The sequence below is a fragment of the Coenobita brevimanus genome, chromosome 93 (assembly GCF_032717465.1).
Source record: "Coenobita brevimanus isolate Jiangsu-jjx chromosome 93, ASM3271746v2, whole genome shotgun sequence".
Lineage (NCBI taxonomy): Eukaryota > Metazoa > Arthropoda > Malacostraca > Decapoda > Coenobitidae > Coenobita > Coenobita brevimanus.
Window position 1 is genome coordinate 31,220,795 of NC_137046.1, and position 258,822 is coordinate 31,479,616.

At 42.5% G+C, this 258,822-nt stretch overlaps 3 protein-coding genes, 2 non-coding genes and 1 pseudogene across 7 annotated transcripts in view; 3 read left to right on the top strand and 3 right to left on the bottom strand.

Moving 5' to 3' along the window:
- Positions 1 to 5,341: 5,341 nt before the first annotated feature.
- On the bottom strand, positions 5,342 to 159,615 carry LOC145412614 (uncharacterized). 3 transcript variants are annotated; one of them, XM_080282528.1, is made up of 9 exons: positions 159,455 to 159,615; positions 153,164 to 153,333; positions 124,110 to 124,196; positions 98,597 to 98,740; positions 82,852 to 82,932; positions 78,037 to 78,201; positions 42,601 to 42,709; positions 22,728 to 23,017; positions 5,342 to 7,748 (listed from the first exon to the last, which is right to left on the bottom strand). In XM_080282528.1, exons 1-9 carry the CDS (start codon positions 159,612 to 159,614, stop codon positions 6,453 to 6,455), a joined length of 2,502 nt encoding a protein of 833 aa, XP_080138654.1. In that variant the 5' UTR covers position 159,615; the 3' UTR covers positions 5,342 to 6,452. The 3 variants fall into 3 exon arrangements, with proteins under 3 accessions (XP_080138654.1, XP_080138653.1, XP_080138656.1); XM_080282527.1 differs by having other exon boundaries at positions 82,852 to 82,935; XM_080282530.1 differs by lacking the exon at positions 82,852 to 82,932.
- LOC145412709 (5S ribosomal RNA) lies at positions 72,617 to 72,735 on the bottom strand. Its single transcript, XR_013899620.1, has one exon. It is a non-coding gene; the product is annotated as a 5S ribosomal RNA (ribosomal RNA).
- Positions 97,047 to 97,165, bottom strand: LOC145412647 (5S ribosomal RNA). Its single transcript, XR_013899594.1, has one exon. It is a non-coding gene; the product is annotated as a 5S ribosomal RNA (ribosomal RNA).
- Positions 159,616 to 160,477: 862 nt separating the features above from the next.
- LOC145412396 (uncharacterized) lies at positions 160,478 to 217,465 on the top strand. Its single transcript, XM_080282283.1, has 5 exons — positions 160,478 to 160,501; positions 174,140 to 174,324; positions 182,066 to 182,245; positions 182,931 to 183,312; positions 216,882 to 217,465. The coding sequence occupies exons 1-5, from the start codon at positions 160,478 to 160,480 to the stop codon at positions 217,080 to 217,082; spliced, it is 972 nt and encodes a 323-aa protein (XP_080138409.1). The 3' UTR covers positions 217,083 to 217,465.
- A 35,372-nt stretch (positions 217,466 to 252,837) lies between these two features.
- LOC145412674 (5S ribosomal RNA) lies at positions 252,838 to 252,952 on the top strand (annotated as a pseudogene).
- Positions 252,953 to 253,880: 928 nt separating this feature from the next.
- The window catches only part of Spase12 (Signal peptidase complex subunit Spase12), a 73,568-nt gene continuing 68,626 nt past the window's right edge, over positions 253,881 to 258,822 (top strand). Inside the window, exon 1 of the mRNA XM_080282411.1 lies at positions 253,881 to 254,009. Coding sequence (XP_080138537.1) covers positions 253,977 to 254,009 — 33 coding nt within the window. The 5' untranslated portion in view covers positions 253,881 to 253,976. The remainder of the gene's footprint in view (positions 254,010 to 258,822) is intronic.

Here is a 258,822-nt window from a genome sequence, read left to right on the forward strand (position 1 = left end):
CATAAAAACATTACAGTAAAAGCAACATTTTCATTACAGTAAGTAGGTCACAAACAATAACACCACACAGCCTCACTTCATCTATGCATCACTCATCGTCTGCTGCTGTCCCTCCTCATCTCGCTAGCCCACCTCCCGCTGCTCCCCACCCTAAATTAGTTGTCCCTCGTCACTCTGCTGTCCTTCCTCTTCCTCTTCCTCTGACTCCCGTGCTAGTGGTGATGAAGATAACTCCCTTAAGTTTTCTGTTTTCTTCATAAAGAACTGCTCTATCTTGGTGTGAGTGGTTTTCTTCTTTCTGTTCTGCAGCATCAAGTTGTAACAATTTAGATCTGCCATCACTTTCCTGGCCAAATCTTATCCGAAAATAAGCCAAATTGCTCGGAATGGGGCCAAACTTCATTTTCAAATATTATAGTTTGAATAAAACCAGTTTAAGCAACAGACAAATAAAAAATTGTATTTATGCATAAACTGCCACACACGGTCTATCAGCTTGGGACTGTCCAAGGCGCACGCGGCTAATTTGAAACCATCACGTACATGTAAAGTCGCGTTAAATCAAGAAACCCTTGTTAGTTAAACATACCTCCTTAAATATTTGCTCGTGTTAAAACAAAAACGCATTTTTTAAACTCGTGTTAGTCGAGAGGTTACTGTGTATATGTATATATATATATATATATATATATATATACACTCACTTATTTTCTAAGATATCTTCCTGACTGTGAGGGTGGAGGGTGGCAGAGGGGAGGAAAACACCCGCGATTTTTCAAAATTTGCTAGACAGACTATGGTTGTCACCCAGGGTTAAGGGGTTAAAATTGCGGGGAATGATGATCGTAAACATGCTATGAAAAACTGGCGGCCACTTGCTCTGCCCCGATTGTGACGCAGATCCCTTTCAACCTATCAGAATTAAGTGCCGGATATGTAGGAGGGAGAATCCCGGCCCGTACTCAGGCGGTGGGGGGTGAACCTCCACCTCCCTCTCACTGAGTCCCTCTACTCCACTGTCTTGTTGCTAACCTACCTCATTTGCTTCTCACTGCCACCACCACCCTCCCACAACCTCCCCATCCATCCTCCATCACTCCACCGTGGATCCCCCCCCTCCCAGTCATCTGGAGAGGGATTATTTCCTCCTACCCTCCCTCCTTGTCTCTGTACTCCCTATGGGCTTCTCTTTTGTGCCTTGTGGTGTCCATCTCCCACTACCACATCCCCGTACCACCCTTCCGGGCCTCACCCCCCCCCACCCACTATAGTAGGGTGTATGTTTACTCCCAACCCCTCCCCCCCTGGCCTAGAGTATTATATGTAATTTTGTAACTTTTACACTCTATGCTGCATGTTTTGATTCATTACCTGAATATGATTTGTATATTTGTATACATCGACTCACACAACATTTACTGTATTTTTTTTTTTTTTTTCCCAGGAGGAGGGGGGGGGGGAGCGTGTTATGTGCCAACCTTATCTGGCGATGTTTATAATTTTGTACCTGTCAAAGGTTTTAGCATATGTTTTGCATTGTTATGTATTTCTTTGTATATTTCAATGTATTTCTTTGTACGCTTTCTTTGTCTAAATGTTGTTCTGAGTTTCAACTGAGTCTCAGATAATCTTCCCATAGATTACCACTCTGATAATTGTCGTTCATGACCCCGCAGGCCTCTCACAGTAAGTCAAATTTTTTCAGCCAGTCATGTCATGCTGTATTTCGTATGTCGATGTATATAGTATTAGTTTTCCCAGTATAACGTTGCTAGTTCAAGAGTTTTAATTACTTCCACCCTCCTAAATGCTGCATTATCAGTTCTTTGGGAATGGAAAATCTTTTGCCAGTACTGTTCCTTGTTCCTGGTGCATCAAGGCATATACTGACAAGGTGTTTTGGGCCTATTTTCTTCAGATTTTTTCGCATTTACACTGGCCACTTCCTTTTCTGACCTTTGTATATTATATATACTGTAGATGATTTACTTTGCAATATCATTGCATTTTGAACACTTTGTTTATGCCATGTGGCCCAAGTTTATCTTAGCTCGTGGCAATGAGTAGCATATTTCAAGCGAAGCTTCATCACATATAGATTTTAGGCCACCTTCCCTGCACAGCTGTGTAAATACTGCTGGCTATTTTTGGTCCTAACCGCATGTCAAAGGAATTCACAGCAGTGTATTTTATGCCAATTGCTTTTGTTTTCATTGCATTTACATGGCCTACACCTGTTTTGATGTATATAAGATGCTTTTCTTTGCAATATCTTAGCATTTTCATCTTTTTACCTTGTGGTCCAAGTTTATCTGCTTGTGGTGCTGGGTATCAGATTTCGAGGGAGGCCTATCACTGACAGATTGTATGCCTTCTATTTGCACCTGTGTCAACACAGCCTTACAAGTCCAAAGCCCTTGTTTTTTATTTTCCCATCACTTGAGCTACGATTCCTGACGCGTGCAGTCATCACCTTTTCCTCAGTGGAAAGAAATCGTGGCAGCCTCAGCCATGTTGAACTTCGAGGAAAATCAGCCATCCACCTCCAACTTTGTATATGTGTAGGAAAATCGGCCATCCACCTCCAACTTTGTATATGTGTACTTGTCTCTCTTTTTTTTCTCACTAACATAATTATTTTGCATGCATTAGCTCAAAAAAAAAAAAAAAAAAAAAAAAAAAAAAAAAAAAAAAGGCTCTGAGGGGAGGGGAGGGGGAAAGGGGTGGGGGGTTTGGTGGAGGTGAGGAAGTTCAGGGGAAAGGAGGAATGAGCGAGGAATGGAGTGGAACCTCAAAGAAAAAGGAGTTGCGATGTATTTTCTTCACAGTCAGAGCTGCAAAGGGTATCTTTTTTCAACTCTGACAGGCTATAGCTCAGTAACTCTTTGGTCTAGAATATTCTGGTTTGTGGCATAAGGTGTGTAAATTCAAGCTCTAAAACTTGGGCATAAAACTTGTTACCTCTATAAGAGCTGAAAAAATGACCATGAATTGCATTCTGGGAGGAATCTCTGTCAAAACACTGCATATCAGAGGCGTTAAAGGTTTAACAGCTGTGTATGAGACTGTGGCCCGCCAATTTATTCCTCACTTGACCCCTGTCCCTCCACTCATCACTTGCCATTCAGCTGTTTTGTGGATAATACAGTAAATACATACGAACTTCATGGAAAATATACTAGAGAAATCTTCCGCATTTATTGGGAGCTGATGATTAGGAGAGAAGTGTTGTACAGTAGAATTATCATTATTTCCTTGCTCACTGTTGTGTATACACCTGCAGCCCACCAATTTATTCCTCACCTTACTGCCATCATTCCACCCCTCACTCGCCACTCAGCTGTTTTCCAAGTAACACGGTGAATATGTAGGAACTACAAGCGCAGTAATTTTATCCAACAAAGCAACCCTTCATTTTTGTCAGCTAGATTTTATCTTCTCCTCCACTGGAAATGTGTTCTATGATGAATTTTTATATCATCTCAGAATGCATTTGCACTGGCAGAGAAGGCAAAGTCCAGCGGATAGAAATGAAGTGCTTTGTTGGATAAAATTACTGCATTTGCAGTTCACAAGTATTTACCATATTATCTGCAAACCCGCTGAGTCACAAATGAGGGGTGGAGTGTAGGAAGCCAGGTGAGGAATAAATTGGCGGGCCACGGCCATATACATAACTGTGAGCAAGGGAGTCGCCATCATCATCCAGGCCTCCTTTCCCATCCTAGGGCAGGGCAAGGAGTAGCAACATCCAGACAGCCTAAGTTTATACAATCCAATGAGCCACACTTTCATTCACTCATCATTCAAGTCCACGGAATCCCTTGCAAGGGAGTTGTGATACCAGTAATTCTACTGTACAACATTGTTTTCTAAATCACCAGTTCACCAACCATTGCTCAAGATTTATTTCTTTAGTTTATTTTCCATGTTTTTATGAATAATATTTAACAGAATGGACTTGCTAAGATACTGTAAGATGCAGCAAGCTCGTTGGTAGCTAGAGTTGGTTGTCAGGCAACCATACGGGTACCATGCATTTTCTGCAAATGAAGGGCATGCCTTTTTTCAAAGGATTTATTCATCTTTCTTTCCTCGACCTTCTATCCTAAAACTTTCCCATGAATAAAAGATGAAAATTAAATATAAAAGTAATCCCTGTACTATCCGGACTCCCCACTTACCGGACATTGTGGGCCTGGACCTTCGGAACCAAAAAATGGCCAAAAAAAGTAAAAAATGGCCCCCCATATCCAATTTTTTTCCCACCTGCAATTTGAAATTGGTCCGCAGCGCCGAACAGCTGTGTTTGTGCACGGACCCTTCACCCCTTCCTTCCTCCTCCCTCACCAGTTACCGCCTAACCACCACTGTGAGTAGATGTTCATCATAATGGATGCCGCATGTGCTCGTTTTTGTGAATTAACTGTGAGTAAACTGCAATACCTTGCCAGTAGACCACAAGGGAATTTACAGTGCTGTGCAGTGTTAAGAAATTAGAATTAAAGTGCAAAAGAATTAAGAATTTTGAGTGCAAGCAGCCGTGGCTCAGTGGGTTAGAGCACTCCGTGCTGACCGAAGGGTTGGAGGATCAAATCCACCCAAGGGTCATTGGTAGACATCAGGAAGGGCATCCAGTCATAAAATGCTACATGCTCCAATCCAAAGTCCTCTACCCAGGGGCAACGCCTTAGCCCTTCGGGGATACCTGGCATAAAACCAAATTAATATTTTTTTTTTTTTAAGTGCAAAGGATTAAGTGTGGACTGCAAAGTGGCGGTCAAGACTGGCGTGGCGCAATTAAGGACAGAATGTGCAGTGTTAAACAGTGCAAAGAATTAAGTGTAGCACAACAATGGATTACTGTACGTGCTTCAAGAGCATTTTCACCACTGCCAGACCCTTAGAGGAGGCAGCCACAAACGTGCTGTAAGTACCCTGTACACTGCTAAATATTTTCCATACTTCTGATTCCTTATTCTCTGGTTCCTTTTCATTTATTTCATGCTCTATGTCCATTTATGGTGTGAATAGTGTCTTAAATAGGTGCCATGCATATCCAGTAGGGAGTTATTTATGTGGCTTTCAAAGTTACACTGGGTTAGGGTCCATAAGTACCAGTCCAGAGGGCTGGGGCCCACTATCCAGACGGACCCACTTTCCGGACATGCCTTTGGCTCTATTACATCGGATAGTGGAGGGATTACTGTATAATACAGTACTGTATTGACACAGTACAGTAATACAGTATGTAGTGTACTCACCTGGTGCTGGCATCAATGAAGGGTAGAGTTGTACCCCATTCAGTACAATATAATGCATTTAATCCCACATGGTCTAGTGGCAGTAATTACATGTACAGTAATTTCAGAATCACAATAAAGCAATAGGACCTGAAGCACTGATAGGCCACAAGCTTTGTAACATCAACAAACGAGGCATGGGAGGCCACCGAGTAAGTCCTAGCACTTGGGCTTTGCCACTGTATGGTCACAAGAGCAGAGTGCATAGACATGTCTTCACTGAACGAGATCCACAAGAGAGAATAGGTGACAGTAAGCTCAGTGCATCGGATGGACCACTCCGGCAACAAATTCTGATTCCCTGGCATGTTGTAGGTGTTCTCGCTGGCTGATGTGCTGCAGAGTTTTCCCAGGCGTCAGTTGGCTACCATGTATAAGCCAGCTGATACACCTCACAGCCAGATATTGCATATAACCACTGGTTATTTGCTGTTTCAGCGCCGGATGTTGCATAATTTAGCTAGATACTGCTTTAATAGAGTCGAGGCAACAGTGCCAGATATTATGTTGGGATGGATACTGTTACAACAGATAATTGTGAGTGTACTGCACTTTAGTAAGAGGTACTTGGGTGGGGTTCTGTGACTGTTTGGCTAGGTACAGGGGTTATTTTGCAAATAACACACAAGCAGCAGTAATGGATAGGGTTTTGCCATTATTAGTCCATTAAACCAAGGCTTTACTGTATTATTATTATTGTTACAGGTATCACCATTATCATCAATATTACTATTAAAACTTGTGTCATCACTGCCCAAAGGCAAACATAAATCAGCCTGTGGCACCTGGTTTCACAAGCGTAAACAAAATGACAGTGTAAGGCTTTTTCCAGTGTTTTCATGTCCAAGTGGAAAAATTACTTTAAATTATGAATGGCAGAAGTACTGTAAAGACTGAACTTAATAATGCCATGAGTGACATCAGAAGGTTAAAATCTTGGATGTTTAGATAAAGGTGCAACAGACTCAATTTTGGCAGTATGGTGTGTTGAGTACTGTAGTCCTTTTATTGCTATTTGAAATCTTTGGCTGCATGAATGAATATTTATCAGATTCTAACCACTAAATAAGAAATATGCTAAATCTTTGTCCATCATATCAAGGGTTTACCAAAAAGAACTATTAGAGCCATCAACCCAAGAACCAAGCTCTAGAAATCCTCAGTTCGAACCTCAACTACCTGGCTCTGCAGCGCTGCAAAAAACTGATCCATGTTCTCCTCTCTGACACGATCACCGGAGTGAATTACATAACGGGTGGTGTCATCAGTTTCAATAATATGGACAGGACGGGACATGACCTTCACTATCTTACCATCTCTCATGATTTGTGTCTGGTCTTCTATGGTCCCATGTCCATTTTCATCTGCTACTGTCACAGTGGTCACTGCTCGGGCTACTTCATCTCTACCTGAATTGACCAAGTTGCTCTCACTTTCACTGACCAGTAAGCTTGGAGAGTTGAAGATGATGTATGCCTCTGGATTTTCCAACTGCCCATGAAGTATTAAGTGAGATGCACACATAGGCTTGCGCATGAAGCCTGCTCCACATAGTTTACATTCATATGGTTTTTTATCAGAATGGATGAACATATGAGCATTACGGTTTTCTCTGGAAGCAAAAGTTTTCCCACAAACATGGCATTTATGTGGCCTATCCCCAGTATGCTTCCTTAAATGTCTTTTATAATAATGTGGGTATACAAAACTTGCATTACACAGGTCACACTTGTATGGCCTCTGGCCAGTATGAACACTATTAATATGGTACACCAAAAGCCTCTTTCTTACAAAAGATTTTTGACAAATCTCACAATGATAGTTCTTTTCTTGGTAATGTGTTGCTTTGATATGTGTGAGTAAATTACTTCTTTGTCTAAAAGTTGAGCCACAAATTTCACACTGAAATGGTTTTTCTCCAGTGTGAGTGAGAGAATGTAACTCGAGTGTCTTCTGTGTTGACAATGCCTTCCCACAAAGTTCACACACAAAATTCCTCACTCCTTCATGTGATTTGAGGTGAGCATTAAGGTGATAGCGGGTATAAAAAGACTTGTTGCACACTCGGCAACGGTGTGGTCGGTCCCTGTTTAGGTGAGTTTTTAGGTGAGCTTTGAGACTATACTTATTAGAGAATGACTTTTCACACTCCTCACAATCATATGCTGCATCAAAACGATCATGACTTTTGACATGGTTTCTGATTGCAGCCTTAGTAAGGAACTGCTTGTCACACTGGGAGCAGCCAAATAGCCTCCCCTGTTTCTCCTCTTCTTCCAGTACCTCCTCCACCACCTCCAATACTGTTGCCTCGACTTCTCCTTCACCCACTACAGCCAACACCTCCCCTTCAACCTCACCATCTCTCTCATCCTCACTTTCAATTGCCAGTGCCTCAATACTCTCTATCTTGTGCTGGCCAGCATGAGGTGTTTCCATATCATTCTGTAAAAGATAAATATACATAATTTACCTTAAGAAAGACAAAGTCTGTTTATGATACTACAAATATACTACTATACAATCACAAGGTCAAGTTAGCAAGGTCAAATGAACAAATCTTGCTGGTTTTTAAGTTTATGTATTTTCCAACTCTACAAAACAAAACACTGTATTTGTGTTTATGCACAGGATCAGTGGGCAAGGCTTCCACTTACACCATCATCACCCAAGGGCATGGTGAGAAGCAGCAACGTCCAGACAGCTTAAGTCTGCCCAATTCAATGGGCCACGCTTCCATTCACTCATCATTCAAGCCCCCAGAGTCCTGGCTCCATCAGATAGGCAAAAAAATTTACCATGCTCTGTAGCTTCACATACACCTATCTGATAAAAGTCAATCTGAACACTGTCACGTTAAAAAGAGGGTGCCAAATCCCTGGTTATACACTTCTCCACACAAAATTCATCCACCCAGCTTGGTCTCTTGTCAGTCCCTTAGCCTCACCAACTTCCATACCTCTCTTCCTCACACACTCAGCCACCATATCCCTCCGCCTTCTTCCTGGCCTACCTCACCTCCTCCCTCCGTCAAATTCACTCAGAAATACCTTTTTCACCACTCTGTTGTCAACCATTCTCTCCACAGGACCAAACCATCTCGGTACATTCTCTTCGATTCTGGTGTCCACAGACTTCTTCACTCCTCATCCTTCACGAATCACATTATTCCGTATCCTATCCACTCTCTGTACTCCACATATATTCCTCAGCAGTCCCATTTCCACTGCTCCTACTCTTGACTTTTCATTTTCATGCCACACCATAGTCTCACATATGTATGTTAAAGCTGGCACTAACACTCCTTCATGTAAGCTTTGCACAGCTGCAACACTCAAGCCTCTGTTTCTTATCAAGACCTTCATTGCACCAGCTACTTTCCTTCCTTGTGTCACTCTACTTTCCACTTCTTTTGCACATTTTCCTCTCTTTCTTATCACTGTACCCAGGTATTTGAACTCTCTCACCAATTCCAGTCTCTCTCCATTCACTGTAACATCACACTGGGAATCATCTTCTCTCTCAAAAACCATCACTTTACTCTCTACATTTACTCTCAAAGCATGACGCTCACAAACTTCTACAAAACTCTGCGCAAGGCTACCAAGCTCTTGTCTGGTGTTGGCAAGTAGCACTGCATCATCAGCATACAACAAATTTCAGTTACTCCATCCATCACCACTCATTACCAATGCCATCCCTCTCCCCATTACTCATGTTTTTACTTCTCTCATCACCCCATCCATATATATATACAGAACAACCATGGGGATATTACACAACCTTGTTGCACATCCACATTACCAACACCATTCCTCTCTCCATGGGAGTCCCCAATATATGAAAATTCAAAGATACAAAAGTGAAAAATATAGGACAAATTACCCTATACAAAAGGCATATGCTTCGACAGTATGAAAAGCGCTACGAGAAAATGTTTCAAACTTGGTGCACAACCGACCGAAACGACACTATCGTGTATGGAGGTAAGCAACTACCTCCGCTTTGTCCCAGTCTGTGTAGTGTGTCCCTTCCGTACTTGAGAAGCTTTCGCACCTTGCATCATGCTACCCAAGCATCCTTCACCTTCACCATCATCATCTGTGCAGCCTCTCAAGAAGAAACAATACCAGCCCCTGACACTGAAGCACAAGCTCGAAATTATTAAGAGGCTATGGTGGTAGGTGGTGGCGACCATCATCCACTCACTTGATGTAGTGCTGCCTACTTCTTCCTTATCCTTTATCATTCTTTTTCTGTGCCTACCCTCCTCTCTTCCTATATCTCCCATCTTTCCTGTCACTTCTTATTGCTCTTCTTTCCTTTACAGGTGGCTTTACATTGAGTGACAAGCCAAATAGTTTCCTGTAAGCCAAGAAACCATTTACAACGCTGAGTGGTAACCAAATAACCAACCCATACGTGCTCCCTACGTGTCAGCAAGTGGGTTGGTGGAGGGTTAGTGCCCCTCCCCATAAAACCAATAACTCAAAGTCAAATGGCCACCCCTTGCGGGATTAGGGCGTCTGGGAATAGATAGATAGATAGATGGATAGACGAGGAAGGTCAGGGTGTGAATGAGATTGGGCGTGCAATGTGCTTACCTGTGTCCAGTGTTGACACAGTTACAACCAGCCTTGTACAGTACAGTACAGTACAGAGTAGTTAGTTGACAGTTTCTGGGGGCTCCTAGAACACATCTCATTTTCTTAAGTTTCTTATGAGGAAAAATGCTTCAATATACGAAAAATCAATATACAAAAGATTCTAAAGGTACCTAACCCTTTCGTTTACGAGGGACTCCCTGTACTGTATTCATGTATTTACTTCTCTCAGCACCTCACCCATATACCAATATACACTTAATCCTCGGGTAACATGCGGTTGAGTAACAAGTTTTTGTTCTAACGGGCTCAGCATAACGAGAAAAGTCATATCAACACGCAAAAATACTTCAGCTCATGCGGGAAGTCAGCTGGCCTGGGGACGAAATTTGAAAGTCATGCACTGTGACGTCACCCTCTAGACTCTGGGTACCTTTTTTGGGCGCATATTTCCATTCTGTAAAGGTGTTTGTCTCAATACAACAGCCAGCCACCTTGGCCAAGCAGCCCTAGTGGGATAGGTTAGGTTAGGTTGTTGGAGTAATTTTGCCTGGGAAACACACTAAGCACATATTTTAGAAAAACCTATGGCTAGTTTTGACACGATGGAGTGAGAGTCATTCCTGGTTAAGGGTTCCTGGTGGTGAGATGAATATGCATACAGAACAGAAATATGCTTCATGGGCACACTCAAGGCCGAATGGTTAGACGAAAATTTATGGGTTTCGCAATTTCAGGGGGCAAAATGGAAAAAATGTATGCTAATCAGGAAAAAAAAAAAAAAATCCATCTGTTCTTGTAAGGGTTCAGTTCCACATTATTCATTCAAAATCATGTTTCCCAACACATTTCGGACCAAGTGGGCATATGATTATCAGTCCTTTCTTGCGCCTCACCTAGTTTTTCCCCATACAGCACTTATAATGGGTTTTGCAGATTTAAGGAATGCAATGGAATGAAAATGTTAGCTATTTAGAGAAAAAAATTACTCTTTTGTCCATGTGTTCTCGTAAGTTAGCATTCAGTCCCAATTCTTCATTCAATTTCATGCTTCCCAACACATTTCCAACTGAATGAGCATACGGTTATCAGTCCTTTCTCGCACCTCACCTAGTTCTACCCAACACTTACAATGGGTTTTGCAGTTTTAGGGGACAACATGGAATGATAATATTTGCTGATTAGAAAAAAAAAAAAAAAAGCGTTCTCATAAATTAATGTTCAGTTCCCCATTTTTCGTTCAATTTCGTGCTTCCCACACGTTTCGGACCAACTGAGCATACGCTTATTAAGTCCTTTCTCGCGTTTCACTCACTTTACCCCATAATCATATGGGTTTCGCAGTTTTAGGAGACGAAACTGAACGAAAATGGTTTGCTAATGAGAAAAAAAAAAAAAAACATTACTCTCATTTGTGTTCCCGTTCATTTAGCGTTCAGTTCTACATTCTTCGCTCTTGTTCTTCCTGATAGTCTGTTATATTTTTCTGCTTACTTATGGGTGGTAAATAAATGTTTCATGCAGAATCTGTTTTCCTGGTGTTTTTAACTGTGTTCCAGTGTCAACTCGTTTCACTTGTCAAGGTTACAGCGAAAGGGCCTGTCCTTACCTAAGTATTTAATTAAACCTAACCTAGCTTAACTATACTACATAATTTATTTTAACCTAACCTAACCTATCCTATCCTGTCATAACCTAGCATCCAGTTGGGGAGATGGGAAACGAGAACCACCACTGAGTACTTCAAGACAATCACAGGTATGGCTTAGGGAACGTGATGATAATAAGTGGAAAATTTTTTGACAAGAAAAAGTAATTTACCACCCTGAAAATAGTCAGAAAAATACAGAAAACAAACTGGAGGAATATGAATTGAATTGGTATGGTCCTTCTACTGCTTTACGTAAAGAGTACGTTTACCGAAATGGCAAAAATGCATGGCATGAATGAAGGCACAATCAGGATGATTTGGAAGGACCGGGAGAAGATAAAGACCATGTGTAGGAAGTGATACAAGCCTGGCAGCAGTGAAAGTTTATATGTTGTTCTGAAGCTGACTAAGAAGCTCATAGGGCATTATGTGGATTGTTAGACAAAGAAAACTCTCACTTTTACCCTTTCCTACCACCTTACCCCACGTAAATTACCTCTACTTATACGCACCATCAGGTAAAACACTGAAATAGATATAACTGTTGTAATTAAGAACATACAGTGGTATTAAAAATAGCATTAACAAAATGAAAGTAGGGCTGAGTACCCTTGAGTTGTTGATATGTAGCTTCCTGGCACTCCCCCCCCCCCACCCCCACCCCAAATGTTGTTGTCAAGGTTTTGCCTTCTCTTGTAACATGTGGCCTCTGGGAGACAGTAGGCCGTATAGTTAGATGAAAATTTATGGGTATGGCAGTTTTAGGGGATGAAATGGAATAAAAATGTTTGCAAACCAGAAGAAAAGTACTCTTTCATCCATGTATTCTTGTGAATTAGCGTTCAGTTTCACATTCTTCGTTCGATATCGTGCTTCCCAACACATTTTGAACTGACTGAGCAGTTTGGCTATGTGCTTAGTCAGTCCAAAATGTGTTGGAAAGTGATATCAAACGAAGAATGTGAAACTGAATGCTAACTCATGAGAATACACGCAGGAAAGAGTGATTTTCTCCGGCTAGCACACATTTTCATTCTGTTTTGTCCCCTAAAACTGCCAGACCCATAAATTTTCATCGAACCATATGGCCTAAGGACTCTCCCAAAGGCCATGTGATACGAGAGAAGGCGAAACTTTGACAAAAACATGGGGGGGGGGGAGTAATGGGGAGCTACGTATCAACAACACAAAGGTACCCAGCCCAACGTCTGTTTTATTCAAGCTGTTTTTAATACCACTGATGTTCTTAATTACAATATTTACATCTCTTTCAGTGTTTCACCTGATGGTGGGTGTAAGTGGGGTTAATTTACATGGGGTAAGGTGGTAAGAAGGAGTAAAAGTGAGAGTTTTGGAATGTTGCCAGAACACACTGTACCATTATACAGTACATGCAAATGTATTGTCTGAGTGACGCAGATCTGAGTACCACAGTCCTTGTCTGGCCCCAAATGCCCGCGGTACTCGAGGTTTGAGCGTATATTGAGCAACCATGGGGACATCACACAACCTAGTTGCATGTCCACATTGCCTGTGAACCAATCGTTTAGATGACCATTTACCCTTACACATGCCTCACTACCATCAAAAAAACTTGACGACACCTAACAGCTTACCATCTACACCGTATATGCACAAAACCTTCCACAATCCCTCGCTGTCTACTTTGTCGTATGGTTTTTCCAGATCCATAAATGCCATAAAACACCTTATAGCCCTTCTCACACGCCTTCTTCACTATCTGTCTTATTGTAAATATCTGGTCCACACATCCTCTGCCACTCCTAAACCCACCCTCTTCGTCACTCACTATGACTTCTAATATCTCTCTTACTTTCTCTATAATAATTCTTCCATCTACCTTCTCTACCACACTCAATAGACTTAAGCCAAGATAACAGACGAGTTTCCGGTCATTTTTTTTTTTTTAGTAAGATATTTGTACAGGTAAAAAATATGCAGAAAATTACTAAGCCACCCATTTTTTCCAAAATAAATTGTGCAGATATATGGTAAACTAATAGATAAAGTAAATGAAAAATCACGTGACTTTGAAACGGCCTCTGATTGGTCGTGACGTCACTACTCACACTGAGGCAGCATAGTCGACTTTGTTTAATTTTAACCTGCATACACTGTGCTTATTTCTGATCTTCAAGAATGCCCAATGACAAGAGAATCACTAGTGTTTCATTCCAGTGTATAAGAGCACAGACAAGAGCACACCTGGGATATTATTCCTCTGTGTACCAGCCAATGAGAATAAATGAAAGCAGTGGTAGCCGGCTGCTCGTCGAAAGTTCCCAGTGCTGAAATGCAGACTTTACTGTTGTGATAATATAATCTTCTTCACCATACCAGTTCGTACACACCTAATTATCTGAAACTGGGTAAAATAAATTGTGGTACTAAAGGAGAAACACTTACGATAACTTTAGCATGTTTTCGCTCTGAATCCTGATTTTTTATTAACAAATAAAACAAAAATTTTAATGGATTTCAGATAATTAGAAGCGCATGAACCTATATGATGATAACATCTATAACACTTACCAAATAAAAAAACGATTTGGTAAATGACCGCTGATTTGGTATTTCATCACACCCTCCTGAAGGTACTTTAGTATCAAGTTCAGAGTCACTCACTGAAACTGTTCTTTCAGAAAACAAATAATGAAGAAGTCACATACTAAACATCCATCCATCATCCAATCCTATGTCAACCCACGGGAAGCGTAGAAATCCGGGTGCTAGACAAATTGGTCCTGATATTTAAGATGAAAGTGACCAGCCTCTCTCATCCTGGAGAGGCATTACGTGAGCAATAAACCTCAACCACCCCCTGGATATAAACCTACACAAGCTCAGTTCGATCAGAGCACCTTAACCCCAAGACTGATGCCTCATGATTGTGCATTTGTGTAATTTGACACGCCACCCTATCCTGCATGATCGATAAAGACACACAAAAAACTGGGGAAGGGTAACTCCGCCCCTTTGGTGATGTATCTGGGATCAGACCAATGACAGCTAGAGTGTCTAGGGTAGTATGATGTGACTGAGCCTCTAAGGTAGGGGAGAAGGAACACCCCCACCACCACTGTCACTTTACCTCCCTCAGCCCCATTGCATCATCTCCACATTGTCCCCTCCCAACCAACCATACCCCATCATACTCCCTACAACGGTGTGTGTGCATAGCAACCCTTCTCCCCTCTCCCTCCCTCCTCCTCCCCTCTCCAGCCAGACACACTCCACCTCCACTTTTCACCTGGCTTGTTTTGTTGCTACGGGCGTATGCCACTCTGACATTTCATGCCTAGGGAACACTTCACATTGACATTAGTTATGTATATATAATTATATACCGTGAATAATGCATTTTCTGTACATTTTCTATTTTCGCCCATGGGGGATTGGTAACTTTTTTGCATCTTTGATGGGCGATTGTGCAATAACTATTTGGTCAATCTGGCTGAAACATACATTTTCAGGTGTGTAAATTTGGTCTCTTGAAATGTGGAAGAAAAATTTTTACCTTGGTGAAAGTCGAAAAATTTACCCTGTTTTGCAGCTGGAGGGAGAGATCTGCTAAGCGAATTGCGTACTTTAGGGGTTAATTACCCACTAAACCACCAGGTGCCATAATCTGGTTATATGAATAGTACCCAGCATATTACAGTAGGCTCTTGATCTTCGATTAATCTTAATTCGATATTTCGTACTTCGATCAGACTCGCCTGCTCATCCAAAATTCGTGCTTCGATTTCAAAAGTTGTGCTTTGATCACTCAAGCCAGGTTGCGAGCACAAGTCGAAGCTCACCTGTTCATCTGTCATGCCACCTACCAGCCACTTGGTGAAGCTTGCCCTCATTCAAACGTTTGAAATCTTTTTTGTGATGATGGAGACTGTGAAAGCATCAACAGCAGTGGCCATGGTGATTGGGATAAGGATAAGGAAGCAGGTGTTCACTCAAGCGGGGTTGGGGTGAGCGCGAGTGATGGCAGCAAGGGTGGCAGTGGTGACTGGCAACAGTGACTCAACCACCGTCTCTGAACCGGTCGGGACAATTCGCCGTCAAGTCAATTCACCATCATAACAATAACAAGACAGTTCGCCGTCATTAATGAAGACCGCTATGACTGATGCCAGAATATAATTCAAAGGCGACTACAGCTAGGAAGAAACAAGTTAATTATTGACTAAAGGTGCAACTACTAAATACTGTAATATCCAAAGCCTACGCTACTGAACATAAAAGCTGATGGATCCTCCTGAAATATAGTTATCAAAGTACTGATTAATTAATAATATGTATATTTACAGAATGACAGGGAATTGTCCAGGGTGCGAATTGTCCTGATGGGGAATCGTCCATGTTTTGACGGCGAACTGACGATGGTGAATTGTCTCGGAACCCAACACTCGCCACATGAGCTTCATTCTTTCTGTATTAAAGTGTATGCAGCCTGTATTTCTTGCTTTTATTGCTAATAATAAGTAAATACAGTATGTACTAAATATAAGCAAATATATGGCTATGTTACGATTTTGGGTGGGTATCAGTGTATACGTAAAAGTTGATGTAGGTTTGTCGGCGACAGGCTGGTCCCATTTTTTTCCCCATAAGTTTATCAATTCGCACTTCGATAAATCGATTTTGATCGTTTTTTTCAGTCCCAAAACCAACTGAAGATCGAGAGCCTTCTGTAAATGGTTTCCTGGTGTACAAGAAACCATTTGGCTTGTCACTCAGTGTAGAGTTACCCATAAGAAGAAGGATGAGGAAAGACAAAAGAGAGAGTGTAAAGTTACCCGTAGGCAGAAGGAAGAGGAAAGGGTGAAGAAAAGAAAGACAGACGAAGAAGGATAGAAGAAAGGAAAAGGCAGACACTCAAAGCAGCACTACATCATGTGCATAATACCAATATAAACTCATACAACTGATACTGTACACCACACATTAACCCCTGAACTGCGGGCTTGTTTTGCTTTTCCTTGCGGTTCCCGTGGGCATATTCGTGCCCCGACAGACTCTCTAAAAATATTTGCCAAAAATCATTTATTAGTCCTAGAAAATTAAAATCATATATGCTTATGGCACATACCTTCAGCTTTCTCCTGGGGTATTTGTTGAGCCTTTGTCGAGTACCGTAGGACTTGTGGAGACCTCTGAAGTTGGGTAACGAAGTCTCCACTTTACACTTCCCGACAACCCGTAATATGATTACCATAGCCTGATATTATCACTAGAAACACTATTCTATGATTCTTAAATAGTTTGAAATCCATACTAAAAAAAAAAAAAAAAAAAAAAAAAAAAAAAAATGAAAGCAATGAAAATTACGAGGGCGTATGACCTTCTCACTTGACATCGTTCGCCACTGGTGTTCTGTCATTTATTATTCATAAAAACACTCACAGTTTATATTTCTATTACTATATAACACTTATATATACCTACAGTCTTTATCCATAAGTTTCTTTCAGTAACAGTATTTTATTGTCACTGTAGGGATTCAATTTCTCTTTCAGTAAAATACGTAGCACTCACTTTCTCGTCCTGTATACTAGCATTGAGAGTGAATGTCACTTTCACCTTCACTCTCATAACTCATAGTATTCATACATGCTAGAGTGAAACTCACTTTCATTACTCCTAGTATATATGCTCGTATTCTTATAATACTACTTATTTACATTTCTATTTACTTTCTTTATTGTATTTACATTATTTACACTTCTATTTTATTTACACTGTGTTATGCACTGTCACTTGAAGTAACTTATAAAACTATTTTCCACTGTTCACTTATAATTACATTCATTGCTTTCACTTGCTGTTTACACATTATTTACACATTATTTACAATTCCATTTCCACTGTTTTACTCACCAGAAAGATCGTAATCACTCTCTATCAATTGTCAGCCCTTTACCTCTTTCCACACGAGGTTTAGTAGGGGGTAGAGGTCACAGGGCCCTTTGCATGGGGCTAAAAAGTGGCGGAAGTTAGCAGGAGTGAATCCGACGTACTTTCACCTTGAAAGACGACAGTAAACTGATAGTGGTGGGCCGGGGTGGCCTACCTAGGGAGAATGCATTACTGCCAATGTCAGCCTCGCGAGAGCTGCTAATATATAGCTGTGAAATGATTGGAAGGAAATCCAGACAATACATTATAAATTAGATAGTTCCAGGTGAATGTAAATATCACTTAGGCTTCTCCCTTCCCTCCTTATACTGTATATATTTTTATTACGAGAATAGATTATACGGCATATTTCAAGGGGAAATAAACAGCGAAAATTAGCGAATGAGTGCACGTAAGGTGTTGTCAGGTGATAATTAGCCAATTCCAGGTGTATGGCACTATCACTTACCTTATTTCTTTTTGGTATATATTATTTGGTATAAGAATAGGGCATAGGGCTTATTTCAATGGATGAAATCAGTGGAAAATTCCAAAGAAGATTACTTAGCGTAGAATACAGTGTGGTGGCCTGCAATAATTAGGTAGTTCCAGGTGAATGTAAATATCACTTTGGCTTCTCCCTTTTTTATATATTTTTATTACGAGAATAGATTATACGGCATATTTCAAGGGGAAATAAACAGTGAAAATTAGCGAACAAGTGCACGTGAGGTGTTGTCAGGTGATAATTACCCAATTCCAGGTGTATGGCACTCTCACTTACCTTATTTCTTTTTGGTGTATATTATTTGGTATAGGAATAGGGCATAGGGCTTATTTCAATGGATCAAATCAGTGGAAAATTCCAGGGAAGATTTACTTAGCGTAGCACGGCCGGGCAAGCGAGAGGAGAGGGTAATGAAGGGGAGGTAGGGAGGGGAGTCAAGAATGGGGAGAAATGGCTAAATTGTCAACAATGGATGGGAGTACAGATGAGATCAGGAGTGCTGACTAGTGTTGGACATTGGCAGTTCTGACAGATGATACAAGCCACCACTTGAAAGCCCGGTCGAATTAAAAATAACACAGAATCGCAAAAGTGACGCCCCGCGGTATGATCCCTTGTTCCCAAGCGTCACGAAAGTGACACCCCACAGTTAAGGTGTTAAACACTTCCATCTCATGAGGTACAAGCACTGCTCGGGAATGGTGTAACTGTAAACTACAGTACTTCTAGTCAATTTCACTCCAGTTTACTTATCTAACAGGTACCACCCATTTACACCATGAAAAGTATTCCTTCACAACATACCTGAAGGGGGGTACATTACTCTGAATCTATGGTGGCCATGTCAGTAAATATCTAACTATCTATCTATTGCCAGATGCCTCAATCCCGTTTGGGGTGGCCACAAACAAATCGCCTCCAAGTCGCCCTGTCCCCCGCCATTTCACTGCCCTGCTCCCAACTCACACACCCCTTTCTCATATACCTCTCCACCCCATCCCTCCATCTCATCCTCGGCCTCCCCCTCCCTCTTCCCCCCTCCACCTCACTCACATACACTCTCTTCGTCAGTCTTTCACCCTCCATCCTCTCAACATGGCCAAACCACCTCAGTGTGTTCCTCATAACGCTTCCTATCACATCCACATCCACACCACAACGCTCCTTTATATCCTCATTCGTCAGCCTGTCTCTCCATGTGACTCCACAGGCTCCTCTTAAATAACTCATTTCCACTGCTCTCACTCTTGACTTGTGTCCTTCCAACAACGTCCAAGCTTCACTTCCGTACGTTAGAGTTGGTATCACAATACTGTCATGTAGTAACTTTTTCACTTCCATGCTCACTTCCCTGTTTCTTATCACTGCTTTCAAAGAACCAGCAACCTTTCTTCCCTGCTGTACCCTTTCAAGCACTTCACCCTCCAAACCTCCATCCTTACTCATCACACTACCCAAGTACTTAAACGTACCCACATTTTCCAATTCCTCACCATCCAACCTCGCTGTACATTCACTGACTTCACCTCTCTCAAAGACCATCACTTTACTCTTCCCTACACTCACCTTTAGATTCCGTTTCTTACACACTCTCCCAAACTCATCCACCAAGCCTTGCAGCTCCCCTTCGTCTTCACTCAACAACACAGTATCATCTGCAAACAACAGTACACGGAATTTCCAAACACTATCCTCTCTCACCAGGGCCACTCCAACATCCACTACCCTACCTTGTACCTCTTTTATTACCCCATCCATGTACAGATTGAACAACCATGGAGACATGACATATCCCTGTTTCAACCCAACTTTCAAAGAGAAAAATTCACTTAGTTCACCATCCACACGCACTGCAGCCTTCGCACCATCGTACATACTCTTCACAGCATTCAGCAACTTCCCATTTACTCCATATATTCTTAACACTTTCCACAATCCTTGTCTATCCACCCTGTCATATGCTTTCTCCAAATACCATGACAACTATTATTGCTGTTACTGGTAAAGTCTTGTGTGATGGACTGGAGTGTCGTCTGCAATATGAATACTGACGTCATCGCCAATATGGCGGCTGCAGCCCTCTAGCCGCAAAGAATTACAGTTATCATGTCGTGATCAGTGCAACTGATTAAGTAAATTAAAAGATACATATACTGTTCGCTTAGTACATGGCAGAGTGCACTTGCCATGTTTAACCGGAACCGGAAACATGTCTATTCTTGCACTCACTTCACTCACCTGTATTTTTGTACAGGGGTACAATCACTGCCTTTTTCCATTCTACTAGCACAGTTTCACTCATCCATGCCTTCTTTCATATCTCCAACAAGCATTTCATTCCACTTTCTCCACTACACTTAATCATCTCTGCATACACCTCATTAACCCCAGCTGGTTTTCCATTTTTCAGCTGCTTCACAGCATTCTTCATCTCTGCAAGCGTCACATTTCCTGGCAATGTGTATTTTCTCTGAACATCCCCAAACCTAATCATGTTAACAGTTGCTCTGCTCTCTCTCTCAAAAAAAAAAAAAAAAATTTCATTCCAGTATGTGCCTGAGAGAGAAAGAGAGAGAGTACATATCCTTATGGCCCTTCTTACAGCTGCACAGAGGCCAAAATCACCTGTGTGAGAACTGTGTAATATGTTTGGGCAAATGATAAAACAACAAGGGACGCTAATTTCTTGTGTACCGTACTTCCTCTTTTTCTCAATTTTCTTCCTTCATAACCTTTAGATGCGATATGAAGATGAATAACAGAGAGGGAAAGAAAAACATGGAGAAAAGGAATTAGGAAAGGAGAAAAGAGGAAGAGGAAAAGTGGAAGAAAAACAGAGTGGGAGAGAAGAGAGACAAAGTCGCTGTCTGTCAGTGTGAGGTTTTATAATGGAAAAACATACCCCTATGCACACACAAGTGGCTGTGTACTGGTTTGCACAGTACCCAGACTTTAACAAAAGACTGCCTAAACTGGTCACTGTTTCTGATGGCTTTATCATACAATGGGAGACTTATGAAGCTGCCTACCGCTAGAGGCCACCACCATTAACAGCTTGTCCGCCCCGAGTATGTGTTAAATTACCGTGATTTTTCTCTGTTGATGTGAGAACCTGTGTGGCAAAATATCATCATACACTACTGAAGTATTGAAAAACTTCGTAACAAAAATACAACGGGAGAACACATTGCTCTCGTTGTTTTATTTCCCTGGAAACAAAGCTAGAATTTTGAAAACCTGGCACTTATTATTCTTTTCATTGTTTTTAATGAAGCTGCTACAAAACTGAGTTAACCCTTAGACTTACCAATGATGACCTGGGTCGTCATGTGTTTGTCAACTTTTGACGTCAGTATGACGACTTTGCCCATCATCCAGTGTAATCTCTAAAGAAATATTTAGTGAGTCGTCATTTTTGTTGGATGATGGGCAAAAGTGGGTGGAGCTAAGCCTGCCACAGCTGGTGCGTGTGTGCTCACTTGGTTTGCTTGACTCAGTGTGGTGTGAGGTTCCTCACAGGTAGAACGTACATCTCTTGACCTCCCGCCAAACACTTATGCTCCTTTTTCTCGCATATATAAGCGGCGTTATTATTTAAGGAAATACAACAAATAATGCATTATTGGAAAGGAAATTTATTCTGCTACGTATTGAAGCAAAAAATATTATTACCTCTTGAATAGTTTTTTGTTTTTTTTGACAAATATTTTTTTTAAAGGACTGTAAAACTTTTGCATGTCAGCTAACTTCTACCCAGTTTTTTTGCATTTTATTTTCTATATATTGTCTTTTTGGACAATGTACAACAGAGTAAAACTCTTCATCTTCAAAATGAGACCAAAGTGGCCTTTCTATGAAGAACAGTAACTTTCCCACGAGCATTAGAAGTAAAATATGTCTCTGCGACTGTTCTGAAAGCTCTCGAGCAAGAGTTATGCACACAGCCAGAATTTACGCTCATCCCTTTATGGGATAGGGTTAATTCTTGTCTCCTTAAATGTTTGATATATACTGTAGCTTTTGCCAAGCACTTGTTTTGTTTGTGTCAGTCACTCTTTTGGTGTAAACTTAATGATGATGTATTAAATTATTCTACATCAGCCATCCCAGCTCAGAAACAATCTCTGTTCCAAGATTTGATATGATTTATTTGAAAGTGGTAGTGGCACTTTTTCCCGAGGGGGATAAGTCATGATCAGATCTTGGAACTGGGACTGACTCTAAGACCGGTTGGCTGATGTAGAATAATTTAATACATCATCATTAAATTTCCTCCAAAACAAAGACTGACACAAACAAAACAAGTGTGTGGCTAAAACTACAGGATAAATAAAACATTTCAGAGGGTAAGATTTAACTCTACTTTGTGGCAACTTCATCAAAAAAACGACAAAATGAAATATATATGTGCCAGGTTTTCAAAATTCTGGCTTCATTCTCGGGGAAATAAAACAATGAGAGCAATGTATTCTCCTCTGTTATATTTTTGTTATGAAGCTTTTTCAGTACTTCAATAGTGTATGATGGTATTTTGCAACACAGGTTCTCACAGCAACACAGAAAAATCACAGTGAATTAAACACATGCTCGGACAATGAAGCCGTAAACTGTAAGAGACATATTGTGGCAGATGATTTCCAGAAGTCCCCTATTACTCACTCACTGATTTTCTCTCTTCCCTCACCCTCAATAGACTTCCTTATTCCATATGTTTCATACATATCATGACACTTGACAACACTTACCATGATATCCTCTTTCTTGATGGTTCTGAGAGCTGGTGGTGAGGCTGATGCTGCCTTGAATAACGTTGTGTTTGTACAGAGTTCCGAGGTCCCTGATGCTGGTTCTGTGATGGTGTCTTCCTGTTCTATCTTGACCACCAATGAGGTGTCACTGGCCTCGTCTCCACATATACTGACACTGCCCTGTCCTCTTCCACGTCCTCGGCCACGCCAACCCCTGCCTCGGCCACCACTTCTTGGACGTCCTAGTGGCTTCTTACCACGCCCACGTCCTCTCCCTCTTCTTTTGCCTGTGGATTATGCCTGGTTTAACTTTCTGTCTAAGATTAATTTACATACAGTATTACTTGCTCAGTACTAATCTAACTTAACAGTTTACAGAAAATTAAAGTGTAATAACAAGTTACTGGTGTAGAGATGTAGTATCTCAACACCCAGCAATTGTGTTGTGACCAACTTTGTACTCACACCTCTGACAGAACTGAAGGGGGCCAAGACTGAACCTTGGACTTTTCTTTTTATTAATGTCCTAAAAGAGATGAAGGGTCTTTTCTAGATTTACCTACATCACCTCTATAACCATCACCAGTCACCATCATCATCACTGGTGGTAGGTGCAGGCACCCAGCATCCACTCATACAATGAAGTGCTCTCTCTCACTTCATCTGAGTAACAAGCCAAATGGTTTCCTGTAACCCAAGAATCTTTACTACAATGGGTGATAACTTTATAACCAAATGACATCTAGTGGTCTAGTGGGTTAAGGCACTTCAGCAGGATGGAGCCAGTAGGGGGTGAGAAGGGTTTTTTCCTTCGCATAATGCCACTCAGGAGTGAGTGAACAGTGCTGTAACTGAAACAATCTACTGAACTGATATATCGCTGATTTTGCATTTTAGCCAATACTGAACAGATACTGAATTTGCTGTCAATATCAACCTATCACATACAGACGGAGGAAGTATATATATGCATTTTATGATTTTTTTCATTGTCTAGCCTGCTTCTACTAAGCCTAATAAAGAACAGTCTTACTGAAAACCCTCCGTGTTAATATTCATATAAACATACTGTAAGTGGCACCACATGGGTGTGGGACATTGGAGTGCCAGACTGAAGGGCCACTATTCTGGTGCTATGAAATGACTAAATCAACTGTCCGCCTAGAAAACACAGAATGAGTACTGTATATCTGTGCAGTAATCCCTCACCAATCACAGTGTTAATGTATCCACAGTTTACTATCTGTGTACCACTTCTCCAATGTTTCGTTTCATTTATAATGGCTCCAACATGCTTGCACGCATTGGCCTTGGCCATCTAATGGCAGCTCTCCATGCTGCTCATCTCTGGTAGCCTCCCCAGTCAGTCTGTTATCCCTGAGGTCATACTCTCTAACCTCATTCCAGATATATTTCAGTCTGCCTCTAGCAACCCTACCCCCTACGTTCACACTTCTCATTTTCTGCACCCAACTGTCATCCCTCACCCTCTCTATATGTCCAAACCATCTTAATCTACCCCTCCTCATCACAACATCAATGAACTCCAGTCCCATCCTTCCTCTTAACTCTTCCATCATAAACCTAGCCCCCCAGACCTCGAATTCAAGAATGTACTGTACATCCACCTAATCACTGTCATTTCTGTAAGTCTAGGCCTACAAATATCCTCTTTCTTTGCTGCCCAGGTGTCACTACCACACAGCATTACACTCCTAACACATGCCGCATACGAATATCCTTTAACATGGAGGGAGAGCCCTCTCAATATCAGGAGAGGCAACAGCTCCCTGAACTTCTTCCAACCACTCCTCACTCTCGCCACAGAGATAGCTCCAGCACCACCTCCAGCACATGGCATGCCACCCAAGTTACAAAACCCCTCCAAACACTCAAAAGACTCACCAGCATGATCAATCCTTTCATGCCTGACAATTTTCACATGCTTAGCCAAACAGACTGCACACACAAAATCAGGCTTATCTCACAGTCTATCTCTTAATACCACTACTTATTTTATGCATCCACTTATCACAAATACTGTACAGGATGGAATTCCTTCTCACGCCCTTGTGGCAATCAGCACATGGCCACCCTCCCTCTTCTTTGACAGTACCACCACCATTACTTTTATCTGCACTTACTCACTAGTGCTCGTGCCCCATAGCATCTCTCCACTTCCTAAATCTTTCCTCCACCTTCCTTTTTATTACTCTGTAATCAACACCAAATCACTGGCATACAACATCTCCCACAGGAGTCAATTTTTGAAGCCATGCAAGAGGGCTTCAAGCACCAAGATAACCAACAAGGGGCTTAAGATTGACCCCTGATGCAAACCAACATTCACAGAAAACTCATCACTCAAATCCCTATTCTCTTTCACCTGGGTGCGTGCACCCACATACATAGCCATAACTACTTGAACCAGCCACTCCTCGATTCCAAGCTTTCTCATTGCCCACTTCACCACCTCCCCAGGGATTCTGTCAAAGGCCTTCTCTAAATCAACAAAAGCAAAGTACAGATCCCTTTTCATTCATATTTATTATTTCTGAAGCTCTTGAACAATGAATATGGCATAAACACAAACTGCATCTCATCAATTTTCACTCTTACTCTAATAATACCAGTTAAACTCTTTCCATTACCTTTATTATTTAGTCCAAAAGTTTTATGCCTTTATAATTTCCTCTTTACAGGGCATCACCCTTCCCCTTGAACACATTTACAATCACGCTTTTCAGCCAGACATCTGGGACAGCACACTCATATATCATCATCATCATCTAATCCTTTGTTGCCCCATGAGAAGCGTAGAAGCCCGGAGCTTGGCAAGTTGGTCCTGACATTTAAGATGAGAGTGGCCAGCCTCACTCAACTCCCTGAGTAGATATATGTGAGCAACAAGCCCCAACCATCCCTTAGATATGGAAACCTGCATAGGCTCAATCCGACTGGAGCGACTTAATTACCCACTAAAGCATCAGGTGCCATAATTTGGTTATATGGTTACCATCCAGCGTAGTAATGGTTTCCTGGTGTACAGGAAACCATTTGGCTTGTCACTCAGTGTAGTCACCCACAGGCAGAAGGAAGAGGAAAGAATGAAGGATAAATTGACAGAAGAGGGAGTGTAGAGTCACCCGTAGGCCTTCAGCATTTCAGCAGTCAACCCAGACACACCTGCCTCCTTCCACAACTGCATCCTGCTCATTGCCCTGCTCACAATAGCAGCACCTGTCAAGCAGCAGCACATGCCCAAGGGCAAAGGCCAAACGCTGAATCTACTGACTACGAACCTTCTCTGTTCCAGTCAAACTCCTCATTCAGCAAGCAGTTATAATGCTCTCTCCAGGCATCTTTCATATCGTCACTGTTCACCCCAACCATTGTTTCATCATTCTTCATACACTGGTTACCTATGACATCCCTGTTTTTTGTCCTCATCTGACCTGCCACTTTAAGGAATTGCTGAACATAGAGGATGGAAGTAATGCAAGTATAAGTGGCTGGGGAATGGCTGGGAGAAAGAGGAAGGTGAGAAGACAGGAAGAAATCAGTAGGATAGAAGTTGTGGAAGCAATGAAGAAAGTTAAATCGGGGAAAGCCCCAGGAATTGATGGAGTGTGTGGTGAAATGCTGAAGCATGTGGGAGAGTTAGTAGTAGAATGGATGTGGAAGATATGCAGATTGGCCTGGGAGGAAGGTAGAGTCCCCGAGGATTGGAAGTCAGGTATAATTATTCCCTAGTACAAAGGAAAAGGGGAAAAAGAAGTGTGTGGTAATCATATGGGCATTTGTCTTCTTAGTATAATAGGAAAAGTGTATGGTAAGATACTTATTGACAGAGTTAGAGAAAGAACAGAGAAATTAGTTGGAGAAGAACAGGGAGGCTTTAGGAAGGGAGGAGGTTCTGTAGATCAGACATTCATTCTTAGATCTTTAGTGGAAAAGTTTCTCGAGAAGGGAAAGAAGTTGTATGCAGCTTTCATGGATTTGGAGAAAGCATATGACAGGGTGGATAGACAAGGATTGTGGAAAGTGTTAAGAATATATGGAGTAGATGGGAAGTTGCTGAATGCTGTGAAGAGTATGTACGATGGTGCGAAGGCTGCAGTGCGTGTGGATGGTGAACTAAGTGAATTTTTCTCTTTGAAAGTTGGGTTGAAACAGGGATGTGTCATGTCTCCTTGGTTGTTCAATCTGTACATGGATGGGGTAATAAAAGAGGTACAAGGTAGGGTAGTGGATGTTGGAGTGGCCCTGGTGAGAGAGGATAGTGTTTGGAAACTCCCTGTACTGTTGTTTGCAGATGATACTGTGTTGTTGAGTGAAGACAAAGGGGAGCTGCAAGGCTTGGTGGATGAGTTTGGGAGAGTGTGTAAGAAACGGAATCTAAAGGTGAATGTAGGGAAGAGTAAAGTGATGGTCTTTGAGAAAGGTGAAGTCAGTGAATGTACAGCGAGGTTGGATGGTGAGGAATTGGAAAATGTGAGTACGTTTAAGTACTTGGGTAGTGTGATGAGTAAGGATGGAGGTTTGGAGGGTGAAGTGCTTGAAAGGGTACAACAGGGAAGAAAGGTTGCTGGTTCTTTGAAAGCAGTGATAAGAAACAGGGAAGTGAGCATGGAAGTGAAAAAGTTACTACATGACAGTATTGTGATACCAACTCTAACGTACGGAAGTGAAGCTTGGATGTTGTTGGAAGGACACAAGTCAAGAGTGAGAGCAGTGGAAATGAGTTATTTAACCCGCCCCATCCCGACGTTTTTGGACCTTTTTTTTTTTTTTTGGCTCAAACATCCGCTTTTGGTGAGAAACATCGAAAATTCATAGAGAAATCGCTCACCTGAGGTTTAAAATACGCGATTTAGGTACAAGTCCTTCCTTACCTGACTGGGTTTTCTAACAGGCTGGCACCAAAGAAAACGAGTTCTATGGGAGGGTAACTATTTTATCCACTCATAAACAGTATTTATTTATTTACTTGGTACGAATTTATATGTAGTACAAGAGTATATTGGTTTTCAAACAGTAATATAGGCATTATAAGCATTGTTTCACTCACTAAATCATCACCATTCATGACCTTTTTTTTTCCCACATTACCTGATCATCATTTCTGACTCTTTCTTCCTCTAATGCTGTGTAAACATTGTCCTCCACATTGTCATCGATTGGGGAATCACTCTGGCCCTGAATGTCTTTATTGGCCAGGTCACTGGTAACAGGTGAATTGCCAAGACAATGGCATGCAGGGGGGGGGGAGAGGTTATGTGGTGTAAGGCATTGTTCCTGCTTGGCATCTTGTAGAGGAATAGAGGAAGGTGTCCTGTGTATACGTGCCAAAAATCACTCGCGAAAATTGAAAATTGTGCAAATTAGGGACCTTGCAATGTTGCCGCGTTAATTCACGTCGCCGGGACGGCGCGGGTTAAGAGGAGCCTGTGGAGTTACATGGAGAGACAGGCTGACGAATGAGGATATAAAGGAGCGTTGTGGTGTGGATGTGGATGTGATAGGAAGCGTTATGAGGAACACACTGAGGTGGTTTGGCCATGTTGAGAGGATGGAGGGTGAAAGACTGATGAAGAGAGTGTATGTGAGAGAGGTGGAGGGGGGAAGAGGGAGGGGGAGGCCGAGGATGAGATGGAGGGATGGGGTGGAGAGGTATATGAGAGAGGGGGGTGTGAGTTGGGAGCAGGGCAGTGAAATGGCGGGGGACAGGGCGACTTGGAGGCGATTTGTTTGTGGCCACCCCAAACGGGATTGAGGCGTCTGGCAATAGATAGATAGACAGATATACATATATATATATATATATATATATATATATATATATACACACACACACAGACACATATCCAGATCTCCTTTCCCACTCTAAGGCAGGGTGAGGAGTAGCAGCATCCAGACAGCCCAAGTTTGCCCAACCCATTGGGCCTTGCTTCCATCCACTCACCATTCAAGCCCCCGGAATCCTGGTTCTGATATGCCATAAACTTTCACCACATTCTGCAGCTTCAAGCAAATGCATCCAATAACGTCAATCCAAACGCTGTCACATTAAAATGGGGTGCCACATCCCCCATCATGCACTTCTCCTCACAACATTCATCCAGCCAACTTGATCTCTTGTCAGTTCCTTAGCCCCACCAACTTCCATACCTCTCTTCCTCACACACTCAACCACCATATCCCCCCACCTTCTCCTTGGCCTACCTCACCTTCTTCCTCCTTCAAATTTAGTCAGATATACCTTTTTCACCACTCTATTGTTATCCAGTCTCTCCACATGACCATACTACCTCAGTACACTCTCTTCAGTTCTGGTGCCCACAGACTTCCTCCCTTCACATCTTTCACGAATCACATTATTTTGCTTCCTATCCACTCTGTACTCAAGATTCATTCCTCAGCAGTTGCATCTCCACTGCTCTCACTACTGACTTTTCATTTTGATGCCACACCATAGTCTCACATCCATATGTTTAAGTTGGCACTAACACTCCTTCATGTAAGCCTCACACAGCTGCAACACTCAAGTCTCTGTTTATGATCAAGGCCTTCATAGTACCCACTACTCTCCTTCCTTGTGTCACTCTACTTTCCACTTCTTTTGCACTTTTCCTCTCCTTTCTATCACTGTACCCAGGCATTTGAACTCTCTCACCAATTCTGGTCTCTCTCCATTCACTGTAACATTACACCGAGAGTCACCTTCTCTCGATTACCATCACTTAACTCTTTTCCACATTTACTCTCAAGACATGACGCTCACAGACATCAGCAAACTCTGCACAAGTCTACCAACCTCATGTCCAGTATTTGCAAGTAGCACTGTATCATCAGCATACAACAAATTTGAGATATCCAGCAACATTCATTACCAGCACCATTCCTCTCTCCATTACTCATGTTTTTACTTCTCTCATCACCCCATCCTTATACAGTATATATACTGAACAACCATGGGGACATCACACAACCTCGTCACACGTCCACACTGATCATGAACCATTCACTTAGATGCCCATTTACCCTTACACATGCCTCACTACCATCGTAAAAACTCTTGACAGCACCCAGAAGCTTCCCATCTACATCGTACATGAGCAAAACCTTCCACAATCCTTCTCTGTCTACCTTATTGTATGCATCTTCCAAAACCATAAATGCCATAAACACCTTAAAGTTCTTCTGACAAGCTTTCTCCACTATCTTCTCCATCCATCATTCAATCCTACATTGCCCCATGAGGAGCGTTGGAGCCCGGGGCTAAGCAGTTGGTCCCGACATTTAAGATGAGAGTGACCAGCCTCACTCATCCCTGAGTGGCATTACATGAGCAATCAACCCCAACCACCCCTTGGATATAAATCTTCACCAGCTCAATCCGACTGGAGCGCAATAATTACTCACTAAACCACCAGGTGCCAAAATTTGGTTATATGGTTACCACCCACCATAGTAAATGGTTTCTTGGTGTACAGGAAACCATTTGGCTTGCCACTCAGTGTAGAGTCACCCACAGGCAGAAGGAAGAGGAAAGAATGAAGAAAAGACACAAAAGGAAGTGTAAAGTTACCTGTAGGCAGAAGGACAAGAAAAGAATGAAGTAAAGGAAGATGGAAGAGGATGGAAGGAATGGAGAGAGGAGAGGAAAGGGCAGACACCTGACAGCAGCACTACACTGAGTGAGTGGATGGTGAGCACCCCACTATCTTCTCATTGCAAATATCTGATCCACACATCCTCTGCTACTCCTAAATCCACCCTGTTCACCACTCACTATGACTTCTGATATCTCTCTTACTTTCTTTATAATAATTCTTCCATGTACCTTCCCTACACCATTCAATAAACTTATGCCATGATAATTCTTGCACTCACTTCACTCACCTTTATTTTTGTACTGGGGTACAATCACAGCCTTTTCCACTCTGCTGGCACAGTTTCATTCATCCACGCCTTCTTACATTTCTCCAACAAGCACTTCATTCTCCTCTCTCTACTACACTTAATCATCTCTGCATACACCTCATCAACCCCAGCTGCTTTCCCATTTTTCAGCCACTCCACAGCATTCTTCACCTGTGCGAGTGTCACGTTTCCTGGCACTGCATTCCTTCTCTGCACACCCCAAAACCAATCATGTTTACACCAGCTCTCCTCTCTCTATTCCCATTCATCTCTGCGAGTGTCACGTTTCCTGGCACTGCATACTTTATCTGCACACCCCCAAAACCAACCATCTTTACAGTGGCTCTGCTCTCTCTATTCCCATTTATCAGGCTTTCAAAATATTCTTTCCATTTGGCCATTACTTCATCCCCATGGGTTAATAATCTACCACTTACATCCTTCACACTTTCACATTTCTTTCTGCTGTCATGTCTACATTTCTGCACCACTTTCTAGAATAACTTCTTATTTTCAAAGTATTTTGCATTCATTTTTCTTCCTAGATCATCAACTGCTCCTTTTTCCTCTTCACTAGTCTCTTTACATGCTTCCATGATCTCAATATATTCCTTTCTTATTTTAAATGAACCCCTGTCCCGTATCAACACTAGCCACTTCTCCTCCTTCTCCATTGCTTTCTTAACCTCTTCATCCCACCATGCCATACCTTTCTTCTTTGTTGTTACTCTTGCCACACCACACACCACTTTAACATTCCTAAGTAATCCCTATATGCAATCCACAGGCTGTCCAGATCCATTTCATTCCAATTCACTGATTCTAACACCTCTCCTATTATGGCCCTGTATTCAACTGCAATTTCTTTGATCATCAGCTTTGTGACCTTCAGTCTTTCTCCCTGACTGCTCCCTTCTCTCCTGGTCCACCTCACTCCTCTCAGCGTGATCTTTCATACCACAATTATATAATCTGACAGACCACCAAATCGTCCTCTCACGGCCCTCGTATCAGCAACCATTCCCAGCATTACCCTCTGTACGAGCACGTAATCAATCAGGCTCCTTTCAACACAATCCCCATTCCCTCTATACCATGCATTTTTATGTACATCTTTGTGTTTGAAATACGAGTTACAAACGCACAACCTCCTTTACTGGCACATATCCTTCAGTAGCTTCCCATTATCATATTCTCCTGGTACTCCATTATGTCATTCTCATGACCAGTGCCTACTCATCCATTTATATCATCACTTACGATCACTTTATAGCTCCTAGGCATTTCTCCTACTGCTTCATTCAGCTCATCTCAAAACCTGTCTTTCTCCCTCTCACTCCTGTCATCACACTGTGTATATGCTACAATCACTGTCACTTTCACCTTCTCAAACTTGACATGCCCATAACCAACTGCCTCGTCTGACATCTCCCCTCCCCCTACCCTCCTTTAGCAGCCTGCTCAATCCACCCCCACCCCAAAGTCCAGGGACTTGTTCTGATCACATTCATAACTTTAAACTGATCTCTGTCATCCTCAACCCGCAGTGCTTGTGGGTGAGTCATCAGGAGTGGATGAGTCCAACTCAGAACGTGACTAAAGAGTATACGCTGCAACAGCTTACTGCAACAGGAGCCCCCACAAATTCCTGAAAGTTGCCAGTGTTCACTGGATCACTAAATAGCGTGTGGTCACCACCCGCTCAGAGCTTTTTTTTTTTTTTTTTTTTTTTTTTTTTTTTTAATATGTGTCCGACTCTGGGCATAGGCTTCACAGCCTGCTATCAAGGCCCAGCAGTCCTCCTACATACCATACACCTCTAGCTGGTGTACCTTCCTTTAAAAAAATTCCTATCGGGATTATTACTTATGCATAAAGCATTATACTAGTATCGTATTCATCTTAAGATATTTTATTGATGCTCTAAATGAGATGTAAGCTGAAAAGTTCTTTCTGGAGTTTACTAAAAGCCATGAAAGCTTATTGTGTGTGTTTGCATTCAGCACTTTCTTATCAAGTGTTATGAATTTCTTTTCTGGGGAAGCATGCTCCTGGACTCCCTTAGTAGGGCTGTGTTCGTCTCGTCTGTTTTCAAGTCCTGGTTACGGCCCTGCTTAAACTTGACATACATGCATCTCGAGCTGACACATTTGTAATCTCTCATTCCACTCTGCCACACCTCATTCATCAACAATGCAACTCCTTCCTTGCATCTTCCTCGCCCATTCATGCCCACTTCATACCCTTTCATCTTTGTTTCACACAATGCCATCATGGCATACCTTGCACTCATGAACACATTCACCACTTCCACCCTCTTGCTCTCCTCATTCACATCTCTTACACTCCACATGGCCATACAAATCTGCCCATGTGGCTGGCACCCTCCGAGGATCTCCAAAATGTTTGCCATGATTAAGTGATTTTAGGTAGGGGAGTCTGGGGGACACTTAATCCGACCAAAAACCCAGGTTATATGGTTTCCACCCAGCATAGTAAATGGTTTCCTGGGTACAGGAAATCATTTGGCTTGTCATTCAGTGTAGAGACCATAAGGCATCCCTAAACTGAGTGCCCCCACCTACAACATTAATAACAAACATAAATAACATACATGAAAATAAAAACATGCCATAATAATAATAATAATAACAACAGTGGTAGCTGGGGGCGCTCGCCATCCACTTACTCAATGTACAGTAGTATTGCTCTTGGGTGTCTACCCTTTCCTCTCTTCCTTCCTTCTTTCCTTCGATCCTCTTCTGTCTTTCCTTCATTCTTTCCACATCCTTCTGCCTACGGGTGACTTCACACTCCCTCTTCTGTCTTTCATTCCTTCATTCTTCCCTCTTCCTTCTGCCTGTGGGTGACTCTTCACTGAGTGACAAGCCAAATGGTTTCCTGTTCACCAGGAAACCATTTACTACACTGGGTGGTAACCATATAACCACCTGGTGGTTTAGTGGGTAATTACTGTACTCCAATTGGATTGAGCTGGTGAAAGTTTATATCCAAGGGGTGGTTGGGGTTTATTGCTCACATAATGCCACTCAGAGATGAGCATGGCTGGTCACTCTCATCTTTAATGTCAGGACCAACTTACCTATAGTCTGACAAATCTAAACATAGGGTTTGGGTGGAGTCACCCCCTCCCTACACTATTGCCATGTTTCCTAACCCTACGATGTATAACGCCTGTGGTTTGTGTAGTAGGAATGATACATAAACATAACTCATACTAATATAACTGTAATGAAAGTGCTGACATGTATCAAGGAAGAATAAAACTATTCTGCATACTACATTGTACGATAATAGAGAAACATGGCATAAAAATTTGGCAGTGTTGCTCTAAAAATATTCTAATTATTATTTACTTCCCCAACACTTCTAACATTGCTAATTAATTTAGCACGTATAATTGCAAGAAAATTTGAAGGGATAAAAGTGGGAAGAGGCGATCCTTTCATAATTAAATATATCAAACAGCTCTGGGGTGGCAGCACTCACGCGACACGTGTTTGTGTGTACGCTATGGGAGGTCACCAACCCCCTACAGGAGTTAGGCCTATTGGGGAACCCTCTATAAAAAAAAACGCGCCGTGACTTTTACCTCAAGGTGCGGAAATAAAGTCAAAATTATAATCCTATTGGGGTACCCTCTATAAAAAAAAACGCGCCGTGACTTTTACCTCAAGGTGCGGAAATAAAGTCAAAATTATAATCCATACATAAAAATAGAAGTAAAAAAACATGGATGACACATAACAAAATCTAGCGAGAGAGAGAGAGAGAAATAATAATAATAATAATAATAAAACTTTATTTCCACTAAACAGTGGGTATTCTTATACATTATACAGTAGTACAGCATACAGTATGAAAGTTCTAAACACAATATAATACAAGTTGATACATATGGTGGAGAATAGTGACAGAGAGGTAAATGGTTTAAAAGGTGTGAGGACACTTAGGTTAAAAATAGATCAATTAAGGGATTTAGGAATGAAGGCAGTGGGAAGGATTAAGACAGATGGGATTGTAAGATTAGGGAGTTTGAGCAATAGGGTAGAATTTATGCTCTCAATAAAAGTATAGCAATTATCAACGGCTAATTATTATACAGGTGTTGATGGTGGGGGTCTATATTTATAGGAGGTGTTGGTGGTGGAGGTATAGCGGGTGTTGTTGATGGGGGTGTTGTTGGGGGTAGGGGTATAGGGGGTGTTGGTGGCAGGGGTATAGGGGGTATTAGAAAAACGGAGATCACAAGAGGGAAACAGTGTCAAGGTCATCGCTGATGGAGAGGTCAGCTCGGAAACGTGGCAACAGTGCAGGGAGGGGGTGACTCCACCAAAACCCTACGTTTAGATTTGTCAGACTATAGCAGCAGGCTCCTATGGTCCTCATGGGGCAACGTGGAATTGGATGATGGATGAACGGATGGAATAATATTAATAATAATCCCTGCCCTTGGGTGGGAAAGGAGGTCCAGATGATGATGAATAATCGGTCCATCCATCATCCAATCCTACATTGTCCCATGAGGAGTGTAGGAGCCTGGGGCTAGGCAGTTGGTCCCGACATTTAAGATGAGAGTGACCAGCCTCACTCATCCCTGAGTGGCATTACATGTCAATCAACCCCAACCATCCCTTGGATATCAACCTTCACCAGCTCAATCCAATTGGAGTGCAATAATTTCCCAGTACACCACCAGGCGCCAAAATTTGCTTATGTGGAGTAGACTGTAGCACCAGTCGAGCAGGGCAGTACTCCCGAGGTGGATGGAAAGCTGATGACAGGGAGTGCTGGAGCTCCCGTTTCATCAGCCCTCAGGACTAGTTCCTGACCATCCCCCTTTGCTGAACTTTTTCAGTGTCACAGTTACACAGAGAGTAGGCCAGCATGCTCTCCAGTACAAATTTCTCTATCGATCTTCACCCAACTACATGCACAGTACACACTACACTTCCTATTCAAAATTTTCCAAAATGGCGTCAATTCACCCAGCCTCGGAGTCCCCAGGGGGGGGGACCATAAATGCCCCCGCCATCTGCCCCTCTCCCGGTGACTACTCGAGGTGCCTGGAACCACTGTCTGACTCTCTTCTTCTTCATTTCTGCAACATTCGCGGCCTTTCATCTAACTTTCGCTCTGTTGAGCACCACCTCTCCTCCTCTAAACCTCACCTTCTTTTTCTAACGGAGACTCAGCTGTCTGAGGCAACTGACAGCAAACCCTTTTCTGTATCCTCCTACTTTCTCTATACTCATTTCAAAGCCAAAGGTGGCTGTTGTGTATACATACGCAACGACTTATCTTGCTCTCGTGTTCCTGAACTTGATTCTTCTGAATTCTCCACTCTCTGGCTTCGGCTTTCCTGTCATTCTCTGACTAAATATATCTGTGCTGTTTACTTATCCCCTAATTCTACTGACTATCAAAAATTCTTTGACTATCTTACTTCTACGATGGAACACATTCTGTCCATTTCTCCTTTCTCTGAAATCTCCATTCTTGGAGATTTCAATGTTCACCACCACCTTTGGCTCTCCTCTCCTTTCACGGATCCACCTGGTGAACAAGCCTACATCTTTTCTATCCTTAATGACCTAGAGCAGCTTGTACAGCACCCTACCCGTATCCCTGACCGCCTTGGAGAGAGCTCCAACATACTTGACCTCTTCCTCACAACTAATCCTTCTGCTTACTCTGTTAATCTTTTCTCTCCGTTGGGCTCCTCCGATCACAACCTTATTACCTTAACCTGTCCTATCGCTCCAGTACGGCCTGCGGACCCTCCAGGGAAACGTCATCTCTGGCATTTTGGAGCTGCGGACTGGGAGGCCCTCAGGCAGTACTTCTTTGATTTTCCCTGGAATGATTATTGCTTCCATGGCCGTGAGCCATCTGAGTGTGCCTTGCGCATTACGGAGGTTATTCTCTCGGGCATGGAAGCATACATTCCTTTCTCATATCCTTTGACTAACGCAAGAAAGCCTTGGTTTAATCAAGCTTGTTCTAATGCTGTCCGCAACAAGGAGAAGGCCTACAAAAGGTACCAGAGCCAACTCACCCCTGAATCACATAATCTTTACGTTTCTGCCCGGAATCGTGCTAAGTCTGTTCTTCGCTCTACTAAAAATAATTTCATCCATACTAAATGCTCTCAACTCTCCAACTCGAATTTTTCCCGCTCCTTCTGGCACCTTGCCAAAAATCTTTCTAACAACTTTACCTCATCATCCTTCCCTCCTCTTTTCTACTCTGATGGTTCTGTAGCTATTTCTTCTACTGATAAAGCAGATCTCTTCGCACAGACTTTCTCCTCCAATTCCACCTTAGACGATTCCGGTGCTGTTCCTCCATCACTTCCCCCCTCTGACATCCTCATGGCTGACATTAAAATTTCTTCAGTTGATGTATTTTCTGCCATTACTGGCCTCAGTACTAACAAGGCATATGGGCCTGATGGGGTCCCTCCTGTTGTTCTCAAAAACTGTGCTTCTGTGCTTACACCCTGCCTAGGCAAACTATTTCGCCTTTGTCTGTCAACTTGTACCTTTCCTTCTTGCTGGAAGTTTGCTCTCATTCAGCCAGTCCCAAAGAAGGGTGACCACTCCCAACCCTCCAACTATCGTCCAATTGCTTTAACGTCCTGTATTTCAAAAGTTTTCGAGTCAATTCTTAATAAAAAAATTTTAAGACATCTTTCCTATCACAACCTTCTTTCCAATCGTCAGTATGGGTTCCGTCAGGGACGCTCCACTGGCGATCTTCTCACCTACCTTTCAGACTCCTGGTCATCCTCCTTTCGGGACTTTGGCGAAAGCTTTGCCATTGCACTTGACATCTCAAAGGCTTCTGATCGAGTCTGGCATAAATCTTTAATTTCCAAACTGCCCTCCTACGGTTTCTATCCTTCTATCTGTACCTTCATCGCTAGCTTCCTTTCTGGTCGTTCTATAGCTGCTGTCGTAGACGGCCATCGTTCTTCTCCTAGATCTATCAACAGTGGTGTTCCTCAGGGCTCTGTCCTATCACCAACTCTCTTCCTTTTATTCATCAATGATCTTCTAAGCTGTACATCTAACCCTATCCACTCATACGCTGATGACTCCACCCTTCACCTTTCCATTCGGTTCCCGCAACGCCCATCTCAACAGTTACTTCAAGAAACAAGGGATGAGGCTATGGCACACCTAATGTCTGACTTGGCTCATATCTCTGACTGGGGTAAAAATAATATGGTTGTCTTTAATGCTTCTAAGACTCAGTTCTTACACCTATCAACCCGACAAAATCTTCCACAGGTATACCCACTAATGTTTAATAATATTCAGATTAATCCTGCATCATCCTTGAACATGCTTGGGGTTTCATTTACTCGTGACTTATCTTGGAAAGATCATATTACATCTCTTGTAAAATCTGCTTCCAAGAGATTGGGTGTGCTAAGCCGACTCCGCTCTTTCTTCACCCCTGCACAATTGTTGACTCTATACAGGGGTTTTATCCGCCCCTGTGTGGAGTACAACTCTCATGTGTGGGGAGGCTCCCCACATAGAGCTCTTCTCAATAGGGTGGAGTCAAAGGCTTTTCGTCTCATTAACTCTCCTCCTCTTACTGACTCCCTTCAACCTCTGTCTCTTCGCCGCACTGTTGCATCTTTATCTCTTTTCTATCGCTACTTTAATGGTCACTGCTCCTCTGAACTGTCTGCTTGCATTCCTCCACCTCTACGACGGGCGCGTAGCACCCGTCTGGCAGCAAACTCTCATCCCTTTTCTGTCCAACTCTCTAATGCAAGAGTTAACCGTTACTCCCAGTCTTTCATTCATGCAACAGGTCAGCTCTGGAACTGTCTCCCTCTGTCTGTATTTCCTCCTGCCTATGATCTCCAGTCTTTCAAACGCAGTGTGTCCAGGCATCTCAAAATGATCGGATCTTGAATCTGGCTCTCTATTGTATTTTGTTTTTCTCTTGGAGGGAACTGTTACTGCGGGCTCATGGCCTTTGGTTCCTTCTTCCTCGCATTTAAAAAAAAAAAAAAAAAAAAAAAAAAAAAAAAAAACAGCGTAGTAAATGGTTTCCTGGTGTACAGAAAACCATTTGGCTTGTTACTCAGTGTAGAGTCACCCACAGGCAGAAGAGGAAAGAATGAAGGAAAGAAAGACAGAAGAGGGAGTGTAAAGTCACCCGTAGGCAGAAGAACAAGGAAAGAAAGACAGAAGAGGGAGTGTAAAGTCACCCGTAGGCAGAAGAACAAGGAAAGAATGAAGGAAAGAAAGATGGAAGAGGATGGAAGGAAAGAAGGATGGAGGAGAGGAAAGGGTAGACACCCGAGAGGAGCACTACATCGAGTGAGTGGATGGTGAGCACCCGCACCTACCACTAATAAGAATATAATTAAAACAATAATGATAATGTGATAAAAGTAACATATATACAGTAGATACCAAAATGGCTCGAATTTCCCCTAGGGATGGGTAGTTACAGGTAAGTTGGATTTGCAGATAAGTCAGACAGGCTTCAGCCTTAATCAGTACAAGTTAAAGAAGTATATCCTGGAATGATGAAACAAAGAGACTGGCTGGAACTGAATGTGTTGGTGACACAATGTGCCAAGATCGAGGTAGTTTGGACATGCTGAGAGGATGGCAGATGAAAACTGGGCGAGTGATAAGATTCAAAAGTGTGAAGATGGAAGATAGAGCACCATGAAATAAGCCTAAGAAGACCTGGGATTAGAACCCACAAAATGATCTCATGTTTCAGGAGTTTTAACAAAGACACAGCCTGAGATTCTGCAATACTGAAAACCATCATCAAGTAAACATGAATAAAACATGCAAACATGTATAGTACAATGCCTTTAAAAATGATCAGTGATGAGCAACAATACGGGCAAACCCCGATATGTAATACCCCGATAAGTGATACCCCAGCTTAACAATGGGGGTAGAAATACCACCGTACGCCACCTAATGATGGTCAGATCCCAGTACACCATTTTTTTTTTTTTTTAATCGATTTTGATGATATTCCCGACTTAAATTTTGTGTTTAGGTTGATTTATAAACTATTTTTAGACTCAGATTAATGTGTTTTAGTCATACGTGGGGTGAACACTGTCATTTGGGGTAGGAATTCTTGCCCATCAGACAAGGTACAAAACAGTGTGACCAACTAGGTGACACAACAAAGAATATTTTTTTTTACCACTGAACATCTAACTTATCAGGGAATAAATAATAATTCTAAATAAGTACCACACAGTCCTCCAATCCCCAGATTTACTTTCTCATGACTGGGAGAACTCTAGAGATGCATTCTATTCATTTGAGTGAGCTATAGGACCCAGAGTAATTAAGGAGCTTATAATGTTGGTTGGTGGTAGGCCCAGGCACTCACCACCCACTCACTCAATGTAGTGCTGCTGCTCTTGGGGTGACTGCCCTTTCCTCTCTTCCTTCCTTCCTCTTCTGTCGCTCCTTCCTTCATTCTTTCCTCTTCCTTCCGTCTACGGGTGTCTCTATCGTGAGTGACAAGCCAAATGGTTTCTTGTAAACCAGGAAACCATTTACTATGATGGGTGGTAACCACATAACCATATTATTGCACCTGGTAGTTTGGTGGGTAATTATGGGGCTCCAATTGGATTGAGCCTGTGCAGGTTTATATCCAAGGGATGGTTGGGGTTTATTGCTCACGTAACTCCACTCAGATGAGTGAGGCTGGTTGCTCTCATCTTAAAAGTCAGGACCAACTTGCCTAGCCCCGGGCTCCTACGCTCCTCATGGGGTAGCACAAGATTAGAGGATGAATGAATGAATGAAAATGAAGATTAGCAGATATGAAAGCCTTAAAGAATACATATTTCCTGCACTGATAAAAACTGTGACATCGATAAATCATGTGTTTACATTCAGGCTGTTTAGAAAACACTTTGAAAATACAAAAGATTTTCTAATCAAATGTTGGAAAATAAGAAAGAAGAAAATAAAGGAGTGCAGCAACCAGGGCAGTAACTAAAACGACTTAAAAAGGGGCCGTTGAAAAGGTTATCCCTCAATAACATCACATTCCCTGTCAAAACCGCTGATTCCTCGTTACAAAAATTCGCACCTTGGACGATTCTCCTACGTTCATACATTATTATGCATAACAGATGTTTGTTTAGCTGTCCTGGGATCGTCTGATGGTGGGATTGTATACAATGCTGCTTCTCCTTCTTCTCTACCGAGTCAGAATATGAGCTGGTGATCTCATTCTCCAGTGACCTTGGCCGGATAGAAGCAAGAAGGACACTGGTTTTAGGCTTAAGTTGGCTTCTTTACAGCTGTTAGGCCATTTAGATTGCATATAAACTTGTTTTGGAACTCATTTGGGTGGGTTTAGGACTTCATCGGGGGGGTGGGAATCCCAAGGATCAAAAACGCATACCTATACTCGTTTTCATTTCTGAAGGCTCCAACATGCTTTCATGTGTTGGCCTTGGTCACCAAATGGCAGCTCTCCATGCTGCTCAATCTCTGGCAGCTTCCCTATTTAGGCCCTTAACCCTGTGGACACACTCAATGACCTCATCCCAGGTCTTTCTCAGTCTACCTCTCACTACCCTACCTCCAACATTAACACATCTCACTTTCTGCACCCAATTATTGTCCTCCATTCTCTCCATATGCCCAAACCATCTCAACCTACCTCTCCTCATCACAACACCAATACTCTCCAGTCCCATCCTACCTCTCAACTCTTCCATTGTAAACCTAGCATCCCTAGGCTTTGCACTCAAGGACGCACTGCACATTCTCCTAATCACTGCCATTGCTGTATGTTTGAGTCTGTGAATATCCTCTTTCTTTACTGCCCAGGTCTCACTACCATACAGCATTACACTCCTAACACTTGCTGCATACAACGATCCCTTAGCATGGAGGGAGAGCCGTCTTACTGTCAGCAGAGGCAACAGCTCCCTAAACTTCTTCCAACCACTCCTCACTCCTGCCCCACCTCCAGCACATAACATGTCTCCCAAATAACAAAACCCTTCCACACACTCACGAGACTCACCAGCAAGTTCAATCCTTTCATGCCTGGCAATATCCACAAGCTCTCCATTACACACCGCGCACATGAAATCAGCATTATATCACAGTCTACCTCTAATATCACTACATCTTTTATGCACCTACTTATCACGAACACTGCACAAGATGGAACTTCTTCCCACACCCTTGTGACAAATTGCATATGGCCACTCTCCCTCTTCTTTGACAGTACTGCCACCAGCCCTAGATACCATCACTTTGTTTTATCTGCATTTACTCTTAAGCCCTTGTGTCCAATACCATCTCCCCACTTCCTAAATCTTTCCTTCACCTCTCTTTCATTCTCTGCAACCAACAAATCATCAGCATATAACATCTCCCACGGGAGTCCATTTCTGAACCAATGTGAGAGGGTTTCAGGTACCATGATACACAACAAGGGGCTCAAGACTGACCTCTGATGCACACCAACATGCAGGGAAAACTCATCACTCAAAGCTCTGTTCACCCTTACCTGGGTGCGAGCACCCATATACGTGGTCATAACCCTAACCAGCCACTCCTTGATCCCAAGCTTTCTCATTGTCCACCTCACCATCTCTATCGGGACTCCGTCAAAGGCCTTCTCCAAATCAACCAAAAACAAATTACAGTTTCCTTTTCTTTCCTATATATTTTTCCTGAAGCTGTCGAACAATGAATATGGAATCAGTGGTCCCTTTGCCTGGCCTAAACCCAAACTTTACATGTTAAATCAGCCCCGATGCGTGATACCCCACCTAGTGATGGGTTTTTACTTAACACTTCCCATCATTAAACTGGGGTCTGCCTGTACTAGCAAGTGAGTAAGTCAAACAAACTGTGTGTTATTTGTAATGGTTACTGACCAAATGGGATGTCCTCACTGTCACTTTCCTCATCCAGTATGAAGTCAACTGGGGATGGTGGGGCCTGTGTCACTTCTGCCAGTGTTCTCTTGTATCGATTTGCCACCATCTGCAGCCAAAACAACACTGGATAAACTATATATACAATCATCATACAGTACTGCATATACAAATCACATAATATTCAAAGGAAAAAAATGAGTATTGGATATGAAAGTAAGGAAATGGTATTTAAGGAAATAGAAGTGAAGGAAACTAAGGGGGATGGTGGTGAAAGATCAGAAGTTGAGGAAGTGGTACGGACAGAGAGTAGGAAAGAAGAGGGTATTAATAATGTCAAAAATAATTTGAAGGTGATATATACTAATGTGGATGGTTTCATATCGACAAGGATCGAAATTAATGATTTCTTGAGAGAACATGAACCTGATGTCATGTGCTTTGTAGAGACCAAATTAAGAGAAGATATTGATGTTCATTTGGGAGATGGTAAATACAAACTGTGGAGAAAAGACAGAAAAGAAAAAAAGGGAGGAGGAGTGATGATAGCAGTGAAGAACAACATAAATGTAGATACTGTGGAAATGGGAGAAGGCAGGGCTGAAGTGATATATATGAAATTAGAAACTGGAGAGAATGTTAAGAGAGATATGGCGGTAGTGTATGTTCCCCCAAAGACGAGAGCATGGAAGGATGACGAATACCATGAGATGTTGTTAGATATGGCTAACTACTTGCAAAAAATAATTGAGAAAAGCAATAATATAATTTTGGTGGGCGACTTTAATTGTAAAGAGGTGAACTGCGAGGAATGGTACTCGGGAGGCGGCGAGGATTCGTGGGGCACTATGTTATTAAATATAATAATGAATAATGTGATGATGCAATGGGTCAAAGAAGAGACACGGTTTCGAGGTGAGGACACACCAGCAAGGTTAGATTTACTGTTCACCAAAGAACCTGATGTAATAGAATCATTGGAATATCTCTGTCCTTTGGGAAAAAGTGATCACGTGGTCATTGAGTTCCAGATGTTAATAGGAAACGTCGAGCCAAGAGACGAGCTTCATAGACAGGGAAGATACAACTTTGAGAAAGCAAATTTTACAGGATTGAGAAACTTTTTTGAAAATGCAGATTGGAGAAAATTCAGAGAAACAAGAGAGATACAGAGGAAGTGGGATATCTTTCTAGACCTCTGTAATTTGGGTGTGGAAAAATTTGTACCAAGAGTAAGAGGGAAAGAAAACAGGAAAAAGGAGTGGTTTAATAGAAGGTGTATGATAGCAAAAAAAGAGAGAGATAAGGCGTGAAACAATTGGAGAAAGAGAGGTAACGAAAGAACAAAGGAAGAATATAAAAGAACAAGAAATGAATACACAAGAATACGTAGAGAAGAAGAAAGGAATTTGAAAAAGGTATAATTGACAAATGCAAGGATGAACCCAAACTGTTTTATAGATTTGTTAATGGCAAACTGAAACAAAAGGAAGGAATCACCAAACTGGAAGTAGAAGGAGAGGTCTTTAAGGATGCGGCAATGCAAGCAGAAATAATGAACAAACGTTTCCAATCAGTTTTCACTAAAGAAAAGGAGCTTATGGAAGGGGAGGGAGTGATTAGAAATGTTCCGGTGATGAAAGATATAAAAGTGGAGGTACATGAAGTGTATAAATTACTGGAAACTCAAGATGTAAGGAAAGCCCCAGGACCTGATGGAATTTCTAATTGGGTACTGAAGGAATGCAGAGAACAACTGGCAGATAAAATTCACAGCTTAATTGTATGCTCACTGGAAGAGGGGAAAGTACCAAAAGAATGGAAGAGGGCAAATGTGGTACCAATTTACAAGGGAGGAAACAGGGAAGAACCCCTGAATTATAGACCAGTGTGTCTAACCAGCATGGTCGCAAAATTGTGTGAGAGAATCCTGAAAGACAGATGGATAAAATATCTGGAAGAGATGAATATTTTGGCTGAATGTCAGTTTGGATTCAGAAGTGGAAGGTCGTGTGTTTCTAACCTGTTGAGCTTTTACTCAAGAGCGATTGATGTGGTACAGGAAAGAGATGGTTGGGTGGATTGTGTGTACTTAGAGAAGGCCTTTGACAAGGTACCTCATAAGAGACTAATGTGGAAACTAGAATATATAGGAGGACTAAAGGGGAAACTTCTGGAATGGATGAGAGACTTTTTGAGAGACAGACAAATGAGGACAGTAATAAAGGAAAAGATGTCTGGATGGAGAGAAGTAACAAGTGGAGTCCCTCAAAGGCTCAGTGTTGGCGCCAGTAATGTTCCTGATTTACGTAAATGATATGGTAGATGGAGTGAACAGTTATGCAAGTCTGTTTGCTGATGATGTAAAGATCTTGAGGAAGATAGAGGTTGAGGAGGATTGTAAAATACTGCAGGAGGATTTGGATAGGATGCACAATTGGAGCCGGACGTGGGAAATGAAATTTAATGTAAAGAAATGTAAAATATTGGAAATGGGTAAAAGTACCAGGAGACCATCACTGAATTATTTTTTGGGTAATGAATTAATCACAAAAAGGAGAGAAGAGAAAGATTTGGGAGTGCAGGTCCAAGATAGTTTGTCACCAGAAAAGCACATTAACAAGATAGTTGGAGAGACTATTAAACTCTTGACTAACATAAGAGTAGCATTTCATTATATGGATGAGGAAATGATGAAAAAATTGATAGTGGCCATGATCCGCCCCAGGTTAGAATATGCAGCGGTAGTGTGGTCCCCACACAAAAAGAAAGATATAAACAAGATTGAGAGAATACAAAGAACAGCAACCAAGATGGTCCCCAGCCTGACAGACCTGTCATACAGAGAGAGGCTGGAAAAACTGGATTTGCCTTCGTTAGAGAAAAGGAGAAAGAAGGGAGACATGATTGCGGTGTTCAGGACCATGGTGGGAGTAGATAAAATTGACAAAGAAGATCTGTTTGTATGGGATAAGAGAGCAACAAGAGGACACGGAATGAAATTGAAAAAGTCAAGCTGCTTGAAGGATATCAAGAAATATAGCTTTCCTTACAGAAGTATAGACTTATGGAATAGCCTGGACAAAGAGATCGTCCAGTCTAAAAACTTAAACGAGTTTAAAGCTAAATTCGACTTATTGAGAAACAGCGACGGAAACCCACGAGCATAGTACATTCTGTGTATATCACAATTAGGTATATTAGGTAAATACTTAAATATTTGGAACGACTTAGACAAAGAGCTGGTGCATGAGAAAAACATTCATGTGTGTAAAGGTAGACTTGATAAATGTGGATATGGAGACAGGACAACACGAGCATTGCTCAATTCCTGTATACTACAAATAGGTAAATACATGTGACGTCCAATAGTTGAACCACAAACTGTCATCTTGGAATTGTTGTGATGCCTTAGTTATGCACTGTTTATGAAGTGTAGCATTGGGTGAGGGAGGGGGGGATGTTGTAGTACAGGGCTGCTGTTCATTTTCTGTTTTATTATGGACACGGGGCAATGCAACATAACTTTACAAGAGTGGGATAGATGATGAACTTAAGTGATGACTAGTGTGTGCCTCATATCCATATGATCCTTGACTGGAAATAGTTTCTCGATGTGTGTCATCTGTATTTCTGGTCTAAATACATCATGCTATTACTCTTGAGGTTTTGCATCACATTTTCTGAAGTTTATCCATGTTTGTGTTGGTTAAGGTTGGAGCCCAGCTTGAGCTATTGGTGTTATTCTAATGATTAGTTTACGATGATGATCTAATATATTTATACACAGAGATTATTTTTGCTGAGTGTGTAATGCCTGTATGTGTTTCTGAGGTACTGTACTGAATTTATGAGATGCCTCTACAATAGTATTACCAGTACACTGGGAAAATGCCATGAGTTTGTCCAAAATAATTCCTACAGTTTTGAGGGGGTCTTCCTAGTGGGAGCAGCTGATTAAGGAGGGACACTGGAAGGTGTGTCTTTCAGATTAATCTTTGTCTAGACTGAAGAGGATACAGTACATGGAGGGTCCTAATGTTACAAGCAGTTATGTTAATGGAAATCTGCTCAATACGTGAGTGCTTGTATAATGGAGTACATACCTATGGGAAAAGGGGGATTAGGTGTTTGATCACTGCCTGCATTCACCAATAATGCTATGTATGGCAATTCTAAACAAGAATAAATGTTTGTCATATCTAAAACACACAAACAAAATTAATATATGATCTATAATAATGCATATCTGCAATAATGGATGCATAAACCTACCCAAGAAATGCCACTGGAATTGCAACCATATCCGAGACTCCAAACTCTTGCTAGTGATTGTGCATAACTTCTATTGTAAACATGAGTGCAATAACTGTGAATAACAAACATGTCAACCAAGCAACAGGAATTTGTATGACTATAATTCACAAAAGCTGAACTCACATAATTATTGTACTTAACTTCTTAAGCCAACATGTTAAACTCATCACATGTCATAAGCGTTGACTTTTTCTAACCCCATGTCAGCCAGCTCATAGCAAAAACAAGTCACAAAACTCTTTTCACACTCACTGCATTTACTGTGAAAGCTTATGACTTTTACCTTTCCCTCATCAGAATCATTTTAAAGTTTTTATCACATTCCAAGAATGGCTTTATCTACACTGTAAACAAAGCCAACTCATTTTTCTAACTGCACGAATGCAACACTCCTCTCATTTGTATTAAGCTCCCATGTCATGTGCTACTTTTTACTCTTACCTTATGGGTAAATGCTTTTCTTCTGTTCTTAGCACTTTCAGTACAAGAAGAAGCACTTTCTTGAGGCACAGGCATCATAACTAAGTTAATTTGGAACCACACAGTCAGAGCTCTGGGATTAAATGAGGAACAAGAAAAAAATGCTCCTAGGCAGAACAGTCAACACAACAGAAAGACTGAGGCAGGTATGTATACAACATGGGTGGGCTTGGGTCATGGATCCATAGCAGCATGCAACAAAAGCAAAATGCATGGGTTGCAACAAACGTAACCATCTAGAAATCAGGTACCTAAAGCCATCCACTTTATTTCTCCTACGCAACTGAGTTATTATTGTGTTTTGAAATGACAAAGGGAGAATTTAAATACTGTACAGGTACACAGTAATCCCTTTAAGACTCGGATGCCCAAGTCCTGGACATTTTAGCCCCCCCCCAAAAAAAAAAAAAAAAAAAAACGGTATGTGTTCATCCCTACTCTAAATTTGCCACGCGGTGACGAACAGCTGAGTTTTGGCACATAGCTCCGGCGATGTCCGCTAGAGCAACCGTGCATCCTCCCCAGTTGCCGTCTACCTACGATCGTGACTGCACGCTCGTTGCCATGGCTGCCCACATGCTCACTTTTGTGGTGGACTGTGAATAAACTGCAACACCTCATCACTAGACCACATGGGAATTTACAGAGTTGTGCAATGTTAAGAAATTAGAATTCAGATTGCAAAGGGTAAAGTGCAGAGTGCAACACTGGCGTGTTCCAACTGGCATGGCTGAAGTAAGAACAGAATGTGCAGTGTTAAACAATTATAATTCACAGTGTAAAGGATTAAGTGCAGTGCAACACTGAATTAATGTATGAACTTCAAATGCACTTTCACCACTGTCAGGGCCATAGAGGGGGCAGGTTAATCTTCACAACAGTCATGGATGTGTCTTAAGTACCTTGTACACTGCTAAATATATTCCATACTCACTTCTAGTTTCTCATTCTCTAGTTCCTTTTCATTTATTTTATGGTTTCTGTCCCTTATTTGTGTGCACTGGGTCTTAACCCCTCTGTGGCCACCAGCATCAAATGACATTTAGCCGATAAATGGCCGCAGGTGTCATTTGAGTGCAGCCTATAAAAAAACGGCAAAAAGTTTTGGGAGGTGAACGAACATTCTGAACGTCTTCAGACTGGACCTACACTACACCCCCATACAGTTCATCAAGCAGTTCAGAGCCTGCTGCTGTGATGAGTAGATTTTCAATTTTTGTGCTTGTGGCCATGCCTAAACATGCATAACTACACCCAGACAGAAAATATCATCTTTGTCCTCCCTTGCGAAACACACACAACCGCCCTGTTTACGATTATGACTAAATATTGGCATAAACAAAAGACATGATATTAAGAGAAATATACATTTTTGTCTTGGTATCTTTGCTTGGTATATTTGCTCAGGTTTGTTGAACTGGTTTGGATCATTCAGTGCAATGCGACTTGTAGAAAACTGTGAAAACCTTTGGGAAGTGAACGAACATCTGGGACATGAAACTGAACTGCACTTCAAGCTCTCACACCTCATTTGTCAGTTCACCATCTGCTGCCGTGATGAATGGATGTAAGATTTTTTCACTCGTGGCCATGCCTAAACACACATACTGTAGTTATACCCATTATCTCAACCCAGACAGAAAATATCATCTTTCTCCTCCTTAGTGAAACACACACAACCACCCTGTTTACGATTAGAACACAGGCACAAACAAAAAAAAGACATGAAAATAAATATTAATATTTGTTTGGTATCTTTACGAGGATTAGTGCCCCTCCCTGTAAAACAATTAACTCTAAGCCCTTGGCCACCCCGTTTGGGATACATGGCGTCTGGCAATGAATGAATGAATGAATCTTTATCTATTAACTCAGGTTTGCTGTACTGTTCTAAATCATTTTACATATTCTTTGCCTTTTACATGCATAACAGGAAAGTTTTCCGTGTTCATGTGATGCTTTCGTGGATGGAAAGGTCTCCCTTCTCTTCCTGCTAATCAGCTCGTGCGAGGTGCAAGTGGCAGGTCGTCTTGCATTTCAACCCTCACTGTCCAGCCTGTACACTCAAGGGATGACATTTATCTCATTTAGGTCTGAAAACAGAAACTCTCGCCTCCCTTTCCCAACAAACTCCACCTTTCAGACAACAAAAATGAGTTGATACTACCATAAACACAACAAACAACGAAGATGCAAAATAATTCATAATATAATTTTGTAAATTCAAACCTCGCATATTATGTGCTGCAAACTTCAAAATATGCATATCTAGTTATTTCACACCTTTTCAGCATCAATGACAATGTTTTTTGCTATATATATAAAAAAAAAAAAAACGCTGTGTTGCATCACTGAAATACCTGTGTGTGACTAGTATCAGCTGTCTAAATTTACGCAACTTCCACGTTCGATTGCACACCACAGGATGGGTCTAGGAAGCTGAAATTTGCACTGGCAGGTGCATCAAAACTTCCTCTTCAATATGGCAAGGGCGCACATGAAATTCTGGACCTACGGCCACGGAGGGGTTAAATAGGTGCTGTGCATGTCCGATAGGGAGTTATTTTGGTTGCTTTCAAAGTCAGATTGGCTTGGGATCTTTAAGTACCTGTCCAGGGGCATTTTTTCCCAAGTCCTGGACAAAACCAAGTCCCAGACATGCCTTTGGCTCTATTTTGTTGGATCTTGGATGGATTACTTCTTGATATACGATACCCCTAGATGAGATACCCCAGCTGAGCGAAGGGGGTAGAAATACCACCATACCCCGCCTAACGATGGCCAAACCCCAGTTTAACCCGTACCACGTTAGGGGGGGGGGAAATACCCCACTATGCTGGCTGATTCTGGATTTCTTTTCTTCCTGGCTAAATGGACTTAATACATCAATACAAGCTCCCTGGCACTAATGAAGGTAATCACTAAGGCCAAATATTTGGTTGAATTGAGTCAGGTTGGTGCCACTACCTCTGAAATCTTCGATGTTACTGAGAGAGCAGAGTGACTGTGAGCTTGTGAACCGATTTTTTTAATTTTTTTTTTTTCCTGGTTCAGTGGGCTTAATACATCAATATAAGATCCCTGGCACTAATAAAAGTAATCACCAAAGCCAGAAAGTTGGATGAATCGAGTTAGGTTGGTGCCACTCTACCTCTGAAATCGTCGTGGTTCCTGTGAGAGCAGAGTGTCTGTGAGCTTGTGAACTGATTGTGGATTATTTTTGTAAGTAAATGGGCTTAATACATCAATATATGATCCCTGGCACTAATAAAAGCAATCACCGAAGCCATAAAGTAGATTGAATCAAGTCAGGCTGGTGCCACTCGACCTCTGAAATCTTCAAGGTTACAGACAGAGTGGCTGTGAGCCTGTGAAGACTCACTCGCCTCCTGTGCTCCTAAATCAGTGTTGTAAGCGTAGCAGAGAACTTTCTGAAGTTAGAAAGATATGATATTACCTTCTATTTTACTTTGGTGGCTTGCAATGACTTCTCTATGCTGCAGCTCGTAGATCTATGTCACCGGCGTTCTTGAAGGGGACGTAGATCTACATCGCTAGCATGGCACGGGTTAACAATGGGTTTTTATTTTATTTTTTTTTCCAATTTTGATGATACTTTAGACTAAAATTGGGTGTTTGGGTTGATTTATAAACTGTTTTTAGATATGTATTTTAGTTATACGTGGGGTGAAGATTGTCATTTTGGGGTAAAGTTTACTAAGTTTGATTTTTTCTAAACTTATATTTGACAAGTTTCAGATTTTATTTGTTGGTTTTAATGAGTTATGTACAGGTGTTAGGCTAAGGTTAGCTTCTTTTACAGCTGTTAGGCCATTTAGATTGGCTTTAAATTTGTTTTTGGACTTATTTGGGTGGGTTTAGGACTTCCTTAGGGGGAACCCAAGGCTTAAAAATGCATCACTATACTGTACTTTACAAGTTAAATCTACCCCGAGATACGATACTCCACCTAACGATGGGTTTTTACTTAACCAATTGCATCATTAACCGGGGTATATCTGTATTCATGTTATTGCAAGATTGTCATTTTCCTGTCTTAAAACACAACTCTAGTGTACAGTACAGTATATGCTGTACAACATGAAGATTGTCCAAGCTCACTGGGGCCGAAATGCTCTTATATCACTTCATCACCATCACTGCTGGCTCAGTGTTTCACTAAGGCCTGAGAGAATACAATGATTAACGTTGCAGGTGTGAATTTTTTTATTTTCCTCACATGCACTTCGTAACTGATTTTTAGATTCTCAACTGATACTCATTACATCAAATTTCCGATACTTGTATGACCGAAAAGTGTCATACATTTGTAAACACTGTAACAATGAATTCTTGTATAATGGATGCTTGTGTAAGGACACCTTATTCAGTGCTGTATTCTGGAAAATATGTTTTAGTTCCACAATGAATGCACAGTCCACTGCTGTAAAAATTTGTATATCCTATCTGCTAGAGGACCTGAAAGTGAAAAAAATGGGATAGTTAGTTCAATGAGGAAAGTTTACAGGAATGAGGAAAGGGGTTATTGTGACATAATCGCCAGGCAATCAGCAGTGTTAATGCATCCTCATCTTCGTGCCACTTGTGCCACCAGAGCTCAGTGAATGAGGTTTAACCCCTTAACCATGGGGCGTCACTTTTGTGACGCTTGGGAGCGGGAGCAAGGAATCGTACAGTGGGGCGTCACTTTTGTGATTCTGTGTTATTTTGAATTCGCCCGAGCTTTCAAGTGGTGGCTTGTATCATCTATCAGCACTGTCAATGTCCAACACTAGTCAGTGCTCCTAATCTCATCTGTACTCCCATCCATTGTTGACAATTTAGCCATTTCTCCCCATTCTTGACTCCCCTCCCTACCTCCCCTCCATTACCCTCTCCTCTCGCCTGCCCGGCCACGCTGCACTAAGTAAATCTTCCCTGGAATTTTCCACTGATTTCATCCATTGAAATAAGTCCTATGCCCTATTCTTATACAAAATAATATATACAAAAAAGAAATAAGGTAAGTGAGAGTGCCATACACCTGGAATTGGCTAATTACCACCAGACAACACCTCACGTGCACTCGTTCGCTAATTTTCCCTGTTTATTTCCCCTTGAAATATGCCGTATAATCTATTCTCGTAATAAAAATATATATAAGAAAGGAAGGGAGAAGCCTAAGTGATATTTATATGCACCTGGAACTACCTAATTTATTATGTATTGTCTTGGTTTCCTGCCAATCATTTCATAGCGTATATATTAGCAGCTGTCACAACGCTGACATTGGCAGCCTTTCACTGCCACTAGGCCACCACAGCATTCAGTTTACTCTCGTCTTTCAAGGTGAAACCACGTTGGATTTGCGCCTGTCCAATTCCGCCACTTTTTAGCCCCATGCAAAGGGCCCTGTGACCTCTACCCCTACTAAACCTCGTATGGAAAGGGGTAAAGGGCTAAGTGACTGCTGTGGAAGGTGAACTGGCTAATTTATCAATGAAAATGATGGACAGTGACTACGATCTTTCTGGTGACTAAAACAGTGCAAGTGGAAATGTAAATAATGTGTAAACAGCAAGTGAAAGCAATGAATGTAAGTATAAGTGAACATTGGAAAAGAGTTTTATAAGTTACTGCAAGTGACAGTGCATAACACAGTGTAAATAAAATAGAAATGTAAATAAAACAGAGAATGTAAATAGAAATGTAAGTGAGTAGTAATATAAGAATACGAGTATATATACTAGGAGTAATGAAAGTGAAAGTTTCACTTTAGCATGTATGAATACTATGAGCTATGAAAGTGAAAGTGACAGATTCATTCTCAATGCTAGTATACAGGACGAGAAAGTGAATGTTACTTATTTTACTGAAAGAGATTTTGAATGCCTGCAGTGACAATTAACTACTATTACTGAAGGAAACTTATGGATAAAGACTGCAGATATATATAAGTGTTATATAGTAATAGAAATATAAAGTGTGAGTGTTTTTATGAATAATAAATAACAGAATACCAGTGGCGAAGGAGCGCAAGTGGGAAGCTGGTACGTGCTTGTAATTTTCATTGCTTTCACAGTGTTCTTTTTTTTTGGAGTATGGATTCCAAACTATTTGAAAATCATAGAATAGTGTTTCTAGTGATAATATCAGGCTGTGGTAATCATATTACGGGGTGTCTGGAAGTATAAAGTGGAGACTTCGTTACCCAACTTCAGAAGTCTCCACAAGTCCTACGGTACTCGACGAAGGCTCAACAAACATCTCAGGAGAAAGCTAAAGGTATGTGCCACATGCATATGTAATTATAATATTCTAGGACTAATAACTGATTTTTGGCAAAAAATTTTTCAAAGTCTGTCGGAGCACAAATATCGCCGCGGGACACGCAAGGAATGCCAAAACGACCCCGCGGTTTAGGGGTTAATCTCAGACGAAATAGATGACAGGGGATGGAACTCATTCCTAAATGCCACGCCAATGACATTATACTGTACAGTGATTTAGTAATACAAGGCCTGTTCAAAAAGTATCTGACCATAGAATAAAAAAAAAAAATAGCTAACCTGTTGAGCTAGGACACTAATCCCTCTCAAAGAAGGCCTTTTCTGACTTGACACACATAGCCCAACATTTTTTCCACTGCCTGAAACATTCTTCTAAGTTGTTGTTCATTATATCCTTCAGGTGCTTCATTGCATGCATCGTGATCTTTTTTTCTTGTCTCAAACTGGGAACCCTTCAGTGGAGTTTTACGCTTGGGGAATAACCAAAAGTTACATGGAGCCATGTCTGGTGAGCAGGGAGCCTGCTGTACCTGCAGGATGCTGTGCTTGTCTAAAAAATTCCTGAATCAGTTTAGAAGAATGGGCAAGGGGATTGTCATGGTGCAACTTCCGACTTGCTAATTTTCAAAGATTTGGTCCCTTCTGCTGAACTGGATCACAAAGATGACAGATAATGTCAAGGTAGTAATTGCTGTTGACAGTCTGATCTTCTGGTGTGTATTCATGATGCACAACACCATGGTTATTGAAAAAAATTGTCAACATGCATTTCATCTTGCTCCAGACAATGTGCATTTGTGTGTGTGTGTGTGACCAAGTAGACCCTGCATGCCTCCAATGGGACGACTGTGCTTTGGTTTTGGGTCATACCCCTACACCCAAGTCTCATTTCCAATGATAACAGTCTTCAGAAAGTCTGGATTGTGATTTGCACTCTCCAGCCTGTCTTGAACAACGTTCATCTGCAGAGCTTATTGTTCATGTAAAAGAAGCTTTGGAACGAACTTGGCGGCAACTCTTTGCATGCAACGTTCATCCACATAGCTTGTTCATGTGAAAGGAGCTTTGGAACGAACATGGGGGCAACTCTTTGCATGCCCAAATCATCCGTTAAAACTTCATGAGCTGATCCATCGCTGATTCTAATTTCATTAGCAGTTTCTCTGACAGTCAACCAATGATTTCACATGACCAGATTGCAGACTTCACATTTTCAGCACTCCTCTTGCTGATGGCCTCCCAGGACATGGATTGCTCTCGACTGACATTTGGCCATTGTTGGCGCGATTGTACCACCCCTTTATTTGCGTTATCCCCATGGCTTCATTCCCCCAAACTTGCTGGACCTTCCTGATAGGTTCAACTTGGGTATCACCAAGTTTTTGGCAAAATTTGATGCAGTAACTTTGCTCGACTTTTTGGTCATTGTGATGAGTGTGGGAATGCTACAAATGTAAGATGCATGACAATGAACACAGGCTCACTGACAACCACTGAGTCACTTGTGGTGGCTGACATTAATTACGCGTGCAGTAGAAGGTCCTGCACTATGCTACACAAAACCCCACCCCTATCCTGCTGTAGCACCATACTTTTAAGTATAGTATGAGTTAGTATAAGCTAGTATAGTAAATGTAATCTTAAGCTTAGGTATTGATATAAATATGATTTGGCCATTAAGTAGTATATTTAAGTTTAGTCTTAGTTGGTATTCATACTGTGAGTGGGTTGGTGGAGGGTTAGTGCCCCTCCCCGTAAAACAACTAACTCAAAGTCAAATGGCCACCCCTTACGGAATTATGGCATCTGGCAGTAGATAGGCAGTAGATAGATTCTGTTGTTGATAGTACTAAGTTGAGTATTGGTGGGAATATGATTAACTTTTATTACATATGAACCAGCCGTTTCCAACAAAGACGTGTAACTGCGGAAGTTTTAGTAGGGATTAAGAATCACGAATGTCTTCATATTCTGATCTAGAGATTTATGTGCCGAAGTTAACAGTATTCCCCTTTTGAACTAAGAAGTGGTGGATTGAGAGTTGTCTGAGATATGATTGTTGATGGTAGTCATTAGTGAAACACGAAATTCATGTTATTGTCGTCGTGTTGACAGTCACGTAGGTACATGAACTGGCCGGCAAGGAAATAAAATTGTTTGGATTCCTAATTGATTAGACTTCATCATGATTAAAGTTCCTGTACGCCTATTACAAAAATTTTAAGCATCGTAAGTCATTTTTTCTAAGTATGTCGAGCGCAAACGTATCTTTTGTATTAACTGGAGAACTTAGAAGAATCAATAACATTACAAGGTAATCAGTTAAAGTTTTAGCCAATTCCTGAATACTGTGATGATGAGTATAAAAGGTGGGGAGTTGCGCCAAACAATCAGATTGCCGCTCCTCTCTCTGTCATTCACAGGTTAGTGCTCGAACTCTCATCCTCCCCCCCCTTTCTCCCTTGTGTAATATAAGTCATCATATACGTTCATGAGTTAAATTCGTGATATTTCCTCTGATCCTACTTGTACTGAATAATGAGATTGCTGCTCCTCTCTCCATCGTTCACAGATCGAAAGTTCTAGTTACGGCCTAACCTGTCTCACACTAAATCACACACCCTCCCCTTTTTCTTAGTTTATGCAATCAAAGAGTATATCGGCTGGTCCATGTAATTACTGTATCTAGTCTGTATATGAATCTTGAGTTATTGTACAAGTTTAGTCTGGACATGTGGAGAGAATGGAGAATGAAAGACTGATTCAGAGGGTGTATGCAGGTGAGGTGGAGGGAGAGAGAGGGAGGAGTAGACCGAGGATGAGGTGGAGGGATGGAGTTGAGAGGTATATGAGGGAGGGGGGGGGTGAGTTGGGGGGAGGGTAGTCAAATGGTGGGTGACAGAGCGACCTGGAGGCATTTTGTCTGCAGCCACCCTTTGCGGGATTAGGGCGTCGGGCTATAGATAGATAGATAGATAGTCTTTAGAAAATATCTTTGGTGGTAATCTTTAGGTTTCATCTCGAAGAGTCCATCAGAGACCTCGGGAATAATGTATCCATGTGTATCAGTGTTCTTTCAATATTAATTTAGTTTGTACAGTTTCATATTTCTGGGGTTATCGATCCTAAGTGATTATATTTTGTTTGTTCTGTCTCATTCATAGTTCGAAGAGTTATCTGTCTTTCAGTTCTTATGCCTAGTAAATCTTAGGTTAGGTCATTTCAAGTTTAAATTTTGCTATCCTCTAGGGAGTGGTACAGACGAGACTGAGTGGCCAGCAAAGGGTACTAATATCTATCTGCTCACGCAGTCTCATATAAGATCACGCTACTCTATTTCCATAATCCCTAAAACTCTCAAAGATCATGCTACCCCATTTCTCATAATCCCTATAATTCTCAAATAAGATTATGCTACCCCATTTCCCATAATCTCTAAAATTCTGATCGTACACTGGATGACAAATTCCCAGCATTACACTGCAACTGGCTGGTGAGAAAAAAATGAGGTCGGATACTTTCGGAACAGACCACGTATGATGGGCAGATATCATGTGATGATAATGCTTCATGAATCTAAGTATACACTCAAATCAAAATGTGTGTACATATTAGTGTATAGATCAATGCATAACTGTATATCGGACATTCACTGTGAAATATAATCCAATGTTATAACTATACAACAATAACACATTGCTACTCTAACTGTACTGTGCTTTAAAACTTCTGCAACACTATACTACCATAATAAAAATAATAAAATACAGAGTCCTCTCCTACAGCGTGGGAATATTGTACTCAGAAAGCACTGCTCAATAGGATCGCGCATTATAGGAACTATATGTTTACATGTTAAAGAGTTTAATGGGACCCAAGCCAGTCCCAAGGTCACTGTTCTGGATCATTTTCATGATTTTTTTTAGGTCTTTTCCCTACCTAAAAAAAACACTTTATAACATACAAACACTGCAATATTCCTCATCTTGAATGCTTTGGCAGTATGGTGAGGATGGGTTAGATGGGGGGGGAGTGGGGGAGTCACACAAAGCATAAGTACAGTCACAGGGCGGGGAGAGGGTGGAGTCTAGTGGAGAAAAAATGTTCGGTGAACTGTAGTGACCACCACCAGTGTCCACTGGAACAGTCTCCCCTGCAACCACTTCCCTAGGCAGGCTCAAAGACAACATACATGTGCTTTGGGCAACAATAGCACAGGGAACCCCTGGCTGCTGTGCCCTTTTTGCCCGCAGGAGCAGAGGGAGCCGCTGCTCCGGCCAGCAATGGCACAGGGGACCCCTGGCTGCTGTGCCCATTTTGCTCGCAGGAGCAGAACGAGCCATGCCAGGGAAGCCAGACCAGGTGCTCCCACAAGCAAACTAGGCACAGCGGCCAGGGGTCCCCTGTGCTGTTGCTGACCAGAGTGCGTTTTATGTTGTCTCTGAGCCTGCCAAGGGACGTGGTTGCAGGGGAGACTGTTGTAGTGGACGCTGGTGGTGTTCACTACCGGACCTTGACGACATACCGCACAAACACACCATAGCAATACATCATCGCCTAACAAGCCGTGTCATATGCATCTTTTCCACGCAGTAAGTTTGAAACATAAATAGGTGCCTCCCACCGCATTATATGCATCTTTTTCTGTGTAATAAGATTTTGAAACACAAACAGATGCCTCCTGTGTTCTATGATTACCGTGTTTTAGGACAGCGCGTTGTAGAAGAGCTGGCTGCAGTGCCATAAAATCCTGTATATATCTTAGTATCCAATGGTAGTGCTTGGTCTGCAGTGTTTACTGATTTAATATTAACACATTTTTTACAAATTAAAATAACCACCAGTCTGATCTTACTACAAGAAAACATGGTACACCACTTGATACAACGGCAATGAAATGAGTATACTGCAAATGCTCATTATACCTGACATAATGGCAGAAACGTGTTTTGCTATCATCCTTATTAATTCATCCATCCATCCATCCATCATCCAATCCTACATTGCCCTATGAGGAGCGTAGGAGCCCGGGGCTAAGCAGTTGGCCCCGACATTTAAGATGAGGGTGACCAGCCTCACTCATCCCTGAGTGGCATTACATGAGAAATCAACCCCAACCACCCCTTGGATATAAACCTTCACCGGCTCAATCTGACTGGAGCACAACAATTACCCATTAAACCACCAGGCGCCAAAATTTGGTTATATGGTTACCACCCAGCGTAGTGAATGGTTTCATGGTGTACAGGAAACCATTTGGCTTGTCACTTAGTGTAGAGTCACCCACAGGCAGAAGGAAGAGGAAAGAATCAAGGAAGAAAAGACAGAAGAGAGAGTGTAAAGTCAACCGTAGGCAGAAGGACAAGGAACGAATGAAGGAAAGAAAGATAGAAGAGGATGAAAGGAGAGAAGGATGCAGGAGAGGAAAGGGCAGACACCCGAGAGCAGCACTACATCAAGTGAGTGGATGGTGAGATAATAAACCATATTCATTGTGGTTGCACCTCTTACTAATTATACTTTGCATTTTCATTATTGATGTTCACATCTTTGTATGAAATCTCTATTACTAATTACATTTTATTTAATGATATTGCTCACCATCAATGTATGAGCATTACAGCAGCATGGTAATACTGCCACACTTGACATTAGTAAAAATGCTGATTATACAGTCATGAGCCAATATACGACGGTCTGGTATGTGATAAACTGATAGAATGATGAAAGAAACTTTATACAGTACTCAGTTCCAGGTTAACAATCACAAAATTCATTTATATGATAACTGTAATGGCTGTACATGACCATCCCGTGTGTACACTGTACCACCTGTGCAGCTGATGGGCAGACATTTGAGCCAAGATGGCCACCCAACATTTATATGCACTGTGATTGTCTCCCTTTCATTCTGTCTCACATGTGCAAGGCCCCTGAAACACCATCACTATCGCCAAATAACAGTGCAAGTGCACTGTACATAACTGATAAAAGCAGTAGAGCAGACCCTTTTTTACATGGGTAACGTGAAGGGTAAGAATCCCGTGTAAACGAATTCCACAAAACGGCCTCATAAAATACAAAGTTAAAATACTGTATACACCTAATGTGGGAAGACTTCAAGAAAATTTGTAGAAGTCCCTATTATGGCCCTATTGAAACATGTACCCTTATCAGAAACATGAATAAACGCACACTGATCATCGTTAATCCCAACGCGCCGGGTGATGGCACAGGCTGCCGCAAAAGGGGTGGACGGAGACCACTAGGTGATAGGAGGAGCTGCAAGTGCAATTCCGCCACGGTCTGAACTGGCCGCCATTTGATCATGTCATCAAAGGGTAGGGAGAGACTCCCATCACCCGACGCAAGCATACCTCAGTCTTCTCTGTGGTTTAGCCAGGTGCTGAACAACATTTTCTGAAACCTCCTCGTCCGATTCCGTTCCCGCCTCACCCGGACCCATTGCCTCACCCACCCCTGCCAAGCCTCTGCCCATGGATACTAGGAAAAGTCTCACTGACAGTGGCATAGGGCATGCCTTGGGCGCCACCGTGTCTACAGTAGTTTATCTGGTAGTGGAGGTTATCACGTTGAGAACAAAGCCAAAGTCGGGGCTGCACACATACACACGAAGACATCCTGTTTCAAGTGCCAAAAGTTACTCATCGACACGACCACCTGCAGAACTGGGGATGCATTCATTCACAAGAAGAGTTTTCGAGTAATATGGTCTTTAATCTGTTTCCCTAACTGCTATGCTTTCCCAGATATGAAAGTTTGAAAAAAAAGGTGTTGTCCCAGATGATTGGCTGAAGAGTGTAATTGTAAATGTATATAAAGGAAAGGGTGATGCCCTGGAAAGAGGAAATTATAGAGGTATAAAGCTTTTAGATCAGATAATGAAGGTAATGGAGAGAGTTTTAGAAGGTATGATTAGAGAAAGAGTGAATATTGATGAGATGCAGTTTGGGTTTATGCCAGGTAGGGGGACCACTGATGCCATATTCATTGTTCGACAGCTTCAGGAAAAATATATTGGTAGGAGAAGGGATCTTTATTTTGTTTTTGTTGATTTGGAAAAGGCCTTTGACAGAGTCCCTAGAGAGGTGGTGAAGTGGGCAATGAGAAAGCTTGGCTTGGAGGAGTGGCTGGTTAGGGTGGTTATGGCCATGTATGTGGGTGCTCACACCCAGGTGAGAGTGAATGGAGATTTGAGTGATGAGTTTTCCGTGAATGTTGGTGTGCATCAGGGGTCAGTCTCGAGTCCCTTGTTGTTTATCATGGTACTTGAAGCCCTTTCACGTGACTTTAGAAACGGACTCCCGTGGGAGTTGTTGTATGCTGATGATTTGGTGTTGATTGCAGAGAATGAAAGGGAGGTGGAGGAAAGGTTTAGGAAGTGGAGAGATGGTATGGGGCAAAAGGGTTTAAGGGTAAATGCAGATAAAACAAAAGTGATGATATCTAGGGTTGGTGGCGGTACTGTCAAAGACGAGGGAGAGTGGCCATGTGCAGTTTGCCACAAGGGCGTGGGAAGTAATTCCATCTTGTGCGATGTGTGTGATAAATGGGTGCATAAGAGATGTAGTGGTATCAGAGGTAGACTGCGAGATAATGCTGATTTTATGTGTACGGTGTGCCGGGGTGAGCAGGTGGAGATCGTCAGACGTGAAAGGATTGAACTTGCTGGTGAATCTCTTGAGTGTGTGGAAGAGTTTTGTTATTGGGAGACATGTTGTGTGGTGGAGGTGGGGCTGGAGCTAGCTCTGTGGCTAGGGTGAGAAGTGGTTGGAAGAAGTTCAGGGAGCTCTTGCCTCTCCTGACATTGAGAGGGCTCTCCCTACATGCTAAGGGGTCTTTGTATGCAGCATGTGTTAGGAGTGTAATGCTGTATGGCAGTGAAACCTGGGCAGTGAAGGAGGAAGACATTCGCCGGCTCAGACGTACAGAAATGACGATGATTAGGTGGATGTGCAGTGCGTCCCTGCGTCCAAGGCCTGGAGGGGCTGGGTTTACAATGGAAAAGCTGAGAGGTAGGATGGGACTGGAGTGTATTGGTGTTGTGATGAAGAGAGGTAGATTGAGGTGGTTTGGACATGTGGAGAGGATGGGGGATGATAATTGGGTGAGGAAGGTGAGAAGTGTTAATATTGGGGGTGGGGTTATGAGGGGTAGACCGAGAAAGACATGGGACGAGGTCATTAAGTGTGACCTTAGGGTTAAGGGATTGAACAGGGAGGCTGCAATGGATCGTGCAGCGTGGAGTGCCGCCATTAGGTGACCAAGGCCGACACATGCAAGCATGTTGGAGCCTTTAAAAACGAAAACGTTACCCTGGGAAATATGACCGTAGGGACAGGGTTGCTGCACCCAAAACACTCCCGGCGTCTAGGGGTTAAGCACATTAACCCTTTCGTGACCAAGGTTTTGGCACAAATTCCAACCACTTGTAACCATTTGACGTAGACAGAATCCATCCAAAATGAAACTGCTCATTATCAGATGAAGACAGTTTGCTAAATGGAATAACAATCGATATATTTGTTTTTCATTCATTCATTGCCAGACGCCATGTATCCCACACGGGGTGGCCAAGGGCTTAGAGTTAATTGTTTTACAGGGAGGGGCACTAATCCTCCACCAACCTCACTTGACACGTAGGGATACGTGTTTTATAAATGCTAAATGTTCATGTTAAACGGGGAGTGGATATTGGTAGTGACCATCAACTCAGCATTGCAAAATTAAGGTTTAAACTTAAAAATCAGAAGAAGGAAAAATCTGGTGTTGGTAGATACGATATTGTTAAGCTTAGAAGGGAAGGAGAAGAAAAGGAGGAATTCAGATTAGAATGCAGAAATAGGTTTTTGGTGTTGGAAACGTTGGAAGAGGGGGAGAGAAGTGTAGATGAGATGTGGGAGGATGTGAACAAAGTTTTGCATGAGACTGCTGAATGTACAATTGGAAGGAGACATAGATTCAGGAGAAAGAAATGGATATCAGAGGAAACGTGGGATATGATAAAAAAGAGAGGTGAGGCTAAATTGAGGAGTGAGATGCAATGCGTTGATGAACGAGAGATTGAATTAGCAAGAGCTGCGTACTGGAGTTTGAATTCAGAAGTAAGAAGGTTAGCTACGAGAGATAAAGGAAGATGTGTGGATGAAAAGGTTGCAGAGACTGAAATCTTAAAAAACAAAAATGATGGACAGAATCAAAGAATAGCATATGAATCGATTAGAGAACTGAGTGGTAATGCAGGTAAACGCAAGGAAATACCAGTTAGAGACAGGGAAGGAAATTTATTGACCAAAGATGGAGATATTAAAAATAGATGGAAAGAGCATTTTGAGACAGTTCTTAATAGACCAATACCACCAGAAGAGGATATACCGTCTGCTCAGGAAGATTTAAATATAGAAACAGGAGAGTTGAGGCTTGCAGAAGTGGAGAAAGCAGTAAAACAGTTAAAGAATAATAAGGCACCAGGGGAGGATGGTTTATTTCTGGAAATGTTTAAAGTGGAGGGGGATAGATTAATAATGATCTTGACCAAGCTATTCAATAAGATATGGGTGACGGGGTTATTACCATCAGTTTGGAAGAATGGTGTAATTGTTAAAGTTCCGAAGAAGGGAGACCTGAGTGAATGTGGTAATTGGAGAGGAATCTCTTTGTCACCGATAGCTTTGAAAGTTTTCAGTAGAGTGTTGTTAAATAGGTTGGAGCCGGTGGTTGAGGGTATTCTGAGGGATGAACAGGCTGGTTTTAGAAAGGGACGTGGTTGCAATGATCAGATCTTTATAGTTAGGCATTTGATGCAGCAAGTTAATGAAATGAGAGTACCGTTAAGTCTTTGTTTTGTTGATTTTGAAAAGGCTTTTGATAGTGTTTCGAGAGAGACTATGGGGAAGATCATGACACATTATGGAATACCAGAGGAGTTTGTGAGGGTCATTATGAACATGCATGAGGACACATTTTGTAAAGTGATGGTTGATGGTTGTCTGAGTGATTTGTTTGAAGTCAAGTCCGGAGTAATTCAAGGTGGTGTTCTATCGCCTTTACTATTTATATTGGTCATTGATTACATTATGAAACGCGTTGGAACAGAAACCGGTGCAGGTATACTTTGGGGAGAGAACAGGAAACTTTTGGATTTAGATTATGCAGATGATATAGTTTTGATTTGTGATGGGCCAGAAGAGATGCAGAGAGTGTTGGACTGTTTGGTGAGTGAAGGTCGCAAGGTGGGTTTGGTTATTAATTGTGGAAAAACTGAAATAATCAATATGAATATGGAAAATGCACAGGAATGTGTAATTGGAGGTATGGTTGTAAAGCAAGTTGATAGGTTTAAATATTTAGGTACTTATTTAGCCAAGGATGGTTCTTTGAACTTTGAATTCGAGGAAAGGTTAAAGAAGGCTAATCAGGCAATGGGAATGCTTAAAAATATTTGGAATAATAACAATTTTTCTGTGCATACAAAAATCAAACTTTATAAGGTAATGGTTAGGAGTATCTTAATTTATGGACACGAGTCTTGGTACAGCACAGTGACTATGGAAAATAAATTCTTGGTGTTTGAAAACAAAGCACTTAGAAGAATATCAGGAGTTAAGTGGTGGGAAAGGATACCAAATAGTAGAATTAGAGAAATAACGGGAGTGCAGCCGGTCGATGAATATGTTAGGTTCTCACGATGGAAGTGGCTAGGACATGTGTATAGGAGACAGGGAATAGTACGAGGTACACCAGGGTGGGTGGCACTTGGTAGGAGAGGTAGAGGAAGGCCAAAAGAGACGTGGGTGAGGACAATGAGACGGGAAGCTGGAGATGAGTGTTGGGGAGATCTTGAGGAGTTAGCACAAGATAGGATGTGGTGGTGTGAGTTCATCGAGGCCCTATGCATCCCCGAGGGTGCCACAGGAAATGATTGATTGATTGATTGATAAATGCTTTTGATAGTGTTGTTTACACAACCAACAAAGTACAGAAGTATAGGTACCTGAAGCCGCCTAGAGGAAGTGATGTGAGCAAAGAACATCCATATGTTTAAAACAAGATTAGATCAAAGTAGACTCAAAGATAGGAAAATACATGCTTAACTCATTTCCTGTATGCTCTAACTAGGTACTGGTAAACTAGTTATGCAGGTAGGTAGGCAAATACGACTATTCAGAAAGACTGAGGAAAAAGTAGTATAAATGCAAGAACAAAATTATCGTCATCATCATCATAGCCACTTCAAGTCAATTGCTGAACAAAGGCTTCCCCCAGCCTTCTCCAGGATTTCCTTGACTGAGCCAATCTCTGTCAGGTTTTGCCTGCAAACTTCTCAATCTCATCTCTCCACCTCCTGTCTGGTCTTTTTTCAGCTATGTATGCAATCTCTTGGAGTACAGTCAGTCAGCCTCTTGCTCCATCAATTATCCCTTATTCTAGCTACATGACTTGCCCACCTCCATTTCTGCTCTTCTGTAACTTCTATAATGTCTTTCATTTTAGTCTCATCTCTCACCTAGGCTGATCTCTTTTCATCTCTAAAAGATGTTCCCAACATCAACCTTTCTACTCCACTTTGAGCATGGATTAGTTTGTTTTCTGCTGGTTTTGTCAGTTTCCAGGTCTCACAACTGTACATCATATGTGGGATTATACATTTGTTTATATAGTACTTTTTGTTTCACATATACTGGCAAGCTATTTGTCATGATGTCTGTGTTTACTAGAAGCTTTCCATTCTAATGTGATGTGCTTTTTTATTTTAGTTTCATGGTCTTTCTTTAGGTATTTGCCCCAAGTAACTGTACTCCTCAACTTCATCAGCAGAATAAATACAGTAATCCCTCCAAGATCCGATGTAACAGAGCCAAAGGCACGTCCAGAACTTGGGTTTGTCCGAGACTTGGAAAAATACCTCCTGGACAGGTACTTTCAGATCTTAACCCAGCCTAACTCTCAAAACCACCTAAATAACTCCCTACCGAACATGCACAGCACCTATTTGAGACCCTGTTCACACAGATATGGGACAGAAAGCATGAAATAAATGAAAAGGAACCAGAGAATGAGGAATTAGAAGTGAGTATGGAAAATATTTAGCAGTGTACAGGGTACTTACAACACGTCCGTGGCCGTCATGATGATTAACCTGCCTCCTGTAAGGCTCTGACATGGTGAAAATGCTCTTGAAGCATGTACGGTATTGTGATGCACTTAATCTTTTTTGCACTGTGAATTATAACTGTTTAACACTGCACATTCTGTTCTTACTTGTGCCACGCCAGTTGCAACAGCCAGTTTGCACTCTGCACTTAATCCTTCGTACTCTGAATTATAATTTCTTAACACTGCACAACACTATAAATTCCCATGTGGTCTAGTGGCATGGTATTGCAATTTATTCACAACAACAAGCACGTGGGGCAGCCATTGTGATGAACATCTAGTCATGCTCGTCACAATGGAACTGGGGAGGGGAGAATGCAGGGGGGTGCTCTACTATATGTGAAAACACAGCTGTTTGGCGCTGCGCCCCAAGTTCAAAGTACGGTTGAAAATGTCAAATTTTTGTTGTTGTTGTTGTTTTTCTTGATGATTTTTGTTCCCAAAATGTCCGGGACTTGGGCGTCCAGGTCTTACAGGGATTACTGTACAGTACATCATGAGCTTCTTCTGTCACCATGAGAAGCAGTTCCCATAGCCTGGTAACATTTTCTTTCATAAAATTGTTCCTGGGCTGCAGCAACCATTTTGTTACCAATATGTAGGGATGGGAAATATATAACATTCTCACAGCACAGTGTTGTGAAACAAGTACTGTATTCTGTTTCAAAAAGTGAAGAAAAGATTTAGTGAAATGGCTATTCATTTTGCCTCAGCTAGTCTTATCTACACCACTGACAGGATTTATATATATATATATATATATATATATATATATATATATATATATATATATATATATAAAAAAAAAAAAAAAAAAAAAAAAAAAACAGGTTTTACGCCTGGTATCCCCGAAGGGCTAAGGCGTTGCCCCTGGGTAGAGGACTTTTGGTCTGGAGCGTGTAGCATTTTATGACCGGATGCCCTTCCTGATGTCAACCAATGACCCTTGGGTGGATTCGATTATTCGACCCTTCGGTCAGAGCGGAGCGCTCTAACCCACTGAGCCACGGCTGCTACACTGACAGGATATACAGGACAAAGAAGTATGGAGGAAGACGCAAAAATGCAGGCAGCAGCATAAATAATTTATAAACTTTTTTCATTGTTGCAAGAAGCTGCTCCCATGACCTGGTAACATTTTCTTTCATAAAAATGTTCCTAATCAAGCTACTGTGACCATTTTTTTACCAATATGTATATAGTATCATGAAGCAAGTACTGTATAATTCTACCTCGAAAAGTGAAGTGACAAAAAGATTTAGTAAAATAATTATTCATTTTGTCTCAGCTAGTTTTGCTTACTCCACCAACATGATGTAAAACTAATCAGGGGTACTGGCAAAAAATAAGTATGGAGACAGATACAAAATTGTATGCGGGAGAATAAACAGTTTTGAACTTTTGGCGCACTGCTGGAAGGGGCTACATGAGGTCCTGGGCAATGTGTAATCCGCCATCAGTTTAACATTTGCCCTGTGCTGCTTGAACCACAATGCCCCCCAAGCAACAGAACAGCCCTCAGTGTGGTACCAAAGGCGAACAAATGCCATTTCCTACTACAAAAAGCAGGACATTCTCATGCACTTTGACACAGAAGAACTGGTGGTGGACACGAAAGGTTTAAAAGATTAATGAATCAGCTGTAAGGACTTTGCAATTATACCTGGCTAAGGTGGACAGGGTCTTCAGGCTGGGCAGACTGAATAATTGACTGAAATATTTAGCATCATATCATGTCATTTGTAAAGGTTCCAACATGCTTGCATGCACCGGCATTGGTTACCTAATGGAGGCTGTCCACATTGCTTGATCTCTGGCAGCCTCCCTATTCAGTCCCTTATCCCTCATCCCAGGTCTTTTTTTGTTTGCCTGTCACAACCCTCCCCACAACATTCACACATCTCACCCTTGGCACCCAATTGTCATCCTCCATCCTTTCAACGTGCCCAAACCATCTCAAACTACCCTCCTCATCTCAAAATAAATACAGCAAAACCTCAATATAACAAACTTCAATAGACCGGAATTCGCTTTTATCGGCATTGTGGAGCTACCAAACTAAATTCCTGTATGTTAGAAAAAGTTTGATAAAACCAGAAGCAGTCTGGACTGCCTGACCACTTCCGCTATGTTTACCACAAAATGTTAATTAAAGACATGTTTATCAGTGTACAGTACATCATTATTATATACATTATACAGTTTGATTATTGTCGTGAATGGATAATACAGTACAGTACTGCAATGGTTGTGAAAGCAGTTTAAAAACCGTTGGTGCAATCTAGACTAACGTCTGATATATTGGAAAAAGTCCGGGTTAGCAGGGGATGTCCGGATGTCATTTTTATCGGAATTTCGCTTTTTTCGGAATGGTTTGGGCCCCAATTAGTCCGTTACGGTGAGGTCTTACTGTACATTCAAGTCCCACACTGCCTCTCAGCAATTCAGTCATAAACCTATCTTCCCAGACCTTACAATCAAGGATGCATTATGCATCCATCTAATCATTGTCATTTCTCTATGCTTGACCCTATGAATATCCTCTTCCTTTACTACCTAGGTGTTACTGCTATACAGCACTGCACTACCACATGCCACATGCATAGACCCCTTAGCATGGAGGAAGAACCCTCTTAATATTAGGAGAGGCATCAGCTCCCTGAACTTCCTCGAACCACTTTTTACCCTAGCCACATAGCTAGCTCCAGACCCACCTCAAGCATATAGTATGTCCCCCATATTAAAAAGCTCCTCCACATCTACTGGTCACTACAAAACTACATCAGAGTTCATTTTTAATCATTACAGAGTATACAAATGTGTTTATTACAGTATCTGTCCATACATTATTACATCAGTCGATGCATTTCAACTCAGTGAGTTCCCACACACCGTTCACCAAGACAAACTATTGTGGACTTTAACCATGGCAGGCTGAGCTTATACACTGTCCTGGCCATGCCCATATTCCATCCATCCACTGCCAGATGCCATAATCAAGTAAGGGGTGGCCATTTGACTTTGAGTTATTTGTTTTACAGGGAGGGGCACTAACCCTCCACCAACCCACTTGTTGACACGTAGGGAGCACGTATGGTTTGGTTATAAGGTTACCACCCAGCTTTGTAAATGGTTTCTTGGCTTACAGGAAACCATTTGGCTTGTCACTTAATGTAAAGCCACCTGTAAAGAAAAGAAAAGCAATAAGAAGTGACAGGAAAGATGGGAGAAATAGGAAGAGAGGAGGGCAGGCACAGAAAAAGAATGATAAAGGCTAAGGAAAAAGTAGGCAACACTACATCAAGTGAGCGGATGATGGTCGCCACCACCTACCACTACCACAAGTTGTAAATAATTTTAAGAATCCATCCATCCATCCATCACCCAATCCTACGCTGCCCCATGAGGAGCGTAGGAGTCTGGGGCTAGGCAAGTTGGTCTTGGCATTTAAGATGAGAATGACCAGCCTCACTCATCCCTGAGTGGCAATACGTGAACAATAAACCCCAACCACCCCTTGCATATAAACCTTCACCGGCTCAATCCGATTGGAATGCCGTTATTACCCACTAAACCATCAGGCTACAGTCTACAAACCTTTATTACAGTTTGGTTATACCCTCAAAGGTGAAATGAATCAGCAACTCTTAATACTGTATTTACAATGAGTCAACCTGCTACACACACACACACACACACACACACACACACACACACACACACACACACTTTCTCTCTCTCTCTCTCTCTTTCTCTCCCCAGCAAGATCAACCCTTTCATGCCTGACAATCTCCACAACCTCTCCTGATACACCAAACACACGAAATCAGCATTATTTTGCACCCTGCCTTAAATACCACTACATCTCTTATGTACTCACTTACAAACATTGCAGAAGATGGAGTTACTTCCCACGCCACTGTGGCAGAGTTCACATGACCAAACTCCTAATTCTTTGGCAGTACTGCCACTAGCCCTGGATATCACTCTTGTTTAAACCGCATTTACTCGCAAACTCATGCCCTTTTGCATCTCTCCATTTTGGAAATCTTTTCTCCACCTCTCTCTCATTTGCTGGAATCAACACCAGTCACTAACATACACCATGTCATCAGCATACCAGACAGAGTGAGGCAAGACAGGGTTAATGACAACATGTTTTGTATCATTTATAAAGGCTCCAACCTGCCTACAAAAGTCGGCCTTGGTCACCTAATGGTGGTTTTCCATGCTGCTTGATCTCTGGCAGCCTCCCTCTTCAGTCCCTTATCCCTGAGGTCACATTTTATGCCCTCATCCCGGATACTTTTCGGTCTGCCTTTCGTAATCCTACTCATGACGTTTACACTTCACACCTTCTGCACCCAGTTGTCATTCTCCATCATCTCAACATGGCTATGAAAACTAAAATCATCATCATCATCATCCAGACCTCCCTTCCCACCCTAGGGTAGTGTATAAAATTTATAACCACAATAACCAACTGCATGAAGGCTAATCTGTGTGAGCTGTGAGGAAACTGTCAACTATATCGAGGCTACAGAAATCTGACAGGAAATCCCTTGACTTTTTGGCACACTTGAATCTGCAGCTTGCAGATTGTCTAAAAAAGTTAAGAAGACTCTGTGTATCTCGTCTCCTATATGAGCTAAAAATAAAAGAAAAAGGATATGTATTTCAGTGATGAAAGTTTACAGAAATAGAGAAATGGGTTATGGTGATGTTACTGCCAGCCAATCAGCGATGCTGAAACATCCTCATCTTGGTGTCACTGGTGCTACCAGACCTATGTGCTCAGTGAATTGGGTTGAGCAGTTACGAATTCAGATAATAGTAAGTCTTGGTACTTCCAGAGACATTTCCCAACTTGTAAGGTTGGGTTCTCATTTAGTGCGGACAAAATTAATTTGAATATTTCCCGATAGTGGTAACTCGCAATAAAAATTAGTTTATAATTTACTGCCAGGGCAAGCATGTTATTTGCTCACTACAGGCACTGCTGTGGAGTGACTCACCTGCCTCACTCACATGACACATCAATGCACGTGAGGTAGCTGTGGCCCAGCGCTCATTTGCTTAGCACACTGTTCTCTCTCTCTCTCTCTCTTGACAACCAAGATGCCTAAGCATCCAATTACTTTTTCTCCTCCAAAAAAAGAGGAAAACATTTGGTATACAGCACCAAGATGTAGGACCACCTCCTACCTACCTTCGAACTGATTCAAACTTTGTAAAGGGTTCAGAAAAGTGTTTTTGAGAATAAAGCAGATCAATCAATAAAGAAAATTCAATTTACATAATGTATAGAGGAACCAGGTCTCCCATGCTGCATTATAATGCCATCACAATTTTATACAGTTCAGGCTGAAACCAGCTGGTTAGGATAGGTTAGGTTAAATTAGGGTAAATTAGGTTAGGTTAGGATAAGCATTGCTATATTAGGATAAAATATGGTAGATTAGTTTGGGGTAAATTAGGCTAGGTTGGAATCAGCTTTGTTATGTTAGGATAAAACAGAGCAGATTAGGTTAGGGTTTAGATAAATTAGGTTAATTATGAAAATTTAGTATGGGATAAATTAGGTAAGGTACGGGTGTGCTAGAATACGTTAGGTTAGGTTAAGTTACAATAAATTGAGATATGTTTGGATAAATCAGCACTGATGAGTTTAAATTAGTGCTGAAATGGCATTTTAATATGACTCACAAGATGGTGTCCATCTGCCTCGGGCACTATTACAATGGTAAACAAAGACCACTTAGTCAGCTGCTTCCTCACATGTTCCTACTGTGTCAGCTGTTTCTTCAAATGTTCCTGAATCTTGTTTTTGTTCACTTAATCCTCTGGTTTGTAAAAGTGCTATTCCTTATAAAATAAACACATTCAGGCTATTAACTTTTATTGGTCTAGCACACAACTTAACCCTTCTTTCTCTGGACTCACACTGAACATAACCCTACTTTCTTCACTGAAATACAGTAAACTCCTGATTATCAGGTGAAATTGAGCCAAAGGCCTGCCAGATACTGTCAAAATGTCAGGTTATGCAAAAGTCCCCCCTAGGGGCTCCTAACTCCCCAACCCTATTAACCCATTGTCTAACCCCCTACAAAACACTTTAAAACATCAAAAAACAGCTAACAGATGTTCATAATAATAAAATACTGTAATGTTCTATTAAGTACACTGTAATTTTATGTACAGAGGCAATTTCATGTTGATGATGGGAATACCATCAAAGTCACCCCAGCTGGGAGACCCGTTTTCTTTCATCCGGCAGTAATGTATAAACACATGCTTTGTATGCACTATAAATTGTTGAAAAACACCTGAAACACGTTCCTAATATTGAAATACTGTACACTGTGTAATTTTCTGTACAGAAACACATTTCATATTGGTGGTGGGGATGTAAAGACATTATTGGGGGATATTGTCGATAACACCCAAAATAAACAATCAAGGAAAAAATAAAAAATAAATAAAAAAAATCAATAAAATAAAGCATGCTTCACTGCACTGTACTGTGCTGTGTACACCATACTGTACTTTCATTGATTAAAATTCTAGCAGATGACTCAGCCATACAGCAAGGACAAACTTCACTAGGGAAGAAACAGGTGTCTAAATTCATTCATTTTCATTCATTGCCAGACGCCATGTATCCCAAACGGGGCGGCCAACGGCTTAGAGTTAATTGTTTTACAGGGAGGGGCACTAATCCTCCACCAACCCCACTTGACACGTAGGGATGCCAACAGCATCTGGTGTTCCCAGGCGGTCACCCATCCAAGTACTAACCAGACCCAACGTTGCTTAACTTCGCTGATCGGACGGGAAGCGGTGTACTCAACGTAGTATGGCCGTTTAAATGATTTTATATTTTGTGTTAACGAGGATGTGTGGATCAAATATTTGCAGTGAGACAGATAGCAGAAAAGGGATGCGAGGAAGACCATAAGGTGTTTATGGCATTCATGGATCTGGAAAAAGCATACAACATAGTGGCCAGAGAAGGATTGTGGAAAGTTTTGCACATGAACGGTGTAGATGGTAAGCTGGTAGGTTCCATCACGAGATGTTATGATGGTAGTGAAGCATGTGTAAGGGTTAATGGGCATCAAAGTGAACAGTTCACGATCGGTGTGGGCATGCGACAAGGTTGTGTGATGTCCCCTTGGCTGTTCAATAAATATATGGATGGATGGATAAGAGAACTAAAAACATGAGTAATGGAGAGGGGTATGGCATTGGTAATGAATGGTGATGGATGGAATATCCCAAGTTTGTTGTATGCTGAAGATGCAGTATTGCTTGCAAATACCGGACAAGAACTTGGTAGACTAGTGCAGAGTTTTGCTGATGTCTGTGAGCGTCGTGCCTTGAGAGTAAACATAGAAAAGAATAAAGTGATGGTTAGTGGGAGAGAAGGTGACCCCCACTGTGATGTTACAGTAAATGGAGAGAGACTGGAATTGGTGAGAGTTCAAATACCTGGGTACAGTGATAGAAAAGAGAGGAAAATGTCCAAAAGATGTGGAAAGTCGAGTGACACAAGGAAGAAAAGTAGCTGGTGCAATGAAGGCTTTGATAAGAAACAGAGGCTTGAGTGCTGCAGCTGCACGAGGCTTAGTGAAGCAGTGTTAGTGCCAACTTTAACATACGGATATAAGACTATGGTGTGGCATGAAAATGAAAAGTCAAGAATAAGAGTAGTAGAGATGGGACTGATGAGGAATGTATGTGGTGTACAGAGGGTGGATAGGACATGAAATAATGTGATTCGAGAAAGATGTGGAGTGAGGAAGTCGGTGGACACCAGAATCGAAGAGAGTGTACTGCGATGGTATGGTCATGTGGAGAGAATGGAAAACAACAGTGGTGAAAAAGTACATCTGAGTGAATTTGAAGGAGGGAGGATGCAAGGTAGGCCAAGGAGAAAGTGGAGAGATACAGTAGATGAGTGTGTGTGGAAGAGAGGTTTGGAAGTCGGTGAGGCTGGGGAACTGACAAGAGATCGAGCTGGCTGGATGAATATTGTGAGGAGAAGTGCATGATCAGGGATTTGGCACCCCTTTTTAACGTGGCAGCGTCCGGATTGACTCTATTGGATACGTTTGTGAAGCTACGGAAGGAGGTGAATGTTTTTGGCGTATCCAATGGAGACGGGGTTCAGGGGGTTTGAATGATGAGTGATTGGAAGTATGGCCCATTGGAATGGGCAAATCTGGGCTGTCTGGACATTGCTACTCCTCACCCTGCCCTAGAGTGGGAAAAGAGGTCCAGATGATGATGATGATGATGTTAACGACTCCTTTGTAGCACGATTATTTTGCTTGGTAAAAGAAACACATTTTCATCAACTCTTCTTTAGAACACAATTTACTTTTCTTTCCAACACACTTTCATTGGTGCCTTAGCAGAATCCAACGGTCACTTGTACAGTACAGTAATGTACACTTCAGAACACAGTAGGCTGGACTTAGAAGTCCACGTATGAGGAGAGGAACGGCAAAGAAGGTGAGGAATTCCATGGCGTGAGAGGGGAGGGAGGGGGGGGGAACAGCACAACATGTCAGAGAACCACAGCAGCACTGGAAGGCCAGACAGGTTTTGGAGAGAAACCCATTGCAATTTTGTCATTTAATAATAATGCTTTAGAAGAGACATAGCTTGTTTATATATCAGCATCACTGCAGTGGAGGAATACAATGGAGAGAGAGAACATCCACCTTCCTGCTGCCAGCCAATGAGAACTCTGCATTACAATTCTTCCTCCCCTACCTCTGCCAATCAAACTCTTCTACTCTCAACCACTGCATCTCGACACCAACACCCCGTGAGCTGTTAGGCCCACCAACCGTCGACCCTCCCTCACTTTCAAATCACAGTACAGTATAATCCCATTCGATTTGTGTAAAGGTATACCCCAATATACAATACCCCTAGATGCAATACCCCAGCTTAACGATGGTGGTAAAAATACCACCATACCCCGCCTAACGATGGCCAAACCCGGTTTAATGATGGGTTTAGATTTTTTTTAACCTAGTTTTATATTATAGACTTAAATTTTGTGTTTAGGTTGATTTATAAACTGTATTTAGACATATTAATTAATGTATTTTAGTCATAGGTGGGGTGAACATTGTCACTTTGGGGTACAGTTTATGTCTTGGACCAACACAAGACCTTATGAAAAAAATTAATATTGTCACAAAACCTTCAAAAAGTGCCCCTAAAATCTTCAAAAGTGCACCTATTTTGGCATCATAGCAAATTTCCTCACTTTGAAAGTGTGTTTCTGAGCTTATCTCCAGCTTAGTATCCTAAGGTAGATGGCAGCACTTCAAGGGCTTAGCAGACGGTTTCCTAGGCATGGTTACGTAAGGAGAGGCAATAACCTAGGAGCAAATGCTGTGTACAACACGCAGTAAGTGTATCCACGATGTTCTGGTGAGAGACAAAGCAAGCCCTGCTTGCTTATCACGTGACCAGATGCCAATATTTTATTGGACAACATCTCAACCACATCACTCTCCTGGGCGGGGGAATCATGTTGGACCGGATGAGACCGTCTTAGCTGTATTCTCCTCGGATTTGGGCTGTTATGAACCGTTGGTTCCGTATTGGACGTATGCAACTACAGTACCCTCGTGTCCAACATGCGTTAATCCAGCACGATTCGGGTCCAGCACAGAGAGCAATTAATTAGTGTTCTTTAATACGATTTAATTACTGCAACACGAGTGTGTTAGCATAACACGCACAGAGCTCCGAGAAGTGGGCGAAATCCGCAGAGTTCACTCTAGCACGATCACCCCCAGTCCAACACGGTCATACTGGACATTCCCATGATGATGATAGCCAATGAAAACTTCTGATCAAGTAGCCTTCCCCGCCCGCTATCGTGATGTGATCGTGATGCCGCCCAATTAAAAATGCTTCTGCTGTCACATGATGTTTTGTTTAAATTTCTCCCGCCACAGCGCCACTAAGTCGCATAATTGCATTGGAAGGTGTTTTTTTCTTGCTGCATTTTCTGCCCTTGTTACTGCATTTTACCCTGCTCACGATGCCTAGGAAGCCTTCTGAGAACCCCAAGAAGCATCGGCACCTCCCTCAGGCCACCAAGCTAGAAAGCATCGAGAGGAAGAAAGGGGAGAGGAAAGTTGACACTGCCAAGGCCTACGACATGAATGAAGCCAACGTGAGGATCATAATAAAAAACTATGACAAGATCCTGGCAGCCGAAGGCTATCACACGGCACTTCATACCAGGTTTGCCGAGGATACGATGGTAAATCGGAACGGTAACGTGGTAAAATTGCCGACGATACCACGGGCATTTGGAACTCATCTGGATGGATTCCTGCCGAGGATACAACGGGCAAAACAGTGTGACCAAAACCCAGGCGACTCAACAGAGAATGTATCGTACTACAGCATTGAACATTTAGCCTGACACTGAATACATATTAATATTTTAGAATAAACATTAATTGTTTTGAAACCCTTCTCATCGGCGTGCGTACCAGTTTATAAACAAAGTTGCTTCTCCTTGGTCTCTACCGAGTCAGCGACAGCGATCACTTTCCACAGTCACGAGACGGGGCTCTGGCAACAGTGTGAGAAGCATGCACTTTGCCGAGGATTACAGTGCTAGGACAGGCAGAAGCAGGACCTTCCATGGCTGTGGACGAAGATAGTGATTCTGAGTGTGATTTCGAAGGATTTATGAGGGAGGTTGAGGAGGAGCAACAGCCATTACCCGCTAGTGACGCCAGCAGCCATCCTCCGGGGACCCAGTAGGACTACCTACAGCCTTGGATACCACCTTCCATTCCCAGCAAGCCCACCAACACTATCCTAAAAGGTTAGTTATCATTCATAGCACAGTACCATTAATTATAATTACAACAGTACCAATATATGTATAGGTATATGGTAGGTATTTAGGGTGACTTTTCCTGGGGTTGCTGACATCATTCATTTTTCCCCATAAGCTCTATTGTTAGTCCAACACGTTTTTGGTCCAACACGTGACCCATGCATGACAATATTACTGTGCTGGACGCGAGGGTACTGTATATTACAGCAATATGCTGAATTATTATTTATGGTCTCTGTCTTGGACGTGAAACGTCTTGGACGTGAGGGTACTGTATATATACATATATACAGGTATACCCCGGTTGAATGATGCAATTGGTAAAGTAAAAACCCATCGTTAGGCTGGGTATCATGTCTTGGGGTAGATTTAACATGTAAAATATATGGATGAGTTTTTCAGTCCTGCATTTCCTCCCCAACCAAATCCTAAACCCACCCAAGTGAGTCCAAACGCAAGTTTAAAGCCAATCTAAAAGAAGCTAACCTAAGCCTAACACCTGCAAATAACTCACTAACACCAACAAATAATCTGAAAATCATCAAATATGTCCGGAAAAAATCAAGCTTAGTAAACCGTACCCCAAAATGACAATATTCACCCCACCCATGGATAAAACATTAATCTAAGTCTAAAAACAGTTTATAAATCATCCTAAACACACAATTTTAGTCTAAAATATCATCAAAATCAGTAAAGAAAAATAAAAACCCACCATTAAACTGGGGTTTGGCCATCGTTTGGTGAGGTATGATGGTATTTCTACCCCCATCATTAGGCCAGGGTATTGCATCTAGAGGTTTCGTATATCGAGGTATACCTGTACTGTATTTCTTTATTTACTTTTCTTGTGATTATGGCTGGATGTTTGATGACAACAACTGTCTCATGCAGGATATTATTGTACTTTTAGCCTGAGAGAACGGTCCTTCATGCCACATGGTGTCAAAGATTTTATGCTTACTGCCAGGTATATACCATATTAATTCAGCCATCGCCTACACCAAGATAATGTCATATGCCGGGCAGTGCTACGATGGATGATCGGGAGTTTACTGAACTTGTGATTATATCATGCGACTTGCATTCTATCCAGACCTTACTGTATTTTCACCCTTAAGTCTGCCAATCTATTAAAAAACCACTGATTTTTTTTTTTTATTATCATTATTATTATTCACACACACACACACACACACACACACACACACACACACCTACTTGTGTTTGTAAATGTGACATGTAAACCTATACACAAATGTGCAAAAACAAATAACATACCTGTTTTTTGTTTACAAGTTGTTCTTCCAAGGAATCTATATCATCAATTAAGTTGAAACAACGAGTACACATAATATGAGAGTGAGCACTGGCTGCGTCCACGACCTGGCCCAATATTTCACTGAGCAGTCCCACCACTTCAAGCTGGCGGTGCGATGTCCGTATCTAAGGATGTAAGCAAACCCTTAGTTAGAAAATGATACTAAAACATATTACTGTACTAACCAATAAACAAAATCTAAATCCCTGTCAAGGCTAACATCTCAAAGGAAGACTAAATAATCACTAATATGAAATTATGTATTCCTCAGAAAAATTCTGATACAGGAAGAAACCTGTGGCACCAGCCTATTAAGGCAGTACACCTAAAGAAGATGGGAATGGTGGCATTAGGGAGAGCTGGAGTTTCTGTTTTACCAGCCATCAGGATATCCTGACTATCCACTTTTGTTGACCTTACTGGTGTGACACTAACACAGAGTAGGCCAGCATACTCTCCCAAACACTTTTTACTAACTACCTCATGCACTATTCTGCATGCACTTTGTATATCACACAATGTACCCCACTATGTCACAGAGGTTCACACCAGCAAGCGCAGGCCCCCAGAAAACTTTGCTCCCGTTACCTAGTGGCGAACCTGAGGGAAGGCACCGTGCACACACCTTCCACATCCCCCATCTGCTCCAATCCATATTTACCCAATCGCTCCTCCACTTCTCTCTTATATTCTACCTTTTTTTCCATCCTCCTGTAACCTTTCCACCCTCATTGTATGAAATATTTCCTCATGTCCTTCCCTTCTTCTAATCCTCCATTTCATTTGGACCTTGATTCTCACCACCACCAAGTGGTGGTCAGAAAGTCTACTCCCCTACCCTCTGCTGTGAGTCTTATCATAACAATGAACATGACCACTCACTCGATGTAGTGCTGCTATGGGTGTCTGCCGTTTCCTTTCTTCCATCCTTCCTCTTCTGTCTTTCTTTCCTTCATTCTTTCCTCTTTCTTCTGCCTACAGGTGACTTTACACTCCCTCTTTTGTCATACTTTCCTCTTCCTTCCACCTATGGGTGACTGTACACTGAGTGGTAAGCCAAATGGTTTCCTCTACACCAGGAAACCATTTACTATGCTGGGTGGTAACCATATAACCAAATTATGGCGCCTGGTGGTTTAGTGGGTAATTTCGGTGCTCCAATCAGATTGAGCCTGTGTAGGTTCATATCCAAGGGGTGGTTGGGGTTTATTGCTAACGTACCACTCAGGGATGAGTGAGGCTGGTCACTCTCATCTTAAATGTCAGGACCAACTTGCCTAGCCCTAGGTTCCTACGTTCCTCAAGGGGCAACATAGGATTGGATGATATACAGATAGACAGACAGAAGGAAATTAAAGATAAGGACATACAGGTAACAAATTAGAAAGAAACTTGCCAGATTTGGCAACCTCAAAAGCAGTGTTTTTGTGACAAGACTCACAGCAGTGTTTTGATGGCGAGACTCATGGCGCTGAATTGTTCTGGTGGCGGGACTCCTGACAAATGTCATCGCCTTCGATTTTGGGGCCTTCCAAGGAATCTTAAAAATTCAACCCCATTTGTTGTGGCATATCGATGCCTGCTGGATGATGCACTAGGTGATAACTGAGTATACTGTACTGTACTTGTTCGTATACACATAAACCTACAAATAAAAAAGCACTACAAAATGTGAACTGGTTCAAGAGTTACAAGATCTTGAAAGTTGGAACTTTCACTGTATTCTTCTCCAATTTTGTTTTGCAGCACTCAACCCACTATAGAATTTAGGTCCTCATATATGGATAATCCATCTATCCATCCATCATCCAGTCCTACTTTGCCCCATGAGGAGCATAGGAGCCCAGGGCTACGCAAGTTGGTCCTGACTTTTAAGATGAGCATGGCCAGCCACTCATCCCTGAGTGGCATTACGTGAGTAATAAACACCAACCACCCCGTGGATATAAACCTTCACTGGCTGAATCTGACTGGAGCACTGTAACTACCCAGTAAACCACCATGCGCCAAAAGCAAATACTGTAACAATAAACTTAAGTAAGTTGGAAAATATGGGGCTCTGGCTTTTGTGACTCAAAGAATCTCTATCTATCAATCTACTGCCAGATGCCATATTCCCATAAAGGGTGGCCATTTGACTTTTGAGTTATCTGTTTCACAGAGAGGGGCACTAACCCTTCACCAACCCACTTGTTGACACGTAGGGAACATGTATGGTTTGGTTATATGGTTACCACCCAGCGTTGTAAATGGTTTCTTGGCTTACAGGAAACCATTTGGCTTGTCACTCAATGTAAAGCTACCTGTAAAGGAATGAAAAGCAATAGGAAGTGACAGGGAAGATGGGAGAAATAGGAAGAGAGGAGGGCAGTCACAGAATAAGAATGATAAAGGCTAAGGAAGAAGTAGACAGCACTACATCAAGTGAGTGGATGATGGTCGCCACCACCTACCACTAATCTCCTCTCATATTTCAAATTCTCTGTAGTTCATTATGATGTAATATATGTGTTCATGCAATGGCACAGGGTAACACTACCTATGCCTCGCATGATGTTTGTAGTGGAGGCTACCTCCTGTCTGACTGGGAATTAGTCTGCTAAAGACAAGCTGTCTTTGCCTCATCACTGTGTATATGTTTGAGCATTTAGTTTTCCAGTTCATATCATTTGTTAGTTATTGTTGCTGCTGCTTAACCCTGGTCTGCCTTGCCAAGCAGGCCTGTTGACCATAGGTAAAAAACTGCTTCTGTGGGGCCATCCTACAGGTACAGTACAATATGTTCACCGTATAGGAAACTGGTACTCCCTTGTCGTAAACAGCAGGGTCAGACCAGGGTCCTAACCCATGGTGAGGAGCAGGGAAAAATGAGGTTTGGGTCCCAAGTGAACACAGCAAATGCTATGTTCCACCCAGGTGCACAGTGCCACACCACATATAAGCTCCTCATCAGTGTCTCATTTGTAAAACCTGTATTGATTAATTTACTTGATTAAGAATTTCTATTAATCCTCTCATACACGAGGGCTCGGTAAAAAATCCAATTGCTCGCACTTTTTTGATGCAGGTTGCATCCAAGTGAAGTCCAACCACTTGCACTTTTTCGACTCAAGTTGCATCCAACCATAGAGGTTGTGGTATTTTTTTTGCCACGATATTCGGTTGCATCATTCAGCTTTCTCCCTTACCCTTGTTTATAACTGTTTTGTTATGAAACTGCTACATGTTAAATATGAATAAATGATCTTCCTATAAAAGAAAGAAAGAGAGAGAGAGAGAGAGAGAATGACCATATTTTATCATTCACTCATTCATTCAATGCTGATTTCCCACAGATGTATACATTTCATCAATGCTTGTTGAGAGTTGTAGAGCATTAAACAGGCACTGACATAATGTTTATATAGTACATCTCTAAAAAATCGGTGCTGAATAAATGGGCAAACGAAAAAATATGGTAATTTATTTTTTCTTTTCTTTTTCTTCTTTCATTAGGATGATCATTTATTCATTTATAACATGCAGTAGTTTTATAACAATACAGTTACAAATACAGGGAGGGGAATGAATGATTGGAAACATTTTACATGTTAAGCCAGTCGCTACCAGAGCAGTCAGGTGTGGTCAGACTGTGAGATATTTCTGTTTTGTATGCCATAAAAATCTTTCTAATAGAGCTAGAAGTGTAATTTTTTAATGAAAATCATCGTAAATAAATGCTCTCCAACTTTCTCTCAACAAGCATTGACGAGATGTTTATAAATCTGCGAGAAATCGGCACTGAATAAATGAGCGAATGATAATATATGGTAATTTATTTATCTATTTATTTATTTTTTTTCGTTCATCAGGAATATCATTTAATCATTTAAACAGTTATAAATAAGGGCAGGGGAGAAAGTTGAATGGAAACATTTTCCAACGTCGCGCACATCACTGAGTGAGGGGTGTGTGGTGTGTACAGTAAGGTATGCACCAGCCAGCGGAGGTCATTCAGTACTCAGAAGCAGTTGGACGCAGGTCAATATGTCAAAAGAGTCTGAAAGGGTTAATGTAGGGTACAGCAGCTACATTTTTATTATTTAAAAAATATCTAGTTATGACAGCTGATTTTCTAAGCATAATTTCTTACCTTCAAATACAATCTCAGTTACTACCAATCTGCACCAGAAGTGGTTTCTGAAAAACTAATGTCACTACAGAATAACAGTTTTAGAACAGCCTACATTATGTCACTCTCAGGACTTTTCATTGTTATCAAGCCAATACTCAATCGATACACTGCCAACAAAAACACCAGAATCAAGTTACTTCAAGAACTTTAAGTTCACATGAATAATGAGTACTGTACACAATTTTGCCAACACTGTTTGTAAAAGTCATCAGTAATGAGTATTATTTTATTATATGCATTTAAAAGATTAAAAAAAATGTTCCTTGCTCTACAGCATGCAGTACACCAAGTCACATGTGACCATTTTTTTTCTCTGTCTGTCAGTCAAGAAGATAATGCTGACAGGGACATTAATTGGTTTGATAACCAAGCAGGCAGTTAATGGAGTCATATAATTGACAGATATCTGCATGGAGTGTGGGAGTAAGTCATAATATATAAAAAATGGCACTCTGTATGGTGTGGCACGAAGTACAGTAGATGTATTACGTGGTAACAGTATGGCATGGAAATATTTCTGTCATACCCCTGGACCTTGACGATATGATAGGCACAGCATATGCATCAAAGAACATTCATTTACTATACGTACAGCTCTCACCTCATTTGCAAAGAGAGAAATAGCTGATCTGGCTGACGCTGACAACTTGCCATTGCAGATGAGACAGTGGGGCCCCAAAGCCTGCTTGAGAAAGAATTTTTGATGTTGATATTTGTTTAATTTATTCTATCTATCTATAGCCAGACACCTCAATCCCATATGGGGTGGCCACAAACAAATCACCTTCATGTCACCCTGTCCCCTGCCATTTCACTGCCCTTCCCCAGCACACACGCATCCTCTCTCGTATACCTCTCCACTCCATCACTCCATCTCGTCCTCAGTCTCCCCCTCCCTCTCCTCCCCTCCACCTCACTCACATACACTCTCTTCATTAGTCTCTCATTCTCCATCCTCAAAACATGGCCAAACCACCTCAGTGTATTTCTCCTAACGCTTTCTATCACATCCACATCCACCCCCCCCTGGGGGTAGGGGGGTTTCAAGAATACTCCCCCAGTATCCCTGCTTGTCGTACGAGGCGACTAAAAGGGTTGGTGGTGGGTTAGTGCCCCACCCCGTAAAAAGAACTAACTAAAAAAGCGAACAAAGCGCCTCGGACCCGGACGGACCATACGTTGACGACTAAGGAACGGACGAAGGACATTCTTAGGGTGGGAACGTGGAATGTGAGAGGAGTGAATGATGAAGTGAAAGAGAGAGAGATTGTTCAGGTGCTTGAGGATGCAAAAGTGGATATATGTGGACTGACTGAAACTAAATGGAAAGGTGAAAGGGTGAGAGAATGGGAATATGGTTTAGGTATATGTGCGGGAGTCAATGAAAATGAGAGGGCAAGAGAGGGAGTATGTCCGATGATAAGCAAGAAGTGGAAGGAGAATATAAGAGAGTATGGAACAGTGGGTGCAAGGATTGTATAGGTGAGGATGAAAGTAGGTATACAAGCGTGGGCGATTGTATGTGTGTATGCCCCGACAGAGGATCGAGTGGCAAGAGTGAAAGATGAGTTTTGGGCGAGTGTAGAAGCGTGTATGGACAAGTTGGAGAGGAGCGAGAGAGTGCTGTTGATTGGAGACATGAATGGCAAAGTTGGGAATGTACGAGTGGAGGGAGTGGTTGGTCAGTGGGGTGTGCCAGCTGACGCAGATGGGAATGGAAGTGCTTTGGTGGACATCTGTGCTGGTAAGGGGTTGGCAATAGCCAACACCTACTTTCGGCATAAGATGATCCACCGGTATACATGGAGAGTAATGAGGAGGATGGATGGTGAACTTGTTGAACGAAAGGCAATGATAGACTACGTGTGTGTGGATGAGCGAATGAGAAGACAAGTGTTGGATGCAAGAGTGTGGAGAGGGTGGGGGAATGGAGTCTCGGACCATCACTTAGTGATGGCCAAGGTAGAGCTGCAAAGAAAGTGGTTGAGGAGACGAAGGGGAAGACAGGAGGAAGCAACTCCTGTGAGAAGAGTGGAGAAATTGCAAGATAGTGAGAAAACGACAGAGTATAAGAGCATAGTGGAAGAAAGACTGGGAAGGTATGAGCTAGAGCAGATGGAAGGGGTGGAAGACGTATGTAAGATATTCACGGAAGAGATAGGTGCAGCATGTGAGGCGGTTTGTGGAGTGAGGAGGAGATGCAAGGGTGTGCAAGGGACAGCATGGTGGAATGATGAGGTGAAACGAGCTGTGGAACAAAAGAAGAAGGCATATAGTGAATGGTTAGTGAGTAGAGGTAGGGGAGAAGATGAGAGAGAGAAGAGAGAGGTATATGTGAGCAGGAGAAGGGAGGTGAAGAGACTGGTGAAGGAGAGTAAAAAGAAAGTGGATGAGGAGTTTGGGAGGAATCTGAGTGTGAAATGGAGGGAGAGTAAGAAATTGTTTTGGAAGGAGGTAAAGAAAGTAAGGCAGTGTGAAAGGGGAAATAGTAGGGGAGTGAAAGATAGGAATAATAGATTGTTGGTGGAGAAGAGAGAGAAACTGAGGAGATGGAAGGAGCACTTTGAGGATTTGTTGAATGTGGAGAGTGAGAGCAGTGCGAGTATAAGTGGTTGGGGAATGGCTGGGAGAAGAAGAGATGAGAGAAGGGAGGAAGAGATCAGTAGGGCGGAAGTAGTGGAAGCGATGAAGAATATTAAGTTGGGAAAGGCCGCAGGAATTGATGGAGTGTGTGGTGAAATGCTTAGGTATGGGGGTGAGATTGTTGTGGAGTGGATATGGAAGTTGTGTAGATTGGCTTGGGAAGAGGGAAGGTTCCAGAGGACTGGAAATCAGGTATAACTGTTCCTTTATACAAAGGAAAAGGAGAGAGAGAAGTATGTGGTAACCATAGGGGTATTTGCCTACTTAGTGTGACTGGTAAAATATATGGTAGAATACTCATTGATAGGGTTAGGCATATGACAGAGGAGCTAGTTGGAGAAGAACAAGGGGGGATTTAGGAAGGGAAAAGGGTGTGTAGATCAGATATTTGTTCTAAGATGTTTAGTGGAGAAGTATCTAGAGAAGGGAAGGAAAGTGTATGCTGCCTTCATGGACTTGGAGAAAGCTTATGACAGAATAGATAGGCAAGGTATGTGTAAGGTATTAAGAATATATGGAGTAGAGGGGAAATTGTTGAGAGCTGTGAAGAGTATGTATGAGGGAGCTAGGGTTGCGCTGCGAGTGGATGGTGAGCTGAGTGAGTTCTTTGATCTCAGTGTGGGACTGAAACAGGGTTGTGTGATGTCTCCATGGCTGTTTAATATATACATGGATGGGGTTGTAAAGGAGGTGCAGGGTAGGGCAGTGGATGTGGGGGTGGCTCTAATGAATGAGGGTGAGATTTGGAAGCTCCCGGTGTTGCTGTTTGCTGATGATACAGTACTGTTGAGTGAAGATGAATGGGAGTTGCAAGGTTTGGTGAATGAATTTGGGACAGTGTGTAGGAGGAGGAATCTGAAAGTTAATGTAAACAAAAGTAAAGTTATGGTGTTTGAGAGGAATGAAGTCACAGAGTGTGCAGTGAGGTTGGATGGTGAGGATATGGAGAATGTGAGTGCATTCAAGTACTTGGGTAGTGTGATGAGTAGGGATGGAACTTTGGGGGATGAAGTGCGTGAAAGGGTACAGCAGGGAAGGAAGGTTGTTGGTACACTGAAAGCAGTGATGAGAAATAGGGAGGTGAGTATGGAAGTTAAGAAGTCACTGCATGATAGTATTGTGATCCCTACCCTGACGTATGGAAGCGAGGCATGGACCTTGCAAGAGGGGAACAAGTCAAGAGTGAGAGCAGTGGAAATGAGTTACTTGAGAGGAGCATGTGGAGTGACGTGGAGGGACAGGTTGACGAATGAAGAAGTGAAGGAACGCTGTGGGGTGGATGTGGATGTGGTTGAGAAGATTAAGAGAAATACACTGAGGTGGTTTGGACATGTGAAGAGAATGGAGAATGAAAGACTGACTAAGAGGGTGTATGTAGGTGAGGTGGAGGGAGGGAGAGGGAGAGGTAGACCGAGGATGAGGTGGAGGGAGGGAGAGGTAGACCGAGGATGAGGTGGAGGGAGGGAGTTGAGAGGTATATGAGGGACGGGGGGGTGAGCTGGGGGGAGGGTAGTCAAATGGTGGGTGACAGAGTGACTTGGAGGCGTTTTGTCTGCGGCCACCCTTTGCGGGATTAGGGCGTCGGGCTATAGATAGATAGAATAATGGAGTGGATAATGGAAGGATATTTGTTCAAGATCCTCCACATAAAATAAGAGTCACCACAAAGCTAGCATATAATACAGATGATAATGGAATAATAGCATTGATGACAATGATGATACTCCAAGAATACATCAACATTCTTTGACCTCTTTTTCACATTCATGGATGAGGTGAGGTTGGCCAGATGGTAAGAGAAAACCTGACAGAGAATTAATAAGAACTAATACAACAGCATGCCCAATCAAATGGACCACACTTTAATTTACTCATCATTCAAGCCTCTCGAATGCTGACTCCACTTCCCTGGCAAATCTTTCCACACTCATGTGCTTAACATACACTGTCAGCTAGAATCGATCCAATGACTATCACATCTATGAGAATAAACAGAGCTGCCAAACCCCTGTCATACACTTCTCTGTACAAAATTCTTCCACACAGCCCTATCTCCTGTCACTTCCCTAGCCTCATCAACCTTCACACCTCTCTTTCTTACACACTAATTTACTAAATCTATCCATCTTCTAAGTTTAGTATACCTCTGCCCATATCAAACAAACTCAGGTACCACTCTTAAACACCCTCTTCTTCTCCTTTCGGCTCTCCCCTTAGGAGTTGCCACAGCAGATCACCCGTCTCCATCTTACTCTGTCTTCTGCATCTTCTCTTACACCTACCACCTGCATGTTCTCCTTCATTACATCCATAAACCTTCTCTTTGGCCTTCCTCTCTTTCTCCTGCCTGGTAACTCCATTTCCAGCATCCTCCTCCCGACATACTCCTCATCCCTCCTCCGCACATGTCCAAACCATCTCAGTCTCGCCTCTCTAGCTTTGTCCCCAAACTGACTTACGTGTGCTGTCCCTCTAATATGTTCATTTTTAATTTTGTCCAACCTCGTCACTCCTAGTGAAAAACGCAACATCTTCAATTCTGCTACCTCCAACTGTGCCTCCTGTCTTTTTGTCAGTGGTACTGTCTCCATTCCGTACAACATGGCTGGCCTTACTACAGTCTTATAAACTTTCCCTTTCATTTCTGCAGAGACCCTTCTGTCACAGATCACCTTTCTCCACCCACTCCATCCCACCTGCACTCTCTTTTTTATCTCTCTACCACACTCTCCGTTACTTTGTACAGTTGACCCCAAGTATTTGAATTCATCTACCTTTGCCACCTCTACACCTTGCAGCCTCACAGTTCCCCTGTCATCTCTCTCATTTACACACATGTACTGAGTCTTGCTTTTGCTTACTTTCATTCCCCTTCTCTCCAGTGCATATCTCCATCTCTCAAGCTCTGCCTCAGCTCCCTCCCGGCTCTCACTACATATCACAATGTCGTCCACAAACATCATTGTCCACAGAGGCTCCTGTCTAATTTCATCTGTCAATCTGTCTATCACCATTGCAAACAAGAAGGGACTCAAAGTCGATCCTTGATGCAATCCCACCTCCACCTTGAAACCCTCAGTCATTCCTACTGCACATCTCACTGCTGTTACACTATCGTCATACATGTCCTTCACCACCCTCATGTACTTCTCTGCCACTCCTGACTTTCTCATACAGTACCACAGTTCCTCTCTCGGTACTCTATCATAAGCCTTCTCCAAGTCTATAAACACACAATGCAACTCCTTCTGGCCTTCTCTGTACTTCTCCATCACCATTCTCAAAGCAAATATGGCATCCTCAGTACTTCTCCCTGGCATGAAACCAAATTGCTCCTCGCAGATCCTCACTTCTCTTCTCAGCCTAACTTCTACCACTCTTTCCCAAATCTTCATTGCATGGCTGATCAGCTTTATACCTCTGTAGTTGCTGCAGCATTGCACATCACCCTTGTTCTTGAAAATCAGAACTAGAATACTTTTTCTCCACTCCTCCGGCATCCTCTCACCCTCCAGGATTTTGTTAAACAATCTGGTAAACCACATCACAGCCATTTCTCCTAAGCTCCTCCATGCTTCCACTGGTATACCATCTGGGCCCAATGCCTTGCCATCCTTCATCCTCTTCATGGCATTCCTCACTTCCTCTCTGCTGATCTCTTGCACTTCCTGACTCATTACCTCCAACTCTTCCAACCTTCCCTCTCTCATATTTTCTATATTCATCAACTCTTCGAAATACTCCTTCCACCTTCTTAGTACACTCTCCTCACTTGTCAGTACATTGCCATCTGCATCACTCTTAAACACCCATTCTCTCCAAATGACTATCGCACACCTTCCTCCAACTCTAGTGTCCACAGACATCCTTTCTCAACATATTCCATTAATTATATTATTATTCTACCCAGTCTCCACAAATACTCCTCAATAGCCCCATTTCTGCTGCTCTTACTCTTGCCTTTTAACTGTCACACCACATCAAATTCTCATACTCTGTGTTAATGTGGGCACTAAATCTTCATGCAATCCTCTTGCAGCCTCCACACTAAAACATCTTTTCACAATAATGGCCTTCAAAGCATCAGTCATTTTCATTCCATAGCTACTATGCTTTCTACTTCATTTATATACAGTTCAGGCATACCCCAGTTTAACGATGTAATTGGTTAGGTAAAACCCCATCGTTAGGCAGGGTATCGTATATCAGCGTACTTTTAACATGTAAAGTAATGAGGAGCGTTTACCAGCCTTGAGTTTCCCCTCAAACCAAGCCCAAGACCCACCCAAATGAGCCCAAAAACAGGTTTAAAGCCAACCTAAATGGCTTAAAGCCCTGTCCACACAAGCGGGCATTGCCCGCTCGTATTGACAGGGCTTAACAGCTGTCAAGGAAGCTAATCTAAATAACTCACTAAAACCAACAAATAAAATCTGAAAATCATCAAATATAAGTCAGGAAAACAAATCAAGCTTAGTAAACTGTATCCCAAAATGACAATGTTCATCCCACCTATGCCTAAAACATATTAATCTAAGTCTAAAAACAGTTTATGAATCAGCCTAAACACACAATCTTAGTCTAAAATATCATAAAAATTGGTAAAAAAATCAAAACCCATTGTTAAACCAGGGTTTGGCCATCATTAGGTGGGGTATGGTGGTATTTCTACCCCCATCGTTAAGCTGAGGTATCGCATCTGGGGTATCTTATATCGGGGTATTCCTGTATTTGCCTCTCTATCATTACACCCAGGTATTTGAACTCCCTCACCAATTTAAGTCTCTCTCCATTCACAATCACATCACACTGGGAGTTACCTTCTCTCGTACAAATCACTTTATTACCGTATTTACATTTACTTTCACATCACAATAGTCGCCAACATCCACAAATATGCACATTCTGCAAAGCTTTTGTTCATCATTAGGAAATAAAATGCACTGTCTGCAGATCTGAGAAATTACACCTTCCTCATTTAATGCCATCCTTGTCCATCTCCATAACTCAAGATCTTACCCATCTCATAACCCCATCTTTGTATATACAGAACAGCCATGGGGATTGAACAAATCATGTTCTCCTCCACCAGTGGAATTAAGCCACATATATGCCCATCTGCATTAGTATCTCGTTTCATATTATAAAGTTTCATTTACTTCAAGCACACATGCAATCACTACACATCATCAGTGACTAACTGTAAACACATCATACAGCATTTACAAATTCGCTGGTTGGCAGCCATTTAGAAACATTCACAATGTCCACATACAGCTTCCAAAGTACAATGGGAACAATGAAGCTGAAAAATAAGCAGATAAAACAGCAAATGGTAATGTGGCTGAATTACTCAGGTACGCATGAATGAATAAGTGCAGACACATGAGATTAATGAAGTCAGAAGTCTCACTGATATTCTCATAATGGCTTACACTCATGGATTTTATTGCCTCTGTACTCTCCAGTGTATGTCTAAAACAATTACCACGTTCTCTTCTACACTCTCCTCTCATAACTCAAATTTCTTAAGAATTTTTGTCCTTGTTGTTGTTGTTCAAAGTTAAGCATGATATGGTGAAACTGCCATTCTTACCCTGGCAGTGGACAGGCAAACTAATCAGCAAAGTGGTCGACCAAGAACAGTCCAAAGCCTTAAGACTGCAAACAATTCTATGAAGAACAAGGTGGGGTGGAAAGCTGTCTGTCTTGTGAGTGCCTTCCCACATGGAAGCCTCCATTGTGGTTGGACTAATAGTTTAATTCCCCCCTCCCTCCAGTGAGTTCGAAGCCAACCACTGGATCGTCCACAATATTCTGAGCTGAAATCATTATTCAGACCCTTTACTTTTCCATGTTGCATAACTTCTTTAAAGAATATAGCCGTAAAATGCGCCTACAACGAGTGGCGAACCAAATGGTTTCCTGTACACCAGGAAACCATTTACTACACTGGGTCGTAACCACATAAGCAAATTATGGATCCTGGTGGTTTAGTGGGTAATCATGGCATTCCAATAGGATTGAGCCTGGGTAAGTTTATATCCAAGGGGTGGTTGGGGTTTACTGCTCATGTAATGCCATGTGGAGAGGATGGAGGGTGAAAGACTGACGAAGAGAGTGTATGTGAGTGAGGTGGAGGGGGAAAGAGGGAGGGGGAGGCCGAGGATGAGATGGAGAGATGGGGTGGAGAGGTATATGAGAGAGGGGGGTGTGAGTTGGGAGCAGGGGAGTGAAATGGCGGGGGACAGGGCGACTTGGAGGCGATTTGTTTGTGGCCACCCCAAACGGGATTGAGGCGTCTGGCAATAGATAGATAGATGGATAGTAATGCCACTCAGGGATGAGTGAGGCTGGTCACTCTCATGTTAAATGCCAGGACCAACTTGCCTAGCCCTGGGCTCCTACACTCCTCATGGGGCAACACAGGACTGGATGATGAATGAATGAATGGAATGAATGAATATAACTCTTTTAAATGTCTGTATAAGCTCTCACATTTTCCTCCTCATGTAAACCCACTAAAAAAATTATTGGCACTCTTTTAGCATGATAAAATTTGACATCCCAGACTAAGGATCTGAAAATAAACACCTGCATTAGCATGCCTGGCTGGTATCCCTGATCTGCTGTGCCTTAGGCCCATATTCAATGTGGCATTGGAGGCTTCGTAGCACTGCTTACTAAGCAATTTGTTTTGTTAATTATCACTGTCTTTTGCATGAGTTCCAGTGCCTGGGTACAGTGATGGAAGAGAGAGGAAAATGTGCAAAAAAAGTGGAAAGTAGAGTGACACAAGGAAGGAAAGTAGCTGGTGATATGAAGGCCTTGATAAGAAACAAAGGCTTGAGTGTTGCAGCTGCACGAGGCTTACAAGAAAGAGTGTTGGTGAAAACTTTAACATAAGGAAGTGAGACTATGGTGTGGCATGAAAATGAAAAGTCAAGAGTAAGAGCAGTGGAGGTGGGACTGCTGCCGAATGTATGTGGAGTACAGAGAGTGGACAGGATACAAAATAATGTGATTCATGAAAGATGAGGAATGAGGAAGTCTGTGGACACCAGAATCAAAGAGAGTGTACTGAGATGGTATGGTCATGTGGAGAGAATGGATGACAATAGAGTGGAGAAATAGGTTTATCTGGGCAAAGTTGAAGGAGGAAGAAATCGAGGTAGAAGAACGTGGAGAGATATGGTGACTCAGTGTGTGAGGGAGAGAGATATGGAAGCTGGCAAGGCTAAAGGACTGACAAGAGACCGAGCTAGATGGATGACTTTTATGCAGAGAAGCGCAAAACCAGGGATTTGGCACCCCTTTTTAACATGACAGTGTTCGAACTGACTCAATCAGATACGTATATGTGAAGCTGCAAACCATTTTTTTTTTTTTTTTTTTTTTTTTTTTGATGGAGCCAGGATTCCGTGGGTTTGAATGATGAGTGAACAGAAGTATGGCCCATTGAACTGGACAAACGTAGGCTGCCTGGACGCTGTTACTCCTCAGCCTGCCTTAGGGTGGGAAAGGAGGTCCAGATGATGATGATTTTACGTTACTTGAAGAGATTGAATACCAACATAGTTTTCATAAAAATTATAAATGAGGATATTGATGTGTAATGTAGATCAAATTCAGAATCAACATTAAAACTTCTTCTGCTCATTTGATGCTCGAATTGTCCAAGCTGAAGCAGTTTCATAGGCAACACACACTCCATGTCAATATGGAAGTCGAGAACCATCTGAGGTAAAAGCCTATCCTAAGTTTTAAAATATGCCTACCAATCACCCCCTCTGCAATGCTGTTATGATCTTCGTCATTTTGGTGGTATACCATTCTCAGTTTCATAATCCCTGGACATTCACATATCACTAATGGGGTTAAAATTATAGCAGTACCTGTACTAGGATACATTATGTACATAATTTACATGTGCTGTTCACGGGGTGTTGTATAAACTGGAAAGTTAGACTTATATTGTTTGTCACCAATCCATTCTTAAAATGATAACAGTGGTTGTCATTGTACCACTACATATTAGAAAATCCTAAGATGGTAACCTCAGATATGACGGGTGCCAAGCAGACAAACAGCATTTTGTTTCTTATATTTTCTAGTGGATAATGATTAGCTGTTTTAAAATCTTCCTTCAAGCATTATGTCCACTGCTATGAATTATTTGTCATTCATGGACCAAACAAAGGACATGGTACGGATTAAGACATGGAATGTAAGGGGTGTAAATGATGAGGTGAAAGAGAGAGAGATTGTCCAGGTGTTTGAGGATGGAAAAGTGGATGTATGTGGAATAACAGAGACAAAATGGAGAGGTAAGACTGTAAGAGAATGGAAGTAAGGATGGGGTACAAGAGTGGGAATAGATGAGAATGAGAGGGCAAACGAAGGAGTTTGTATTGATGTGCAAGAAGGAAGGAGAATATGAGAGAGTATGGATCCATTGGTTCAGTGACTGTGTGGGTAAGACTGAAAGTTGGACTACAAATGTGGGCGACTCTGTGTGTGTATGCGCCAATGCCAGATCGTGCAAGCAGAGTGAAAGAAGAGTTCTGGACAAACGTGGAAGCGTGCATGGAAATGATTGAAAAGAATGAGAGAATGTTTTTGATTGGTGATGTCAATGGAAAAGTGGGGAATGTGAAGGTGCATGGAGTAGTTGGTGAGTGGGGTGTGCCTGAGAAGCTGATGAGAGTGGCAGTGCTCTAGTGGACATTTGCCAGGGAGGGGGTTGGTGATAGCCAATAACCTCTTTAGACACAAAATGATCTACAGGTATGTATGGTGAGTGATGAGAAGGGTAGGTGGTAAACTGAATGAATGGAACACAATGATTGGTTATGTGTGTGTGGATGATAGAATGAGAAGGTGTGTAATGGATGCAAGAGCGTAAAGCGGTTGGGGGAGTGGAGTTTCTGATCACCACTTGGTGGTGGTGAAAGACTAGGTTCAAAATGAAATGGAGGAGTAGGAGAAGGGAGGGACAGGTGGAAGTAGTACAAACAAAGAGGGTAGAAAGGTTGCAAGAGGATGAAAAAAAGGCATAACATATGAGAGATGTGGAGGAGCAGCTGCATAAATATGATCTGGAGCAGATGGGGGACGTGGAAGGTGTGTGCAAGATATTCACAGAAGAAATCTATGCTGCATGTGAGGTGCTGTGTGGGATGAAGAGATGACGAAATGGGGTGCAAGGAACAGCATGGTGGAATGAAGAGGTAAGACAGGCTGTGGCACAAAAGACAAAAGCATAGAGTACGTGGATGAGAAACAGGGGTGTGGAGGAAGTTGGGAGACAGAAGAGAGAGTTATATGTAGATTGGAAGAGAGAGGTGAAAAGATTAGAAAGAGAGAGTATTAAGAGAGAGTATGAGGAATTTGGAAGGAATTTCAGTGTAAAGTGGAGGGACGGTAAGAAAATGTTCTGGAAAGAGGTAAAGAGAGTTAGAGAGGGTGATAAAGAAGTAAGCTGGGGAGTGAGAGATAAAAATGGTATAATACTACTGAAGATGGGAGAAAAAGTAAGCAGATGAAGAGAACACTTTAAGGAATTGTTGAACACAGAGAATGAAAGAAATGCGAGTATAAGTGGCTGACGAATGGCTGGGAGAAGGAAGAAGGTGAGTAGAGGACGGAATCAGTAATATGTAAGTAGTGGAAGCAATGTTCATTAATAAAGTCAAAATGGGGAAAGCACCAGGAATTGACGGAGTGTGGTGAAATGCTGAAGCACTGAGGAGAGACAGTAGTAGAATGGATATGGAAATATGCAGATTGGCCTGGGAGGACGGTAGAGTCCCGGAGGATTGGGTTAAGTATTATATTCCCCTGTACAAAGAAAAAGTGGAAAAAGAAGTATGTGGTGATCACAGGGGCATTTGTCTTCTTAGTGTAATAGGAAAAGTTTATAGTAGGATACTTATTGACAGAGTTAGGGAAATAACAGAGGAATTAGTTGGAGAAGAACAGGGAGGGTTTAGGATGGGAAGAAGTTGTGTAGATCATATATTCATTTTTAGGTCTTTCGTGGAAAAGTTTCTAGAGAAGGGAAAGAAGTTATATGTGGCCTTCATGGATTTAGAGAATCATATGACAGGGTGGACAGACATGGAATGTAGAAAGTATTAAGAATTTATGGAGTAAATGAGAAGTTGCTGAATGTCGTGAAGAGTATGTACGAAAGAGCTAAGGCTGCAGTACATGTGGATAGTGAACTGCGTGAATTTTTCTACTTGAATGCTGGATTGAAACAGTGATGTGTCATGTCCCCATGGGTGTTCACTCTGTATATGGATGGGGTTATAAAGAAATACACAGTAGGGCAGAGGATGTTGAACGACCCTAATGAGGGAGGGCAGTGTTTGGAAACTCCCTGTACTGTTGTTTGCAGATGATACTGTTTTATTGAGTGAATACGAATCAGAACTGCAAGACCTGGTGTATAAGTTTGGGAGAGTGTGTAAAACATGGAATCTAAAGGTGAATGTAAGGAAGAGTAAAATAATGGTCTCTGAGAGAAATCAAGTCAGTGAACGTAAAGTGAAGTTGGACGAGGAGGAAATGGAAAATGTGAGTGCATTTAAGTACTTGGGTAGTGTGATGAGTAAGGATGGAAGTTTAGAGGACGAAGTGCTTGAAAGTGTACAACTGGGAAGAAAGGTTGCTGGTTCACTGAAAGCAGTGATAAGGAACAGGGAAGTGGGCATGGAGGTAAAAAAATCACTGCATGACAGTATTGTGATACCAATTTTAATATATGAAGGTGAAGTTTGGACCTCGTTGGAAGTACACAAGTCAAGAGTGAGAGCAGTGAAAATGAGTTAACTGAGAGGAGCATGTGGAGAAACAGACTGACAAATGAGGAAGTGAAGGACCATTGTGGTGTGGATGTGGATGTGATAGAAAGCATTAGGAGAAATACAACGAGGTGCTTTGGCCATGTGGAGAGGATGAAGAGGAAGAGACTAGCAAAGAAAGTATATGCAAGTGAGGTGGAGGGGGGGGAGAGGGAGTGGGAGGATGAAGATAAGATGGAGGGATGGAGTGGAGAGGTATATGAGATGGGGGGGGGGGAGCTGGGGGCAGGGCAGCGAAATGGCGTTGGGCAGGGCAACACAGAGGCGATTTTTTTGTGGCCACACCTTACAGGATTAAGGCATCTAGCAATAGATAGATAGACAAGACACGAGGCTAGGGGAATTATACTATCTGGAGAGAGAGAGAGAGAGAATGTGCACAGATACTAGTGAATATAGATGTCGTAGCAGTGTCAATTCTATTCTCACACATACTTAAAATGGAATATTTAAATAAAAATAACAGGTTTTCATCACAAGCGTGTGTAACCCAGATATTCAATTCCACCAAGCATGTTAAACCAAGACTTCAAGCTTATTTCTATCTCTAACTTTTATATTATCTTCTATCTATCTATCTATTGCCAGACGCCTCAATCCCGTTTGGGGTGGCCACAAACAAATCGCCTCCAAGTCGCCCTGTCCCCCGCCATTTCACTGCCCTGCTCCCAACTCACACCCCCCTCTCTCATGTACCTCTCCACCCCATCCCTCCATCTCATCCTCGGCCTCCCCCTCCCTCTTCCCCCCTCCACCTCACTCACATACACTCTCTTCGTCAGTCTTTCACCCTCCATCCTCTCCACATGGCCAAACCACCTCAGTGTGTTCCTCATAACGCTTCCTATCACATCCACATCCACACCACAACGCTCCTTTATATCCTCATTCGTCAGCCTGTCTCTCCACGTGACTCCACAGGCTCCTCTTAAATAACTCATTTCCACTGCTCTCACCCTTGACTTTTGCTTTTTCTTGGTTTACAGTTATATTCCATTAACACTGACAGCACTGTCATAAAAGTGGGAGAAATCAGTCAACATGAGGGACCATTGGACCCAAATCAGTTTTCTCTTTAAGAGATTCAGCTTAAATTTAGTCTTCGAGTGAGGTGAAGTCAGTCAATGGACAGTAAGGCTGGATGAGGAGGAAAAGGAAAATCCATCCATCCATTGCCAGACGCCATGTATCCCAAACGGGGTGGCCAAGGGCTTAGAGTTAATTGTTTTACAGGGAGGGGCACTAATCCTCCACCAACCCCACTTGACACGTAGGGAGAACGTTATGCCAACAGCATCTGGTGTTCCCAGGCGGTCACCCATCCAAGTACTAACCAGACCCAACGTTGCTTAACTTCGCTGATCGGACGGGAAGCGGTGTACTCAACGTGGTATGGCCATTGGCATAATATCAGCGCTTGCAACTGCGTGAGTACAGCAGCTTACCAAGCGAGCCATTTAGGCACCTGGGGTTACAGGAGAGAGCTACCCCTCCCGGCAACGGTAGCCCGGGCGAGGCTCGAACTTGCGACCTCCCGACCACAAGCTCAGAGCGCTACCACTGTGAGTGCATTTAAGTACTTGGGTAGTGTGATGAGTAGGGATGGAAGTTTGGAGGGTGAAGTGCTTGAAAGTGTACAACAAGAAAGAAAGGCTGCTGGTTCACTGAAAGCAGTGATATAAACAGGGAAGTGAGAATGGAAGTGAAAAAGTTACTACATGACAGTATTGTGATACCAACTCTAACGTATGGAAGTGAAGCCTGGCCACTGTTGGAGGGATAGATGTCAAAAATGAGAGCTGTGGAAATGAGTTATTTGAGAGGAGCATGTGGAGTCACATGGAGAGACTGACAAATGAGGATGTGAAGGATCATTGTGGTATGGATGTGGATGTGACAGGAAGCGTTAAGAGAAACACACTGAGGTGGTTTGGCCATGTGGAAAGGATGGAAAGTGAGAAGTTAACGAGGAGAGTGTATGTGAGTGAGGTGGAGGGGGGGTGGAGGGGGAGGGCGAGGACAAGGGTGAGATGGAGAGATGGAGTGGAGAGGTATATGAGAGAGGGGGGTGTGAGCTGGGAGCAGGGCAGTGAAATGGCGGGGGACAGGGCGACATGGAGGCGACTTGTTTGTGGCCACCCCTTACGGGAATAAGGTGTCTGGCAATAAACAGATAGATAGATTTTTAAGGTACCAAACAACAACATGCACAACAAAGCTGCAGTAAGGTCATGTCTACTGATTTCAAAGTTGTATGTTATACCATTCTTAAGCACTACCTTCCCTTCAATGCAAGGTAATTTATATGCAACCATCTAGATCACCTCCGGCTGTGCAATGTTACACACACAATCAACCTACAATAAAGGGCCAAGCTGATCATCAAGGCATATTACGGGATCCTATCCAATGAAACAGATACACTGGTGTCTGATAATCACCAGAGTAAATAAAGTAACTCTAGTTTGTTCATATATCTCCCATACCTTATAAAAAGCATCACTTATCACACAATTATTCCTGCTCTCAATTGTGGCAAATTATACTTTTGTACAAAGACACAATTACAACAGTCTTCTTCCATTCTTCTAGTACACCTCTGCTCATTCAAACTTCTGACATAATGCTAAATAATTTTTCATTCCATAGGAAAAAAAAAAAAAACTAAATATTTGACAAACTACTGAAAATAGGCTTTGAAATGACTTCAACAGATTAAAAGGAAATAAATTAATAATAATAATAATACAGTAGCAGTAGTAGTAGTAATAATAATAATAATAATAATATAATAATAATAATAATAATAATAATACAATTCCAATTGCATCATACTTTGTCAAGCAGTGTATGAAGATGATCGTCAGTGGAGGGAAGGTGGACATACAATCTACGTTGTGGTTGTGCCAGTCCTGCGTAAATGTCCTCTCGTAATATCTTAGACCACTTTTTCTTTTCATAGTTAGTGTTGTTGTCAATCTGAAAAAGAAATAAGAACAAATACAGCAATACTGCAGTTGCTTGTTACTCAAGTGCTATCTTTCATTACAGGGAGTGTGCCAACTAGATATAAATCCAGGAAGTCCTAGTTTTTAGTCACTTGCTGATCTGATATGCAAAATAAGCAATGGTCAACAGAAGTTGGTAACCACCTTTTAAAAATGGGAGTACGATAAACAAAGTGACAAGAACTGAATAAAGGTTGAAGTTTGGGAACAGCAAAAAGAATTTGGTGTACATGTAAAGCACAAAGAATGTGAAGACGTGCATCAAGGACTGTGGGAGCAGCTCTATGGAAAGGTAAAGGAAGAAAAGTGGAAAAGCTGCGATGCTGCTTCATTTTGTTTATAAAGGCTCCAACACGCTTGCATGCATCAGCACTGGTCACCTAACCCTTCCGTGGCCGCCAGTGTTGAATGACGTTTAACCGATAAATGGCTGCAGGTGTCGTTTGAGTGCAGCCTGTAAAAAAACGGCAAAAATTTTTGGGAAGTGAACGAACATTCTGAACGTCTTCAGACTGACCTACACTACACTCCCATGCACCCCATCAAACAGTTCAAAGCCTGTTGCTGTGATGAGTGGATTTTTTATTTTTTCACTTCTGGTCATGCCTAAACAACCACAACTACACCCATTACCTCAACCTAGACAGAAAATATCATCTTTGTCCTCTCTTGCAAAACAAACACAACCACCTGTTTATGATTATGAATTAATACAGGCACAAACAAAAAAGACATGATAATAAAACTATATTTTTGTCTTGGTATCTTTACCTATTTGCTCAGCTTTGTTGTATTGGTTTGGGTCATTTGATGTAGTGTGACTTGTAGAAAACTGTGAAAACTTTTGGGAAGTGAACGAACATCTGGGACATGAGACTGACCTTCACTTCATGCTCTCACACTTCATTTGTCAGTTCACCATCTGCTGCTGTGACAAGTGGATGTACGATTTTTTCACTCATGGCCATGCCTAAACACACAGTTACACCCATTATCTCGACCCAGACAGAAAATGTCATCTTTCTCCTCCCTTGCAAAACACACACAACCACCCTGTTTATAATTATAAATAAACACAGACAAACAAAAAAAGACATGAAAATAAAAATTAACCCCTAAAACGCGGCTGTTTACAGTCGATCCCCCCCGAGTGGCGGGGTTGTATCGCGGTCTGAGTACCCGTAGGAAAATATTCGCCAAAAATCAGAGATTAACCGTAGAACATTATACTTGGTATGGCAGATAGTACTTACATTCAGCTTTCTCCAGAGACAGGTGTTGAGCCTTCTTGGACTACCCAAGGACTTGTGGAGACTTGCAAAGTTGGGTAACCAAATCTTCACTTTCACACCTCCAGCAACCCGGTTTCCCCTCTACCACAGCCTCATTCTGTCACAGTAAACTTTATACTACAACGTAAAGGTAGTTAGGAATCCGTATTTGTACAATAAGCACTGAAAATAAGGCTAAAATCAACGAAGCGTACGGCCGACATGCACTGTGGCGGCGGTCTTCCCGTCACTCAACAAACATTTCCATTTTCACAGCTAAAAACATGTGTACTACATTATTTTCAATCATATTACTTCCCAAAAGATCACCACGGCGCGCTTTTTATTCTGCCTTACGTCCGCCACTTTATTCTCGTTCCTGTCGGCCGCTTGCACTGACTGGGAAGAGCTAGAACTCGCCATAATCTCACTTTGAAAGCCTGCAGTAAACTGACGCTAAACAGAGGCAAACCGTGAGAAAAAAAGCTAGTGTTACAACTGGGGAAACAAGCGTTTCCTAGTAGCATAAACTGCTTGTGAGAGGAGATCGCAGATTTACAGTTCTGAGCGCTCAGAGCGCTGCCATGTATCACAGCCAGGCTGGCCGGTCCGTGGTGGTGGGGGGGGTACGCGGGGAAAACGCGATATTTGGCAACAACTGAGGTCAGTAGTACAAAGGTAAAGTATGCTAGTTGTAGCTAGAGGGTGGTGGTACTGATAGACAATACCAGCTGGAGCCTGCTTGCCCGCAGTTATTCAAAATTTACTAAAATCGCAAACGCGACGACCCGCCGTCCTGCCCTTATGGCCGAGCGTCGCAAACGCGACGATCCGCATTTTAGGGGTTAATTTTTGTTTGGTATCTTTACCTATTTGCTCAGGTTTGTTACACTGTTTTGAATCATTTTACATATTCTTTGCCTTTTACAAGAATAACAGGAAAGTTTTCTGTGTTCACATGATACTTCTGTGGGTGGAAAAAATTTTCTTCTCTTCCTGCTAATCAGCTCATGCGAGGTGTGAATGGCAGGTCGTCTCACAATTTAACCCTCACTGTCCAGTCTGTACACTCAAGGGATGACATTTATCTCATTTAGGTCTGAAAACAGACACTCTTGCTTCCCTTTTCCAACAAACTCCACCACCCAGATAACAAAAATAGGTCAATACTACCATAAACACAATAAACACAGAAAAATGCAAAATAAATTCATAATTCAAACCTCACATATTATGTACTGAAAAACTTCGAAACGAGGCGTGGACCTTGCAAGAGGGGAACAAGTCAAGAGTGAGAGCAATGGAAATGAGTTACTTGAGAGGAGCATGTGGAGTGACGTGGAGGGACAGGTTGACGAATGAAGAAGTGAAGGAACGTTGTGGGGTAGATGTGGATGTGGTTGAGAAGATTAGGAGAAATACACTGAGGTGGTTTGGACATGTGGAGAGAATGGAGAATGAAAGACTGACTAAGAGGGTGTATGTAGGTGAGGTGGAGGGAGGGAGAGGGAGGGGTAGACCGAGGATGAGATGGAGGGATGGAGTTGAGAGATATATGAGGGAGGGGGGGGTGAGCTGGGGGGAGGGTAGTCAAATGGTGGGTGACAGAGTGACTTGGAGGCATTTTGTCTGCGGCCACCCTTTGCGGGATTAGGGCGTCGGGCTATAGATAGATAGACTTATTGCACACCTTTGACAATGTTTTTTGGTTTTAAAAAAAAAAAAAAAAAAAAAAAAAAAAAAAAAGTGCAATGACCAACATGTGACTAATATCAGCCATCTGAATTTATGCAACTTCCGCGTTTTATTGCACGCCACAAGATGGGTCTAGGAAGCTGATATTTGCACTGCCATGTGCATCAGAACTTCCTCTTCAATATGGCAAGGAAAAAAAAAACCTATTTTTGAAACTTCAGAAAGTGGCCCTGACCTCGGCCAGGGGTGCATGTAAAAATTCCGGACCCATGGCCACAGAGGGGCTAATGGCAGCTCACCACTCTGCTCGATATCTAGCAACCTTTCTACTCAGCTGTTTATACCTGAGGTCATACTCTATTACCTTGTCCCAGGATTTTTTTTGGTAATGTAAATATATGGCGAGAGAAAAGACGATTGACAGCACAGTAAGTGCAGTGCTTAATTCAATATAGATTTTAGCACTGATATTTACCAAAACCAAAAATTACTTCAAGCCACTGCAGAGGAGTACACCACATTACCATGATATAAATTTACTCTACTTTTGCCATATGGTGCTGCTGATATGGGATGTATAAGAAGACAAAAAGAGGAGAGAAAGAAAGATTATTCGTGAACAGGATACTGCAAAGATTCTGCATATGAACAAGGCAGAGCAAAACAGATTCCAAATATATTTGATGCAATGCAGTGCCATAATATGTTCTGTGGTTGTTGTGTGTGGTCTGAGACTTTCTCTTCACATTTGCTAATACCGCTGTCCCTCATTATGCGCTGCTTCACTAGTTGTGGTTTTGATTATTCATGGTTTAGAAAACCATTAGTGGTAGGTAGGGGCACTTACCATCCACTCACTCGATGCAGCCCTGCTCTCAGGCACCTGCCCTGTCCTCTCTTCCTTCCTTCCTCTTCGGTCTTTCTTTTCTTCATTCTTTCCTCTTCCTTCTGTCTACGGGTGACTCTACACCGTGTGACAAGCCAAATGGTTTCTTGTACACTAGGAAACCATTTACTAAGCTGGGTGGTAACCATGAAACCAAACTATGGCACCTGGGGACCTGGAGTGGTGGCGTCTCCGCTGTGGGTCTACCCTACAGAGGCTGTTGAAGCAGGAGGACAGCATGGGGGCCAAACCACCACAAACTCCCCCTGGCCCCTCACAGGGCCCGAGAAACTGGGAGTAGCTTCGGTCGCCCGGGCGAGTACCACATCTCTCAGCACAACACATACACCGTTTTTTCTACACCTAGAAATGACTCCCCGGTGGTCATTTCTCGACGACTTCTTCTAGCAGGGAACATTGAAAGCAATCCAGGACCCACCAGCAAATACATATGTCCAGCATGCTCAGAACCTATCACTTCGAGTCAACAGACAAAGGGTTCAGTTCAGTGCAATTCCTGCTAGAAAGGGACCCATTACACCTGCACAACACTTGCATCCAGAAAACATTACACAAACACTCAGACCTGCTCCTTACGTTCCGTCCCCCCACCAACTAACCCCCCCACCAACCCTACTCCTACTTCCTTCACACCTCCTCAGCCTAACCCACCGATCCTTCCCACACCATCCAATCCCCCAACCCCTCCCATTCCACCCCAACCCTTACCTCCATCACAACCTTCTCCTACCCCTTCCCCTCCATCCACACCACCACCTCCCCCCCATGTTGCAGCAGCCAACACACATTGCACACACAAAATAAACATCTTTCAATTAAACATAGATGGCATAAACACCAAAAAATGAAAACTCACACAATTCATCAAACAACAAAACATACACAATGCCATCTTACAAGAAACAAAACTACACAGAACACCACCATTAGACAAGACCGGGCCGACGGCGGTAGCAGTGGACTCGTCACCCTGGTACACAAATCCATCAACTTTTCAGATACCAGAGCACACACGAAATCACTTCTCCCCCCATATGACACCACAACAAAAACACAATCAATTAAAATACACACTGGTAACAAGTCACATATAACAATCACCAACACTTACATTCCCCCCCAGTTGTCCCCCACAGTACCACACAATTACTCTCCACAAATACTCCACATCACTAACATACCCAACATCATCCTGGGTGGTGATTTCAGTGCCAAGGTGTTGGCCTGGCATGTCAGCAACCCTGACACAGGCAGAGGGCTGGTACTACAATCCCAAACAGATCATCTTTTCATACTTAATAATCTCCATGAACATACCCATATCCCACACCAAGCCCTGTTCCTCCCATCATCCCCTGACATCACCTTTTGCTCCTCAAACCTTCCCCCCACATCTTGGAGAGTGGTCAAAACCCTTGGATCTGATCACCTCCCAATCATCACTACTAAAACCAGAATCATCCCAGCTGACCACAGACACACATACACTGATTATAAGATAGCCAACTGGGAGGCCTTCACGACTGAAACAGAACAACTCTTTGAAAAATTAAGTAGTACATCCACCACAAACATCAACACCGCTATGCACACTTTCAATATAATTATACAAAATGCAGACAAAAGACACATCCCTACAAGCAACAGAAAGAGAGACAACCCCAACTTCACACCAGAAATTCAAGGCCTCATCAGCCAATGGGACACACTACGACACTCCCCAACGCCCCATACACAAGACATTGTGCAACAAATACAAGAACTCAACACTCAAATAACCAATAAAATATCAGAACAGCAAACATTAAACAGGAATAATTATCTCCAATGCCTGACCACAAAACAAGCATCCAGCCCTCTTAAGCTACCAGAAGAGGCTGGATGACTCTGTCGCTGATGCCTGTCCAGGATGCAACACAGCAACCCATACTATTAAGCACATTATGGAAGACTGCATTGCACACAATCACCTACGCCAACAACACAACATACACTCTTTGAGAGCTCTGTGGGAAACCCCGGTCTCGGCCATGGCCTTCCTAAGGGACTTGGGGCTGTTCGGCCAGACTGCCTTGGGAACAACTACTACTACTACTACTACAAACATCAGCAAACTCTACAAAACATTAAACAGCATCACACTCTCCAACAGCAACACTACACAATCACACACTGCCATCACAACAACAGACACCATACCTTCAAAAAAACAACAAGCAAACACTCTCATCAATCACTTTTCACAGGTTAGCCATCGAAACCCCCATCGCGACGACCGACACATCATCCGACATAAGAGACAGTTCCCCACACATCCAGACTTTGCATCTTTCACTTACAACCAGACAAAGCACATCATTACCAACCTTAAGCACTCACCTACCTGTGGAGCAGACAACGTAAGCAACATACACCACAAGGCATACAAGCACTCACTATCATATCAAACTACAGCTACTCATACAACATAATACCCAACATCTGGAAGCAGGGCATTATCATCACCATCCCCAAACCAAACAAAGACCCCACGTTACTTTCTTCACACTGTCCTACCACACTCCTCTGCACCCCCTCCAAAGTCACTGAATGACTGGTACTACAACTAGTTACACCTCACACTGCCTAGCCCTATCACAACATGGTTTTAGGCTACTACACTCCACAAACACTCTTCTTACAGACCTTACACAGAGAGTTTTTGATGTCATGAATTCAGCTAGGTCACCAAACAGAACACTCCTAATCACACTAGACGTTAGCAGAGCTTTTGATGCCATCCCCCATCACACCTCACAAACAAAATATTCAAAACAAACATGCACAATAACACAAAAAGATGGCTGGCAAACTACTTAGCAGGCAGATGTGCGCATGTAACATTTGCCAGTCAGTCTTCGAACATCAGAAACTTCACAAATGGTGTCCCCCAAGAATCTTTAACCAATACACGCACGACATACCCACACCCCACATACCACAGATACACATAGCTTCCTATGCAGACAACTTAACACATACAAGTGCACACCAAAATGCAAACACAGCTGCACACATCCTCCAACTTTACCTCAACACACTACACGAATGGTTCACCACAAACAGGCTCAAAATAGCCCAAGCCGAATCTGCAGTGACCCTTCTCACAAACTAGACAGCAGAACACAGTCACATTCCACATCTCACCATAAACAACATTCCCCTACCGCACACACATACACACACCTAAAATCCTTAGTGTAATATACAATACCTCATTGTCATTTAAACAACACATCACAAACATTAAAGATAAATTAACACCAAGACTCAATGCCTTGAGGTCACTTGCCCATACAACATTTGGACACAACAAAGAAACCACCACCACAGTATACAAACAATATATATGTTCAGTGATAAATTATGCAAGCCCTGCTTGGGCTCTTAATCTCACTAAAACACACTACAATACCCTACAGACCATACAGAACAAGGTCCTAAAAACAATCACAGGTTGCACAGCTACTACACCCACAGATCACCTATATCAAGAAGAAACCAAAGTCCTCAAAGTCAAGGATCATCTAGACATGAGAGGCACCCAAATTCTTGCTGCAGCCTCCACAAACTCACAACATCCATGACACTACATGGCAGCAAATCCACACACACACCAAGGAACATCAAAACAACACCCAGCACACAATATCATATAGAAATACTGTCATCTCCCCCCCCTCACCCACCTCAGACCAGTTTCCAGAAGCACATCCATACTCAAATCACTTGCCGCTCCATTCAGTCACTGAAAGACAACGCACAGCAGCATTCACTGCCTCCTGATATCCACCCTTCTGATTCCTATCTCCCTCGTGAGGTCCACCTAGCCAGGCTGAGATGAAGGCATCATCCAGCCCTCTTAATTTACCAGAAGACGCTGGATGACTCGGTCGCTGATGCCTGTCCAAGATGTAACACAGTATTCCATATTATTAAGCCCATTATGGAAGACTGCATTGCACACAGTCACCTATGCCAACAACACAACGTACACTCCTTGAGAGCTCTCTGGGAAAGCCCGGTCTCGGCTGTGGCCTTCCTTAGGGACTCAGGGCTGTTCGACCTGACTGCCTAGGGAACAACTACTATTACTACTACTACCAGGACCAGACATGGACTTACAAGAAGTAAGTGCTGAGAGGTGTTTCATATTTTCTAACCTATTCCTCATGATTTTAAGGCTTTATTTGTTGCTTTCAGTGAGTTATTTACAGGTGTTAGGCTTGGGTTAGCTTCCTTGACAGCTGTTAGACCATTTAGATTGCCTTTAAATGTGTTTTTGGGCTCATATGGGTGGGTATTGGACTTGGTTTGAGGGGTAATCCAAGGCTGGTAAACGGTTCACATTGAAATACGTTAAAAGTGCTCCAATATACGATACACCATAAACATATCTGACAGAGTCAATCTGGACGCTGTCACGTTCAAAAGGGGTGCCAAATTCCTAAATCATGCACTTCTCCTTAAAATAATCATCCACCCAGCTTGATCTCTTGTCAGTTTCCTAGCCTCACTGACTTCCAAACCTCTCTTCCTCACACACTCATCCAACAAATCCTTCCAACTTCTCCTAGGTCTACCTCACCTCCTCCCTCCTTCAAATTCACTCAGATATACCTTTTTCATCACTCTATTGTTATCCATTCTCTCCACATGACCATACCATCGCAGTACACTCTCTTCGATTCTCGTGTCCACAGACTTCCTCACTCCACATCTCTCACGAATCACATTAGTCCATATCATATCCACTCTCTGTACTCCATATGCATTTCTCAGCAGTCCCATCTCCACTGTTTTCACTCTTGATTTTTCATTTTCATGCCACACCATAGTCTCACATCCATAAGCTAAAGTTGACACTAACACTCCTTTATGTAAGTCTCTTGCAGCTGCAACACTCAAGCCTCTGTTTCTTATCAAGGCCTTCATTGCACCATTGTGTCACTCAACTTTCCACTTCTTTTGCACATTTTCCTCTCTTTTCTATGACTGTACCCAGATATTTGAACTCTCTCACCAGTTCCAGTCTCCCTCCATTCGCTGTAACATTGCACTGGGAGTCACCTTCTCTCTCAATAACCATCACTTTACTCTTTTCTACATTTACTCTCAAGGCACGACGCTCACAGACATCAGCAAAACTCTGCACTAGTCTACCAAGTTCTTGTCTGATATCTGCAAGTACTGCATCATCAACATCAACAAATTTGAGATATTCCTTCCTTCACCAATCATTACCAATGCCATCCCCCTCTCCATTACTTGTGTTTTTACTTCTCTCATCACCCCCATCAAAATATATATACTCTGAACAACCATGGGGACATCACACAACCTTGTCACACGCCCACACCGATCGTGAACCATTCACTTATATGCCCATTAATCCTTACACATGCTTCACTACCATCATAAAAACTCTTGATGGCACTTAGCAACTTACCATCTACACCATAAATGCGCAAAACCCTCCATAATCCTTCTCGATCTACTTTGTTTAACCCTTTAACCGCGGGCTTGATTTGCTTTTTCTTGCAGCACCCGCGGGCATATTCGCGCTCCAACAGACTCTCTAAAAATATTTGCCAAAAATCAGTTATTAGTCCTAGAATATTAAAATCACATATGCTTATGGCACATACCTTCAGCTTTCTCCTGGGGTGTTTGTTGAGCCTTCGTCGAGTACCGTAAGACTTGTGGAGACCTCTGAAGTTGGGTAACGAAGTTTCCACTTTACACTTCCCGACAACCCGTAATATGATTACCACAGCCTGATATTATCACTAGAAACACTATTCTATGATTCTCAAATAGTTTGGAATCCATATTCCAAAAAAAAAAAAAAACACTGTGAAAGCAATGAAAATTACGAGGGCGTATGACCTTCTCACTTGCGCTAGTTCGCCGCTGGTGTTGTCATTTATTATTCATAAAAACACTCACAGTTTATATATCTATTACTATATAACATTTATATATATCTACAGTCTTTATCCATAAGTTTCCTTCAGTAATAGTAGTTTACTGTCACTGTAGGCATTCAATTTCTTTCAGTAAAATACGTAGCATTCACTTTCTCGTCCTGTATACTAGCATTGAGAGTGAATGTCACTTTCACCTTCACTCTCATAACTCCTAGTATTCATACATGCTAGAGTGAAACTTTCACTTTCATTACTCCTAGTATATATACTCGTATTCTTATAATACTACTCATTTACATTTCTATTTACGTTCTCTATTTTATTTACATTATTTACATTTCTATTTTATTTACACTGTGTTATGCACTGTCACTTGAAGTAACTTATAAAACTATTTTCCAGTGTTCACTTATATTTACATTCATTGCTTTCACTTGCTGTTTACACATTATTTACAATTCCACTTGCACTGTTTTACTCAACAAAAAGATCATAGTCACTCTCTTTCAATTGGGGTGAAGGTCATGGGGGTAATAAGTGGCGGAAGTTAGCAGGAGCAAACAGACGTCCCTTCACCTTGGAAGATGACAGTCAACTGATAGGGGTGGGCCGGGGTGGCCTACCTAGGGAAATGCAGTACTGCCAACGTCAGCCTCTTGACAGCTGCTAATATATAGCAGTGAAATGATTGGCAGGAAATCTAGACAATACATTATAAATTAGGTAGTTCCAGGTGAATGTAAATATCACTTAGGCTTCTCCCTTCCCTCCTTATATATATTTTTAGTACGAGAATAGATTGTACGGCATATTTCAAGGGGAAATAAACAGTGAAAATTAGCGAACGAGTGCACGTGAGGTGTTGTCAGGTGATAATTAGCCAATTCCAAGTGTATGGCAATCTCACTTACCTTATTTCTTTTTGGTATATATTATTTGGTATAAGAATAGGGCATAGGGCTTATTTCAATGGATGAAATCAGTGGAAAATTCCAGGGAAGATTTACTTAGCATAGCACGGCCGGGCAGGCGAGAGAAGAGGGTAATGGAGGGAAGGTAGGGAGGGGAGTCAAGAATGGGGAGAAATGGCTAAATTGTCAACAATGGATGGGAGTACAGATGAGATTAGGAGTGCTGACTAGTGTTGGACATTGGCAGTACTGATAGATGATACAAGCTACCACTTGAAAGCCCGGGCGAATTCAAAATAACACAGAATCGCAAATGTGACGCCCCGCGGTATGATCCCTTGCTCCCAAGCGTCAAGAAAGTGACGCCCCGCGGTTAAGGGGTTAATGCTTTTTCCAGATCCATGAATGCCATAAACACCTTACAGTCTTTCTCACAAGCCTTCTTCACTGTCTTTCTCAATGCAAATATCAGATCCACACATCCTCTGCCACTCCCAAAGCCACCCTGTTCATCACTTACTAGGACTTCTGGTATCTCTCTTACTTTCTCTATAATTAATTCTTCATATGCCTTTCCTACCATACTCAATAAACTTATGCCACGACATTTCTTGCACTCACTTCACTAATCTTTATTTTTATTGGGGTATAATCACAGTCTTTTTCCACTCTGCTGGAACAGTTTCATTCATCCATTCTTTCCTACATATCTCCAAGAAGCACTTCATTCCATTCTCTCCACTACACTTAATCATCTCTGCATACACCTCATCAACCCCTGCTGCTTTCCCAAATTGCAGCTGCTTCACAGCGCTCTTCACCTGTGCGAGTGTCACATTTCCTGGCACTGCATTCCTTCTCTGCACACCCCCAAATCCAATCATATTTTTACTTCCCACGCCCTTGTGGCAAACTGCACATGGCCACTCTCCATCGTCTTTGACAGTACCGCCACCAACCCTAAATATCGTCACTTTTGTTTTATCTGCATTTACCCTTAAGCCCTTGTACCCCATACCATCTCTCCACTTCCTAAACCTTTCCTCCGCCTCCCTTTCGTTCTCTACAATCAATACCAAATCATCAGCATACAACAACTCCCACGTGAGTCCGTTTCTAAAGTCACATGAAAGGGCTTCAGGTACCATGATAAACGACATTGGACTCAAAACTGACCCCTGATGCACATCAACATTCACGGAAAACCCATCACTCCAATCTCCATTCACTCTTACCTGGGTGTGAGCACCCACATACATAGCCATAACCACCCTAACCAGCCACTCCTCCAAGCCAAGCTTTCTCATTGCCCACTTCACCACCTCTCTAGGGACTCTGTCAAAGGCCTTTTCCAAATCAACAAAAACAAAATAAAGATCCCTTCTCCTGCCCATATATTTTTCCTGAAGCTGTCGAACAATGAATATGGCATCAGTGGTCCCCCTACTTGGCATAAACCCAAACTGCATCTCATCAATATTCACTCTTTCTCTAATCATGCCTTCTAAAACTCTCTCCATTACCTTCATTATCTGATCTAAAAGCTTTATACCTCTATAATTTCCTCTTTCCAGTGTATCATCCTTCCCTTTATACACATTTACAATTACACTCTTCAGCCAATCATCTGGGACAACACACTCATAAATAATCCTATTTATCAGGTCAGTGACTAACTACACCCCTATATCGCCTGAGGCCTTCAACATTTCGGCAGTCAACCCAGACACACTTGCTGCCTTCCCCACCTTCATCCTCCCTATTGCCTCACTCACAGTAGCAGCATCAATCAAAGGCCAAGGGCCAGACATTGGATCTGCTGGCTCCAAACCTTTTCTGTCCCAGTCAAACTCCTCATTCAACAACCGGTTATAATGTTCTCTCCATGCATCTTTAATATTCTCACTGTTCACCACTACCCTTCCCTCATCATTCTTCACACACTGCTCACCTATAATATCCCGATTATCCCTCTTCACCTGACCTGCCACCCTAAATATCATATTTTTCCTTTCCCCATGATTTAGGTTATCAAGTAAAAGTCTCTGTGACTCAGACTTTGCCCTGTATACCTCTCTTCTAGCCCTACGCTTGGCAGCCAAATATTCCTCTTTGCTACCACCCTTCTTCCATTCCCGGAAAAGCCTTCTTTTCTCCTTAACTGCAGCTTCTACACCCTCATCCCACCACCAAGTTACTTTATGTCTTGGTGGTCCTCTTGTCCAGCCGCATGTTACATCAGTAACTCTCAAGAGATTGTTCTTGAGGGCTCTGTACTGTTCATTAACGCCTCTGTCTACAGCTCCCTGTTCAGCCACCACTCTCCTCAACTCGCTATAGAAGGCATCCCTTACTACTTGGTTTTTCAGCTTCCATATTTTCCTCCTAAGGTACATAAGTCCTCTTTTTCATATCCCGTTCTTTAAGCACCATATCACAAATCAGTAGTTTGTGCTGCTGCACACACTCCTCACTTCCTATAACTTTAACATCCCTCACTAACCTCCTATCGGCCCTCCTAACCAGAAAATAATCTATCTGACTGCTATTTCCCCCAGACTCATACATAATTAACCAACTGTCTCTTTTCCTAAAATGTGTGTTGCACACAATCATTTCCGCTGCCTCCCCAAACTTGAGTCTCCTTTCCCCTTCTGCATTCCTTATACCATACGCACATCCCCCATGCACTCCTTCATAACCTTGTGCTCCTTCACCTACATGACCATTTAAGTCCCCTCCCAAAACCACTACAGGGTATCTCATCATCCCACATACCACCCACTACATGTATTAAATCATCCCAAAGTCTATCTTTCTCTGCTTCATCCAATCCTGCCTGTGGAGCATATGCTGATATAATCTCAGCTATCCTTCTACCGAACAGAATTTTCACTACCAATTTCCTATCGTTTACTCTCATAACATTCATAACATATTCCACCCATTTCTCCGCAACCATCACACCAACACCTCCATATCCGTCTGTCCCCCCCTTGCCAAAACAACTTATAGCAACAGCCCATCCCAACAATCTTTCTGGCTGATCCACCCCTGTACCGGACTTCCTGCAAACACGCCACATCCACCCACCTCCTACTAAATGCCTCAACGACTTCCCCCGCTCTTCCCCTCAAACTTCCCCCATTCCATGAACCTACCCTCATCCCCCTGGGTGATTTACTGTCCTCAGGCTTGCTTTGAAACTTTTTCTTGTGTTTTGTCATATTCAGTATTAATAAAGGGGGATAGACATACCACAGGCCCCACTCGCTGCACAGTCCTAGGTCCAGGCAATGGATCTGGGACCCTTGCCCACTAACTTACCAGTGGCTGTGGTAGTGGCCTCGGGTCACCCTGCCAGGACAGCTGCAGGGACACCCTCCAAGCACACCTTGGCACTGCAACTATCCCGCCATTATACACCCACTGATAGGGCAGCCTCCTGGGGCGCTACTCCAAGGTTCGGGCCCCTCTCTATTGGGCGGCGGAAGCCTAGGAACCGCAATACCTTGTACCCTCTAGCACAGGCCTGAGCCCCATCTCGCCCTGGACCCACGATCTATGCCGGCGGAACCCCCGTCACACCTCCCCCCAGAAGTCCGCCACTAGGTAGCGGGGGCAAAGTTTTCTGGCCGCATGCCCTTGCTGGCGCCAACCCCTGTAACGTAGTAGGATACGTTGTGTGAAATGTAAAGTGCATGTGGTGTAGTGCATAGGATAGTTAGAGGAAATGTTTGAGAGAGTATGCTAGTCTACTCTCCATGTTACTGTCACACTGAAAAGGTCAGCAAAGGGGGATGGTTAGATAGCTAGTGAAACAGTGTATATATATATACAGTATATACAGTACTTGGGTAGTGTGATGAGTAAGGATGGAACTTTGGGGGATGAAGTGCGTGAAAGGGTACAGCAGGGATGGAAGGTTGTTGGTACACTGAAAGCAGTGATGAGAAATAGGGAGGTGAGTATGGAAGTTAAGAAGTCACTGCATGATAGTACTGTGATCCCTACCCTGGCGTATGGAAGCGAGGCGTGGACCTTGCAAGAGGGGAACAAGTCAAGAGTGAGAGCAGTGGAAATGAGTTACTTGAGAGAAGCATGTGGAGTGACATGGAGGGACAGGTTGACGAATGAAGAAGTGGAGGAACGTTGTGGGGTGGATGTGGATGTGGTTGAGAAGATTAGGAGAAATACACTGAGGTGGTTTGGACATGTGGAGAGAATGGAGAATGAGAGACTGACTAAGAGGCTGTATGTGGGTGAGGTGGAGGGAGGGAGAGGGAGGGGTAAAACGAGGATGAGGTGGAGGGATGGAGTTGAGAGGTATATGAGGGAGGGGGGGCTTGAGTTGGGGGGAGGGTAGTCAAATGGTGGGTGACAGAGCGACTTGGAGGCGTTTTGTCTACGGCCACCCTTTGCGGAATTAGGGCGTCAGACTATAGATAGATAGATAGATAGATAAACAAAATCTGGATTCAGAGTGGAAACGTGCTAAAGTTAGTGGAAGTGTGTCTGCTTTGGCTCAACAACTTGCTTTGGCAGACTTCTACTTTGTATAAATATTAATTTAACATGCAAATACACTTAACTGCACTGAAAATCATTATTTGTGCTAAATAGAAGTCTGTCAAGGCATGTTGGCAATCTATAGTAGAAATACTTGCTAACCTTAGCACGTTCTCGCTCTGAATCCTAATTTTCTATTAGTAGTTAAATTAAGCACAGTTTTTTTTACTGAATTTCAGATAATTAGGTGTGTATGAACCTATATGGTGATGAAAATATTATTTTCACAATAGTAAAGACTGCATTCCAGCACTGGGAACTTCCGATGAGCAGCCAGCCACCACTGCTTTTGTTTGTTCTCATTGACTGGTACACAGAGGAATAATTTCCCTAGTGTGCTTTTGTCTATGCACATGCATACTGGAATGAATCACTAGCAATTATTCCTCTTGTCACTAGGGTATTCTTGGAGGTCAGAAATAAGCACAGTGTATGTAGACTAAACGTAAACAAAGTCAACTATGCTGCCTCAGTGTGAGTAGCGACGTCACGACCAATGAGAGGCCGTTTCAGTCATGTGATTTTTCAGCTACTTCAACTATAATTTTTTCGTGTTTCTGTACAATTATTTTTTTGGAAAAAATTGTTGACATAGTAATTTTCTGCATATTTTTTACCTATACAAGTATCCTGCTTAAAAAGCATTTTGACCGGAAACTTGTCTATTCGCCATCACAACAATAACAAGACAATTCACCGTCATTAACCCGCCGCGTCCCGTCGACGTATGGGTACGTTGCAGCATTTTGCATTTGCCAGTCCCAGCGACGTACCAGTACGTTGCGCAATTGCAAGGTGCATAATTTGCACAATTTTCAAATATTGTGCTTGATTTTCGGTAAGTAGGGTTGCTCGATCTCCCCCTACCTGCCACCAGGCGGGGACACTCGGCAACCCCACGTGACCCACGCTCACCCGCAGCTCGGTCACTCACCTGTTAGCAACGGTCCTGCTCAGACATGGCGAAGAGAGGTCTCTCAGAAGAAGAAATTCAAACCGCCCTGGACACCTTTACAGGCGACAGTGATTCCCCACTGGACAACGAGGTTGCTGACAAAGATTATATGCAGCCAGAGGAGGAGGAAACCACCAGCAGCGATGAGGAAATCCTGTCCCCCAGGAAGCAGCAGTACGTGACTTACCGTGCTGCTAGAGAGGGGCAGCCGGCCAAAAAACAACGTGGAACATCCTCTGCCCAGCCCCAACGTGATGTGGAGCCCAAATTTGATGATGAGGACAAGGACGAGGACAAGGACGAAGCCGTGGGACGTGCTACCACGTGGTACGGACGTGAGGTGATAACTCATCATGGCCCTGAGCGCACACCAGGACGAGCAGGTATGGGCCTAGTCTTTTGTTTGGGGAGGTAGGAAGTGCCGTGGAGGGAGTGGGGAGTGAAAGGGAAAGTGCAGGGAGGAGTATGGAATGTGAGAGTGGCGGGAGTGAGTCATCGCTCTCCCTAGGTGGTGTGAGGTGGCAGGGTGTATCACATGGGCGAGTGAGGGTGCGTCCTGAATCACGTGGGGTTGTGATGGATGGGGAAGGTGGGGAGGAACCACTCCCCAGCACATCTTATGCTCCCCAAAAATCCCAAACACGTGGGCGAGTGAGGGTGCGTGAAAAATCACGTGGTGTTGTGATGGAGGGGGAAGGTGGGGAGGAACCACTCCCCAGCACGTCTTATGCTCCCCAATATTCCCGAACTTCACCCCCACAGCCCCCTAATGTTCCTCAAGGCCGTAAGGGTAAGGGAAAGGGTAAAGGCCGAGGGCAGAGGAGTGCGAGTGGGGAAGCCCTCCCCCACCAGCATCTCCTCCCCACCCAGACGAAGGTGCTGATGGGGACGAGGGATTTGTGGGATGGAATTGGGAGGATGGGAGTGATTTTTCTCCCCTCATTCACTGAGCAGGGGCGCGCTGGCTGCATTGCTCCCGGAACTCAACCTAATTCCACCAGGCTGGATTTTTTCCACCTGTTTTTTAGTGAGGCTTTCGTGGAGCAGATAGTTGACCAAACCAACCGTTTTGCAAGCAGCCAGTGCCATGAGAGTGAAAGATTGGGAACAAGGAGCAGGCATTCTATCATTTTAGATTACCCTGTCTCCCTTTCAGAAATGTTCTTATTTTTTGCCCTGGTCCTTTTGATGGGTATTATATGAAAGAACAGAATTCCAGCCTACTGGACAAGGGACCCTGTTATGCTGACACCAATATTTGGCCAAGTCATGAGCCGTAATCGCTTCCAACAAATTCTAAGTCGCCTCCACTTTTACGATGCTGATGATCCTGCAAATGCGAATGACACAGATAAGGCGAATTAGGTTGGTCTTCGATCACCTGAGGCAAACCTTTCATTCGTCATTTTATCCCTATAGAGACCTCATCATAGACGAGAGTCTCGTGTTGTGGAGAGGCAATATTTCATTTAGGCAGTATATACCCAGCAAAAGGCACTGTTTTGGGTTCAAGATCTTTCTTATGTGTGACTGTAGGACTGGTTATGTGCAAGACATAGTCTTGTACACTGGCGCACAGACAGACATAATAGAAGATCGGAGTATTGGACTGTCGGGAGCAGTGGTAAAGACAATGATAGAAGACTACCTTCATCGTGGTCACGTCCTCTACCTGGACAATTAGTACACTAGCCCTCTTCTCGCTCGTTATCTACACATGAATGAAACGGGAATCTGTGGTACTGTGAAGGTGAACCGGCGTCACATGGTCAAGGTAGGGCGGAAACTTGACAGGAATGAGGTTGTCTTCTTCAAAGCCAACAACATACTTGCAACTGTGTGGAATCATAATAGAGAAGTAAGCCTCTTGTCTACGGTTCACCGCCCCTTGATGCACCGTACAGATTCAGTGGATTTCCGGAGCATGAACAGGCGTCACATATGGAAACCTGAGTGTGTCCTGGATTATAACATAAACATGCGCCTGGTGGACCAGTCAGACTCCATGGTATCGACGGTCGAGTGTGCCAGAACCACGATGAAGTGGTATAAGAAACTGTTCTTTCAGTTGCTAGATATCACTGCTCTGAATTGCCACCACCTGAATGCCATGACAACAGGAGTTCAGGAAACCTTTGAAGGGTTTGTGAGGGAGCTCACAAGAGAGATGTTTGCATGGTAGGCTGTCGAAAGGCCCCAATATCGCACCCGCACTGCCCCTATTGCCCAAACTCCCCTGAGAATATCCAGCCGCCATTTCCCCACTCCTATCCCTCCCCAGCCAAACAGACCTAGGCCCCAACGCAGGTGTCACGTGTGTAGCAATTCCCGGGTGAGACTCACCACTCAGAGGAAGGACACCCGCTATGAGTGCGTCGAGTGTGACGTGGGTCATGTTTCAGCGAGTATCACACCTTGATGCAGTTCTAATATGGTGTGAATGCGATAGGACGCTGTAACTCTGAAGTAATGCGACAAACAGACGCTCAGTGTAATTATAAGTCCTGTTGATCTGAAAATATTTGTATAAAGTGTATATGGGTATAACATAAGTGCAAAAATAGTAAGTGTATAAATATGATATAAGTGAAAACATATCTAGCGAGGGTATTTTGATGCGATATTCTGTCGCTCAGTGGAATAAATAAGGCCCGTAAATATGTAAATATTGTTATGGGAAATGCAAACGGGTGTAATATAAGTTCAAAGTACTGTAGGTGCTGAAATATATTCTAAGTCAAAATATTCCTAGCAAGTGTATATAGATGCGATTTCCTGACGCTCAGTGGAATGAATAAGGCCCGTAATTATGAAAATAGGAGTCTACAAGTGGGAAAGTGTGTAATATGTGAAAAATTTATATGTAAGTGTTTGAGTACAGTATTATGTTTGTCGAAACATTCATTGCGAGGGTATTTTCGTGCGATATTCTGACGCTCACTAGAATAAATAATGCCAGTAACTATGTACAGTGCAGTATAGGGGTGTAAATGTGTGTAATGTACATGAGAAAGTATAATTGGATTGAAAAAATAAAGTAGAAGATGAAACACGAGTGTTTGAGGTTGTGCCTGCTACGTGAATATGTGCTAGCATTTTGCTAAATGCCCTCGTAATGAATGTAAATAATTGAAAACACAGTGGTGGAGGAAAGGTTCTATGTAAAGAAAACAATAACAGGAATGTGATAAAACAATTGGGTATGTTGAAATACGAGTCATAGCGAGTGCGCTTAGTAAGCAGATGTGCGCTATAGTTATGCTGCATGTCATCGTAATGAATGAAAACAGCTGAAAACATTTACAAACAGTAAAAATTGGTAAAATGTCATTGAAACAGAAGTATACAAGTAGAAAAAATGATATGTTGACTGATACAAGAAACTTAGCACATAGCATGTTACCACTCGGACCCAACTCGCTATGCTCGGGTGAAGGTAAAATGCTTATTTTTCATATATATGTCATTGAAATTCATTTTATTGTTACTCTTATTGTTTATTAGTTCAAATTCAATAAATGTAGAGGTGTTGTTTGTTGTTTCTCCCAATATTTCCTACCATAGAAAACGTGAGCGCCTCACACGTCGATGATAAAATACGATACCTGGCGCAGGGGACCTCACCTGTTCCAACCACTTATGGACCAAGGTAAACCCTTTCTTGGTGATTTTCCTTTGTTTCTCAACAAAAGCGGAAGTTTTAGCCAAAATTTTTTTTTTCCAAAATAGCTCGGGATTGTGGGGTGTCGGAGATGCGAAAAACCTCGGGACGTGACGGGTTAATGAAGACAGCTATGGATGACGCTAGAATATAATTCAAAGGCGACTACAGCGAGGAAGAAACAAGTTAATTATTGACTGAAGGTGCAACTAATAAATAATATCCAAAACCTAAAGTATTGTACACTTTGATGGATCCCCCTGAAATATAGTTATTAAAGTACTGATTAATTAATAATAGGTATAATTATAGAATGACGGGGAATCGTCCAGGGTGCAAATTGTCCTGACGGGGAATCGTCCATGTTTTGACGGGGAACTGTCTGACAACGAATTGACTTGACGGCGAACTGTCTCGGAACCCACCTATCATGGGTAATCATATAAATCAGGTTAACTGGTTACAAGGCTTTATTTAATGCTTTAACTATATTTAAGTGCTTTAACTTACTAGTACATACCAGAACAGTAAATATTTAACTAACAAATACAGTACTGTGGAAAAGCAGTACAGCAAATCTTTAACGAACAAATAAATAAGGCAATATTCTGACACCTATCAGGTAAATTGGTTATAAGACTTTATTTCTTGCTTTAACATTATTTAATAGTACAGTACTTTAAATTGCATATAAACTTACCAGAACAGTAATGTAATATACTGTGGCAAAGCAGTACAGCGAATCACGTGATCAAAAGAAACCGTGCGCACTGCACTGATGTTCGAGGGTTTGGCCTTTCAAAGGCCTCTCTTGCATAAATTTATAGATTTTGTAATGGTTCTTTAACCTTACATTGTCTTATACATACCCCAGCATTTACCGCACATAACAGTGAGCACATTCGGCGAGAACATGTTCGGGGCGAGCTCACTGTAGTGTTATATCGAAGGTTTACCGTATATCTATCTATCTATCTACTGCCAGACGCCTTAATCCCGAAAGGGGTGGCCACAAACAAATCGCCTCCATGTCGCCCTGTCCCCGCCATTTCACTGCCCTGCTCCCAGCTCACACTTCCCTCTCTCACATACCTCTCCACTCCATCCCTTCATCCCATCCTTGGCCTCCCCTTCCCTCTCCCCCCCTCCACCTCACTCACATACACTCTCCTCATTAGTCTCTCACTCTCCATGCTCTCCACGTGACCAAACCACCTCAATGTGTTTCTCCTAATGCTTCCTATCACATCCACACCCACACCACAACAATCCTTCATTTCCTCATTTGTCAATCTGTCTCTCCATGTAACTCCACATGCTCCTCTCAAATAATTCATTTCCAAAGCTCTCACTCTTAACTTCTGTCCCTCCAACAAGGTCCAAGCTTCACTTCCATATGTTAGTGCTGGTATCACAATACTGTCATGTAGTAACTTTTTCACTTCCAAGCTCACTTCCCTGTTTCTTATCACTGCTTTCGAGGAACCAGCAATCTTTCTTCCTTGCTGTACCCTTTCAAGTACTTCACCCTCTAAACTTCCATCCTTTTTCATCACACTACCCAAGTACAGTAATCTTCCCAATATCCAATGTAATACAGCCAATGGCATATCCGGAAAATGGGCCTGTCTGGATATTGGGCCCCTGCCTCCAAGACTGGTACTTGTGGACCCTAACCCAGCCTAGCTTTGAAAGCCACCTAAATAACTCCCTACCAGATATGCATAGCACCTATGTAAGACGCTATTCACACCAATAATGGACATAAAGCATGAAGTAAATGAAAAGGAACCAGAGAATGAGAAATTAGAAGTGAGTATGGAAAGTATTTAGCAGTGTATAGGGTACTTACAGCACGTCCATGGCTGCCTCCTCTAAGGCTCTGGCAGTGGTGAAAATGCTCTTGAAGCATGTACAGTAATCTAGTGTTGTGCTGCACTTAATTCTTTGCACTGTGAGTTATAATTGTTTAACACTACACATTCTGTTCTTAATTGCACCACGCCAGTTTCAACCGCCAGTTTGCACTCCACACTAATCCTTTACACTCTAAATTCTAATATCTTAACACTGCACAACACTGTAAATTCCCATTTTGTCTAGTGGCGAGGTATTGCAGTTTATTCACTGTTTATTCACAAAAACGAGCACGTGTGGCATCCATTGTGATGACCATCTACTTATGATGGTAGTTAGGCAGTAACTGGGGAGGGAAGAGGAAGGAAGGGGTGAAGGGGCCCTGTGTAAACACAGCTGTTCGGCGCTGCAAGCTGATTTCAAATTATGGGTGGGAAAAAAATTAGGATTCCCCCCCCCCCCAAAGGCCCAGGCCCAAAATGTCCGGAAACTGGGCATCTGGTTATTAGAGATTACTGTACTTAATTGCACTCACATTTTCCATTTCCTCCTCATCCAGCCACACTGGACATTCAATGACTTCACCCCTCTTGAAGACAATAACTTTACTCTTCCCTACATACACCTTTAGATTCCATTTCTTACATACTCTCTCAAACTCATCCACCAAGCCTTGCAGCTCCCCTTTGTCTTCACTTAGCAACACAGTATCATCTGCAAACAACAGTACAAGGAGTTTCCAAACACTGCCCTCTCCCAAGGGCTGCTCCAACATTCACTGCCCTACCTTGCGTCTCTTTTATAACCCCATACATATATAGATTGAACAATCATGGAGACATGACACATTCCTGTTTCAATCCAACCTTCAAATAGAAAAATTCACTCAGTTCACTATCCACAAGCACTGCAGCCTTAGCACCCTCATACATACTCTTCACAGCATTCAGCATCTTCCCATCTACTCCAAATATTCTTAATACTTTCCACAATCCTTGTCTATCCACCCTGTCATATGCTTTCTCCAAATCCATGAAGGCTGCATACAACTTCTTTCATTCTCTAAAAACTTTTCCACTAAAAATCTAAGAATGAATATCTGATCTACACAACCTCTTCCCTTTCTAAAACCTCCCTGTTCTCCAACTAATTCCTCTGTTATTTCCCTAACTCTGTCAATATGTATCCTACCATATACTTTTCCTATTATACTAAGAAGACAAATGCCCCTATGATTACCACATACTTCTTTTTCCCCTTTTCCTTTGTACAGGGGAATAACTATACCTGACTTCCAATCATCCGGGACTCTACCTTCCTCCCAGGCCAATCTGCACATCTTCCACATCCTTTCTACTACTCTCTCCCCATGCTTCTGCATTTCTCCACACACTCCAACAATTCCTGGGGCTTTCTCCATTTTAACTTTTTTCATCACTTCCACAACTTCCATCCTACTGATTTCTTCCTTTCGTCTCATCCCTCTGTCCCCCAGCCATTCCCCAGCCACTTATACTCGCATTACTTTGATTCTCTAAGTTCAACAATTCGTTAAAGTGTTCTCTCCATCTACTCGCTTTTTCTCCCTTCTCCACAAGTAATCTACCATTTTTATCTTTCACTCCCCAGCTAACATCTTTGGCACACTGTCTAATTCTCTTTACCTATTTCCAGAACATTTTCTTACATTACCTACATTCTACACTCAAATTCCTCATCCACTCTCTTCTTCCTCTCTCTTTCTAATCTTTTCACCTCTGTCGTCCACTGTACATACAACTCTCACTTCCATCTCTCAACTTCTTCCATGCCCGTTTCTCATCCACTCATTATATGCTTTCTTCTTTGATGCCACAGCCTCTCTCATCTCTTCATTCCACCATGCTGTTCCCTGCACCCCCTTTCGTCTTCTCTTGACCCAACACACCACCTCACATGCTGCACATATTTCTTCTGTGAATATCTTGCACACACCTTCCACATCCCCCATCTGCTCCAATCCATACTTACCCATTCGCTCCTCCACTTCCGTCTTATATTCTGCCCTTTTTTCATCTTCTTGTAACCTTTCCACCCTCCTTGTATGAGCTACTTTCTCCTGTCCTTCCCTTCTTCTATTTCTCCATTCGTTTGGACACTGATTCTGACCACCACTTGGTGGTGGTCAGAGAGTCCACTCCCCCAAACTCTATATACTCTTGCATCCATTTTACACCTTCTCATCCTTTCATCCACACATACATAAGCAATCATTGCCTTCCGTTCATTCAGTTCACCATGCACTCTTCTCATCACTCACCATGTATACCTGTGGATCATTTTGTGCCTGAAGAGGGTATTGGCAATCACCAACCCGGCACAAATGTCCTTTAAAGCACTGCCATTCTCATCCATCTCTGCAGGCATACCCCACTCACCAGCTACTCCAACCACCTTCACATTCCCTACTTTTCCATTCATATCTCCACTCAGAAACACTCTCTCATTCCTTTCAAACTCTTCCATGCACACTTCCACATTTGTCCAGAACTATTCTCTCACTCTGCTTGCATGATCTTTCGCTGGCGCATACACACACACAATCGCCCACATTTGTATTCCAGCTTTCAATCTTACCCATACAATCCTTTAGCCAAATGATCCATACTCTCTTATATTCTCCCTCCATCTGTTACTCACAACAATACACGCTCCTTCTTTTGCCCTCTCATTCTCACCTACTCCTGCGCATATACCCCATCCATACTCCCATCCTCTTACACTCTCACCTCTACATTCAGTTTTAGTTAATCCACATACATCCACTTTCGCACCCTCAAGCACCTGGACAATCTCTCTCTCTTTCACCTCATCATTCGCACTGCTTACATTCAATGTAGCTATCTGTACCAAGTCCTTTGTTCAGTCCTTAGTCGTCACCTTTTGGGCAGTACTGGTCCGAGGCTTCTTGTTCATATTTTTAGTTAGTTGTTTTCCGGGGAGGGGCACTAACCCTCCGCCAACCCACTTGCTGTCACGTGGAGAACACGTGTTGGTTGATTATAAGGATACCACCCAGCATTGTAAATGCTTTCCTGGTTTACAGGAAAACATTTGGCTTGCCACTCAATGTAGCACCCATTCAATTGGGCAGACTTGAGTCTCATTCTATTAAGTTTTTTCTTGCTATTTGGACCCTACCTCACTCCACCTTCAGAAGAAGAAGAAGAGGAGGAGGAGGAGGAGGAGGCATGCACATGCTGCTCCCATATACCTGGCATCTTAGTATACTGGTGAAGCTGCTGATACCAGTAATCTATTTAACTAGTAAAGCCTAGTGATCTTAAATCATCTAAAGGGCTACAGAAAGCTCCTCACTGAGACACAGAATTAAACAGTACACAATAACTCTGTACCATAAATACAACTATACAACTACTGTACAAACAAAACTGTACAGATAAAATGAACTTGTAAATGCAGCAATGATGTAATAAATCTTATGTAACTTGCTCACCATATGAAACAGGCAAGCACAATTCTGTTAGGTTCAATGTGTTTCTTACCTTATAATCAGGAAATTTTATAATTTCCTTCAGCACAATCCTGGCAGGGCAGCTACTCTTCCTCCCTAATGCATCTGCTCCTTCTTCCTGTAAAGTAGAGTGCATAAATAAACAGGAAGACAAAACAATACTAAATTTCTAGCCCTATACACTGTTTAAGGGAAAAATGGCTTTAAACATTTTAAGCAGGCAAGAATAACATGAATTAAGGCATGGATGACCACTAGGTTGAATCAATACAAAGCTTTACCAATAGTTATGTGAATTTAATACATACATACATCATCTACCCCTGCGTTGCCCCATGAGAAGTGTAGGAACCTGGGTATATGCAAGGTGGTCCTGACATTTAACCCCTAAACCGAGGGGTTGTTTTGGCGCTCCTTGCGTGTCCCACTAGGATATTCGCATTCCAACAGACTTTGTAAAAATATTTGCCAAAAATCTGTTATTAGTCCTAGAATATTATAATTACATATGCATATGGCACATACCTTCAGCTTTCTCCTGGGATGTTTGTTAAGCCTTCGTTGAGTACCGTGGGACTTGTGGAGACTTCTGCAGTTGGGTAACGAAGTCCCCACTTTACACTTCTCAACACCCCGTAATATGATTACCACAGCCTGATCTTATCACTAGAAACACTATTCTATGATTTTCAAATAGTTTGGAATCCATACTCCAAAAAAAAAAAAAAAAAAAAACGTGAAAGCAATGAAAATTATGAGCGCATACCAGATTCCCACTTGCGCTCGTTCGCCGCTGGTGTTCTGTCATTTATTATTCATAAAAACACTCACACTTTATATTCCTATTACTATATAACACTTATATATATCTACAGTCTTTATCCATAAGTTTCCTTCAGTAATAGTAGTTTATTGTCACTGTAGGCATTCAATTTCTCTTTCAGTAAAATACGTAGCATTCACTTTCTCATCCCGTATACTAGCGTTAACGAATCTGTCAGTTTCATTCTCAAACCTCCTAGTATTCATACATGCTAGAGTGAAACTTTCACTTTCATTACTCCTAGTATATATACTCATATTCTTATATTACTACTCATTTACATTTCTACTTACATTCTCTATTTTATTTACATTATTTACATTTCTATTTTATTTACACTATGTTATGCACTGTCACTTGCAGTAACTTATAAAACTATTTTCCACTGTTCAGTTATATTTACATTCATTGCTTTCACTTGCTGTTTACACATTATTTACACATTATTTACATTTCCACTTGCACTATTTTAGAGTCACCAGAAAGATCATAGTCACTGTCCATCATTATCATTGATAAATTAGCCAGTTCACATTCCACAGCAGTCACTTAGCTTAGCCCTTTACCCCTTTCCACAGGAGGTTCAGTAGGGGTAGAGGTCACAGGGCCCTTTGCATGGGGTTAAAAAGCAGCGGAATTGGACAGGCGCGACTCCGACGTGGTTTCACCTTGAAAGACGACAGTAAACTGAATGCTGTTGCCTAGGGGCAGTGAAGGGCTGCCAATGTCAGGGTGGTGACAGCTGCTAATATATATGCTATGAAATGCTTGGCAGGAAATCTAGACAATACATAATAAATTAGGTAGTTCCAGGTGAATGTAAATAAAACTTAGGCTTCTCCCTTCCTTTCTTACAATATATATATTATTATGAGAACAGGTCATACGGCATATTTCAAGAGGAAATAAACAGGGAAAATTAGTGAACGAGTGCATGTGAGGTGTTGCCAGATGATAATTAGCCCATTCCAGATGTATGGCAGTATCAATTACCTTTTCTCTTTCTTTTATATATTATTTTGTATAAGAATAGGGCAAAGGGCACATTTCAATGGATAAAATGAGTGGAAAAATCCATCCAGCATTTGTGTAGCGCAGCGCAGCTGGTCAGGCGAGAGGAGAAGGTAATGGAGGGAAGGTCAGGAGGGGAGGAGTCAAGGACAGGAGAAAAATGGCTAAATTGTCAACAGTGGATGAGAGTACAGGTGACATTAGCAGAACTGAGTATAGCTGGACAATGGTAGTACTGATAGATGATACAAGCCACCATTTGAAAGCCCGGGCGAATTCAAAATAACACAGAATCACACGTGACGCACCTCGGTTAAGGGGTTAAGAGGAGAGTGACCAGCCTCACACATCCCTAAGTGGCATTATGTGAGCAATAAACCCCAACTACCTCTTGGTTATAAACCTACCCAGGTGCAATCTGATTGGTGCGATTTAATTACACACTAAACCATCAGGCGTCATAGTTTGGTTATATGGTTACCACCTAGCGTAGTAAATGGTTTACTGGTATACATGAAACAATTTGGCTTGTCACTCAGTGTAGAGTCACCCATAGACAGAAGGAAGAGGAAAGAAAGAAGGAGGGAAGAGAGGAAAGGGCAGTGACCTGAAAGCAGCACTACACTGACTGAGTGGATGGTGTGCAACCCCAGAATTTAATACAGTAATAAAAATTTACTGTTGCCTCAGAAACAATACCATCTAACTATCATCTACAGTATTTATCTATAATTACTTACTGTCCGATCAAGAGAATAGGTGTCTAGCGGCAGACTACTTAATCCTGATATCAGTGGGGAGTGTGACATCCATTTGCCCCTGATTGGCATTATGTGGACAATAAACCCCAACTATGAGGTGCTACCCAAAAGTTCCAGTAATTTGAATACTGTAGGAAAAGAGGTTACCTTACCTCCTAGTTCTCACTGTCGCCTTTGAAGTGGTCCCCTTAGGCATGTACATAGTGGTCCCAGCATTTTTTCCATGAGTCCATGCATCCCTGGAAGGCTTCAGGCATGATGGTCTTGAGCACCTCCTACGATTCTGTCTGGATCTCCTCAGTCGAGTCAAATCGATGCCCTTTCAGTCATAATTTCAGCTTAGGAAACGAGAAAAAGTCGTGGGGGACAAGGTCAGGCAAATAGGGTGGGTGGGGATTGACTACCATGTTAGTGGAAGCCAGGAACTACCGGACAACAATTTATGTGTGGGCGGGGGTGTTGTCATGATGCGGGACCCAGTCCTTGTTCTGGAAGTTTGCGACAGATGTTCTCCCTCAGATGCTGCAAAACCTCACAGTAAAACTTTCTGCTGACAGAATGACCGGGTAGGACGAATTCCTTGTGAACAATCCCTTGGATATTGAAGAAAACAATCAGCATCGACTTGACATTGCTGTGAACTTGACGCGCTTTTTTCGGTCTCAGTGAATTGGGAGACTACCATTGCAGTGACTGCTGCTTTGTCTCCGGGTCATAACCATAAACCCATGATTCATCACCAGTCATGACCTTGGAGATGAAGATGGCATCATCTCTGATCTGATTCTTGAGCTCCCTGCAAACTGCAACACGATGTGCCTTCTGCTTGTCACTCAGCAGTCTTGGCACAGATTTTGCAGTGATCCATCTCATGCCCAACACGTCCAACAAAATGCGTTCCACGCTCCTGTGTGACAGGCCAATGATATTACAAACATCATGGATAGTTCATCTACGATCTGCACGCATAGCCTGACGAACATTTCTGACGTTTTCTGGTGCTGTTGCCGTTGACGGTCGTCCAGAATGGTCATCGTCTTCGATGGACGTTCATCCTTCCCTGAATCGCTTGTACCAGAAAAATGGTCTGCTTTGGGACACAACATCGTCACCAAAGGTTTGCTGAAGCAACCGGTGAGTTTCTGCAACCGTCATCTTGATCTTGAAGCAGAACTTGATGTAGGTTCTTTGTTCCTTGAAGTCCGCCATTGCAAAACCGTCAAACCACCTACACACAACGTTACAATAGTAAGCGTAGCTCAAAAACACCTCCACTCACAGACACGGCCAAGGCCACACCGACACACAAGGGGTGCTGCTGACTCCTCCTAGTGGCAAAAGGCAAAATTGCAAACAGTTGGCTCCCTCTGTTCAAATTACTGGAACTTTTGGGTAGCACCTCGTATCTCTTGGATATACACAGCTATGAGCTCAGCATCCACCTGCTTAATCTGATTATTGACCAATGTAATAAATTGTTTCTGGGGCTACAGGTAACCATTTGACCTGATAGTCGCTGTACAGTCACCTAAAGGAAGCATTACATAAGTGAGTGAACAGTGGGCACCCCCACCTATGACAATGAAACAATTCATCCATCATCCAATCCTACATTGCCCCATGAGAAGCGTAAAAGCCCAGGGCTAGGCAAGCTGGTCCTGACATTTAAGATGAGTGACCAGCCTCACTCATCCCTGACTGGCACTACATGAGCAATAAACCCAAACCAGCCCTTGGATATAAACCTTCACCGGCTCAATCCGACTGGAGCACCATAATTACTCACTAAACCACCAGGTGCCAAAATTTGGTTTCAGGGTTGCTACCCAGCGTAGTAAATGGTTTCATGGTGTACAGGAAACCATTTGGCTTGTCACTCAGTGTAGAGTCACCCACAGGCAGGAGGAGGAGGAAACAATGAAGGAAAGAAAGACAGAAGAGGGAGTGTAAAGTCACCTATAGGCAGAAGGACGAGGAAGGAATGAAGAAAAGAAAGACAGAAGAGGATGGAAGGAAAGAAGGATGGAGGAGTGGAATGGACAGACACCTGAGAGCAGCACTACATCGAGAGAGTGGATGGCGAGCTCCCCCACATACCACCAACAATGAAACAATATAGTAATAATTACATCTAGAGACAGGAATTCATGAACTGTGTATGGATGAAAAATGATAATCCTCTTGGTCATATGTCATGCTGTAAATCTGCCAGCAAAAGCTGATTAATATCAGCATCTGTATTCGAAGGGAAAATTTATCAGATAATCTGAATTGTATCAGCTGCAGCTGAGTATCGATGAAAAATAAATAACTTCATTTTACACAATCGGATATGTAAATTTGAAGCTACAAATCGCGGTGAATGTTTTTGGCATATAATATAGAGCCAGGATTCCGGGGACTTGAATGATGGGTGAATGGAAGCATGGCCCATTGGACTGGGCAAATCTGGGCTGTCTGGACATTGCTACTCCTCACCCTGCCCTAGGGTGGGAAAGGAGGTCTGGATGATGATGATGGTAATATATATATATATATATATATATATATATACCTGTATATATATATATATATATATATATATATATATCTTTATATATATATATATATATATATATATATATATATATATATATATTTCCACATCCATTCTACTATTATCTCTCCCCCATACTTCAGGATTTCACCACACACTCCATCAATTCCTGGGGCTTTCCCCAATTTAACTTTCTTCATTGCTTCCACAACTTCTATCCTATTGATTTCTTCCTGTCTTCTCACCTCCCTCCTTCTCCCAGCCACTTATACTCACATTACTTCCATCCTCTATGTTCAACAATTCCTTAAAGTGTTCCCTCCATCTGCTCACTTTTTCTCTCTTCTCCACTAGTAATCTACCATTTTTATCTTTCAATCCCCTGCTAACTTCACTTCCTCCCTGTCTTACTCTTTTCACCTCTTTCCAGAACATTTTCTTACAGTCCCTCCATTTTACACTCAAGTTCCTTCCAAATTCTTCATCCGCTCTCTTCTTACTCTCTTTTGCTAATCTTTACTAATGTGGAAAATGTGCAGATTGCCCTGGGAGGAAGGTAGAGTCCCGGAGGATTGGAAGTCAGGTATAATTATTCCCTTGTACAAAGGAAAACGGGAAAAAGAAGTGTGCGGTAATCATAGGGGCATCTGTCTTCTTAGTATAATAGGAAAAGTGTATAGTAGGATACTTATTGACAGAGTTAGAGAAAGAATAGAGGAATTAGTTGGAGAAGAACAGGGAGGCTTTAGGAAGGGAAGAGGTTGTGTAGATCAGATATTCATTCTTAGATCTTTAGTGGAAAAGTTTCTAGAGAAGGGAAAGAAGTTGTATGCAGCTTTCATGGATTTGGAGAAAGCAAATGACAGGGTGGATAGACAAGGATTGTGGAAAGTATTAAAAATATATGGAGTAGATGAGAAGCTGTTGAATGCTGTGAAGATATGTATGATGGTGCTAAGGCTGAAGTGCGTGTGGATGGTGAAGAGAGTGAAGTTTTCTCTTTGAAAGTTGAGTTGAAACAGGGATGTGTCATGTCTCCATGGTTGTTCAATCTGTACATGGATGGGGTAATAAAAGAGGTACAAGGTAGGGTAGTGGATGTTGGAGTGGCCCTGGTGAGAGAGGATAGTGTTTGGAAACTCCCTGTACTGTTGTTTGCAGATGATACTGTGTTGTTGAGTGAAGACGAAGGGGAGCTGCAAGGCCTGGTGGATGAGTTTGGGAGAGTGTGTAAGAAATGGAATCTGAAGGTGAATGTAGGGTAGAGTAAAGTGATGGTCTTTGAGAGAGGTGAAGTCAGTGAATGTACAGTGAGGTTAGATGGTGAGGAATTGGAAAATGTGAGTACGATTAAGTACTTGGATAGTGTGATGAGTAAGGATGGAAGTTTGGAGGATGAAGTGTTTGAAAGGGTACAACAAGGAAGAAACACTGCTGGTTCCTTGAAAGCAGTGATAAGAAGCAGGGAAGTGAGCATGGAAGTGAAAAAGTTACTACATGACTACTGTATTGTGATACCAACTCTAACGTATGGAAGTGAAGCTTGGACGTTGTTGGAAGGACACAAGTCAAGAGTGAGAGCAGTGGAAATTAGTTATTTAAGAGGAGCCTGTGGAGTCACATGGGGAGACAGGCTGACAAATGAGGATATAAAAGAGCATTGTGGTGTGGATGTAGATGTGATAGGAAGCGTTAGGAGGAACACATTGAGGTGGTTTGGCCATGTGGAGAGGATGGAGGGTGAGAGACTGATGAGGAGAGTGTATGAGTGAGGTGGAGTGGGGGAGAGGGATGGGGAGGCCAAGGATGAGATGGAGGGATGGGGTGGAGGGGTATATGAGAGAGGGGGGTGTGAGTTGGGAGCAGGGCAGTCAAATGGCAGGGGAAAAGGCGATGTGGAGGTGATTTGTTTGCGGCCACCCCGTACGGGATTGAGGCGTCTGGCAATAGATAGCTAGATATCAGTCAATCATTTCCTGTGGCACCCCACGGGATGCATAGGGCCTTGATGAACTCTCTCCACCAATATTTGTCTTTTGCCATCTCCCTCAGGTCCCACCAACACTCCTCTCCTGCTTCTCTTTTCATTGTACTCAACTGGGTTTCCCTCGGCCTACCTCTACCTCTTCTTCCTCTAGCAGTCCACTCTGGCACATCCTGTATTAAACTGCCTTCTTTTCTGTATATGTGCCCCAGCCACTTCCAGCGAGACAGTCTCACATATTCATTAACTGGTTCCACTCTTGTAATATCCCTTACCCTTTCATTTGTAACTCTGTCTTGCCACTTTACCCCAAGAATCCTTCTCAGTATTTTATTCTCAAATCCTAATACTTTCTGATCTGTTGCAATTGTACTGTACCATGACTCATGCCCATAAATTAAAATTGGTCTAACTATGGACTTGTAAATTTTCACTTTAGTATGTACCGAAAGCATATTATCATTCCAAACAGATTTCAACATTCCAACAGCTCGCCAAGCATGTCTAATCCTCTCCTCAATTTCATTGTTTACTGATCCATTAGATCATACAATCGTTCCCAGATATTTAAAGTTTTCTAAATTCTTCACCACATTATTCCCAATTACACAATCGGTTTGGTTCTCCACATTCATATTAATAATTTCAGTCTTTCCACAATTTATTACCAATCCCACTTTTTCTCCTTCCTCCACCAGACAATCAAGCACCCTATGCATCTCGTAAATACTTCCACAAATCAGTACAATATCATCAGCATAGTCCAAATCCATCAGCTTCTTATTTTCTTTCCAGTTAATTCCTGCACCTGTTCTCCTTACAAACTTTCTCATAACATAATCCATAACCAAAACAAACAGGAATGGCGAAAGAACTCCTCCTTGAATCACTCCTGACCTAACTTCAAGTGGATCACTCAAAGAACCATCCACCATTCCCGTATCATTTTGTTTCATTTTTAAAGGCTCCAACATGCTTGCATGCATCGGCCTTGGTCACCTAATGGCGACTTTCCATGCTGCACGATCCATTGCAGCCTCCCTGTTCAGTCCCTTGACCCTGAGGTCACACTTAATGACCTCGTCCCATGTCTTTCTCGGTCTACCCCTCATAACCCCACCCCCAATATTAACACTTCTCACCTTCCTCACCCAATTATCATCCCCAATCCTCTCCACATGTCCAAACCATCTCAATCTACCCTCATCACAACACCAATACACTCCAGTCCCATCCTACCTCTCAACTCTTCCATCGTAAACCCAGCCCCCCCGGACCTTGCACGCAGGGAGGCACTACACATCCACCTAATCACTGTCATTTCTGTACGTCTAAGCTGGGCGAATATCCTCCTCCTTTACTGCCGAGGTCTCACTACCATACAACATTACAATCCTAATACATGCTGCATACAAAGACCCCTCAGCACTTAGGGAGAGCCCTCTCAATGTCAGAAGAGGCAAGAGCTCCCTGAACTTCTTCCTACCACTTCTCACCCTAGCCACAGAGCTAGCTCCAGCCCCACCTCCAGCACACAACATGTCTCCAAAATAACAAAACTCTTCCACACACTCAAGAGATTCACCAGCAAGTTCAATCTTTTCACACCTGACAATCTCCACCTGCTCTCCCCCGACACACCGTACAAATAAAATCAGCATTATCTCGCAGTCTACCTCTGATACCACTACATCTCTTGTGCACCCATTTATCACAAACACCGCACAAGATAGATTTACTTCCCACGCCCTTGTGGCAAACTGCACATGGCCACTCTCCCTCGTCTTTGAAGGTACCGCCACCAACCCTAGATATCATCACTTTTGTTTTAACTGCATTTACCCTTAAGCCCTTGTGCCCTATACCATCTCTCCACTTCCTAAACCTTTCCTCCGCCTCCCTTTCGTTCTCTGCAATCAACACCAAATCATCAGCATACAACATATTCCACGGGAGTCCGTTTCTAAAGTCATGTGAGAGGGCTTCAAGTACCATGATAAACAACATGGGACTCAAAACTGACCCCTGATGCACACCAATGTTCACGGAAAACTCATCACTCAAATCTCCATTCACTCTTACCTGGGTGCGAGCACCCACATACATAGCCATAACCATCCTAACCAGCCACTCCTCCAAGCCAAGCTTTCTCATTGCCCACTTCACCACCTCACTAGGGACTCTGTCAAAGGCTGTCTCCAAATCAACAAAAACAAAATACAGATCCCTTCTCCTACCAATATAATTTTCCTGAAGCTGTTGAAAAATGAATATGGCATCAGTGGTCCCCCTACCTGGCATAAACCCAAACTGCATCTCGTCAATATTCACTTTCTCTAATCATCCCTTCTAAAACTCTCTCCATTACCTTCATTATCTGATCTAAAAGCTTTATACCTCTATAATTTCCTCTTTCCAGGGAATCACCCTTCCCTTTATACACATTTACAATTACACTCTTCAGCCAATCATCTGGGACAACACACTCATAAATAATCATATTTATCAGGTCAGTGACTAACATCCCTATATCTTCTAAGGCCTTCAACATTTCGGAAGTCAACCCAGACACACCTGCTGCCTTCCCCACCTTCATCCTGCCTGTTGCCTCACTCACAGTAGCAGCATCAATCAAAGGCCAAGAGCCAAACACTGGATCTGCTGGCTCCAAACCTTCCCTGTCCCAGTGAATCTCCTCATTCAGCAACCGGCTATAATAGTCTCTCCATGCATCTTTAACCCCTTAACCGCGGGGCGTCACTTTCGTGACGCTTGGGAGCAAGGGATCATACCGCTGGGCGTCACTTTTGGGATTCTGTGTTATTTTGAATTCGCCTGGGCTTTCAAGTGGCGGCTTGTATCATTTATCAGTACTGCCAATGTCCAACACTAGTGAGCACTCCTAATCTCATCTGGACTCCCATCCATTGTTAACAATTTAGCCATTTCTCGCCGTTCTTGACTCCCCTCCCTACCTCTCCTCCATTACCCTCTCCTCTAGTCTGCCCGGCCGGGCTACGCTAAGTAATCTTTCCTGGAATTTTCCACTGATTTCATCCATTGAAATAAGCCCTATGCCCTATTCTTATACCAAATAATATATATAAGAAAGAAATAAGGTAAGTGATAGTGCCATACACCTGGAATTGGCTAATTATCACCTGACAACACCTCACGTGTACTTGTTCGCTAATTTTTGCTGTTTATATCCCCTTGAAATATGCTGTATAATCTATTCTTGTAATAAAAATATATATAAGAAAGGAAGGGAGAGGCCTAAGTGATATTTACATTCACCTGGAACTATCTAATTTATTATGTATTGGCTAGATTTCCTGCCAATCATTTCAAAGCGTATTTATTAGCAGCTGTCACCCCGCTGACATTGGCAGCATTGCACTCCCCCTAGGCAGGCCACCACACTGTATTCAGCTTACTGTCGTCTTTCAAGGTGAAAGCACGTCGGATTCGCGCCTGTCCAATTCCGCCGCTATTTAGCCCCATGCAAAGGGCCCTGTGACCTCTACCCCCTACCAAACCTCATGTGGAAAGAGGTAAAGGGATAAGTGACTGCTGTGGAATGTGAACTGGCTAATTTGTCTATGAAAATGATACACAGTGACTATAATCTATCTGGTGAGTAAAACAGTGCAAGTGGAAATGTAAATAATGTGTAAACAGCAAGTGAAAGCAATGAATGTAAATATAACTGAACAGTGGAAAATAGTTTTATAAGTTACTGCAAGTGACTGCATAACACAGTGTAAATAAAATAGAAATGTAAATATTGTACATAAAATAGAGAATGTAAATAGAAACGTAAATGAGTAGTAATATAGGAATACAAGTATATATACTAGGAGTAATGAAAGTGAAAGTTTCACTCTAGCACATATGAATACTATGAGTTATGAAAGTGAAAATGAAAGTGACAGATTCACTCTCAACGCTAGTATACAGGACGAGAAAGTGAATGCTACGTATTTTACTGAAAGAGAAATTGAATGCCTACAGTGACAATAAATTACTGTTACTGAAGGAAACTTATGGATAAAGACTGTAGATATACAGTATATAAGTGTTATATAGTAATAGAAATATAAAGTGTTAGTGTTTTTATGAATAATAAATGACAGAACACCAGCGGTGAACGATCGCAAGTGGGAAGGTCATACGCGCTCGTAATTTTCATTGCTTTCACAGTTTTTTTTTTTTTTTTTTTGAGTATGGATTCCAAACTATTTGAGAATCACAGAATAGTGTTTCTAGTGATAATATCAGGATGTGGTAATCATATTACGGGTTGTCGGGAAGTGTAAAGAGGAGACTTCGTTACCCAACTTCAGAGGTCTCCACAAGTCCTTCAGTACTCGACGAAGGCTCAATAAACATCCCCAGGAGAAAGCTGAAGGTATGTGCCATATGCATATGTAATTACAATACTCTAGGACTAATAACTGATTTTTGGCAAATATTTTTAGAGAGTCCGTTGGAGAGCGAATATGCCCGCAAGACATGCAAGTCAGGCAAAAACAACCCCGCAGTTTAGGGGTTAATATCCTCAATGTTCACCACTACCCTTCCTTCATCATTCTTCACACACTGCTCACCAAAAAAAGGACCTTCATGCAGGCTCCTAATAATATTTACAAACTTTTCTGGTATACCATAGAATCTCATAATTTTCAAGATAGCTCCATGTGAAACACTATCAAACGCCTTTTCAAAATCCACAAAACACATACTAAGTGGCATTTTCATCTCATTAGCTTGTTGCATTAGATGCCCCACAATAAAAATCTGATCATTACAACCTCAAACCTTTCTAAATCCCGCTTGTTCTTCCCTTAAAATTTTATCAATTACTGGCTCTATTCTGTTCAACAAGATTTTGTAAAAGACTTTTGCAACTACAGGTGTCAAAGTTATCCCCCTCCAATTGCCACACACACTTAAATCTCCCTTTATTGGTATTTTTATAGTCAGTCCATTTTTCCACTCTTCAGGAATTCCACCATTATCTTAAGCACATTAAAAAGTTTCAATAGCACATTCATCAATTCATCATTTTCCACCTTAAGCATTTCAGGAAATATTCCATCCTCTCCTGGGGCCTTAAAATTCATTAACTCCTTTATAGATTTTGCTACCTCTTCCAAGGTTATATCCCCTATTTCTATCTGCAAATCCCCCTCAGCTGGCAAAATGTCCACTTCAGCTGGGACTGGTCTGTTTAGAACAGATTCAAAATGCTTCCTTTTATATCCAAATCTTTAGTCATCAAATTACCATTTCTATCTCATACAGGTATTTCCTTCCTTCTCTTTTCAGTCCCAGTTAACTCCTTTATGGCCTGATATGCTGCTCTTATGCTCTGACCATCATTTTTACTTAATTTAATTTCTGACTCTGTTGCCTTTTCATCATATAGCCTCCTCTTATCACGTCTAATGAGTCTTTTTACTTCAGAATGTAAATTCCAGTACTTTGCTTTAAGTAGTTCAACTACCTGGTCATCAACATGTTGTTTCACTTCTTAACTTTGCCTCTTTCCTTTTCTGAATTGCATTCCATGTTTCATCTGACATCCACTTTTACCTTCTCACTTTTCCCTTTTTCTTAATAGTAACCTTAGCACTCTCATGCAAAACCTCTTTTACCTCTCTCCACATTTAATTAATATCATTGTCTTCAGATTCCATCAAAGTCTGCAGGACTAGAAACCTGTTCCTACATTCCCACCGAAACTTTTCCTTCATGTTCTCATCACTTCTCAGCTCATCAAAATCATAAGTATTACCTCCTGTACAATTACCATTAATGTTTCTCTCAAGTTTTATTTTAATCTCTGACACAACAAGTTGATGATCACTAGCTGTATCTGCCCCCCTCTTTATGCAAACATCTTGCAAATAACTCCTGTGCCTTCTGTTAATTGCAATGTGGTCAATCTGGTTACAACATTTACCACATGGTGAAATCCACGTAGTCTTATGTATTTTTCTATGCTCAAGATAGTTCCACCAAATATAAGGTCATTTGCAAAACAAAAGCTTCCAAATCGCACCCCATTTTCATTTCTTATATCAACACCCTCCTTACCCATACAATCTTCAAAGCCATCCCTACTACTGCCAACAATCGCATTAAATCACTAATGCAAACTAACACATCATGTCTTGCCACTCTATTCACTACATCCTGCAGCTTCTTATAAAAGTCATCCTTCATTTCATCAGCAGCCTCATTTGTCGAAGCGTACCCTACAACCATACTGACATTACCATGGTCAGATTTTAAACGAGCATAAAGCAAGCGCTCATTAATTGGTTCAAACTCACATACTGCCTTACAAGCATCTCTACTCAGCAGTAAGCCTACTCCTTGGTAATGATTTCCATCACTCTTACCAGAAACCAACATAGTAATACCATCTTCCAAATTCATTTTAGCAACCTCGTTTCTGTAAGAGCACAAATATCCATCTTGTATTCCCTGTACACTGAAATAAGATCTTCCATTTTACCAGCCTGATTGAGAGTTCGAACATTCCAGTTTCCTATTCTTAAGGTTCTTTTTGTATGTATAAATTTATTTCTACACCGTGGGATTCTTTGCACCCCCTGCCCACTTAAGGGCTGCACAGAACTGAGACCCATTGCTTTGTAACCAGAGTTCATCAATATTTCTTAGGCAGAAAAATATTTTACCCTGGAGCCAATGCCAGTGGCTTGAAGGAACCAGACAGTGGAGAGAGGAAATTAACTACATGAAAGTAAAATGCAGAGGGTTTGGACAAACAAAGTACAAGGGAAAGAAAGACAGCAAAATGAATGTAGATAATTCTCCCTCTTACTCTTATGACAAGCAGGGAATACTTGGGAAGTATTCTATCCCCCATTCCCCTGGGGGGATAGAATACATATCATCATCATCATCTGGACCTCCTTTCCCACCTAAGGGCAGGGTGAGGAGTAGCAATGTCCAGACAGCCCAAAATTGCCCAATCCAATGGGCCATGCTTCCATTCACTCATCATTCAAGCCCCCGGAATCCTGGCTCTATCGGATACGCCAAAAACATTCACCACGTTCTGTAGCTTCACGTATCGTATCCAACATATATATACAGTAATCACTCTAATATCCGGACGCCCAATATCCGAACATCCCCACTAACCGAACCTTATCGTTCTGGGATCAAACATTCCCAAAATGGTCCGAAAATCCAAAAAAATTGGGAAAAAAATCGATTTTTTGCCGTCCGTAATTTGAACTTGCCGCGCGCGCCGCGTGAGAGCATTGTTTTGGTTCGTCATTCCTCCGACGTCCGATAGAGCGCCGCTGCATCCTCCCCACTTCCCGCCTGTCTCTCACCGCGACAAGACCTACGCTCTTCGCCATGGCTGCCCACGTGCTCGCTTTTGTGGTGGTGCCGTACTTGCTGCAAGGCCTCCTGCTGCTCTCTGCCCTACTCTTAGTGTGTGTGATGATGGCCCCGCCTCCTGAGAAAAGGAGGAGAGTGGTGTTGACTCTGGAGAAGAAACGGGAGATATTGGAGAAGGTTGATGCGGGTTGGTCTTCCTCTCGCATTCTCCGCGAGTTCAACCTGGCCCAGTCGACTTTGTTTGATATCAAGCGTTCCCGAGACAAGCTCATGCAGTACACGGCTGACTTCTCGTCGAGAAGCAAACGCAACGTGGAGAGGAAGGTTATGTTTACCCCCAAGTTTGCAGAGATCGACCGCTCCACGTTGATTTGGTATTGACAGCAACGTGCAGCTGGTGTGATGGTACGTGGAACGGAGCTGAAGGCTGCTGCTGAGAAGTTTGCAAGGCTTCACGACGCCCTAGACTTCAAGGCATCCGAGGGTTGGCTCTTCGCGTTCAAGTTGCGACATGGCCTTACTAACCGTAAAGCACATGGCGAAGCATTGGATGCTAACGAGGATGGAGTGGACGAGTTTCGGCACAAGGTGAAAGGCTTGATCGACAGGGAGGGCCTCACTCTCGGTCAAGTCTATAACGCTGACGAAACTGGCCTATTCTATCGCTCGGTGCCAACGAACACTCTCGCCGATGAGACGGAGAAGCGTGTACCTGGCCGCAAGCTTTCTAAGGAACGGATATCTGCTTTGTGTTGTGCCAATGCTAACGGCATGCACCGGCTTAAGCCCGTTATTGTTGGCCGTGCAAAGCAGCCTCGGTGCCTTCGTGGGGTGATGGATGTCCTTCCTGTCGTATGGTACCATTCTTTGAAAGCATGGTTCACAGCTGTGATTTTCAAAGACTGGTTTCACCATCACTTCGTCAAGGAGGTCATACATTACCAGACGAAGACACTGGGAATTCCTCGCGACCAGGTAAAGGCTCTCCTTCTCCTCGACAATGCACCTGCCCACCCGTGCGACAAGGACTTGGTTGCTGAGAATGGCCGTATTAGGTGCATGTTTCTGCCACCTAATACGACTGCTCTCATTCAACCAATGGACCAAGGAGTGATCGTGGTAACAAAGCGCCTGTACCGTCGGAAGTTCCTGGACGAGGTGATGGTGGTTCTCGAGGACGAGGACGAGCGCAGGGAAGGACGTGACACTCGAGGCAAGCGGACTTTGGAAAACCTTCGCCGCTACAACAACAAGTCTGCGCTGTACAACTGGGCTAGTGCATGGAAGGAAGTCCCTGTGAAAACTCTTGAAAATGGTTGGTCTCGTCTGCTTCTCGGAACAGATGTGGAGTACGATTTCCTAGGGTTTGACGTGGATGACTTCCACGCACGGCTACGTACGCACGGCGATGATGTTGATGTGGACGATGTTCGTGAGTGGTTGGACGACGACGAGGGCGATCCTGGGTATCAGACATTAACTGATATCGAGATCGCGTCTTCGGTTGCTGGTGTCAGTCCCGAACTTGAAGATTCCGACGACGAAGGCGATGATGATGCTGACTCCGCCCAGCAGGACACTACTCCAGCCATCCCCAAGCTGAGCGCACTCCGGGAACATCTAGAGTTCGTCCTAGACTACCTGGAACACCCGGACTGCGACAGGGAGATGGGGCCCTTGGGACTCGTGGAGGAAGTGCGTGCTTTCCGGCAGCGCATCATCAATCGCCAGAATCGTCGGTCCTTGCGTCAGTCAACGATTGACAGTTTTTTCATGCCCGTGACCCCCGCTGTGCCAAGCCCTGGTTCTACTCCGTTGCCTCCCCAAGACAGGCCCTCATGCTCCGAGCCACAGCCCAGCACATCAGCTACAGTGGAGTCACCGCTCGACGTGAGTTTGCGGCTGTCTTCAGAGTCTTCTGTAGTCGGTACGCCATCACCACTACCCACCGATGCACCCCTTGGACGCCTGCCAGTGATACTCTCGGGCTCTGACAGTGAATAAACAGCAAGAACTTCTCCACTAGACCACACGGGAATTTTGAGTGTTGTGCAGTGAAAAAAACAGTGTGTTGTGTTAAGGTTTTCAAGTTGGGAGAAAAGACTAAGTAGAAAAGAAATTTAACGTAACTAACCTTCTTTGTTTTGGCTTTGGAAACTTAAAAAAACTTGGGAAAAGTTAATGTGCAACACTTAAATTTAATGGAACATTATTTGGACTAAAGTGAACACTGTGAAAAGAACGGACTTCTGTGTGTTATTGACTAAGTTCAGTGCAAGACTTCAGGAAGAGTGTAGTGCAAGTGCTTCAGGAAATCGTTCTTACTGTCAGAGTCCGAGAGGAGGCGGTTATTCATCGAGGTGGCCAGGGACTTGCTGTAAGTAGCCAAAATGTTTCATGTTGTACTATTTTCCATACTATATTTACCAGAATGTTTCATATTGTATTTTTTCCCATACTATACTTACCAGAAAGTGTCATACTGTACTTCTTTCCATACTAAACTTACCTCATGCATGTGCAGTAGGAATGTGTTTTTCAGAGTTCGGTTAGGTTCGGTTAGGTTAGGTTTGGTTAGAGTCCATAAGTACCAGAATGTTTATTAATGTATGAACATACTTCTAAACCCACATTTTATGTGTCTATTGCATTTATTTCAGTCATTTATGTGCCTTATTGGTGTGATTTGGGTGTTAAATAGGTGCTATGCATGTCCGGAGGGAGTTGTATAGGTGTTTCTCTGTGTTAGGGTCCGTAAGTACAAGTCCATAAGCTGGGGCCCAATATCCGGACAAAACCAATATCCGAACCTACCGATGGCTCTATTGATCCGGATACTGGAGGGGTTACTGTATATATATATATATATATATATATATATATATATACACAGTAATCACTCTAATAACCGGACGCCCAATATCCGAACGTCCTCACTACCCGGACATAATCGTCCCGGGATCAAAAAAAAAAAAAAAAAAAAAAAAAAAAAAAAATCCCGCCCGTAATTTGAACTTGCCACGCGCGGCGCGGGAGAGCATTGTTGTGGCGCATCATTCCTCCGACGTCTGATAGAGCGCTGCTGCATCCTCCCCACTTTCCACCTGTCTCTCGCTGCGAGTGCACGCTCGTCGTTATGGCTGCCCACATGATCGTTTTTGTGGTGGTGCCTTACCTACTGCAGGGACTCCTGCTGCTCTTGGGCCTCCTCTTAGTGTGTGTGATGATGGCCCTGCCACCTGAGAAAGAAGAGAGTGGTGTTGACTCAGGAGAAGAAGCGGGAGATATTGGACAAAGTAGATGCGGGGTGGTCTTCTTCCTGCATTCTCCGCGAGTTTAACCTGGCCCGGTCTACTTTGTTCGATATTAAGAGATCCTGAGACAAACTCATGCAGTACACGGCTGACTTCTCGTCGAGAAGCAAACGCAACGTGGAGAGAAAGGTTATGTTTACCCCCAAGTTTGCAGAAATCGACCGATCCACATTGATTTGGTATCGACAACAACGTCCTGCTGGTGTGATGGTACGTGGAACGGAGCTGAAGGCTGCTGATGAGAAGTTTGCCAGGCTTCACGACGCCCTAGACTTCAAGGCATCCGAGGGTTGGCTCTTCGCGTTCAAGTTACGGCATGGCCTTACCAACCGTAACGCACATGGAGAAGCATTGGACGCTAACGAGGATGGAGTTGACGAGTTTCAGCACAAGGTGAAGGGCTTGATTGACAGGGAGGGCCTCACTCTCGGTCAAGTCTACAACGCAGACGAAACTGGCCTATTCTATCGCTCGCTGCCAACGAACACTCTCACCGAGGAGACGGAGAAGCGTGTACCTGGCCACAAGCTCTCCAAGGAACGGATATCTGCTTTGTGTTGTGCCAATGCTAATGGCATGCACCGGCTTAAGCCCGTTGTTGTTGGCTGCGCAAAGCAGCCTCGGTGCCTTCGTGGGGTGATGGATGTCCTTCCTATCGTCTGGTACCATTCTTTGAAGGCATGGTTCACAGCTGTGATCTTCAAAGACTGGTTCCACCGCCACTTCGTCAAGGAGGTCATCCATTACCAGACGAAGACACTGGGAATCCCGCGTGACCAGGTAAAGGCCATCCTTCTCCTCGACAATGCACCTGCCCACCCGTGCGACAAGGACTTGGTTGCTGAAAATGGCCATATTAGGTGCATGTTTCTGCCACCTAATACGACTGCTCTCATCCAACCAATGGACAAAGGAGTGATCGTGGCAACAAAGCGCCTATACTGTCGGAAGTTCCTGGACGAGGTGATGGTTGTTCTCGAGGACAAGGATAAGCGCAGGGAGGGACAGGACACACGAGGCAAATGGACTTTGGAAAACCTTTGCCGCTACAACATCAAGTCTGCGCTGTACAACTGGGCCATGCATGGAAGGAAGTCCCCGTGAAGACTCTGGAAAATGGTTGGTCTCGTCTGCTTCTCAGAACGGATGTGGAGTACGATTTTCTAGGATTTGACATGGATGACTTCCATGCACAGCTACGTACGCACGGCGACGATGTTGATATGGACGATGTTCATGAGTGGTTGGATGACGACAAGGGCGATCCTGGATATCAGACGTTGTCTGATATCGAGATTGCGTCTTCAGTTGCAGGTGTCAGTACCGAACTTGAAGATTCTGACAAGGAAGGCAACGATGATGCGGACTCCTCTCAGTAGGACACTACTCCAGCCATCCCCAAGCTGAGCGCACTCCGGGAACATTTAGAGTTCGTCCTAGACTACCTGGAACACCCCGGACTGCGACAGGGAGATGGGGCCCTTGGGACTCGTGGAGGAAGTGCGTGCTTTCCGGCAGCGCATCATCAATCGTCAGAATCGTCGGTCATTGCGTCAATCAACCATTGACAGTTTTTTCATGCCCGTGACCCCTGCTGTGCCCAGCCCTGGCTTCACTTCGTTGCCTCCCCAAGACAGGCCCTCATGCTCCGAGCCACAGCCAGCACATCAGCCACGGTGGAGTCACCGCTCGACGTGAGTTTGCGGCTGTCTTCAGAGTCGTCTGCAGTGGGTACGCCATCACCACGACCCAGCGATGCACCCCTAGGTCACCTGCCAGTGATACTCTCGGACTCTGACAGTGAATAAACAGAAAGAACTTCTCCACTAGACCATACGGGAATTTAGAGTGTTGTGCAGTGAAAAAACAGTGTGTTGTGTTAAGGATTTACAGTTGTGAGAGAAAAGACTCAATTGAAAAAAAATTTAACGTAAACAGACTTGTTTGTTTTGGCTTTGGAAAATTATAAGAATGGGAAAAGTTAAAGTGCGACACTTAGTAAGTTACAATGAAGCATTAGTTAGACAAGAGTGCACACTGTGAAGAGAACGGACTTCTGTGTGCGATTGACTAAGTTCAGTGCAAGACTTCAGGAACAGTGTACTGCAAGTGCTTCAGGAAATCCTTCTTACTGTCAGAGTCCGAGAGGAGGTGGTTATTCAACGAGGTGGCCATGGACTTGCTGTAAGTAGGCAGAATGTTTCATACTGTACTTTTTTCCATACTATACTTACCTCATTTCACTCTTTAACCCTTACACCACGGGCATGTTTACCAATGTTTTGCGTGTGCCGCGAGGTTATTCGGGCTCCGACAGACTTTCAAAAAATATTTGCCAAAAATCAGTTATTAGTCCTAGAATATTAAAATTACATATGGTTAGGGCACATACCTTCAGATTTCTCCTGGAATGTTTGTTGAGCCTTCGTCGCTTACCGTAGGACTTGTGGAGACCTCTGAAGTTGGGTAATGAAGTCTCCACTTTACACTTCCCGACAACCCGTAATATGATTACCACAGCCAGATATTAACACTACAAACACTACTCTATGATTTTCAAGTAGTTTGGGATACATACTCCAAAAAAAAAAAACACTGTGAAAGCAATGAAAATTACGAGCGTGTCTGACCGTCGCACTTGTGCTCGTTCGCTCTTGGTACTCTGTCATTTATCATTCATAAAACCCCTCACACTTTATATTTCTATTACTATATAACACTTATATATATCTACAGTCTTTATCCATAAGTTTCCTTCAGTAGTATTAGTTTATTGTCACTGTAGGGATTCAATTTCTTTCAGTAAAATACGTAGCATTCACTTTCTTGTCCTGTATACTAGCATTGAGAGTGAATGTCACTTTCACCTTCACTCTCATAACTCATAGTATGCAGACATGCTAGAGTGAAACTTTCACCTTCATTACTCCTAGGGTATATACTCGTATTCTTATAATACTACTCGTTTACATTTCTATTTACATTCTTTATTTTATTTATGTTATTTACATTTCTATTTTATTTACACTGTGTTATGCACTGTCACTTCAAGTAACTTATAAAACTACCGTATTTCGCAGCATGTAAGACGCACTTTTTTGTCTCAAAGTTACATTAAAATATCCCCATGCATCCTGCACGCTAGACTGAGGCAGGTTAGTTTGGCTCCATTGAGAAGAAACTCATAAAGATGATCATCTCACTGCTTAGCAACCACAGGAGTGTTCTACAGTATGCAGATTTGATTTGATTTTTAAAAATAATATACACTAGTGTGTAAATGCAGCAGATTTAAGAAACACGCGAGATCAGAAACACACAAAACTTTCGCAGGTTTGTTTACAGCTCAACTGGCTAACACCGTGAAGATATTTAGCGGTTTAGCAGTTTAGCATCCACACTATTCCAGCAAGCTAACATACATGATCACTGATGAACTGTCTGCTAACCTTCTGAAAGGCAATCATGACCACTTTGCTTGCCATCCATTCACTAACTAGCAAAGCAATCATACTGGAGAGATGCTGGCTAGTGAAACTGCCAAGTCATCAAAACAGACTTTCGTCACGTATGGAAATTCAGTAACCCTAATTAGGTCAGTTACTTTTGTGACATTTTGTGAGTGTATATATGCAGCAGATATTAAAACACGCAAGTTCAAGAACACAAAGCATTCACTGTTTGTTTTCAGCTCAACTGGCCAATACCGTCAAGGGGTTTAGCGGTTTAGCAACTTAGCAGGTTAGCGTCTAGCGTACACCCTCCTCTAGCAAGCTAACATGCTCACTGGTGAACTGTCTGCTAACCTTCTGAAAGGCAATCATAACCACTTTGCTTGCCATCCACTTACTAACTAGCAAAGCAGTCATACTGGAGAGATGCTGGCAAGCGAACCTGACAAGTCATCAGAATTGATTTTTGTCGCATATGGAAATTCAATCACCCTCATATGGTTTGGCTTCTCTTAGTGACATTTTGTTTCATGCCTGACAAGAGTATCATAGAAGTGAACAGTCTTATTATACCAATAGCGAAAAACAGGAAAAACAGTTGTAACGTTAAACAGTACTGCCTGAAGTTACAGCTTCACTTTTTCAGCCAAGTGAAGTACTTCAGCAATGTCTATGCAACTCAGGGCACACCCAATTACAGTATTTTGTTATGACAATAGGATAAAATTCACCGAGTAGCATAACTGATACAATATCAGAAATAGCGTGCCTGACGGGCATTCATACCAGCGTCCGCGATTTCTGCTGTATTCTTAGCAGACGAAGCGATCAGAATGATTGACAACGTTCACTCTCTGCATCTCTGCTGCCTAAGCAAAGTTCTCATGATCGGCAATGGCGATCATTTAGGCCGTAACGTCCAAATTGGTTAGGTTAGGTTAGGTTAAGTTGTAAAGTCGTTTGCCATTTTGGACGTTACGGCCGAAACGACCAGAATCCTAAGGCGTGGGTGAGAGTTTGGTGTGGGTGTAGTTAAGGAAGTAGGAGTGGGAAGAGTCAGGCTAGGGAACTGATAATCCGCTTATTATAATCCCTTCAGCCTAGCAATGTATTTTATAGGGTAGTTCATTCATACTCGCCATATGATTTTATTCAGTTCAGGAAACATGTACTGAGGAGGTTAATGTGGGCTGTATCAAATGCCCCAAGTTTGAATATCGCCTGTGCTCAGTTAAAACGATTGCCAAGTCAAAGTCGTATGAAGTGTGGTATAAGCAATTCAATGGATGGTACTTAGGACCATTTACTGTATGAGAGTGACAGTGAAACAGTGATGATGACCGTGGTGATGACTTCCAGTGATGCTTCAGGACTTGGGGAAAGTAGTGATGAATTCTCAGGATTTGAAGACGAGTGAAATTTTCACCATGTCAGTAATATGAAGTGAATATAGGTTTTAGGTGATCATGACAGATGCAACCAAGGAAAATTTAGGATCAATGGTGCTGTACACCTTTAGTCTTGCACTGACGATGTTTGGATGAATAAATTGTTTGAGATGTTTCATGTCCTTAGATGATATTTATATTGAACAACCAAATACATTTTGATGTTTTTGGCATATAATAAAGCCACTGGGTACTCCAAAACTGACTGATGTAAATGTTTCAGAGGCGAGCAAATGTTGCATGTGGTGTGTACATGTGTGCGTGTGTGTGTTTACCATAGTGACTAGGAGGCAGCAGTGTTAAGACCACAAATGGATGTTTTCACAGTACTCGAATGTTTTGAGATGGATGTGTGTTTTTTAGCAAATTCTGATGAGATATATGCATTTTTAATTGTTGATGCTGCAAGGAAAACAGCTGACAGTAAGGGAGTGATACTGGGAGAAGAGGGTAGAGACAGTTGTCTAGCGCTTGGTATGCAGCAGTGTTGCTAAGGGATAGTTTCACCATTCTCGACATGTTTTGAGATGAATGTCTGTTTTTAGTAAACTGTGATCAGTGAAGAACGTATTTTTAACTGTTGATGCTGCAAGGGAAACATCGCAGACAGTGAGGAAGTGATACTGAGAGGAAGGGGTAGAGACTGCTGTCTAGCGAGTGGGAGGCAGCAGTGTTACTAAGGTGTAACAATGGATGTTTTCACCATAGTCAGTATGTTTTGAAATGAATGTTTATAGTAAATTATGATCAGTGAAGCATGCATTTTTAATTGTTGATGCTGCAAGACAAACATAGCTGACAGTGAAGGAGTGATACTGAGAGAAGAGAGTAAAAACAGCTGTCTATCCTGTTCCCAAGCAGCCTTGCTATATTGAACTTTGGTTGTGAAACATTGTAATTTGTGTATTTACAAGTGCTACCTTTTTATATTATTTGTGGAGGTAATTACAGGTTAGTTAGAGTGCATGATTAATGATGGTAGTAGTCTGATATTGTGCTTGAGTCAAGGCAAAGTGAGGAAATTCCGTAACAGGTGTGGAATATGACGGGGTTCTTTTAGGATAAATGAACTGATGTGAACATTCATTGTACTTTATGTTTTCATCAGTGAATGAAAGAATAGAGTTTATTGACTTCATTTGTGGTTTTAAATTCATAAAATATTAAAAACAGTGTTTATATCAGTTTACTGATACATATTTATCAACAAAGTTGAGATGGCCTCGTGGTTTGAAGTCACGTTTTAAGACGGGGTTTTGTTTTCTTTTCTCTTTTCCTGTATAATTCTTTGTACATAAAAGAAGAAACTAAAGGATGATGAGCAATACTGTATAGATTCTGAAAGGTGAGTGTGTATCTAAGTGATAGTGGCTCATATCAGTTACGTTTTGTCAAGAAGGGGCATTGTTTTCTTTTCCTGTACCATTCTTTGTATATAAAAAAAAGAAACCAAAGGCTGATGAACAGTAATGAATAGATTCTGAAAGGTGAGTGTGTATCTGTGTGGTAATGGCTCTTATCAAGAAACCTTACTGCAGTCTTGGTTGGGGCAAACTTTTTTTTCACAGAACTGCCCTACCAGAATTAGGGTGCGTCTTTCACAATGCTGCGTCTTACATGCTGCGAAATACGGTAATCAGAAATCCTCGACTGACAGCGCAGAATTGAAGAGAGTGCATCCCCAGATGTTACAAGACGTCTCAATTCGAACTATCCAACACTGTGTGCAGGAGCTTGGTTTGCAAAGCCGCACCACAGCCAAGAAACCGGATCTCACTGACTGTATGAAGCAGCCCATTCAGTTTACAAAGAGGTATGCACACTGGACATTGGATGAGTGAAGAAAAGTTATGTTTTCCGATGAAAGCACATTGCAAGTGTTCCAGGTGCGTTCTGCCAAGGTTCGTTGCCCTCCCTCATGCAGCCAATATTACCCTGCTTACACGGTGCCGACTGTTATGCACCCACAATCAGTAATGGTATGGGGGTGTTTCTCAGGTGAAATGGGAAGGGGAGGCCTCTACTTTCTTCCTAAGAACTTGATGGTGAATGATGGCCGGTACATTCAAGTTCAGAAAGATCATTTGCTTAACTTTTTTGCTATTCATTGGTGCGACTTTTTCATGCACGATTCAGCTCTATGTCACAAGTCAAGAAAGGTGACAAAATTACTTTGGGATAATCAGATTGAGGTCCTCGACTGGCCTGGCAACAGTCTGGATCTAAATCCGATAGAAAACTGCTGGGCAAAGATGAAGAAAGTCATGGCAGAGAGGAAGACACCCAATCTGGACAACCTCAAGACTGAACTCATGTTTGGTGCGAAGAAATGTCCTTAGATTACTTTAGAGATCTAAGTGATTCTATGCCAAAACGCATCCAACTGGTCCTGAAAAACAGGGGAGACATGACTTCATATTAATGAATGGCATTTCATGAACAAACATTATGATATACTATGATTTGTGTTTTTTAATACCTTTTGGGGGAGGTCCTTAGTCAATTTGCAGTAGCCGTGTATATATATATATATATATAGTCAATTTGCAGTAGCCGTGTATATATATATATATATATATATATATATATATATATATATATATGTACAGTCGTGGCCATAAATAATCACCGATCCTCCTGTACCCCGTGCCTCAGACTGGCTCCTTTATGAGCGGCAAGTCACACTGGAGTAGAAGGGGCTGAGATGGAGGGGCCAGAGGGAGAAGGGAAGGTGGGTGGGGGGATGAGCAGTGGTGCTGGGGTGGAGTGAGGGAGGGGAGGGAGAGTAGGTAGGGAAGGGAGAATGAAATGCGATGGCCACATAATTTGTGCATTTTCTTTCATTCAGGGCATCATTTAAAGGAGTTACTATTCGGTAGATAATGCTGCATTACACCTTGTATAGCAGCGTCAGATAAGCTTTAAATAGGTGGTGATATCAAGGACTGGCTCGTGAGAGAATTATACTGACGTCACAGATCAAACATTAATGCGGAGCCAGATATTTGTGTTTATCCGTGTATTTTGACTTCGGACGCAAAATGGAATCTGGATGGCTTTGACTTCCGTAATGTTTGTGTAAGAAACGTCCTCTACCCATACATGTAATTAATTTTGGGAACTAAATATTATATGCAGTCTCTGACACGGTTGTGTCCACAGTAAATATGACCACCCTTGCAGTATACATTCTGTCTATACAGTCGCCATCATGTTAATTCAATAATTATTTAACGACATCCCTAAATGAAAAGGCTATTTAAAATAAATATGCAGAAAAGGTAAATAAATTTTATGTCTGGGCTCATGGGTGGATATGATAACGGTATCTCTTATAATCTGTTAGAGGGAAAATGAAACAAAATCCTACCCAGACTCCCAAAATATACCTATGTTAATGTTTACTGATACTGGTCAAGCCAAAGCAACCAGCCATGCCTTGGTAAGTAGTCCAGTGGCCTCATGCCTTAAAAACCTCATGCAGGCTTCGCAGCACCGAGGAAACAACGTTGTTGATGGTTTGCTGGTTTCATCTGAACAGCTCCCACTTGTCCTTGGTGTGCTGGAGGAGGCAGGCCCGTGTCCTCTCATTCTCTGGCTTCCACATGTTGACAATCTGGGCCCACACAATCTCGATGGCTCTGCAGTAGTATTTGATCTGTCGCGTCAGTATATTTCTCTCATGAGCCAGTCCTTGATATCACCACCTATCTACAGTTTGTTATCTGACGCCTCGATACAAGGTATTATGCAGTTTTATCTACCGAATAGTATCTCTTTTATATGATGCCCAGAATGAAAAAGAGAATATGTGGCAACAACTTCTCATTTCATTCTCCCTCCCTTATCTACCCTCCCTCCCCTCCCTCACTCCACCCCAGCACCATCGCTCCCCACCCACCTTCCCTTCTCTCTCTGGCCCCTCCCTCTCAGCCCCTCTTACTCCCGTGTGACTTGCCGCGCATAAAGTAGCCACCCTGAGGCACAGAATACAGGAGGAGAGGTGATTATTTATGGCCACGACTGTATATACCGGTATACATATATATACAGTAATCCCTTTAAGACCCAGACGCCCAAGGCCTGTACACCCCAAGTCCCGGACATGTTGGACTTGGGTAAAAAAAAAATAAAAATAAAAAATAATAATAATAATAAAAAAGACCGATATGTGTTCATCCCTACTTTAACTTTGCTGTGTGGTGATCAACAGCTGTGTTTTGGCGCGTAGTTCCGGCGTCATCCACTAGAGCGCCCCGGCATCCTCCCCAGTTCTTGCCTACCTGCTGTCGTGACTGCACACTCATCGCCATGGCTGCCTAAGTGCTCGCTTTTGTGGTGGACGGTGAATAAACTGCAATACCTTGCCACTAGACAATGTGGGAATTTACAGTGTTGTGCAGTGTTAAGAAATTAGAATTCAGAGTGCAATGGATCAAGTGTACAATGCAACACTGGTATGCTGCAATTGGCGTGGCACAAGTAAGAACAGAATGTGCAGTGTTAAACCGTGGATTGCGAGCCACAGCTCAGGCTGTGCTGGCCATGCATCACCATAAACAACTCGATCCCTATGCAAACTTACCTATGGCGCTATGTAGAGACAGAGAGAGGGAAATTTTTTTCTTTTCATCAGATGATGCCCTGGATATTTATCTTCAAGTTTATAATGAACATTCCCCCCCCCCCCACTACCGTACTCCCATACGTAAACTTTTGCATGGCCCTACACAAAGATGGAGTGAGATTTTTTCCTTCACCAGATGATGCCCTGGATGTTTATCTTCAGGGTTTATAATAAACAAACACTAAAAAAAAACTTTTTTTCCTTTGTTTTTTGCGCACCACAGAGTGAGAAAAAAAAGATAATTGCGCAATTCACGGGTTAAATAATTATAATTCACAGTGCAAAGGATTAAGTGCAACGCAACACTGGATTACTGTACATGCTTCAAGTGCACCTTCACCACTGTCAGAGCTATAAAGGAGGCGGGCTAATCTTCGCGACGGTCACGGACGTGACGAGAGTACCCTGTGCACTGCTAAATATTTTCCATACTCACTTCTAATTTCTCATTCTCTGGTTCCTGTTCATTTATTTTATGATTTCTATCCCTTATTTGTGTGAATTGGGTCTTAAATTGTTGCTGTGCATGTCCAGTAGGTAGTTATTTAGGTGGCTTTCAAAGTTGGGTTGGCTTGGGGTTTATAAGTACCTGTCCAGGGGCATTTTTCCCAAGTCCCAGACAAAACCAAGACCAGTCCAGGGGCATTTTTCCCAAGTCCCAGACAAAACCAAGACCTGGACATGCCTTAGGCTCTATTACGTCGGATCCTGGAGGGATTGCTGAATGTTTATATATATATATATATATATATATATATATATATATACATATATATATATTTATATACATGTGTACATTGTATATGATGTCCTGATACTGGCGGTAAAAAAAAACGTCATCAGTTCAATACTGGAGAAAATGTAAATATTGAATGTAAATACTGGAGATATATCAGTTACAGCACTAAGTATAAGGCTATAAAAATAAACAATAAAATGGAATGGTGTTTATCTTATGCTGCTTTTTACAAGTGCAGTACTGTACAGTCTGATTGCTCGATACACAGTTTATGGATAATGCAACAAGCTGTTACTCAATAGTGTATGAAAAAGTCTGCATACCTGTAACACAACTAAAATATGCATAATGTGAGATATGGACCCCAAACTGCCCAAATGTGGCACTTCCTACCACTGCATGAACCTCATACCCCCGCTAATACCAATACACCAGTCCTGTATGAGACAGCCCTAGCATGTATTCAATATGGACGGTGGGTGTTAGCGCCGAAGTGGTGACATGTAGAGGTGTATAGTATGTAGGAGGACTGCTGGGCCTTGATAGCAGGCTGTGAAGCCTATGCCCAGAGTCGGACACATTAAAAAAAGAAAAAAAATCTCAATGTACTGGACATGTGACTGCAAAAAAGACCACTGCACACCATCACCTCCCCCTCCTTTCCTTTCTCACACAAAGCCTTTTACCATCACAGTTAATTTTCATTACAATAATGCATTAATAATTGTTCTTACTAATGCACTGTTTGGCATCCCTAAAAAGTTTGGTACTTTTAAGTCCAATCTGGGAAGGTTAAAGCAGGATTCAGGGGGTCATTATGGGTGACTCTGGGGAAAATGGAGACTAATATAATTTCTCTCATAGGCTCTTGTTTCTATAAGACATATTTCTACAAAGTGACAAACTAATGTACAATAAAATGTTACACTATAGCGATCTTACTGTACTGGTATTGTATACAAGATGGTAGTCATGCATTATAAAGTACAACAGTCAGCACTCACCTTCCTCCACTCCAGATACCGATTGTGCCTGGCAGGAATACGGACACCATACTGGCAACCCAAGTGTTTTGTGCCCAAAACCATGAAGGGGATACCATCAAACTCCAGCCTTTCCCCCTGGTACTGTTCCATTTCCTCCCACTGGATCCGGCAGTCATCTTTTGTCCAGGCTGCTGGTACATAGTAAACTGTACTGTTTATTTAGGTGGCACAAAAAATTAATCGTACAATAGTGACATAATAAAACTCCATTGCCTAATCATCATCCTGATTCTACTTCCACTCATGCATTGGGTGGCATGATCCAGTACTAGCAGCGCCAAAGGATAAAGGGTAGAACTGTGAACTAAGTACCCTGTGATATGGGCTAAACATCAAATCACCCATCCCTTCATAGCATATCAGGATATGGGTCACTTCCTGCAGGTCTGATGAGTTGTCTAGTGGGCAAACCTTGTCATGGAGGTCAGTAACACCTGGGTCTAAGGGAATAAGGTTAATCCTCCCAAACTGAAGGGAAACAATAGCAGGGTAGCAAGCAACAAAGCAAGAAAATTTCCAACAATCCCTCCATCACCCAATCCTACATTGCCCCATGAGAAATGTAGGAGCCCGGGGCTAGGCAAGTTAGTCCTGGCATTTAAGATGAGAGTGACCAACCTCATTCATCCCTGAGTGGTATTATGTGAGCAAGTACCCTAACCACCCCTTAGACCAAAATCCCTCACTGACTCTGGTTGGATACACAATTTGGAAAGGCTGTCAGAGAGGATCCTGATATCCACAGAAGAACTATCTAGTGACTCAATTTCATCCCTCCAAGCAGTAGAGACAGGTGACGAGGATGTGAAAAAATGTGGGCCTTATCCATGGATCTAATGATTAGGGCCACTGGCTCTCCTATGGTGCAATCAGTCTCTTGGCCTTTGCCACCAAGGTGTTGCCTCCTTGTTCATCATTGTTTCTTGAATGAGGTATTTCTTCCTGAGCAGGTCATGTCCCCATCAAGAGCACTGTCCCCTAAACTAGGCAATGTGTCACTATTTCTCATCATTATGACACACCTTACAGCCAGCCATGTAGGAGCCAAGCATGACATTCCTTGCACAAAAACACCAGGTCAACATGGGAATTAGAGTGGGTGTAGAGGGAAAGCAGTCAAATGGCAGTGAATATGGTAATGTGGAGGCAACTTGTCTATAGCATAGCCATCCCATACAGGATTAAGGTGTCCGGCTGTTGAAAGGGCAGTGAATATGATAATGTGGAGGCAACTTGTTCATAGCCATCCCATACAGAACTAAGGTGTCAGGCTGTAGAAAGACTGACATAGATACAGTATTTGGTTCAAGTAAAATATTAAGAGACTGCAGTGGTTTAATGTGTTGGGTGCTGGCCACTAAGAACTGACATCAATGCTTCTAATGCTTTTTTTCTTTTTTTTTGTCTAAGCATATCTTTATAATAAATCCTAGTCATTTGAAAACAGAAGAAAATGGCTTTTGACTGAACATATTCTGAGGGTTCCAAGGATTGCATGCTTTAACCCATGGAAAGCGACCATGGTTACGTAGGTACCTGCCGCCAAGCAACAACTTGGCCGAAATTTCGAGTCTTACAGAATTGAATGAAACACACATCATCATCTCGGAAATGTTCGTGCACATCCGGCAATATATATATATATATATATATATATATATATATATATATATATATATATACACACAGTATATATATGACCACATAAAGTCATGAGGTGGTGAGATAAAATGGCCAGAAGATGAACAGCTGATGGCATGAGCAACCTACCACCTGCAGTGAATGAGGTAAGGAAGAGCATTGTCTGGCAGCCTATAGTTACAATGGCCTTGGGCAAGGATCACGTGATTACTGTATCATCAACCCTCTTTCTTTCTCTCTAACTACGATAAATTACCTGACGCACTGCCAACAAATCATACATTATTATACAATATACTTGTAACTCTCTCTCTCTCTCTCTCTTTCAGAAAAATGCCCTTTATCTCTCTCTCTCTCTCTTTCTCTCAAACTATGATAAATTACCTTACACACTGCTGACAAAGCATACATTATTATACAATTTACTAGTAACTCTCTCTCTCTCTCAGAAAAATGCCCCTTATCTCTCTCTCTCTCAAACTATCATAAATTACCTTTCGCACTGCCGACAAAGCATAACATTATTATACAATTTACCCGTAAGTCTCTCTCTCTCCGCTCAGAAAAATGGCCCTTATCTCTCTCTCTCTCTCTCTCAAACTGCAATAAATTACCTTACACACTGCCGACAAAGCATACATTATTATACAATTTACCCATTACTCTCTCTCTCCGAGAGAGGAGGGAGGGAATGGAGAACGAGAGAGAGAAGATGGACCAATGTTATGCCTTATCTCATCATTCGATGGGACGCTGCTTGTGCCATTCCTGTATTTATTCCCTCTCTCTCTCTCTCTCCGAGAGAGAGAAGGAAGGGAATGGAGAATAAGAGGGAGAGAGGAGGGATCGATGTTATGCCTTTTGCTGCTTGTTCCATTCCTGTATTTATTCTCTCTCTCTCAAATGACGATAAATTACCTTACGCACTGCCGACAAAGCATACATTATTTACAATTTACTCGTAACTCTCTCTCTCTTTCTCTTTCTGTGTGTGTGTGTGTGTGTGTGTGTGTGTGTGTGTGTGTGTGTGTGTGTGCAGATCCCCTTTATCTCTTTGTCTCTCATGTGTGTGTGTGTGTGTGTGTGCAGATCCCTGAGTGCCTGGTACGGGGCTGGCAGCATCATAGGAGGAAAATTTACGTGTGCGCTCCAAGGTGTCCGCGCGCAGGTATTCTGAGCATACTGCATTACATGGGTGGTATTTGAGAGTTGCCACCAGCCCTATTTCCCATACAAATTTCAGCCACCTACTCCTCGTGGTGCGGTTTGGGTACGCCTTTGAAAATTGCGCTCATTGGAGGCCTATCGCTTTCAACGGGTTAACCCGCCCAGTCCCGTCGACGTATGGGTACGTTGCAACATTTTGCATTTGCCAGTCTCGTCGACATATTGGTACGTCGTGCAATTGCAAGGTCCCTAATTTGCACAATTTTCAATTTTCGCGCGTGATTTTTTGTATGTATACACGGGACACCTTACTCTATTCCTCTACAAGATGCCAAGCAGGGCCAATGCCTTACACCGCATAACCTCCCCCCTCCCTCCCCTCACGCCATTGTCTCGGCAATTCACCTGTTACCAGTGACCTGGCCAGTAAAGACATTCAGGGCCAGAGTGATTCCCCAATTGATGACAATGTGGAGGACAAAGTTTACATAGCATTAGAGGAAGAAACAGTCAGAAATAACGATCAGGTACTGTGGCAAAAGAGGGTCAGGTATGGTGATGAGTTAGTGAGTGAAACAATGCTTATAATGCCTATATTACTGTTTGAAAACCAATACACTCTCAAACTACATATAAATTCTTACCAAATAAATAAATAAATACCAGTTATGAGTGGTGTGAAATAGTTACCCTCCCACAGAACTCATTTTCTTTGGTGCCAGCCTATTAGAAAACCCAGTCAGGTAAGGAGGTACTGGTACCTGGATTGAGTATTTTAAACCTCAGGTGAGCGATTTCTCTGTGAATTTTCGATGTTTCTCACCAAAAGCGGAGGTTTTAGCAAAAAAAAAAAAAAAAAAAAAAAAACGAAAATACCTCAGGATTGGGGGGTGTCAGAGGTGCGAAATAGCTTGGGATGTGACGGGTTAATGTGCCTGATGCTGGCTACTACGAATTGACGTCAATAGTTTTTATTTTTTTACTGCCTGTAATCAAATGTTTAGCTATAATAAATCCTACAGAAATTTGAGCGAAGAAGAAAATAGGTTTTGAATGTACTCTGAGTGTTTAAAGAATTGCACATATCCTATAATCACACATCCTGCATTAAGTAGAAGGTATAATAAACTTTCTGCTTGCATTACATTGCTAAACTCACTAGAGGTAAATGTATGTATTACTTTTTGCAGCAGAAGGACCTTGCCAACTCAAATTCTTATAACTCCAGCTCGTTTTCTGTATTTTTCTGACTTTTCATGGTGGTAAACAACTGTTTTCTGTTAGCTTTTTTTCCCCTATTTATCATCATGTTCCTTATGCCTCACTTATTGTGGACTTACTAAAATTTGCTCAAATCATGGTTAAGTTACGTTAGGTTTGGTTAAATTGCTGGGATAGGTTAGGTTAACTTGTAAGGTTAGGAACAGGTAGCTACTAAAGGGCAACAGGGACATAATATGATGGAGTGTCTGCCATTACATTCAAGACAGTTGATACAGTGGAAGAAACATGGCAAAAAACAATAAGGAAAGAAATTTAACATGAAACATTCATTTACCACAGAAGAGTATGAAAGATTATCAGGAAGAACCGATTTCGTAAGATACTTCTACTGTTTATACTAAAACATATGTTTACTCCCATCCTCCAGATGACTGTGGTATTCAGCATGGCAGCAGGCCCAGTTCATTTTCACAAGGTTCTGGGAAAGTTCAGGCTAGACCATTAAGAACTAAACTCAAAAGAAGAGAAAATGTTATCTACTTTTTTTTTTTTATTATTCCAAAGGATATGGGCATCATGTGAATTACTGTACACACCATAATTTTTCATAAACTGAGAGGCAGTTCTAATTGATTCTGTCGCTTAATGTATGTAACGTATCTGTGTAAAACATTTAGCCTAATGCCTATGGACCCACATCTTCCTATATACATCATCCATTCACTTGAGGTTGTACCGCCTTCTTTTTCCGTCACCTTTATCGTTCCTTTTTGTCTGCCTTCTTCTCTTTCCATTTTCATCTACTTGCTCGATGTGGTGCTGCCTACACTTCACCTTTATTAGTCTTTTTTTTTTTTGTCTACCCTCCTCTCTTCTTATTTCTCCCATCATTCCAATCACTTTTTATTTCTCTTTCCTTTTCAGGTGGCTTTACATTTAATGACAAGCCTAATGATTTCCTGTAAGCTAGGAAACCATTTACAGCACTAGGTGGTGACCATATAACCAAACCATACGTGTTCCTCAAATGTCAACAAGTTGGTTGATGGAAGGTTAGTGCTCCTCCCTATAAAATGGCTACCCCTTGGAGGAATGAGGCATCTGGCTATAGACAGATAGGACCCACATCCTTTGCCTCTTATTCATCACAAGCTGTACGGTAGGTATGTTACTACTACCATAATGTACAGTAGCCTAAGTTGTAAGGTCCATGTCTGACTTCATCTACAGTATATGTCTTGGGAGGTCTCCCGCATTTAACCTGAGGCCTTAATCAGTCTGCATAAAAAGAGCAATGGACCATTGTTTTGGCTGTGGCCCTCAAAACTCAAGAAATAGTACAGTAGCCTACACTAAACTAGCGTTGGTATTACTGTCATTTATTACAGTCAAGCCAGTCAGGCATTCTAGCCTTTTCTAACAAATTCCTCAAATTAGGGGGGGGGGATCTCCATGACATTTCCTTTGCAAAGGTGTCTTAGGTTAGGGATTAAGTCTGATTACTTAATGTCATGCTTAATAAAAGTTTTTCAGTGTAAATTACCCAAAATCATTCGAAATATGAGTAAAACCTTCCCTTGGTGAAAAAATTAAAAAAGAAAAATACGCATTTTGGTAGATTTTGAGGATTTTATTTTGCATTTGACGAACCCCAAATAAGGGTTAAGGATCATTTATGGTGGAAACTGATCTCTAATTCATATGAGATTGAGGCAAATCCTACCCCCAGTGGAAGAAAAAAATTATAATACCCCATGCGTAATGAACAACAAAAATTCCCCCGGTTAGATAAAGTGTGGGTAGGTTGTGTCAATGTGCCGTCGAGGATGTAGGGGCTGTTTTCTGTGTAACCTACAACTATGCCGTGGCTGTTTGCTGTGTTATAAATCTATCCACCTGAAGGTCAGAGTGGAAGCGGGCAAGTGAAGCCCGTTAAGATATTAGCGTATGAATGCCGTGGTCAACGCGTGACTGGGTTTACAGTAGTGCACTAACAGTGTTCCCACACCCGCCCCATCATTGTTAACCTACAGTAGTTTTCTTTAAAAAAAAATATATATATATAAATTTTACAAAAAACATAGCTACAGCTACACCATCTGGTTAACAATGCTTCAAGTTGCAGTAAATTTCGGCCTATACGTTCACAAACCGTGAAGTAGCACAATATGCAGGAAAACACTTTCATCGCCAGTCCATAAAAATTGACATTCTCACCTATCGAACCGAAGTCAGGATCTGCCCTGAGGAAGCCAAAGCGAGTGCCAGTTCTTTCCTCATACTGGGCAATTTCTTTTGAAGCTTCTTCTAACGTGAGATGATAACCAAGAGTAGGTTTAATATCCGAAGGATCATCATTGTTGGCGGTGTCAGCCATCTTGCCTTGGTAACAACAGTCCCGCCACTGGCACCAACACAAACGTCTTTCTTAGGAACTGTAAGTATTTTCATATTAAGCAGGAATAAGTACAGTTATGAAACATGTTAGTTTTTGTATGAGAATGTAAAAAATGAAATAGTCTAATTTAATTAGTGCAATAAAATGTTGTGACATTTTCCCATTAATTATCACGGATTTTGGCAACATTGTTTTTAAGGCAATATTGCCAAAATACTTACGCAATATATAAATACACAAATGGGCAGTTATTTTATATTCATGAAGCATTACTAAAAAGAAATTCTCCTAAAAGATCAACCAATTAAAGAAAAATAATATTAAAAACAAATTGAACAGAAAAAAAATCATTATATACGGCCAAAATTTTTTTTTTTTATGATGACAAAAATGAGTAACGGATACATTAAAGATAAATGAATGGTGAAGGAGGCCAGCTTTTACCTTTTACAATATATTATTCAATTACTCCTCTTGCAAGCTAAATTACGCTCGCTCAAGGGCACCATCAGCTGTCTAGAGATAAACAAGAAAATTTGGCAGTGTTTATTTTTCGCAGAGGCTATCAGAAAAAGGTATTATTCGCATTTTTTTTTTTTAAGTGTGCATAAGGAAGTTAGGTATGTTAAATATACGGATACACTGTTCTACCTTGCTACAGTTTCACCTTAATGACACAGAGTAGTTAGTATTTGTATGTCAACTTTATGTATCCCTAAAGAGAGAGGATCTGGTCCTCTTACAGTTTCCTCAAGTAGTATTGGAATGCTTATTGTGATATCACAGACCTTAACTTTTGACTATCGATTCCTTAATGTTGTCATTGGGTTGGGAGTGTGGGGATGGATGAGTCTCCTCTGAATAAGGTAAGTATCAATTTTAATCAGCCCTTAGATTACAGCTAACGAAACTAAATGTGCGAGACCTTGACTGAAGTCGGTAAGAAGTTTGGAGTCGTGGTGGATTCAGTTAATTAGCACAATGTCAACAAAGCCCTTTGGTGCAAAACAACTACCCTAACATGAATTTGCTTGAAAAAAGTAATCAGTTGTCAACTTGGACATGTCTTTGTTTTCGTGGCAGAATTACATACTAACTCAGCTCTGTCACTTATGCAAGGGCTAAAGTTCAAATGGCAGGTTCACGGAATGCTTACCTTTGAGTTAGTTATACTGTGCGTTTATGGTAGTGTTATCCCTGAACTGGATATTGGCAACTTGTAAAATAATACCGTACTTCATACACTACTAAGGCTAGGCCTGATAAATATTACTTTCATAGTCGGATGTCTTGGTAAACCCTGTTAAGCTTGATCTGTTCTTAAAATAGAAAAGTGTTTACAAAACCATAACACTGTATCCTTAAGAAGTAAGGATCAGTTTGTTGCACAGATCTAAGTCAACTTTCTTCTGTGACATTTCTTCTGCAGTTAAAAAACAAGCAAGATATTGTGATGTCTAATGTTGTGTTTAGTCTTTGGAAACATTAACCCCAATCTAGCTTTTTTCCTAAATGGTGACAAACAGAAGTCTATTATTTTCAAGGTACTGTTTTTTAGAAACTAGCTAACCTGCTCAAATGCCACCTAGCCTACCTGATAAATACTGTATTTACTTTATTGCTGTTTCCTATTTTTGATGCTTTTCTTGTTCCAATTGATAGTTTTTTAGTTCATTTGATTGTTTTGAGGCCTCATTTGTTGTGCAAATGAAAACTATTGCTATGGCAATCTTAGTTACCTCCTAACCCATGAAAGAGCTCTTGATTGCTACCTAATTTAACCTAACAAAAGTAAGCAAACCTAATCTAACCTAACCTAACAAAAGTAATCAAACCTTGCCTAAATAAAGTAACCTAACTTATGCTGATGGTCCTTTTTAGCTTATCTGACAAGCTAAGATAAGCTATATCAACCTTAGATATCCCAACTTCACTGGGTAGAATGCCGTGGCCTGCGAAAAATTTAAGGCTGGCCTCATTATTTTCAAAGAAATTTTTCCCAATTTCTTAGTAATTAAACAAGCAGCCTGCACACGGCATCTTGGTGGTGGCCGTGGAGTTGAAACGTGGTTTCAGAATTAAATATTGCCCTGTGAATGGCTGGCTGAGTGACGTTGGTCAGGTGAGAACTGAAATTTAAAATATTCATAAAAAATAGAAATTTTCATTTACACACAAACAAACACATGTAGACATACACTATATGATAGCACAAATCCACTAGGCATGGTAAGAGTGTCTGCTAAAGAAACGTCAATAAAGTAAATAAATACCGCCTAACCTGTGTCATTCAAGTCTATCTGAGACCAATTTCCAATCTTGACCTAAGTTGTTAGAGGAGTCCATCTTGACTGATCACAAATTTGAAAATATGCAACAGACCTACTTCCAGCCAACTGATTGGCTGAATCAGGGGCTGGATTCACTAACATGATTGTAATTTGAGGCACCTGAGCAAGATATGGCACCTCAGATTATGCACTCCTGTGGTGCCTTATCTCTCACCAGAGTTTGGTATTCACTCAATTTTTTTTTACGGCACCTTACCCCAGTCGCAAGTTGTACATGCCTTAAATCAGCCATCGTCAGCTGATTTCTGCTGAGCCAATAGCAGAGAATCTTACAAGTGAGGCTTTGTCACGATCAACCAGTCACAGAACGAACCCTCATATCAGCTGTTTATCTCCCTAGTGTAATGGTAAACACAAGCGCAGAGGGGAGAACATGCACAACACACAGTCCTCAACCCAACAGGAGGAAGTAACACAACAAACTTACTCGGCATATTTTCTTGTACCGAAATATACGACCATCCACCCATCCATCATTCAATCCTACATTGCCCCATGAGGAGCATAGGAGCCCGGGGCTAGGGAGTTGGTCCCGACATTTAAGAAGAGTGAATAATGGAAATAAAAACTCCAACAAAACCAAAGATGAGACGTCCTAACTTTTCAAGCGACGAACTCTTAGTGTTATTTATTTCCGTTACTGCCGTTTCTTTAGCGGGCAATCTTACCATACCCAGTGGATTTGTGCTATAGTGTATGCCTGTATGTGTTTTATTGTGCAAATGAATATTACCGAATCATGCTCAACATACTGAAAGGTGGATTTCGTTTTCCAACTTCCCAACTGGATGCTGGGTTGGGTTGGGTAAGGTTAGGGTAGGTTAAATTATTAGGTACAGCTAAGCCAGGTTAGGTTAGGTTTCGTTAAATACTTATAGTACGCCAGTCGCTTCCAGCCATGCTATTTCCAATCAGATTGTCATGGTCATATTATGGTTATTATTCATTTACACAACAAATGAGGCCTCAAAACTCTCAAAGGAACTAAAAAACTATCAAATGGAACAAAACAAAAAAAATAGGAAATGGCAATAAAGGAAATATTTACCCTCGTAGTTTTGATTAATGAAGTCTCCAAAACAAAAACAGTTATTTTTTCCTCACTAGACACAAACATTACAAAGAAAGCAAAGGTGCTAGCATGGGAAAGTATTACCTATAGGGTGAATAGTGCTAGCAGAGTGAAAAGTGAGAGCAGTGAAGTCTGGAAGAAATTTTGTGATTTTAGATCACAAGTCAAGGGGAAGGCAGCCAAGGCAATGAGGGAGGCAAAGAAAACTTTAAGTATTTAAAGAAATGCATATTTCTGTTGTTAGTTACATAGCACCTTTGAGGATGTAAGCTGTTTCTTCTAACATACCATATCAAACAAACCTAACCCATTCATGAGGCTTTATGATACTGGTAGAGGTAGGGTTTGATTATATCACTTTGGTTAGCCTGATCAAACAAGTCTAAAACTAGGAAGTCATTTCCTTTTTTTTTGGGGGGGGAGGGAGAATTGTTTGGTATTGTAAGCAATTACCTAAGAAAAATTTCATATGCCAAAGGTTAAAGTTGATCCCATCAATCAGTAATAATTTTGCTTTGGTCTTATGTTGAGCATTCATATTGTTAAAGAAGTCATTCCTTTCAATTTCCTTGTTACCTTATCCAGTATATTGATGTATGAAATGATTTGTGTTGCATAGGCTTTGTTTAGGTAATGCCTGTTAAGTCTATTTAACACCTTAAATCCAGTGCCATGTGTGAAATAAAATTATTGTCTTCATATGAATTTAATCACCTTAATATATCAAACTGTCATTGTTTAGCACATCCATTATCAACCCATGAACTGCCAGAAGTCTGATTTCATGTCGTAGAAACCTATAATATCGTAGCAGATGCTCATCAGGCATATGGAGAGGGTCTATTGGGTCTCTGAACCTTCTTTCTCAATGTAAATGTCGGCGAGCTAAATACACAGCCACAGACTCCATCGCTGTACTGTAAACATCAGCAGCTGACTGCTCAAGCAGTCTCAGGCTTTACCGGTGGCATGTGAAGCTTGGACGTTGTTGGAAGGACACAAGTCAAGAGTGAGAGCAGTGGAAATTAGTTATTTAAGAGGAGCCTGTGGAGTCACATGGAGAGATAGGCTGACAAATGAGGATATTAAGGAACGTTGTGGTGTTGAGGTGGATGTGATAGGGAGCGTTATGAGGAACACTCTGAGGTGGTTTGGCCATGTGGAGAGGATGGAGGGTGAAAGACTGACAAAGAGAGTGTATGTGAGTGAGGTGGAGGGGGGAAGAGGGAGGGGGAGGCCGAGGATGAGATGGAGGGATGGGGTGGAGAGGTATATGAGAGAGGGGGTTGTGAGTTGGGAGCAGGGTAGTGAAATGGCGGGGGACAGGGCGACTTGGAGGCGATTTGTTTGTGGCCACCCCAAACTGGATTGAGGCGTCTGGCAATAGATAGATAGATAGATGTTTATTTTCTACACATTCATAATACCTTGCAAAGAAATAAGTATTGCTGGAGTTCTTAGCTGCACTAAAACGAATATGGCACAGCTCTTATTTTTCTGTCTGTTCAATTTCTTCTTTTACAACGTTGATTAAAAGTGAAGAGGGCCAAAGGCAATTGATAATCCAAGAGGTTGCATACTTGATAAACATACTGATTCCAGGTTGTGATGTAGGTTAAGGTATGTCCCCCAAGCACCTAAGTTGAGGCGTCAGGTCTTGTGGCAAGATGGCTGCGCTTATGCTTAGTGAATGACTGATTCTGCCTCAGCACTGTATCTTTAGGCACCGTTAGGAGATCCGGCACCTTTAGTGTTTAGTGAATCCAGCCCCAGAACTGTAATGCACAAGCAAAAACAACTGCACACCACCTGTGACTTTACTGCACCACCAAGAAACAAGAACATTGCTATTGATGGGTGAATATATAAGCCAACCCCCAGCACATGCACACATTAGATCCCACAATATCTCATTAAGAAACGCTGCAGAAGAAAGTTGGGTCAAACTTTACACTTACACCTATACCTCATGCGATTTTCTACTTTTTGTTAACATTTTCTAATAGATTCGGTCATTCTAAGAATCTTTTCTTCTATGACATTTCTCTCGGAAATTGGTAATAAATGAGTTACACGTGAGGTCAAAATCGATCCTTGGATCTTCCCTCACTTTCAAACTTTTGAGTCGGTGTTTCTCCATCACGGCACTTCCTGGGCGTGACATCATGCTATTACAGCGCATGCTCGGATGTCGTGGTCAGTGAAATTAAAATCAGCCAAAAGGTGGATCAATCAAATCATTGATAGCATTAGGAGATTTTCAAATTTCAAACATCCCTTACTTTAGTCAGTTCCACGATGGCGTCCTCTTATAGTGGGTGTGCTGTGATTGAATACGAGACCATTGGTCATTTTTTTAGGGGATTTAGGCAAACTCTTCCACGTCATTCTCTTCCAGCGACATATAAGGTAAGATAAGGTTAGTTTTTTTTTTTTTTTTTTTTTAATGCGAGGAAGAAGGAACCAAAGGCCATGAGCCCGCAGTGACAGTTCCCTCCAAGAGAAAAACAAAATACAATAGAGAGCCAAATTCAAGATCCGATCATTTTGAGATGCCTGGACACACTGCGTTTGAAAGACTGGAGATCATAGGCAGCAGGAAATACAGACAGAGGGAGACAGTTCCAGAGCTGACCTGTTGCATAAATGAAAGACTGGGAGTAACGGTTAACTCTTGCATTAGAGAGTTGGACAGAAAAGGGATGAGAGTTTGCTGCCAGACGGGTGCTACGCCCCCGTCGTAGAGGTGGAGGAATGCAAGCAGACAGTTCAGAGGAGCAGTGACCATTAAAGTAGCGATAGAAAAGAGATAAAGATGCAACAGAGCGGCGAAGAGACAGAGGTTGAAGGGAGTCAGTAAGAGGAGGAGAGTTAATGAGACGAAAAGCCTTTGACTCCACCCTATTGAGAAGAGCTGTATGTGGGGAGCCTCCCCACACATGAGAGTTGTACTCCACACAGGGGCGGATAAAACCCCTGTATAGAGTCAACAATTGTGCAGGGGTAAAGAAAGAGCGGAGTCGGCTTAGCACACCCAATCTCTTGGAAGCATATTTTACAAGAGATGTAACATGATTTTTCCAAGATAAGTCCCGCGTAAATGAAACCCCAAGTATGTTCAAGGATGATGCAGGATTAAGCTGAATATTATTAAACATTAGTGGGTATACCTGTGGAAGATTTTGTCGGGTTGATAGGTGTAAGAACTGAGTCTTAGATGCATTAAAGACAACCATATTATTTTTACCCCAGTCAGAGATACGAGCCAAGTCAGACATTAGGTGTGCCATAGCCTCATCCCTTGTTTGTTGAAGTAACTGTTGAGATGGGCGTTGCGGGAACCGAATGGAAAGGTGAAGGGTGGAGTCATCAGCGTATGAGTGGATAGGGTTAGATGTACAGCTTAGAAGATCATTGATGAATAAAAGGAAGAGAGTTGGTGATAGGACAGAGCCCTGAGGAACACCACTGTTGATAGATCTAGGAGAAGAACGATGGCCGTCTACAACAGCGGCTATAGAACGACCAGAAAGGAAACTAGCGATGAAGGCACAGATAGAAGGATAGAAACCGTAGGAGGGCAGTTTGGAAATTGAAGATTTATGCCAGACTCGATCGAAAGCCTTTGAGATGTCAAGTGCAATGGCAAAGCTTTCGCCAAAGTCCCGAAAGGAGGATGACCAGGAGTCTGAAAGGTAGGTGAGAAGATCGCCAGTGGAGCGTCCCTGACGGAACCCATACTGACGATCGGAAAGAAGGTTGTGATAGGAAAGATGCCTTAAAATTTTTCTATTAAGAATTGACTCGAAAACTTTTGAAATACAGGACGTTAAAGCAATTGGACGATAGTTGGAGGGTTGGGAGTGGTCACCCTTCTTAGGGACTGGCTGAATGAGAGCAAACTTCCAGCAAGAAGGAAAGGTACAAGTTGACAGACAAAGGCGAAAGAGTTTACCTAGGCAGGGTGTAAGCACAGAAGCACAGTTCTCGAGAACAACAGGAGGGACCCCATCAGGCCCATATGCCTTGTTAGTACTGAGGCCAGTGATGGCAGAAAATACATCAACTGAAGAAATTTTAACGTCAGCCATGAGGAAGTCAGAGGGGGGAAGTGATGGAGGAACAGCACCGGAATCGTCTAAGGTGGAATTGGAGGAGAAAGTCTGTGCGATCTGCTTTATCAGTAGAAGAAATAGCTACAGAACCATCAGAGTAGAAAAGAGGAGGGAAGGATGATGAGGTAAAGTTGTTAGAAAGATTTTTGGCAAGGTGCCAGAAGGAGCGGGAAGAATTCGAGTTGGAGAGTTGAGAGCATTTAGTATGGATGAAATTATTTTTAGTAGAGCGAAGAACAGACTTAGCACGATTCCGGGCAGAAACGTAAAGACGATGTGATTCAGGGGTGGGTTGGCTCCGGTACCTTTTGTAGGCCTTCTCCTTGTTGCGGACAGCATTAGAACAAGTGTGATTAAACCAAGGCTTTCTTGCGTTAGTCAATGGATATGAGAAAGGAATGTATGCTTCCATGCCCAAGAGAATAACCTCTGTAATGCGTAAGGCACACTCAGATGGCTCACGGCCATGGAAGCAATAATCATTCCAGGGAAAATCAAAGAAGTACTGCCTGAGGGCCTTCCAGTCCGCAGCTCCAAAATGCCACAGACGACGCTTCCCTGGAGGGTCCACAGGCCGTACCAGAGTGATAGGACAGGTTAAGGTAATAAGGTTGTGATCAGAGGAGCCCAACGGAGAGAAAAGATTAACAGAGTAAGCAGAAGGATTAGTTGTGAGGAAGAGGTCAAGTATGTTGGAGCTCTCTCCAAGGCGGTCAGGGATACGGGTAGGGTGCTGTACAAGCTGCTCTAGGTCATTGAGGATAGAAAAGATGTAGGCTTGTTCACCAGGTGGATCCGTGAAAGGAGAGGAGAGCCAAAGGTGGTGGTGAACATTGAAATCTCCAAGAATGGAGATTTCAGAGAAAGGAGAAATGGACAGAATGTGTTCCATCGTAGAAGTAAGATAGTCGAAGAATTTTTGATAGTCGGTAGAATTAGGGGATAAGTAAACAGCACAGATATATTTAGTCAGAGAATGACAGGAAAGCCGAAGCCAGAGTGTGGAGAATTCAGAAGAATCAAGTTCAGGAACACAAGAGCAAGATAAGTCGTTGCGTATGTATACACAACAGCCACCTTTGGCTTTGAAATGAGTATAGAGAAAGTAGGAGGATACAGAAAAGGGTTTGCTGTCAGTTGCCTCAGACAGCTGAGTCTCCGTTAGAAAAAGAAGGTGAGGTTTAGAGGAGGAGAGGTGGTGCTCAACAGAGTGAAAGTTAGATGAAAGGCCGCGAATGTTGCAGAAATGAAGAAGAAGAGAGTCAGACAGTGGTTCCAGGCACCTTGAGTCATCACCGGGAGAGGGGCAGATGGCGGGGGTATTTATGGTCCCCCCCCCTGGGGACTCCGAGGCTGGGTGAATTGACGCCATTTTGTTGAATTTAGAATAGGAAGTGTAGTGTGTACTGTGCATGTAGTTTGGTGAAGATAGTTAGAGAAATTGTACTGGAGAGCATGCTGGCCTACTCTCTGTGTAACTGAGACACTGAAAAAGTTCAGCAAAGGGGGATGGTCAGGAACTAGTCCTGAGGGCTGATGAAACGGGAGCTCCAGCACTCCCTGTCATCAGCTTTCCATCCACCTCGGGAGTACTGCCCTGCTCGACTGGTGCTACAGGTTTGGTTTGGTTAATGTTAAGTTTGGTTAGGTTAGGTTAGGTTAGGTTAATAATATGGCAGAGTCTGGTGGGGCAAAGCCCCCCCGGTTAGGGTGCCTCTACCCGCATCAGTCCAACAGGAGAAAACCTGAGGGACTCGACGAAGACGAGGATACTGATTAAGGTAAGCTTCTAGGTTAGGGTAGGTAATTTTGATAGGTTAGCGTAATTTTGATAGGTTAGGTTAGGTTAATTTCCTTTAGGTATAAAAGTAGGACATTTCACGTGGTAACGGGCATCCAACCTGAGTGTTTTCTGTTGTTTTTGGTGTGATTTGAGTTGATTTTAGCTATTCGTTTCTGCCGAGTCGCTAGTTGCGTTCGGCAAAAACTAGTCACTTCCGATAGAAACAAAGGTCAAAATCGATCGAATCATACCAAAAAGAACAGGAAACACTCAGGTTGGATGAAAAAGATCGGCTAAGGTGATCGTGTTAAAATTGACCGAGAGTTGATTTAAAATCGTCCAGCAATTCACATTATTTCTTAGGAATCTGGTGTTATGGTTTTGTAAACATTAGCTATCTAATAAGTCTGTGAAGTTTCAGCCCTATAAAATGGTGAAGTTTAACAATTAACATTTTCAGAATACATGTTTCTGCAACTTTTTAAATGTATGTTTACCTTGGTAAATAGGTCACTTTATATTTTGCGAGGAGAAAATACAGTGCAAGCTACATTGTATTATAGGAGTGGAAGATCTATTACAGTACCCTCGCGTCCAGCACGGTAATATTGTCATGCATGGGTCACGTGTTGGACCAAAAACGTGTTGGACTAACAATAGAGCTTATGGGGAAAAATGAATTATGTCAGCAACCCTCGGAAAAGTCACCCTAAATACCTACCATATACCTATACATATATTGGTACTGTTGTAATTATAATAAATGGTACTGTGCTATGAATGATAACTAACCTTTTAGGATAGTGTTGGTGGGCTTGCTGGGAATGGAAGGTGGTATCCAAGGCTGTAGGTAGTCTACTGGGTCCCCGGAGGATGGCTGCTGGCGTCACTAGTGGGTAATGGCTGTTGCTCCTCCTCAACCTCCCTCATAAATCCTTCGAAATCACACTCAGAATCACTATCTTCGTCCACAGCCATGGAAGGTCCTGCTTCTGCCTGTCCTAGCACTGTAATCCTCGGCAAAGTGCTTGCTTCTCACACTGTTGCCAGAGCCCCGTCTCGTGACTGTGGAAAGTGATCGCTGTCGCTGACTCAGTAGAGACTAAGGAGAAGCAACTTTGTTTATAAACTGGTACGCACACCGATGAGAAGGGTTTCAAAACGATTGACATTTATTCTAAAATATTAATATGTATTCAGTGTCAGGCTAAATGTTCAATGCTGTAGTACGATACATTCTCTGTCGAGTCGCCTGGGTTTTGGTCACACTGTTTTGCCCGTCGTATCGTCGGCAGGAATCCATCCAGATGAATTCCAAATCCCCGTGGTATCATCGGCAATTTTACCACGTTACCATTCCGATTTACCATCGTATCCTCGGCAAACCTGGTATGAAGTGCCGTGTGATAGCCCTCGGCTGCCAGGATCTTGTCTTAGTTTTTTATTATGATCACATTGGCTTCATTCATGTCGTAGGCCTGGCAATGTCAACTTTCCTCTCCCCTTTCTTCTTCCTTTCGATGCTTTCTAGCTTGGTGGCCTGAGGGAGGTGCCGATGCTTCTTGGGGTTCTCAGAAGGCTTCCTAGGCATCGTGAGCAGGGTAAAATGCAGTAACAATGGCAGAAAATGCAGCAAGAAAAAAGCACCTTCCAATGCAATTATGCGACTGAGTGGCGCTGTGGCGGGAGAAATTTAAACAAAACATCATGTGACAGCAGAAGCGTTTTTAATTGGGCGGCATCACGATCACGTCACGATAGCGGGCGGGGAAGGCTACTTGATCAGAAGTTTTCATTGACTATCATCATCATGGGAATGTCCAGTATGACCATGTTGGACCAGGGGTGATCGTGCTAGAGTGAACTCTACGGATTTCGCCCACTTCTCGGAGCTCTGTGCGTGTTATGCTAACACACTCGTGTTGCAGTAATTAAATCGTATTAAATAATACTAATTAATTGCTGTCCATGCTGGACCCGAATCGTGCTGGAATAATGCGTGTTGGACGCGAGGGTACTGTACTTATCACCTAATCTTTGCAAATGCAGAGATGAAAGTGCCTTTACCACAGTGCTAATCAGCAATTAGGAAAAATGCAAGTGCCTCGCTGATGAGAGCATGACATAGAAAGAATGGGGAGGCTCCTTTGGCTGGTTATGCAAAAGCAGGGTAGTGGACTGCAGGAGGGGGGGTAACATCTGCCTGTAGTTTGCTGGTTTCATTTTTTCAGATAAAGCTGAGTTAAAACATCTGTTCTGTACTGTACATGTGCAACAGTGTACTGACTTGGTGGTCATTTACTGAATTGGCACTTTTAATTGGAAAATGTTGTAATTTTTATTGCCATGTAGGTTCATACACACCTAATTATCTGAAATCCGGTCAAAATTTTGTGTTTAACTGGTAATAAAAAATCAGAATTCAGACAAAGATTTGCTAAAGGTAGCAGAAGTGTTTTGCCTTTAGCTTGACAACTCACCTTCGTAGACTTCTAGTTGGTATAGATATTGATTTAACATGCGGATACATTTATTTACACTGTAAATCAATATTTATGCAAAATAGAAGTAACAGCTAAAATAAGCAATTTTTTTTTTTTTTTTTTTTTTACTGGATTTCAGATAAGTAGGTTAGGTGTATGACCCTATATGGAGATAAAATTATAATATTTTCCTAACAAAAGTACCAATTTAGTAAATGACTGCTGATTTGGCTCAGTATTATGTCACACTGGTAGCTACTTACTATAAAACTGCTGCTACCCTGTTATCAACCAACTTTACATTTTTTTGTTGAACCAGTTGTGTAAAGTTTGGGCATAGTACATTTATTGCTGTGACTCAGTGCTTTAAGTGGTGCTTAATTTAATTTTTTGTTGGTTTTATTTTTATGGCTTCACCAACTTCTGCATTAATGCTTTGACTAATTTGAAATGATAACTAGCAAATATTATTTTATCAGTTGCAGAAAAAAGTTGAATTAGGTTAAATTCTGAAAGGCTGGATAACCTGTACTTAATGAATTTCTACTTTAGGTTTATCTGGGTCGACTGCTGAAATACTGAAGGCGTCTGGAAATATAGGAGCGAGTTTAGTTACTGATTTGGTAAATTCAGTTAGCTGTATATGAGTGTGTTGCACCAAGTGACTGGCTGATGAGCATTCCTGTAAATATTTATAAAGGGAAGGGTGATGCCCTGGGAAGGGGAAATTATAGAGGCATAAACATGTGTACCAGATAATGAAGGTAACTGAGCAAGGCCTAGAAGGTATGATAAGGGAAAAATTGTATACTGATGAGATACAGTTTGGGTTTATGCCAGGCAGAGGAACCACTGATGCTGTATTCATTGTCTGATGCCTTCAGAAAAAATATGTGGCTAGAAAAGAAAAGGGGGCTGTACCATACTCTGTTTTTGTTGATTTGGAGAAGGCTTTGACAGAGTCCCTGGGAGGTGGTAAAGTTGGTAATGAAGAGGCTTGGGATTGAGGAATGGCTGGTTAGAGTGGTTATGGCTATGTATGTGGGTGCTTGCATGCGAGTGAGAGTGGATGGAGAATTGAATGATGAGTTTTCTGTGAATGGTGGCATGCATTAGGAATCAGTCTTGAGTCCCGTATTATTTGTCATGGTGCTTGAATTTTTCACGTGACTTCAGAAATGGGAGATGATTTATGCTGATGACGTGAATTTGATTGCAGAGAATGAAAGGGAGGTGGAGGAAAGATTTGGGAAATGGAGAGATGGAATGGACACAAGGGTTATAAAGTAAATGTGGATAAAACAAAGATGATGATAGCTATGGCTGGTGGCAGTACTGTCTAAGCAGAGGAAATGTGGTTAGGCTATGTGTGATCAGCAACAAGGGTGTGGAAAGTAACTTCATGTTGTGCAGTGTTTGCGATAATTGGGTGCTCAGATGAACAGAAATGACAATAATTAGGTGAATATGTAGTGCCTCCTTGAATGCACGGCCTTTAGGGGAGCTAGGTTTATGATGGAAGAGTTGAGAAGTAGGATGAGACTGGAGTGTGTTGGTGTTGTGATGAGGAGGGGCAGATTGAGATGGTTTGGGTATATGAAGAGGTTGGGGGATGATAGTTGGGTGCAGAAAATAAATGTGAACATTGGTGGTGGGGTTGTGGGAGGCAGACCAAAACAGACCAAGAATGACCTTAGGGATAAGGGACTGAAGAGGGAGGCTGCCAGAGATTGAGCAGCATGGAGAACCGCCATTAGATGACCAAGGCTGGCGCATGCAAGCATGTTGAATGCTTTATGAATGAAACGATAAGAGATGTAATCATATTCATGGTATCGGTAGGCTGTGAAATAATGCTGAGTTCGTTTGTGCAGTGTGTCAAGGAGAACATGTAGAAATTGTCAGGCATGAAAGGAATGATCTTGCTGGAGAGTCTCTTGGATGTGTGGAGTATTGTTATTTGAGAGACATGTTATGTGCTGGAGGTGGAGCTGAATCTGTTTCTGTGGCTAGGGTAAGGAGTGGAGGGAGGAAGTTCAGGGAGCTGTTGCCTTGTCTAACATTGAGAGGACTTTCCCTCCATGCTAAGGTATTTTAGTATGTGGCATGTGTTAGGAGAGTAATACTGTATGGTAGTGAGTCCTGGATTGTAAAGGAAGAGGATATTCATAGGCTCATATGTACAGAAATGACAGTGATTAGATGGATGTGTAGTGTATCCTTGAGTATGAGACCTGGGGGACTAGGATTGCGATTGAAGAGTTGAGAGGAAGGATGGGACTTGAATGTACTGTATTGGTATTCTGGTGAGGAGGGGTAGCTTGAGATGGTTTGTACATGTTGAGAGGATAGAGGACGACAATTGGGTGCTGAGGCTGAGAATTGTGAACATCTGGGATATGGTTGCTAGAGTTAGACCCAAAAAGACCTGGGATGAGATCATAGAGGGATAAGGGATTGAATAGGGAGACTGCCAGAGATCTTGCAGTGTGGAGAACAACCATTAGGTGACCAATACCGACGCATGCAAGCATGATGAAGCCTTTGTAAATGATACAGTATGATATAACACCATCAGATCAAGCTGTTGTTGATAATTGTAGCCCCATTACAACAGTATTTTAAAGAATAAAATGATTACGGTACTGTGTGAACATGATATTGTATGCTAAAGGTGGATACACTTTTACTCGAGCTCAGGCCCACCGAGAGCAGCGTCGTGCTGAAGCCTACTGTCGAGGGAGACAATTGGAAAAAGCAGCAGATTGCCATGGTCGTGCCGCTGAGCTGCTGACTGCAGCTTTAGCCCTGACTGACAACACACTTGCACGGCAGAGCATTGCCCTTCAACACTGCCACCACCTCCGGCAACAGAAGCTTCTCAGGTCAGCACTAACAACTTTTTTTTTTTTTTTTTTTTTTTTTTTAAATAAATTACAGTACCTTCAGGTCAGTCCCTATCCAGTTTGAATACCAGAATACCTAGTGAAAAAATGGAGGGAGTATTCAGTAGTTTTTGAGTACCAAGAGTGAATGAGAATGCCTTTTTAGACATTTTTGCTGGAAGGAAGTTGGTACTTACAGGTACTTTACTTCCTTTTAGCACAATCTTATACACAAGTATCAGTAGATGTTTGACTACCATTGACCCTGAGAGTTACAGTACACTGTACCATAAGAATAAAGTGTAGCTGCAAGCTTGGTAGTCTGCTACAATCATACTTAGGCTAGTAACTAAACCAGTTCATATAGTCAAAATATGAGCTGCAACATGTACTGTACATTGTTTCAACTCTTGTTCATATCAGAATTCTCTACAACTAGTACCAGTACTTTAAATAAACTGTTTTTGAGCAGTTAGCAGGTTTTGGTATTTAGTTCAGTACCCAATCCCTAGCCTGAAGAGGATGTACAACATTATTTGAATTGATTCATTTGATTGACAAATTAATGGTGGAAAGTAGCCTAGGTGGGGACACTCACTATCCACTCACTCGATGTAGTGCTACTTTGGGTGTCTGCCCTTTCATCTTTTCCCTCCTTCCTCTTCTGTCTTTCTTTCCTTCATTCTTTCCTCTTCCTTCTGCCAATGGGTGACTCTACACTGAGTGACACACCAAATGGATTCCTGTACACCAGGAAACCATTTACTATGCTGGGTGATAACCATGTAAGCAAATTATGGCGCCTGGTAGTTTAGTAGGTAATTAAGGTGCTCCAGTCAGATTGAGCCTGTGTAGGTTTATATCTAAGGGGTGGTTGGGGTTTATTGCTCACATAATGCCACTCAGGGATGAGTTAGGTTGGTCACTTTCATATTAAATGTCAGGACCAACTTGCCTAGCCCTGGGCTCCTACATTCCTCAGGGAGCAACATAGGATTGGATGATGGATGGATGGATGGAAATTAGCAATGATTGTGTGTGTGTGTGTGTGTGTGTGTGTGTGTGTGTGTGTGTGTGTGTGTGTGTGTGTGTGTGTGTGTGCATGCATGCATGTTTGCTTGCTTGCTTCCTAGCATGTGCATGCGCTTGCTTCCTAGTGAGCATGTGTGTGCTTGCTTCCTAGTGTGCAGGTGTGTGTGTGTTCATTATTGACATTATGAGGATTCTCTCTCTTTGCTAAGGGGTTATATGCAGCATGTGCTAGGAGTTTATCTGATAATGCTGTACAGTTGTGAGACTTAGTAAAGGAGTATGATATTCAGAGTCTCAGACATAAACAGATGAGAATCATCAGATGGATCTGTTGTGTATCCTTGAATGACAGGCCTAAGGGGGTTAGGATTGCAAATGAAGTGAGGAAAGATGGCACGTTAATGCATTAGTGATTTCATGAGAAAGGGTAGATTGAGATGGTTTGGACATAAACAGATGATGGAGGATAACTGGGTGCGGATGGTGTACTTGCGAGAGATACTTGGGACAAGGTCGTGCAGGGGTACATCAGGGATAAGGGCCTGAACAGAGGCTGCTAGTGATCAAGCGGCCTGGAGAGCCACCATTAAGCGACCAAGGCTGACTCCTGCAGGAGTGTTGGAACTTTTATAAATGAATGAAGGAAAAGTCTTACTAGCAGAAAATTTGAAGGTAGCAAAGAAAATACAATACTATCTATCTATAGCCCGACGCCCTAATCCCGCAAAGGGTGGCCGCAGACAAAACGCCTCCAAGTCGCTCTGTCACCCACCATTTGACTGCCTTCCCCCCAACTCACCCCCGCCTCCTTCATATACCTCTCAACTCCATCCCTCCACCTCATCCTCGGTCTACCTCTCCTTCTCCCTCCCTCCACCTCACCTACATACACCCTCTTAGTCAGTCTTTCATTCTCCATTCTCTTCACATGTCCAAACCACCTCAGTGTATTTCTCCTAATCTTCTCAACCACATCCACATCCACCCCACAGCGTTCCTTCACTTCTTCATTCATCAACCTGTCCCTCCACGTCACTCCACATGCTCCTCTCAAGTAACTCATTTCCACTGCTCTCACTCTTGACTTGTTCCCCTCTTGCAAGGTCCATGCCTTGCTTCCATACGTCAGGGTAGGGATCACAATACTATCATCAGTGACTTCTTAACTTCCATACTCACCTTCCTATTTCTCATCACTGCTTTCAGTGTACCAACAACCTTTCTTCCCTGCTGTACCCTTTCACGCACTTCATCCCCCAAAGTTCCATCCTTACTCATCACACTACCCAAGTACTTGAATGCACTCACATTCTCCATATCCTCACCATCCAACCTCACTGCACACTCTGTGACTTCATTCCTCTCAAACACCATGACTTTACTTTTGTTTACATTAACTTTCAGATTCCTCCTCCTACACACTGTCCCAAATTCATTCACCAAACCTTGCAACTCCTATTCATCTTCACTCAACAGTACTGTATCATCAGCAAACAGCAACACCGGAAGCTTCCAAATCTCACCCTCATTCATTAGAGCCACCCCCACATCCACTGCCCTACCCTGCACCTCCTTTACAACCCCATCCATGTATATATTAAACAGCCATGGAGACATCACACAACCCTGTTTCAGTCCCACACTGAGATCAAAGAACTCACTCAGCTCACCATCCACTCGCACCGTAACCCTAGCTCCCTCGTACATACTCTTCACAGCACTCAACAGTTTTCCCTCCACTCCATATATTCTTAATACCCTCCACATACCTTGCCTATCTATTCTGTCATAAGCTTTCTCCAAGTCCATGAAGACAGCATACACTTTCCTTCCCTTCTCTAGATACTTCTCCACTAAACATTTTAGAACAAATATCTGATCTACACACCCTTTTCCCTTCCTAAATCCCCCTTGTTCTTCTCCAACTAGCTCCTCTGTCATATGCCTAACCCTATCAATGAGTATTCTACCATATATTTTACCAGTCACACTAAGTAGGCAAATACCCCTATGGTTACCACATACTTCTCTCTCTCTCCTTTTCCCTTGTATAAAGGAACAATTATACCTGATTTCCAGTCCTCTGGAACCCTTCCCTCTTCCCAAGCCAATCTACACAACTTCCATATCCACTCCACAACAATCTCACCCCCATACCTAAGCATTTCACCACACACTTCATCAATTCCTGGGGCCTTTCCCAACCTAATATTCTTCATCGCTTCCACTACTTCCGCCCTACTGATCTCTTCCTCCCTCCTCTCATCTCTTCTTCTCCCAGCCATTCCCCAACCACTTATACTCGCACTGCTCTCACTCTCCACATTCAACAAATCCTCAAAGTGCTCCTTCCATCTCCTCAGTTTCTCTCTCTTCTCCACCAACAATCTATTATTCCTATCTTTCACTTCCCTACTATTTCCCCTTTCACACTGCCTTACTTTCTTTACCTCCTTCCAAAACAATTTCTTACTCTCCCTCCATTTCACACTCAGATTCCTCCCAAACTCCTCATCCACTTTCTTTTTACTCTCCTTCACCAGTCTCTTAATCTCCCTTCTCCTGCTCACATATACCTCTCTCTTCTCTCTCTCATCTTCTCCCCTACCTCTACTCGCTAACCATTCACTATATGCCTTCTTCTTTTGTTCCACAGCTCGTTTCATCTCATCATTCCACCATGCTGTCCCTTGCACACCCTTGCATCTCCTCCTCGCTCCACAAACCGCCTCACACGCTGCGCCTATCTCTTCCGTGAATATCTTACATACGTCTTCCACCCCTTCCATCTGCCCTAGCTCATACCTTCCCAATATTTCTTCCACAATGCTCTTATACTCTGTCATTTTCTCACTATCATGCAATTTCTCCACTCTTCTCACTGGAGTTGCTTCCTCCTGTCTTCCCCTTCGTCTCCTCAACCACTTTCTTTGCAGCTCTACCTTGGCCATCACTAAGTGATGGTCCGAGACTCCATTCCCCCACCCTCTCCACACTCTTGCATCCAACACTTGTCTTCTCATTCGCTCATCCACACACACGTAGTCTATCATTGCCTTTCGTTCAACAAGTTCACCATCCATCCTCCTCATTACTCTCCATGTATACCGGTGGATCATCTTATGCCGAAAGTAGGTGTTGGCTATTGCCAACCCCTTACAAGCACAGATGTCCACCAAAGCACTTCCATTCCCATCTACGTCAGCTGGCACACCCCACTGACCAATCACTCCATCCACTCGTACATTCCCAACTTTGCCATTCATGTCTCCAATCAACAGCACTCTCTCACTCCTCTCAAACTTGTCCATACACGCTTCTACACTCACCCAAAACTCATCTTTCACTCTTGCCACTCGATCCTCTGTCGGGGCATACACACATACAATCGCCCACGCTTGTATACCTACTTTCATCCTCACCCATACAATCCTTGCACCCACTGTTCCATACTCTCTTATATTCTCCTTCCACTTCTTGCTTATCATCAGACATACTCCCTCTCTTGCCCTCTCATTTTCATTGACTCCCGCACATATACCTAAACCATATTCCCATTCTCTCACCCTTTCACCTTACCATTTAGTTTCAGTCAATCCACATATATCCACTTTTGCATCCTCAAGCACCTGAACAATCTCTCTCTCTTTCACTTCATCATTCACTCCTCTCACATTCCACGTTCCCACCCTAAGAATGTCCTTCGTCCGTTCCTTAGTCGTCAACGTATGGTCCGTCCGGGAGTAGTACTGGCAACTGTAATTATGAAGGTAATTTTATAAAATTATTGTGTGTATGAATATTGTATCCACATGCTTTAGCAGATGTGGTAGACTTAATACATACCATTATTTAACTTGGATGAGAATCCCTAATAGGAGTTGTTGTTGTTAATTGGTGTCAGGTGTACCAATAAAAGCATCGAGAGGATTAAGTAGCTGGTTTTGGCACTTATGGTGCATGGTGATACCTTGGGAAATAACCTTGTATAAAGTGCAGAGAAAAATTATATTCACACACAAGATGCAGTATCCACAAGTCACTGGGGGATGCAGTTAATGCAGTATAAGTGAAGCAAACATGGAGGGTGAGGCACAGCCACCATACTATATACGGTATATCAGGGCTTTTGCTAACTGCCGATGGTTGCGAGCCATTTGGCTCCTAAGGTTTCTGATTTACGAGCCAAATAAATTTTTAGTAGCCAAACTGACTACGATCCGAAATATTTTACAAGCAATAAATATATTTATTTACACATTGTGATGATTAGAATCATATAATGAGGTTTTAAACATTCACAATGGCAACAAGGAAAGACTTAATAATTGATCACAACGTGCTCTTTTGTTCATTTAAGTGAGATTTACTTAAATTGGAACTTACTGGGTTTTGAAGTGGATGTATTTTCTCCTCGCCAAAAGGTGACTTGCATGTTCAATTTGTTCGCTGAAGGGAGAAAATACTCGCATTTGGGAGCTGTGGCTCGCCAAACAAGAGCCCTGTATATACATATATTTTCAGCTTAAGTGAATAATAATAGCCTAATTAGTTTAGAATGCATGTTCATGTTTTCATGATTACAGTATGAGCAGAAAGGGAACACTTGCACCCAGCACCATCTTGTAGGTATGCTGACAAAGACCATTGACCATGTTTGCATGTGGAGGTCTTTTCATTTGATGGCAGCTCTCCATTTGTCATGATTTTGAGCCATTTCCCTTTTCATACACATATCTGTTAGTCTTCACACACTGCCTCATTTCAAGTTTTCATCATATACTTCTGAACATTCTTCTCTCTGCATTCTTAACTGACTTTTCAGCCATGCAACCTCACTGTTCCTCCCAATACATCCAAACCTTTATAGCCTACTAGTTTGCTTCACCTCTCTGATGTATTATGGTAGATCTCTCTCAAATGACACTCTTCTCAACTCTTGTAATTTGTTGATGCCCTATTCATCCATCTGAGGATTGTCATTTCAGTTAATTCCAGGCTGAATATACAAAGGTGGATCAAAAAGTTCTAGGCCTCAGGTATAAAGAAAAATGACAGTAAGTCATACCTAACTTTGTTTTTCAACATTGCCACCATGAATCTGTAGACACTTGTTATAATGTACTCGAAGCTTTCAGTACTGTTCAGATGAAAGGTTTTATCTTGCATGTTTAACCATTTTTCTGTGGCTGCCTTGAGCTCACTGTCATCCATGAAGTGAGTTCCACGGAGATGGCCCTTCAAATTTGGAAGTGGGTGAAATCACATGGTGCCAACTTTGGAGAATATGGCAGGTGCAGCATCTCTTCAAATCCAAAATCCCACACAACCACATTGTTAATCTGTTACATGTGCACAGAAGCATTACCATTTAGCAACAAGGGGATCTTTGACAATTTTCCTTTTCATTTGTCACAAACTGTCTGACGCAGACGCGAAAATAGATTCGCATAATACTGACCCATAACGACAGTCTTGTGAGACATGTTGTCGATGTGAATCACTCCTCCTCCAATATGGAAGATGTTGCACATGATCACACCAGCAGTGGTTTGGACCTTCAATTTCTTCGGTGTTAGAGAATGAGCGTGCTTCCGTTTGTTTTGATTGCTGTTTGGACTTGGGATATAGTGATGAATCCATATTTCATCTCCAGTTATAAACTTCTGCCTAAATTTTTCCCAGTCCCTATTCATCAGCACGAGACTCACCTCTGAACATCGAATACAATTTTGCATCACTTCAGGAGTACGCATTCTCAGTTTCCAACGAGCTCACAGTTTGCTCATAGCTAAATGTTCATGAAGGTTGGATTCCATGTAGCCAGAACAAATCTTCTATTTTCTATCTTCTGTCGTCCATCACAATTTTCACCACAGTCACAATGTTTTCTGCACTGATTGATGCTTAAGGCCTGCCAGACCAGGGGTCATCCTCAAGAGATGTCCTGCCACAACAGAACTCCACCTCTTGACTGTGGAATATGAAGGAGGCGGTCCTGGTACACGTTGAGAATGTGAGCATGAATCTCTGCAGGCCTAATATTCTTCAGTGTCAAAAAATTCTGTGACAGCACATTGCTTAACTTTGTCATTTTCATTTTCATTTTCCATGCTGACTCGGGTCTGAAACACAAAATATTTGCAGATAAACACAACAACTAGAAAATTGAAATTTGCAGCTTTTAATACACAAGAATTGGGCTTCAAATAATAAAAGCCTCAAGCCCTAGGATTGCCGCTTCAGAGTTAGGCGAGATCTTTCTGATCACCTTTTATACCTCCTCCTTCACTGGCAAGTCTTAGTGTTGTACAACATAAAAATGCTTCACGTATTTTCCAGAGAGTGCTCTTTTCACGAAAGGAGAGCTGCATCATAATCAGGAGAGACACCTTCCTTAAACTTCAGTCATCCACTTCTTGTTCTAGTAATGGAACTAGCTTTTCCTCCTCCAGCCCTCAACATATCTCCCAAGTAGCAGAACTCCTCCTTACTTTCTGAGAGGGAGTCACCCCAAAGAACACATTCAGTTCTGTTGTTAACAACATACACATCCCTACATACTTCACACTGAAAATTTCTCACATCCTGCAAGTTGCCTCCAGCACCACTACATTTGTTGTGAATATATGCCATTCATAAATTTCTACCCTTCTCAGATGATATATAAATTTTTGTAAACCATCACTTGTACTACATATAACTGCAGTTTTCAGAATCAGCAGTTGGAAAAGTATGTGAAAGCAATGGAGAATCAGCGGATGAAGATGGGAAGTGGGAGTGGCAGCATGAGTGGTGGAGGTGGCTTTGGATCAGCCAGTAGAGAACTGCCGGCTTCTACCACACAAGTTGGCAGAAAGACACAGGCCATCACAGTGGAGATGACCAGGTGAGTAAGGACAACAGTACAGGGTAATTGTACACCTCTGTGAAGTATAAAGTTTTCCAAAATTCTCTCTCTCTCTCTCTGTCTCTGTCTCTGTCTCTCTCTCTCTCTCTCTCTAAGATATTACTAATGGGTATGGGGTTGGTTTAGACTAGAGTAAACCAGTGTTGGTTTCAGGACTTAGCCAACAGCCATTGGTTTCTTAGAGATGCAGCAAGAATTATTGGAATACAGTAGATAACTACAGTTCTCATAGAGTATTGTGAATGCATTTGGTGATAGTGGTAACCATCATCCACTCACTTGATGTTGTGCTGCCCCTTTTTTCCTTCACATTTACAATTCTTTTGCTGTGTTGCCCTCCTGTCTTCCATTTTCTCCCATCATTCCTTTCACTTTTTATTACTCTTCTTTCCTTTCCAAGTGGCTTTATATTGAGTGACAAGTCTAATGATTTCCTGTAAGCCAGGAAATCTGTTACAATGCTGGGTGGTAACCATATGATAAACTCATATGTATTCTTTATATTTCAACAAGTGGGTTGGAGGAGGTTAGTGCCCCTCCTTGTAAAGCAACTAACTCAAACAGCCATGCCTTACAGGATTATGGCATCTGGGTATTGATAGATAGAATAAGTAATATCATATAATGGTGTAAATATTGAAAACGAAATCTTTTATCTTTTCAGGAACACAGAAAAATTTGACTCACTTCTCTGCATGTTGATAGAAGAAGAAAAATCAGCAGATGTGGAGGGAAAAAATGATGAGAAATATAAGAAAAATACATCAGAGGAAAGCAGGGAACCAGCAAATAACATAAAAACACTGGAAGAGGGAGATGATACAACTGTGAAACATAGAGATGGATCTGTATACCAAGCGAAGAAAGGAAACCAGGAGCCATCACTTAAGCCAAGGGAATCTGTGACTGGAGTAAAGAAGGAGAAGGATGTTCTGGTAATTGTAGAGGAATTAAGAACTCTACGAGATCACCAGTCTGATCTTATTACACAGCTCATGACTGAACTCTCTTTTTTGGAAAAGGAAAACTCTCAGTTAAGGTCTCAGGTAGGAAAACTTTTTAGTTTGTCAAAGTTATTTGAGAAAGAGTTGCATTGTTTGTGTTCAAGTCATTGAGATGTGAAGAAGCCTTTGTACTGATGTTGTTTGTAGTTGTGTGCAGGGTGATACTGTATTCATAAGGATTAGTCTTTCCGAGTAGGAAGTAGGATGCAGCAGCAGCCAATCAAGGTGGTACCCCCAAGGGGAATGGGAATGCTGGTGACAGGGAGAGCTGGAGCTCCTGTTTCACTAGCTTTTTAACCATTCCACCTTGCTGACCTTTTCAGTGTGACACTAACATGCAGAGAAGACCAGCATGCCCTCCCAAACACTTTCTCTGAGTATCTCATACACTAACCACATGCACTTTACATATCACACAACGTATCCCACTACGTCACAGGGGTTGATGCCAGCAAGGGCATGCAGCCAGAAATTTTTGCCCCTGGTATGTAGTGGCAGACCTTTTGAGGGGGGGCGTGACGAGATCTCCTCCAGCATAGATCATGGGGCCGGGGTGAGATGGCGTTAGAACTTTTGCTAGAGGATACAGGGCATTGCGGTTCCCAGGCTGCTGCTTCTGCCTAACAGAGAGGGGCCCAAACCTGGGAGTAGCGCCCCAGGAGGCTGCCCTATCAGTGGTTGTAAAACGGCAGGGCAGTTACAGTGCCAAGGCGTGCTTGGAGGGTGTCCCTGTATCTGTCCTGGCAGGGTGTCCCGAAGCCATTACCAGAGCCACTGGTCAAGGCTGCCGGGCTAGGGGTCCCAGATTAATTGCCTGGACGTGGGGCTGTGCAGTGAGCAGGGTCTGTGGCATGTCTCTCCTCTTTTATTATTTTTGTGACAAAGTTAGTGGTAGGTGGTGGTGACCATCATCCACTTACTTGGTGTAGTGCTGCCTACTTCTTCCTTAGCCTTTATCATTCTTTTTCTGTGCCTGCCCTCCTCTCTTCCTATTTTTCCTTTCTTTCCCATCACTTCTTATTGCTTTTCTTTCCTTTACAGGTTGCTTTCTATTGAATGACAAGCCAAATGGTTTCGTGTAAGCCAAGAAGCCATTTACAACCATACATGCTCCCTACTTGTCAGCAAGTGGGTTGGTGGAGGGTTAGTGCCCCTCCCCGTAAAACAAATAACTCAAAGTCAAATGGCCACCCCTTACGGGATTATGGCGTCTGGCAATAGATAGATAGATAGATAGATGACAAAGTTAAAGAATGAAATTCAATGCAAGCCTGAGAACACAAAATCACCCAGGGGGATCAGAATGGCATTGTGGAATATGGGAAGCTTGAGGGGTAGAACGGGGGAAGTGGTTGAGACATTGAGTAAGAGGTGGGTGGATGTGGGATTGTTGCAAGAAGTCTGGTACAGGGGTGGATCAGTCAGAAAGATTGCTGGGAGGGAATGTTTTTACAAGTTGTTTTGGCAGGGTAGGACAGACAGATATGGTGATGTGGATGTGTTGGTTGGGGAGAAATGGGTGGAATATGTCATGAATGTTATGAGAGTAAGTGGTAGGATAATAGTAGTAAAAATTTTGTTCAGTGGGAAAATGGTTGCATTTATATTGATGTATGCTCCACAGGGAGGCTTGGATGAGGTAGAGAAGGATAGATTTTGGAATGACTTAATACATGTAGTAAGTGGTATGGCAGATGATGAGATTGTAGTTGTGGGAGGGGACATAAATATGTAGGTGAAGCAGCTCAAGGATACAAAGGAGTACATAGGGGATATGCATATGGTACGAGAAATGAGGAACTGGAAAGGATACTCGAGTTTGCGGAGGCAATGAACATGATTGTGTGCAACACACATTTTAGGAAAAGAGAGTAGGTTGATTACATACAAGTCAGGGGAAAATAGCAGCCAAATAGACTATTTCCTGCACAGGAGGGCTGATAGGAAGTTAATTAGGGATGTTAAATTTGCAGGGAGTGAGGAGTGTGTGCAGCAACATAAGTTATTGATATGTGACATGGTGCAAAACGAGTGGGTGATAAGAAAGAGGACCTATGCACCTAGGAGGAAAATATGGAAGCTGAAAAAACAAGCATTGAGGAGTGCCTTGTATAGGGACATAAGGAGAGTGGTGGCTGAACAGGGAGACTTTGACAGAAGTTTTAATGAACAGTACAGAGCCCTCAAGAGCAACCTCTTGAGAGTTACTGATTCAATATGTGGATGGACAAGAGGCCCACCAAGACATAAAGTAATGTGGTGGTGGGATGAGGGTGTGGAAGCTGGAGGTAAGGAGAAAAGAAGGCTTTTCCTGGAATGGAAGAAGGGTGCTAACAGAAAGGAATACTTGGCTGCCAAGCATAGGGCATGAAAAGATGTTTCAGGGCAAAGTCTGAGTCACAGAGACTTTGACTTGATAACCTAAATCTTGTGGAAAGAATATGATATTCAGGGTGGCAAATCACATGAAGAGGGAGTATAAGGATATCGTAGGTGAGCACTGTGTGAAGAATAATGAAGAAAGGGTAGTGGTGAACAGTGGGGATATTAAAGGTGCATGGAGAGAGCATTACAGCCGGTTGTTGAATGAGGGGTTTGACTGGGACTGGGAAGGTTTGGAGCCTTCAGATCCATTGTTTGGCCCTTGGGCTTTGATTGACACTGCTATTGTGAGCTGGGCAATAGACAGGATGCAGGTAGGGAAGGCAGCGGGTGTGTCCAGGTTGTCTGCTGAAATGTTGAAAGCCTCAGGAGATACAGGAGTGAGGTTGGTTGGTCACTGACCTGATAAATGCAATTATACATGAGTGTATTGTCCCAGTGGATTGGGTGAAGAGTGTGATTGTAAATGTGTGCAAGGGGAAGGGTGATGCACTGGAAAGAGGACATTATAGATGCATAAAACTTTTAGACCAGATGATGAAGGTAATGGAGAGAGTTCTAGAAGGTATGATGAGAGAAAGAGTGAATATTGATGAAATGTAGTTTGGGTTTATGCCAGGCAGAGGGACCATTGATGCTATATTCATTGTTTGACAGCTCCAGGAAAAATATATAGGAAAGAAAAGAGAACTGTACTTTGTTCTTGTTGATTTGGAGGAGGCCTTTGAGAGAGTCCCTAGAGAGGTGGTGAAGTGGGCAATGAGAAAGTTTGGGATTGAGGAGTGGCTAGTTAGGGTAGTTATGGCCATGTATATGAGTGCTCGCACCCAGGTATGGCTAAACGGAGATTTGAGTGATGAGTTTTCTGTGAATGTTGGTGTGCACCGGGGGAGAGTTTTGAGCATCTTGTTGTTTATCATGGTACTTGAAGCCTTCTCACGTGACATCAGAAATGGCCTCCCATGGGAGACGTTGTATGCTGATGATTCAGTATAGATAGCAAAGAATGGAAGAGAGGTGGAGGAAAGATTTAGGAAATGGAGAGATGGTATGAGACTCAAGGGCTTAAAAATAAATGCAGCTAGAACAAAAGTAATGGTATCTTGGGGTGGTGGTGGAACTGTCAAGGTAGAGGGAGAGTGGCCATGTGCGATTTGCCACAAGGGCGTGGGAAGTAATTCCATCTTCTGTAGTGTCTGTGATGAGTGGGTGCAAAAGAGATGTTGTGGTATTAGAGGTATACTGTGAAATAGTCCTGATTTCATGTGTGCAATGTGTCAGGGAGAGCAGGTGGAGATTATCAGGCGTGAAAGGATTGAGCTTACTGGTAAGTCTCTTGAGTGTGGAAGAGTTTTGTTATTTGGAAAACATCTTTTATGTGCTGGAGGTGGGGCTGGATAGAGTGAGGAGTGGTTGGAAGAAGTTCAGGGACCTGTTCCCCCTCCTGACATTGAGAGGGCTCTCCCTCCATGCTAAGGGATCTTTGTATGCAGCATGTGTTAGGAGTGTAATGCTGGTTGGTAGTGAGATCTGGGCAGTAAAGGAAGAGGATATTTTCAGGCTCAAACGTACAGAAATGACAATGATTAAGTGGATATGCAGTGTGTCCCTGAGTGTGAGGCCTGGGGTTGGGGGGGGGGAGCTAGGTTTACAATGGAAGAGTTTACGGGTAGTATGAGACTAGAGTGTATTGGTGTTGTGATGAGGAGAGGTAGATGTGGAGAGGATGGGGGATATTAAGTGGGTGCAGAAAGTGAGAAGTGTTAATGTTGGGGGTAGGGTTGCGAGAGGTAGACCGTAAAAGACCTGGGATGAGGTAATTTAGCGTGATCTCAGGGTTAAGGGATTGAATAGGGAAGCTGCCAGAGATCGGGCAGAATGGAGATCCGACATTAGGTGACCCAGGCCAATGCATGCAAGCATGTTGGAGCCTCAAAAATGAAACAAAACGAATTTCCCTGAATATGAAAAAAAATTATCAAGGAACTCGTAAAATTTTGAAAGCGTTGATTTGTCAGAATGAAAACATCACACATATCTAGGCCATCTGATAGACTCTGTAAGGCTTCGTTTTAAAAGTAATTTATGTAAGTAACTATACAATCCATCCATCCATCATCCAATCCTACATTGCCCCATGAGGAGCGTAGGAGCCCAGGGCTAGGCAGTTGGTCTCGACATTTAAGAGGAGAGTGACCAGCCTCACTCATCCCTGAGTGGCATTACATGAACAATCAACCCCAACCACCCCTTGGATATAAACCTTCACTGGCTCAATCAGACTGGAGCGCAATAATTACCCACTAAACCACCAGGCGCCAAAATTTGGTTATGTGGTTACCACCCAGCGTAGTAAACGGTTTCCTGGTGTACAAGAAACCATTCGGCTTGTCATTCAGTGTAGAGTCACCCACAGGCAGAAAGGATTGAAAAGAATGAAGGAAAGAAAGACAGAAGAGGGAGTGTAAAAGTCACCCGTAGGCAGAAGGACAAGGGAAGAATGAAGGAAAGAAAGACAGAAGAGGATGGAAGGAAAGAAGGATGGAAGAAAGGGCAGACACCTGAGAGCAGCACTACATCGAGTGAGTGGATGGTGAGCGGCCCCACCTACCATATACCGGGTATTTCATTTGTCTGATCTTATCATCAAAAGGTTGCTGTAACCCTGATAATAAAAAAAAATTAGTAACACATTGTTACTAACAAATGCACTTGGACAACCAATCAGCTTCCAGCTATCAAAGGCTTAAGGCTCTTCTCTTCTCAGATGAGATCATATAAGCTATAGAGGACCTGAACATGGGTTTACAAATCAATACAGTGGAAAAGCATTTTTTTTTTTTCCTATTTATTTATTTAATTATTATTATTATTATAGTTATTGTTATTATTTTTTTTAATAAATTCAAAGAGGAAAGAACCAAAGGCTAGAATCCCACACATTGTTCCCTCCAAGAAAAAATAAAAATGAGACAATAGAGAGCCAGATTCAAGATCCGTTCATTTTCAGATGCCTGGGCACACTGCGTTTGAAAGGCTGGAGGTCATAGGCAATAGGACTCATTGTGTTTGAAAGACTGGAAGACATCGGCAGTAGGAAATGCAGACAGAGGAAGACAGTTTCAGACTTGACCTGTTGCATGCATGAAGGACTAGGAGTAACAGTTAACTCTTGTATTAGAAAATTGGATCCACTCACTCAGTGTAGTGAGGCTCTCGGGTGTCTGCCCATTCCTTTCCTCCATCCTTCTTTCCTTCCATCCTTTTCTGTCTTTCTTTCCTTCATTCTATCCTCATCCTTCTGCCTGCGGGTGACTTTACACTCCCTCTTCTGTGTTTCCTTCCTTCATTCTTTCCTCTTCTTCCTGTGGGTGACTCTACACTGAGTGGCAGGCCAAATGGTTTCCTGTACACCAGGAAACCATTTACAGTAAAACCCCTATTTAACGGCATTCATTCTAATGGCAACTCCAAACTAACGGCACAAATCTTCCGAGGAATATTTATGAAAAAAAAAAAAATCCAAAAAATGGGTAAAAATTAGAAAGAAATTCAAATGTTGCGGGCGCTGCGTGCATCACGATCGTCTGTTTGCAGTTTCCTGCCAGCTTGGGATGTTTATGCTTACCCAGTCTTCCTCCTGCCTGGCCTGACCCCAAAGTGAAAAAAATTAGCATGTAAGGTTAGATTTAAGAACTAGTGTTAACGACTTCATAACTTAGTGAAATTATTTACGTAGTGCCATCTATTCAACTCCAACCTGCCAACTAACTTACCTGGATTATTGTACAATACTTACCCTGATTACTTTACTGTACCTAACCTAACCTAACCTAACCTGGGTTCCAGTTTGAAAACAAGGAAATGAAATCCACTCTTTAGTATGTTAAGTTTCTTCCATAATGCCGGAAACAATCGTAGGTATGGCTTGAAGAGCCTGATGATAATAAAGGAAGATATCTTTCAGTGAAGGAAGGTAATTTACCACCTTCAAAATAGAAAAATACAGAAAACAAACTAGATGAATACGAATTGAAGTCTTTAGACTGTATGCTTAGATGAAAATTTATGGGTTTCACAATTTTAGGGGACGAAATGGAACAAAAATGTTTGTTAATCAGAAAAAATTACTGTTAGTCAGCATTTAGTTTCACTTTCTTCATTCGATATCTCTGTTCCCAACACATTTTGGACCTACTGAGCAGCATACAGTTATTTCTGCTCCTTAAAGTGTGTACATTTACTGCTCATTCTTTTGTTCTTTCTTGTGTATATGTGAAAGAGAGCATACTGATACAAACAATAATGTATTCCATTAACCCCTTCATAGCTGCCTTCCTTGAACAACACTTTACTGTTTCGTTGTCAGTGACGTTGAGTTAGGGTGAGCTATATAAAACTGCGAACAATTATGGGAAGGGAACGAAGGTCACTAGTGTGTTTACACGACCCTACTCTACCATCCCAAGCAGTGAGGCATTCACTTCACTCCAGATGTTTTCGCCGATGTTTACATGCTTATGTTACATGCACCCTAATTTTGAGTAAGTTTCTTTCAACAAGAGAAGATAATTTACCACCCTCAAAATAAGCAGAAAAAAAATAGTCAGACAAACTAGAGGAATATGAACTGAATTGGTAAGATCTTTAACCTGTATGCTTACATGAAAAGTTATGGGTTTCACAATTTTAGGAGACAATATGGAACAAAAATGTTTGCTAATCAGAAGAAAAATTACTCTTTCGTCCCACATGTTCTCGTAGGTTAGAATTCAGTTCCACATTCTTCGTTCAGTATCGCTCTTTCCAATATATATCGGACCAACTGAGCACAGTTATTTCTGCTCCTTAAAGTTAATGTACACCCCAGGACAGAAATTCGTGATACAGGGTAATCTGCCACTAGAGGTCAGGTTAATCGCACACGTCTACCCCCACTAACTCCCCCTCCTTACCCCCACCGAAACACTGATTCGTTAGGCTGATGGATCGGAGATATGAAGCTTCGCTCACTCTCTCGTCTTGCCGCATGTAATGTTACTTTCAATTATCTTATTATTAGGTGTATTATCAAGTGCATAGATCCATCTTCACTTCCATGAGAAGTGATTATATCGGAGTTTTAGCAGATTACAGTACAATCACCCTAGTTTGTAGGGTTTGGCTTCCAAATATTTATCCAATGTTTTCTAAGCGATAGACTAAAATCCAAGTAACAGTTAAAAGTTATTTGGCCACATAAGTCCCTCTCCTGCCTTGTCATCAGGACAGCCACATATGCATCCACCTACTTATCCACCTACCCACTCTACCCATCCAACACAACCCACCGACCTCACCTCTGCCACCCACCCAGCCCACTGATCCCTGCTATCCACCCTGCTAACCCACAAATGCCTTACACGAAGCTAACCTAACAGTGCCAGTCAGCACATTCACTCGTTCACTTCTCCACCTTGAACCCATCCAGCCACCCAGCCCAACTACCCACTTAGATCGTCCCGACCACGCAGTCGTCTCAGCCACCCTGCGACCAACGATGCTCAGTCGCCCTGGTGACTCACTGTCCACACATCCAAACAACCTATCTTGCCCACTGACCCTTACCACCCACCCTCTCCACTCACGAATTCCGCCCACCCTGCTCACCCAACAATGCCATCCATCTCATTCATCCACACAACCCTCCTACCTCTCCCTGAACACTCCCCACCCACCTCACCCTGCCCATCCACCCATCCTGTCCACCCACTCATCCCACCGACCCACCCGCCCATCCACATGCCCAACCACCCTTCTTACCCAACCCCATTCACCCATTTGAATCCAACTTATCCATCAAACTCATCTTATCCAAACCTAACTCACCAACCCCTCCCCGACCACCCACATATCCAGCCACCTACCCACCCAGCCCACCAAACGCATCCACTCGCTAACCCATTTACCCCTACAACCCACCCAGCCCACCAAACGCATCCACTCGCTAACCCATTTACCCCTACAACCCACCCAAAACCACTCCACACACCACACCCAACAACTGTCCCCTCCCCCCTCTTCACCATTGCCACTGTCCACCCTCCCTGGTGATGCACCGAACTACCACACCCACCAACTCAACCTCATCAACTCCACCAACTCAACCAACTGACTCTCTCACACACACACACACACACACACACACACACACACACAGTAAGGGCGCATCCACACGTGTGCTTGAGCAAGTGCTGGCAACGTGTAAGCAACACAGTAACAAACACGCTGCAAACATGTTGGGAACAGCAGCGTCCAGATCATGATGGCAACATCATGATGAAGTCTCAGCTGCCTGGTATGGATACACTTATCCCATCGCGTCTCCTGCAAGTGTTCGAAGCTGCACTGAAACATGTTTGCATATGTCTGTCCAAATACTGCTGCAAACATGTTCCCGAACATGTTGCCTGCCGTGTTGCCAATATATGTTCGAGAGCACGTGTGGACTCGCCCTAAGACAAACAAAACATGCATAAATACACACACACACACACACACACACACACACACACACACACACACAGGGAGAGAGTAGTTCACAGCAACTTCACCCGCTAATCATCCTCAGTGGTTGTTTATCCCCGAGGAAGATTGGCCTTACGTCTTACAAATTACTGTTTGATGGCTGACTGTATAATCATTGAACAGTATGAACAGCATGTAATACTGAAACTAGCATAGTTATGATATTTAATATTTTACCAAAGTATTCGCTCATTAAAACTATTGCCAGTTGGATGGCATATCCTGGAATCCTAATGGAAATACCTCCATAATATAGCTGAATTAAAGGGTGTATGTTGGAGATACGAGTCAATGTACTGTGCAGGCTGCTATTAGAACAATACTAGACACTTCCACATCTCATCCATCCCCTTCAACGTCACCAAATCCTCCCCCCCTCCTTTCCCACCCTACCACATCTGTGTGTGTGTGTGTGTGTGTGTGTGTGTGTGCATATATCTGTTTTTACCTAGTTGTTCTTACCTAATTGTATCTTTACAGGAGTGAGTCAAGCTCATACTGTCTCTTGTATTAAACCATTTTTATCATACAAATCCTTAAATTTATGAATATTTTGGCACGCTTTATTTCATTCGGTAGCGCATTCTACCGATCAATTGCCCTATTTGGGAAACTGAATTTCCTTACTTCTTTCTCACCTTTCTTTTTTATTTTTTATTTTATTTTATTTATTTATTTTTTTCAGTGTCCTCCAACTGATGCTTCCCCATAGGTTATATCTCATTGATGTTTATTCTTTCTTTCCTGGAGATGTATTTATATAACGTTATCATGTTTCCTCTTCCTTTTCGCTTGTAGTATTGGTAGGTTCAGTTTTTCTAGTCTTTCTTCATAGCTTAGATCCTTTAAGCTTGGTACCCATCTTGTAGCAGCCCATTGTAATTTTTTATTCTTATCTGTGTTTTTTGAGATGAGGATTCCAGACCACTAATGCAAATTCGAGGGTTGGTCTGATGAATGAGGTAATTATCTTTCTCGACATGCAGTCGTTTATATATGTGAATGCTAATCTCATATTAGCAGTCAGTGTGTGCATGTTTCATACCTTCTCATTTATATGGTCTGCTGGAGAAAAAGTCTTATTGATAATCACTCTTAGGTCCTTCTCCTTTTCTGATATGTGTAGGGTTGAACTTCCTATCTTATTATCCCGATCTGGTCCCTTTCCATTTTTACCAAACTTAATTACATAGCATTTGTCCACATTGATTTCCATTTGCCATCTGTTACTATGAAGCTTGTTTAATTCTTCTTGTAGCTGTCTGCAAGAGTCTGTTTGTAATTCTCCTTTGTTTTTTTGCATCATCAACAGACATATATAGATCACATCCCATTCAAACGTTCCTGTCTAGCCTATATCATTAATATATACTAAAAACATAATTGGTGCCATTGCTGAGCCCTGTGGACTCTGCTAGTCACTTCCCTCCATGATGAGTAATTACTCCTTAGTACTGTTCTCATTTCCCTTTTCTGAGAAAATCCTGCATCCAACAGAACAGATTACCTTGGATTTCTCCTTGATGGTACAGCTTCCATAAAAGTCTTTGGTGCAGTATTCTGTCAAAAGCTTCCTTAATATCAAAATAGATACTCTCTACCCATTCTTCTCTTTTCCGTAGTGACTCTGCAACTCTATCATAGAAGCTTAATAGATTTGTAACACATGATTTTCCTTTTCTATAACCGAACTGTCTTTCTGTTATCATATTGTATTGTTGCACTTGGTTTACCTAAATTTTTCTCATTAGTTTTTCTAGTACCTTGCATACAACACTGGTCAGAGATACTGATCTATAGTTGAGTAGATTCTATTTATTTCCTTTTCTTTAAATAGGGGAACAATTTGTGTTTGTGTGTGTGTTTTGTGTGTGTCTTACTGAGTCTCTCTCTCTCTCTCTCTCTCTGTATGCAGCAGTGTGTGTGTGTGTGTGCTTATGCGTGTTTTGTTTGTGTCTTACTGAGTCAGTCTCTCTCTCTCTCTCTCTGTAAGCACCAGTGTGTGTGTGTGTGTGTGTGTTTCTGTCTGTCTGTCTATGCATGCTCTGTTACTCTCTCTCTCTCTCTCTCTCTCTCTCTATTTCTGTCTGTCTGTTTATGCGTGTTTTTCTCTGTCTGTCTGTCTGTCTGTCTCTCTCTCTCTCTCTCTCTCTCTTTCTCTCTCTCTCTCTCTCTCTCTCTCTCTCTCTCTCTCTCTCTCTCTCTCTCTCTCTCTCTTTCTCTCTCTGAGTCGGTTGGGTGGGTGGAGTTGATGAGGTTGAGTTGGTGGGTGTGGTAGTTCGGTGCATCACCAGGGTGGGTGGACAGTGGCAGTGGTGGAAGGGGGGGAGGACGGTTGTTGAGTGTGGTGTGTGGAGTGGTTTTGAGTGGGTTGTAGGGGTAAATAGGTTAGCGAGTGGATGCATTTGGTGGGCTGGGTGGGTAGGTGGCTGGATATGTGGCTGGTCGGGAGGGGTTGGTAAGTTAGGTTTGAATAAGATGAGTTTGATGGATAAGTTGGGTTCAAATGGGTGAATGGGGTGATGTAGTGAATAGGGTTGGGTAAGAAGGGTGGTTGGGCATGTGGATGGGCAGGTGGGTCGGTGGGATGAGTGGGTGGACAGGATGGGTGGATGGGCAGGGTGAGGTGGGTGGGGAGTGTTCAGGGAGAGATGGGAGGGCTGTGTAGATGGATGAGATGGATGGCATTGTTGGGTGAGCAGGGTGGGTGGAATTCGTGAGTGGAGAGGGTTGGTGGTAGGGGTCAGTGGGCAAGATAGGTTGTTGGGATGTATGGACAGTGAGTCACCAGGGTGAGTGGGCACTGTTGGTCGCCAGGGTGGCTGAGATGATTGCGTGGTTGGGATGACCTAAGTGGGTAGTTGGGCTGGGTGGCTGGATGGGTTCAGGGTGGAGAAATGAATAAGTGAATGTGCTGACTGGCACTGTTAGGTTAGCTTCGTGTATGGCATTCGTGGGTTAGCAGGGTGGATAGCAGGGATCAGTGGGCTGGATGGGTGGCAGGGGTGAGGTCAGTGAGTTGTGTTGGATGGGTAGAGTGGGTAGGTGGATAAGTAGGTGGGTGCATATGTGGCTGTCCTGATGACAAGGCAGGAGAGGGACTTATGTGACCAAATAACTTTTAACTGTTACTTGGATTTTAGTCTATCGCTTAGAACACGTTGGATAACTATTTGGAAACCACACTCTATACATTAAAGTCATTGTATTGAAATCTGCTAGAACTTTGATATAATTACTTCTCATGGAAGTGAAGATGGATCTATGCACTTGATAATACACCTAATAGCAGAATAAATCCATCCATCCATCATCCAATCCTACATTGTCCCATGAGGAGCTTAGGAGCCCGGGGCTAGGCAGTTGGTCCCGACATTTAAGATGAGAGTGACCAGCCTCACTCATCCCTGAGTGGCATTACATGAGCAATCAACCCCAACCATCCCTTGGATATAAACCTTCACTGGCTCAATCCAATTGGAGTGCAATAATTACCCACTAAACCACCAGGCACCAAAATTTGGTTATATGGTTATCACCCAGCATAGTAAATGGTTTCCTGGTGTTCAGGAAACCATTATGCTTGTCAGTCAGTGTAGAGTCACCCACAGGCACAAGGAAGAGGAAAGAAAGACAGAAGAGGGAGTGTAACGTCACCCATAGGCAGAAGGACAAGGAAAGAATGACGGAAAGAAAGACAGAAGAGGATGGAAGGAAAGAAAGATGGAGGAGAGGAAAGGGCAGACACCCAACAGCAGCACTACACTGAGTGAGTGGATGGTGAGCACCCCCACACACCACTTAGTAGAATAAATAAAAGTAATATTACATGCGGCAAGATGTGAGAGTGAGCGAAGCTTCATATCTCCAATCCATCAGCCTAATGAATCAGTGTTTTGGTGGAGGTAAGGAGGGGGAGTTAGTGGGGGTAGCCATGTGCGATTAACCCGATCTCTGGTGGCAGATTATCCTGTATCACGAATTTCTGTCCGGAGGTGTACATATACTGCTCATTCTTTGTTCATTCTTATGTGTATGTGTGAAAGAGAGAGGACTGATGTAAACAATAATGTATTCCAATATCACTTTTATAGCTGCTGGCCTTGAACAATACTTTACTGTATCAATGTCAGTGACGTTGAGTTAGGGCGAGCAGTAAAAAGCTGCAAGCAATTATGGGAAGGGATTGAAGATCACTGGTGTGTTAACGCGACCCTGCTCTACCATCCCAAGCAGTCAGGCGTTCACAGTTCACTTCATCCCTGATGTTTTCGCCAATGTTTACATGCTAATGTAGCACGCATCCTAATTTCTTTAATTCTTTCACGAATCATAGCAAATCACAGGATGGGTTTAGGGGGAAATAAAAAATAAAAAAAGCCGGGTGTGCCAGACAAGTCTTTTCACATATGTAAGAAAAAGATATTGAGTTTAGAACTTTGAAAAAATGGTCCTGAGACCGACCATGGCAGCACGCAAATTACTGAACTCACGGCCACTGAGGGGACTAAACATATGCTTTACTTTAAGCAGTAAAAGCACCTTACCAAATCAGTTCTTCCTGATAATCTGTTATATTTTTCAGATTATTTCTGGGTTGGTAAATAAACGTTTCTTGTTAAATCTGGTTCCCCGTCATTTTTAGCTGTTCTGGTGTGACAACTCTTGTTTATTTTGTTGACAATGGCAGAAAGGACTGTTCTTCCCTAAGGCTGCGTACACAGAGAAAGCAAGTTGTCTGCACGCTGGTTTCCGGCACCGACCCACGTTGGTTACCTGCGCGGGTAGGTGTTCACAAAGGAAGCAGGTAACCAGCTCTGACCCACGCGACGTTAAAGGGACAAGAGGACGTTAAAGGGATAGGGTCGCAGTCAGTTGTGATCTACCAGGCATACAGTGAAGATGTCAAGCTCGTCGTCTGATGAGTTCATGTTGACAGTGTTCACCCAAAGATCAAAAGGAAAAAAATAGCAACACATGAAATAAACTGCAAGAGAGAACAGCTTGGAGAATATCACCATCGTTTTTGTGATCTTAAGAAGGAGTTATATTAGTTATTCCTGCAATTTTATAACTAGTAGCCTTTCCAGCACAGAATGTTTAAATTTCATTATCTTTGTTTCCATTCTGATCCTTAGTCCACAATGACCGATTCTGATAAAAAAGGCGAAAAAAAAAAAATGATTTCTGCATATTATTGGTGCGTCGCGATCTCCACAATTTCGCGCCGTCGCCAGTCTGTACTCCTCTACTCACCTCTACTCGCTCGGGTTGAGCAAGCATGAATGGTCCGAGGATTCCGGAAAGCAGGTTGAAGCAGGGTGCCTGCTCCGACACGCTCGACCCCGCTTCTTCTATGAACACCCACACTTGTTTGTATGGTTTAATTCTTGGCGCAGGTCGGCGCCGGTAACCCACACGGGTAAACCCGCTTTTTCTGTGAAGCGCACCCTAAGTGTTTAACTAAACCTGGCCTAACTGAGCTTATCAGTACCTAATGATTTAACCTAACCTAACCTCCAGCTGGGACACTGGGAAATGATATCCACCTTTGAGCATGCTGAGTTTCTTCCACTGCGCTAGAAATGATCGTAGGGGATAGTGATGATAACAACAGGGAGGAAGGTGGTAGGTGGTGGCGACCATCATCCACTCACTTGATGTAGTACTGCCTATTTCTTCCTTAGCCTTTATCATTCTTTTTCTGTGCCTGCCCTCCTCTCTTCCTATTTCTCCCATCTTTCCTGTCACTTCTCATTGCTTTTCTTTCCTTTACGGATGGCTTTACATTGAGTGACAAGCCAGATGTATTCCTGTAGCCAAGAAACCATTTACAAAGCTGGGTGGTAACCATATTAGCAAACCATACATGCTACCTACATGTCAGCAAGTGGGTTGGTGGAGGGTTAGTGCCCTTCCCCATAAAACAAATAACTCAAAGTCAAATGGCCACCCGTTACGGGATTATGGCATCTGGCAATAGACAGATAGACTTACCTGGATTACTGTACAGTACTTTACTACAGTACAACGCCACACCTACCTGCTTTCTATTGTTCTAAATATAAATTTTTTTATTGATTTTTTATGTCTGCACATGTTTATATGCTTAAGAATGTGTTAAAATGTGTTAAAGTGCGTTCCGGGGGTATCGATAGGTGTAAGCCCCAATCTAACGGAATTTTGTTTTTTTCGGCATGCTCAGGGCCCCCTTGGGTGCCGTTAAATCAAGGTTTTCTATGGTGGGTGGTAACCATATAACCAAATTTTTGGCTCCTGGTGGTTTAGTGGGTAATTAAGGCGCTCCAATCGGATTGAGCCTGTGTAGGTTTATATCCAAGTGGTGGTTGGGGTTTATTGCTCATGTAATGCCACTCAGAGATGAGTGAGGCTGGTCACTCTCATCTTAAATGTCAGGACCAACTTGCCTAGCCCCAGTCTCCTACGCTTCTCATGGGGCAGCATAGGATTAGATGATGAATGAATGAATAAAAACAAAAAATAATAATAATAATGAGTCTGCTGCTAGATGGGTGGTACAGGTCCACCGTAATGGTGGAGGGATGCAAGCAGACAGTTCAGAAGAACAGTGACCATTGAAGTAGTGATAGAAAAGAGATAAAAATTTAACTGTGCAGTGAAGAGATAGAGGTTGAAGACAGCCAATAAGAGGAGGAGAATTAGTGAGATGAGAAGCCTTTGACTCCACCTTGTTGTGAAGAGCTGTGTGTGGGGAGCCCCCAGGCACATGAGAATTGTCCTCTACACAGGGGCAAATAAAACTTGTGTATGCAATCAACAACTGTTTAGGGGTAAAGAAGGCATGAAGTTGGTTTAGCTCACTTAATCTCTTGGAAGCAAATTTAACAAGAGAGGTAATATGATTTTTGCAAGATAAATCCCACAAGAATGAAGCCACAAGTATGTTAAAAGATGATGCAGGATTGAGTTGGTTATTGTTGTAGATTTTGATGGGTTGAAAGATGTAAGAACTGAGTTTTTGATGCATTAAAAGCAAGATTACTTTTACCCCAATCAAAGATGTGAGCCAAGTCAGACATTAGGTGTGCTATAGCCTCATCCCTTGTTTGTTGAAGTAAATGCAGAGATGGACGGTGTGGGAAGTCGCTGGAAAGATGAAGGGTGGAGTCCTCGGTGTATGAGTGGATAAGATTAGATGTACAGCTTAGTAGGTCATTGACGAATAGAAGGAAGAGAGTTGCTGATGGGACAGAGTCCTGAGGAACACCACTGTTGATAGACCTAGGAGAATGGTAGCTGCCAACAGCAGCTATAAAATGACAAGAAAGAAGCTAAAGATGAAGGCACAGATAGAAAGATAAAATTGTAAAAGGGCAGTTTGGAAATTAAAGATATATGTCAGGCTCAGTCAGAAGCCTTTGATATGTCAAATGCAGTGGCAAAGCTTTCGCCAGAGTCTCGAAAGGAGTATGGCGAGGAGTCTGAGAGGAAGGTGAGAAGATCGCCAGTGGAGCACCTCTGGCGGAAACCATACTGACCATTAAAAGAAAGGCGCTTGAAATTTTTTTTGTTAAGAATAGATTTAAAAACTTTTGAAATACAGGATGTTAAAGCAGTTGGGCAATAGTTAGAAAGCAGGGAATGGTTGTCCTTCTTTGGGACAGGCTGAATGAGAGCAAACTTCCAGCAAGAAGGAAAGGTACAAGCTGACAGGAAGAGGTGAAAGAGTCTGCCTAGGTAGGGTGTAAGCACAGAAGCACAGTTCTTGAGAACAGCAGGAGGGACTTCATCAGGCCCATTTGCCATGTTAGTGTTGAGGCCATTTATGGCATAAAACAAATCATTTAAAATTTTAATGTCAACCATGAGAAGGTCAGCTTTGTCAGCAGAAGAAACAGCTACAGAGTCATCAGTGGAAAAGAAGAGGGAAAGATGATGAAGTAAAGTTGTTAGAAAGGTTTTTGGCAAGGTGCCAGATTGAGCGGGAAGAATTTAAGTTCGAGAGTTCAGAGCATTTAGTGTGAATGAAATTACTTTTAGCAGAGTGAAGGACAGAGGTAACATGATTCCAGGCAGAAACATAGAGATGAGATTCAGGGGTAGGTTGGCTGTGATACCTTTTGAAGGTCCTCTCCTTGTTATGGACAGTATTAGAAAAAATGTGATTAAACCAAGGTTTTTTCTGCATTAGTCACAAGATAAGAGAATGGAATGTATGCTTCCATACCCGAAAGAATAACCTCTGTAATGCACGAGGCACACTCAAATGGCTCTCGGCCATGGAAGCAATAATTATTTCAGGAAAATCAAAGAAATACTGCCTGAGTGCCTCCTCATTGGCAGTTCCAAAGCGCCATTGTTGCTTCTCGGGAGGGTGTACAGGCTTTACTGGAGTGATAGGGCAGGTTAAGGTGAAAAGATTGTGATTGGAGGAGCCCAACAGAGAGCATAAATTAACAGCATAAGCAGAAAGATTAGTTGTACGGAAAAGGTCAAGTACTGTATATTGGAATTCTCTCCAAGATGGTCAGGGATATGGGTAGGGTTCTCTGCAAGCTGCTCTAGGTCATTGAGAATAGAAAAAATGTAGGCTTGTTCACCAGATGGATCAGTGAAAGGAGAGGAGAGCCAAAGGTTGTGGTGAACATTGCATTCACCTAGAATGCAGAATTCAGAGAAAGGAGAAATTGATAGGATGTGATCCATTTTAGAAGCAGATAGTCAAATAATTCTTCATAGTCAGTAGAGTTAGGGGATAAGAAAACAGCACAGATGTATTTAGTCAGAGAATGATGGGATAGCCAAAGTCAGGGAGTAAAGAATTCAGAAGATTCAAGTTCAAGAACACAAGACCAAGAGAGGTTGTTGCATACATACACACAACAGCCACCTTTGGCTTTGAAGTGAGTATAGAGAAAGTAGGAGGACACAGAGAAGGATTTGCCATCAGTCGCCTCAGACAACTAGGTCTCAGTAAGGAAGAGAAGGTGAGATTTAGAGGAAGAGAGATGGTGTTCAACAGAGAAAATTATAGGAAAGGCTGCAAGTGTTGCAGAAATGAAGAGGTGAGTCAGACAGTGGTTCCAGGCATCTCTCTTGGCTGATGCGTGGTATGGTGTGTAATGTGCAGGTAGTTTGGTGTTGACAGTAAGAGGAAATTTTATAGGAGAGGATGTTTGCATACTCTCTGTTACTGGCACACTGAAAACTTTTAGCATAGGAGTATGGTCAGATGGTAATCCCAAGGGCTAATGAAACGGGAGCTCCAGCTCTCTTTATCATCAGCTTTTCATTCATCTTGGGAGCACAGTACTGTTGTGTTTGACTGATGCTACAGTCAACTCCCTGATATATTTGTTTATTTTATTGTACCTATTCTATTTAAATAAACTAGCTATGTCCTACTTAATACTGATGTGGAAGTTTTCAGCTGTAATTTTTATGGTATGTGAACCCCTGCATTCTGTTGCTTGTGCTAGTAGTTTTGGCACTTACATTACAAGGCTGTGACAAGTTTGGCACGTTTGAAGGAACTCAGCCTTGGCAGGATTATGGGGTTCTCTCTTTCTTTGTGATATTTCTTTCATTGATGTATAATCCTCTTCCAGAGATTTTTCTTAATGGAAAATTGGCCAGTTGCAGTGTAGTAAGTGCATCTTAATGAGCAGCAGTTGTCTCCCTTCAAGGATGTTATTGATAAACCATTTTAAATAGCTTACCAACTTCTTTATGTTGCTTTCACACTTTCTGTCATTGTCCTTGGAGACAACAGAAATGGAAATGTATGGCCTTAGATTATTCACTAATGTTATGTTGTGCTGCCTACTGCTTCCTTCACTTTTATTGCTCATTTTCTATGTCTGCCTTCTCTTTTCATATTTCTCCTGTCTTTCCTGTCACTCTTCATTACTCTGCTTTCCCTTAGGCTTAGTGACAAGCCAAATAGATTCCTGAAATCTAGGAAACCATTTACAATGCTGGGTGTTAACCATATATATCCAACCCATACGTGTTCCCTACCTGTCAGCAAGTGGGTTGACAAAAGGCTAGTGCTCCTTCCCATAAGACAACTAACTCAGTGACAAATAACCACCTCTTATGGGATTATGGCGCATGGCAGTAGATAGAAAGATAGAATAGTTCTTGCAGGTTGGATTTTATTAATTATAATGTCTGATTTGCATTGGTTATGGAAGTTATGTTCTTTTTCAGTGTTCTGTTGTTAACCCTTTGGCTACATTTTGCGTTCATGGTCAAGAAAAAAAAAAAAATGCCTTGACTCGACTGTAGTCCTCTCTCCCCCCCCTTTTTTTTTTTTTTTTTTTTTTTTTTTTTTTTTTTTTTACCATTCTCGCCTGAGTGTGGCCATGATGCTAGTTGCTCTAGCTGCCACCAGCATTGGGTGACAGCATTTGTAAATGTCCAGCCTGCCTTGACTCATGGCTGACCACCCACTCATCACCCACATGCTCAAGTTCTTTTGCCTTAGATGCTTTTTTTTAGCCTCCTTCAGGTAAGATTTATGCTAGTTATCTAAATAACATCAAGATCAATGCATATAGCTAACCGTCAGTATATGTGCAGTGCCAGAATAAATTGCCAATATACGAAATAAGAGTGTTTTCGCTGGGATCTGATCAGGTGTTTATATCCATTATTGTTGTCTCAGCATGTTTCACATATAATCTACCTGTTGGAGGTATACAGGTATATATATGGAAGTTATTGTAGCTCACCCTGTTTGAGTTTACACTAGAAAAAAAGTGTACATGGGTAATAAATGTGGGTGATAAAGTTATTGTGAAAAGATTGTTTTTAGGCGTAGGCCTAGCATGGGAAGAGCGATGGTTTTTTCCAGTCACACACATCTCTCAAGTGTAATTAGAGGTAAACCACTGTAATGATGCCCCAGAAATCAGAAGACTGGATAAGTTAGCTAAGCATTTTGTATCCAAATCTGAAAACTGCTGTGTGTGCAGTATTGAGCCATCAGAATGTAAGCTGAAAGGTAAAGGACAATGTAAAAGAAAGCAAACTTCATACTTTTGCAATGAATGTGTCTAAACCTGCATTGTGCCTCATCCACTGTTTCAAGATATATCACTCTAAGAAGGTGTACAAGAGGGTATGTCAGTGTTAGATAGGGTAGATAAACTGTAGTTACATTATTTCTATTTTTCAAGGAACATGATAGAATGTGATCCCATTGCAATTGTATTTTTGGTTGTTTAGATTTGCCAGGAAATCATAATTTGATTTTTTGGAATGTCACATTATTATTTTCCATGGAAACTTTGGCAGTATACTTTTGTAGCTGTAACACAATATAGCATGGATAATTTCTATTTTTCAGGGAACATGATAGAATGTGATTCCATTGCAATTATATTTTTTATTGTTTAGCTTTGCCAGGAAGTCATCATTTTACTTTTTGGAAAATCAACCAAGGCAGTATATTTTTGTAGCTGTAACACGATAAAGCAAGGATAATTTTTCATTCATTCATTGCCAGACGCCATGTATCCCAAATGGGGTGGCCAAGGGCTTAGAGTTAATTGTTTTACAGGGAGGGGCACTAATCCTCCACCAACCCCACTTGACACGTAGGGAGAACGTTATGCTAACAGCATCTGGTGTTCCCAGGCAGTCACCCATCCAAGTACTAACCAGACAGCCTTTAATGTGAAATAGATCACATATACTCCAATATTTGTATTTTTAATGAATTATTTAAAATGCAGTTTTTTTTTAACAAAAAAATCAGTTTTGACAAAACTTTCAACCTTCAAGTAGCTGTAGTGCTAGATACAAAAACTTTATGTACCTTACACATAAAGTTATGACACAAATCAAAAACACTGGAAAAGCATATTCATTTTTGGGTGTAAAAATGCCTCTCAAAGGGGGCTGTGCCAAAATCACCGGCAGTAGCCAAAGGGTTAAAGAATATTATTTGTTACATTAGTGAGAACCTCGTTATTATGGATTAACCAGGGGAAAAAGGCAGATGATATATCCAATGGTTCATTATATAAGATATCTGATAGGCAAGGAGTAGACTGTAGCACCAGTCGAGCAGGGCAGTACTCCCAAGATGGATGGAAAGCTGATGACAGGGAGAGCTGGAGCTCCCGTTTCATCAGCCCGTGGGACTAGTTCCTGACCATCCCCCTTTGGTGAACTTTTTCAGTGTCTCAGTAACACGGAGAGTAGGCCAGCATGCTCTCCAGTACATGTTTCTCAAACTGTCAACACCAAACTACATGCACAGTACACACTACACTTCCTTTACAAAATTAAAAAAGAAATAAAATGGCATCAGTAAATCTGGCCTCGGAGTGCCGGGGGGGGGGGATCAAAATTCCCCCACCATCCTCCTCTCTCCTGGTGATGACACAGAGAGATGCCTGGAACCACTGTCTGACTCACTTCTTCATTTCTGCAACATTCGCAGCCTTCCTCTAACTTTCTCTCTGTCGAACACCACCCCTCCTCCTCTAATCCTCACCTTCTCTTCTTGACAGAGACTTAACTTAGCTGTCTGAGGCAACTGACAGCAAATCCTTTTCTGTTTCCTCCTACTTTCTCTATACTCATTTCAAAGCCAAAGGTGGCTGTTGTGTGTATGTACGCAATGATTTATCTTGCTCTCTTGTTCCTGAACTTGATTCTTCTGAATTCACGACTCTCTGGCTTCGGCTTTCTTGTCGTTCTTTGACTAAATATATCTGCGCTGTTTGCTTATCTCCTAATTCTACTGACTGTGAAAAATTCTTCTACTATCTTATTTCTTCGATGAAACACATTCTATCCATTTCTCCTTTTGCTGAAAACTCCATTCTAGGAGATTTCAATGTTCACCACCACCTTTGGCTCTCCTCTCTTTTCACTGATCCACCTAGTGAACAAGCCTACATCTTTTCTATCCTCAATGACCTAGAGCTGCTTGTACAACACCCTACCCGTATACCTGACCGCGTTGGAGAGAGCTCCAACGTACTTGACCTCTTCCTTACAACTAATCTTTCTGCTTACACTATTAATCTTTCCTCTTTGTTGGGCTCCTCTGATCACAACCTTATTACCTTAACCTGTCTTATCGCTCCGGTATGGCCTGTGGACCTTCCAAAGAAACGTCGTCTGTGGCACTTTGGAGCTGCGGATTGGGAGGCCTTCAGTCAGTACTTCTTTGATTTTCCCTTAAATGATTATTGCTTCCATGGCCGGGAGCCATCTGAGTGTGCCTTGCGCATTACGGAGGTTATTCTCTTGGGCATGGAAGCATACATTCCCTTCTCATATCCTTTGACTAATGTAAGAAAGCCGTGGTTTAATCATGCTTGTTCTAAAGCTGTCTGCAACAAGGAGAGGGCCTGTAAAAGGTACTGGAGCCAACCCATCCCTGAATCACATTTTGTTTATGTTTCTGCCAAGAATCGTGCTAAGTCTGTTCTTTGCTCTGCTAAAAATAATTTCATTTGTACTAAATGGTCTCAACTCTCCAACTCGAATACTTCCCACTCCTTTTGGCACCTTGCCAGAAATCTTTCTAACAACTTTACTTCATCATCCTTCCCTCCTCTTTTGTGTTCTGATGGCTCTGCAGCTATTTCTTCTACTGATTAAGCAGATCTCTTTGCTCAGACTTTCTCCTCCAGTTCCACCTTAGACAATTCTGGTACTGTTCTGTACCCCCTCCACAATATGTCTACCCCCGATGTATATATGTCCCCCCCCAATGCTTACATGCCCCCACTAAACTTGCTGACCTAGCACGCTTTCCCAGAGCCCAAGCCTGGGCGAAGGCGTTATTGCATCAGTTTATAGCAGACAGCCAAGACGGGCAGACTATTTTACTGTGAGCTCGTAATAAACTCCTTATCTAGCTGTTTGTACACGGAGTTTCTATCACCAAAGTATTGCAAGTTACAGTTCCTCCATCACTTCCTCCCTCAGACTTCCTCATGGCTGACATTAAAATTTCTTCAGCTGATGTATTTTCTGCCATCACTGGCCTCAATACTAACAAGGCATATGGGCCTGATGGAGTCCCTCCTATTGTCCTCAAGAACTGTGCTTCAGTGCTTACACCCTGCCTAGGTAAACTCTTTCGCCTTTGTCTGTCAACTTGTACCTTTCCTTCTTGCTGGAAGTTTGCTCTCATTCAGCCAGTCCCAAAGAAGGGTGACCATTCCCAACCCTCTAACTATTGTCCAATTGCTTTAACATCCTGTGTCTCAGAAGTTTTCGAGTCAATTCTTAATAGAAAAATTTTAAAGCATCTTTCCTATCACAACCTTCTTTCTGATCGTCAGTATGGGTTCCGTCAGGGACGCTTCACTTTCGATCTTCTCACCTACCTTTCAGACTCCTGGTCATCCTCCTTTCGGGACTCTGGTGAAAGCTTTGCCATTGCACTTGACATCTCAAAGGCTTTCGATCGAGTCTGGCATAAATCTTCAATTTCCAAACTGCCCTCTTACAGTTTCTATCCTTCTATCTGTTCCTTCATCTCTAGCTTCTTTTCTGGTCATTCTATACCTGTTGTTGCAGAAGGCCATCGTTCTTCTCGTGGATCTATTAACTGTGGTGTTCCTCAGGACTCTGTCCTATCACCAACTCTCTTCCTTTATTCATAAGTGACCTTCTAAGCTGTACGTCTAACCCTATCCACTCATATGCTGATGATTCCACCCTTCACCTTTCCATTCGGTTCCCACAACGTCCATCTCAGCAGTTACTTCATCAAACAAGGGATGAGGCTATGGCATGCCTAATGTCTGACTTGGCTTGTATCTCTGACTGGGGTAAAAATAATCTTATTATTTTTTATTGCATCAAAGACTCAGTTTTTACACCTATGAATCCAACACAGTCTTCCACAGGAGTGCCCACTAATGTTTAATAATATCCAGCTCAATCCTGCATCATCCTTGAACATGCTTGGGGTTTCATTCATTCGGGACTTATCCTGGAAGGATCATGTTGCATCTCTTGTAAAATCTGCTTCTAGAAGATTAGGTGTGCTATGCTGACTCCGTACCTTCTTTACCCCTGCATAGTTGTTGATTTTATACACGGGTTTTGTTCACCCCTATTTACAGTACAACTCATGTGTGGGGAGGCTCCCCACATACAGCTCTTCTCAATACGGTGGAGTCAAAGGCTTTTCGTCTCATCAACTCTCCTCCTGTTACTGGCTCCCTTCAACCTCTATCTCTTCGCTGCACTGTTGCATCTTTATCTCTTTTCTGTCGCTACTTCAATGGTCATTGCTCCTCTGAACTATCTGCTTGCATCCCTCTGCCTCTACAACGGGTGCATAGTACCCATCTAGCAACAAACTCTTATCCCTTTTCTGTCCAACTCTCTAATGCAAGAGTTAACCATTACTCCCAGTCCTTCATTTATGCAACAGGTCAACTCTGGAACTGTCTCCCTATGTCTGTATTTCCTTCTTCCTATGATCTCCAGTCTTTCAAACGCAGTGTGTCCAGGCACCTCAAAATGAACAGAGCTTTGAATTTGGCTCTATTTTGTATTATTATTTTTTCTTGGAAGGAACAGTTTGCTGGCTCCAGCCTTTGGTTCCTTCTTTCTTGCATTAAAAAAAAAAGGGGGGGGAGGGACCCTCTGTTCCAGACCTAGAGTTGGTATACAGTAAACTCTCAATTATCCATCAGCATATTACATGACATATGTGATTATCCATCATAGGAAATGGCTGAATAAAATGTAGTTATGCAGGAGGTCCCCAAATTGAAACCCATGGCATTCGTCTCATCACCCAAACACAATTTTCTGACAGCTTTACTCATAACTTGGAATTCTGGCTCATAACGAATGGCTTCATTTTGTTCTAATTTGATACCTTTATGGCTCCTTCTTTTGTATTGTTTCACATCCTTTATTCAGTAATCAATACAGTACAGTAAGGTGGTGGATCAGATTCAGTGCTGTGAGTCTTGCTTCCAAAACATTGCTTTTGATGTTGCAAAGTTTGGCATTCTCTTCTATCCTGGAATTTATCTCAGGTTAACAAGGGAGCTGTCAATAATGGGGTTCCTCAGGGCTCTGTCCTATCACCAACTTCCTTCCTTTATTCATCAGTGGCCTGAGCTGTACATCTAACCCTATCCATTCATGTCAATGACTCCACCCTTCACCATTCCATTCGTTACCTGCGGTATCCATCTCAGTGTTTACTTCAACAAACAAGGGATGAGGCTGTGGCACACCTAATGTCTGACTTGGTTCATATCTCTGACTGGGATAAAAGTAATCTTGTTTTTAACCCCTAAAAGCTGGGTGTCCACATATGCTGTCTGAGGGTACTAGGGTCAAAAAGACGGGTGTCCGTATGTTGTCACGCCCCCCCACCCCCCATACTCACCTTTCCCACCCCATCCCCCTACCACCACACCCACACACCATCCCCACCTTCATCCTGCCCCCCCATCACCCTGAACCCCCATCCCCAAACCCCAACAGCCCCCCTGAAGTCCCTCTACAGCCACCCCAATCCTCCCTACTGCCCCCTACCAACCCTAACTCCCACCACCCCAACCCTCCCCACACCCAATCCCCCCATGCCCTACCCCCCACTAACCACCCCCATGCCCCCACCATCCATCCCCACACCCCACTCTACCCCATCAACCCCCCAACCACCCCAGTCCTCCCCACTGCCCCCTACCAGCCCTAACTCCCACCACCCCAACCCTCCCCACACCCAATCCCCCCATGCCCTACCCCCCACTAACCACCCCCCATGCCCCCACCATCCATCCCCCCACCATCCATCCCCCCACCATCCATCCCCACACCCCACTCTACCCCACCATCCCCCCAACCACCCCACAATCCCCCACCACCCCTATCCCCCACCCCATACCCCATGCAACCTACCTCCACCAACCCCAACCCCCTATCCCCTACCTACCCCACCCACCATCCCAACACCCCCCCTACCTCATCCAACCTACTTCCACCAACCCCAACCCCACCCACCACCCCCACACCTCCACCTCCATAACCACCCTACCTCTCCAACCCCCACCACCACCCCCACCCCAACCTCCCTCCCCACCCCTCTACCCACCACCCAACCCCTCTCCCCAGCCCCAATTCCTGCCCCCAACCATCATTCTCAACCCCCACCCTACCCCCCACACCCACACCCCACCTCTCCTAACCATCCAGCCCACCACCTGCACCACCCCACAACCCCCCCACCACCCCTCCCACTCCCTAACACCACCCCCAACAAACCCCCCACCTTGTCGGTCCCCCCGATTATGCCCATCCTGAGCATATGTCAGATCATTCTGATGCCCCATCTTTTAGGGGTTAATGCATCAGAAACTCAGTTCTTACATCTATCAACCCAACAACATCTTCCACAGGAGTACCCTCGAATTTTTAATGATATCCAGCTTAATCCTGCATCATCTTTAATTGTACTTGAGGTTTCATTCTCTCGGTATTTATTGTGGAAGGAACATATTACCCCTCTTGTAAACTCTGCTTCCAAGAGATTAGGTGTGCTAAGCCGACTCCATGCCTTGTTTACCCCTGAATAGATGCTGACTTTATACACGGATTTTATTCACTCTCATGTAGAATACAACTCTCATGTGTCCTGAGGCTCGCCGCATACAGCCCTTCTCAACAAGGTGGAGTAAAAGGCTTATTGTCTCATTAACTCTCCTTACTGGCTTCCTTCAACCTCTGTCTCTTCACTGCACTGTTGCATCTTTATCTCTTTTCTGTCATTACTTCAATGGTCACTGCTCCTATGAACTGTCTGCTTTCATCCCCCCACCACTACGACAGACGTGTAACACCTGTCTAACAACAAACTCTCATCCCTTTTTTGTCCAGCTCTCCAGTGCAAGAATTAAATGTTACTCTCACTCCTTCATATATGCAACAGGTCATCTCTGAAACTGTCTTCTTCTGTCTGTATTTCCTACCACCTATGATCTCCAGTCTTTCAAACGCTGTGTCCAGGCATTTTGAAATGTACGGATCTTGAATTTGGCTCTCTGTTACCTTGTTGAACATAGGGAATGAAAGTAATGTGAGTGTAAGTGGCTGGGGAATGGCTGGGAGAAGGAGGGATGTGAGAAGAGAGGAAGAAATCAGTAGGATGGAAGTTGTGGAAGCAATGAAGAAAGTCTAAATGGGGAAAGCCCCAGGAATTGATGGAGTGTGTGGTGAAATGCTGAAGCATGGGGAAGAGATAGTAGTAGAATGGATGTGGAAGATGTGCAGATCGGCCTGGGAGGAAGGTAGAGTCCCAGATGATTGTAAATCAGGTATAATTATTCCCCTGAACGAAGGAAAAGGGGAAAAAGAAGTTTGTGGTAATCATAGGGGCTTGTGTAATAGGAAAAGTATATGGTAGGATACTTATTAACAGAGTTAGGGAAATACCAGAGAAATTAGGAGAAGAACAGGGAAGTTTTAGGAAGGGAAGAAGTTGTGTCAATCAGATATTCATTCTTAGATCTTTAGTGGAAATGTTTCTAGAGAAGGGAAAGAAGTTGTATGCGGCCTTCATAGATTTGGAGAAAGCATATGACAGGGTGGATAGATAAGGATTGTGGAAAGTATTAAGAGTATATGGAGTAAATGGGAAGTTGCTGAATGCCCTGAAGAGTATGTATGAGGGTGCTAAGGCTGCAGTGCATGTGGATAGTGAGCTGAGTGAATTTTTGTATTTGAAGGTTGGATTGAAACAGGGATATGTTATGTCTCCATGGTTGTTCAATCTGTATATGGATGGGGTTTTAAAAGCGATACAAGGTAGAGCAGTGGATGTTGGAATTGCCTTAATGAGAGAGGGCAGTGTTTGGAAACTCCCTGTATTGATGTTTGCAGATGAAACTGTGTTGTTAAGTGAATACGAAGAAGAGCTGCAAGGCTTGATGGATGAGTTTGGGAGTGTGTGCTTAAAAATCGGAATCTAAAGATGAATGTAGGGAAGAATAAAGTTATGGTCTGAGAGAAATGAAGTCAGTGAATGTACAGTGAGATTGGATGAAGAGGAAATGGAAAATGTGATTGCATTTAAGTACTTGGGTAGTGTGATGAGTAAGGATGGAAGTTTAGAAAGTGAAGTGCTTGAAAGGGTACAACAAGGAAGAAAGGGTGCTGGTTCCTTGAAAGCAGTGATAAGAAACAGGGAAGTGAGCATGGAAATGAAAAAGTTACTTCATGACAGTGTTTTGATACCAACTCTGACGTATGGAAGTGAAGCTTGGACCATGTTGGATTGACAGAAGTGAAGAGTGAGAGCAGTGGAAATGAATTACTTTAAAGGAGCATGTGGAGTCACATGGGAAGACAGACTGACAAATGAGGAAGCAAAGGAGCACTGTGATGTGGATGTGATAGGAAGCGTTAGGAGAAACATTGAGGTGATTTGGTGATGTGGAGAGGATGGAGAGTGAGAGACTGATGAGGAGAGTGTATGTGAGTGAGGTGGAGGGGGGGAGAGGGAAGGGGAGGCCAAGGATGAGATGGAGGGATGGAGTGGAGAGGTATATAAGAGAGGGGTGTGTGAGCTGGGTGCAGAGCAGTGAAATGGCAGGGGATAGGGCGATGTGGAGGCAATTTGTTTGTAGCCACCCCTTGTGGAAATAAAGTGTCTGGCAATAGATAGTTAGATAGATTATCTTGTTTTCTTGGAGGGAACAATTTGCTGGGTTTTGGCATTTGGTTCCGTCTTCCTGTCATTAAAAAAAAAAAAAAGAAAAAAAAAAAGGCATTACTGTATTTCTTTTTATTACTTGTATGGCCTTGTCTCATGTTCAGTGTTAATACGGGTATCTTCCTCCTTGGTACATTTCATACTATTTTTCCTCGTTTATCTTAAGCCAAACGCTCAATAGTGTGTCAGTCTTTCCCCCCCCCCCCCAATGCTGCCATTCTCTCAGCAGCACCACATGGCAGCCATATTATAAAGATGCCACCCATTTTATGATGGAGTTCCATACCTTTGTTGTCATCCCTGTTCTTATTCTAGTCATACCACGGACAACATGGGATTTATCAAAAAATTGTCCTGCTACTCACTGTTCAGTTTATTTCCCCTAACATCTGTTGTATTTGTCACTTATGCCTCACCCACATCATTCTCTCTCTCTCCTACTTTTCTATCAGCCTTGCTAACTTGCCCTGACCTGCCTAACTCTGCCTCTAGGGATTGGGAGTACAGTGACATTTTATCATGATTATTGTAGTATTTAAGCATGTTTTTTTATATTTTTGAACAGTTATACAGTTCATGAGTAGGGTTTTATAGGGGGTTAGACCCCCTTTGGAGGAATTTTGGAGGGTACTATATCAGTATCTGGCAGTATGTCATTTTCTTTCAACCCCTTGGCCACTATTCACCAGATAATTGAGAGTTTTCTGAATATGAAATGATCCTATACGTACCCCACATAGGACAAGATACATAACATCAATAAACCAGTATTGTATGGGTTTGCATTTGGCCCCTGTATCATGATATATATAAAGATCAGCAAGCCGTACAGAACTAGTGTTGACCCTCATTTCAATAAATAATAATGAAAAGAGGAGGAAATCCTGGGCCTAGGTTTAGTATTTAACAAATTTGTTCTGTAGGTTGCCAGATGTGCCCCCTATACCAGACATAGGTTCAGAATATTATATATATACGGGTATACCCCAGTTTAACGATGCTAAGTAAAAACCCATTGTTAGGCAAGGTATCGTATCTCGGAGTAGATTTAACATGTAAACTATAGGGATGCATTTTTGACCCTTGGGTTTCCCCCCAACCAATCCTAAGCCCACCCAAATGAGTCCAAAAACAAGTTTAAAGCCAATCAGAATGGCATAACAGCTGTAAAAGAAGCTGACCTAAGCCTAACACCTATAAATAACTCACTAAAACCAACAAATAAAATCTGAAAATCGTTAAATATAAGGCTAGAAAAATCAGGCTTAGGAAACTGTACTCCAAAATGACAATGTTCACCCACCTATGACTAAACACATTAATCTACAGTAAATCTAAAAACAGTTTAGTCTAAAATATCACCAAAATTAGTATAAAAAAAAAAAAAATCTTTAAACGGGGATTTGGCCATCCTTAGGCGGGGTATGGTGGTATTTCTACCCACATTGCTAAGCTGGGGTATAACATCTAGGGGTATCGTATATCGAGGTATACCCGTACAGTAAAACCTCGATATAATGGACTTCAGTAAACCAGAATTCGCATTTTCTGAAATCAAGGACCTACTGGACTAAATTCTTCTATATCTGAAAAAGTCCGATAAAGACAGAAGCAGTCTGGACTGCCTGACCGCTTCAACTATGTTCACCACAATAAGATAAAAGACATGTTTATCAGTGTACAGTACAGTATTACAATAGTTGGTGAGTGGGGTGTGCCTGCTGAGATAGATGAGAATGGAAGTGCGTTAGTGGACATTTGTGCTGCGAGGGGGTTGGTGATAGCCAATACCCTCTTCAGGCATAAAATGATCCACAGGTATACATGGCGAGTGATGAGAAGGGTGGGTGGTGAACTGAATGAAAGGAAGGCAATGATTAATTATGTGTGTGTGGATGAAAGGATGCGAAGATGTGTAAAGGATGCAAGAGGGTATAGAGGTTGGGGGAGTGGACTTTCTGACCACTGCTTGGTGGTGGCCAGAATTAGAATTCAAGCAAGATGGAGGAACAGAAGAAGGGAAAGACGAGAGGAAGGAGTAGTTGCAAGGAGAGTGGAAAGGTTACAAGAGGATGAGAAAAAGGCAGAGTATAGGTGAGAAGTGGAGGAACGATTGGGCAAATATGAATTGGAGCAGATGGGAGACGTGGAAGGTGTGTGTGTAGCATATTTACAGAAGAAATATATGCAGCATGTGATGTGGTGTGTGGAAGGAAGAGAAGACGGAGGGGGGGTGCAAGGAACAGCATGGTGGACTGAAGAGGTGAAACAGGCTGTGGCACAAAAGAAGAAAGCATACAATGAATGGATGAGAAATAGGGGCGTGGAAGAAGTTGAGAGGCGGAAGAGAGAGTTATATGTAGAGAGAAAGAGAGAGGTGAAAAGATTAGTAAGAGAGAGTAAGAAGAGAGTGGATGAGGAATTTGGAAGAAATTTGAGTGTAAAGTGGAGGGACTGTAAGAAAATGTTCTGGAGAGAGGTGAAAAGAGTAAGACAGGGTGGAAGTGAAGTTAGCAGGGGAGTGAACGATAAAAATGGTAGATTACTAGTGGAGAAGGGAGAAAAAGTGAGCAGATGGAGAGAACACTTTAAGGAATTGTTGAACGTAGAGGATGGAAGTAATGCGAGTATAAGTGGCTGGGGAATGGCTGGGAGAAGGAGGGAGGTGAGAAGACAGGAAGAAATCAGTAGGATAGAAGTTGTGGAAGCAATGAAGAAAGTTAAATCGGGGAAAGCCCCAGGAATTGATGGAGTGTGTGGTGAAATGCTGAAGCATGGGGGAGAGATAGTAGAAGAAGGGATGTGGAAGATGTGCAGATTGTCCTGGGAGGAAGGTAGAGTCCCGGAGGATTGGAAGTCAGGTATAATTATTCCCTTGTACAAAGGAAAAGGGGAAAAAGAAGTGTGTGGTAATCACAGGGGCATTTTTCTTCTTAGTATAATAGGAAAAGTGTATGGTAGGATACTTATTGACAGAGTTAGAGAAAGAACAGAGAAATTAGTTGGAGAAGAACAGGGAGGCTTTAGGAAGGGAAGAGGTTGTGTAGATCAGATGTTCATTCTTAGATCTTTAGTGGAGAAGTTTCTAGAGAAGGGAAAGAAGTTGTATGCAGCTTTCATGGATTTGGAGAAAGCATATGACAGGGTGGATAGACAAGGATTGTGGAAAGTGTTAAGAATATATGGAGTAGATGGGAAGTTGTTGAATGCTGTGAAGAGTATGTACGATGGTGCGAAGGCTGCAGTGCGTGTGGATGGTGAACTAAGTGAATTTTTCTCTTTGAAAGTTGGTTTGAAACAGGGATGTGTCATGTCTCCATGGTTGTTCAATCTGTACATGGATGGGGTAATAAAAGCGGTACAAGGTAGGGTAGTGGATGTTGGAGTGGCCCTGGTGAGAGAGGATAGTGTTTGAAAACTCCCTGTACTGTTGTTTGCAGATGATACTGTGTTGTTGAGTGAAGATGAAGGGGAGCTGCAAGGCTTGGTGGATGAGTTTGAGAGAGAGTGTGTAAGAAACGGAATCTAAAGGTGAATGTAGGGAAGAGTAAAGTGATGGTCTTTGAGAGAGGTGAAGTCAGTGAATGTACAGCGAGGTTGGATGGTGAGGAATTGGAAAATGTGAGTACGTTTAAGTACTTGGGTAGTGTGATGAGTAAGGATGGAGGTTTGGAGGGTGAAGTGCTTGAAAGGGTCTTCAGGGAAGAAAGGTTGCTGGTTCTTTGAAAGTAGTGATAAGAAACACGGAAGTGAGCATGGAAGTGAAAGAGTTACTACATGACAGTATTGTGATACCAACTCTAACGTACGGAAGTGAAGCTTGGATGCTGTTGGAAGGACACAAGTCAAGAGTGAGAGCAGTGGAAATTAGTTATTTAAAAGGAGCATGTGGAGTCACAAGGAGAGACAGGCTGACGAATGAGGATATAAAGGAGCGTTGTGGTGTTGATGTGGATGTGATAGGAAGCGTTATGAGGAACACACTGAGGTGGTTTGGCCATGTGGAGAGGATGGAGGGTGAAAGACTGACGAAGAGAGTGTATGTGAGTGAGGTGGAGGGGGGAAGAGGGAGGGGGAGGCCAAGGATGAAATGAAGGGATGGGGTGGAGAGGTATATGAGAGAGGGGGGTGTGAGTTGGGAGCAGGGCAGTGAAATGGCGGGGGATAGGGCGACTTGGAGGCGATTTGTTTGTGGCCACCCCAAACGGGATTGAGGCGTCTGGCAATAGATAGATAGATAGATAGATACCATTTTATTGTTGTAGTGAATGTATAATAAAGTACAGTACTGCATTTATAGTGAAAAACTGTTGGTTCGATGTGGACTAATGTCTGATATATCGGAAAAAGTCCAGGTTAGCAGGGGAAGTCCAGACATCAATTTTATCGGACTTTAGCTTTTTTTTTTTTTTTTTTTTTTTTTTTTAATGGCTTGTGCCCCAGTTAGTCCATTATAGGGAGGTTTTACTGCAGTTCTGTTTTAAGGTTTCCTAATATCGTATGTAATTACTTCTTGTAAAACTGAAATCTACAGGTACAGTATTTTGGCTTTTAATGATTTTTTTCATATAACAATATTGCAATGAAATTTCATATAGCAAAGTTATAAGGGAAAGCATGTGCATCATCATCAGTCAAAAACTTCTAGATACTCTACCATCTCTTCTTAGGGCTTCTGTACAAGGTTCAATTCAAAACCTTATCCCCTTTATACTTGTTCTGGTCCACTCGTCCAACTTTCCAGGATATTTTTCATAAACAGTACATTGCAGTTCATCAGTTTCATGTTATCATTTTTGCAAATAACTTGGTAGCACTTACTGTATTTTCCCTCTTCATCACTCCTTCATCTCCCCATAGGAGTAAAAAATGTCATGTATGGAATTCCACTCACCTTTTTGATATATACAGAAATGTTGATGGTTTGATAGTCGTTAGCTGACCACAGTATGCTTTATTACAGGTGCGTGATTTGCAGAGTAAGTGTGAGCAGTACGAGAGTGAACAGAGACGATTGCGTGCCATGGCAGACTCAAGTTGCTCTCCCTTTGTGTTCTCTCCACTGAGTGAATTCTCCCCAGATGCACCTCCTGGCATGCCTGACCTTGCTCCACTTGAGATGCCACCATTAGACTTTATGGATAGGCCTGAAAAAGACACCTAGATTTGTGCAAAGTAAAAGTCAACAATGGTAGATGAATTCCAGGACCGGATATTCAGCTGATTGATATCAGTGTTTTGAGGAATTTGTTGCATTAGTTGTGTCTGACGATTTTTTATTATTTTTTTTTTTTTGTGAGTAATATAGGTGAGAATTCAGTTTGTAGTCTTAAAATTTTTTAATAGTGAAGGAGCTGTTTTACATTGTTTGTTATATTTCTTTGGCAAGACTCTTAAAAATAAGTGAGTCATTTACAGTATTGAACACTACTAAGACATACAGAGGTTAAGTACTGTCAGATTGTTTGTGGTATCTTTATGATCTCAGGTTGTGGTAATTCCTGAGAAATGCTTTTATCAGTAATTTCATATTCTTCCTTCAGTGTCTAATCTGTACACTGAATATCACATAATTTTTCACTCTCAAGTTTAATTTCCTCTCAGTTTTCCGTTGAGCATACAGAAGGATGGAATTATGAGTCTAAAACTAGAACTGTGGAGAGACAGTGGTAATTATTATTAGTGGTGAAGGGTGGCATACTTTATACCTGATATATGCAGATGGTATTGTGTCACTGAAAAGGGACTTCCTCCCTTAGTGACACCAATAACCCTGGGTGTCGAGATGTCCATCTCCTTGACTCCCACCCTTTCTCCCAAAAGAAGGATGGTAGACTGCAGAATGGGCAGCTTCAGCTTGCAGTCCACTAGGTTCATGGTCAGACAAGCCTAGGGCAGCACCAACAACTGTTTTGCTTGCTAATAGTGAACAGATACTTTGCAGACTAGTTCTGAGTTTTACAAATGGCTGTGAACATCATGTTTCAATGTCAGTTTAGCAATGAGTATGGTAAAATGATGGTTGTTGTGAGAGATGAAGGTGACCCTCAGTGTGTTGTGCTGGCAGCAGGAGGTGGACTTGTAGCAATAATATATGAAAGGTAAATATATAAAGGAAATAGAAAGTAGAGTGGCACAGGGAAGAAATATGGGTCATGCAATGAAGGCCATTATGCTTAACAGAGATCTGTGTAATGAGGCTAGTAGAGGATTATATACATGAAGATGTATTAAGTTCCACATTACCTTGGGTGTGAGACTGGTTACAGCATGGAAAAAAAAAAAAAAATCAGGAGTAACCGTAGTGGAAATGAGAATTTTGAGGAATGTGTGTGTGTGTGTATAATTTTTTTTTTTCACTGGGTCAGTCAGGATCACTTGATGGTCGTGCTCGTCAGCTTTTACCCTCCCGGAAGGGAACTGAGAGCTCATATAGTCCAATCTAAGGGCAAGGCTGTGACCTTCCCCATCCCCTTGCTCGAGGGGGACAGTAACCACCCACTGCGTCAGTGAAACTTTTCGCAACCTGAGTGAGGTGCGAACTCCTGTCCACCAGATAGCGAGCAAGAATATTACCACTGAGCCAGCGAGCGGTGTGTGTGTGTGTGTGTGTGTGTGTGTGTGTGTGTGTGTGTGTTTGCTTGTTTGTTTGTTTGTTTGGAGTAAGAAATAATGTGTTTCAATGTGTGTGGCTAGGGTAAGAAATAATGTGATTCAGTGTTTGTCAGGACAAGAAATAATTTTATTCACAAAAGATATGAAGTGTAATAGAAGAGAGAGTTGCTAGATTGTATGGTCATATGGAGAGAATGGATGTAGATAGGTTGGTGAAAAGGGTGTACACTAGTTTGAAGGTGGGAATGAGATATGGTAATAATAATAATAATAACTGGGTTTCTTGTTTTTCAAAAGTTTCAGTTCTCAAGGAATTCACTAGTCCAAGATAAATTAATATTATACAGCTACTGCAAATTGACTTAGGACCTCCCCCCACAAGGTATTAAAAAACACAGAAATCATAGTATATCACAACGTTTGTTTATGAAATGCCATTCATTAATATGAAATTATGTTTCCCTGGTTTTTCAGGAGCTGGATGCGTTTTGGCATGGAATCACTGAGATCTCTAAAGTAATCTAAGGACATTTCTTTTGCACCAAACATTTGTCAGTTCAGTCTTGGGGTTGTCCAGATTGGGTATCTTCTCTGCTATGATTTTCTTCATCTTTGCCCAGCAGTTTTCTATCGAATTTAGATCTGGACTGTTGCCCGGCCAGTCGAGGATCTCAGTCCGATTATCTTGAAGCCATTTTGTCACCATTCTTGACTTGTGACATGGAACTGAATTGTGCATGAAAAAGTCACTTCCATGAATAGCAATAAAAGTTTAACCCGTCACGTCCCGAGCACTTTCGCACCTCCAACACCCCCCAGTCCCGACCATTTTTGGAAAAAAATATTTCTGGCTAAAACCTCTTCTTTTGGTGAGAAACATCGAAAATTCATAGAGAAATCGCTCACCTGAGGTTTAAAATACTCGATACAGTTAGGAGTACCTTCTTACCTTACAGGGTTTTCTATCAGGCTGGCTGCAAAGAAAACGAGTTCTGTGGGAGGATAACTATTCCACACCACTCATAAACGGTATTTATTTATTTATTTGGTACGAATTTATATGTAGTACGAGAGTATATTGGTTTCAAACAGTAATATAGGCATTATAAGCATTGTTTCACTCACTAACTCATCACCATTCCTGACCTTCTTTTGCCACATTACCTGATCATCATTTCTGACTGTTTCTTCCTCTAATGCTATGTAAACTTTGTCCTCCACATTGTCATCGATTGGGAAATCACTCTGGCCCTGAATGTCTTTATTGGCCAGGTCACTGATAACAGGTGAATTGCTGAGACAATGAGGGGGGGGGAGGTTATGCGGTGTAAGGCATTGTCCCTGCTTGGCATCTTGTAGAGGAATAGAGGAAGGTGTCCCGTGTATACGTACATAAAATCACGCATGAAAATTGAAAAGTGTGCAAATTAGGGACCTTGCAATTGCACAACGTACCAGTATGTCGTCGGGACTGGCAAATGCAAAATGTTGCAACGTACCCATACGTCGACGGGACGTCTCGGGTTAACAAATGATCTTTCAGAACTTGAATGTACCAGTCACTATTCATCATCAAGTTCATAGGAAGAAAGTAGAGGCCTCCCCTTCCCATTGCACCTGAGAAACACCCCCAAACCATTACTGATTGAGGGTGCTTAACAGTCGACACCGTGTAAGCAAAGTCATATTGACTACGGGAGGGAGGGCGACAAACCTTGGCAGAACACACCTGGAACACTTGAAATGTGCTTTCATCAGAAAACATAACTTTTCTCCTCTCGTTCGATGTCCAGTGTGCATACTTCTTGGCAAACTGAATGCACTGCTTCTTCATGTGGTCAGTGAGAAGCAGTTTCTTGGCTGTGGTGCGGCTTGGCAAATCCAGCTCCTTCTGCAAGCGGTGTTGGATAGTTCGAATTGAGACGTCTTGTAACAGCTGGGGATGCATTTTCTTCAATTCTGCCGCTGTCAGTCAAGGATTCCTGATTACTTCCCTCTTCAGAAGCGTATCTGTACCTCTGAAAGTTGTCTTCTTTCCACCGCCATTCTTGTGCTCTGCTACGACATCAGGTGGCAGGCCACACGCTGCAGCAAGAATCTTCATGACGGTCAAATTTGCGCGTCCAGTACATTCACAGATTGTGTTGATAGGGACATTATCCTGCCTCCATGCAATGCTACAGACCCTCTCATCCCTTGAGCAGTACTTTCCAGGCATGACAACTCGACTGTAGGAAAATAACAGGGCAAACAGTAATGCATACGAAAAAAGAGGAAGGTGCCAGCTCAGAGTGATGGGAACAAATACTCCCACTTTTGCTTCTGGGCGACATGCAGTGTTTCATTACCTCCTGCCAACACCAGAGGAGTTGCCAGTCACTTCTTGCCCAAAAAATTCACTTGGTACAGGTGGAAGTACAGAGCAAAGACAGACAACTCTCCCATAGCAATTATGTGTGTAGGTCCTAATTCAATTTCTGTTGGGTGTACAGTATTTGAATGTGTAAGAAAGAAAGGTATGGAGATTAATGAGGCTTGGGAATTGACAGGGATCAAGTTGGTAGGATGACTTTCGTATGGAAGAGCACTTAAGATTTTTGTATTTTTTATTTTTTTTATTTTTTAAGTGGATTGATTCTGCCTGGAAGGTATACAGTATGTGAAATTCACCTGTTAAGTGAAATAATAGAAAGTGTGCCAATTGTCAGGCTTCTGAGGAGCAAGGATTCTGGGGCCTCCGTGGTGCATGGATGGTTGTGTTGCCCACATCATTGGGCGTGCTGTTAGTTCACATGCTTTCATAATTTCTCCTTCATTGTACCTGGATAATTTCTCTTTCATTGTTCCTGGATACCACCTCACCTCATCCTTGCTTGGGAAAAGGTTTGGATGATGGTGATGTTAAGTAACCCCTCCAGTGCCAGTGGTATCCATGGACAATGACCGTTGCCAGTGCCAGGCAGCATCCATTTAACTTGGGCTGTAGATAACTGAGGACAATAATTGTGGCAGCCTGTATAATTGACAACCCTAGTATGTCCTGCACAACAGTCCCATACACTCAGACCCTCACCTCCACCCTCTCCTGGGTGAAGTCAGATAATGCACTGAAATGGGAACAGTGTTCTGTGAGAGGTTTGGCATGTGATATTGGAGAAGTGGTGCGAACTACTATGTTAAGATGGTGTGGATATGCTGAGAGGGAAGGAGGAGGTAACTTGCTGAAGTCACAGTTGTGAAAGTGGAGAAAAGAAAGCCCAGTGGTAAATCAAGGAAGACTTGGGATGAGGTCTTTCATGGAGACTTTATGGATAGGGATTTGAGATGGGAAATGGCTTAAGATTGTGATACGTGGGGAGTTGTCATGAAATGAAAATACACATGCTAACATGGTCCATTGTCTTTACAGTGGTTTGATGGTACTGTACTCACCTATGTTACATTAGTTTAGGATTTGAGCTCAAGCTGTGACAGGCATTTAAAGCGAGTGCTGTTAGATGTCCATTCATATACTAGCCTGTGTTTGCACCCTGTCAATTCTGCTAATGACATACTCTGACTCTGACACACATAAATATGGCCAGTTCAGCACTTCCACTTTATCATGTCTCACTCTTCCTGTGGACACCTATCCCCCCATTTGTACACTGCCTATATGGGGAAGGGTTATGTATGACAATCGTTCTTCCTATGAGAAGTCTGGTCCGGTTTTAAATCTAACAAGGCCTGATACAGGTATCACCCAGAGATGATTAATCCCCCATAACCCCAAGGGGTAATGAACCTTTTTACCCCTTGATGTACTGTACACTAATTAACTCCCTCACCCCATCTCTGGAGTAATTAATACCTTTAACCCCCCTTACCCCTGGGATAATAACCCCCATGGTGTGCAGTCACAATCACAAACTCTTTGAGGGTTCTGAGTGAATTGTCGGATGGTATTAGGAGACTATAAAACTCACTAGTCTGTGTGCCAGATATTGTCTGCAATTCTATAAAAGATTTGCAGTTTGCAAAAATTGAAAAAAATGGTCCTGGCACTGGCATTTGTAGTACTGTATAGGTCTGTGTAGAATTTAAAAAAAATATATATATATATGTGAAGGTTTATATCCAAGGGGTGGTTGGGGTTATTGCTCACATAATGCCACTCAGGGATGAGTGAGGCTGATCTTTCTCATCTTAAATGTCATGACCAACTTGCCTAGTCCTGGGCTCCTATGCTTCTCATGGGCAATGTAGGATTGGATGATGGATGGATGGATGGTCCATGTTTATATGGCACAGTACAGTATCTTTCAGACATTATTGAAAATGGTGTAGGATACACCTTTTGGGGATTCATATTTCAGTGTAGCATGACTTGCATCCAAACCTTCATGCTTAGAGTATTAGAACACTATAACTCTATTACCTTTAACAAAAATATCTGAATATATTTTCACAAGGTTCATGCTTAGTAGCAGTACTATATTCAGTACTGTCTATAAATATGTAGGTGGTGTCTTCATTGCATACACCCCCCCTTTTTTTTTTATATGTGCAGTGCTGCTAGAAATCTTAAAATCTTCTGTCATCAGTCTCCATCCTTCCTTCCTTTCATTTTCTTTCCCACTTCACAAACACGTTACATTTCCCATTCAGTCCACTTTCAGTCCTCATACATTTTTCTTCTCAGCTTCACCTTTCTTCCTTGATCTCTATATCTCATAACATGGTAACTGTTGACATACTATCTGTCAGAATGTGTGGGACAGTGGATGTGGTTACTCTAAGTCTTTAATGCATACAATGGTCAACTAAAGAACTCTTCCTCAGTGTCTTTCCACTGCCTAAGACCTCCAGTTTCTTAAGTGCAATGTGTTTGGGCAGTTCATGAAGGGATTATTATTTTGCAGGCCCTCAACAATTTCTTTCTTTTTTTGCATAAAAAAAAAATCTCAGCTATTAGCTTTCAAACTGTGTTGGAAAATACTTTGAAGTACAGTAAAACCCCCATGATCAGAGTTAATTGATCATTCAGTTATCCCAGTAATAAAAAGCTGCAGTAACTAAATGTCAGTAAACAGATAAGAATTAATGTAATTGGTTCTGGGCCTACATGTGTGCATTCACTTTTGCCTATTGCCTGAATATAAACCCTCCAAACCAAACTGGTAGGACTGGGGACAGTATGTTTACACAAACTACTACAACAGTCATAAACCAGATGATCATATTTTCTGGTAAAAATTATGATGACCATATTTTTCTGTACTCATAACTCATGAGTTACTATTCCTAATCATCAGTTTTGCTCCTTTTGAAAATGAAATTCTCATAAGTAACATTCCTAACCATAGTTTTTGTCTGAACTTGAAATTTGTTGTATTTCTAGCATTATTTCTTGTTGCAGTAGCTAAATTTACCCCAGAATACTTCCAGCAACTTTGCCATCCATTCTTACCTATCCCTATTGAATACAAAACTCTCCATCACCGATGTCTATTAAGGTACTTCACAAGCAAGTGTGGAGCACTTGGTTTTGGAATTGGTGACAGGTTTGAAGGTTAGTCACTAGGAGGCAAGACAGTTCTGCCATTTTATCATAGTAACCACCAGCAGCTCTTCTATCTTGTATATTTCCACTGACTCAGCTGGTCAGCTGGTTTGTTAATAGATATTTGGAGGGAATTAATGCAGTAAGAAATTTTTCTATGTTAAAAATGTACTGTATTTTTTCATACATGTTTAAATTAATGCAGTATCTCTGATGCCTAATCAACTGTTAAGTGTTGTTTACAGCAAGGCATTTACTATTTCCATGAGTAAATATTGTTTTCCTCATTTTCACTTTTATTGCAAGGAGTACAGTACTTTTTATGCTATGAATTTTCCAAAATTTTTCCAGACTAACCATGATGTAATGTTGAAGGTATTCAGTTTTTTATGAGACCTCAATTGGGAAAAACAGAAAACAGCGATTAAGGAGGTTTGACTGTAACTACAGCCAGGCTTCTGGGAAGCTGAGCAGCATGTTAAATTAGTTTTAGAAATTTACATTAGGAGTTTCATTTAGGGAGCATACACTGTGCATGATTGGCCCTCAGATATGGTTTCATTTGGTGGGAGGGTTGGTGGGGATGGAATAGATACTGGTTTATAGAGAGCCATTTGATGTATGGGACCAAATATGATCTAAAAGGCATCTGCAGCATTTTGAATTTGTTTTATTAACTGGATATTTTTTAAATATTTAAAACAAGTACCAAATAGAGGTCATTATTCAGACATTCCCAAAGGTTGAATATATTTGTAATTCAACAAAGTTAGAGCAATATGTGTATGTTGAATATGCCAGGTGTAGTATACTTGATCCCCCATACCTGTAGTGAGGAGCATGAGATTCACTTTTACAATTTTTTGTAGTGGACATTCTATGCAAATATTATATATATATATATATATATATATATATATATATATATATATATATATATATATACTGTATCTATATCTAGTTAGATAGATAGATAGATATATGTATGTACACACCAGTCCCTCCACATTCGTGGATTCAACTTTCTCAGGCTTCAAAGATTTCCGGATTGCCCCCCAGTGGAGCCAAGACTGATTTTAATGGATATGATTGCAAGAAGTTGGGGTATATATGTAGCTGATGACTTCCCCACACTCACATGAGGGCAAGTCAACAGCAATTTGTGATATTTTATGTTGCTTTCAGGTCCCAGATATGGTTTATTAGGTACAGTATGTGCACACTTGCTCTCAGGGGATGATTTGTGGCTGTAGAGGCATTTATGGGAGCGGAAATTCCACATTCGCGAGGGTCTGTGTCTCCTAACCCTTGTTAATGTGGAGGGCCTGGTGTGTTTATATATATGTAGATATATATATATATATATATATAAAGGCAGGACCTATAGTGCTGTCCAGTAAAAGTATGCACACTATTTTGCCTCTGGCAGTATTTGACTCTTGAGCTGTTAGGACAAGTGCTTCGCTAGCATTCACAGGTAAATGTAGCACATTATACGTATGTGTACCATCCTCTGTGGTGAATGTTGCAATCGTAGGCATGGTATTTGCTCTTGCAAATGTCTTGCCTACTGTGGATGTTAATCAGTTGTTTAAATGTTTCATTTGTTAATATTGACCATCAGTCTCTTATTTGCTTTTTGTATCATTGGGTAAAGTAACATAAGCATGTAATCTCTGACGGTATATGGAACTGCAGTCTTTACTGCAGAACAGTTGAGAGAATTGTTGATCCAGCACTCACAGGTGAGTCAAGATTTCTTTCAGTTTATCAATATTTAGTCATTACAGTACTCTCAAACTTTGCTGACTGGGTGCTTAAAAGTGGCTTCAGGGTTTGAATGTGGAATCAAAGGAGGGCAAGCTTTTGTGGATTTAGTCATTTTCTGGTGAATTATTAGCATTTCCAGTTGTGATTTATGTAGCTGCACTGATTTCTGCACATGAAAGCCTGATGTGTGGGGTCAAGTGTACTCATATTGAAATTATTGTACTGTATACTAATTTAATTTTGCTTGTATTATATACTGTGGATAATATTTTAGCAGTACATGAGCCAGGGGTAGCAATATTTGCCATTTTATATGATCATCAAAAGCAAAGGTAAGTATAGTACCATCTAGTAGTTCACCTGTGCATTATCTTGACCCTTTATCATTCATATCAGGTTGGTAGTACATTACCAGTAATTTTCAACTTTATCACAGTGTGTAATTAACAGGTGAGTCATGCAGTGCTTGATTATGTGAGACTATCTGGCAAACCACTAATTAGCATTACTGGTACTTTGACACATAGCTGATGCATACCTTATTCATCAAAGACCACATAAGTGGATGCGGTCTGATGACAGTGGGTTATTACTATGCAGTACAGGTAGTATGCATTTGTTTTGCAGTTTTGATATTTGCTATAGGCCTTAGTAAGTTTTCTTTACTGATAGAAATATTTTTGGGCATTTCATTCCTCAGTTTTTTGGCGAGCATATACAGTCTGGTCTCACTGTATGATAGGAGTATGTCAAGTGAAAACCTGTTGAATAATGAGGTCAATATAATATGGGTTCAGTGGGGTTAGGGAGGGTGACCTTGACTGCAAAACCTAAAATGCCCCCCAAAAAACTCTGCCTCCCACCTGAAGTTTGTCCTAGGCCAGTCCAAGTCATCACCAAGGATCTACCCTCAAAGTTGGCGGACAGCTGGAAGGCCTGAATGATCACTCCAGGTCCTCAGGAGGAGGTGAAGAGAGATGGGAAGAGCGATATGGTGATGCCAAGGAAGTGATGCACTGAAACTGAGGGAGAGTGATGCAGCGTGGCCAATGGAGAGTGGAGTGGTAAGAATGTGGATATGTGACCACATCCACATGAGATTCTTGGAGGCGGCCGTCAAAATTATAATTCTAGCGAAATCGCAACAATTATATAATGCTATACCAAAAAAAAGATACAACTTGAATTGTTATTCTAACGGTTTATCACATAGCGAAGTCATAATAAGACCAGACTGTACCTTTTAGTGGGATTCTGGTTTGTTTTTACGCACTGATATTACTGAATCATAACCCCGAGCATTTGAACTCTGACAACCTGTTTAGATCATAATGTTCTGATTCAGCAGAAGGCAGCGGGAAAAAAAAAATACTTGGCACAAAACTAACTTTTCTTCTGTAGCAAACATGAGAGATCCATTTAGGAACAAGGATTGTTGTTGCAGCCCCAGACTCATGAACTGCATGCTGAAATTGTCCTCATGCAGTTCACTATCCTTCTTTTGGAAGATCAGGAAGAAGTTGAGGGACGATTGTACAGTCAGACAGTTTAGTTAACCAGTTACATCAGTGCCACCAAAAAAAAGAAAAAAAAAAAAAGTGTCCCATTCCAGCACCAGGAAGAAGGACTAAATTCTTCTTGTTGCCAGCACAGACATTTGTAAGGTCAAAGGAAACCATCCCTGACATAAAATGTCAGGGCAATTGACACATATGACTCCAAAATGTCAGTAAAATGTCAGCCATGGGGAGACGATAAGTCTTAAAGACTTAAGCTTAAACAAGAACCCTGCAGCTGTTCAAACCACACAGTTAGAGGTTCTTGTTTATGCATCATGGGTGAGGTTTTTAAGGTTTGTTGTATACTTAATGTCATTTAATATGCTTTTATTGATTTTTTTTTTTTTTTTTTTTTTTTTTTTTTTTTTTTTTTTTAAAGAAAACTAACAGTTGGAAGCATTTAAAAAAAATTTCACTTTCATTGAAGATTGAATGAAAGAACCAAAATTGAGATTCAGTCATTTTGAAATCCTTGGACACACTGCATGTACAAGACTGATAATCATAGGCAGAGGAAAATACAGACTTAAGAATATAATTCCAGTGTTGTAATTAGTTGCATATATGAAAGACCAACTACAGTACTGCACACTTATTATTGTGCGTCGTTTCCTGTAAGCCAAGAAACCATTTACAACGCTGGGTGGTAACCATATAACCAAACCATACGTGCTCCCTACGTGTGAACAAGTGGGTTGGTGGAGGGTTAGTGCCCCTCCCCTTAAAACAAATAACTCAAAGTCAAATGGCCACCCCTTAAGGGATTATGGTGTCTGGCAATAGATAGATAGATAGATAGTGACCGTAGGGTTGGCTCTTTGAGCCCGCACTACGGTGGCATATTTCTGATGGGTGATGTAGCAATCTCTCCAAGGATCTCATTGCCCTGCAGACCTATATGATCTATTGGTCCCAACTCAGGGGTGGGGGGGGGGGTTTCACCCTTATCTCTTATCAGAGAACTGGACAGAAAAATTGGGAGAATGCATTGCTGGATGGGTGCTGTGTGCTCTGTGTAATGAGGTGGGATACAGACAGATACCTCAGAAATATAGCAGCAGTAGAGGGAAACTTGCAGCATTATCAGTGAGAGAGAGAAGCTGAAAGGAGTTGGTCAGAGGAGAGCTAAGGTGATTAAGATATAGAGAGAGAGAGAGTAGGAGGTAATAACATCGAGCTGTTAAAGTACTCTTATCTGTGTAGGGCTCAGTGAAGGTGCTGTAATAGCTTGTTATTACTCTGACTCTGTTTAAAGGAGTCGAATGTGGAGAAAGCTGCCTCCCCTCCCCCGAGTTGAGAGTTGTACTCTACACATTGGCAAATAAGGCCCTTGTACAGTCAGTGCAAGGTTGAAGAAAGTATGGGGTGGATTCAGCACACCCAGTCTCTGGGAAGTGGATTTTGATATGGAAGTACTTTTCAAGATAGGTCTCAAGAGCAAAGGAAATATTTAGGATATTGTGAGAATGAAGGGGTAAAGTGTGGGTTGTTGAAATAAGGATATTCTTGTGGAAGATTTTTGGTGGGTTGAAAGAAGAATTGTGTTTGATACATTAAAAAAATTAAATTTAATTTCCTTCAGTCAGAAATAATAGGCAAGTCAGAAACCATGTGTGCCATTGCTCAGTCTGGTGACTTGAAGTAACTGCTGTATTGGACATTGTGAAAAGTAGGTGGAAAAGTTAAGGGTGGAGTCGTCACTCTGGGAGTAGGGATATATGTACGGTTCAAATGGTCGTTAATGAATGTGAGAAAGACAGCAAGTGAAGGAAGAGAACATTGAGGATCACCAAGTGACTACTACAGAAGAAAAACAGTGGCCATCTTCAACAGAAGCTATAGAAATACCAGAAAGCTTGAAATAAATGTATAGGTAGAAAGTTAGAAACAATGAGAGGGCAGTTTGGAAATTAAAGATTTTTGCCAGAATCTGTGAAAAGGTTTTGAAATGTCAGACGTGATGGCAGATTTTAACAAAGTTCAGAAAGGAGGATGACCAAGAATGATCACCAGTGCAAGTTTTATGGCTTACGACCTAGCTGTTCCAACTGGTTGGCATGAGTAGTAAGTCTGAGGGCAGCTGTTTCATTTGAAACCTTGTGAGAGGTTTCACTTCAAAGGCTTATGGCATGTTGGAGATTTGCACCTATTGCCTCAGCCTTTCATGTTAGAGATGGTTACCCCATGAGCCCGCAGGTTTCTGTGTGGTGGTTGCAAGAGAAGGGGGGGGGGGGAGTACAAGAACTGTATGTGAATGTTTGTATGCATCATTACTTTAGTGACTGAGATTACTACTACCAGTTTGCAGATAATGAATTCTAGTGCTGTGTAGTTGTATTAATTCTTGTACAGTATGCTAAAAATTGACCAAGTGACAGGATTTTGAGTTAATGTTTGCATCTTCACAGGCATATTTTGTAAGCATCCTTTACTCCAGTTTTCTGTTCTGCCAGCTTTGGCATATATATGTTGTTTTCGTTTTTAAAGGCTCCAACATGCTTGCATGTGTCGGCCTTGGTCACCTAATGGCGGCTCTCCATGCTGCACGATCCATTGCAGCCTCCCTGTTCAGTCCCTTAACCCTAAGGTCACACTTAATGACCTCGTCCCATGTCTTTCTCGGTCTACCCCTCATAACCCCACCCCCAATATTAACACTTCTCACCTTCCTCACCCAACTATCATCCCCCATCCTCTCCACATGTCCAAACCACCTCAATCTACCTCTCCTCATCACAACACCAATACACTCCAGTCCCATCCTACCTCTCAACTCTTCCATTGTAAACCCAGCCCCTCCAGGCCTTGGACGCAGGGACGCACTGCACATCCACCTATTCATTGTCATTTCTGTACGTCTGAGCCGGCGAATGTCTTCCTCCTTCACTGCCCAGGTCTCACTGCCATACAGCATTACACTCCTAACACACGCTGCATACAAAGACCCCCTTAGCACGTAGGAGAGCTCCCTCAATGTCAGGAGAGGCAAGAGCTCCCTGAACTTCTTCCAACCACTTCTCACCCTAGCCACAGAGCTAGCTCCAGCCCCACCTCCAGCACACAACATGTCTCCTAAATAACAAAACTCTTCCACACACACTCAAGAGATTCACCAGCAAGTTCAATCCTTTCACGTCTGACAATCTCCACTCTGCTCACCTCGGCACGCCGTACACATAAAATCAGCATTATCTCGCAGTCTACCTCTGATACCACTACATCTCTTATGCACCCATTTATCACACACACCGCACAAGATGGAATTACTTCCCACGCCCTTGTGGCAAACTGCACATGGCCACTCTCCCTCGTCTTTGACAGTACCGCCACCAACCCTAGATATCATCACTTTTGTTTTATCTGCATTTACCCTTAAACCCTTTTGCCCCATACCATCTCTCCACTTCCTAAACCTTTCCTCCGCCTCCCTTTCATTCTCTGCAATCAACACCAAATCATCAGCATACAACAACTCCCACGGGAGTCCGTTTCTAAAGTCACGTGAAAGGGCTTCAAGTACCATGATAAACAACATGGGACTCAAGACTGACCCCTGATGCACACCAACATTCACGGAAAACTCATCACTCAAATCTCCATTCACTCTCACCTGGGTGTGAGCACCCACATACATGGCCATAACCACCCTAACCAGCCACTCCTCCAAGCCAAGCTTTCTCATTGCCCACTTCACCACCTCTCTAGGGACTCTGTCAAAGGCCTTTTCCAAATCAACAAAAACAAAATAAAGATCCCTTCTCCTACCAATATATTTTTCCTGAAGCTGTCGAACAATGAATATAGCATCAGTGGTCCCCCTACCTGGCATAAACCCAAACTGCATCTCATCAATATTCACTCTTTCTCTAATCATACCTTCTAAAACTCTCTCCATTACCTTCATTATCTGATCTAAAAGCTTTATACCTCTATAATTCCTCTTTCCAGGGCATCGCTCCTTCCTTTATACACATTTACAATTACACTCTTCAGCCAATCATCTGGGACAACACACTCATAAATAATCCTATATATATATATATATATATATATATATATATATATATATATATATATGGAGCCTCTGTCGTACAGTGGTAGAGTGTGCGATTTGCACGCTGGTGAGCGCGGGTTTGCCTCCCGCCAGAGTTGTAAAAACTTTGGGAAGCATTCACCAAGGCAGTTGCTACTTTGGCGGACACAAGGGGTGCTGTGGTTGAACCAGTGTCGCATACTAGTATGCTGGCACCCAGTTGGCTTAAGGCGGGCCAGTTACACTTGGTTCACAGACTACACACACATCCAAAGCAACTACAACATTACAGTCACAGTCACAAGCACTTCTCATCCTACATACAGTCTCTACCAGACAGCCTAAGCCACTGGGTAGAGATGACTCCCGTGGGAGTTGTTGTATGCTGATGATTTGGTGTTGATTTCAGAGAACGAAAGGGAGGCGGAAGAAAGGTTTAGGAAGTGGAGAGATGGTATGGGGCACAAGGGTTTAAGGGTAAATGCAGATAAAACAAAAGTGATGATATCTAGGGTTGGTGGCGGTACTGTCAAAGACGAGGGAGAGTGGCTATGTGCAGTTTGCCACAAGGGCATGGGAAGTAATTCCATCTTGTGCAGTGTGTGATAAATGGGTGCATAAAAGATGTAGTGATATCAGAGGTAGACTGCGAGATAATGCTGATTTTATGTGTACGGCGTGTCGGGGTGAGCAGGTGGAGATTGTCAGACGTGAAAGGATTGAACTTGCTGGTGAATCTCTTGAGTGTGTGGAAGAGTTTTGTTATCTGGGAGACATGTTGTGTGCTGGAGGTGGGGCCGGAGCTAGCTCTGTGGCTAGGGTGAAAAGTGGTTGGAAGAAGTTCAGGGAGCTCTTGCCTCTCCTGACATTGATAGGACTCTCCCTACGTGCTAAGGGGTCTTTGTATGCAGCATGTGTTAGGAGTGTAATGCTGTATGATAATGAGACCTGGGCAGTGAAGGAGGAAGATATTCACCGACTCAGACGTACAGAAATGACAATGATTAGGTGGATGTGCAGTGTGTCCCTGCGTCCAAGGCCTGGAGGGGCTGGGTTTACGATGGAAGAGTTGAGAGGTAGGATGGGACTGGAGTGTATTGGTGTTGTGATGAGGAGAGGTAGATTGAGATGGTTTGGACATGTGGAGAGGATGGGGGATGATAATTGGGTGATGAAGGTGAGAAGTGTTAATATTGGGGGTGGGGTTATGAGGGGTAGACCGAGAAAGACATGGGACGAGGTCATTAAGTGTGACCTCAGGGTTAAGGGACTGAACAGGGAGGCTGCGATGGATCGTGCAGCGTGGAGAGCCGCCATTAGGTGACCAAGGCTGACACATTCAAGCATGTTGGAGCATTGAAAAACGAAACAAAACAATATATATATATATATATACAGTATATATATATATATATATATATATATATATATATATATATATATATATATATACAGTATATATATATATATATATATATATCATCATCAGCAGCCATTGAGGTCCACTGCAGGACCGGCCTATCCCTACCAAAGAAGGGGACGATACAGCCATTGTATATCTACCCAGTGGCTTAGGCTGTCTGGTAGAGACTGTATGTAGGATGAGAAGTGCTTGTGAGTGTGACTGTAATGTTGTAGTGGCTTTGGATGTGTGAGTAGTCTGTGAACCAAGTGTAACTGGCCTGCCTTAAGCCGACTGGGTGCAAGCACACTAGAATGCGACACTGGTTCAAACACAGCACCCCTTGTGTCTGCCAAAGTAGCAAGTGGCTTGGTGAATGCTTCCCAAAGTTTTTACAACTCTGGCAGGAGGCGAACCCACGCTCACCAGCGTGGAAAATGCACACTCTACCACTGTACCACAGAGGTTCCATATATATATATATATATATATATATAGCTACTGCAAATTGACTAGGACCTACCCCCACAAGGTATTAAAAAACACAGAAATCATAATACAGTATCTCACATTGTTTGTTCATGAAATGCCATTCATTAATATGAAATCATGTCTCCCTTGTTTTTCAGGTCCAGTTGTATGCGTTTTGGCATGGAATCACTTAGATCTCTAAAGTAATCTAAGGACATTTCTTTGCACCAAACATTTGTCAGTTCACTCTTGAGGTAGTCCAGATTGGGTGTCATCTTCTCTGCTATGATTTTCTTCATCTTTGCTCAGCAATTTTCTGTCAGATTTAGATCCAGACTATTGCCAGGCCAGTCGAGGACCTCAGTCTGATTATCCTGAAGCCATTTTGTCACCTTTCTTGACTTGTGACGTGGAGCTGAATCGTGCATGAAAAAGTCGCACCCATGAATAGCAAAAAGGTTCAACAAATGATCTTTCAGAACTTGAATGTACCAGCCACCATTCATTATCATGTTCTTAAGAAGAAAGTAGAGGCCTCCCCATCCCTTTTCACCTGAGAAACACCCCCATACCATTACTGATTGCGGATGCTTAACAGTGGGCATTGTGTAAGCAGGGTCATATCAACTACGAGAGGCAGGGCGACAAACCTTGGCAGAATGCACATAGAACACATGAAATGTCCTTTCATCGGAAAACATAACTTTCTTCTCTCATCCGATGTCCAGTGTGTATACTTCTTGGCAAATTAAATGCACTGCTTCTTCAAGCGGTCAGTGAGAAGTGGTTTCTTGGCTGCAGTGCGGCTAGGCAAACCCATCTCCTCCTGCAAGTGGTGTTGGATAGTTCGAACTGAGATGTCTTGTAACAGCTGGGGATGCATTCTCTTCAATTCTGTTGTTGTCAGTCGAGGATTCTTGGTTACTTCCCTCTTCAAAGCATATCTGTACCTCTGGAAGTCGTCCTTTTCTTTCCACCACCATGCATGTGCTCTGCTACGACATCAGGTGGCAGGCCGCACGCTGCAGCAAGAATCTTCATGATGGTCAACTTTGCGTGTCCAGTATGTTCACAAATCTTGTTGATAGGGACATTATCCTGCCTCCATGCAATGATACGGACCCTCTCATCCCTTGAGCAGTACTTTCCAGGCATGACAACTTGACTCTATGAAAATAACAAGGCAGACAGTAATGCATACGAAAAAAGAGGGAGGTGCAAGGTCGGAGCGACGGGAACATATACAGTACTCTCACTCTCGCATCTGGGCAAGCACTGACTTGCTGAGTGTTTTATTACCTCCCGCCAACACCAGAGGAGTTGCCAGTTACTTCTTGCCCCCAAAATTCACTTGGTATAGGTGGAAATTAGTGGTGGGCGATACCAGCTGTTTCATATCGATACGATACCGATTACTTTTTTTACTAGTATCGCCGGTATCGATTACCGATACCAATACTCGACTTTTTTTTTAATGCTATTTTTTATATATATAGCCTAGGGGTGCCAGCACTCCAGTGACAGAGGTCTCTGGGCAAGGTCAATGGTGTGACTGATTGTTATACAGTGTGGTCACACGACCTGTGACGTGGGACGACAGGAGACAAAGACACTGGGGTGCCAGACGGAATAATATTATCCTTGCCTTTCAGCGTACTAGATAATTATTTCTTCGTGTATTGAAATTACTAAATTTCTTCATAAAAATTGCCAAATTGGAACATTTTTCTTTAGTAATTGAAATATCGATACCTTGGCACTGGTATCGATACTTAATCATAAATAACTGCTATCGAAAGTATCGATATTTTGGTATCGATACACCCTCCCCTAGTAGAAATGCAAAGCAAAGACAGACAACTCTCCCATAGCAATTCTGTGTTTAGGTCCTCAGTCAATTTGCAGTGGGTATATATATATATATATACATACATACATACAGTATATAGTGAACTCGATATACTGATTTTTTTTTTTTGGGGGGGAAGGCTGACAATATGGCATAACCAATGTTTGTTAGGGTTATTATAACAACTCTAGATTCATTCTATACTAAACTTAGTTTGGTGGATACCTAATAGAATTATACAGTACATGTTCATAGTTTTATTTCAGTTTTGTGTGGGCTACACTGTGTACCTTGATACCCTGTAGATAAATATTAGCCTGTGGATTGCGCAATTACCTTTTTTTTTTAAATCTCACCCTGTGGTGTGCAAAAAGTGGATTTTTTTTTTATTTTTAGATTTTGTTTATTATAAACTTGAAGATAAACATCCAGGGCATCATCTGGTGGGGAAAAAAATCTCTCTCTCCACATCTTTGCATATGCTTGCATAGGGGTGTAGTGTCTATCTATCTATCTGTTGCCAGATGCCATAATCCTGTAAGAGGTGGCCATTTGACTTTGTTTTATTTGCTTTACGGGGAGGGGCACTAACCCTCCACCAACCCACTTGTTGACACGTAGGGAGCACGTATGGTTTGATTATATGGTTACCACCCAGCATTGTAAATGGTTTCTTGGCTCACAGGAAACCATTTGGCTTGTCATTCAATGTAAAGCCACCTGTAAAGGAAAGAAAAGCAATAAGAAGTGACAGGAAAGATGGGAGAAACAGGAAGAGAGGAGGGCAGGCACAGAAAAAGAATGATAAAGGCTGACAAAATGAAAAAAAATTTAAGTTTTTGTGTATTATAAACTTGAAGATAAACATCCGGGGCATCATCTGGTGAAAAAAAAAAAAAATCTTCGTCTATGTGTAGCGCCATGCGTACGTTTGTGTAAGGGTGGAGTAGCTAGCGGTGATGCATGGCCACTGGAAGGTTAGCACAGGGTGAACTGTAGCTCTCAATGCGATGCTTCCCAGTCTGAGCTGTGGCTCGCAATCCATGGGTTAAATATTTTCATTTAATTATGAACAGCAATGACATTATTTACATTTTGTTGGTTTGGTGGCTGCATCACCACAATAAACTGACCTCTCTTTCAATATACTTAAAGGCTGTTCAGCAGGGCCACAGAGGCTGATACAGCTGAAGTTTGGGTTAATGAGGTTTGATACAGTGAGAGTTTACTGTATCCATCCATCCATCCATCATCCATTCCTATGTTGCCCCATGAGAAGTGTAGGGGCCTGGGGCTAGGCAAGTGGGTCCTGACATTTAAGATGAGAGTGACCAGCCTCACTCATCCCTGAGTTGCGTTACCTGAGCAAGATACCCCAACCACTCCTTGGATACAAACCTACACAGGCTCAATCTGATTGGAGCGCCTTAATTACCCACCAAACCACCAGGTGCCATAAGTTGGTTATGGTTACCGCCCAGCATAGTAAATGGTTTCCTGGTGTACAGAAAACCATTTGGCTTGTCACTGTATATAGAGTCATCCATAGGCAGAAGGATGAGGAAAAAGTGAAGGAAAGAAAGACAGAAGAGGGAGTGTAAAGTCACCCATAGGCAGGAGGAAGAGGAAAGAATGAAGGAAGGACAGAAGGAAGAAAGGAAAGGGCAGACACCCAAAGCAGTACTACATCGAGTGAGTGGATGGTAAATTCATTGTATACTATATATTGTATATCCATATTGATGTAAAAATGTATGTATAATGTGCACATTAATGTTTAACTGTATACTGTAGATAAGGGTTAGTTTGAGGTCAACTGGAAAAAAAGTAAGACAATGCTGTGAGATGCAGTATTTTCCTGCAAACCTAGTTATGAATTAAATAATAAAGCACTAATGTAAGATAATCTTATTACCACTGCCAAATATGAATATGAGATAAAAATGTAGTACACAGTAGTCATGTGGTGAACAATTCCTTCTTAGATAATGTGTTGTATTGTCTATCCAGATTTTTTACACTTGGTACTTTATGTCTACAAAACCCTTAGTATCAAAATGAACCTGTAACATTATGAAATGACTTTTTCAGTTGGCAGCCAGTACAGCACATTGATGTGTTTGGATTACAAAGCAACAACTAAAAAATTGTATGTTTTCTCAACATTCTGAGCATTTGTATTGCTGTATTGCAGAGCTGTGTTAACTAGTATTGAACTACAGTATATGCCACTTTGTATTTAACTTGTTTTATTGCAGCTGATAGTTTTTGAGTGGTGAACAGTGTTTATTCATCTCAGATATTTGTTGGTAACACAGTACTGTATCTTTTCTCACATTTTTTGTGTAAAAATTTGACTGTGGAAATAAAAATGTACAAATAATGAATGCTGAGAACTTGGGGTGTATGTTCATGTATTTTGGGGTACTAGCATTGTGTTAATGTGATCACTGTACAGTATTTTGTTATGAAGGGCTTTATATCAGTAATGTGAAAGCTTCATGTGTAAATATAAATAACATTTTTGTATACATCATTCTTTGTATTTTTATTTTTTATCATACCAGAGGAAAGCAGGACACAGTACTTTTATATTCTAATAGAACTCAAAATATAATCTGAGTTGTAATTGCAAGTGTATAATTTCTGAAGGCATTACTGCTGCATTTCATTCCTGAGGAGTCTTCCAACTTGCTTACAGTTATTGGTAATGTCCAGCAGTACCAAAGCCATTGTCGTATGGTAATGGCTGATTATTATATCAAGGAGTATTTACAATAAATTTGTTTTGTACTGAAATATATTTTCATATATCCAGTTGTAGAGCTGTTGTTGTTGTACAATGCCAGTGTTAGTAAAGTATTTTTAAAAATTTACTTAAGCCACTGGTTACCTATAATCTCTACAAATATTAATGGATTTAACCCGCGCTGTCCCGGCGACGTGAATTAACGCGGCAACATTGCAAGGTCCCTAATTTGCACAATTTTCAATTTTCGCGAGTGATTTCACGAGTGATTTTTGGCACGTATACACGGGACACCTTCCTCTTTTCCTCTACAAGATGCCAAGCAGGAACAATGCCTTACACCGCATAACCTCTCCCCCCCCCCTGCACGCCATTGTCTCGGCAATTCACCTGTTACCAGTGACCTGGCCAATAAAGACATTCAGGGCCAGAGTGATTCCCCAATCGATGACAATGTGGAGGACAATGTTTACATAGCATTAGAGGAAGAAACAGTCAGAAATGATGATCAGGTAATGTGGGAAAAAAAAGGTCATGAATGGTGATGAGTTAGTGAGTGAAACAATGCTTATAATGCCTATATTACTGTTTGAAAACCAATATACACTTGTACTACATATAAATTCGTACCAAGTAAATAAATAAATACTGTACTGTTTATGAGTGGATAAAATAGTTACCCTCCCACAGAACCCGTTTTCTTTGGTGCCAGCCTGTTAGAAAACCCAGTCAGGTAAGGAAGGACTTGTACCTAAATCGGGTATTTTAAACCTCAGGTGAGCGATTTCTCTATGAATTTTCGATGTTTCTCACCAAAAGCGGATGTTTGAGCCAAAAAAAAAAAAGTCCAAAAACGTCGGGATGGGGCGGGTTAAAAGCATTTTTATGATGTACTTTACTCCCAAACTGTTGCTTGTTTCCATGCAGATTTGAAGTTTCAGCTCTGAATATGATTACAGGGAGTGGTTTGTAGCACCAGCCAATTAAAGCGGTACTCCTTAGGAGGATGGGAATGCTGGTGATAGGGAGTGCTGGAGCTCATGTTTCACTAGCCATCAGGATATCCTGACCATCCCCCTTTGCTCTCCCTTTTCAGCCAGCATACTCTCCCAAACACTTTTCTCTAAATACAGTAATCCCTCATTTATCTGGATGTGCAGTATCCGAACCTGTTCATTACCCGAATACTGGACCTTGGCTTATCCAAATTTAGTTGTTATTATCTGGATGTAAAAGTCCCCGAGAAATTCAGCTGGCCAGCCGGCATGTCCAAACATGAGGTATTGTGGCTGTTGGGCTCGAGCCATGAGCGGGAAATAGGCCGTAACCCACAACCAGAGCTAAACTGTCTGTCCGCCCGTATACTGAAAGGTCAAAGTCGTGCACTGGTCCGATCACTCCCAACAAACCACCAGCACCTGAGTAATATGACTGTAACCCACAAGCAGTGTCAAAACGCCTGTATGCATCCCCACCGAATGTCCAAAGTTGCACAGCCACCGGGCTAAGCCTTTCCCAACTGCCACCACACATCGGACACAGACCACAATCCACCAGTACATGTTCGATGACAGTGGCTGCCCGCCTTTCTACGGGACGTCCAAAGTCACCAGGTCACCGGGAGTTTTGTTTCTCAATGGCCACCACGCGTCTAACAGACCAAAAAGCCACGAGCAAAAGTACAGTAAAAGCGTCTGTCCGTTTTGTCACAGAAGGGCAAAAATCATGCCCACAGCTTCGTTTCTCCCCTCACCCTGTCCCTCCTCCATATCCTCCCAGCTCCCCCCTCACTCCCTCAGTCTCTCCCCTCCTTTGCGCCAATAGCACTGACTCGTGAATTTTTAAAGCTTTTTGCAATTCATTCAAATACTATTGGTCGTATCAAAATTCCAAAGTGACCATGAGAAAGCTCATGTAATTTTGCATCTAGACATTTGCTTAATGCTTGGAAGGTGTTGGCAAAATTTTGCACTAGGACGGTGGGAAGTTATATGAAGGTAAGCTTTACCCCAGAACACTATTTATTCTCACTGCATTTCTGTACTTTTACTCATCAGTTTTCACTGCTTTTATTAGCTTATAGTATAAACAGCAATGAAGATGATGGTATACCAATTTAACCAATTTCCGGTGGCATATTTGGGATTGGAATTTTTTGTGGCCCATGAGCAGTTATCACTGGTGTCAGATAACTGATTTTCAAAACGTCCTGAGGTTTTTTGTGGATCTTTGTTATTTATGCATTGTTTTCTTGGTGTTTAGCATTAATATGGATAATCCTATATGTGTTTTGATGTCTAAATGTGGCAGATTGACTTGAAAATAGTGCCAAGATTAGGAGGGGTACTGGACATACAGTAGTGTACTGTATAGGTAGGGTGTTTTTTGATTTTCAGTGCTTTTTTTTTTCTTCTTTTTCATGGTTTTCTTGGTGTTTAGCATTACTATGCATATTCTTGTGTGTGTTTTGATGTCTGTATATGGCAGATTGACCTGAAAACAGTGCCAAAATTAGGAGGGGTACTTTTTTTTTTTTTTTTTTTTTTAATGTGGCTGACTCTGGGCATAGGCTCCACAGCCTGATTTCAAGGCCCAGTAGTCTTCCTACGTACCACACACCTCTACATGTCACCACTTAGGCGCTAACACCCATCGTCCATACTGAATACTTGCTAGGGCTATCTTATATAGGACTGATGTATTGATATTAGCGGGGGTATTTTTACGACATGTTGGCGGGTCTTCTGGTAGATCAGTATGTACATACAGGAGTGAATGGGTATGGTGTTTTTTAGTTTTCAGTGTTTTTTTGTGTGTGTGTGTGTGTGTGTGTGTGTGTGTGTGTGTGTGTGGTGAATGGGGGCACCCATCATCCACTCACTAAATGTAGAGATGCCATATAATCTCATCTCTAAGTGACAAGCCAAATGGTTTCCTGTACCTAGGAAACCATTTACTGCACTGGGTGGTAACCATATAACTGGGGTTTTTGGCAGGGTTAAATGTCCACCAGATTCCCCTATCCAAAATCACTTAATCATGGGAGTCGTTTCAGAGAGCCTCGGAGGGCCCAATACCTCCCCAGGGCTCCAACCAAATGGGCAGACTCGCATGGCCATACGGAATGTGAGAGGTGTGAATGAGGAAAGCAAGAGGGTGAAAGTGGTGAATGTGTTCAAGAGTGCGAGATATGTCATGATGGCATTGTATGAAACGATGAAAGGGTGTGAAGTGGAGGAGTGGGAGGGTGTGAAATGTGTAAGATCGGGAATGAATGGGCAAGGAAGATGCAAGGAAGGAGTTGCTTTGTTGATGAATGAGGTGTGGCAGAGTGGAATTAGACTACAAATGTGTCAGCTTGGGGTGAATGTATGTCAAGTTCAAGTTTGAGAAGGTGAAAGTGGCGTTGATTGTTGCGAATGCACCGTGTAAGGACAGGAGTGAGAGAGAGAAAGGTTTTGGGATGAGCTGAATGAAGTAGTGGGAGAAATGCCCAGGAGATATAAAGTGATCGTAATGGGTGATATGAATGGTAGAGTAGGCAGTGGTCCTGAGGATGACATAATGGGTTGTTATGGAGTACCAGGAGAAAATGATAATGGGAAGCAACTAAAGGATATGTGTCAGGAGAGGAGGTTGTGCATTTGTAACTCGTATTTCAAACACTATCTATCTATATACCTAGGCTGCTTCCCCCAAGGGAAAGGGAGGTAGCCGAGACAGGACGACACACTCCCCATTTACTCATCCATTCAAACACATTCTTTCGCATCTTAGCCCCAAAGGGGAGAATGGACAGATCCTCACCGCACCACACTGCACAAGGGTCAACTCCACAATGCAATCAGTGACATCCACAGCAGGGCCCGACAGCAGAGCTGGTTTACCCCTGCCACATCATAACAGACTCATCCCCTTACCCGCACCTGACCTGAAATAGCTGATCAGACCAAATGCGGGAGAATATCCCCTCAGGGCTGCGTCATCACTTATTCATTCACAATTTCTCTCCACCCATTTCTGTCACGCACAGCCACTCTTCCTTGCTCAACAGACATCCCTCTTGCATCCAGCGCTCTCGTCACACTGTCCATCCATCCTATTCGTGGTCTTCCTCTCAGCCTTACACCTCTCACATCAGATCTAGTTATCTTTTTCACCAATCGCTCATTATCCATTCTTTCCATATGCCCAAACCATCGCAACACCCTCTGCTCAACTCTACCAGCCATCTTCCGAATAACTCCAGTTCTCCTTCGCACTTCATCATTCTGCACTCGATCTATACGCGTCACTCCACACATACTCCTCAGACACCTCATCTCCATTACATTCAAATTTTTCCTCTCTGCTACACCCATATTCCATGTTTCAGCCCCATACAGTGCAGTCGGTACCACAACACCCTCATACAGCCTTCTCTTTACATCCATTCTAAGCGAACGACATCTAAACACTTTTTTCATTCCTCCCAGCACCTTTCCTACTTCATTTATTCTAAACTTCACTTCTGCATCTATTCTTCCATCCACAGCAACATGTGACCCTAGATATTTAAAACACTCTACCTCTGCAAGCAACTCGCCATTCAAAACTATATTCATCCCCCTACCATCTACCAACCTCATACACTTCATCATTCTTATTCTCATTTACTTTCAATTTCCTCCTTTCACACACCCTTCCAAACTTCTCTACCAACTGTCTCAATCTCTCCTCTGAATCAGCCACCAGTGCAGTATCATCTGCAAACAGCAGCTGCTTCAGATTCCACTCTCCACCATCAACATTCACCAGACTCAGACCTCCACCTAAAACTCTTGCATTCACCTCCCTTACAACACCATCCATGTAAATATTAAACAACCAAGGCGACATCACACATCCCTGTCGCAGCCCCACTCTCACAGGAAACCAATCACTCACAACATTTCCCACTCTTACACACGCTCTACTATTTACATAAAAACTTTTCACCCCCTTTTAATAACCTACCATCAAGTCCATACAATCTTAAAACAGTCCACAAAGCCTCCCTATCAATTCTATCATACTCTTTCTCTAAATCCATAAATGCCCAAAACACATCCTTGCCTTTCGCTAAATACTTTTCACACTCTTGTCTCACCCAGGACCCATATACATGGGTCCTGGTCTCACCACAAACACCTGATCCACACATCCCCTCCCTCTCCTAAAGCCACACTGCTCATCACCAGTCACTCCCTCTGTACCCTTTCTAACTCTTATAATTAACACTCTACCATACACCTTACCTACAACACTGAACAGACTTATACCCTTAAAGCTAGTACATTCATACTTATCACCCTTGCCGTTATACAACGGGACCACACAAGCACTTGCCCAGTCAACTGGCACCATACCTTTCACAAAGCACACATTCAACAATCTTACTACCGTAACCAGTCAACAAATAGTCACTCCACCACCCTTCAGGCATTCCACAGCACACCCATCCATACCTGCAGCTTTCCCTGTTTTCACCTCCTTTACTGCCTTCTCCACTTCCTCCTTCGTGATCAAAGAATCATTCAACTCTCCCAACACATTTATTCCTTGCACCCTTCCATCCGCCACAAGCTCAGCCACCCTTTCCTCCTCTACATTAAACAATCTTTCAAAATACTCTAACCATCTCTTCCTTACTGCATCCATCTCAATTAACATCCTTCCATCCTCTGCTTTTACTCGTTCTTCCTTCCCAAACTCTCCCTTTTGCACCCTTTTCACCTCCTTCCAAAACATTTTCTTATTCTGTTGAAAATTCTCTGTCAGCCGCCTACCCCACCTCTCATCTGCTGCCACTTTAGCATCACGCACAGCCTTTCTCGCCTTATTCCTCTTTTCTTTATACCTCTCATATGACATCTCATCCTTCCTCTGCAGCCACACTTCATATGCACGTCTCTTCTCAGCCACAGCCATACTTACTTCCTCGCACCACCATTCACTTCCTTTTCTTACACCACCACCCACACGTCTCACACCACACACCTCTTCTGCATGCCCCACCACAGCACTCTTAAATAACTGCCATTCCTCCTCCACACTGCCATTTTCCCGATCTTTCACTGTGTTCCACTCATCTTTCAGTTACTCCTGATACTCTATCTTTTTCTCTCTTTTATCTAACTCACTCACTTTCAAAACCTCCCTGCCACACCTAACCCTCCTAGCTCTCACCCATCTCTTACCTACTCTTAACTTTCCCTCCACCAGGTAATGGTCAGACATACCTCCACCCTCCCCTCTCAGAACTCTCACATCCAACAATCTTCGTATTACATTCCTAGACACAACCACATAGTCCATCAAAGCTCTATCAACAACCCTTCCACCCTCCTGTCTCACCGATGTATACTTATAAATATCTTTCTTCTCAAACAGCATATTTCCAATCACCATCTCTCGCTCAACACACATCGCTATCATTCACTTCCCATTTTCATTTCTTCCAGGCACACCATGCATACCAACTACACCTTCAACTGCTACATTTCCCACTGTAGCATTCAGATCTCCCATCATTACCACATTCACATTCGCTCCAAAACTCTGCAGACACTCATCAACATCATTCCAGAAAGACTCCCTCTCTTCTTCATCCCTTTCACTACCAGGCCCATATGCACTCACAAACACCCACAACTCACGTTCAAATTTCGCTTTCACCCACATCAGTCTCGATGACACAAAGATGCATATAAATATACATGGTATAGAGGGAATGGGGATTGTGTTGAAAGAAGCCTGATTGATAACGTGCTCGTAGAGAGGTCGGTGATGGGAATGGTTGCTGATACGAGGGCCGTGAGAGGACGATGTGAAGGTCTGTCAGATTATATGATTGTGGTATGCAAGATCAAGCTGAGAGGAGTGAGGTGGATCAGGAGAGAGAGGAGCAGTCAGGGAGAAAGACTGAAAGTTGAGATGCTGAGGATCAAAGAAATGGCAGATGATTACAGGAGCAAAGTAGAGGAGGAGTTAGAATCAGTGAATTGGAATGAAATGGATCTGGACAGCCTGTGGAATGCATATAGGAGTTGCTTAGGAATGCTAAAGCGGTGTGTGGTGTGGCAAGAGTAACAACAAAGAAGAAAAGTATGGCATCATGGGATGATGAAATTAAGACAGCAGTGGAGGAAAAGAGGAAAAAGTGGCTAAAGTGGTAACAGTTTAGGGGTTCAGTTGAAATAAGAACTGAATATATTGAGAGCAAGAAGTACATAAAGAGACTAGTGAGGAGGAAAAAGGAGGTAAATAATGATCTAGGAAGAAAATTGAATGCAAACTACTTTGAAAATAGGAAGTTATTCTGCAAAAAGGTGCAGAAATGTTGAAGTGAAAGCGGAAGGAAATATGATGGTGTGAAGGATGAAGGTGGTAGATTATTAACCCATGGAGATGAAGTAAGGACCAGATGGAAAGAATATTTTGAAAGCCTGATGAATGGGAATAGAGAAAGTAGAGCAGCTGTAAACATGATTGGTTTTGGGGGTGTGCAGAGAAGGAATGCAGTGCCAGGAGACATGACACTTGCACAGGTGAAGAGTGCAGTGAAGCGGCTGAAAAATGGGAAGGCAGCTGGGGTTGATGAGGTGTATGCACAGATGATTAAGTGTAGTGGAGAGAGTTGAATGAAGTGCTTGTTGGAGATATGTAAGAAGGCAAAGAAGAGTCAAACTGTGCCAGCAGAGTGGAAAAAGGCTGTGATTGTACCCATGTACAGTACAAAAATAAAGGTGAGTGAGGTGAGTTCAAGAATTATCGTGGCATAAGTTTATTGAGTGTGGTACGGAAGGTATGTGGAAAAATTATTACAAAGTAAGTAAGAGAGATGTCAGGAGTCCTAGTGAGTGATGAACAGGGTGGCTTTACGAGTGGCAGAGGATGTGTGGATCAAATATTTGCAGTGAATCAAATAGCAGAGAAGGCTTGTGAGAAGGACCATAAGGTGTTTATGGCATTCATGGATCTGGAAAAAGGATACGACAAAGTGGACAGAGAAGGACTGTGGAAAGTTTTGTGCATGTACGGTGTAGACGGTAAGCTGCTAGGTGCTGTCAAGAGTTTTCATGATGGTAGTAAAGCATGTGTAAGGGTTAATGGGCATCTAATTGAATGGTTCACGATCAGTGTGGGCGTGCGACAAGGTTGTGTGATGTTCCCATGGCTGTTCAATATATATATGGATGGGGTGATGAGAGAAGTAAAAACATGAGTAATGGAGAGGGGGATGGTGTTGGTAATGAATGGTGATGGATGGAATATCTCAAATTTTTGTATGCTGATGATGCAGTACTGCTTGCAAATACCGGTCAAGAACTTGATAGGCAAGTGCAGAGTTTTGCTGATGTCTGTGAGCATCGTGCCTTGAGAGTAAATGTAGAAAAGAGTAAAGTGATGGTTATTGAGAGAGAAGGTGACCCCCACTGTGATGTTACAGTGAATGGAGAGAAACTGGAATTGGTGAAAGAGTTCAAATACCTGGGTACAGTGATAGAAAAGAGAGGAAAATGTGCAAAAGACATGGAAAATTGAGTGACACAAGGAAGAAAAGTAGCTGGTGCAATGAAGGCCTTGATAAGAAACAGAGGCTTGAGTGTTGCAGCTGCACGAAGCTTACATGAAGGAGTGTTGGTGCCAACTTTAACATATGGATGTGAGCCTATGGTGTGGCATGAAAATGAAAAATCAAGAGTGACAGCAGTGGATATGGGACTGCTGAGGAATGTATGAGTACAGAGGGTGGATAGGATACTAAATAATGTGATTTGTGAAAGATGTGGAGTGAGGAAGTCGGTGGACACCAGAATCAAAGAGAGTGTACTGAGATGGTATGGTCATGTGGAGAGAATGGATAAGAATAGAGTGGTAAAAAAGGTATATCTGAGCAAATTTGAAGGACGGAGGAGCGAGGTAGGCCAAGGAGAAGGTGGAGAGATACAGTAGATGAGTGTGTGAGGAAAAGAGGTTTGGAAGTCAGTGAGGCCAGGGAACTGACAAGAGATCGAGCTGGCTGGATGAATGTTGTATGCAGAAGTGTATGATCAGGGATCTGACACCCCTTTTTAATGTGGCAGCGTCCGGATTGATTCTATTGGATACGTCTATGTGAAGCTACAGAACATGGTGAATGTTTTTGGTGTATCTGATAGAGACAGGGTGCCGGGGGCATGAATGATGAGTGAATGGAAGTATGGCCCATTGGATTGGGCAAATTTGGGCTGTCTGGACATTGCTACTCCTCACCCTGCCGTAGGGTGGGAAAGGAGGTTCAGATGATGATGATGATGATGATGATGATGATGTGTTTAGCATTACTTTGGATATTCCTATGGGTGTTTCGATATCTAAATATGACAGATTGACCTGGAAACAGTGCCAAATTAAGAGGGGTACTCTACATACAGCAGTGTATAGGTAGGTGTTTTTTGATTTCCAATTCTTTGTGTTTAGCATTACTTTGGATATTCCTATGTGTGTTTTGATGTCTAAATATGCCTGAATGACTGGAAAACACTGCCAAAGTAAGCAGAGGTACTGTACAAATAGGTTAGGTATAGGTTGGAGGCTGGGTATAGGTAGGGTCTGGGTATAGCAGGGGGACATTGTTCATTATCTAGACATTGCCACTACCCAGACATGCCTTTGGCTCTATTACGTCGGATAATTGAGGGATTACTATATCTCATGCATTACTCTACATGCGTTTATCTACCAGACAAGGTGCCAAAGAAGTTACAGTGGAGTCTCTTTTATCCGAAATTCTTTTAACTGTAATATGCCATTAACTGTAAGTTTTACTAAAACGTTCTCATTTTGATTAACCGCAAAAATCTGAAATCTATCTGAAAATTCAAACACGACGGGCTTGTTTCGCTCCACTAGTGTTAGTTTACGGTTTCTCCATTAGTCACTAGAGCAAGCGTTGGTTGTGCACTGCCAGCCCCCATCCACCACCTTGGAAGATTTGGATGATGTGGGAGATGATGTGGATGATGTGGAAATGACTGAATAGGGAACCAGAAAATATGAAAAAACAATTAGGTTTAAGACTTTATTTGTTTGAATTGCTTACAGCAAATTATGTAATTGTTTTGGTGAAGGTTTAAGTTTATCTTAGTGAAGATTTATTTAAGCTGACAGTTTCTATTACAGTTGCAAAAGTCCAGTTACATACATAGTTACTAAAGTGTATTGTTTCGGTGATGGTTGAGTGGCTTTTGGGGTGCTGGTGGGCTAGATGTCGCTAGAAATGGGTGATGGGTGAGTACAGTAGTGTTCCCTTGTATCCTACATATTATTACAGTATCTTTTATCCGAAAAAATCGATTAAACGTAACTTTGAAAGTCCCATGATTTTCGGATAAAAGAGACTCCACTGTAGTTGGGGAGTGAAAGATAAAAATGGTAGATAGTGTATTAGCAGATGGAGAGAACATTTTAACGAATTGTTGAACATAGAGAATGAAAGTAATGTGACTATAAGTGGCAGGGGAATGGCTAGGAGATGGAGGGATGTAAGAAGAGAGGAAGAAATCAGTAGGATGGAAGTTGTGGAAGCAATGAAGAAAGTTAAAATGGGGAAAGCCCCAGGAATTGATGGAGTGTTTGGAGAAATGCTGAAGGATGAGGAGAGACAGTAGTAGAATGGATGTGGAAGATGTGCAGATTGGCCTGGGAGGAAGGTAGACCCCAGATGATTGGAAGTCAGGTATAATTATTCCTCTGTACAAAGGAAAAGGGGAAAAAGAAGTACCATATGTGGTAATCATAGGGGCATTTATCTTCTTAGTGTAATAGGAAAAGTATATGGTAGGATACTTATTGACAGAGTTAGGGAAATAACAGAGGAATTAGTTGGAGAAGAACAGGGAGGATTCAGGAAGGGAAGAGGTTGTGTAGATCAGATATTCATTCTCAGATCTTTAGTGCAAAAGTCACAAGAGAAGGGAAAGAAGTTGTATGTGGCCTTCATGGATTTGGAGAAAGCATATGAGAGGGTGGATAGACAAGGATTGTGGAAAGAATTAAAAATATATGGAGTAGATGAGAAGTTGTTGAATGCCGTGAAGAGTATGGATGAGGGTGCTAAGGCTGCAGTGCATGTGGATAGTGAACTGAGTGAATTTTTCTATTTGAAGGTTGGATTGAAACAGGGATGTGTCATGTCCCACGGTTGTTCAATCTGTACATGGATGGGGATATAAAAGAGATACGGTAGAAGGTAGGGCAATGGATGTTGGAGTGGCCCTAGAGAGAGAGGGTAGCGTTTGGAAACTCCCTGTACTGTTGTTTGCAGATGATACTATGTTGTTATGTGAAGATGAAGGGGAGCTGCAAGGCTTGGTAGATGAGTTTGGGAGAGTATGTAAGAAACGGAATCTAAAGGTGTATGTAAGGAAGAGTAAAGTTATGGTCTTCGATAGAGGTGAAGCCAGTGAATGTACAGTGAAGTTGGATGAGGTGGAAATGGAAAATGTGAATGCATTTAAGTACAGTACTTGGGTAGTGTGATGAGAAAGGGTGGAAGTTTAGAGGATGAAGTGTTTAAAAGGGAACAACAAGGAAGAAAGGGTGCTGGTTCCTTGAAAGCAGTGATAAGAAACAGGGAAGTGAGCATCGAAGTGAAAAAGTTACTACATGACAGTATTGTGATACCATCTCTAATGTACGGAAGTGAAGCTTGAACCTTGTTGGAGGGACAGAAGTCAAGAGTGATAGCTGTGGAAATGAGTTATTTGAGAGGAGCATGTGAAGTCACATGGAGAGACAGACTGACAAATGAGGAAGTGAAGGATCGTTGTGGTGTGGATGTGGATGTGATAGGAAGCATTAGGAGAAACACGTTGAGGTGGTTTGGCCATGTGGAGAGGATGGAGAGTGAGAGAGTGTATGTGAGTGAGGTGGAGGGGGGGGTGGAGAAGGAGGGGGAGGTCAAGATGGAGGGATGGCATGGAGAGGTATATGAGAGAAGGGGGTGTGAACTGGGAGCAGGGCAGTGAAATGGCAAGGGACAGGGCAACATGGAGGCTATTTGTTTGTGGCCACCCCTTACGGGATTAAGGCGTCTGACAATAGATAGATAGATATCCCCACTACGTGACCAGGGTTGATGCCTGCAAGGGCATGCAGCCAGTAAACTCTGCCCTCACTACCTAGAGGTGGATCCAAGGGGAGGCGTGATGCGGGCTCCACCAGTATAGTTCTTGAGAGCTGGACAGGATGGAGCTCAGATCTGTGCCAGGGTACAGCACACTGCGATTCCCAGGCTCCAGCTTCTGCCCAATAGAGCGGGGCCTGACCTGGGAGCAGTGCCCCAGGATGCTGCCCTATCAATGGGTGTATAATAGTGGGGCAGTTACAGTGCTAAGGCATGCTGGGAGAGTGTTCGTGTAGCTATTCTGGCAGGGTGACACAAGGCCACTGTCACAGCCACTGGCCACGGCTGGTGGGCTATATATAGGTCCAAGGTCCCATGCCTGGACTTGAGACTGTGTGTGTGATTGGGGCCTGTGGTCTGTCTGCCCCTTTATTTACCTAATTATGACAACAATGAGAAATAATAAAGGCATACTGTGGAAATTAAATCACCCAAGGAGTTCAGCGTGGCACTGAGGTATGCGGGTAGCCTGAAGAGTAGAGCTGGGGGAGTAGTGGAGACAATGCATATTGTAGAAAGCAGGTGGACGTCAGTTGCATACAAGAAGTCAGGTATTGGGCAGAGTCAGCTAGAATGACTGTCAGGAGGGACTGTATGTATACAGTAAGCTATTTTGGCACAGAAATGTAGATGGATATGGTGGTGTGGGTGTGCTCTTTAGAGAGAAGGGTGGGATGTGTCCTGAAATAAATGAGAGTGTATGAAAAGATTACTGAAGTGAAAATGTTGTTTGGTAACCTCATTTTTGCAATTATGTCAGTGTATGCTCCACAGGGTGGCTTGGAGGAGGTAGGAAAAATAGATTCTAGGATGACTTGATATGTGTGGTTGGTGGTATGGGGGATGATGAGAGAGTAGTTCTGGAAGGGGACTTAAATGGTCATGTGGGTGAAGCAGCTCAATGATATGAAGGGGTGCATGGGGGATGTGCATATAGTACAAGGAATGTGGAATGGGAAAGGATACTCAAATTTGGGGAGACAATGAAAATGACTGTGTGCAATACACATTTTAGGAAAAGAGAGAGTAGGCTGAATACTTATCAGTCTGGGGGAAATAGCCAGATTGACTACATCCTGGTCAGGAGAGCTGATACAAGGTTGGTGAGGAATGTTAAAATTTACAAAGTGCAAAGAGTGTGTGGCAGCCCAACAAATTAGCAATATGGGACATGGTACTTAAGGAGCAGGTGGCAAAGAAGAGGACCAATGCACCTAGAAGGAAAATATGGAAGTTAAAAAACCAGTGAAAGATATCTTCTACAGCAAGATGAGAAGAGTTGTGGCTGAACTGGGAGCTGTTGACAGAAATGTTATTGAACAGTATAGAGCTCTCAGAATAGTCTCTTGAGAGTTACTGATTCAGTGTATCAGTGGACAAGAGGCCATACAAGACATAGGTAACATGGTGGTGGGATGAGGGTGTAGAAAACACAGGTATGGAGAAAAGATGACTTTCCCAGGAATGAAAAAGTGGTGGTAAAAGATGAATACTTGGCTGCCAAGCATAGGGCTAGAAAGGTATACAGGGCAAAATCTGAGTCTCAAAGACTTTTACCGAGTTGCCTAAATAGCACTGAAAGGAAGAAAATGGTATTTAAGGTGGCAAATCAATAAAGGTGGAAAACAGGAATATCACAGGTGAGGAGTGTGTGAAGAAAGATGAAGGAAAGGTAGTGGTGGACAGTGAGGATATTAAAGACACTTGGAGAGAGCATTATAACAGCTTGCTGAATGAGGAGTTTCACTGGAACAGGGAACGTTTGGAGCCAACAAATTCACTGTTTGTCCCTTGGCCTTTGAGTGATGCTGCCACCATGAGCAGGGCAATACACAGGATGCAGCTGGGGAAGGTGGCAGGTATGTGGGTTGACTGCTGAAATGCAAAGGCCTCAGAAATGTAGGAGTGGGTTTAGTTTGATTTGATATGATTATAAATGAGTGTGTTGTCCCAGATGACTAGCTAGCGAATATTGATGACATGTAATTTGGGTTTATGCCAGGCAAAGGAACCACTAATTTCATATTCACTGTCCAACAGCTTCAGGAAAAATGTATGGGAAAGAAAAGGGGGCTGTACAGTACTTTGTTTTTGTTGATTTGGAGACGGCATTTGACAGTCCCTAGAAATGGGAGAAATGGAGTTCCCCCGAGCTAAGCCCTGTATTGGACTATATAGCCCCGCTAGGGTTACAGGAGGGAGCTACCCCTCCCGGCACGGCAGCCCGGGCGAGGCTCGAACTTGCAATCCCCCGATCACAAGTCCAGCGCGCTACCACTGTGCTACCGCGCCCCCCTGACAGTCCCTAGAGAAGTGATGAAGTGGGCAATGAGAAATCTCGGGATCGAAGAGTGGCTGGTTAGAGTGGTGGCTGGTTAGAGTGGTTACTGCTATGTATGTGGGTGCTCACACCCAAGTGAAAGTGAATAGAGATCGGAGTGATGAGTTTTCTGTGAATGTTGGCGTGCATCAGAGGTCAGTCCTGAGCCCGTTTCAGTTTGTCATGGTTCCTGAAGCTCTCTCACGTAACTTCAGAAACGGACTCCCATGGGAGATGTATACTGATGACTTGCTGTTGACTGCAGAGAATAAAGGGAGGTGGAGGAAATATTTAGGAAATGGAAGATGCGCCAAGATTTTGGGAGTAATGCGGATAAAACAACTGATATCTGAGGGAGTGTGGCCATGTATGCCACAATGGTGTGGGAAGTAACTTCATCCTGTGCACTGTCTATAATAAATGGGTACATACCACGTTGAGTACACCGCTTCCCGTCCGATCAGCGAAGTTAAGCAACGTTGGGTCTGGTTAGTACTTGGATGGGTTCCCGCCTGGGAACACCAGATGCTGTTGGCATCCCTACGTGTCGAGTGGGGTTGGTGGAGGATTAGTGCCCCTCCCTGTAAAACAATTAACTCTAAGCCCTTGGCCACCCCGTTTGGGATACATGGCGTCTGGCAATGAATGAAAAAAATGAACATAAGATATGTAGTCACTCCGCGCACGTGTGGGCGGGACATGGAAAAAAAATGGCGTTCCCCCGAGCTAGACCCTGTATTAGATCGTATAGCCCCGCTAGCTTACAGGAGAGCGCTACCATTTCCGGCACGGCAGTCCCGGGCGAGGCTCGAACTCGCAATCCCCCGATTACGAGCTTGATGCTCTACCACTGAGCCATCGTGCCCCCTGCGGGCGGGACTGATGACGTCAGTAGGCCCGATGACAGCTGGCCTGCTCCTCCTCCCTCCCTTTCCATTTTTTCCTCAAATCTTTCCCATTTATTATTTTTCTTAGTCTGTATTTCTGGAACTTGGTATAGAGACACTATCTCCACAGCGAGCATGTGGCTTTCGCCGCCACATTGAAACACCCGCCCTCGTCGCCTCCATCTTGCTGTTTCTGTTTCGCTGTTGCTTACATAAGCTGAGCCGTGGGCCATGGCACTATATTATAGCTGTGAAGTGGACCATGACACTATATTTTCCGAATTCATCGGCTGATTTCAAAAGGCGCGGGCGTCGCGTGTAGAGCATAAACATCATCAGCGCCGCCCTCTGCCCCTGGCGGCGGGCACACAAACTACGTTATGCTACCCGTGACAGAGGAAGCCTCATCATATTATAGAGCTCAGTACAGGGCCCCAGAAAAGCTAGAATCGGCACTGTACCAATGATATGCAAACTTCTGTTTAGATAATTACTTGTTTTGAATACTTCTCTATTTTTATATTATTATTATTTTTAGCTAAGCTCTCATTTGATTGTTTACAGCTCGGTGTGAGTGATCAATCCAGCTGTGACACGAAGGCTTACCGAGTCGTGGTTGGAGGACCTGCGAGTTGTTTGTTAGTTTGTGTGTATAATAGTTACACAGAAGTATGGATACATTCATGGGATTTTCGGTTCACATGGTGAGTAGCATTGTATTTACATAAGTTTTAACCATTACCGGTACCGTAGAGGGAGCAACTTTGAGCTGGATAAAATAATCAGGTATTGGTAAGCAGACCAGATTTTCTCTAAGAGAATTAAAAGATTACGGTAGATGTGGAGTTCACATTCACCCCATGAGCATCATCATCTTTGAAAACTTTTATTTTTACTTTTTTTTACTCTTTAGGTAAATGTACGTTTTACTTTAAGCTGCTGAAGTACCTTACCAGTTCATTTGCTATTACTCCAACTTTGTATTTTTCTGACTTTTTATCATGGCAAACAGATGTTTTCTGTTGACTTTTTTTTCCCTTTATCATGTTCTTTATGCCTCACCGATGTTTGAAATGACGGCCTTGCTGGAAGTTACTCAAAGCATGGTTAGGTTAGGGTAGGGCAATGGATGTTGGACTGGCCCAAATGAGACAATTCAAATGATACTGTATTGTTAAGTGAAGGCAAGGGGGAACTGCAAGGCTTAGTCAATGAGTTTGGGAGAGTGTGTAAGAAATGGAATCTAAAGGTGAATGTAGGGAAGAGTAAACCTGTGGTCTTCAGGAGAAATGAAGTCACTGAATGTACAGTTAGGCAGGAAATGAAAAATGCGATTGTATATAAGTACAGTATATACAATACCACTCGTATCCGGGGCCACACAAATAATTCCATTTGAAACATAACCTCTTTTTGTACATACCCCATAGATGTAACACATGATTTCGGTGTCTTGCAGGAGTGCACAGTTCATACGTTAAATTCATTTTATTGAATGTTATTTGTTGTTATTTTCATAAAACACGGAAAAATAAACTAAAGAAATAAATCTTGATCATTTATAGGTGAACTGATGATTAGGAAAGAAGTGTTGTACAGTAGAATTATCACGACTCCCTTGCTTAGTTGTGTATGGCTTTGGCCCACCAATTTATTCTTCAAATGCATTCTAAGATGAAATTACTGTATACATCATCTTAGAATGCATTTGAGGGCCTCCCCGACCAAAGGGGGCGAAGCGACAAAAATAAAATTTTACAGGAGAGGCTTTTAAAGTTCAACAAAGTGTTTGCAACTGTAACTTCGCTATTTATTGACGTTCATTGCTCATTTTGATATCAAATTAAACCTTGCTATCGCAAGTATATGAATCTGATGGAAGATAATGAAAATTGTGAAAAATAATGTACCTATTGCTTGTTCTTACAGTTGCATAATGTTGCACACTTACTGAACTTTACAAGCATCTCCTGTAGCGAAATATTACAATAATACTGATATTATTATTGTTAATAAGAAAATTAATGCCCACACTCACCCATTAGTACTGGAGAATGCAGTACAGTGCCAGTAGTGCCATGTACAGTAGTGCCATAGTCTTCATCCATTATCCATAATCCGTTGTCCATTATCCAGGCCAGGGTCGTCAACAGGGGTGGTCAGGGCAGGTGAGGTGTGACACTATCTTCGTCTGGGTGCTGGCACTGGCACATAGTCCAGAGTGTCATTATCTGGGTCGTCCTCTGGTGATGCCCCGTTCTCTGGTGCCACATCATGTCCCTCACCCAGTAGTGCTTCCTGGCGATCGAGTAGGCCCTGTAACCACTCCTTGGCAGTGGATTCAAGTAGGTGCAGCATACTCCTGAGGTCTGCAGTCTTCTCCTTTGTGAGGACTCTGTCGTGAGTTAACTTAGTTGACAGTGCCACCTATGACAGGTCGAAGGTTTTCCTTGAATACCTGCCTCTGCCCTTCATCAAACGAGCTTTGGTGAGGGTGTCTGGGGTATCTGAATAATCGTAGTCCTTCTTGATGTAATACCCCTCTGGATAAGCAGTGTCAACCACCAGTTGACAGGCTGTGGAGAATCCAGGAGTGTGCTGGTTGGTGACATGTGTTGCAAGCTGCTTGAAGTCAAGGAAGTCCTCCCTTTTCATGGCCACAACGGGGAACATCCTTGTCACAGCCGATGCTATTACATCCATGTAATCTTTTGTACTGGGCAGGTAGTTTGTCTTCCTGATTTTCATCTCGATGTTGCCAAAGGCCCGATCGCAGGGCATGTACGAGTGGCCTGGCTTCAGGAATACAAACTCCACCCTGCACAGACGGCACATGTGTACCTGTTGCAGGGCCATAAGGATCACATAGATGTTCTTGTTCTGCCCTGCACAGTTGTCACAGAACACTCGTAGTCGGACAAAGTCGTGTCCTGCATCAGCCTTGAGTTTCAGCCACTTCAGTAAGCAGCTGGCAATTTCGTGTGAACCACGCCCTGCAATAGTCTCATCCCAGATAAACATGGTGGCCTGTTGCATGCTGACGTCGTATACGCAGAAGTTGTAGACCCACAGCTTCCTTTTGTAGAAAGCCACTCCTGCTCGAAGACGTGGGCATGGCAGAGTTTGCTGCAGGTCCATGGCCACCACTCGAAGGTCGTCATCGTCTGCTGCTAATGGGGCTGCTTCTGCCTCCTGCAGGAGCCTACGAGGGACCTGGGCTTCATCCTTGTGTTGCTGAAGTTGCTCCTCGATGCCAGAGACGTCTTCGCTGTCACACCTGCCATTCCTTAGCTTCACATCGAACGTCTCACAGGTGGCACACACATCATTCTTGGGGGGTTTAAAAACGATGTTATAGTCCCGTGTGAAGATAGTGTGGTAAAAACGTTGGGAAACCTTCTCATCCCCAGGGTAATGCTGGTTCATCCAGATGATGTAGGCATTGTGGAGCTCTCCAATACTAGTTCCCTCCTCTAAGTATCGTCGATGGGGCGTTGTCACACGGCTGTAGTGGCTGCTGGTCACAGGTAAAGACTGGATGTGTTCATGAACATGATCCAGCTTGGTGCCAACGATGGCCCTTGGTGATGGCTTGCACCCACGTCGATCCAACACTGGTGTGCCAGATGGTGCCTCCTTCCTCTTCTCCAACAGAATCTGCATCTTCTTCTTCCCCAGGCCATAAATGGAAGTGAAGGCAGTCTTGCACACCTGCACGTCACTGTGTTGCACACGCACATGGTAAGCATAGTTGGTGGTCCTACTGCTCACCTCAGCTGTGGTACGCTTTCTCTTGACAGGAACGTTCCTTATCATGGACTGGAGGTAGGCATTTTGGTGATTATAATCACCAATAGACCAAAAATCACTGAAAATCTGGTCAATTTCTTGCCTACTCACCTTGTTAAAGCATCCATCTGGGCAAGGAGGGCCAATCTTACGTGCTTTCATCACCTTTTTTGTTCCATAACTGATGTATTCCTGGCCTAGGTTACATTTTTTCTTGGCTACAACCTTGCCCCATTTGTCCACATTACGTTTCCTGATACGTCCTTTCTTTTCTATGTGTGTGGCGGCATCACGCTTTCTTTTGGCGGGAACACGTGTAGCGGCACCACCACCCTCACCACCAACACTTACGGCATTACCAGGACTATCACCTTCCCCATTATTGTCACTATCATCACCATCACCCGTCACTGTATCACTATCATTGCCACTCACGTCAGAATAACCCATTTTTTCAGGCACATAATGTGGATCATCCACCGAATCATCACTATCATCACCACCACTCTCATCGCCTCTGCCACTACCATAAAACAGCCGCCTTGGTATGATTTTCCCTGTTCCAGAAGGACCAGGAACACACTCATCACGAACACCATCCTTAGATGCCATTGTAGTAGCACTATAATGCAGGTAATCCACGAGTTATCGTATAAAATTGCAACAAAATCAGGAATCCCTTTGGACGCGTCCGTACAGCACAGAGTCAGAAGGCAGACAAACATGGCGAGGGAGCAGTCTGGCCAATCAGCGCGGACCTACCACCCGCCTCCTGCACGCTGATTGGCTAGACACACACCACGCCACCACCACCTCCACCGCCGCGCTTACTGCATTGGATATGCTACCCTTTGGTCGCGGAGTTTGCCTCGAGCCGAGGCAGCTGCGTGCAGGTTTTGACGCGGCACCCTTCCACGAAATATGACTTTCAACCCTATTTCCAGTGTCGGAAGGGGGTCATTTCCACACCCAACCATTAGAGGAAGGGTTAAAGTAGTGCTATCTGGTGTTAACACAAAACTGGCCGGGACGGCGCTTCACCCCCTTTGGTCGCGGAGGCACACATTTGTAGTGGCAGAAAAGATCAAATCTATCCAATTGAAAGGAAGATTTGCTTTGTTAAATAAAATTACTGTGCTTGCAATTCTAATGTAATTTACTGTATTATCTGCAAACCAGCTGAGTGGGGAGAGAGGGGGTGTAATATGGCAGTCAGGCAAGGTATAAATTTGCGGGCTGTGACCCTTTTCTTAACTTTGAGCAAGGGAGTCGTGATAATTCTACTGTACAACACTTCTTCCCTAATTATCATTTCACTAATAAATGCTGAAGATCTATTTCTTTAGTTTATTTTCCCATGCAATTCATACGTATTTACTGTATTATCTGTGAAACAGTGGCAAGTGAGGGGTGGAGTGACTTCAGTTAGGTAAGGCATAGATTGGTGAGGTGTGGTTGTTTGCATAAATTTGAGCAAGGGAGTTGTTATAAATCTACCGTACAACGCTACTTTTCAAATCATCAGTTCACTGATAAATGCTCAAGATTTATTTCTTTACTTAATTTTCCCATGTTTTTCTAAATAACATATAACAGAATGGACTTGTTCAGATACTTTAAGATAATGCAAGCTTGTTGGTAGAAAACCGTATAGGTACCACACTTTTCGCCAATGAAGAGCATGCCTTTTTTCTAACGTATTTAATCGTCTTTCTTTTCTCAAACCTC

Excerpts from the sequence above, each read along its gene's own strand:
- LOC145412614 (XM_080282527.1), bottom strand. The coding sequence starts at position 159,614 with ATGGCTGACACCGCCAACAATGATGATCCTTCGGATATTAAACCTACT. Across the intron at positions 153,334-159,454 it reads TCCTGACTTCGGTTCGATAG|CCTGGACAAAAGATGACTGC; the intron begins GTGAGAATGTCA and ends ATGTACCAGCAG. Across the intron at positions 7,749-22,727 it reads TCAAGAAAGAGGATATCATG|AATGATATGGAAACACCTCA; the intron begins GTAAGTGTTGTC and ends TATCTTTTACAG.
- LOC145412396 (XM_080282283.1), top strand. The coding sequence starts at position 160,478 with ATGGATGAGTCTCCTCTGAATAAG. Across the intron at positions 160,502-174,139 it reads ATGAGTCTCCTCTGAATAAG|GCCCACCGAGAGCAGCGTCG; the intron begins GTAAGTATCAAT and ends ACTCGAGCTCAG. Across the intron at positions 183,313-216,881 it reads ACTCTCAGTTAAGGTCTCAG|GTGCGTGATTTGCAGAGTAA; the intron begins GTAGGAAAACTT and ends GCTTTATTACAG.